Genomic DNA, 246,113 nt, shown 5'->3' with positions numbered 1-246,113 from the left:
TTATACTCTCTGGAAGTTCAGTATATTAGACATGCTTCAGGATTTACCTCTACCATCTCCCTTTTGGGTAAAAGAGTACTTGTAGTAAATGAAGGCTGAGACTATAGTGTAATAAATTTAAGTGCCATTTGTGTCCCTAGTGGGGATGGAAAAACAGTGAAAAATCAGCCTCTTTAACATTTTAGCATAATTGAAAGGAGCTAAATTGATAACTCACTCTCCCTTCTGCTCCTCCTTGACCTGGTGAAGAGATTGAATACCTTACCTCACACACAGAAGGGCTGAGCAGCCACACAGGCAGAGCAGCGTCCTGAACACGCAGACTGCATTAGAGATGTGCCAGGAAGAACATGAAGGACACTATGGGCATGAAGGCTCTTCTGTTCATACCACCAAACACATCCTTGAGCTGACAGTTCCCTGATTTCCAGTGCACTGAGACTGGATAGCACAGCAGGAACGAAGCCCCACATGTGCTGCAGATGAGGATCTGCTGTATGCCAAAATCTTGGTGCTAGAGACTTGCTAGAACATTAGGAGGAATCTGGAGTAGAACACAGCTTTTTATCTGTCTTCTTTTAATTGCATGATTAACTTTCTTCCTCCTATAGGACACTGCTTAGCTAATGATTCTTCCTTTGAACTATGTTGCTGAATGAGCAAATCCTCCTGTAGCAAACAGCCTCCTTCCCTACAGAGTGCTGAGACATGTCCCCACCACAGCCCCCCGCCATGGTTTGGCCTGATCTCCATAGTGAGTGAGGTAATTGCCTGTGGAAAATGCAGTAATTAGATGTAAGCTCATGATGCAGGCATACAAGGAAGTCTGCATTGCATCTACACAGATAACCTGTCTGATCTTCCTTTCTGACCTCCACGTGCATGACTTGATGAATCAACTACTAATCTTCCTGTGCTCAGGGAAACATACACTGAACACAGGCCAAGACAGACCAATATTCAAATCAAAATATGGAGCAAAGGTGAATTCTGCCTGTCTTTATTTTTCCTGAGGACTGTGGAAAGGTCAATTGTCAACAAAACTATACTACTTTCTTCTTCCTTCTGCACGTTCCTTAGAAATAAGCTGAGATTTGGATACATGGACAGCAAGACTTGGATTCCTGTCAACTGCAAATACAGCTTTACTGAACCATGGTAAAGGTGATTAGGAGCTGTGAAAAAAGGTCACTACCTGTGTTTTCATTTACCTGGTAAGCATCTGGAATAGCTTGCAAATTGCCTCCTCCTTCAGCCTTTCCATGCAGCCTGTCTTTGCCAAGAGCAAATGCTCCCTGTTCTAGAGCTGGCAGTGGCACTCACGGGCAGCTGCATGAATGGCTCCAATACTCTAGACATCAACCTGGCTTTGTTTGGTATAAAAGGCCAGATGTAGGCTGGCCATGTGTGGATTTGACAGGCTCAGCTCCTTGTGCCTAACATCAGTTCTCTTAAATCTTCAATAGTTGCTTCAGCAACATCTGTTTTGAATCACAGAGAATGGGTCCAGAGTGTGCATGTGTGAATGGAAGTCAGCACGTTAAATGTTTTCCCAAGTCAAGTTTCTCCTCATCTTCACGGAGCTGTAATTTGGGAGAATATAAAAGGCAGATGAATAGAAGTGGATTGCAATTTTGTCCTGGTAAAAGTTCTCATTAGGAATGATTTGCTGTACAACAATGCTTGGTGGAAAAGGTTTTGGGTTCATCTCTAGCTTCAGAGAATTTTTCCCCAATGACATAAATCATGGGAAGAAACGCATACTGTCAGTACCAAAAGCATGACTCACATTGCAGAGTTAAGGCACAAATGTCAGCATGCTGCAGTTATCAGATTTTCTGGGCCTGATAGAGCCTGTGTGTGTGACAGGGGTAGAGTGCTACCAGGTCATTTTTCTACAGGTAAGACTCTGGGACAGGAAGTTTTTGCTCAAAATTTGTAATAAGTGGTTGAAGGATCATCTGAAATGAACCCTCTTGCAACCACCTGTTTTAATATTTGTTTTGATCTCCTGCATATTTGTAAATTGTGAATGTCCATGAAAATATCCAGGAAATTCCATCAGCTCTGGATGTGGAGGTGGCTTTGACTGATAAATAGAAAAGACTTGGTGGTAGGCCAGGGGCAGTAGTGCTGTGAACTGTGAATATCCTAATGTGACACATGCTTGGGATGTAGAGGTAGCAGACCTAGAATATGCTTGAAAAATGAAGTATAGCAATTCCATGGCAAATACTTTTAGCACAGCTGCGTTGTTACTGTAAGTGAAACTGTGTGAACATCAACAAAGTGTTATAATTATCTCAGAACCAACTTTTCCACAGGGTAAGTAGCTCAGGGTGAGAATTATCCTTAGAAGAAATCCAATGCTATTAGGATATGAAATGCAGAAATAATTTAAACTCTGCCCTATAGGGAAATGAAGAAGAGAAATGTGGAACAACCAAACCTTTGTGACTTTAAAAACTAGTTTAATCTAATTGAGTACCATAAACCCTAAAATGCCTTAATTACACTTATTTGGTTATTACACAGGCTATCTTGCTTCCTTTTTCATCAACAGAACTCTTATAAGTATTACACTGAGCATTAAGTAGAGTCTGATCTCTAACATTCTCTGGGCTAGTTAACACTCATGAGGCAATATTTGCCCGTACACTGCAAGGCCTTTGTATCCTCAAAGAAAGAGAATTTACTTGAACCTTTTTTTGAGAAATCTATGCAAGGCAATCTGTTATTCCCACAGGAAAATTTTCCCTGTAGTTGTCACTAAGTGCTACTCTTCCCAACTCAGGGATCAGTTGTTGCATTATTGGTGTCACTGTTCAGATGTGTGCATGCCAATTACTGTCATTGAAGTCAGCCAGGCTCCTGGGGGGGTGTGAAAGAGTACAGGCTGGTGTAATTCCTATGGAGGAATGCCAACACTCTCTATAATTTTTTTTCCCGACAGTTTGTCATCAGAGCTCTTCCCAAGCATCAGGAGGCTCATGAAAATTTGCCACATTAAATTTTTTTAAGGACTCATCTGAAAGGGCTCGCCCTTATTCTGTTCACTAGGATTAAGTGTCTTATGGAAATGTGGCACCCAGAACCAGGCAGCCTTCAGCAGTACATTGGAATATCAGTGATCATAATATTTGCTGTAATGAGTACTGGGCAAATGTAGCCCTTCTGATGGGGACAGGGGTGCCTCTGTCCAGCAATCACTTGATGTCTTTCATATTCAGGTGTTGCAACTCTGTGCTTGTGGAGACTTTGGTGTAGAGCAGTCATGGGGGTAACAGCAGCATGCGAACTTTCCTTGTTTATGTCAGAAATTGTCTCCTTGTTCAGTCTGGACACGAGGCTCTCAGGACTTTGTTTCTCCCTTGCACATATGTTCTCTGGCCAAGAGAAACAACAAATTCTCCTGTTCCCATATCTGCTCTAGTTTTGATGGGATGCTCTGCTCTCCTAAGGGGGAGCACATGAAGTAAACCACAGGGGTAGAGTGCTCTTTGGCCCCTCCAGTGCTCAGTCCGTTCCCTACCATCTCCTGGCTGAGGCATCTCCAGGAGAAGTGGTGGTAAGTTAAGTCTCCTCGGCCAATGCCCGTGTCTTTTACTCTGTATTTTATGGACACTGGACTAACCAAAATCAAATACAGTCACGGTGCAGCCATTTAAATTCCCACCTTTGACTGACACGGTTGCAGAGTACCAGATCTAGTAAGTACCAGATCTAGTAAGTACCAGATCTAGTAAGCGTCATCTTTGTGTGACGGTGGGACCGTGGATGTTGTAAACAAGGAATTCCAGTAATTATGGAATAACCAGAGCTGCTGCCAGACTATGAGATTATTTGGTAGGGAAGGCGAAATCCTGATTTCCTCCAAAGCCTTCATCTGCCTGGCAGGCTGGCTTCAGCCAGCATTTGTTGGCTGTTTTTGTGTCAGGACTCATTTACCACCTTGTTGTGTAGCAGCCTGTGATGTTCATGGGGAAGCTCAGGGCTCTTCAGAGCCTGATTATGAGCTGAATATATACTCCATATCTGGGCTGTATATTTACAGGCCCTTCCCTGTGCCAGTGCTGGGGCTGTGATAAGTGGGAGGAGGCCCACTAGAAATCTACTGAAGCAGGTCTAATTGAACCAAATAGACCAGCTCAGTAGAGTAGAAAATAGTCCTTATATATCTACCCGAAGAAGATAATGACCTTTTAAATAACAGAAGCAATTTTATTTCAATACCCCAATTACTCTGAACTCTCAAATGTCAAAGTGCCAAGCACTTTCAAAATAACTTAATTTAGACATTTATAGCACTTAGACACTGCTAGTTTCTTATCTAACTTAATTATGGGTTGTACAGGAAATTGCAAAGCATCCCAATTAGTGTTATTTTTTATAGTGATGCATAGGAGCGGCCTTTGCCATTTGCTGTAATCATGTGCATGGCAATTTACTAATTTTGGCTTCTGTGTTTGTTCTTCTTCTATCCTCTGGTTGTTTTTTGAGAGCATGCAAGGAGGAAGTAGAGGTGGAAGTGAGCATAGCTATGTTTGTCTGATGGATTTGAAGGGCATATTTTCCTCTGAGAGCAGAGAACAGTTGCAAAGCAGGACCATTTAAGATGAAGATGTGCCATGAAGAAAATAACAGCTGAATAGCAAAATTGTTTACCTTCCTCTGACCTGAGCATTTAGCCCGTAATTCTTGACTTTTCTTATGCTATGTCCACCTTGATATACAAAGGTCAGGTCACATCATTAGAGAAAGAAGAACATCATCTTCTAATTAATTACACATCTATAAGTATCAAAGCAACCCACTGCAAGTCTACAGAGAAGAAAATTTCACCAAGTAGAATATGCTTTAGTATGAGAAGTGCAGAATAAATGGATTTAACTCCTTCTAAGAAAACTTCAAGGCCAAATTAATCCCTGGCCTAACTCTCTGGCTTCAGCCCCACAGGACTAGTTCAAGGGAAAGATATGTGTAAAGCTGCCTAATGATTGCCTGAAACATCCCTTCATAGACAACACTGAGCAGTTTTCATTCTAGTTCCTATACACAGCAGGCAGAATCAGAGGTGGAGGAAATGGTGCAGCACCACTGAGCAGTATTCAGTGACTACTTGCTTTCATGGCAAGGGGAGAACATGCATCCAGTTACTGTTTGAAAGTGACAGCTATTGCCCATTCCCATGTGGGACATTTTTTTGTCCTGTATATTTTATGTGATGTCTTTGTTCCGTGCTGTGCCCCTCCACCTTCCTCGGTGTCAGGAGAGTTTGTCTTAGCAGTCAGAGAAGTTCCTGCAGGCTTCTTCATTCCTGAGGATAACCCAAAAGTATCAATGGCTAATTTCTCAAGGAAAGATGTGGGGTTGTGGGTCGTTATGTACTGCTGTTAATTGTGCCCACGGTGATGCCAGCCTGGAACAGGAAGGAAAAAACCCAGAGGTGTTCTTGTCTTGTCACAGCTCTGTGTACAAAGCCCTAAAGCACGCTTGTGTTCTCACCAAGTTTTTAATGAAGAGAACCCCACAATTACGTTGCAGTTATACTGAAACAAATAATTTGCTTGCAATTGCAGAGATAATGACATGCTGACCACACCTACCAATTAGAAAGTTCTAATAAAGAGTAATAAAACACCTTTTCCTTGGGCTGCAGATTCAACCCCCACACAGCCTGCGACACTAATATGATTTACTCCTATTTGCTGATGGAGGATTCCAGTAATAAAATTTAATGTGGAGGAACAAGGTGTATTTAACCAAAGCTGTAAACATATCTAATTCTATTTAAAGCTATAGGGTGCAGTACATTAATGTTTAACAATCTGATATTAAATTGGTGTGAAGCTAACAGAGCTGTATTTGTTAAGATTTCAGCACAAAGCCATCTTTTACCAATGAAAACAGGAGTAACCAAAATAGTGTGACTCAACAGACTCCAACTGCTGCTTAATAAGTTACTGAGAGTCTTCACAGAGTAAGGTACTAGAGTCTTCCTTCTTTTATGGCAGGAACTCCTGTCATAAAAGAACTGTGGGCCACCTTCAGCTCTGCTGCTGTTCTGCTAAAGCCAGAGAGAGTTAGGCCAGGGATTAACTTGGCCTTACAATTCCTCTTAAAAGGAGCTAAATCCATTTATTCTGCATTTCTCACACTAAAGCATATTACACTCAATGAAATTTTCTTCTCTGTAGTCTTTCAGTGGGCTGCTTTGACACTTACAGATGTGCAATTAATTGCAGCATGATATTTTCTCTGTCCCCAGTGACATGATCTGATATTATTAAATCTAGGTGGACATTGCATCAGATAATATATGGGAAATGTCTTCTTGGGAAGATGGGTGTTCTCCCAAGTAATATTTCTGGCCTTGTTTCACTCAGCTGGTCTGTTGCCTTTTGGGATTCTGCTGCTATGTGAAGTCAGTTCCAAACAGAAAACATTTTAAAAGCTGGAATTTTCTGCAGAAAGAAGAATTCAATTCCAAATACTGTGACTTTTGAAATGTTGTATAAGAGATAAACACATGTCCTTCAACCTAGGAAGCAATATCCCTCTCTAGGAAGCAATAAATCCTACAGAGACTAAGACAACAAATCTTACAAAAAAAGGTAATTTATTCAGTTCAATTAACTATTACTTTGGGAAATTAGATATCAAACATAAACAAGAATATATAGGATATTAATACATACAGAATGGTATTCATTAACATGCTGGGCATAAATATACAGTAGAGGATTCTTCTTAACAATGGGCACAATGGCCAGTTCTATGCAAAAGGAACGTTTGTAACCAAACCTGAAGTTTTCACAGCTAAGTGTTGAAATTATTAATGTGTTAGGATTTTACATTCCAAAGTAGCAACTAATAAATTCTACATTTCTCTAAGGCCTTTTGAACACCTGTATGCATTACAGATGTCCTCTCTGTATAGTCAGGATGCTCCAAAATTGATCCCTGAATGTTGAATCACTCATGAGCACCAATTTGGTTTTGGTCAATGAGCTGATTGCTGTTGTCACTGAAAGTCCAACACGTGATCAGAGAACAAGGAAAGATACCATGCCCTTTTGGTGTGTGATTAAATCGTGGAATAATGCAAAGGTGAAACAAACATCTTTTTTGACAGCTCACAGACGCAAACATTAAAAATGCAAAAAATTACTAACAAATCTATTGATGAAAGCTGGCCTTAGTTTGGAAAGAACTGTTTTGATGAAGGAATAGAATTGGAATTAGTACTGCACATAATGGTCAGCCTGATGAGCTTTTCTTAAATACCTTTTTATAGAAGAGATTTTATCCAATGTGGAAGAAGATGACTGCATTTTATATTTACAGATCCTGGCTAGACAATAGCAGATTATGTGTGCTGCCTAATCTCTACCACTGTTCAAAAAAGTTAAAAACCAGTTGATACAGACTCGCTTATTCTGGTGAACCCCTCCAAAAGGCAGTGATGTGCCCTGTCACATGGTTGCCCTTAGATGCCTGTCCCCACACTTGATTGTCCTGCCACTCTCCTCTCCTGCACTCCCATGCAGTAGCAGGAACAAGGGCAGGAGTGTTCCTGTGGTGATTCCCAGCTGTGCTCTGAGCCCTGGTGAGAGACTCTTCTACCACTGGTGAGAAACTGTTCTGGTGAGAAACTGTTCTACCACTAAAGGGGTGTGCCCTGTAAAGGAATAAGCAGCTTGGGCCATCTTAGTTACGACTCCAGAGCCCAGGGAGTGCTACTCCAAAATCCACATTAAATTCTGCTGAATGAGCAGCCTGTGATGGGGCTCCCCCACAGACCTGCAGAAGAGCTGGCATGGGCCAAGTATGGGCTCCCCATGACCTGATGGTGACCTAAAGAGCCAAAGCTTCTACATCTCCATGAACTGCACAGTTACTCAAGGGTTAAAGCTTCCCAAGAGCTGAAAGATGTTAGATATTTGAATTATCACTGAGCTTTGGGGAAATTCAGGCACTGAAGATACATAAGCTTGAAAACATCAGTCCAGCTATTCTTCATGACTGAAATGCCCAGGATGGCACAGAATAGCTCATTTTCCATGAATGTGTATCAAAGGAAAAGGAAGAATGCCTTCTCAGTTATCACGAGGTAAAGAAAGAGGAATGTTATTTTGTGTCCTGACATGAGGCTCACTTCCCTATCTCCTGAGCCCTGGTCTTTCCAAAGAAATACCTCCAAAGTCAGCAGGACTTTACAGAGTCTGTTCCATACTGAAGGAGAAGCTCTGTAATTTTATCCTCTAGGTCAGCAGCTCATTAGTGCAGGCTACAGGAGGAAACTTTTGCAGGTTTGGAAATACCAAACTAAACCAAGACCAAAAGCAGTGTCCTGGTTCTCTCAGTTTTTACTCACTGTCAAGTTTTTCCTATTCCCAATCAGAATTTTAAAAAATCAAATCCTGGGAGATATTCCCAAGATACAAATATTCTTCCTTAAATCATGGGGGTTTAGCTATAAATGCTTCTTTCAGATTATTTTGAAATAATTTATTTCAAACACCATACTAAAAATAACATAAGTTTTTAAAGACAATGTCATTTAGAAAGGGAATTTGAAAACACAGAGCATAAACCTTTTTAACTATTTCTGGAGAAGGGGAAAAGAAGTAGAAAAAGTAATTTTAGCTTTTCCTTGGCTGTAGCAAAAAGTCTCAGCTTTACTGGGTTGTTATTTTTGTGATGGGGCGAAATGCATTTAAAGTGGCCATTTTCCTGGTGAGTGGTCTTTTCCTTCAGTAGCAGGATGCTGGGCATGGATCCTGCTGTTAGTCCTCCTGAGGCTTGCTAAGATACTGATGTTGGCAGCTGGACTCACCACATCAGCATTGAAGAAGGAATAATGTTTAGTGTTAAAAATGCCCCAGGTGGAACTTCAGTCCATTTCCAACAGAGGTACAGAACACCACAAAGGGTATCTCTGGGATGTCACTTGTTGACCAGCTGCTTTTTCCATGATTACTTTCATCTACGTCATGTTTAAAAGTCTCATAGAAAAATAGAAGTGCATGAAAAGAAATAAAAAAAATAAGGACATTTGTATGATTTTTATAAATAAACAGCACAGCAAGAATTAAATAGAACACAGACAAAGGACATTTATACAGGCATGAACTATTACAGCTTGTTCTCCTCAAAGAGTATCTGTGCGTAGACTGTCATACTGGAAATGCCTTTGGCTTCCTGAATTGGCTTCATCAGTTCAAGTTCAGCATATGTTAAATTCTCTTCTGCGATTTTTGGCTGCAAAACAGAAACAGCAAATTCATTATAATGTCGTTACCACTGAATGTAGATATTTTATAACATTGGGTATAGTTCTTCTCCCACCCATTCTAATTCTACTATGTTGTTAATCAATTTACTCGGCATTAGAGATAGTTCATAGAAGATGAAATAAAAATAATATTAAAAATAGGAAACAGGGCTAAGTAGGATTTTCAGATTTACTTGTAATTTAACAGAATATTTCGACAATTCAAATATTACAGATTTGAAAGATGTATTTCAGCAAAATGTTCAGCCTCCTTAACACTAAATTTCCCAATTTTATTTATTGCAGATTTCACAATTTAAAAAATATATTCCAGATGTGCTTTCCAGCTGTAAACTTTGGACCAGTTACATCTCTAATCACAGCCACTCACAGAGCCTCTCAGTATATTTCTTAACAGAACCAAAAAATGTTAAAAATACACAGAAGGCAGAAAAAACTGGATAGAATTACTGCCATTCCAGTGGAATTTCACCACTTTTGCCAAGCTATAGATGAGTTCAGAGTTTAGAACAAAGGCCATACCACCAAAACTGTCTGCTGTATTACAATGATTGAATTCGACTTAAAACTATAAAATTTAGCCAAGGGAGATGGTCAATAAAATTTACTGAACAAATTTATCGTGCGTGGCAGAAGCTGCCTAATGCTATTGGCAGCTTCATCCAGACTCAGGTGGCTTACAGGAGGAAAATCTTGTATTGTACTCCTGTGTGCGTTTTGCTCACAGCTGGGAGTGGGTTGTTCATGTCTAATTCACCTCAGAAAATGAAGCAACAAATAAAAGAGTTGCTGTGGAATTGTGTGTGAGACCCTCAGTACTTGAAATGGATTTCAGTTCATCTGTAGAAGATTGAGGTTTATGCTCCCTGAAAATGGGTGGAGTTCTACAGCCCTATGCAAGTGAAGAACGGGAGAATTTGTTCTTTATCTTCTTGAGTACTGTGTTCTACTCAAGTAACTGGTGTCCTCGAGTTGAAGTGCAGAAGACAATTAAAAAACCAAAACATTTCAGCCATGCAAATTTTTGCAGTCACAAGAAGTAACCATGAAAAGTTTCCATCTCTCAGACTAAGGAATGGCAGTTGTAAACTTAAAACTGAATTTTTAAAGTTCATTAAGTTTCAAAGTTCATAAACCCAGATTTTCCACACAGTACTTAAATGTTAGGAAGAAATTGTAAATATTTGCCAAGGCCAAAAGTTTCACATTTTACTTATTGCTTATTTATTTCTGATTTAAGACAAACTATTCCTGTTTCCTTGAAATGTGTTTTAATAAGTATTGTATTGTCTTCTGCCTAAAAAGATAAGCATCTAATACCCTCTGAAATCAGTCCCTGTACCCCCCTGCTTCCTGTCCTTTGCACTGCTCTGTAATCCTCTCCTTTTGCCTTGACAGTTTCTCACACTCAGCATTTCAGTTTGTTTACATCAGGGTGAAAAAGTTTACACTTTTCCAACGTTAATTTGATCTTATTTCTTCCCTGCAGATCAGATCCTCAAAAATTTGTTCAGCTGCTGCTGCAAGTGGTGTCTCTGAAGTCAGTCAATCTGTGCAGTGTGAGTACCAGCCCTCTGCAGGGCTGGCACCTCTGCATTTCACTGGGCACACTGTCTTCCCTCCCTCCCTATTTCATCTCAACTCCTGGTCTCATTCACTATCAAATGCTCTGCTGTTGACAACTCAAAACATTTCCTGCTTTCACTGAATTCTCTGCTATAATGACAAAAGAATTCCTGTGGATCCAGACAGATCTTGACTTTAAAAGAAATCAAACACATATTTTCTTTGTTATTATATTAGGACTGAACTGAACCACAGTGTTTAGAAGGGCATCTCTCCTATCCTGGCCTTGGCTTAAAGACTTGAAAAAAATTCTTGGTCAACTGCTGTGATGCCTGAAAAATTTTTACATTACCTTCTTCTTTCTATCCTGAAAGTATTAGCCTCAGTTTCTAGGTGCTTCAATTGTTTTTTGCTTTTATGTTAAGTTAGAGATTCCTTTTGAGATTTCAAATGATATGTGCCTGTCTCTTCAGTTATGTAGTACAGAAGCTAAATACAGGAGTTATATTGAGGGTGGACACCACAATAACACCAACAAATGCTGAAGATTTTATGTTCAATGTATGACAATATATTGAGTTTCTGTTTGAAGGTATTGAGAATTTTACTACCAGCTTTAGAGTCACATCAGACCTTTAATGCATAATGATACATTGCATGTGAAAAGACTCCTAAAAATGAATCTGATAGAACTTTTGAAACAAAGCTGTTGGTCACTGCCAGAATAAAACTCTACATTTCCTAAGTCTGATGCAGACATCTGTTAAGGTAGAAATATTTTCATTGTTCTGTAGGAACCAGTTGTTCAGGACAAGCTAAATCTGTGTATGTTTTCCCCTTTGTTTAATCATATTTCTTGTTATGTTTCCATTTAGAAAATGCTGCATGTCCAAAAATAGCCACCCTAACGCCCAGCTCATGTAAATTTTAGAAGTAAGATTTATGAAATCATATTGTCCAGGTGTTTTATTATATTATCTCAAAATTGCATTGTTTTCCACTGTAGATTATCTCTTTATTCTTACCTTATTCTATTATGTTTGGATATGAAAAATAACACTAGATTCCCCAAAATAAGTCATTGGGCAGTAGTGGCTGATGTGTTGCTTTCATACATTTTTATGATGTTCCTATAGTAAACATAATTTAATAAAGCCAAAACACACTAAATAAATAATTGCATCTAGAAAAGCAATAAAACCAAATAAAATTAGTACTTTCATAAGTGGAAAAGGTACTTCAATTACTGCTACAAGCAACAGCACACCATAAAATGTGTAGAATAATTTCCCTTATGCATATTTCTAGTATGTAATAATTTGATTGAAAATATGAGGAAACACACAGGAGGTTCAAAATTGTGAAAGGTATACAGTTTTCAGCAAAAGATGTGTAATAACAGTGCATGGGAGCCAACAGCACTTTAAGTACCTGTGGTAGCCAGGTTTTTATTCCATACACTCTTCTGCACTTCATTTATCAACCACATGTTTAATTTAATTTACTGGTTTGTTTGTCCAAAACCAACTTTTTTGAGCAGACAGGGGAAAAAAAACCCTAATTCTACAATTTCTTCTCTCATTAGGATTGGATATTGTCTTGGCAGTGTTAACCTGGAACTGTACCACCACCTTCTTTCTGGAACAGTTGCATGACTTTAATAACTGGTGTTACAGGTGGGATGGAGGGTAGGGCAGAAGAGGAAGAGACAATGAATGACTGGGCATTCACCCTTCTCTTTCTGTCTTGAGTCTTCCTCTAGGAGGCCATTGGGATTTCTAGGGCTACAACATCCTTTTATAAAAAATTGCATCATTGTTCTAAAATAATATTGAAATTATTATTTCAAGTAGGATTCTATTCCAGTGTGGCATTCCTAGATACAGTATTTATCTTGTACATCTGTTTTCTCATCTTGGGATCATACACTTTGCCAAAATATAAATTAGGAAGAGTTATGATTTTCCAGTGTATCTTCTGGCAAATGCAAAATGATTCCTCTTCCAGTTTAATTTTAGTTTATTCCAGTCACAGGGCTTCCCATTGGCAACTATTCAAAAGGCTTCACTTACAGGAACATTTTTCTTATTAAGCAATCTGCAAGGTCTATCATGTGAATATGTAAAAGAAACTGAAGTATGTGTATATATAGTTTTGTTTTTATGGGGTTTGTCTAGTATATAAATGTGTTAGAAATTAACTAGAAGGGTTGGGGTTTTAATCATAATTATTCTGAATTTTATTTCATAATTACCAGGAATGTCAATTTCGCTCCTGCCAGGCTTAGCTAGCTTGTTTCTTTGCAGCCTCAAGGATGTTTACTGTGAGCAATGTCAGACTTGAAAGTTCTTGAAGTTTTAACTAAGACTACTCTCATCCAAATTTGTAATTAGGTATGAAGAAAACAAGCAAATAATAACCTCTCAAATTTAACTTCTCTGTAAAAACAACTGATGCCAACTTGCACTTAGAGACTGCTGCAATCTCACTGTTCCATGACCACACATGTTATCATGAAGATGACAAACAATGTGAATTTTTAGTTTACTATCAAAAATAAGCAGAAAAGGTCTGACTTCCCAGTTCATTTCAGTCTTAAATATTTTAAAGACTATTGCTGCAGACATTCCCCTTTGAATTCAGCATCTATATAATCACATGTAATGTGGTTTTTGTTTGAGATATGATACAGAAAGACTTTTACAAAGGGGAAAAAATCCTGTAGATGAAATTGAATTTTCGGCTCCGAGTTTTCTGGATTTAACATGCATATGTCCCAAATTGTGCACATGGCAGTGGGGTTGGAACTAGATGATCTTTAAGGTCCCTTCTAAAGCCATTCTATTATTCTATTAAATTCCAGTCAGAGTTTCACAGTATTTTTAGTAACTCTGGTTTCCTGCAGTACCACTTGAAAATGAAACTCCACCTTCACTGGCACGCCCTGCACTCGTGAGTGATCAGCTCAGGTCAGCAAGGATAAAACCCTGCCAGTTCTGCAGGTGTTTGCTGGTGTGATTGCCAGTGCACGGCAAACTGCATCCTGTGGCCCAGCCGTGCCTGCTGCTGGGTGGACATGTGGTGCCCAGGGATGCTGCAGAAGTGCCAATGGGCAAGGTACAGAGTCAAGAGGTGATGCTGATGTTTGCTTGACCCAGCCCCTAGGAATTGCACTTCTTACCAGGTTATTCCACAGCACCAAGCAAGCAGCCTTGCCCCACTGCCATGAAGGAGCTCTTCTTAGCAAGCACACTCTGGAATTACCATTATTTTTCTCTCCCTTTCTCTCGCAAAAGCCAAACTTGACTCTTTGGCCTTTTTCCTTTAATGTTTGAGAAACATCCTGTTTTGTAGCCACAGTCAGTAAAAAGCTCCACAGAAAAAAATGCAGATACTGTCCAGATGGCACAGCTCAGGAGCATCCAGTGTCACTGCTGAGCACACTCCATCAGAAAGTGTTGAGACAGGACTCCCCAGGCCAACTGATTGGGCTTGTTTCCACAGGAAGAGATTGTTGGCTGTCTGTATGCATGCCCAGTATGGTGGAAACTGCATGCTGAGTGCAGCCTAAGGGAAAGGGGGCCCATCATCTCCTCTGCATATCTCCTTCTCAAAGCATCTGGTTTTTACAGCTGTGGAGGGGATAGGGTATGGCTGGCAGCTTGGCCACCACTGAAGGGTCAGTGAGTGAGGTGAAAGTGAGGATGTGCTGAAGCAAAGATCCTGCATTTTGGTGGATGGGCTGCAACTCCCTTGCCTGGGCCACCAGGGACACTGGAGAAAGCACATGGTGGCAGTGGGGTCAGGCAGGAGAAAACTCACTGTAGCTTCAGAGAGAAAAGGATCTGACAGTCCTGTTTTTAAATCTACATTGGAAAATCCCTCCCTTTAAAATATGTGGCCTTACTTGTGCTAAAATCAGTACTGCTCCTGAGGGCCACAGAGAGACTTAATGCTCAAACCCTTCTGAACTTCAGTGGAATGACTTCCTCATTAAGATTGTACCATAACTCAGAAGTCAGAAAAATATTTTTTTAAGAGCTTCAAGTGTTTACCAATGTCAGTGACTTGATTGCTAGCAGAAAGCCAGAGATTCCCCTGTAACAGAGAAGCTTCAGAAATTACTTCTGCAGAAATTCTGAAGCTAGATCTGCAAAATGACTTATCCTCTAGAAATCCATCTACTGGCCAGTAAGAGTGCTGAGATATCAAGAGAGACATTCATTGCTAAAGCTAAGAAATATGACATTGGAAAATATGGAGAGTAGTAATTATGTCTTTTAGCGGCATTATCAGATAAAAAGGGCAGTTTTTTTTTCCCATTAAGATGCCTATTTTTTACTCTCTATAGCATAAAATGCTACACTCCCTGAAAAGAATATCTACAACAATTTGTGAAGACTCTTTCACTATTGCATCCAAATTTTGGTATTGAGTCTCACAGAAGTTATGATTACAGAGTCAGGGACAAAGATGATTTGATAAGTCCCACTGAATGAGTTTTGGGGGAAGAGCATCTTCACCTTTGCTAATGATCTATTGCTTTTACAGTTGCAGTTATTCCTAGATTCTAAACCAACACTGCTGGAAATCAGGCTGATTCCTTCTTATCATTAAAAAAAACCCCAATGAAGTAATTAAAAGTTTTCACTTCACTGGTGACACTTTTGTTACTCCAAATGTGTCATCACACAAAAATCATCTGCTATGGGATTTTGTAGATATACAAGTCTTGACACTGATCCAACAAGAAATTTTATGTGTTTATACAAATTATTCCTTCTTGGGAGTAAAGATAGCAACTTCAATCTGAATGGGGAAGCAGGCATAACTCAGTAGCTTTGAGTATGTTGAGTTCCAAGTCTCAACCTGAATGTGCAAATGATATTTATGTCCTGTGGACATCTCATATCCTATGGAGAAACTGAAAAAAAATAGATATACTCTATTCCACAGAGAGGGTATTCAAGAGGCTGGTCAGTGTAGGAATAGCAGAAGCCAGCTCTTGTGGACTGTGACACTTACATGGATGTTTCTGAAGAACTAAGCCCAGGGGGTAATTTGTAATACAAGAGATATATACCTGATTCAAAGTGTGATATTTATATGATATAGCAGAGTGCACACGTCAGTGGCAGAATCAGAAGATTCCCTGCAGCCTGTCGTATTTGAGCAGATATTCCTCCCCTTAAAATTTAGTGTGCAAATGATGAAGTCCACAACAATTTTGCTTAAGTAAAGATTTGAAGGTTTGATCCAACCTGAAGTCACATCCTTTCCATTGGTTGTAGTGAATCACACAGGAGCTCCTCAGATTGATGGTTTCAACCTTCATGAAAAGACACTAAAGCCTTTTCATTTAGATGATGTTCTGTAGCTGACACTCTTGGGCTATGACAGCTAATCTCTATGAGGCAATGAAAGCCTTACCAGAAAATTTGGTAGAGGAAATAGAAGATTTATCTCTACCAACTGAAAGGGCTAAGTACTTAAGGCTAGAGCAGAACAGCCCTTAGAGAGAAGAGTTTGTGGGCCCCCAGAATTTTCCTTTTCATAATGACTCTCTGTGCTGCTTGCATGCTATAAAAATCATCCCTTTTTGCATTTCAGCATCTCTATTTCCTTTGATCTGTACACATTTCTCATTGATGCTAATAGAGAATGACACAGATGGGGAATATTTTTGCAACAGGGGGAGCATAGAATTGTTATTCTGGCTAAATCAAAAGCAATATGACTTAAGCAGAGTATTTAAAAGGCTTTACTCAAAGCTGTGCAATTGAACTTGGTATTAGGCTTTCTCTCTTTGTTTGTTGTTTTTTTTTTTTTTTAATTTTCATTGAGATTATGTCCATATTTTATCCAGGTTATTGTGTTCTTGTAAAATTATACTGCAACCCACTCTAGCACGTTAACAACAAAAGAAATTCTCTAGCTTATTATAAACATCTTTCAAGAAACCAAAAGCATATGTCCTCTGGAAATAATTTTGCTGGTATTTAGGCTATTACAAAAAATTTCCCAAAACACTGGAATTATTTTGTAATGTTCCTTTACACTCTAACTTGTTAGCTTAGGTTTTGTAGAATATTCTCCTGGTGCCCCAATATAGTCTCTTCCTTGGGTTGCACAGGAAAAACTCAGAAGTAGCCCAGAAACTCAGCAATTTGTGTCTGTCTTTGCAGTAGCGATTACGTGGTAAGTGTGCCATCAGTGAAAAAAGACCTAGTGTAGACACCAGCTGTGCAATCATTAGTTGGAAAGAAAAGGTTATTTTATCCTGCAGAGATTTGGCAGGATGGTGATAATTTTTTTGCTCCAAAGCAGATGGAAAATTTAAAATCTGAGATTTTTTTGAGAATTAAAATGGGGATACAAGTTTACTAAAAATTTTAAAAAAAAGTTTCATTTAGATGTGTTTGATATGTCTTTTTCTTTGTATTTTCTGCATTTTTCATCTTTCTTTAAACTTCTTTAACTTCAATTAGTTTCATTTTCCTCACTGGAAAAAAAAAAATACTTTAGAAGCAGAAAGTATGGATTATTTTTTCCTGAGACAAAACATAGATAACTGTGTTGTAGAAACAAGTTACAAGGCAAGAGGAACAGACTTGGGAAACTGCTCTGGGAAGTGCCCTGCTCAGCTTCTGAATGTGCCTTATAGACTGACTTTGGCTTTGTTTTCTTTGTCCCTTAATGCACTTTAGTGCTAGGTGAGTCCATATTTGTTGCATCACTTTTTAGCTTAAAACTAACTCATGCCCATAGGCTGTGCACTGTCTGGGGGCTGCTGCATCTCTCCAGGTGCACTCTGAGGTGAAATACAAAAGCGAAGAGAGCGACATATGGAAACGGCTGCCTGACCAAATTCCAGCAGCAAGGCATTAAAACAGCTTGTTGTCTGCATGCAGCATGTGGATCCTCAGTTGTGCTAGGGGAGACAAAGCTGATTTTGTTGTTTGAAAAGGCTTTACTCCTGCTCACCTCCAAAGTGTTTGGACCTTGACTGGTGTTGTGTAGGAGGAAGGGAAGAGCAACAGCTATTTGAGGGCTATCCTTGGAATTATTTCAGAAAGAGAAAGTATCGGGAAACAGACTTCCTTCAAGTTCAGTGTGTGTTGATGTGCTTTAATGACCTGCAGGAAGTATCTGAGTGCTTTAACTGATGAAAGCTTTTCCTAAGAGGGCTGAAGACTGCCTGATTACTGCTGTGCCCGGGCACTGGGATTTACTCCGGGTGCACGGCAATGGGCAGCTCTCACCCCTGGTGCCAAGTGCTCTCATCTGTGTCTTTGTCCTCTTAGCATAGCTTTGGCCTGCCACATGTCAACATAAGGCCTTTTTCATGGAGTTTTAAAACTCTGCCTCTTCTTCTGTCAGCCTGACTGGTATGACTGGTATGAGCCTGGCCAAGCGGTGATCCCAGCAGGACCAGTAGAGCTCCATACCCAAGCAGTAAAATTGCCTAAGATATTAGCTGAGCTGTTCTCAAGTAACCTGGCATTATGCTCAGGCATCCAGGGTTGTAAAAAGTAGAGGTTATTTACTGACAATTGGTGGGAAGGCTCCCAATTCTAAGCCTCACCTGAAAGTGAAACCATCACATGGCATTTGAGTTATTCCAGTGGCATAATTTTAGGCACCCACCTTTGCCTAATATAGAAAGTTGGTCTCTCTGGGATCTCTCTATTGCCAGAGAAGGAAGAAAGGATTCCCAAAAGGCAACTCAGAGCAGTAGTCTGAATTACCAGGAGCATCAGGCTCTGACTCATACTCATCCCTCTTTCTTTTGCCTACACAGAGAAGAGAGCAGACCACAGCAGCTACAGGCATCTGAAGTGAGTTGGTATAAAACTCTGTCACTCTATTACCACTGGATGTCTTCTCCAGGCACTGCTTTGTTACAAAAGCAGAGAAACATCTCACCATCCATCTGATTCATCTGGCATGTATCTGCAAGCGTATTTTTCAAATAGAAACTTGTTTGGGAAACCCAAGAGAAACTGTCATATGAAGGTTTTTTCCTTAGTATGAGCTATATATATCCATCTTATTCCTGCAATTCAAGGCACTTCTGACTTACACCAATGAAGTGCAGAATAAGGCTCCCCATTTCTCACTTGAAAAGTTTTAAAAGAAGTGTGAACAGTACAGTTATGATTCTGTCAGTAACTGGTATTTTTTTCCAAAACATCAGCTGCTAGAGGCACGTGAGAATGAATAGCAGGTTTCATTTAAGGACAGGCCAAGTTTGTAAACATGACAATTGTTAGAAAGCTGGAAAACATGATCCAGTGCAGCATAATGCTCAAAATGAAAAGAACCAAGATAATTCATCACTTGAAAAATTATTACTTAAAAAAAAGGACCCATATGATTTTTTAAGGCAATTTATAAATATCTAAACCTAGAGTTCTGGAAACATGACAGCATTTGTATTGAGAGAGTATACAGAAAATTATGTCATAGAAAATTACTCACCAGGATCAATTTTCTTTGAGGTTTCAAGAGCTTGGGCTTCGGGAAATTATTGGCAATTGGAGCTACAAAAATAAATATTAAGGGATCATTTCATATTATTATCATTCACTGTCATTTTTAATATATGTATTAGCTATCTATAAATTATATATTAATAGCAAATTAGAAGCAAAATGTACTTATATATATATTTAACCATATTTCAAGTATTTTACAAGGAAACATAATGAATGTTTTGAATTAGAAAAATTCGTAAGATTAAAGAACCTGATATGCAAGACATGCTGTTTGTATGCAAACACTAGAGCAATTTACCTCCTGGGAACTGATCATTTGTGACCTAACACACAGCAAATCTTCAGGTCCTTTCCCTCTTCTCTCCCACTGGCTTAGCACTGGCAGCGTAGCTCAGAAAGTACACCCAAGCGTTTGTGAGACTGACCTTGGGGTTGCAAATCCTCTTGGAAAATTAAGTCCCCCAAGAGGCTGGTCTTTTTCTGCTCAGTTTGCTTGACCTCCCAAGTGCACGGGCAGTTTTAAAGACTGCAGTGTGCTGGCTTCCCTCAGAATACCCCCAACAAGTAATTTCAACTTGCCTAACTTTAGTCTTCTCTTTGAGCAGGGTGAATACTGCTGCAGAGGTTCCTCTCTTTCCTCTAGTTAGTGGCAGCTGAGACGTCCTGCTTGGACTCATTGAGTAGCATCTCAGAATGGCTAAAGCTGCAGGGAGGTGACAGCCTGTCCCACAGCAGGTACAGGGCATTTCTTCCCCCCCAGATGGGAGCAAGAACATGCAGAGACAGTGGCAAAGTGCAGGATTCCTGATGTCCCACCCTGCTGCCCCTCCATGGTTGTGCTCAGGATTTGAAATATTTCTGTGTCTCTATTTTCATACCTTTTGCTGGGATGGCTGGTGGCTGCTCCAGTTTCTCTTTCTCCTTCTTTTTCTTTACATTCTTAGGCTGTAGAGGAGACATGCTTGTCACACTGGTAACTGTCTCCCCAGAGCTGCAAAGCACAGGCCCAAAAGTGAGGGAAAAATGAAGGCAGTGGAGGGAAAGAAAGTTTGTCCCTGTGAGTTCATGCAAACACATCACTTTCCACTTGTGGGAGTCCGTGCCCAACAATCTGGAATGTGATCTGGGTATAAAATTATAAACCTCTTATGGGGGTTGGAAATGCTCTGGGTTTTGCATTCTTTCAGCCATATAGTATGGCTGAGAAACTCAAAGAGTCTCACTCATCCTGGCATAGCAAATGCAAACTCTCAGGTTTAAACAAGACCCATTTTATAGTACCTATTCCTTAAAAGCACATATGACCCCACTGCTGCACCCAGGGTGAACTTCTGCCCACCTGCCCTCAAGGGTCAGAGGCTCAGACAGATTACAATAGTTGAATTAGCTCCCATGAGAAGTGTATGGAAAAGCAAAATCTCCGATGCAGATTCTGGGCTAAGACTGGCTGAGGGACTAGGAGAGCATGCAGCATGTCTTCAGGCAGCTCAAAAACCCACATCTGCAAAATCTGGCTTCTTCAAGGGGGCCAGTGTGCCCAGGGAATATAAAACAAGAAGCTGTGCTCCACTCTCTAACTCAGGCATTCTCCAGTACATCTGTGCTGAAAAGGTGCTCTTAGCTCTGAGGGAAGAATACAAGTTATGCTGTAAACAGACTCCTACCTGCTGGATGTTTTACCCTTATCACCTCCCAAAGGCTGAGATCAAACCCTGCTTTGAATATTCAGGCTCAGATCTGCAGTCAGGCTGCAGTGCCTGTCACTGTGGGTCACGGAGCTGTGGTAACTGACTCTGCAGGGGCTCCCTGCTTCCAACTAAAGGGGAATAAAATTGTCCTGGTTTAAGTGGTAATGAAAGGAAACTTAACTCACAGCTGGGATGCAAGGAGAGTGTAAACCATTCAGTTATGATGACTACAGTGATGGAGGTGACTCGGTAAGCAGTGGTTGCTCAGCTGCATCTGCCTCTGGGCTTACCCTGGGGAAGGCTAGGGCAGTGTGGTTGTGGGGACCTTTCTCTCAAAAGTATATTGATAGTAGTTTTATCTAACCACTATATGCATTTTTGGTTAAAACAATACTTGCTTATTTCAAATACAACACATACTTGTAAGCTTCAAAACACAATGTACAGAGCTCCATTATTAAGCTTAGAACTTCCTAATATCTTGCTAGATATGCTTTTCTGCAACTTAGGAAGTCATTCTAGCCATATAGTCATTCAAGCGTTAATACACAGACCATTGTTCTATTTGTCCTCACTTTTCTACTTCTTACATAATTTTTCTTCTGATCAATCTTATAGCTACTACTTAGCTCTAATCACAGTTCTATTGTCTCTAATACTTGTCTTTTGCAGCTTTCCCAACACCCTCTAATTTTATAGATTCCCACAATGTGCTGGGAGCTCCGCCACGCCATGGAACACAACCAGGGTCTCCATAGTCGTAACACTGATAATACTTATTTCACTGAATTTTAAATAATTTCTCCCAAGCTCTCCAGATTCTTTTGCATAATGAAACATTCTCTTTATATTAACAGAATAAAATATTCTTTATATTTATATAATCAAATATTCAGGGCAAAAGACTTAATGAAAGTTAAGATGTCTCAGCTGTTGCCCACACAAGAACAACAAAATTACAGACACATTTTACACAGTTGTAAATTCAAATGATTGTCACTACCACTGGTAAAATCACTCTGGATTTACACTTGTGTGGATTGCAAAAAATACTCTGGTTTGCTGGTTTTCCTGAGTTCTATTTCATGTACTCAGTCAAAAACATAGATTTGCTGCCAAACTTTCTAAAAAGTGTTTAAAAAATAAAATATGTTCATGATTTACAAATAAATCATATTTTATGTAAACTGAGGGCTGGATTGAAACAATTTCTAAGTCTGCATGCTCTACTATAAACCTAGCCAAAAACACCCATTTGTTTCTATACCAAAATCAAGATTAAATGATTTAAAACCAGCAGAAAATGAAACACTTCTGCCTGGCTTCTTTGTACCAACAGCAAACTACCAAGAAGAAAGACTACCAAAAAGAGGTGAGAATGCTTTTTTTTAAATGTTTTTGGTTTTAATAATACAGGGTCATTAAGGCAGATGTGTAGCCTAAAGATGCTGTTGTTATGACATAACTTCTTTAAGCACAATATATGAAAAAGCTCGGTGTCAATTCATTGCATTAGTCATTATTCCTGCTTTGCCAAGAAAAGTGAAGCTACAAAGAAATGTTTTTGAGACTTGCAGATTTCTTTCGAATGCCAGGGCCACACAGGGTTAAGCAATTCTGGGAGATACAATAACTATACTTGCTGTCACAGAAATGAGCTCCTCAAACCAAACAAGGAGGCTCAGAAAAGACTCCTTGGCCCCGAAACACTGCCTCTTTGAGAGCTTGTCTTGTTCTATGCCTAAAAGGAAAGTTAGTTTTTCATCTCCAGCTCCTTCTTCAGCCCCCAGGCTTCTATTTCAACAAAGTCATGCTGTGCATTTCTTGAAGGATCTAATGAGTTTTTAAAGAGCAAGAATAATATAGCTGCTTGGGGAAGTAACCTGTGGAAGATGTGTAATAATCATGGAATGGGGCAGCAGTTGCCCTAAAGGTCATGGCTGTTGCAAGACCTGGAAAACTACTGAATTTTGGCTTTGCTATCCTTATTAGAGTCCAGGATGTGCAACTCTTCCTGTTGTCATCCAAGTCAGCTATTTTCTCTCGTCAAAGGTCTGCAGGGGGGTGACAAAAAATTCACTTGAGTGAACTGGGAGCTACTTGGATATTTTCCAGGTAGGAGAGCTGTGTGAAAAGGTGCCAGGGATACCTGGATTCTTGTTTCTGGTTCTGTGCAGCAGAATGTGCTCCTGTAATGTGAGATTGGCACTGTGGAACCAAGGTGTTGAGATGGACAGCTTTCTGAGGAAAACACTTTCTTTACCTCCAATTATTTATCTCCAGAAGAGCAGTAACTGAAGGACTAGAGAGTTCAGGCCAACACAAATATGAAAGACAGAAAAAAATGTTCCTGCTTTCAAAGCATCACCTCCTGGGGGTTTCTGAATCTGAAAACTGCCAAAACCAAGGAAAATAATATGAAGAAGTGTATTTAAAGAAAATACCAGAAAACAGAATTAGGTGGTTTGGAAACTAAAAATAACTGTACTATTTTATTTAGGTTGTTATTTTTAAAATGTGGTAAAGAAATGAGTTTTGGTCAACTCATTTTTTTCCTTAATTTGTTATTGGTCAAGTAGCAAACCAAAACCTAAACATTTGCTTTGCTACACTCAGGAAATCTGGATTTAATTTTCTTTTCTACCACGGCCATTTTGCAAGACCTGGGGCAAATCACTTAGCCCACTGTGCTTTAGATTCCAATTAAAAGCAAAAACATCATTCTGATGTCAAGACATAAAATATTTTAAGATGCTTAGGTATTACTGCAGTGGGAATACAGACTTTTCTTAGACACCAGACTATTAATGTAATTTTGAAAGTGGATTCTACTCTGTGTTTGAAATATCACTAAGGGAGTTGGAGTTGAGCTTCTCTAATCAAGGCTGAATTTTGCACAGTAGTAATTTTTAATGACAAGAATCTCATGCAAATTAGTTAATCAGTTTGGCCTAATGGATATCTAGACAGTAGATTTTGGGTCTAAGTGTGTTGAATTAAGTTCCAAGACAAGGAATCTGCTGGTGAAGAGCAATGAGTTCGAAGGCAGTGATGGTTTGTGTTTTGAGCAGAGGGTGGAAAATAAATGGCACCAAATGTGAAACATAATTATGATGCTGGTAATGCTTTCATAGGTATTTAATTTCAAAGCCCCAAAGTCAGTGCACTTTATGCATGCATTTGTGTGATCGAGGATTTCATTAGCATAACCTGTCACACTGAAATACATGAAACCATGTTTTTATCCATACAGAGTCATGCATTTCTTTCACTTCTAGAGAATCTGTTTTATGGTGAAGAAATCACATTGGCTTGTTTTCTCCCTAAGTTCGGTGTTTGCAGCAGTATCACTGCTATATCATCTATTCCCAGAGAGCCAGGGTTGGTAGTGTGTGTTTTTATCTGACTGCCATACTCCATTGTTTGAGTTGGGTCTCATTTTTCTTCTCTTTTTATGTTCCCTACCAATATACTTTGATTTCCTCCCCCTCCTCATTCTTTTTTTGTTTGTCTTTTGTAATTCAAATTCTGTCCCAGCAGTTAATAAAGAAGGGGGAAAGCGAAAACATCCAGGAAAAAATGAAAACTGCTGAGCTGTCTCTAAATATTTGGGTGGTCCAATGGCTGGTCAAGGTCACAGAACAAAGATCTGTCCATAAATAACGTGAAAGTTTTGATTTGTACTGGCCTCTCCTGAACCCTGTGCTGCTTTGTTTTGATTTCACTTCCATCTGAGTGCCAGTTAGACTGAATACCACAATAATCCCATGAGAATGCACTAAAAATCACACTGTTGGAGGATCTTGGGTGTGCTATACTTGACATTGAATCCCATAGTGCCTAAAGAGACTATGAGAAACAGTATGTGATACCAAGAGGTATTGGATTTAAGCTGCAAGGCTAGAAACACATGGTTTCTGTCACTGAAAACTGGGACACAGCTGTGTTTCTGTGTTGTTATGAGACATCTCTCTTTCATCTTTTTTGTTTGTAAAATGTTTGTCATATATTGTTACTGCAGCTCCAGCCCAATATACATATCAGGAAAATCATACAATGGAAATCAGTTTTATAGCCACATCATAAAAAACTTTTGGCAGCTGCTGGTATTTAAAAGGACAGTGATTAACACTGCAGCAGAAGAATTCTTCCCGTCACTTGGAGTCTTCAGCTGGGAACAGACTGTGGGTCTTGAAAATCTGCTTTTGAACCCCACTCCATCCCTGGGTGTGGGAATCCCTGGGTAACATTGTGATTTGGTCTGTGTGCAGGGACAGTTTAAGTCATTACCATCCCATGAGGTATTGGGGAGCCCTAGAAACCCACACAGAGTGAAAGTAGGCTTCTTCAGAAAGCAATTCAGAGCATCAAGGAGAGACATGTCACTGGAACACCTGCAGGACCTACAGCTAGCCCAGGCAGATTCTCCCTTTTCATGCACAGCAGGCACACTCAGGAGTCAGGGATCTGCAAATCTGTATGTTCCCATAAGCATTTTGAAAACATTACTCCTATGATTCAGCACACACAGCAAAACAAATCCAGAACTGGTACCTCGGTTTAGAGCAAAGAGATATGTAATCTCCTACCTGTTCTGGGGGCATTTCACCAGGTAATGCTTCACTGTTAAAGAAAAGAAAAAAAGAAAGAAAATGTGGCTTCACACCAACACAGTTTATGAGTTTCAAATGAGCACTGCAGACAGACCTGTGTTGTTGAAAGGGTGGAGTTGCCAGGTTGTTACACTGGGAGAGCTAATGACAGTCACCATACATCATTGTATTGTGCTTTAAAATGCAGTCTGACTTGAAGACATAGGGGAGAGGGGGAATGTATTAAACAACACCAAAAATTTGCTGTGGAAATGCTGGGCAACACACATTCCAGTGGTCAGCCCAGCCAAAAGACAGCTTGCTAAGGAAAAACACAGCAGGCCAGTAATTTTACTTTGAAGACTTTTATTTCCCTTGTGGTGCCTGTATTTATTTCCAGAAGCCTGAAATAAACCATTCACCCACAGGAGCCACGGCTCTTCCTAATGTAAGTCAGATTGTGGCCACAGGCACAAAGGGATCCCTTCTGGGATCAGATCAGAGGTCCAGTCCAGCCACCGTCCTGTCTCTGACAGCTGTGTGTGTGAGGTGTGTAAATCCTTCTTCATATTCCTTTGAGTCAGTAGTCCTGAGCAAGGGCAGCTGCCCCCACTGCAGCCTTTTAGGAGCCAGGGTTATTAAGATGCTTTTTTGTGGCTTTGTGGCTTCTATGCCTCTCTTAAAGGACAGACTCTGGCTCTTCTGATCAGCCTACTGCCAATTTATATCTCAAAAGGATGAGAGAGTGCATCCCTGGGTCATGATGTGAAGTAGAATGCAACACAGACATACCCCTCCCTTCTCATTCCCTATTCTTTAAAGGACCACGAAAAGCAGACACCAGGGCACGCACATGACCCTGCCCCTCTCTACAGGAAGTTTTCATATCTGGACTTAGCTAAATTCTCCCATTCTAAGGGAGCTATACAGCTCCCAGGAGGTGCATTTTGGTCCTAAGGAAATGGGTGCTGAGAGCACCAGGAGCTGGGACTAACAGAGCGACGATGTTTAAGTCAGTCAAGGCAGTGCTTCCATCTACCTGTCAGACCTTTTTTAAATGTATAGAACAGTAGGCCCAATCCTCCAGGAGTGAGGGAATGCTCATGTACAGTGCTGACACGTTTTTGAGCATGCAAATATTCAGATATCTGGGTAGCAAAGATAGGTTTTAGCAGCTCAGAAGAACCTACTTTTTCTCTTTTGTAAATCCTTATTCTATATTGTATATTATTTCAATATTTAGCTGGTGTTGGTTCAATGTAAATAGACCTTTTCATTTAAGCTGCTTGTATGCTCACAGCAGTAAATTGACAAAACAAAGCAAATTCTAACCCAATGTCTGCTCAAGAAAAACTGGGATACATCAGTCTAGTGCTTGTGGCTTCAGGGTGACTCACCATGACCAACATACTTAAGCGTGGGTATTCCCTTGGCATAAAACCTTTGTCATCACTTAACAGGGTAAGAAGAATAACATCGATCTTGTTCCTTCCTCTTGGCAAGCAGAGTTGTTGGGTTCAGTTAGAATCAGAGTTACCCCGCTGAGTGCACTACCAGGAAGATGGAGCCACAGTCTGAAATGTGTTTGTGGTCAGGCAAGGGCTTCTCTATACATCTATTTATGGCTTACATGTCTTCTCACTTGTGTATCTGAGTCACTCATTCCTTTGTGGGACCGCTGTAGGCTGCAGAGGCAGCAAAGTCATGATTCTGTCCTGTCATTAACAAAGCAACTCACTAACCAGACTCCTCCTGAAAGCTTCTGTTCAGAGGTGGTCCTTACACCTCCTCTGACGTGGTGGCTGCTAAGTGTGCTAGTATCTCATCTTACAGCTTGTGTGAGGTCTCCAAATAAGCCACTTTCAAACTGAAATGAAAGTAGAGCCCGCACTGGTTACTCCACAGATCTGAAATAGCACTTCTGTTTACAACAAAACTGCTTTGATGCAGCCTCTTTGAGAAACCCTCTCTGAGACCAAGGATGACACAGTAACCCTTGATCTTGAAATATTATTATGAAAAGACAGATTTGAATGTTGAAATGATGCTTTAGTTTCAGAAAATACTGCAAGGGAGATAGTGCTAATAAAACCCCTCAAATTCCCAAGAATATTGACAGCTACTCAAGAGAGGAGAATAAAATAGAACAGAGTTAAGATTGCTTTGAAACCCCTCTACATTTCTGGAGAAACGTGACTCATGCAAAATTTTAGCTTCTGGTCAGAAAGCAACTTAATCATTCAGCACTTGGTCTCCTGTGAAAGAAGTTCCAACTACTTCCAACTTATGTTTGTGCAAAGGTAGAAGATTTTTGAAAAGTCCAAAGCAAATTTAGTTTTATTTACTCCCTATTTAAAGGGAAGAAAATGCCTATGTTTTAATTTGGCTGGCGGAATTTTTCTCTTCCTACCAATTTTAATTAAAATTACAGTCAAGGCAAGGAAATATTTATTTTTCCTGCTTTCTCTGCATTCTCTTTTCCACTCCCCTTTTTGGCAAAGGCTTTGCAGTGATCAAGAATGGCATTTCACTCACCTGTGGATCTCCTCTTGTTCAGAAGGGACTGGCAGAGAATGACAAGTGTGAAAAGGAGGACACTGATGATTCCTATGGAACACACGAACACTGCGTACACGTAGAGATCTGAAACCCAAACACATGATGGTCAGCGCGGCAGCTGATGCTTCTTGATGATGGGACAGGAAAAAAGGTACAAGATCTAAACAGACTCTGGTCCCATAGATTTAGGGTAACAGATCAGAAGTAGTTTAACCCTCTTGAAACTTTCCTATAGTATCCTGCTCAGTTTGAAATTTGGTTTAAGTCTGCATAAATGCAAATAGGCATAACTGCACTTATGAGTTGTGACTTTCAGGAGCAAACAAAAGAATAGTTTGGGGATTTTTTGAGCAAAAACTCAAAACCCAAAAGGACTTCAGTTGGGTTATTTCCCAGCTCAAACAGCTGTAATTTTTTTTTTTGTAATAAAACAATAAAACAAACACAAACAATGAAACAAGAAAAGTGGCAGTGGGGAGAGTGCTGAGTGGCTGAGGAAGAAGGAAGAAAGCCTACAATTGCTTCTGCTGGCAGCACTGGCTTGAAATTTCTGCATGATTATTTTTTTCTTTTTCAAAATACAGCCTTAGTCTCCCCTCATGGCTTTTTTTCAGGTGTTGTAACATATTTCCAGTGGTTATTTTCCCATTGGCCATAACAGATATACAAGAAACTGAAGCTGGACTCTTCCATTCTCTTTTGTCCAGTACCTCCTGTACTTTGTGGGATGATTTCTCAGGCAAGGCTGAGTTTGCACAGGAACTAGCAAAGTTGGTCCGGGTTTGGGGCACTTTAGTTATCCTGTTCATTGGACTAAACTAACATAATGTATAAACACAGGAACAGTCATATGTATCTTCACCTTCAAAAAACTTCCAAGCTTCATGATTTTTCTTGAAAGTGGGACGATCAGAAGATCTTGATGAAATCACTGAAAAAAACAAACAAGACACGACAAAAATTGAAAAATTTGTGACATAAAAAGTTTTAACTTCTTGAAGTAAATGTATTCTGCCTTAGACTTCAGTGTCCCAAGATCTTGCTTTGTCTAATTGTCTTCTAATGAAACAGTTCAGAATTGTCACAGAATTGTCCTCTCTGTTTCAGGAGGATGGATGACTGCCAATATCATAACAGCTGTACATCCCAAAACCAGAATCCAAATGCTCTGACTGCTGAAAAGTTGTTCAAAACCCTCTCTGCTCTCCTCAGCCAGATTGTTTATGCATGCTGATATTTTTTATGATATCAGATTAGACAACATCACTTAGGCCAATTCTGTGGTATTTCTTTCTCTAGCAATCACTGCAATGAAATGGGAGTCTGGTAATGTCCTCCAGATTGCCAGTGAGGTCTGAAACTCCAAGAGAGCTTCATGTGGCAAATCATTAGAGAACAAGTATTTTATTGGCAAGGGAGTTTATTAAGGAGTGCCCTGCATGTATGTGAAGGGTGAGGCTAGATCAATGGTTATACAACTGTCAGGACTAGTGAAATCTAATGGGAAGCTCGTCCTGAATATTGTAACAAATTACTCATCTGTTACATGAAAGCATCACATATGTAGATTTTTGGCAAATATTTCAGGATAACTTCCCTGAGAAAAGGGCTTTTTTTCATTTTGGGAAAAAAATAATCTTGCATTCTTGTATCTTGAAACACTGTTACTATTAGAAAATGCCACATGTAACCAATATTTAAGAAGTCAGACTTTCTTCTATGGGAAATTCTGATAAATAAGCTTCCCAACAAGACAGACTGTTGTGATCATCTACTTGTTTTTGTTGTCCATGCCAGCAGGATTATAGTTGGACCGCCTAATTTTCTATGTTTGTCCTCCTACAAGTAGTCTCTTCTCTTGAATTGCAAACCATTTGGAACATGTCTTGCTCTTCCTAAGAGATGTGCAGTATCATGAGGGATTGCCTAACTGTAAATGATGGTTTTGGGGTGCTGAATACTGTTCTGAGAAGAATACTGATTATTTTGATTTTTCGGATAGGAAGGGAGTAGAAGAACCATTTTTATGATTTTTTTTTTTTTTTGTCTCTGATAAACTAGGTTTTTTGTGTATTCCCTGCTATAATTGACTTGGTTTTAGGCTGACATTGATGACGCAAGCCCAGGAAGAGATGCCTTTAATGAGAATATGGGGGAAGGAGAAAAGGTTGACCTTATCTTAGAAGACATTGTGTGGCTGAATTAGGAGGCACTTCTTGGCAACACTGGCACATGGATTTCTCTTTGTTTTACTAACAGATTTAACAATAGCCTTCTTATAAATGCTATCTGATGTCTTGTATTCACAACACTGAAATGGGCAAACTGCAACAGTTCAAATTTCAGGTGGACGTTCTGAAAACACTACAGAGTTGCTGTAGTTGACACAGGTGCAGGAATAGAAAACTGTAAGGATTCCATCTCCACAACAAGGCTTCTTTTCCAAGGAAATGTATTTTGCCCCTAAAGTAGAAACCAGATATGTAACTAAAATTTACAGGTCATCACTACATGGTAAGGAATTGTAGCCTGTAACTCAATTGTTTTTCTGTAAGTCCAATATGTGTATTTCTACAAATTTATGTGTTGTTACAAAATGTATTTGCAACTTATTAATGACCTATACAAATTTGCACAAGCAAACTTGATAGCAAATAACAAAATTTGAATATAAATTAATAGCAGTAGATTCTACAGATCCAGCTGTCAACTTGCTTCAAGAGCGAGTTACATTTTGAAGAAGTAGAATTATCCTTTTCTTTACCCCCTGGAAATCTGCATCTTGCACAATAATCTCTTCTTTCTGTGTGAATACATCTTTTTAAAAAAGGGACTGTTCTATTTCTGCCTCTTCTTGATGTGCAAAGTTTTAAGAAATTTGTCTGGGGCTTTAGCATAATGACACTATTTTGAATTTGGGCATAACTGCAGATGCATTACTGGAACAAAATGTTAGGCAACACAGCAACTGTGATGTGGTGGAACACTGCTACCTTATTTGATAAAGCACAAGCAGTACAACTTAAGTATCCAAATGCTTCAGGCAATTTGTATTGCTCCTTTTGCTGTATCCTGGGTCTAACTGTAATATAAGTAAATCCCTTTGCAATAAAAAGTGTAACTGATCATAATATAAAATACAAAATGTGTTTGGAATAACATTTCCTTGAAAAGCCCAAGTGTTACTGTTGGGAAAACTGGAAACTTTATCAGTACTTGGAAAAGAGCTACCTTCCCTCTCAAGCACAGCAAGTACTGTACACTCAGGGTGCATTAGGCAAATGCTAGCAAAGGTGGTCCTTTGCTTCCAGTCAAGAGGCTTTAAGTGGTAAAACAGTTGCTATGACATTTAAAGATATGCAACATTTCAGATATCTTTTGGTATCTTCAATCTAGATTTAGAGTTAGAATAAACACGGTTTTAAGGGGCCAGGATGGTTGTGGTGTTTGCCTCAGATCCCCACAGGGTGTCAAAAACTCTCTACAGGCTGGCCAGCCTTCCTCCCTTGTCTCAGGTTTCCTGCTCTGCTTTGGGTGGAGAGCAGCAATACAGCTGAGCAGACAGTGTGAAAATGATGAAGGCATGAGGTCATAAATCCCTGATTATATATTCATAACTCATACTAGAAATCTGGGTAGAAATATTATTTAAGGACTGGACTGAAAAATTATGGATTTCTTTTCAATAATTCCATTGATCTGAGCTCCATAGTCTAGCTATGAAAAGTAATGAGAGGTTTCAGTATTATAATTAGCAATAGCCTGAGAAGCTATGAAAGACGTGGAGTATCCCTTTGTGAGGAGGAGTATGACAGGTGGGTGACAATATTTTATACTGCTTTTTCTTCTGTTGCCATTTACTTGGAAAATGTCATTCTGTCTCCAAGAACTCCTGACAAATCCGTATGTTTCTACTACAGGCATTTAGGATGTTACATCATAAAGTGAATGAGGAAACACTCGACACTGCTTTGTGGCATTATCTTTAAAGCTGTCCCTGTGAGATACCAATTTTTCTGTTTATAGAGACAGAAGCAGGGGGGTAGTTTGCCAGCTAATACTGATGGCACAGCTGCTAAACAAAACCACCCCTTCAAAGGAATCTGTTCTCAAAATCCAACTTCACCCATCTCTGAAAGTGTGGATGTGGCAACTTAAGATTTGAGCTAATCCATCCCAAAGGGAAGGCTTGTTTTCAGTTTGGTTCACATCTGCCACTTGTTGTGGTCATTTTATCCAAAGTTCAATACCAGCAAGCTGGCCATTGTTTTTCTAGCTCTGCTTTCTGGCTGCAAGTGGTATAAACAATAGTATTGAAGTGATAGTAAAAGTGCTACTTACCAACTGCTGCTAGGCTAGAACTAAGACCAAGGGAAACACTAAGAGAGGGGCAAAACGTAAGCTGAGTATTAGGTTTTCTTCTCCTATCCACAGATTACACTCAAAAATAATCTAAGTAAAATCTGAAATAATACATCAAAAATAATCTAAATTCAAATGTCTTATGGGTGAATTTACAAGAAAAATAAGGGATCACAGGACAAGAAGTTATAGACTTGAAATCAGTAATCTCTCACCTCTTATTTCAGTAGCTGCTGTACCATTTGACCATGCTGTCCACTTATTTCTGTGTTTGCCAATTTCCTGTACTTTGCATATATAATGTCCTTGATCTGTTTGCTGGAGGCTTAAAATAAGAAATTTGTACATAGTTCCACGTTTCTCTTTAAGAAGATGAAGTCTTTGCTTGTGAAAATGATGAGTATAATTTCCATAATACTGGACAGAGCCAAACTTTGTCATTTTGATCATCAGGTGCTCCTGGGCAGGTGATGCAGCGAAGACCCACCGCACAGCCAGCAGATTGTCTGTCTTCCTCTTTTGAGAAATGTGGCAGTAAAGGGTAGCATTATCCCCCTCGGAGTATTGCACTGTTGGTCCAGGAGAGACTGTCACATTTAAAGCCTCACAAACATCTGTAAGGAAAGAAAAGTTGGTGAGAATCCTTCACACTGGCACAACAGCACCATACTCTGTCCCAGCAAGCAAGCCCACAGCAGGTAAACGGATGGCATCTGTTTAGTGTGCAGTAATTTAGTGACCTTGTAGAACCTGACATCTGCCTCTCTGTGAATGTTAAGGATGGCATGAGGCCCTCCTTCAGCGAGCCTGCCCCAGCATTTTTTCTTTCACTGATCAATAACCTAGAGCTGACATGGAGACCTTGCTACTGTCACAGGACCAACTTCACGTAATGTTTTATCAGTCTTTTAACAGCTTTGGAAACTGCTCTGTGACCAGCTCTTCTGACAGCTTGCATCTTTCTCAGGAATTCCAGGCTAAATGGTTTCAATAACCAGTTTATGCTCATTTGTTCCTGTGCCAGCTTTAAGCTTAAAATAGTGTTTTCTTCTCTAGAGCTTACTTCCTGACTCCATATACAAAGCAATTATCTAGCCTCAGCCTTTGGTTTGTTGAGCTAAAGAAGACAAGCCCTGTTAGTCTCCTCTAAAAAATAGTGTCTTCCCTATTCATCCTAACAGCCCTTCTCTGCCTTGGTTACAGTTTAAATTTTGATTGTAATTAATTTATTTTTTTAATATAATTGACTGCAGTTACAGGCAGTGTCTGGAAAGTTGTCCAATATCCTGTGGAATACTCACAGTACTTCTCAGATTTGACTGGCGCAGTTACAGGCAGTGTCTGGAAAGTTGTCCAATATCCTGTGGAATACTCACAGTACTCAGATTTGATATACCTTGCCTGTTATATCCCAGAATTATCTTGTCCTTGTTCACTTTCATACGTGATTTTATGTCAGGTGACAAATAAATAGCATACTTGGGTGCTTTCCCTTCTTTGCCATTTGTGGTTCAGTCACCAGTGTATCAAAGAAATTCTTACTAATCCCCAAGTATGTGACTTTGCTGTACTAACTTCTCCTCTACTTCTGTTACCCCATCCTCAATTTTTCCTATGTGCTGTCCTCTTCTCATGCTGATTTAATAAGGTCATCATTTCAATGTGCATGCTTCTGTCTACTTCTTTTGGACATCATCTGTGCAGACGTTCATACTGCTTCAAAACATCATACTGCTCCTTAGATTATCACTGGAAGACCACTGAACTCTCTGTATCGTACAGTTCCCCATGTCCTCTGTTTTAAGTAATGTTCTCCTTGTCATCATCAAATGGTCATCTCAAACCCGGGTTAAATTCATCAGACTAGTTTTTTTGACTACAAATTCAAGTTAATCTGAAAGTATTTTCATGACAAAATATGACATGAGGTCATATCGGGACAAATTATTATTTCATTGTTCCATTAATTTCTGATTCTTGTCGTTAATGTTCTTCATCCTAAACCACCACTCAGACAAGTTCTTTGTCTCTCTGCTTTACATCTAAGAATAGGTGAAGGCAGAAAAAAGTGTCCATAGCTGTTAAAAAGAGAGCAGTTTCCCTTTCCTGACCTAAGGGATTTATACTGGACTGATTTTCTGAGGCATGGGAATCAACACTCATTTTATTTCCTTCCTGATGCACGTTAAGAAAGTCTTGATTAGTCCTATCAGAAAGTGATCTATTTCTGACCAATGCTCTGTTGTGGCAATGTGTTCCCTAAATGCCTTGTGATGTGTAATCTACTGGTCTGAGGGCATCCACCACAGAGAGAGCCATATTCCAGCAGTGAGCAAGCACTCCCTGCAATGCACTCCGCAAAGCATGAAATGTCCTCTAAACTGTGAACTTCCTGTTATGTGAATACTGTACTGTACTCAAATACTAATGAGAATTGCAACTCTGGGAAAATGATTTTTTTCATTTCTGGACACTTTTCTAGCACATCAGCAAGGAACATTTTAACAAAGGGGATGAGTGTCTTGGCAACAACTATTGTCTGACATCAGCTCCTGAAACACAAACATATATTTATCTTCAAAATAAGCAAGTAAAGTATTTCCATTCCATTTCTGAAATAGTTTTGGAGACAGAGACACTGGTTTTACAGTCCCAGTGAAGCAGTGAAATGAAGTGGTGAATTATATCACCTTACATAGAGTAAATCCACTAAATTAATGTTGCATTGCAACTGTTTGAGAGGAATTCTGAAAAATAATTATTTTGTGCCACTTCTATCAAACTCTTTACTGAATGGCATGTTTATTCCAAGTAGACATTTTTTTTTGTTATGAAGGAGAAAATATTTTGTACAAAGAACTGTTTGGGTTTTTTAAAAAAATTATTGGAGAAACTACAGCTAAGCATGGATGAGGTTACTGGTAAAATTATTCATGCATTATGTTTGTGTCTGCAATTCACGTAAATGCCAAAGAGGTTATTTTGGATTGTAGAAGCATAAAGGTAGAACAGGATGTTGAAATTTAAAATTAAGGCTGAATCCCACCAAAAGCTTTCCAGGCACGAAACTTCAGTTATTATTCTCTGGACTTACCAGCCTTGGTGCTTTACTAGCAGAAAGGAAGCCAGTAAATGGCTGTCTCTGCTATCAAAAAAAAGATTAAATTTGAAGGTCGTATGCTTAGTAAATAAGGAATAATTTTGAGATTTTGAACACTTTTTGGTGTCCTCAAATGTACTTCAGCAATAAATGTTTAATAAATCATTTATAAAAGTATAGTTTGGGTAAATGAAAAACACAGACCGTTCCTCTACTGAAATTATGAACATGTCATGAAAACTAAAGAAAAACAATTATGTCATTTTCCTGACATGTGAATTTCTTTTTTGAAAAAGCTGGCTAGGAGTAATTGTGAAATACAGTCCCAAAATAAAAGGCAAAAATAAAGAGAAATCATTGCTTAATTCCAAACTAGGCAGAACACAGTGCCAAGAAATACCCAAGAGAAAATGCAGAGGAAGTCAGATATGGTGATGATGGATGCCTCTGTGAGAAGATAAAGCAGCATTGTACATGGAGACTCTGATCCCTTTCTAGATGTTTAGACTCATACAAACATTGGTATTTAATACCTAATGCTTCTGCTTTTCCTTTGGGGACATGCCTTTTTATAGGGACATATCAAGTTTTGCATCCTTCATGTTTCTGATCAGTGGGAACCTATCTCCTTATCTTCCTTCTGTGGCTCCCACTGGTGCTGCTGCACAAGTGGGGAGAATTTTGGAAATCTCATGCTGCCTTTATCATGGTATCAGCTCATGTAGAACAGGGTCAGGTGATGCTTTATATAAAGCAGAGAAACAGTGTCCATTTGACTTTATCCTCCTACTGCAGTTGGGGGAGGAACAGTGAATTTTGTGGAAAGCAAAACCCTCATTCAAGATTCTCAGACACTAGTGGACATGTTCCTCCTGTCTTTAGCAGGCACTGGTCAGCCCCAACATGAGTTTTACCCTTGTAATGGGCTCCTTCCAAGAGCAGGAAACTTCACAACTTAAGAGCAGGCTTGTGTGCCAACATAGCACTGAATTTCTAGACTTCAGATTGCTGTTTCAAGTGTGGCATCACTGTTTACCTTCTTCTGCCTTCCCAGTATAGTACGATGTAGCCATTCAGGTGGAGCTCACCACAAGAGTTTCAGTCTTGCTTCTGCTTGGACAGGGAAATTATTTATAGAATGGGGAGGAGAGAGAGTCAGAGACTTGCTGATTTCTTTGCAGTGTGTTTAACCATCAAACTTCTCCTCTTTTTGCAATGAGCTGGCTTAGTTGCTCCCATCCCACCATTTTAGCTATTTTCTTCTCTGGTATGTTCCACCAGCATGTCTCAGCACCCTGTGGGGACCCAGGAAAGGTGACTGCTGCCTAAGCTCTGTTTTAAAAAAAATCCCACTTTGAAAATAATCCACTTCTGCTTACCCCAGTTCAAGTCCAAGAACTAGCTAGATTTGGACTTTGCTGTCTGCCATATTACACAGCAAAACACTTTAACAGCACTGTGAGGAGTACCAAACTATATTCTAGCACCCAGAAACTTGTTTATGCCAGGGCCACTCCTCTCTGTCTGCGCTGGAACAGTGCCAGAGGATTTACAGTGGCCAGTGGGTCCTTACATGTGGTGTAAATTTCAGCATGGCTGTAGTTTTGGGGGAGAACCCCAGTTACTTCAGCTGAGATAGGAGTGGAGCTGTTCCTGCACACAGCTGCTCACAATCCAGGTTTAGTGCTGTATACAGGCCTCTCTTTCTTTCTCCATGGGGCAGAATCTACAGAATCTGCAGCAGAATTCTGCCATGGGCAGAATCTACAACCCAGCCTCCAGTGGTGCAAGGACAGACAGCTGGGGGACTGGAGGTGGTTACCTTCTGATCTCAGCTTTGCATGACCAGAAGCATATGGGATGGCTTTTATCTGTGCTGTAGTTTGTTCAGTGAAGCTATGCTACTGTCAAAGCCTGCTTTCGTTTGATTTCTTTACAATTAAAAAGAGCAGATGAGCCAAGGAGAAGCAAAGCTCTTTCTTTAAATGAAAATAATTAGGAGCTGGCTAGCAAGAGCACCAAAAAACAACCAGCAGTTTTCAGTTGAACAGATCTGTCAGCAAGTTTCACAGGTCAGAAGCTCCCCCTCAGAGAAAACTTCTGCATTGACTAAAGATGGACTTGAACCAAACCTCTGCCTCCACCACCTCCTGCCCTTCTGCAGTGCAGTTCAAATTCAAGTCTTCCATTAGCCTTGAACGAGCAAGGCTTCCCCACCCCTCTAGGCTCACTGCACCTGGAAGTTCAGACCCAGACTCTGTGTCTGTTCTGCAGCTTCAGGACACACAACGCTGTCCAATATACTTTTGTTTCTAGAGGCATGAAGGGTCTGAAAGGGAGAGCGCTTTTCCCAAGTGACCTACAGGCTCCATTCCCCCTGATGCCAACAGGATCAGGGCACCTGTAGAAAAAACAACGCCGAATCTCCCTTTGCTTCGGCTTTGCCCGGCACAGAAGCCGGCCCATTTCCAGGAACTTGCATGGAGAGGGCTTTCTTTCCTGAACAGGATCCGATGTCTGCGAAGAAGCGCGGCTGCCGGGAGCCCGGGGAAGCGGCAGCGTGCCGGGGTAGGGCCGGGCGGGCGGAGGGCTCCGCGGCCGGGGACCCCCGCTCCCGCCGCCGCCCGAGCGGCGCTGCCGCCGCCCCGCCCGCTGCGGGGAGCCGAGCGGGGCTGCCCGAGGCGGGGCCGGGTCCCGCCGGGCCGAGGAGAGGGGTCTGGGCGCTTACCTGGGGCCGAGGCCGTGGCCAGCAGGGCGGCCAGCGCCGTAGCCAGGAGGCGCATGGCCCGCGGGGCGCCGGCTCCCGTCCCGTCCCCCTCTGCCGAGCTGCCTCCCTCCTCTCCTCCCCAGCCTCTCGCCTCCTCCCCGCCCGGTCCTCCCTTCTCCCCTTGCTTTTCATCTCCTCCCCTTTCTCCTCCTTTTTTTTTTTTTTTTTTTTTCTTCTTCTTTTTTTTTCCCCCCCCCGTTTTCTTCCTTCCCTCCCAACTCCTCTGCGCTTCCCAGCGTCCTGCCCCCCTTCAAGTCTCCGCTTTTTCTCGCCCCCTTTCCCTGTGGTTTCTGTCCACACCGTGCCTGTAGTGCGGCATTAGGGCTAGACAGGGATGCTCCATCTCTGGCCTCCGCAATGCTCTCTGCACACACACCCCTTGCCCAAAGGACACGGGTCTGTGTCGAGGAAGAATGAGGAAATCCCTCCCTCCCTAAGTACAGAAAACCTCTGTACGAGCAGGTGAGGCATAAACAGCTGGAGGCTGTGGGGTAGACTGCTGGGATGAGGAAGGCTGTATTAGGTGTCCTCTCCATTTTCCTAGGAGCGTTGGCAATTTTGCAGGCCCTCATGCCCATTCCACTCGTCCCATTCCATAACTGGAGCAGGACCACCACTCCCTGGCACTTCTGTTTAACATTATCTCCCATTCCCCGGGTTCAGGTGGTGGCAGCCTGGGGACAAGGAGGTCTGGCAGGCAGGAGTAGCCCATCAGCAGGCATGGGAATGGACACTGCAAGCCTTTAGGACGCCTGTGCCAGGACATTGGATACTGTGCTCTGGTGTTTGCCCCCTGCTGTAACAGCACCTACCAACCACTGACAATCAACCTCTCCAAAACCATCCTGAATTAACTGATATAGTAGCTTAAGGTGCAATTGCCCTAAGGTTAATGTCCTTGTTTTCACAAATGGTACTACAGTGCTAGGCCAGAACAGACAAGGGAAGCTGGCACCTTGCAGTCCATTCCTGCCTCTCCCCTGTGCTGCTTTTGAAGTGTTTATCACTTGGAAGCCTGCAAATCTCCCCAGATATGGATTTAATACTTCTGCCAGCAAGTACGATGGGTTATATATTCAGGTTGCATGAAGTATGGATGATACAAGCACATCGGCATTCCTGCTTCCCTGGATAGGGCAATTAGTTTGGATTTAGCTGCTCCACCCCTCTCCTAGTAATCGCTTAGACAGGATAATACATGTCTGCTTTTAAGCAACACAGATAATTTAGCGTGTGCTAAATCTGATCCTTGTGAGATTGAAAACTGCCTTTAAAATCATGTAATTTGTTTCCTCTAGGGAGAGACTTTGGTGTCCATACAGCAAACACTTCTCACAAGAGAGTGACAGGTCTGGATTATGCACAAAGCAACCATCAGACCTGAGGAAGCAGAAGCAGTTTTTAAAATTTATACTGCCTGAGGAGGTAATTAAAATTTGTAGATTCAAATCTACTCTTTTAACACAGCAAAGGGAAATCCTATCAAAGAGATAAGCTAATTCAAAAACAAACAGACAAATTCACCAGAAATATTCAACAGCAATTATGTAGTTTGATGGTCCTGATGGAAACTCCTTTTCAGGATGTCCTTGGACTCTTAATAGAGAGGAAACCAGGGATGACTGATTTTGCATACCCTTCCAAAGCATCTACTTCTTGCTGTTGCTTCAGAGAAGATATTAGGCTGGATGGACATCTTAAACCTTCTCATATAATTCTGCTAGGCTGTTCATGCCTCACTTCATGTCTCTCGTAAATTACTTCAGCCTACTAATCTTTAAATGGTGTGTACAAAATACTGGTGTAAAGACAGCAATAAGGACTGCCTAAGGTCTCACATGTGTGGCTGGGCCCTACAGAGCTGAAAGATGCACTGCGAAAGTCAGTATCAATTTTTGTTTTTTGTCAACAATCCCCATTCCTGTTGGAACCAACAGTTCCTTTAATTGCATCAAGAACCCTAACAAGCTTTGGGACAGAACTAGATCATTTAACAGGGAAGAAGGTTTTACATAATGTATTTGCCTATGATAGAAGAGAGAAGAGGAGTCAAAGACACATCTGGACTTCTGAAATCTCTCGTGTCGGACAGTTTATGAAATCTCTTTTGTCTGACAGTTTACTGAAAACATAATCTTTCTGTTTTTAGCATGTGATCTCTGTACTTTTGATGGTTCCCTTTGTGTTGTGGGTTCTGTATTTTGTGTAGAATCACTTTTAATGCTCCATCTTGAAAGTTCTTCAACAACATAAAAACATAAAAAGTTATTCTTACTCTTAAAGAGATATTTATTCTAAAGTTACAAAGGTACTTTTACCTTTACCTAGGTAGTCTAGGCTGAAAGTCTTTCTTACTTGCCATAGCATAAATGAGCTCAGGTGATGATGCCCTTTTAGGTTTTTTTTGCTGAGGGAGAGCTTTTCTTTGCATAGCTAGAGCAGGACCCATAGATCTACGTACACGTCTCTCTCTTGCAATCTCTAAATTGTACTGCCAGCAGCACCCATCAGGTGACCCAGCACCTAACACACCTGAGGAAATCTACATAATGCCAATCCCTTAGGATATACTCATGGGCCAGACAGCGCTAGTCAGGCTAGTGAGCTGTGGGCAAACATGAACTTTGACCTCTCGTCTTCCCAGGTTTGATGCTGATTTGTTGGATGACTTTTTACAAATTGGTTCTCACTTCTGGGCTGCAGGTGGGTGAGATGCAACCTTCCTTTGTCCCCCTGTTGGAAGGGTTTGCTATTGGAACTGAGACAACCAGGAAAGGTGACAGTTGTAGGATTTGACTTTGCTGTTAAAATCTTACCTCCCTTCCATCCATTTGTTGCTGCTGAGATGTTTCTGCTTATGTAAAGTGTTTTCTCAAGATTTTTGATGTCTCTTACCTGATGCCATCACAGTTTACCCATGCACCAAAAATCCCAAAGGCCAAATGAACAAGCAGTACAATTCCCTTTTTCTCCCCCAGGCTGGGTGCGCAGCTCTCTCTGTAAGACAGTGCACCTCCCTTTGCAGCTCTGGAAGTGTGCTGACGCACGCGAGTGGAGCCTCTGACCCGCAGGATATGGCTTTCTCAGCTCTGGCAGCACGTATGTGGCCTCGTTTCCTGCTGAATGGGTCTGCTCTGAGAAGAAAAGTGCCTAATCAGCACTCCAGTGCAGCTGACACAGCACAGACTGACTGTTTGCAGAGCCTGGAGCCCCTCTCTCCCTGGGGCAGTGTTATTGAAATATCAGGTTTAGTCGCTCGGGGTGAGATCTGCTGTGCAAATCCCCTTTGCCTCTCTGCAAAGTCACACCTGTCAGGAGAGGTAACCACAGCCTCTTGGCTTTTGCTGTCCTGTCCTCCCTCTCTGGCTGTTCTTAACCTGCCTTCTTTCTTTAAAAGGTCTTACTTGCATTCCCAAATCTGTCTCCAGAATGTGCTGCAGGATTCCTGTGAGCAGGATTGTGCCTTGCCCTTACAGTAGTGTTGCATCGTGACAGAGGGACACAGTGACATCCACTGCAACTCACACTGGGCTGCTTTGGCTGGGCTCTAGCATGGAAAAAAGGCTTTCTCAGGGCTGCAGCTCTCACCATGTGTTGCTGGGCTGGGGTGGGCTGTTCAGGAGAGCTATACTTGTTCTGAGGGATGTATGGGAGTTTGCTCCCCACCTGCAACCATAAACTGTCTCTCTGAACTTTTCATCTTTCACCTGGCCATCATCTTTCAGGGCAAGGCAACTACAGCTCATCACCCTTCCACACCTCATGCAGGCAGCATGCAAAGGTGCTCTCTGCCTGTCTGGAGCCTGCCTTCAGAGACATGAGTTATGGACAGGTCTTTTTCAGAGTCCAGCAGTTGGAAGCTCCCATGGCCCAAGGATTCCTAATTAAAAATGAATGTTCAGTGATTAAAGACCGATAAAATCCAAACTGATTCAATGTTGCCAAGCATGGGAGGGTATTTGGATCTGTATCCAAATTTTCCTATTCCTTTAATGGGCCAAGTTACTGTAGCGATCCAGAACTTCTGAACAACGTGGTTCTGCCCATGTTATTCTATGGCTATTTTGTGGACCAACTTGTGAAAAATGATGTTTTGTGAACCCAGCTCCTTGTCAACAGAAAAACCACTATGTAAGAGCTTCCAAATTGTAGGCATCATGCCTTTTATGTCTCTGAACACCGTGCAAAGTTTACACAGTGTTTGGGGCTTTGATCATATTTTTCTTGTGGCCATTTATTTCTGACTGATTGGAATATATCTAAATAGGTAGTGTGATGTTATTAACTGCAGATTTCCTTTCCCCCCACGTGTAAAGTGTCCTTCCTCCATTCACTTTTCCTTTTTTCTTTCAGGGTTATGAATGAATGATACTGATGTATCTGGGGAGAGTCTGAGATTTTGTGGCTTTTGTGCAGCCACTTTCATGGAGAGGTGAAATCCTTACTATGATGCTGTAATATATTTTTCATTTTCTCTTTCTTCAAATAAGAGCACATTTTGTTTTGGTACAGGAAACTTGCTTTTGTTATTATTTTTATGATTATGTTTGGGACTGCATGAAAGCACAGGGGATTTATATTTTTCTTAGCTTTTTCTTCAAGTTTGATCATTCCAATTTTCAGGGCACTGCTAATCCTGAGAAAAAATGAGACCTGTGGGTGTTTTGCAAGAGTGTTTAGAGACTCTGTCATATGTACTTCCTGCATAGTCAGGTGTGTGCAAGAGTTGAAGAGTCTTACTGTGATTGTTGTGTACAAAGACACAGTTCCAGCTTCATGGAGTTTTATATAACAGTGTCAACTTCATACAGTGGTAGGTGGCAGTGTAATTTGGGAACTATTAAAAAGTCCATTGATGCTCCAGTTCTATTCTCCAAAAATATTAAAATGTCAGTTTTAGGTGGCCTTATTTCTGGCAGTCGGTGAGCAAATGTCATGTTAAGATAGATTTCAAAGGCTTTTCAGTGCATTGGTATTTTCTGGCCATGCATTGTCCTTAGGCACCTGTCCCAGTTAAGACATTACTGACAGGACTTCAGGCTAGCCCCTGTGAGCCTGCTGATCCCCCTCTGCTCAGCTCAGAGAGGGCGCAGACTCCAGAACCACACAGTCAGTGAGAGTTGTCCTGACAATGCACTGTGCTGTCACCTGTTCTGCCTTGCCTTTCTCCCCAAATAAGTATTGCAGACAGGTTTGAGGAAGCACAAGTCTCTCTGAAAGACCACAGGATATGGTTTATCTGTGAAGTCTCATGCTTCATGGAATTCAGCCTGTGCTTTCCCCACAACCTGTGTTGGCACCATATTTTATATGGACTTTGTGTCCATAATCTGTCTCTCTCTCTTGCCATTTTCTAAGGGACTGACTGATGTAAGAATGACTCTACTGAGACAAAGCAGTGATCCTTCTGGTTCAGTGCCCTTTTTCTGACTGTGGCTGGAATAAACAAATACTTAAGGGCACAGCAAACACACATTATTGTGTTCCCAGGAGACTTTTCCAGCTTTGTATGGTTTGCAGCATGTGCTGTCTCAGCAAGATGTGTCTCAGAGCCTCAGTGATCAGACCCAACCACTCAATGTTCTCTTCTGTCATTTAGTTCTGGGCTGAGGAGACAAAGTTTTTCCAGTCCATCCCCCCTCTCTGGACGGGGTGGAGGTGTGGCTCTCATGGTGCCAGACCTGGTTTCTGATGGAATAAAGTGTGATGGGAGGGAGAACATTTTAAGGTGAAGCTGGTCATGAAACAATCACTGTACTCAAATAGGGATGGTCAAAGAGCTGCTACATGGCTCTTGGCAAGTCACACTACAAAACCAGTGAAATGAAGTCAGAAGGTGTAGTGTACTTGTCTCAGATTTGTTAGTTTATGCTTGGATTTATTGTCTTAAGTTTTCAAACATCTCTTCAACAAGTTTTCCAAAGTAGCACATTTAGCCTTGATGTATCTTAAGAATAAATGCTTCCACATAAATTCTTTTGACTTACCTGCTTCTGTTCAGAAACCAGAAATACTACAAGAAATGCATCCCTTCTCCTTTCCTGGTATTTCTGATCTGCCCTTACCCAGTGATCTGGATTAAGAAAAATTGAAGTAGTGTCCAAGCAGAGAATTGAATGGTTGTGGAATGCAAGATTTGGGTGAAGGTGAATTAAAGGGAAGAATGTTGGACTAAATGAGATCTAAGGAGCTCTTCTAGCCTTGGGGTTTGTTTTTTTTTGAGACTGCTTTACACTTTCTGTATGTTGTCTCCTTTAGTAGAAATACTGAATTCTTGAACACACAACAGAAAAAAACATTTAAGGTCTTCACATCCCAAGGAATAACAACATTTTGTATTTGACCTACTTTGTCCTTCTTGGACATAGATAGACTCTTGCCCTCTGTTCTCCATTTTCTACCATGTCCACCAAGAGTTTCTTCTGTTTCTGCTTTTCTTAAGGATAATAAATCCTTGACCAAATTTCTTATTTGGATAATAAATTGTGACTCTGTGACTCTGAGTTTTGAGTTTTTTAAAACATTCCAAGCTGAAAACAAAATACCCACGCACATACTCACAGCACAGTTTGTTGTCAGAAAAGCAGGGAATCCTTCCCTAACCTCAGGAATGTCCCTGGAAGATGTGCTGCACTTTTGCTGTGTTGTCAGGAGTGGTGTCGCTACACTTCGGCGGCTGCTAATTTTAAAACAGATTTTTTAAACTTAAAAACAGAAGTAAAAGCCTACTGTTTCTTAAGGAATTCTTCCAGTAAAAATCTTTATCAGAGATAGTTTAATCAGGGAACTTCAGTCAAATTTTGTGTGCTATATAGGTTTGAGTACTTTGAGGTCGAACTTTGACCTCTAAGCTCCAGGAGGACTTATGAATGAGAAAAGTGGTTGTGTTTCCTGCTGAGCAGTGAAATAATGGAAAAGTATTTATCCAAACATCCAGTAGGTCTGTGAACTGCTCAAAAGTTACCTCACTTGTGTTTCTAAGATGATCTCTCTGAAGAATTTTTGACCCAGATTTGAATAAACAAAATATTTGTTTCATGTCCTTCAAATACTGGGTATTTTAGGATAGAATGTCTTTCATGTTGTAGACGAGGACATATGTTCCTCAGTACTGCATCTAAGTGGAAAATAGGCATATGCTGTAGCACATTAAAGGGCATCTCTTTCATGTAGCTGTCAGGTACTGAATATTGTGTTCTTCATCTTCTTTCCTTTAAAGGTAAAAATAAGGAGCAAAAGAAATATGTTATCTGGTCTTTTTCAAAGTACAGAAGTTCAGGTGCCACTTGTTAAAAGATTCTTTGCAGAGAAAGAAGCCAATTTCACATGCTGCACATACCATAAGTTTGGATGCATCCCTTAACCAAAAATAGATATTTTTCCTAGCATTGTTGTGGCCACATGGAAGAGATGTAGAGATGTCATATCATCAAATCAGCTTGTATTTCATCTGTCTGAGAAGTTGTTCCAAATAAGCTCTCAAATATGCACTACCTATTAAAAAAAAGACTCTGATTTTTTTTCCTGCATTCCTCTCCTTACATGAGAAGGCAATAGACAAAGTTTGTCTCCTAAATCAGGAAGAAGATACTGCTTCAACAGCAGGCCTTCGAAAGGCACCAAATTATTTGCAGTGTTTGATGGAAGAGAAGAGCTCCTGACCCATTCAAAACTAGTGATTTTGATGTGGTGAAGTAGCAGCCAGATCCCTTTTGACTATGTCTGGTCTGATTTTCTGGCTCCATGGCTACATGGAACAATAGTCTGTGCAGGGCAGCTGGGACGTGGGCAGAATTACAAGTGAGCATCCGTCAAATTCCTCTGCACAACACTAAGAGGGCTTTTCCTCTGCACTTCCTAAATGACAGAAAACCTGTGTGAATGATTCTCTGTGGCTTGGGATAGGCAGCTTTGAACTCAAGATTGTACCCTGGAAAAACAAAAAATTATTTTTGTCACCCATGAAGGTATTAAAAGTGTACTGTGTTGATGTTAAGTCAGATATTGGCAAAGCTCTGGTGGTGGGTTGATTGGTTTTTTTGTTTTAAAGAGAATACTAATATTTGTACAGTTTGAAAAAACAATTCTCTTTGTGGAGAGCCTATGCATAGACTATTTCTATTCTGATGGTTAAAGTCTGTCAAAAGTTATTAATAATAGCAGTAGAAGCTTCTGATGGGAATTGTTGATGAGGAGAGCCAGTAAGCAGCGGCTGAGTTGCTTTTCATGAGTTTGTGGGATTAGATCTAGAAAAACAGTGCAGTTTCTTGGACCTACAATTCTATCAAAATGTATCCACAGCAGACATTGAGCAAAGGCTTCCACCTGGGGAGTGACTGTTGAAGGGTGTTCCACACCTGAGGCTGACTTCTCCAGGCTACAAGGTTTGTGTATGCCTGAGTGGCTGTGGAGAGACACAAATGGGAAGGAGGAGAGCTCACCTCCTTCTCTGGGACTCACAACAGACATCGTGCTGATCTTTAAGGGAAATCTGTGTTGAATCTAGGAAACCTCTAAAGTTAAATCAGATGGGTGAGTGAGAGCATCTAAATTCTGCTTGACTGGCAAATAAGGTATGTTGTACCTTGTAGTGTCTTGTTGAATGTCTGCTGCTGATTCTGCTCTTGAAGTCTGATTTATTTATTTTTGTTATTCAGACTCCTCAGTGCACAGGTAGTCAACACTCTGAAAAGCTAGCCAGTGAATGACCACAGTGCTAAATGGCCACAATATGAGCCACAGCACAGGCAAGTAATTTTCCAAAAAGGAGTGTATTTGAACATTGGTCTGAAGACAAAAAAAAAGATTATAGGGAAAAAAAGGAAGCAGGATGCTCTCTTTTAAAAGTAATAGCACACAATACAGGCTCCAAAATGTTCCATAATTGTTTGTGGTATAGCCTCAGAGTAAGGAAGTACTATCATGAAAAAGAAGTAATTTGAGTGAAGCTGGAGATCATAACATTCCACTCACCCGTTGAAATGCCTACTGTCAAAACACGGGTTTCCCATAATACCCAGAGACTTTCTCTGCTTCTTTTGATCTGTTGGCCTGTAACAAATATACTTTCCTTCTCTGACACTGAACTTAGGAAAGTAAACAAAATCAAAACCATATTTAAAGCACTGACTCACAGAAAACATTATGCTCACATATGTATGTCACAGGCCTATGTTATATTAGTCATTATAATTAGATTAATACACACATCTGCTTTACAATGAAATGTGAGTAATGTGTCACTAATTATTATCATCTGTAGTTCTTTCTAGTGATGATATTTCCATTTTTAAAGGCTGCACAATCTCTGGAGTAATAAAATGTGCAAAAGCAAGTTTTAAGTTTAAATTTAAAAATTATAATACCCTGAGTTGTACTTTGATTTTGCTCATATCAGTATTTGTCATCAGGGACAGGCTGGCTTTCCATGAACTGTCTCTTTTACCCCTTTCAGTAACCAGAACAAATGTTCAACAACTGGACTGATATTTCTTCCCTGCCTTCCCAGACCAATGTGTCTAAGCTTGCCTTCTCTTTACAAGAGTAGCTTTCCTGGGAGCCTGTGAGTTGGAGCAATTGTGTCCTTTCAGCACTGCTCAGCCCACTTTGATAGCATCCCAATTTCCCAAAAGTGTCACTAAAGACTTTTTTAGTTGTTTTGGTCACTCCTTCTCTAATGAGTGCATTGTCTTGACCAGACTCAGAATGTTAAGATCAGCTATAAGATTTTTCTTCTTCACTACATCTTGGAAGACACAATATTACTGAGCAGCCCACAGCTGCAGCCAAATCATGTTTTGTAGCCATGATGTCCAGACATCTCCAGAAGCAGCAGTGTTGGTGTTGTCATCATTGAACTTGCCAGTCTCATCATGAGTTACAGCTCTAATACAATTTTAAACTCTGGGCATGGTTTTGGCTTGTGTGCCGTTCATGTGCTGTTGTTTTGTACTCTACCATGAGCAGGTCCTGTCTTTGTATCTTTACTTATGGTGTATTTGCATGCTATCATGGCCACAGTATCAGAGCAGCCTGCTCTCTGTAAGCTTCAGTTAAGTCTGGGTGACTTCCTTTGCTTGTCAGATTCCAGACGTTTTGCCAGAGTTTATTTCTGAGTCTTTCATGATCCTCTCTTTGGCTTCTCTGTGCATGTGTGTCTTCACGCCTGTGATGAACTCTGCTTTTATCAGGGTAAGTCAACTACCATGCTCCCCTAATCCCCTTCCTCCCCACTCCAGAAAAAAAAAAATGTTCATCTTTCAAGTCTTAGATCTGTTGCAGACTCCTCTAATACTTTCCATTCCCCCTGCATTAAAAGTCTTGCTCCATTTTTGCACAGAATGCAGTCCTCCTTAAGGATCTGCAATCCATTTTCATTGTGAGACTCTTGGCTGTCTTAATTGAAAACTAATAAAACTTGAAGTGACTGAGAACCAACTTTTATCAGAAATAAACTGACTTTCTGCCCAATATCCTTCTGACAGCATTCACTGTAGCTGTAGAAGCTGTGCATGTCTTCTCTGAGGGTTTTTTTTTTTCACTACTAGGGAGTTTACCCACTCCACTATTCATTCCTGCAGAACAGTTTGATTCTCCCTGATACTGTACTTTGTCCTGAGCTAAGGCCAAGTCTGAGAGCCTGACAGGCTGTAAATGATATCTGAATGTGTCAGCATTGTTCTGCATGGAGCACCATCGACCTGAGCATTTCCTTCTACACGTCTCATACAGCAGTTTTTAAAGGCACAGCTGCACACATGCTGTGAGCACATTTTCCCCAGGACATTTACCTTTCCACCCCTCACTTTTATGCCCTGCAAAGGCATTGTGGAGGAAGAAAATTAAAAGACCTTAATGCAGCCTGCAGCCCAGGGCTGTGAATTCATCTCAGCTGCTTGCAGAGTGTTAATGGACACCACGCAGGCCAAAAAGGCACAGAGGGAATCTGTCCCAATAGTTTTTAAGGCTTCACTTCTGTTGGTAATGTCACCTTTGAGAGCTAATGAAACAGTTTTCAGATGTGGGTCTGGTCTCTGCTAATGCTTATGATTGTGAGCATACAAATAGTATTGCATACTCCAATGGGAAGTTTACTTGGGCAAAATTCCCACTGAGGTCAGCTGGGCTTTGTCCAGAGCAATCCTTGCCTAATAAATCCCTTAATAGTAATAAGCATTGAGTTTGGCACTGTAGTTAAATATAGGAATATTTTAAATTAAAAAATACACGGGCTGGAGTCTCCTACTGTCTGTACTGCTCTTTCCTGCAGTAATTCCATCAAGTTACTCCAGTCTTTACTGGTGTACAGCTGAGTGCAGAATCATGCCTCCTATTATCACATGAAATAACTCATGAAAAAACCTCAGTTTTGTACAATTTAATATTAAAATGTGAATTTAGGGCTTTAAACTAGTGAACAGCATGATTTCTAATGAGCCCTGCAGTATCTTGACCCTAAAATAAAGTTGAGGAAAATTCTTATTTTGAAAATATGATGGCAGAGTGGTTACAACATATGGTATTTTGACAGGGGTATAAGCTCCCTCGTCATGACAGCAATGAGTGTTTTCAAGTGAGGCAGAGAATCAGATTGTGCTGCTTTTTGGCTTTTCTTGGTCAACTTGACTGGGTAGCAGTCATTCCAGCTGAGAATCAGAAAGGCTGTGAGAGAAAGGTCAGTGATAGCCACCTTAGTGTTTTCATCAATGTGGTTTACCACAGAGTTGGCAGGTGCCAGTCTGATGGGCTGAAGTGCCTTGGTGTAAGTTGTGGCCATTTTCCTGCTACTTCTGCTGAGAGATGTGTATTTCCAGTGTAAGCAGATTTGTCTTGGGAGAGAAAAAAACAGAACTAATGAAGTCAGCTTCCCAACATGTTTGGTTATGTTCTTGGTTGAAAGGCCATGGATCTTAGTAGGCATCAGGTAAATTCCAAGGAGAGATCTAGAGAAGGCCCCAGTCTGGTAAAAAGCTTGAAACAGGGTTTTGTGTCCTATTTTTCTAGCTGCTTGCCTTCATGGAGTATGCTGGAGTGTAAATGTCTTGGAGGCTTCTGCTCTTTTATCAACTTCTGATAGAAATTGGCAGATCTGTTCAAATGGTGGCAGAAGTCTGCCTTGGCCTGAGCTCCAAAATTCTCTGAAAGAAGAGATTCTCCAAATCTTAGCATTTTGGTGGGTCCATAGAGTCAAACATGAGCTCTGAAAGGATCTGACATGGGCAGGTTACTACTCAGCATACTGGGAAATACCCTGAGTTCAGCTGGTGCAGGGACCAGTCAGGAATGGCTGGGCTGCAGCCAGCAGTGCGTGGGGATCAGTCTGCTTTAACTGACTCTTCACTTTCAGCTCAGGCAAAGCCTGGCTGACCCTGCTGGGGTAGAGCAATTAACATTGCTTTGAAATCTGCTTCTCCACTTACACCTTTTAACATCCATACAACTCAATTGCTTTGATTTTCTCTTGTTTTTCCCCCAACATGAAAGATGCTGATTTTTACTCTCAGTATGTAGTTGCATCGACTTCTTTAATGCCATTACATTAGTATCAATTGGCAATATCCAAAAGGACCAAAAGGCCTGTTTCCAGAATGAAACAGAAGAAATTCTCATCAAACAGGCCACAGTTGAGTACTACTGTTAGACACTGGGATTTTCCCAGGAAATTGCAGGATGGGAAGCAAGAACTTCGAGAACTGTGAAGAGGGTTAAATCCAAGTTAAATCCATAAAGTTCTGTAGTGTGTAGAAATTTTGCAAATGAATATGTGAATATTTGTCTTTTACACTGAAATCTTGGAGTCCTTACCCAAGTCAGAGAAAGCCTCCTATTCTCCAGAGTCCTTAAGCATGCATTTAACTAAAAGAAGGGATTTTAAGGAGAATTTCTGTGGAGCTCTATGTATTTCCTATCAGCTGCTTCCATGTGGGAATCAAACCATTTATGTATACAGTTCCTGACTCTGGGGCAATTAAAATCTCAGCCATAATGTTATATTAACACAGAATTTGGTGTGCCTAATGACATATTAAATCTTCCTAAATTATAGCTAAATTACGAAAAGGACTAATTTACCAAAACCAGTTACTAAATGTTTAGAAAAGGAAGCTAATTGAATTATCTCTTGTTTGTCAGAGACAGATAATCTCCTTGTGAGAAATCTCATTTTTTCTGAAGCATGATTAATTAGCCTTACGAGTCAGAGATTATGACAAATTATGCAGGAGAAGATAATAGATAATGGTGGGAAGGCTTGGGAGCAGAAAAGTAGCAGCTGTTATTTGGTTCGGGTCTAGGTACCACTTCTGGATTCACCCTGACCTTGTATGGTCTCTTTGCTGCTGCTGCTGCTGCTGGAGGTGAGCCTTGCTGCTCTCACAGCCTCCCTTGCCCCTTTCCCTGACATGCTCAAAGCCTCAGCCCGATTCTGATCAATAACATCACCTCCCCAAGAAGGATGCCTGGAAAACAACCTGCTTTTAAGTCAGTGAATGGTTTCTACTGAATAGTCAATGACATGAGATATATTTCTAATTCTCCTTTAGTCATGGTAGGAAGGCATTTGTGACTCACACAGAAGGTCCTGTCATGGCTTCATCGTCTTGCTTGAAAAACCTGGCAGGTGTTGGATGTGAATCAAAAGTTCATTGGTTATGTTAATGTTACATCACATGGGTTTGAGAATAATTTTCCATTTGCACTATCTTGTACATGTAGATCATGCTGTAATAGGAACTAGATTTGAGTTATTATCTCGTTAACTTTATTTGGAAAATGTTATGATCTGTATTATTTATTAACATGCTCAAAAGTAAGGTATACTTAAAATTGTAGTGGGTGTTGCCACAGCCATATGACTTGAAGACTTAGTGTCTCAAATAGAATATCAGATAGTGCAAAACTCCCAAATTAAATAATGACTGTTGACACCACTCTGTTTTTCCTGTTGTTCTAACTGCTAAAACAGTGATTTGATGCAAGTATAAGTTCACATGTTCTGCCTTTTCCTTTGCAATCACTTTTTACCCCTTCCCAACATCAGTTGGTTCTCTCTCATGTTTAGTTGTCCTTTATATCATCAGTTGCCTTATAAGAAAAAGCAATTTCCCAGGCATCCCCAGCCAAGTCCCTGTGAACCTACCACTGTCCACAGTCCCATACCAAACACATCCAGTCATCAGGACCTTCTGAGGCACCTGAGAGTCATTCCAGCTCTACTTTGGGACTGCATCCCTTTGACAGGAAGGAGCACACAGTGGCCTTTTCTTCTGAGTAGCTACTTTGTGTTTTGCATGCATTTCAAGGTAGCAGCTCCTTTGAAGGCGTCCCTTCAGGAGCCCTTGGACACTCAGCACAACTTTCTCTTGCTTCCCTGGTGTCACTCTAATGAGTTTAAATATGAAGCAGCTTAAAATATACAGGGGGTGTTCCCCAAACAGGTGAATAGTCAGTGGTTTATATTCATTGGAGCATTTCAGTCAGTTTTAATCACAACAGAATGTTTCCATCTGGTCCCAGTCCTCCCTCAGTACTGTGGAGTAATTGAAGAATATGATTAAAGGTAATTATTTTAATTGCCCATTGACTGAGGAAGATTTCTGATAGTGCTGCATAGGATCTGATCTGTAAAGGAAAGGCTTGTGGCTTGTCTGCATCAGGACAGATCCCCATCAGCAGTGGTGTGAGGGGTGCAAATGAACCCACTTGCATCCTGAAGGCAGCTTGTGGATTGTGGCATGGAGAGAGGGGTCGTGGGGCAGGAAACATGACATGCTTTTGGATGCAGAAGACAGAACGTGTGCACTGTGCCACTTTGCTTACAATGCATTTGGGCTTGTTATTAGCTCACATAGTGTTCAAGCCCAGTGTAATGTCACTGACTTTGCTGAGGCTCCCTTTGGTGCAGCTGTCAGTGAAAGCACAAAGTTTGTCTAGGAATTAAAGCCAGAAATATGAGAATTGAAACCATATATATTCAATAAGGTGAAATACTTAACACCTAACCATTCCAAAAGCAGCATTTTTGTTGGAGGCAGCAGTAAAGGAGAATGATGGTCTACTAGGTAGCTCACCATGTTGAGCTTGGAAAACTTTGTATTTTTTGCTCTGCTGATCCTGCACTTGCCTTTGCTGCAGCACTTGGGCTGCTCCATGTCTCACTTCCCCTCTTGGCTGAGTGACCATGCCTTCTTAGGACGATGTGAATTGCTTTCATGATGTGTTTTCATATGATGTGTTAGCATGAAAATTTCTACAACTTCACTGATGTGCTGATAGGGAGGGCAAAGGTCTTTGTGATTTTTTTACGTGTAGCTATATAGTATCTACGGAATTAACCACTTCTGACAGTGGAAGAAAAGTACACCAGAAAACAATCAATTCAACACGTTTGGCTTAGTGACACTGAGCAGAAGTTTGCTGTAGGATAGTAGAGTCTTTTAGGAGATCATTGGCACATGCTTGCAATGCTCTTAAGCTTCATCTAGATGTTTGCTGGGGTGAAGAGGCTGTCAGAGAAGATGGACCTCTGTCAGACCTAGGCTGACTATTGTAATATTCCCTGTGTGTAATGAGAGCAATTTTCAGAAAATTGAAGCCTCTGTAGATCCTATTTGTATAGTATAAACATCCTTTCTTTATCAGGTCTGCTAGTTAGGTACTTTCTTTGCTTGTGTTTTCCCATTTTTGCTTGGCGAGTCAAAGAATTTTAATAATCTTTTTTATTTAAGTGCATTTGTGAGAAACACAAAAAAATATTCCTGACTAAAATGATCTGAGTTTTCATTTACAGGCATGAGAGAAGCCAAAAAAAATTCATATTGCAAATGTTTTGACCACTGACATTTGTCATCCTTTCTGTTTGGGAGGAGCTGAATCAGAGTCTCCTCTTCCTCATACTTTTTAGAGTGGATTTATATCACCGGGGTCTGATTTCCAGGACTCCACCCACAGGCACCTTTTTATTACCATGCAGCTGTACTGAGTCCAGTGGATTTTTGCCTGATTTATTATCATGTGAACAAGGGCCTCACCAAGCTGTGTGACTCCTGCAGTTAGTTTTGATTTGCACTGATGCAGCTGGCAGAAGGAATTGACTTGAATGATCTCACTGTTGCTGTGGCTCTTGCATTGTAATTAAAGCCAATGCTGTGTCGTTATCTCTTTAGAAATGCGTGCTGTGCCTGCACCTCTTAGCTCACTTCTTGTGCCTACAACTGTCTGCTCTCCTGAATAACTCCATTCACCAGCATCGTTTTGTTGCTGGGCATCTGCTGTGAAGGGACTGAGGTCCAGCATGACATGCTGGGGCATGTGTCCAAACCCTGACTGCAAAGAACTTCCCACTGTCACCATTCGAGGGAATGCCCATGAGCTCAGGGAGAGCACGGGGTGCTGAGCATGGACAGGCATAACCTGTGCTGGACAGGCAGCTGAGTGCAGATGGGTGCCTGTTCTGCTGGATGTTGACTGCCTGGGCTGAATCCTTGACCAAAAATTCGTGGAGCTAACTTATAGTGTCTTTTGTTCAGTCTTTTGACTGAATGCCTCCCAGAGGTTCCTTTTTCATTAGTTTTCCTTCACTGATTATTTCCAAGCACTGCTGTGCAGTTTGGCCCGAATTTAGGAGCTGCTGATGCTCCAAGTGGTGCTGGTAAAGCTGCTTGTAGGAATGGGCAAAACAGCAACTCCCTGGGGTGGCAAAAGACTGCCGCCCCGTGTGAGTGTGCCCAAAGCTCTCTGTGACAGCAGAAGCAGTAGCTCTGAGGGTCCCTTGTGCCCAGCTGCCTTGTCTCAGTACTGCTCATCCTTCTCCCATCCCCAAGGAGCCAAGGCACACACCAAAAGGTTTTGAGAAATCATAATCTATTCATCATCCCAGCACATTTGCCTGATCAAGACTACCAACTTAATTCTCCAGGCCTTTCTCCTCCACTGCTTGTAACTTAACATTTCTTGTTTATTTTCATCTTTATTTCCCACAGTGTACCGAAATGATGTGTACTGAAACATTTGTTCACACAAATAAGGGAAGGTGATAGCTTTCCTCCCTGACCACATGCTCTCTCTTCTGTTCCAAGTCTTAATTAAAATGATACTACAGGAAGCAAATCAATTAACAGATACCTTACAAGATGCTTTAATCACTTACACATGTACACAAAATTACTTACAAGTATCACATTACTGCTTTAGTTTATCTGTTAGCAAATGCTGCTAAAGAACTGCAGTGTTACTGAAATGGGTAACAGACACCTAGGAAACCAGGGAAAGTATTCCAATGTATAATTCTTCTCTCAAAATAAATTGTACATTTTGTTGTTCAAAATGTGTGGAAAAATTACTATCCAGTTTCATTTGCATATTTGACAGACGGCCTGCTTTGTGAAAGCCAAAAAATGCCCACATTGAAATCCCATCAGTTAGTTACAAGTAGTACAGTAGCTTATTCTTTATAAAAACAAAATTCTGATGTATCTGTTCTTATGCTCTAAAAGCATGTTTCCTCTAAGTCCCTGACCCAGCACATCAGCTCTGCCTGATGTGAAAGCTGGTAACTGGATAGGAGGCCCTGGTCTCCATGGTTTTTCCGAGTCATATTTCTTAATAACACAGAATTTCTAGGTTGGACTTCAGTCTTAAAATTGCTTGTTTGTTTGTTTGTTTTTAAGTTGGATTAAATCTCTTATATTCGTGGAGAGCTGGAAAGAACTTTATTTATTATTTTTATTATGATCTGCCACACTGAGAGCAGAAACAGGTATAAAAGTGAACTTTAAGAATGTGTGTAAGGTGAGAGATTTGAAAAAGCCCATGTGTCTATAAACATTGGCTGGAGCTAAAAGGTTATCAAGATCTTATTTACTTACAGGTTGTGGTCTTTGGATCTGGATAATGGTAAGTTGCAATAAAATAATGTAACATCCTGTTTGGAGTCATCCTGTAATGCTACAACATAAAGGTCTGCCTGTGAAATATTGGGATATTACTTAATTAAGTTGGGCATGCCATCTACCTGAGGCCCCCAAGCCTTGAAGTTCTGCTGGGTTTCCTGAGAGAAGCTGTAGGAATAGCAGAGGATGCTGGCCAAGAGTCCCCAAAGCTCCCACAGCTGACACTGGCTGCCCTGTCTTCACGAGGTGAAAGAAAAGCCTGGGTTGAAATAACAAAAATCTCCCTGTTTTCTTGCACCTTGTGATGACAATATGTTATATACAGCATTCTTAAAGGAAGAGGATTAAACAGAATAGAATCTACAGCATTATTTTCTGAACTGAGACCAAAGCCACCAACTCAAAGTGTTGGTAAAAGTTGGAAAGTGTTTACAGAATAACTCGGGTTTAAATTATTTTAAATTGTTTAAACTACTCTCATTGTTCTGAAACAAAGCTCTAATTTTTCTTCTCATCACTCCCACTGTAAGAAGCTTATAATTTGAGCCAGGCAAAGCAATTTTGATGTAATCAAGTCCACCAGAACATATAAACCTAGAACAAGAATGAAGGTGCTGGGAAACTGAAATTATTCACAAATTTTGATTGAACTTAATGCATTGTTTTATAATAAAAAAATAGGGATAGGGAAATTATGAAAATAACAGATTAGCTTGTTTGCACAGTGTTGACATGAAGTGTCAACAGAACATGAAAAACATTATTTGAAAAAGGAAATTTTAATTTTAAATGGTTAAAATCATCACTAACACCTACAAATGACATCAGTTCTAGGTCTAAAAATTAAAACTTTAAATTAATGAAGTGTTTTCTTACTAAGACAAAACATGTATTTCCTGAAATAAATGAGAAGCCTTATTTAGTTCTAACTTCAAATGAATGATTTTCCAAATTGCTGAAATAATTATTTACTTATCTTGAAATATGGGTGTGACCATGAATTCTGCTGCTGAATTATATCACCACCTTTTGGATTACCTGATATTTAACTGACTTTAGAAATCAATCATATACTTATCACAGAATAAAGAGGATCTATTCGTGAACAGAGCTCATCTATTTTATTTTCCTCACACGTCACCTTCCTAGACATGCTGAGGGAGATTTCAGGCCTTTTGGGTGCAGGTGATTGAAGTTAGCTGCACTATAAGCTCTTCCTGTAAACAGTCAATCAGCCTTTCAACTAAAGAACAAAGAAAAGAATTGCTATTGGTAAGATTCCTGCCTGTGCACAAGAGACTTCTATTGATCCTCAGACCAGGTAACTGTTGATTGCAAAAGGGTTATTGATCTCTTGTACTTTGGTTTCTTATTGCATTGCTGTCATCTGTGAAAAGAAAGAAAAATTGCAGGTTAACAATCTCTCTGGCTTTGGTTTTACCTGGATTATCCTGTTAAAACACCATTGTAAAAGCTGAGATGGGAGATACTCAGATAAAAATCACAGAAATTCTAGAAAATTGTTAATGGAGATGCTGGAGTTATATTAATGAAATTCCTTTCACTTAACTTTTCTTTTACTAGATGTTTCTTTGTACCTTTGGAGGCATCTGTTTTTCCTAAGCGAATTAACAGAACAAATGCATGCTTGTGGCTGTTGTGGTGAGTTCCAGGTGCCCTTGTCACTGCCAGGCAGGAATCCACTAGCAGCAAGCCATGTATTTTTGGGTAGCATCCCAGTGCTCCCTGCATTGCAGACACTGGACTGTTGTCATTTGGGGTGCTTCCCACTATTGCCTTTTCACAGAGTGGGGAGCAGCTCCCGGATCCCTTTTGTGGCTGCATCTTCCCAGGAGTTTTTTACCTGGAGTGCCTGCTGCTGTGGGGCAGCTGCACAGGGCAGCCAGCCCTGCAATGTGCCTGGGCCCTGTGCCAGGGAACTCCAGGTAAACCCCTGGGAAGCCGTGGGACAGCACAGTTAAATTCCCTGCCCTGGCCCATGCACAGTGCCCAGCAGATCCGGGCTGTCAGGAGGAGCTCGGGGTAACCCAAGCCTTTGTTGCTGTGTCAGCTCTCCCCAAGTGGATGTGCCTCTCCTACTTTGGGTCTGCCCAGTACTGCCACTCCACCTCCCTGTGCCTCCAGCACCCCCTTCCCCCAGAACATACCTGTTTTGGCTTGATCCCGTGTTTGACCTGCAAAGTGTAGAGAGTGAGCTATTAATTGTGACTTTCAGAGCCATAATCAAAGGTGAGAATTCAAATGAGTAACACATTATGGTTGCAGAAATGCGGGAACTTTTTTCTCTTTTCTTCACTGCTCTAAATCTTTTATTCAGTTTTGCTCCATCTAGTGTCAGTGCTTGGGAACACGATCTTGTCTTGCAGCCCTCGACTTGTTTTTATTAAATCTCACGACTCCACAGGGAAATGAACTTTATGGCAGACCCATTCCTACAATACTATTTCAGCATTTTCTGGTGTCTTTGCTAAAGAAAAATGTCACAGGATATTTGGTGGCCAGGGACAATGCTTCACATAATTTTCCTCTGCTTTTTTTCCTTCTTTGAGAGAAATTTTGTTACTTGTATCTTTAAGAATGCTCTGCCAAAATTTTCTTGACATTCACTGCCCTGTTAGTGTCTGTAAGAATTCTGATTCTCATCCTTCCAGTCTGACCTGGGCATACAGTCCATGGGAGACCATATGGTGAGACGTAGATAGGCTGGAATCAGAGGCATTTCTTCTGTTCTGCTGCTTTTCCTCCCTTGTTTCTTTCTCTGGTTTGGGGCTGGGGTGTCAGCACAGCTCTGTAAGGGGGCAGTGCCTGCACTGTCCTGCAGCACAGTCACAGCTGAGTTCCCATCTGCCTGCTTTCCCCAGCCTTTGGGAGCTTCCAGGGCAGCCAGGGGAGGTGTCTGCTGGAATGCAGGGACAAAGGCTCACCTGTACCTGCCTGCTTGCCTGGTGACCGCACTGGAGGTACCTGGGGCTTGTCTCAGCCCTCCTTTACCTGTGCTGGTCTGGCACTTTGCAGACACAAGGAATTTCTTTTAGTGACACAGCTCTGACATTACCCAAGAGGTTACAGTTATGCAATAATATTTTTCAGCTTGTTAGTTTGTGGCAGCTCTTTCCCAGAAAGGAGAGGCATTTCAAAACATAACCAGGGACCTGATATAGGCTGTCCTTATGAACTCATCAAAAATTTCTTCACAAAAAATAACAGACTTTAGCCTGTGAAGTGCTACACAAATTTCTGTCTGGATCTGTAGCCAATTTTAAAAATACAGTATTTTTCCCACTTCTAACAACAGATTAATGCAGAACAGGCTAGTGCAAAGTGATATGAGCTAACTGAGGTGAATCAGCAATTGGATAAGGTTCTCTGCCTGTATCACAGGAGAAGAAGCTGGCAGGGAGCTGCTAGGAAGGGCAGCTCCTAAGTGATTGCCTAAGTGGTCTAATCCTAACTCAATTCTCTGCATATAAAAAGAGAAAAAAAGACATAGGTTGGGATGCCAATGCTCTTCTCCATATAGTCCAATACAATCAGTAAGTTACCCCAAGACAGTGGCTGTCTCACTGATGCTCTCAGGCAATCTTCCCATTTTTGACAATGCCAGTTCCTGCAAACCAGGACAATCCAGCCTTCCCTGGCACCTCAGTTGTAATATTTTACCACTTCCCTTGTGCCAAACATCCTTGAATAGCCTGATAGCTCTGAATACTATTTTTATGTTCTACCACATTGATTTTTGGCAGGGCCAAGTCTCTGAGACAGTAGAGAAGGGTGACTGCCTGAGCAGAACACACGGCAGTGCTGGGAAGGGGAGAGGTGAAGCAGGCCTTTCTCTAGACATGGAACATCCTTTGCTCTCCTCCAGGGAGTCATGGAAGCTCATTCACAAACTCTTTAAAATGTTCATTTCTGCCTACAGGGTTAGTTATTCTTCTTATCCTCAGCCTCCACCTCTCCTGTGCCAGCAGAAGCGTTTCAATGTCTGTGTAGTAAATAAGACTTGGAAGTCGGCCAGGTGCTGTTTTAATGCACACACAGAAACACACACAAAAATCTAATTTCTTTTCAGGCAGTGTTTTTCCTTTCGAAGACCATGCAAATTTTCCATTGACTCTGTTAGCCTCTGCAAAGTGTCTTTAAACCCCATTTAAATCCATATGGAAAGCCTTTAAGCCCATAAACTTCTGTGAACTGCTGAGAAGTACACCACACATCCCTAAGCATTTGCAGTAGAAGTCAGCATCACTTTGTGGTACTCTTTGATTTCCTTCAGCTTGCTATTTGTTCTCTGACACCAGGCTGTAAAGTATACATGGGATATGGAGAGTGGATAATTATAAGCAACAATCAGGACAAAAACAAACAGCTGTGCTAATACTTAGTACAGGTTGTTCAAGGTAGAACTCTTGGACAGTAAGAGATCGGGAAAGTGAAATAAAATTATGTGATAGACTGTACCGATGATCTTAAAAAAGGATCTGTAAGTAATCTTATTTTCTGAGATGGCACTGACAAAAGTTCCTAGGATCTGAAATCAGTGATTCTTTTTTCATAAGTCTGATGTGAACTTGTGTGCAGAAATAAATGTGATACACAAAATCCTGTGAGTTGGAATATGCAGGAGCTCTAATTCCATGCTGTTCTTAACACCTGTGTCACTCTTGAGTCTCTTGCATCTAGAGGCCTTGGCTTGTGTTGGTTTTAAGCTGTCCTTTAGCTATCATAGCAGCTTTCATTCCTAGCTAATCCCATGTTGTCACTTCTCTGACAAGCCCTAGGCAACACAAAGCTACTCAGTTTCTTTGGCAGACTGGTGCTGCCAGGGAGCAGGAGGCTCTTTGCTCGGTGGCATCTAATATTTGAGTTACCCTGGGTGCCTGCTGACAGGGGTGAAGAGGGTACTCTTCCAGAAACATTTCACCTTTTTTTTTTTTTGTATCCAGACTTGCAGCAGCTCTAGGGAAGGGTAGAATTACTCGTTCAGTGCTGGAATCACTTGCACCAGCAAGTTTGCCAGCAGCTACCACGATGGCTGTGGAAGGAATTGCCTCTGACAGGTGTCTGAATATTACCAGGAAAGCATTCTCCTGACTCAGCAGGTTTGGCACCAACTCTTACAATCAAATTATTTAGAGCTATTCAAGACTAGCCTCAAACAGTTGTGCAGAGGGCTAGGAAGGAGTAAGGATTCTTCCCTGTTTGGCAGCTGTGAAAAGGTCAACCACAAAGGCAGTCCCTAGATCCAAGAGGAGAACAGGCGCCCTGGGCCAGGTGCCCTCCCAGGGAATGTGGAGGGTGGCCAGAGGAGCAAAAAATAGCCAGAAGTGTGGCTCTGCCCATCAGGCTCATAGCTGGCATCAGTGAGGTATGCTGTATCATTGAAATGGGTTTAATAAATTAATCTCACCCTAGAAGTTTGTACCATACATATCTCTCTGTATATATATATATATATATATATATATATATATATATATATGTAAACTGTCTTTCAGGGGCTGTTTGTGTCTGTATGCCCTCAATCCAGGAATGGTGCTAGGGGAGCTGAAAGCCTACAGAATGTCTTACTGCTGCTTTTTAAAGCCTGCTCTCCCCAGCATAGTGCAAAGCTTAATGTCCTTGATTTTGAAGTGTGTGATAAAAAGATTAATTTCATTTTATGGAAAGGGTAACCCGAGCCAGGGACTTGTCCAAGGTTGTTCAGAAGAACAAGTTCAGCTAGACAGGGCAGTGCCAGAAGTAGGAAGAAAAAACAGTTTATTACTCTAGTCACTGGTGATTATTGCCTCAACACAGAATGGACATTGACATTTTGTTTATGCTAATGTATATGTACAAGGAGTTGAGACAGCCATTTCTACTGAGATTATTTGCCCATTTTTTAACATTTGCACACACTTGGAGTTGTTTAGATCATCCCTACTCATCCTTAAATTTATTTTCAATAGCATGCATTATTATGGCATTTGTGAAGCTTTAAATATTTTCCATTAAACTCAATTCCCTGAATGCATGCTGAGAAAACCTAAAGCAGTGACTGGAGCCTTCAGCCTATCAACCACCCACTAATGCTTTCAGTGTTGAGCAGGGAATTGGGTCTGTTCTGGTGTATCAACAGAGCCACACTCATCTTGTGCAGGTGGTATCTACCCAGTGAAGTGCAAATGTTCTCCTGCCTAAGAGGACTGGAGCCCTCCAAGCTGCCTTCCACTCCCATCCTCATGACATCCTTCACTACTGGTTTTAGCCCTTGGTGGCAATGTGAAGAGAGGCTCTGTAGTCCAAACAGACCTCACAGGAATAATTTGTGACTGATTTTGTGAGGCTTATTTGGATCACTGAAGAAGTATCATTGCTCCCTCTGTTTTTCCTTCTATGTAAACCAGTGACATCTTCTGAAAACTTTGTTGACGTGATGGTTGAATTGTATGTAGAATATTCTACTTGTCAGAATGAAAGACCTTGTGAAGGTCTGCTTGGGAAACCAAGAGTGGCAGGTGAAAGAGCAGCTTAGGGCATCACTGAGGGATGAAGAGAATCCATTCACACAGAGGTGTCACAGATTCTGCTGAAACTACATGACTGGTCTGCTGCAGATCCAAGAAGATCAAACTGACTGCATAGTTTAAAATATTCCTGGGAGAGGAAAAGAAGAAGTAGGCTTGTTTTAGGAGAGTAAGGATAAATGCAGGCAACTTGGGCTGTGGGCTGAACTTACAGTGTTACTTACCTGTGAATAGCTGGCATGGTATCTGAGGGGCTGCAATGCATTTCAGTGCCCAGCATCCTGGGAAACCTGTAATCTCCATATTAACCCTTTTCCCTTGTGCACCACTCTTCCAGTGACACTCTCAGACATGGCCAAAATCTCTTTTGTTTTTCAATTTGTATTTACTTAGGGATTTTTGTTTGTATATTTTGGGACCATTTTCCAAAGGACTCCCATATGTGGCTCCCATATGTACCCACTCTAGCATCAAAATTAGATCTCCAGGTAAGTTTATTTGTGAGCTCAGACTCCAGTGACTAGACAGACTGTGTCTCTCATTTGCAGGTGATGGGACTCATGTGGTTTTGTCTTCCTGTTTGTTAAACAATGCATTGTGCAATTCACAGTGTTACAGACCAAGTTTGGATCAGAAAAAAACTCTTCTGATCTCCAAAACAAGATGTTTGTCTTTCTATCTGACTTTAAACTTGTTTGAATGATATGATATTTTTAGATCAGATCTTATTTACTGTCCCTGCTTGTCAGGCTACATGACAAAATGCCAGGAAAAAGACTCCTGGTTCAGATGTTTAGGCTGCCACAGTTCTGGTAGTTGGAAGAAACTGCATACAATTGCCCAAACCTAGTCTTTTCCATGCCATCAATCTGTGATGTTTATATTTTCAAAGTGACAATTTCACCTCCTGTGCAATGCGTGGCACTGTTTTTTGTGAATTTTAGAACGTATTAGAGGCTTTCAAATTGCAGTTACATTCCAAGACCTGCTCCATTGACCTAAATACTACAATTCGCAAAAGTATCCTGTGTTTCTCAAGCACAGTCTAGCACAGGAGAGAGAAATTGTCCCTTAGAAGTCAGGAGGGAAAATAGAATATTTAGATGAGGCTTTGGATAGGAAAAGAAAATCACCAATACGCTTGGCAAGCACCTCCCACGCTCCTCCTCTCTTCCATAAAACATCAGAAGAACTTGTGTATTGCATGTAGAACCTGATTTTCTACTGAATGATTTACATGGAGTCCTGTAGAACCCAGTGAATGGCCTGGGGAATTTTGTGTGTGCTGTTGCCCAGGATCTGTTGACAACAGATTCATTTGCAGCAGGTTTAAAATATGTACCTTTTCCTTTTTAGTAAACATTCTCTGGCTCTCCACCCTCCTCCTGGTCTCTGTATGTCTCTCTCTTTGTCTCCTGTCAAAATAAATCTGGCTGACATGCACTGTAGTTAACTCAAAATATTGCCAGCATTAAATGTGCCCAGACATTTTTATGAATACATTAAACTTGCATGAAATTTTTAGGCATTATAATTTACCAAGCTTACACCAAGATGGCATTTGATACTGACATGAGCTATTAATTAAAAAAGAGGACGTTAAATAATTGTCAGTTGACATATAAATTGCTGTTTTGTTGGCTGACAGAATCTTGCCTCAAGCTTTTTTCTTCTCAAGTGTTAGTAAATATCCCATTGAGTGTAAGGGCAACCCATTGTGAATTGATTGTTTAAATCTTAATGTTATGTACCTGACTAAATAAAGTGGTAAATTCTGTTAATTATTTCACAATGAGCTGTCAGTGTCATGTGGGTATTGAAACACTTGTGTTTGAAGTATTTTGGAAATTATCAAGGGGGATACATCCAAATACTTCCTGATTTTAGTGAAAAATCTGTTCTTGGAAGGGGTCAGTTAGGTTCAGTACCAGCTGGTTGGGGTTGTGACACAGAGGATGATTATCTGCATCAAGACCTTCAGCTGGTATGAGGCTGAGCAGCTCCATTGGCTATGGAAGAGCAGTGCTGGGTGATGCCCACTCGGAGTGTTTCCCAGCTAGGGAAATATTGAGTGGCTGGTGGCATTTGTAGGAATAATGATGTAAAATTTAAAACAAAATTTTGCTGAAGGTGAATTTGGTGGAGTGTTCTATCAGTTGCATTAAGTATTTTTTTCCTGAACAAGCATTAATAATCATCCCTGGTCAAGCAGAAAATGAAGCTGTTTGCAGAAGATTTGCCAGTTCTCCTCTCCAGTCCTAAAGGGGATGGTGTCTCTCAATACTGAAGTTTTCAGGTTGTCTTTCCCTGAGGGATTCAGGATGGCTATATGATTGGTTGGAATAAATCAGGTGAATTCAGATAATAGACTTCACTTTATCAGAGTGTTTTCTAGGACTAGCCACTGGTCTAAAAATTCCATGAATTAGAATTCCCTAAGGAACACAAGCAAGTATGTAAAATTAACTTAGACTAATTATCATATGTGTCTCTGGTGACCTAAATGAATCCTACTAAGTATTAATTTATTAGGGGCATTTTTAAATGTTTATATAGCTCTGGTAGTATTTTTACTGCCAGAGGTTTCCTCAAAACCAGTAGAAGGCTATTCTGTTTCCACAGACTATTACCAGCATTATAGAATCCCTTAGTGACCTACCAGAGAGTAATACATAGATGCCCTGAAGTAAATGAGAACAAAGATTTGCTAGTAAATTACTGATTACCGCAGCAGAATTGAAAAGTACACTGATTAAGAAGTGACAGTGGATTTCTAAGTTTTTTTCTAATTAGCCATAAAAGCGTCATCTTTAACATAAATAGTTTTGCCCCAAAATATTGTGGAATTGAAGTTTCTCTTACTGGTCAGTGTCAGTGGCTCTAAGGCAAAACGTTTCTGTATTGTGTCACACTTCCAGCCTTAAGACAAGATTTTTGTCATGAAACTGGAAATTTCACTCTACCTTTTAGCAAATGCCTGTAGACTGGGATAAGGAAACATCAAAGAGGTCAGTTTAAGGTCACCATTAAAGATGTTAAATTTTGCAGCCACCACAAAGTCAGCCACTTCCCCTAGAAAGATCAGAGGATGATGTAATAAACGTTCAGAGTGTCTCTGAAGGAAAATACGACGCATAATAAACAGCAAAGAGAGCTAGAGAAGTCCAGTGTGGAACAGTTCATAGATCATCCTGTCTGCATTTCACCCAGGCAGTAAATCTACCACTGCCTTCTGTGTTTCTTCTTGTCTTTGTCCCTCTCATCCCTTTGTTCTCTTTTCTCTTGTCTCTGGTCTCTGGCTTTTCGGTTCTGGCTTAGCTCTTTCTCATGACTTTCCTGTTCATTGCTCTGTCTACACTGACCTAAAAGCATCATAAAGTTTACCAGGTATTCCATTTTGTTCTTCTGACCTTATCATAGTCCTAATCTATTTCAGGTTAATGAACAGGAATTGCTGGAGTCTTGTCAGAGAGTGGTATGTTACTAAAAAAGGAAACATTTTGTGCCAGTTACCACTGAGGGAGTGTCCCTGGGAAAAGAACACGTGCTGCAGGACTGCGGGCTTTCTCTGTCAGGCACAAAAAACATCGAAGCTGCTGCTGCAAAGGATGTCCTTCCTTTGGTCTTTAATTCAGAGTTTACACATGCTGTGCTCTCTTTATGAGGAATGGCTGTGGTGTGGACATTCTTCTATCCAGCTCTCTGAGAGAGGCCAAAAGGCATTTCTGAGATCGTAGAGTACAGCTGTTATCTTCCCTTGATGAGAATGCTCCTTAATTGGTGTTTGGGGGGTTTTAGTCACTTATAAAATGTCTCAAAGGGACACAAAAAAGTGTCCACACCTGTATGTTACTGTGAGCCAACAGAGCTTGCAGTCCAGAGTCTGTGCTCCTGTACATCCCTTCCCCACTGCCTGTCCCTGGGGAAGATGCAGAGTGGCCATTGCCTGAGAAGGCTGGCACTGCTCTCCTGCTGGTGAACTGGTCAGGTGTTCAAACCCTAAAATGGCCTTACTGTTTCTGGGTAAGGGGGAGGAAGGTGAGGGGCAAAAAGGCATCCCTCCCAGCAGGAATGATCGCTGCATGACCCTGACTTGTGAGAGCCCAGAGTGAAGGGAGTTTTCAGAACTGAGATGCAGACACAGTAACCTTAGATGAAGCCATTTACCAAGTTTGCTGTTATTATGCATGGTACAAACAAACAAAAAATAAGCTTCATCGCAAGTGTTTGAAGGATTTTAATTTTTAAAAAATCTCAGTCTGCTGGTTTTTCTTGTGTATTTCTGAAATGTTGAAGAAAATTCCTTTTTCCATGCAGACTGACTAGATATCCCAGTCCTCTAGAGCTTACCATGTGTGTTATGTGCAACCATTCCAACGTGGGGAAGCATCATGCATAACGAGAGAGAGAAATTAGAAGTTGTGCATAACAGAAAACACAATGACTCTTACCTTCTATCCATTTTGCCATCTGACTCTAAAGTGAGAAGAGGAAAATGTGGTTAGTTGAGAAGCAAGAAACAGAGTGGTGATAAGCCTACACAGAATTTGTGAGGAGGCTACAAGGAGTGCATAGTTACAGCTGGTAAAGATCCAGCCATCCTTTCTGAGGCAAAACTCTTTGATATTAGTTGTGTCATGCAACTTTCCTAAAGCCCTTCTTCATTCTTCCAGCTGGAATATCTCATGACAATTTCCTCAGAGCTGTGTCTTAGCTAATACTTTGTCTGGTTTGAGTGTGGTTGTAGCATATCCCCAAGGTATAATGAGAAACAACTTTGAAGCTGAAGAACTTGGTTATAGTGAAATGCAAGTCTGCAGTTCTAGGCAGTCCAGCAATTCAGACACTTTTAAAATAGTTCTTCACAGGAAAACCAGAGCTGTTGCATGTACACAATTCTAACACTGAAGCTCAGATGTGCTGTATCAGAAGAGAGCTAGATCTATGGAAAAAGGGATCAGGAGTATTTTTTTCTTACCTCCAAAGTCACTGTCATTCATTTTGGCTTTGATCATGCAGATTATAACTGCTATAAAACCGATTGCTAGAACTGCTCCCAGAGTAACTCCTATAATAACATATGTGTAATCTGCAAATAGTAAAAACAAATCAGTAAGTATACACCTTTAAATAATAAATACATTTTTTGAGTTTCGGATGTAACACATCCCTTAAAAAAAAAAAAGCTGAGCCAGAGTAGGTGGCTGATGAGAGTCTGAGTCTGTTCTTTAAAATCCCTGTGTGCAATGGAGCCATGTGAACCTGTGGCTAAGGGGCTTGAGGGTGTTTTATGATAATGAGCAGCTTCAGCTTTTGGTGTGTGCACATCTCAGCTGGGTTTCAGAGCCAGGACTTTACTTTAACCCAAAAATAAAGTCCCCCATCCACACTTCTTTGCCAATCTGCATCCTTCCAAACTGCTATTGCTACTTCCAGATATGCACATGCACATATCCACCTCCCAGGCCCTTGGCTCCTGCCTTGCCCAGCTGTTCTGCCTCTGTAAGTCTTTGCTGGGAGGAAGGGGAATTTGAAAGTGTAAACTATGTGCTGTGACTTGGCATCACTGTGTGTACATGAGGGTTGTGTGTCAGGCAGGGGGTGCCTGTGTTCAGGATCTCAGTCCCATGCTCTGTCCTCATACACATCATTTAAAGTGCCAGTCACGTGACAGGACTCTGCAGCATAGGCAACTCCAAACTCACAGTGTTTATCTTCTACACCTAAAAAGTATAAGAAGTCTTCTAATGGCATTCAGTTTTGTTATTTTGCCTCCGGCTTCCAGTCTGGAATTGAAAAACCCACCATGAACTCACCTATTTCCTCCTCTGGGTTTCCAGAAGCATGTACCTTTGCTCTCCAAAAATCTGGAATGGAAATATTTTAGACTGTTAGGACATTGATCAGAATGCCATTTCTGGCTTTTTCCAAGGGGACAGTTGATTCTAATAAATCCAAGGGTAGAATCCTAGGCTTCCTGCAGTAGTGAAATGTTGTCAGTCAAGTTAATGAGGGCATCCTAGAAATGTGGCCACACTGTGCCTGTTTTTGACCAGAGGAGAAAATACAATTCCAAAATTTTACGTTGCCTTAGCACTGTTTTCATTCCATGGTTTTGTCACTGCAAGCCAGAGAGCTGTATGCAAGAGAAGCTGCTATAAATCAAGGAAAAGATTACAGATGCACTAAACCTAATAAAACATGCTAATAAGTGAGGATATGACATAGCCCAACACCACTTTTCTCATGAATCCCAATCCTGCCTGGAGTTCCAGTCTTCAGAATGTGATTTATTGCTGGCAGAGAAGAGTCTTTTCCTCTTGCAAGCAAATTTTGTGGGCTGGAAACAAACCTTTCCAGAGAGTTTCACACCAAGTTCCCTGTTCATTAAAAGGAGACCTCCTGGCTCTTCCCTGCTCCATAAAGCCACTGAGCCATGGTACCTGATGCTCAGAGTGTGCAGGCCCTCAGAATGGAGTGGCTTTGAAGAAAACAATTCATTCCCACATACTTTAGGAAGAAAACAGAATCAACATGTTTAAAAAAATGAGAAAAAGGAGAGGACGTGTTTAGTTTTAATGTTGCTTGGTTATTATAGGAAATTGTTAAAAACATACACTCAAATGTTTTTTCATTGCAAGGACATTTCCACCAAGGCCTTTTCAGGTAGCTCCAAAGGATGTAACTGATGTGCAGCTGCATGAGGTGCTGGGCCATGGGAAGGCTTTAAAGGCAGGTATGACTCCTGCACTCTAACCCTGTGTGCTGCTCAGCTCCTGCCGCCTGCACATGCTTCAGGCACAGCACAAAGTCACTGCTCTTGGGCAGGGTGACAGTACAAGGGGCACCTGGTGGGGACACGCTGCTTTGCACACAGCATCACCTTTTCACCGGCATTCCCCACCGTGGCAGGGAACTGGGAGGGAATATTGTCTGGCTGAAACCCAAGCAAAATTTCAGTGTCTTAAATGCAGGCAGTTTTCCTACTGCTACTGTCCTAGTGTTGGACACAACATTTTAAATCCCAGCTCCTCCCCTCCACTTTCTGTGGAGAACGAATTTTATTTTCTTGAGGTTTTAGGGTCTGTACTTTCATTTGTTGTCCAGTAAAATGAATGCTAGAAAATTTTAAGCATGAAGCATAGACCTTGCATTAGAAAACAAGGCATTTTGGTGTCTTTACAGAAATAATCTTGTGTCTGCTTTTCAGACTGCTAAAACTCTTGAGCTGAGTGTGGGCCCTGGGGCTTCCGGGGTTATGCCAAAAAAAACCTGATATACTGGGTGGCTTAAAACTGATTTATTTTTCTTTCCTGGTCTTAATCACATTTCTATTCCCAATTTTTAATAAATTATAAATCAAGCTTCAGAAATCTGGAGAAAAGCTTAAAAAAATCTTGAGTTTTAAAGCAAATATATTTTGGGAACTAATTCAGAGCTGAATTTTTTTTTTTTGGTTTTTTTGCCAAACTTTTCTACATAATGAAAATGTCTGGAAACTTATTTTGTACAAGCAGAAATGTTTTCTCTCCAAAATCTCCATAACACTCAGAAGAGGAGTTGTAAGGAGTAGAGAATCGATGCTTATACTGGCTATATGAAATGACCAAAGTCAAAGTTATAAAAATAAGGAAATTTAAAGAGAACAAAAAGCTTTAAGGCTACACAGTGGGCACAAAAAGCATAGCTTCTAGTTTTTTCCATATTAAAAGGTAGTCTTTTTGCTCTCGCCTGTGATTTTATTTCATTATAAATTTAAAAAAAAACACCTTTCTTCCATCCCCTTAATTATTCTTTGTGCTCATATGAAAAATGTTTTAAATTCAAGCACAATAAAAGTGATATTGTATTACTTTTATTATCCTAATGATCATAATACATAGACCTTAATGTATGCTTTCTAATGGAATTAAACCAGTGACAGATTATGTGTTTTATGGCAGAAATAATATTTTACATGGAATATTTTATGTAGGTCCGTTTAATATATTGAGATTAAATTATTAGTTTCTTTTTAAAAAGGGAGGAAAATTCCTGAAAACCCACAAGACTAAAGAGAATATTTTCAATTCATTCTTGCAATATGCTTTTAATTAAGTTTTAATATCATTTGCTGGATGCTGCTTAAATACTGTTTGCTTTCAAAGACAATGTTAGGTGGATTCTATTTGTTTCAGTTTTTTCTTGGCTGCAAATAGGTGGACTAATTAATTCAAATACACAATTTTCTGTTTGATCTTGATCTTATCTGCAATTTAGATCTTTTGGGGACATACAAAAACCTTCCATTTGGGGGGGTTTGAAATGATGGCTTAAACTCTGCCGTGCTCTAGTCCCAGTGCTGGGTTTCTGACTCTCTCTGTAGAGAGTTTAGACTAACACTCAAGTCTTGAATAAACCCTCTGGACTTGCAGAGTATTTGCTCCTGTGGAAGAGCCTAGCAGATGAATTTGATACCCAGGCTTGAGTAACTTGTGGATCATTTTTCAAAGAGCCTCGAAGCCAGTGACGGTGCTCTTTGCCCTGTGCTGTCCTGGCTCGGGCACGGTGTGCAGCTGGCACAGGCTGGGGATGTGCCCCCGGCTCTGGCAGCACCAGGAGCCTGCTGAGACACCGGGCTGGGACTCCAGCCGCTGGGGAACATCTTGGTGAGTGTGCTGCTGGCAGGCGAGGCCGCAGGCTGGATGGGCCCTGCTTACAGGTGGGGGCATGGAGAAAGAGGAACAGAGAACGTGCCGGGGGAGGGTGCTGGGTGAGCTGTGCTGGAGCCGGACTCTCAGTGGGGAAGCTCTCCCTGCCGGCTGCAAACACTCTGCAACACGGAGTACAGCTCTGTAACACAGAGTACAGCTCTGTAACACGGAGTACAGCTCTGTAACACAGAGTACAGCTCTGTAACACGGAGTACAGCTCTGTAACACGGAGCATCGCTCTGCAACACAGAGTACCACTCTGCAACACAGAGTACTGCTCTGTAACACAGAGTACAGCTCTGCAACACGGAGTATTGCTCTGCAACACAGAATATCGTTCTGTAACACGGAGTACTACTCTGCAACAAAGAGTACCGCTCTGTAACACAGAGCATTGGTCTGTAACACAGAGTACCGCTCTGTAACACAGAGCATCACTTTGGAACACAGAGTACGGCTCTGTAACATGGAGTACAGCTCTGTAACACAGAGCATCGCTCTGTAACATGGTGTACCGCTCTGCAACATGGAGTATCGCTCTGCAACACAGAGCATCATTCTGTAACACGAAGTATTGCTCTGTAGCAAAGTATTGCTCTGCAGCACAGAGTACCGCTCTGTAACAGAGTGTCACTCTGCTGCTGTGGTTACCCTCTGCGAGGTGGAGCTGCTGAGCACGCGATGGAGCCGCAGATAAACTCGCTGAGCTGGGAGCCTCCAGTCTGTGATCTCGGTGTAACTCTGGGCAGTCAGCCCCCCGCCAGACCTTGCTGCACACAGAGCTGAGCCAAGCAGAGAGCAGCCTCTGTGTCACACTGCTGTGCCCAGGCTGTCTGTGACAGCTCTGCTCACCCGGTGCCTTGCCCAGAGGTCAGCTCAGCCAGGAAAATGATGCAGAATGCAATTTGGGCATAAAACCAGGGAGCAGGAAGAGCTCAATTTCCCCACCGGATTAGGTATTGTAAACCATTCCCAGCCATAACCTACAGTGGTAAACAGCAATACAGTGTGCCTCATCTTTCTAAGTACACAGCATTTGCCTTAGTCCCTTTGCTTGTTACTCCTGCTTCCACGTGACTTTTCCCCCTTCCTCCAACAACTCATATTTCTCCTCATTGCAGCAGATAATGGCTAGTCCTGTGGCTTTGCAGCAGCCAGGAGCTCACAGCCATTTACAATTGAGGCAGCAAAAAGAAAAGTAAGCAAATCTCTGGGAACTGCAGAGGCAGGGTAGAGCACTGCTGCAGATCTGCGGACCGCTTTGCGGAAGGTGAGGCAGGAGCGGATACCCAGTGGACACAAGTGGGAATAACTGTTCTGCATGTCTGAGGTGGGGCAAACTGCTCCTGTGGGATTCCCCAAGTGTAGATGGTGATTTTCTGTGAATGTCTGCATGAAGCAGGGTAGCATAGGAGGAGCTCGTTAGGTAAAAGCTGAGGCTTTTACCACCAGAGGGTGATGCCTGCCCCCTTAGCAAACGTCCAGGGACGGCAATAGCCTATGGAGCTGCTGCCAGCTCCCCACTCCCCGTTAAACTACACTGTCAGTCCCAGTGTTCATATGACCCCTGCTGAGGCTTCCTAGCCATGAGCCCCACTGCTTCCCTCACAAAGTGGAGATGAATAAGAATGAAGTAAGGAACAGGTTGTGAGAAAGCCCTGCTTTGGGCCAGCAGGGAGCATTAGAAGCAACGTGAGTCAGGACCTAGAGTTCAGTAAGGGAGAGTCGCAGAGTCCAAAAGCAGCTTGCAGTCAGCACGCATGCAGGTCAATTGTCCCTCAAACACTACTGAAGTACTGTTTTGTGGACAGGGAGTAGGAAACATAGTGATAAACAAGGTGCTCAGCAGGTGCACATCTCATCTGCAAAGCTGCAGGCATTTAACTTCACTGTGTCTTCTGGACTGTGCACAGCTGAGCCCTTTGCACCCAGAATAGGAAATGTGAGCTAGAAAACTCAGCAAAATACCCCTCTGGCTCAACAAATGTTTTTTCTCCAAGAAACAAAGTTTTACACAATATATAGACAATTAAGCTGGGGAATAAATAAGCCCATCAAGCTCAGGAATAAAAGCCCTCAGAAAGAATGGAAAACAAATAAGTTAGATCACTTACGTAAGAGAAGAAATGCTGTAGGTGCCGATATCCAGCTTGTTAGTAAGGTCATTATGAAGTTGTGACAACAGAGTGGTTTCGCCCAAGTTTTCATGAATTTTGCTCTTCTGCAGTGTCTGGGAAAAAAAAACAACCTAAAGCAGGTCACATGATTATTGAGAAACTACAGTCACATCCTGAGTAGTTAGATTTGCAAACAGAAGTTGCCTTTTTTGGGTTTAAGCTCAATACATAAACAAACTTGAAAGTGTTTTGTGGAGAAGGTGGACAGCCAACAGCACAGCCTAGTTCAACTGTTTTGCTGTCTAAGGGACATTTAAACACTAACAGTTCTTTTTGCATATTGCAAGTCCTACCACAGAGAATTTGTTTCTGCTGAAATCTTCTAAATCTGTGGATAACCAAGTGGATTTTCTGTCTTAGAAGAAGTTTTCTGAGGCATTGTCTTTCTTTATTGCTATTCTTCTTATGAACTCAACTTGAATGCTACCATGTTTTCAGTAGAACACTTATTTGAATATTCCCTTTTCATGATCAGCTTTTTCAGGAGTAGAGAATCAGCACACTATGGCTGCTAAACTATTGCATAACAGTTCCCAGAGAGTAACTTCTAAGAAAAATGTCTTGATGTCCCTGTCTTATTTTGCTGTGGGAAGCATTGGTACAACTGACTGAGTGTGGCAGATGCCATAGAAAGTATTTGTTACTGCTTTGACTGGTAGTGTTGGTGTGCACACAGGTGTGTGTGTGTGTGTGTGTGTGTGTGCAGTTCATTTTTGCTCTTTCTCTGCTCCTGGTTCTCTATGGGATCAGAGCTGGAAACACCAAAACCAAGCAAACAAAAATCTCTACACCAGCTGGATGGGAAAGATCAGGATCCTTGTAAGAAACCTCCTGTGTTTTTGTACTTCATGTTTCATCTGCAAATGATCCCATGCTTCAAGATTCCTGAAAACTTCTTCTAGAAATAATAACAGGAATGTCAGCTTGCTTGTTTTGGGGTTTGGTGGTTGGGGGTTTTTTTTTATTTGGGGGTGTCTTTGCTTTATTTTGCTTTGGTCGGTTTTTGTTGCTTCTGATGGCCCAAATCAGCAGTCTCAAGTAGTTTTAGTATTTCAGAGGAGGAACTAAGCATCTCAGTATTTGGGTGAAATCTCTAAAGCTATTTGCTTTATTCCACTGCTGCTTTTCAATGAATGCTTAGCTAGGTGACTGCACACAGCTGACTGTATAAGCTTCACTGTTCTTGTTCACAGCATACCTGCAGCAAGGAAAAGCACTGACCAGAATAAGACAGACTTAAGATAATCCTGCTTTGTAATAGGTTTATTCTGATTCTTGACCAAATTGGGAAATGCGGTTTCAAGCACCGTCATCATTATCAGCCTTCCCTCTGTTCTTCACCATCCAGCCAGTGGGCAGGATATATATGTTTAATTAATTCTGCTTTTACCTTCGACCTGTAAATAGTGGGAGTAATGTCAGATTTATACGTTACATGAATAACAAGGATTTCTCAGGAGACCCTGTCTTGGTGAAAGAGGCTAACTGTAATTTTCAGCTGTGAGTAATTGTATATAATATAATCCTAAATGATTTTTCTTCTGTAATTTCATTAGAGTTTAGAAATTTAATTAGATTTTGAATCACTCTGAAATAAAGTAGCAAAACACCCAGAGACTAAGTGCAGTGGTTATTTTGTCCTCCGAGGCCAGAATTCTTGGTCTCAAATTGGCATGTGTTCATTAGGAGGAAGTTTGCAGAAGTTCTTGATATATTATTGTCTTTCAGAACGGACTCTGAATAGGTCTTTGGAGAGCATTAGAAGAGCACACAATTATTATACAGACTCTTTTTGAGGTTTAAGATCATCTGCCTTTCATATACTTAATAAAAATACGCCTCTAAAGTTGTTTAAGAAACTGTGGAGATAGGAAAGATGCTACTCCAGTGCCTCAGTGCTCTTCCTGGTTTATTAGCAACTCCAGTACCTGTGTATGATGATACAGAGAGGAGCTGTTTGCCTTACTTTAATGATTAGGTAGGTTTATGGTTATTTTTATTGCTACACATATGAACTGTCATGGTGGCTGTAATTAGAGACACACTAAAATGCTGTTCCTTCTATTCCATCTGAGGTTCAAAAGAAATCTGTCCTGGCCAACTTTGATTCTCTGTGCAATTCATTCTGTGGGCAAAAAGTGGACTCAGATGGCAGTGAAAAACATGAAGCAAAGACCAGTGCAACAGCTTATGATAGCATGGGATGCCAAGGTAGTTGTGGGTTTAAAAAGGAGATTCTCTTAAAAAATGAAAAAAACAAATGTTGTGAAATGAAGAATTTCAGCAGGACAAATCAGACAGACAAATATACAAAAGCTCTCTCAATAACAACAAGATAACTTATTTGAAAAGAAAGTAGTAGGTCCAGTGCAATGGGATGCAGTCCAAAAGTGAAAAATCAAAAAGAAGCACCCTATATAAGCAGAATATTCTGTTACAGACTGACCCATGCAAACATTGCTGGCTGACTCACGTCAACATCTTGTTGACAGGATTCTAGCATCCTCTGTGTTTGCCACTTCAGCTAGACAGGAGTGAAACAGTTCCTTGATCTGATCCAAGGGGTCATTTCCTTTGTTTCATTAACAGCTCTTGATGAAATCTCATCATCACACAGATCCAATCTTCAGGCTCAAATGTATGCTTCAGAGTGTGGCCAAATAAATCTTGAGTCCAGTTGAAAAAGGTTGAAAGATTTTGTGCACTTTGCTTGATGGATACTGTGGTGATTAGACAACCTCAGGCAGCCTGGTGTGTGTGGATATGCTGCCTTCCATCAACATGTCATGTCACATCATGGAACAAATTGAACAAAACATGTTCAGGCTGGCTACTGCCAAAAAATCAAGGTGCTTTTGCTGTGGGCATCCAGAACAAATGGAAACTATGCTTGAAAACTCACAGCTGCTCTTCCTTTGCTATTTTCTCAATCATCCCCTCTGTCAGGACTCTGAGCTGCTGGGACAACTGGAAGGGATTCCACATGGCATCAAGCAACAGAATCACAGATGTCGGGTGTGTTAACAAAGGGAAACACGCCTGCACCAGTTATTTAATGCTTTCCTCCCTTGGTGTAAGGAATACTGTGGGAAACCATTCGGCATTCCTCTCTTGTTCCTTTTTAATTCCCCTCCATCTCTCTTTCTTTTTCCATGTAAAGTAATGTGTTATGCTACAGAGATGCTGGTACATTTTAAAAATGTGTTTTCTGGATTTTACTTAGGGACACTATAGCTTGACTCTGTTACCAACTCAGAGAAGTGTGAGGAGGCAAAGAAAAAAGCCGTGGGACATGCACTCAAATCTCTTGTGTACATCAGGAAAGACAGTGCTGAAGTAATCTCTACATTATTTGTCTCATTGATGAAATCTCAGTGGGCAACTGGAGGAGGAGATTTTTCCACAGGTTGTATATTCTCTGAAGCACTGTAAGTCCCAGTGGAGATGCTGTACTATTTGTAAAAATACCAGAGGAACTGGGATGCTGCAGGAGGAAGAAACAATCCCACACAGCTCATGAAAGAAGTCATTGTGGGAGAGTTTGGCTCTGTGAGCAGTGAGTTTTGGACTGGGTGACCCTAAATGAAGGGCTCCAGTATTCACTGGATGATATTGTCTGGTGCTCTGATTATCTCAGTCACTGGAGGGGTGTTTGTTGATAAAGTTCCTTTACTGAGGCAGCACTGCTGGAATTTTTCCTATGTAGGAATTCATACGGCATGAACAAAACATGCCAGGCAGGCTGGCTTTGTCATTGTTGCATATTCTGATACACTCAGCTGTGTCTCAAAATACCTTTGACGTGTATGATTATAACTTAGAAAGCTCCTAAGCAACCTCTGAAAATGGCTAGGTGCTTACTGTCTGAAGGTGGAGTGTGTGGAGGAGGAGCAAACTGCAGTCAGAGCAAGAGGAAAGGGTAAAGTATGTCCAATTTCCATCCAATATTCTTGCATCTCCTGTCCATCTGTATTCTGTATAAGCATGTTGGACTTTACTAAAAGGAAACCATGATGAGTTTCCTCCAAATGATCTACTAAAGAACATAGTGTAGTAGAAGAAACTTTTTTTGTCTTTCCTGTTTCAGATGTAAAATAGGATTTTCAGCAGACTAAATCTTCAAAAGAAAATACGCTGTAAGAGTGGAAAGGTTGAGCATCTTTATCAGGAATGAACTCCTGAAAAACACCAGCTGTTCCTTTGGGAAAATGTAGATTCAGTGCTCTATAGGAGTGGTAATTCAGGTAGTTCATGTCCCTGTTACCCCTTCTTGGCTGGGTCACTTGCTGAATTGCATTCTCATGATGTGCTGTAACCAGAGAACAGAATGATCCATTGCACTGGCACAGCAAAAATTTGGTGTATCCAGGGATTTTTGTTTTCTTTTGCTAGTCAGTTCAACCATCAAAAAAGGGGGTATGAAATGTGAAATGTGTAACTTCCACAAGAAAGCCTGGTTAGTTTTTGGGTAGAAATGTTCAACTTGTGGTTTTGGGGGTGGGTGTGTTTTGTTTCAATGATAAGGAAGCTTTTGCTCTCAGACTGCTAGTCAAGGGCAGCTATGCCTAGTGAACAGTGGACAACTGGGCTCCTACAGCTCATTTGTATTATTCCTTGCATGTACAAACATGTTGCACTTTGCTTTTGAAATCCTGTTGTCAGAAGACAATTTGGAATGTACATAGAGCAGAGTTACTTGAACAAACCATGCAGTTCCTGTTCAAAGGAATTGCCACTTTCTTTATAATATAAGCAATACTAGTGCCATGACATTAGACCTAACTGTATCCCATTTTGGTGCCAGCTAATATTTGCATTTACACATGGCATTAAAGAAGCTGGGACTTCTCTTGACATAAAGCAAATGTTGCATCTTTAATGGAATACAAGAGGCGTAAACAACCTAATCCCTTTTTTGGGATTAGAAATGTGGTTTTTTCCTCTTTTACATTTAAAAGCACTAAAAGTCTTTAGACATCTTCATAAACACAGGTTAAAGTTAAACAACCATTCAGCATTCATTTCCATGCAGATTCCCCAAAATAGATTACATTATCTGCCTGTGAAAACAGCTCTTTTGCTCACGTGCACAGTTCTGTGGAAAGCTGAAAGATTTCAGCCTCTGACAGAGGTGTTCAGAAATCTCATCTGTGCATGGTAGGGCTGTGCCTGCCAAAGTGAGTGGAAAGACGTTTATAGACAAGGAAGAATGGCAGTAAAATTCAAATTTAGATAGCTGAAGTAAGAGAGTTAAATATGTTACCTCCCTTCTTTCTTTAATCCTTTATATATAGATACAGGGATGTAAAAACCTGTTTTAACTCCTTCAACAGGAATTTAAGTACCTACATTATGGTTTAAGACCATTGGAATATTGGAATCTTATAGGATCTAACCTGTGTTATCTTTCTGATGGATGAGGCCTGAAGTCTTTCCTATGAGGGTAGTGTTAATGATAGGCAGTTAGCAGAAACAGCATCTCAGTGCAGAGGCACTTTGCTAGTAAAATCATCACTATGCCTGATCAAGTGACAGCCAAGGCATTCAGCTTTTACTGTGTCCTAACGTCTGCCTGCATCACAGCCCAAATTAATCTTATGGGAGGATCTGAAACAAGACTGCCTTTCTCACTGAATCCTTGCAGCACCACAAGTTCTGGTAGATGCCATTCCCCTGCACTGTCTATCTCTATTGAGCTTGCAGACTCCTGCACCTCTGCTTCCCCTCACACAGAGCCCTTAGTGAAGTAGATTAATTTGAAGATATCCTTAAAAGCTTTAGATGGTGGACAACAATGTGAGGTGATTGCTGATTGGCAGCTTACGTAAATGTGGCCTTCATTGCTCTGTAGAAAGCAAGACCTCGGCCATAACATATTTCTTGATTTCCTTCCCTTTTGTTTGTCACTGTCCTTGTTTATCAGTCTAAAGCATATCAGATGAACCAGGCCAGGGGCAACATGGGGTTGCTTGAAGGTGTTGATGCCACAGGGGGAAGCAGCAGAACCAGCATGTGAAGTATTCAAGGGCTGACTTCGAACTATGTGTATTTGTGATATGCAAGCTGCACCAGGAAAGGGAATGTGAGGTTACTGCAGTCACTCAAGCCTGTGAAGATATTTGTCATTCCAAAACCATGCTGTTGAGGGCTTTGGTTGGTGGGGGAACATCAGGGAGGGTAAAATAGAAAGTGGAATGTAGGTTCTCAGGATTGCTATTAAAGAGGAACAAGTGACATCATGACAAACTCATCTATTTCTCCCCCAGGGAAGAGATGGAAACAGCACACATAACATTACCCCTGATCTCCTGGTGTGAATTTTGCAGGGTTTGTATAAATCCAGTGTACATGGATATAGCTTAGGCTGGGACTCCTGTGTTCAAGTGAAATATGAAGTGCAGTTCTGCCCCTCTTGGGCTCTTATTTTCTCTGTGGTCTTGCTGACACCTGAGCCTGGCCCATGTACACCAAGGCTCTTTATGGGTTCAGCTAAGCAAGGGTTTGCAGAATGAGGAGTGATGAAGAGACTGCATCTACATGTCCCTGTTTTGGCTGCAGAAAATCAAAACCATCTCCTTTTGGTGATGAGTATCCTTAAATGCCACCATCCACTACTGGGATGCCAGGGAGAGTGGTCTTTGCATGGTGCCACTGCTGCAGCCTGTGGGGCTGTTTCTGCCTATAGCTCACAGCTCTGGGTTTGCCTAGACATTTCCAATGACAAGACATGTCCTATACCTCTGGACATATTTCATGTCCAGCGATTAATTTTTACAGCATTGTTCCATTATTTTCTTCTTCTTGGCTGTCTAAGGAAGTCATGCCTTGATAACACCTGCCTGGAAATGCAGGCTGGGCTGGAACTGATGTCCTCCTGACTTGCTTGGATCCATTCTCATCTCTTGGGATCTTCAGTATTAATTGTCTGTTTTCTACTTTTTTGAGCTTTTGCCTTTCTCAGTCCAGTCCTTTTGCTGTACTATCATCTAGAAGTGAATGCAGATGCAGCAGAAGGTTTTGTTCAAAATTTATTTCCCTGGTGCCCAAAGTAGGACAAAACTGAGAAGAACCTGAGCAAGAACCTGCTGTAGTGCTAGGAAATTTCTGAGTTGAAAATGGAAGATTTTTCAGTGATCCACATGTTCACATGGTCTGACACTTTGATTAAGGGAGGGAGGGGTTAATTTGCTAGCATCATAGAATGGTTTGGGTTGAAAAGAACCTTAGAGATCATCTAGTTTCAACCTCTCTGTCATGGGCAGAGGCACTTTTCACTAGACCATGTTCCTCAGAGCCCAAACCAGCCCTGAACACTTGCAGGGGTGGGGTACCCCCAACTTCTCTGGGCAGCTTCTTGCAGTGCCTCACCAGTTCCAGTGCCTCACATATCATGTTCCTTTGGAATTTGATTGTCTAAATCATGTAGGAAAAATTCTAGTCTGAGTTACATGTGTACAGTTTAGTGTGTCACTGCTTTAGTATCTTATTCTGGTTTTTTCTGTGACTGAAGGATTTCTAAATTTCTCAAGTCACCAGTAGGACCCCAATCCAGCAAGGTTTAAACAACATCAGTAAAATTACAAGGTGCCTGTTTTCTTTCAGGACTCTCCCCCATGAAGTCCTTTATGATCAGCATTAGCAGGTGATTCCTCCACCCTGGCAGCCTCTACTGGAGTGAAATACAAGCACTTTTACCAGCACTTACCATGGATAATTAACAGCTTAGTTGGGGCTTCAGTATTTACTTGAATTTGCAAGGTTGCAAGACTTAGGAAGCCCAGTCTGATCATTATTCACTTCTGAGACAGATGTCGTGGAAGAGGTTAGTATAGTCCCTGGCTTCCGTGTGAAGCTGGGAGCAGGATTTGAGGGGGTAGGGATGTAGGGAGGCCATGGGGGAGGGAGCGAATGACAGCATCAGAAGTGAGAAGACTTAAATAGCTGCAGGAGGATGCTGATGGCCACAGAAAAGGGGCAGGAACACCTTTGGCTACAGCAAAAGTGGCATGACATGTTAAAGGAGAAAGGAAATGTAAAACTGAGAGTCATGCTTAAACTACAGACTATGAAGTGCCTTGTCTGGGGGTGGGCATGTAGGGACTGATGCTAAACGAGTAGGTATATTTTGTAAAGCATATTTGAGGGCTCTTAGGCTAAGGAAATTTTAGATGAAGTTTCAGATGTCAGGTCAGACAAGGGGACAGAGATATAGCATAGCAGCAATGTTAGTCTGAGCAGAGAGCCAATAAAAGGTCTTGGCTCATTCTACAGAGATACAAAGATCATGCAGCATTTTCCAAAGCCCTGTAGCAATCAGGTACTCTTGCAGTTGATCCCATGGACTGGGCATCCATATCCCCTTGGCTCTTCAGACTATCCTCGTCTCTTCAGTGAGCTCTTGCTATCCCACTTGGTGTGATAAAAGAAACTGCTAAAACTGGAGGCTGCTGAGTGTTATGCTGCCTCTATTCAAATCTCTAATGAGCTCCTCCTTGTAGCTCTAGGTTTAATTAGTTTTCATTGCAATATTAATGATCCAAACAAACCATTTTAACTTTCCTGTTGCACAGCTGGAATCTTCTTATTTAGTATTGTACTCTATAAGGGAATCACACCAACTTCCTTTCCCCTCCCCCATTTCTGCCATTAATATGCATTAAAATCTCAGTCTCACTGGCATAGAATTTCAGACCTGCTATAAAACTCTAATAATATCTAAAAATGGCAAGGCTGAACTAGTGACAGAGCCTTATCCAAATAATGCAAAGATAGATTTCTCCTAGAGTTTGATGGAAACAATTATTAATATTTCATTCTTTTATTTACAGTCTAACAGCATTTACAAAGATTTGTTCGTTCCTTTGAGCATACATAAAATCTCTCTTGAACTCCTTAGTATTAGAGCAGAAATGTCTAATCTGTCAGTCTTCACCAAAAATGCCTGCTTTCTCTCTTTATTTTCCCCTCAGGAGAAGGGCACACCCTGCCCTTCCCAGTGTAGGTCTGAAGACTGCCTACCTCAAAGTCTTCTCCTATCACAATGGACTAGATGCATCTCACATTTCCCTCTGAAATCCCCAAGAGTGAAGATTTAGAGGAGAGCAGAAACCCCCTGGTGTGTTTCACCTCCTGGACTCACTGTGACTTGTGAAGCCTTAAATAAATTGGACTGTAGATATTCTGGATATCTTCCTGTTGAAGGATCCTAGAGAAGACTAGACTCTCTGAAGGACTGACATGGAATCTTGACAGCACCTTCTTCTTTCTAAGCCATAGAAATAATGAAAAAGTTGGTTTCAAGAAAGCTCAGAATTTCTTGCTTAAATTCCTCCTCAGAGCTGGTCTGTTGCTGTCACAAAATCTGGTCAGTTTTGGCTTTTACCTGTTTAGAAATGGATGCTTTCTAGGAGCCTGAAGAGCTGTGCTCTGCTGAGAAGCTGTCAGCAGCTGGATAAAAGGATTTGCCAGCTATACTGCACAAGGCAGGTCAAGATACAACTGTGAAAGTGCAAAATAGATTCAGCACCACTTGCAAAAAGTAATTTCATTGGGACTTACTCTCATAAGTGCTCACATTGTTTTTGAAAATAGGACTTTGGAGTGTGCCCATGAAGATCTAGAAAAGCTGTGTGATTGCTGGCTCTGTTGTTGCCTGCAGGGTCTAAGTTCAAGAGAGGAACAAGTGACTTGATTGCAGAGCACCATCCCCATGACCCATGTAGTGGAGAGCTGGAGGTGCCTCCCCTGGAGCCCCTGCAGCGTTTCCTCCTGCATGACCCTAACCTGCCCCTTCTCCAAGAGGGCTGTCCTCACAGAGCACTTTTCTTTAGGAATTCATCAAGCCACATGGGAGCTAAGCTCACAATTCTCTCCTTAAGTCAAGCATTTGTGGTTCTGTAGATTTTCTTGAAACCTACAGCAATAAAGTAAATGCAGGAAAGCAATTGTATCATCAAGGTCTCTGGCTGCTGCTCATGTTGGGAGAATCAACCAGGAGAAAGGCTGGATACTGATGGTCAAGACTTCACTCAGGGGTCCCAAGGTTGCTCCAGCTGTGTAGAACTGTAAAAATAAAAATCTCCACCTCCACCTCTGTGTTTAAATACCATGTCTTTTTCTGCATGCCTAGCTGCCTGAATAGAGACTTTTAGTGTGTGGGTATCCTGACTTATGGGACTCATGGCCCTTGGCACATTTGTCTGCAGCAGCAGTTTCTTGAATATTCATATCAGAGAGCTGATTTTGCTATTGCTGTTGTGCTGGTTTTCTTCATATTTTTATTCATTTGTTGAATGGGAGTATAACCTGCAAATCACTTTGTCAAGCTGACAGGTGTTTGTCCAAAGTGCTTCTGCTGAAAAGTTGTTGATAACTAACTTATTTGCTCCCATGTAGAGAAAACAAGAGGATGTGTTATCCCTTCAGAAATCACCAGAGTAGATGGGGTAGAGGAGCAGCCAGGGAAATGAGGGATGCTATCTCTTTGCTCATCTGCAAAAAGTGGAGGTAAGATTGAACTGAAAACACAATCAGAATCATATCCTGACAGTGTGACAGGGTGATACAGCCTGCACCCTCAGGAATGTGTGGCATTGTGGAGGATATAGGGAGCACAGCTTCTGGCTGGGCTGTGCCCAAGTTGGGAAGGACATCTTCAAGAAAGGAATATAACAACAACTGGGAGATAATTTCCCTGAGGTTTCATGTCACCAGAGTTGCCTTTAGTGTTTTGTTGCAATTGACAGTACCACAGCAGGTAAATGAGCAGTTTAAATGCACTTCTTACTCTAAATGCAACTGTTACTTAAGATTAAAATTAGTAAGATCTCTTATCACTGCCAGCTAACCACAGCTTACCACACAAATATCTCCCTTACTTGGTTTCCAGGGGCTTATTGTCTTCCCTTGGCTGCCAACATAATTATGTGTGGTTTCTTCCTAACTCAGCTCTGCCAGAAAGATGAACTTTAGTTTAGGTTCTTATCAAGAGGACTTTCAGTCTGTTCTATTTCTTCAGAGTCACACCTGAGGCATCCAAAGAGGCCAGCAAGATCCAGAGAAGGGAGATGGGCATTAAGGTTAAGCCAGAAAACTGCTGGGCACTAACACCCTCACCGCCTTGGCAGCAGTCAGCGCAGCATGTGTAATTGCAGCTTCAGTGACCTGCTCTGCTCTTTCTTCAGCCAGCAGCCCCTTGGTCAAAGTATTGCTGTAAAGCTCAAACCAAAGGGATTATACCAAGGGATGGATCTGCTTGAACAGAATAGTTTTCTAAATTGAAATAAATTGCTGTTCAAAGAGTGCTTCCTTCAGTGATAGAAGTGTGATTTTACCTCTTTCTATTCCTTGTATCTCTGCAAAAAATGAACCACCTGAGGGGACAGCTTCATGCCTCTCCATATCTGGAAATTTCCACTAAAACTGAGCCAACTTTTGATAGCAAAATGTACATTTTTCAGTGATGTTTGAATTAAGAGCCTTGGTTAATTTACTGCTCCCAGACTAAATCACATGGCACTTAGAGAAACATCATTTTATCTCATACCAAACACGTTTTTCATTGCTGGTGGGGCTGACAACATCTCGTGAAGAGGCAAGACTTCAGGAGAGCAGATGCTTTATAGTATTTCTATTTGCTTGCCATTTTGAATCTGTGCACCACCAGCTAGATTTTTCTTTAGCAGCTGAACATAACTCGTGGTTTTGAGAGGCATTGAGGACTGACAGCCTTATGTAGAAACCATTTAATGGCACTTTTCTCCCTTTAAATGAAAGAATAATTTCTTGTGCTGAAACAAACACAAAAATTGATATGTTTTGGGCATAAGTTGGTGTTGCTGCATTAAATACTGAATCTTCTGTCTCCCCATAGAAGCAGGAGGGCCAGGAACCTTGCCTTAGGTACAGGCACTCTAAAGAGAGAATCGCAGACACTCACCTGCAATTTCAGCAAGAGCATTTCCGAAGACAAATAGTACTGCAGGAACCAGGTGCATTTATGGTTGGTCATGAATAAAGAATAATTATATTAAAGGTGAAGGGTTGGCTGGGCAGCCTTCCTATTCTGGAATTGGAATCTCCTCTTAAAATCTTGAGCCATTTGGCTTGTGATTGAAAGCTGCATGATGTTTCCACGTTGGAGCTCACTGCAGGGAAAACTTAAAGCTGTCAGTTGTTCCAAAAGCTAATGGAGACATTAAAAATATAGCAGCTTACTGGGGAGAAAACAGGGTGTGTGGGGAACACGTGTTACTAGCATATGCTGTAACTGGACTGTAAGTGGTCTCCACATATTCATGAATGATGGCTGACCTCTACTCTGCTAGGGCACATGTGTGCATGTCCATCATGACAACACACTCTGAACTTACTCTATCAGAGGCTCTTGGGAACATAATCCTGATATCTGTCTCCAAATATAACTCTGCTGGTCTGCAATATAAGGCAGTGAGGAGAGCTGCTGCACCCAGGAGCCATTTGGAAACTGCTGCAGTGATATTCACAGAGATCTCTCTGCCTGGTTGATGACCTTCTTCGCTAAGAGGCAAATGTCTGCAGCTTGTAAAAGAAAAAGATGCCTCTGAATGCCTTTCCACTTTTAAAAGCTCCTCAATGCCGGCTCAGCAGAGCAAGTGAAACCCACAAGTGGCAGTTCTTGCTGTGTCTGTACTGTAAGAATGTATGCAGCCATGCATCTGGACAGGGAGGCTTGTCCCAAGCAGGGGACTGGGAATAATTCTTGGAACTGCCTCCTACTTAGAGCTGGAGGTTTGACCTGAGCCAAATCACTAACTAGGAACTGTTTCAGTCAGTTCCTGAGGAAATAAGTCAGTGTCCTTCTTTTTAATCTGTTTGTAAAACAAGACTGCAGAGCAGTTCACAAGGGATTGGGAAAGACTCATTCATTTGTATTTAAAGAATATCAGGATCTTTGGAGAAAAGTTCCTTATTAGAGCAATAATGAATACAAAAAATAAGAACAATTCTGTTATCACACGGAAATTGCAGAGATCAGCATCACTTGACTATAACTTTATTTGTCCTGTGGATTACAACAAAAGAACAAATCATCCTCTCTAAGTGTTTTTGAATATGGAGGATGAAAGTTATATATTGAGATCTTTTAAAAGAAAATTAAAACTTTAACTCTGAGGTGTGTGTAATAAAATGGCACTTTAATTCTCTAGTGAGCCATGCAAGCTTCTTCTGTTAATTTATTCACTTCTTTTCTTTTTGTGCTTCATGTAATATTCTGAAATTATTAATGTGGCAATATATTTGACCACAAAAACCTGCCTTCTAGTGTTGTTAAGATTGTGAATTAACTCCACAATGGAAGGCATTTCTGACTTCAAGGCAAAGAGATCATGCTTGGGATAAAATTAGTAACAGCATGACAGATATGCAAGAACTTCTAGCAGAGGTTTTCTCAGGTGTCTTGCCATGATGTGTCTGCAGGCTTAGGTCTGTCCAGCCTGTGGTATTCCAGCAGTCAGTGTTGTGTCTCTGTAGTGCAGACACCTGAGCTGCTGTGACCCCTGGGACACAGCACAATTCTCCCTGAGCAGCACTGCAAGCACTGCTATGCTTGGGACACCTTCCAATGCCCAGGGAGGGTGCTCAGTGCCAGGCTGAGGTCCCTGTGTCACACCTCCCAGTACAGCACACTGCAAAATCCACTTCGTTAGGAGGCACCTCAGCCCTTAAATGACTTGTATGTCATCTGTCTTAGCTGGCTAACCCAAATCCCAGCAGCAGCCAACAGAAAGGAATTCGGTGGGATGAGTGCAGTTCAGTGCAATCTAAACCATACCTTCACAATTCTACAAATACTGAGATGTTGTCCTAGAAATGCCCCATCAATTTCATTTGTACCTCTGAGCTGCTTCATCGAAGTGTGACCCTGCACCTTGTAGTGATTGTGGCATAAAGCCTTGACTTACCGGTGCCAGCCTAGGTTGCAGGTACCTTTTCTTATCTGACTCCTTCCATCATCCCTGTGTTTAGGCATTTCTAGGACTCATCCTGCATCAGTGGTACAGTTTACGCTGAATGGACAGTGTAATTAATGGGTACAAGTTCAGGACTCCCTCTCTGTAGGGTTTTGTCAAATAACAGGCAAAAACTGGGAAGAAACCAGGGTTTTGTTAGGGGTAGTTGCTAGGATTAATATCAGTTACAAAGAATGGGAGTAGTTAAGGAGAAGCTAAGCTGAATGGTGTATTCTACACACAGCATCAGGAATTACTGAGACCTTGGCTCTGCTGTGGATGTAGCACACACTCCTGGGGCAGCCTGGAGAGGCTGTCTTGGCAGAGAGCTATAAGGAGCAGGATTTTCCAAAATGTTTTTCTCAAGCACAGTGTTGCTCTGTTGGCTCTGGGATGTGTGTCTCTATGCTGGTGAGCTGCACTCATGCCTCCAAAACATCTGCTTCATGCTCAGCAGTTAGAAAGGCAGACAGAAGGCTGGGAAAGGGACCAAGAATAGTATTGTGTCCCACATAAATCCATTCTGAATAGTCTATGGTGATTGCTGTCACTTCAAAACAGTTGTAAGAGCAGATTAAAGAAAGTCCAGGGATTAGAAGTGTAGAGAAATGCAGAGTATATTCTTCCATCAGAAGGACCATCAGCTCCAGTGCTGTTGTGTGAGCCGTCACTTGATACTTGAGCTCCCTGACTCTTGGCACAGGAAAAAGAGTGTTTGGTTGGTATTGTCTTTGCCAGGGGCTGGGCAGAGGCAGATTGCATCACCCTAACCCTTTTCTGGACTTCTTCTGAAGAAGAATGAGGTAAAGTTAAGGTGAATTTTTCACTCAATGAAGAAGAGTTGAACTATAACTGCTCACTCTCCTCACTGCTTCCAGGCAGAGAGCTGCTGAAGTGGGGTCAAGCCATGGCCATGCTCTGCTCTGTCCTCCAGTTCTTGTGCTCAGCACACTGAGAGCTGAGCACATTCACTTTTCACAGGGCTGTCAAATAAACAGTGAAAGGAAACAGACTTCAAGACTCTTTTAATTGGAAAAGAGCACGTGTCTTTTTAGGCAAAGGCAGTGTTTGCTCGTCACTGCTGTCAGCAGCAGGGGCTCTGCCCAGAAGGCCCTTTAGGCACTTAATTGTGTTAGGGGAGCTGTGAGGTCACGATGCAGCACCCATAGTGCTGGCAGCCTGTGGCAAGGGGAGGTGGGCTTGGTGTCAGCCCTGGGGTGTCACTGCCAGCACCACTCAGCACCCCTGGCTCCCTCCAGCCCATCTCACACTGTCCCAGCCACGGCGGGGGAAGGACGGACTTGGTACAGGCAGATTCCTCTCTGCAGAGAACTGGGTATGTGTCTCTTTAGTTCTTCTTTCTGGGAGAAATTCTGTTTCCTGACTGATTATGAAATAAAATACAACCTGCAGGGTGACAGCTCAGCATGGTTTGGTTTGGAAGGTTGGAAGGAAGTCACTTAGAGGAGAATACTTAATTTGTTTAGGTGCTTTTGATTTGATCCTATTCAATCTTAATCTGCTCATATTTCTTGCTGGAAAATTCACAATTAATATACAGATATGTGACCAGACCTGCAAATTTTAGAGGAAAACAATGACTGTTTGTACTGCTGCTCCTAGTTTTCTCTTTATTATTTTCTCAGATTTTTAGGATTTTCTCATTTATCCCTGCTCCCTTTGAATCTCCTCTGGTATGTATTTCATTTGTATTTCCTTGCTCAGGGGATCTCAGTCATTGTTGGGTTTCTGTCCCCTTTCTAGGGCCAAAGTCCTGCCACCTCTCTCCAGCTGTCTCAGTGCTTGGTGCCTGGGCTAAGCCACTCAGGAAGGTTTCCTCTCTTGTCTGCCAGCTGTCCTGAGCTTGTGATTCTTCCTTAGAGGAAGAAGGGCATGTCAGTCATCCCAGAGGTGTCTGCTAACCTCCAGTGATGAGGAAAGGAGCCAAGATCAGTTTAAACTTGTAAAAGATGAGCAGTGGGTGTGATAGATTTTGTCCACTGATCTCTCCTTCTTGCTCATACAGGATATTTGTCACTAGAGCTGTTCTCTGCCTCACATTGTGAACTATTTCTGCATCCAACACTGAAACAAGTGTTCTTAACTGTCTCTGTCCCCTGGGGGTGAATTTGTGCATTCCTGTGCCCTCACAATAATAATAAATAATATCTTCTATTTATAGAGCTTCAAAGTTTCCCAAAGAGCCACATTTGAGATGCAACATACCAACAGTTAGTGCATAGCAACCCTAGACAACTTAAGGCATATGAATGTATCCAGTTGAAGCTGAAGCTGAGATTTCTTTTGGAAGAAGATAATTGCAAAACTTATTAATTATTATTGGTTTTGTTTATGCAGCTCTAGACTCGAGAGCAACAGGTGTTTTTAAAATATGACCAGCAGTTAGAAAAAAGCACAAAGGTATTACAATCATACCACAGTAATTTTCAGAAGGCAGAATGTCCTAGTAAAAATCCTCCCTTGGAGGTTTTTTCCATGTAGGACCCAGCACAAGCTATTGAATAGCCCATAATGCCAGAAGAGGAGAAAGATGGCTTTTTCATAAGTTCCCAGTACAAACTTGACCGTATAGTTTGGTTGCTCTGAAGCTAGCAACATGTCTACAAAGCATATTGTAGGTGTTTAAAGGTGACATCTGGAAAGAATACCAATGCAAGTATTTGATATGAATCCCTATGTATTTTGCAGGGTGATTTTGTTCAAATTGACAGTGGGATTGATAGGGACGTTGTGTCTTCAGCAACAGGACCATGTGTACATAGGCCTGGATTTATAGATCATCTCTAATTACAAGGTTAGGTGTTTGCTCACTCTGGTAACAGCCACAGTGGAAACCATACATACTGAATGAATATTATTAAAATCTCCTGGACTTCAAAAACTAATGTAGCTCAAATAGTAAATAAAAGGACAGTGTGATTATATTGGAAGTATTTTGTAGGAGCAGTGAGTCTACAAATGATTTTTGAAGGAACTATGAAATGTCCTGTCTTTAGTTGTTTTTTTTTTTTTACATTGATGTCCAAGTAAATGGTAAAGCTGTGAAAGGTGCAAAGGAAAATGTGAATCAGAACACTGGAATTAACCATTCATCAAGGCATCTAATGCTGAACAATATAAAAATATTCTTTGAGAAGAGTGTTTCATTTTTACGCATTTTGATGCACAACACCCATTCCTTGCTTTCTTCTGAACTTTCATTACTAGCATGGAAGTTTTGTATTTTTTCTTCAGTTGTTTTCCTAAAAATCTGTAGTCTTTCAGAAAGGGTAGAGATGTTTTATTTTCAATGGAGATGTTTCATGCTTGTCATGCTCAACTAAGCTTGAAAAAGACTATCCAAGTTCTCAATAGCATCCCTCCTGCTAGGACAGCACAAACTCTGTCTGAAGCAATAAGCAAGCAGAGCATTTTCAGCCCCCACTCATGTCTGTGGAATGGTTTCTAATGGTCGATTAGAGCTGGCTCAGCTGCATATGCCAGGCTGCTTCTGCAGTAAACATCAATTTCCAAAATATTCAGGTTTTGTGCACCACTTTGAAATGTGTGAGATGCTGCTGTGCTTCAATAGGACTGGAATATTGAAATCAGAGGGACTTGCGATCCCAAATGACATGGGCACTGTTAAAAGTGTTGCCAATGGAGACATCAAACCTTACCTCTTTGTTCAGGCCTGCCTGCCTGTGCAGTCATTTTCTGAATGAATGTGGGAACATTGGATATAGGAATTGCTGCTGTGTTTTGAAATAGCAATACTTTCTGTCACTAACTAAAAGACTGCAATGGAAATTCAGCTTGAGCTTGCAGTGCTTAAATGCTTCAGTCTGCTCTGTATTGAGTGTAAACACTTCTGAAATCAAGGACAATATCTGTATGAGTGTCATTATGGATCAGCTAGAAGCCTCGATATTGTGAACATGTTTAGTTTTGTTCCTAAGAGAAGAGTCCCTAATTTCTGAAGGAAGATAATTAATCATGTACCTGTTTGCCACATTAGAATTTTCACCAGTAATAATTTCATTATTGTTTTATGTTTATCTTATTTTGTCTAAAACACTTTTGTAAAGTTTAAAGGAAATCAATTGTGACTTTTTTGAAATGGTAGTATTTATCTCTTTATCCCCACTATATTTTTATTCAAATATTTGACAGTGTGAATTTTCTAATTAATTTAGCAGACTAGAAACATTAAAAAAATGCCTGAAGGCAGTTGTTTATATGATCATAATTCAAACCACATGCCTTTTCCTTAATGGAATGAGAGTAAAGAATTATTTTGTTTGCATTTGTCGCTTTATTGATACCAGCCACTTCAGTACATTTTGTGTGGTGACTTTCAGTCCCAGAAATCACTTTACTGCTAGGAATAGTCTCTGATTACCTGGGACTCATCTAATTAATCATCATTAATGGGTTGTGACATAGTTTTTAGGCCTGGGAGAATTCTTAGGGTGTTCTCTGATGGCATCTGCCTATCTACTCCACTTAGATCACTGACTCCATTCTCCAAGTTCAGCTACAGGAAAAGAATGAAAATCCATCCCTAAGCCACCCAGTTCACCCAATTCCCTGGGCAGGTTTTGCCATGGACCTCTCAGGTGGTCCTGGGCAGTGTCAGCCAGCCCAGGTGTGCTGCACACGGAGGAGCTGGGACGATTCCTGCAGCGTAGCAGCACCAAGGCGTTCTGTCTCTGAGTGCCCTGTTTCTGTTTCCTTGCTTTTCTGCAGAGGTTGCTTTTCTGTTCCTCATTTGGCTCCTTTCTTCTCAGTCACTATTCAGCACTGTTCTGCAGAGAAGCACATTTGCTATCTTTCAGGTCAGGTTTTCAGCTGTTCTTGGCCTTGCTGTGTTTGCGTGAATTCCTCCCGCTAAGGCTGATAATCTCACTCCTTGTTAATCTTCCATTCCTGACATTCAGCAAAACCTTGAACAATTACACATTGGCTGTTTCTGAAAAGATGGGCATGAGCTTCTCATTCTCTCTCTAGTGCTTTCTGGTTTACTGAATGCTGATTTTAGACCGCTTACTTTTCTTAAATGTGACGTAAAGTCATATCGTTTTGGAGAGACAGTATTATAATTATTTGGATTACTGGAATGAGAAATGCAAACAGCTGTGTTGCTTCTTGCAGTTAAGGGGTGTGCTCTGATCTGCTTGTGGACTGGAAGCAGGTTAGGTTAGGAAGGTTAGGAAGTGTATTTGCTGTGCCTGGCATTCTCCTGGCACATGTTTTTCTGTCAAGACATGCAAAAATTGAATTTTTTTCAAAACCTTTGTGGTTTCCAATAATCCTTTCCTGAGAAGCATTCTGAACTAGGAAGATAGTTGGTTTGAGAAGGAGGAAGTGCAAATTTAAATTTCTTCCCTGTCTGATTCACATCTTTCTCCTAAACCAGCTGGCCTCCCCTTCACTGTCCACTGGTGCCCCAGTACAAAACCACGCAGGGAGATATTTTGCACCCCAATATCTTCTGAACCCATTTTGCAGTACTCGAGTTTTTGAGATCATGCAGGCATGTTTTGATGCTTCATTGACTTCTGACAAATAAAATTGTACTATAAAATTATTTTCTTCTGCTGTTCTTCACTCGTTCTTGGCCCACGGAATGTGTATTCTACAAACCAGAAAATGAAAACCCATGTAATTCAGGCAACTCATTAGACTATAACAAGTTTTGATGTTTTATCTTTTCTTTCTTCACCTCTCTTCACTTCTCTTCTCCCAGAGATAAACATACATTTGTACCGCAGTACCTCTGCAGTACCAGCTGAACTGCAGTATAACACAACTTCCTCTTGTAGTGCAGCACACCACAACTTCCTCTTGTCATTTCCCAGCACCTGGGGGGAGTCAATCCTGCCCTCACTGCCCAAACCCCATTTCTCAGCTGTGTAGGAACATGGGACAGGAAAAGGATGGTGATTCTTTGGAAACTTCCATGGAAAATCATCCAGTGTGTTGTGTGAAGTGCAAAATACTGCGTGAAATCTGGATGGAGGTGTGTGGGGCTGAAACAAATATCATACTGTCTGGTTCACCTTGTCTGTGGTGGGGCGAGGGAGTGCAAAGGACTGAGAGCAGCCATGTGGCACCTCTGGATTGACTGGACTTCTGGCTGCCTGGGCTCTCATACGATCCCCTAAAAATAGCCCCTTAAGGTGCCCATCATTGTTTGGCCAGCTATTTTAATTAGCCTGTGGTCTCTGGTTTTTGCTTTGCAATTTGTAAATGGGAAATATTTACACTAGGCCAGTGACCCCACATTCTTCCAACCTTTTCTTAAATTAGATGGATTATAGCTATGTTTATAAATTACCTAATGCATTTGGCTGAGCATCTTTAAATGTCGCTGGCTTCTACATAATGTTTTTAATGAGAACTAATTTTAGATCACTCCGACTATTTACTGGTATTTTTTCCCACATCTGATATGCCACAAGTGTGCTCATGTCTTAAACTTTAGTTTAACAAAGACTGGTTTATTGCATGTCCTGGCACAGGCTGAGCCTCTCCTGCAAATTGCAAGGTGCTGTCAGCTTTTGCTGGCATATCCTGATGAGAAGGGAAAGATTTCCAAGAAAAATCAATGCCCAGAATGCAGATAGGTATTTAGCATGTTTTTTGGCTATTTTAGGTAGTGCAAACACTTTGGAAAATGTGCTCAGGTAGAAGAGTGCTTTGCAGGTTTAATCTTTATTTGTAGAATAATTTAGCCCTCTTCTGCTGTTTAACATTCTCTGTAGTTAGTTTCTTTATTGCCACATTTGTCTTCCACTCTTGGCAGAGTGTTTAATATTCAAGCAGTTATGCAAAAACAGCTTTCTAGGGTTCCTCAGGTGTGATCACCGTAGTGAGGTAGCGGTGGTACTGGTAAATCGTGACTGCTCCTGACTGAAATGCCAGTTTGATTTGGGGGAAATATGCAGGATGAGGTTGTGACTGGCATCCTTGCCAAAAGTGTCCCTGAGGCTGTGTTTTTAGAGTCCTTCTAGGCTACATTCTGTCCCCAAAAGCCAAAAGAGAGATGCTGAGCCCCAGGCTGGTGCCATGGTCGGGCACTTCACAGAGTTTTAGGATGAGTGTTCCAGGCTGGAATTCAGACAAGTTCTTTCTGAGTCAGCTGAGTCTGGGTGCTATTGATGGCTCAGCAGCAGGGACAGGAGATCAGGAGATCAGAAATTATTTTAAAATTGCATTTAAGGTCTTATTCACAGATGGACAAAAAGATGGTGGAACCAGTGTCTGCCAGTGACTGTAAATGCAGTCAGAGTCAAAATGTAGCAAAGTTTGTTGGTTTCATAAGAAATCTGATTCCAGAGAAAAAACATAGCTATTTTTTTTAGGAAAGAATAATTTTTACTACTTTCTGAGGGCAGGATGAAAATAATTTTGACATTTTATTTTATTAAACATCATATTATAAAATTATGAGAGATGAAATTAAGGAAATATTTCTTTTTCTTGAACCCTTTTCAGATTTCTTCCAAAGCTTCCTTTTGCAGAGACTTTTTACTTTGCTAGGCTTCATTCAAACTTCAATAAGGACAAATGGGAAAATTATGCAATGGCTTTAAAAAGTTCTCTCCTTGTCAGAATTCTAGGAGTCCCTAGAGCTGGGACCAATGAACTTTATCTTCTGGCAAGATTTGAGCCCTAAGGAGTAGGCCTGGAGAGAGGCTGGGGATGAGTCCTCCATCTGTCTCATTGCACAAATTCGGCATGAAGGCATAAGCAGCTCTTCCAGAAAGGTGGAAAAATGTCCCCAAGGAAGGAGGCCATAGGACTGCCAATGGTTCTCAGGTACTGGGGATCTTTATGTCCCCACATACATCTTCTCAGCTGGGATTGTCAGGACAGAATCTGGTTCAAACCAGGATGTGTAAGGGGCTGGGCACAGACAGAGAGGAATATGACCTGCCATTTCCCCTGGTGCCACGTGCAGCACAGTCTGTGCTGGCTAGGAGGGGGAGCTGAGCAGAAAATACACCCTTGATCTTGTTCCCCCTTGGGAAAGAAAATACCTGTATCAGTAATTCACTGCTTCACTGCTTTTGTTCAGCAAAAAAGTTTTGTTTTGTGACCCAGAGGCTGCTCTGTCCAGCCAATGTTGTACACTTACCTACACTCCTTGTCCAGTGCCCAGATATCAAGTTATTCCACTCACTGTGATGATAGTCAATAAATCATTCAATCTGTGGCTCCCAGGTAAGAACTGAACCTGTGTTGCTCTGCTGGACAAAAAGTGCTGTAAGCAAACAACTGAAAATTCAATATAGTCCTATTGCTCTCATGGGTTCCTAAACAGACCCCTTGCTTGTTAACGCCTTGAGAATTATAAAACATTTAATTTCTGCAACCAAAACAGTTTGATGCTTGAGTTTTCCTAGTCCAGGGTGATGTTTTCATTTCTGTTTATAATCAGTTCCACTCTTTGGTTTCCACGTACCAGGGACTTTTTGGATGTGATTGGTGCATTGACCCCTTGGGGTCTGCATACTGCTTCTCTGGGATTTGCAGCTAAGGTAACAAAGGAAAAAAGCTCTCTCTGTCAGTGGGGCAGAACCCCATTTATTTCCCAAGAGAAAGCATTGTGATGGGATACAAATCAGAAAAGGCTGAAAGCTACTGCTCTTGCATGAGGCTCTCTTGTCAGAATTCTCAACATTGCCAAGCATACAAAGTTTCAAGTGTGTGTGTGAAAGATGGAATTCATTATGCATACAAACATACATACATTTTCCATAGACATATTTGTGCAAATTGCATACCGTTTTCATACAAGTTTAAAATTTCAGTCCAAACTGCTGTCTGAAAAAGTTCAGTGTGATCTGTTATTGCTTGACACTCACTGAAAGAAAGCAGCAGGAATTTCTGGTTTTTAAATTTCCTGGGAATGGGATAACAACAGCTAAGTGCCACTGGGTTGTGTTTCCTGTGTGTTATTCAGTAATTTTCCCCAGAAGTGGTTTTATTTTAATGACAGCCCGTCTGATCCCAGAGGCTCATCTGAACACTGAATTAGCAAATATTTACTACCACAGTATTTGAATAAGCTTAATGCCTATCCCAAGATTTGAGTCCTTTCAAAGCTGGAGTATGTGAATCACATTTATCCTGATAAATATTGTTAACCCCAGTTGCTTTCATGTGAGAGGCCTGTTTTGGATTTTCCAAGCAATCAGCCAACCTTCCTGCATTAGCAGTTACCATTTCCATAGGGATCTTTCTAGCTGTGACTGAGCCTCTCAGCAGTTCACAAGTTCAGGGCTTACAGAAAGCAGGGCTATACCTGCCTCTCTTCATAGACAGCAGAGATGGGTTTATTTTTAGCACAAGTATTCCAGAAATACATTCCTCCCCTCTTTAGAAATCTGTGGGAGAGACAGACACACATACAGACAGTTTTGCCCACATTAGTGGCAGTGGGTGCCTGAAAACTACTTTTTCCATTGTCTCTTGTAATCCCAAACCTTTTTTTCAGTGTGCACTAGTTCTCTCCTATGTCTCAGTCCATAGGTGCCGTGACTGATGATACACCAGACCTTTGTGCGTAAGTGCTGTTACAGGTGCAGAGCATGGGGAGCTGCTGGACCTCTGTAGTTCCAGGCCAGAACTTAGCACTTAGAAGTGTCCTGATGTTTGGCAAGACCAGCATTCAGTTTGGGATGAGTTAGAAATACTTGAGCACAAAAAACCCTGACCAGGACTTCAGGAGAGTCATCTTTGCAAAATCTTCCTGCTGGAATTTAAGGTGAAAAGTACACCTTCCTCAGGTCGGGAACTCAAAGCTGAAGGTAGCTTTGGAGAAGGCAGGTCACTGTCCCTCTGAGGAGGGGTAAGCCTGGGCTGCTCTTGGATGTCAGGGACAGTTAGTTCATCAAAAGTGTCCTGGTGCTTGGAGATTCTCAGGCTGCAGAAACTTGCTGGTGCTATACCAATGTAATTAGCAGGACTTTTTAATGTGTAAATGACCACTGGGCTCATGTGGAGTCCTGCTCTGCCATGGAAGCAGGAGTTGGGCAGTAATCACAGGAGATCCTGCTCTTCATTTTGCTGTAGGCTGTGGTTCAAGTCCAACATGATGCTGAACCCCAGGAAGGTTCCGTGACTCCAGTAAGAGCTGTGTGCACTCAGCATGGCACAGGGTGCCATCCATTGTTCAGATCTGCAGTACAGAAGTGTAGCTTGTTGACTTCATGGCATATTTCTCCCATTATCCAACATCCTATTGCAGTGCGCCAAATGAAACCCAATGCTGGCATGTGCCTTCCAGCAGGATGGCTGATCTTGTTTGCTTTGGAGGGACAGTGGAAGAGGTCCTTACTCCAAGAAGTCCAAGAACACTGGCTACATGTGTCCAGCCTTGATGATGAAATGAGCTATTTATGAAAAAGCACCCACAGGACAGCAATGTGTTACTCGTGTGCATATGTACGCAGTATTTTTAGTGGTGACCCTAATAAACACTTTGCCTCCCACCTGTAGGTACAAAACTGCAGTGCCCTAAGGTTTGAGTCACTGGCAGCAGCGAGCCCGTGGCCCAGCATTGCTGTCTGTATTAGTTATCTCTGAAGAATTACCAATGGCCAATGTGGATGTAAAAATAGCTGATGACTGTTTGTTTCATCTGTCTGTTACTCGACACCGCGTGGTTATTCCAATACGTATGTTTGCCTCTTCCCCACCATGATCTCCGCTTGGTTTCCCCTTGCCTTATAACTATTTAAATACATTTTACTAACTTCGGATTCCTGGCTCATTTCACTTCACCTGGCTGGGCAGGTCTGCGAGGATTCAAGGGTTAGCTCCTCCACTTTTATTGTTTTTGTTTATTTTTCAGCCATTGTTTTTATTAAAATAACCATGTTCCAAGGAAGAGTCCGACACACATAAGTAATGGGAACTGCTAATAGCAAGCAGGCTGCTCTAAAATGTGCTGGGGCTTTGACTTAAGGGAAGAAAGCACAGCCCTGCATTGTCCCTATCAGGAAGCTGGAGCACAGAAGGTAAGGGGGAAGCATCTGGGTGTTTTAAAACAGGGAAATGGTGGTTTCTGAGTGTGTGAATGTATGTGCACTCAAGGATCAGTAATGTGATTGATCAGATATGAGAAATCAAACATAATTTAAATCTTTTCTTCAGTCCTTTCCTTTTGTCCAGCTTTTTTTTTTTTTTTTCTCAGAGATATGCAGGATTGTCTCTGAAATTTTGTGTGTGGAAAGAGACATACATATAGATTTGCTTGCAGTGAATACTGTTTATGACATGTAATTATTTTGCAAAGGGGTGTAATCTGTTTAAAAGAATATTAAATTTATATGAAGCTCCATTTAATTTTTGTGCATTGTTCTGTAAACAACTTTAAGGAAATATATATTGTTTTTATTTTTCAAGTGATTACTGCCTACAGATAAGCTACTTTTTAAAACTTTAGTGATTTTTATAGGGTTTGGAAGGCTGTTGGAAATTTCTTTTTTTTTGGAACAAATAGGAATAGAATAATTTAATTATTTTATAAAAATTAATTACTATGTTAGAGAACCTGAAAAAGTAAGATAGTTCAAATACCTATGCAGTGCCAAGAGGCCACTATAAATGACTGTGACTATGACTTGTATCCACTTTTAATTGGGAAGATTTCTTAAATGGCATAGGTTTTTCTTGCTCCAGTTGTTGCAGAACTTCTTAGTCTGATATCCTAAGGAACTGCATTTTATTAGTCTAGCTGCAGAGCTCAGTAACAAAAAAAGAACAGAAATAATTAAAACTGAGCTTGAGAAGCCAAACTGCTTATGCTTTTTAAAATAACTTGTAAACTGGTAATCTGATTGAATCTGAATAGGGAAAAGTTTTACAGCAGCAGAGCAGAGTGACTGGTTCACACTGGATTTGTACAGTACCAGCTAGGGGGTCCCTCTCTAGTCCTCTGCTGTTTCTGGGAGGGAGGCAGGGGAGAAGGAGAAGAGAGAAGAGATAAGAAGGACAAATAAGCTTTCTGGACAGGATTAAAGTCTGTGGCTCTCTTCCTCCACTTCTTCAAAGAACTGACCACTTAAAAAGCAAGTGTCCTCAGTTAAATGCTTGAAGGATGAAGTCTGTGAAAAACACAAAGTCGTAAAAGATTGCCAGTACACTGGAGCCCCAGCTCCAATTCTCCGTCTTCCACGCTTGTCATTAGGAAGGTATTTATGTACACATTCTCAGCTTAGTTACCAAAACAGCCGTAACTTGAGGGCCGCAGCTGGGTGGAGGTTTGCAGGTGTAATTGCATCCCTGCACTGCAAGCCAAAAGCACACAGCAATTTTGCTCTGTAGCCTCTTATTCCTACCTACTTCTCTGAAACGCTTGTCTTAGCTGTACTTGCATTACCAGAGCTGTGGAAAAGGTCCACAAAACTGTTAATCCCTCCAAGACCAGAAACAAAGTCAACTAACCCTATGAGCCATGCTGAGATAAAATTCCACTCATCTGTACCAGTCTTTCTTCAGTCCAGCTGAGTTACACACAGGGAAAATTGCTGTCAGAGGCAAATACTGCAAGTGGTTTTTAGCTGCAGGCCTGCCTGCAGCTGGGGTGCCAGGTCACACAGAGCTTTGGCTGCTCTGAGCAGAGAGTGAGTTCACTACTCTTAGAGGTAACTGTGCATTGCTTGAGGTTGTGTTGCATTTTGGGATCAGCTGTCTGTGAGCCAGCTGACAGGTGTGTGGGGAAAGGACCACAGTGGGAGCTGCATGTCTTCACTCAGAGGGGAACTTTACCCTTGAGATAAGGTTGTTCCTCTTTAATCAAGCCTGTATATGCTTTTGGATGGATCAGTGATTACTTACACATATCTGAATTTGTGTGTGTATGTATAGGTATATATTACATATGTATATTTGTGTATGTGTGTGTTGAGCTTGGTGTGTTATGACTCTCTTGCTGCTTGCCAGGTTTTATGGCTTTCAAGTGTGTGTGGTGGAAGAGACTGCCACCAAGACCCCTGTCCTTTAGCAGTCTCAGAGAAATTAAGGCAGCATTGAAGCTGTACTCTTACCTAGAAGTAAGGTTTCCCTTGGGTTTCCCTGCCAAATGATCCTCTTTGGACAGGAATAGAAAGCAGATATTTATTTATAGTTCTAGATTTCTTTATCATCTATCACCTGTGCTTGCAAATAATGATATACAAGAAGGCAGTAGCTAGTAATGATTAATCTAAATCATCTGTTAGCAGTCAGACCCATCTTCTTATGAGCCAAGGTCAAATAGGGATGCATCTTTATTTTCAGCCTCTCGCATAGCCACATCCCATTAGTTTCAAGGATGCTTTCCCTGTTACCTACACACTGTGTCAAAGGCTGTTTTGGGGACTGTGAGAAGCCTATGACAGTGGGGTACATAAAGACCACCTAATTCATACTTTCCACTTGCAATTTTTTGGAAGAGTCTCTCAAAGAAATGTATGTGGTTAACATTTGGCTACACCTTAACATGCAAAGTCAGCAAACAGCAGTCTCTGGCAATTTGCAGCCTCTGCAGATCCTCATTCTCAGATGTGCCTCTGTCTGTCAGCTTCACCTAGATCAGACATAAGCTGTCATACCTCAAGGCCAGCTTGGCTTGCCTATCTACCTCACTATAGACCCATGTAACATTTTGCACTCTTCTGGTGGCTTTTGTTTTGTTGAGGTGTATTTCATGTGTCCCTGTCTCTATCCTTTGCATATTTCAAAGCACAGAGCTTCATTGTGCAGAAATTGGGATAAGTGCCCAGGACTGCCCAGGATGCTTGCACAGAAAAAACATCATACTCAGAGGGAACTGACCCCTGCAGGCTGTGTCAGGGTTTGTGCTGGAGCAGTGGGGCAGCACCCCTTATCAATATATTGTTCACTGAGACTCTATTTTGACTGATCTGCTTTGAAGTAGTGATATTAGGACTTGGTCTGTCTCTCCAAAACTGAGAAATTAGTCTTTGACCAGGCTTGTGAATTGAATGAAGCCACAGACAAGTAGCTAGAGTTGCCACCTCTGTGGTATGTGGAGAATAGAGAAGGGATGGGAAAGAGAAGTAGCTGGTGACAGCGCTAGGCTGACTAGGCTGATGCTATTGTTTGTCTGCAGGCTTCTTCAGAGCGTCTAGGGAAGCCCCATGCTGGCAGCATCACTGAAGCTGCTGAGGGACGGACTCTACCAGAGTCATCAGAGTCTATCTCTTGGGGAGCAAGTGTGGATTCTCCTTAAAATTCTTGATGCTTCCTTTTCTGTCTTTTGCATATATCCTTTACAGAATAATCACAAGAAACAACACAAAAAGTGCATTAACTGTGAAAGAATGAGGGATTGGCTTGGGGACACACCATTAAATCATAAAAATTAATCAGTCTCTGAATAGGGAGTCTGCATTTCCCAGGGCAAAACCAAAACCACTCCTGTGCACAATGCAGAAAAAGGGAGCTGGAAGGAACTGTCATCTTGTTCAGGGTAGGATTTTTCTCCTGGCTTTTGTTCCTCGAAAGGAGGAATGTAGTATGGCCTCCAGAGATACCTGGGGCAAGGGTGAGGGGGTTCTCCCCTGCCCTCCCAGAGGCCTCCCATAGGTGTGTAGCTGTCCCATGGCCACACTCCAGATATCAGGGAGAAGGCAAGTGACAGCTTTTGTCCTTCAACTGGAATGGCTCTGTTGTAATCACAAATGGTTGAGGAGCAGTTTGTCATTGGAGGAGAGATGTTATGTGAAAGGATGGCTGTGTGCTTGGGTCATGTGCTCTGGCATGCATGGAGTATCAGCCTCCCCGCCACACTGCGTGCTCAGGAGCAGAGCTCTTTTGGCTGCATTTGAAAGCTACAGCAAGGTGTAAGTAAGAAATAGCTCTGTTCCTGCAACCTGAGCCAGAATTTTGAAAACTCCACCTTCTCCCTCACCTCTGATACCTGCATCTTTTTGTCTGTGGTATTTTGGTATATTGCCTGTCCGTAAATCCTGTGGAATTCAGTGGGGAGAAAACTGCTTAGAAGTTGGAACAATTTTGAACCTAGCATGTACAAACATTTTAAATTATCTTATTAAATGAAAATAGATTCAGCAAAATCTTTGTCCAAATCTTGAAAATATCCAGAAATTATAAAGAAAAAGAGCAGATGAGACTACCAGTCCTCAAAGAATTATCCTTTTTTTCTGCAAGCCTGTTATTTCCTGAGATTATATCCTGTGTGGTGGGTGTGGGTCAGACTCTCCTTGTCAAGAAGCTTATATGGTTTAAGTGTAAACTTGACAATGCTGATGGTATCAGTGTGTTGGGGCTGATGAGCAGAGGGCAGTGTAAGTGGGGGATGGTTTCAGGTTCCCCGGCCTGGAAAGAGAAGAGAGGCGTGGCTTGTTGCTAGCTGCAGATTTCCTCGTGTAGGTCACAGAGGAGAATACACCCTTCTCCCATTTGTGTCTAACATACTTGCTGATATGGTTACAATTTTCCCATGACAGGGACTGGGACTGTCTGGTGTGCTCCTGATTACAAGACATCCAAAACATTTGTTTTCTTGACCATATTTTTTTAATATATTATAAAATTATAAGTATATAATTATAAAATTATATATTTTGATTATTTTTTAAAATATTTTATTTCCCTTCCCCCTTTGTCATCTTCCACCTCTAGCCATTGCAATGCTGTGATGCTTCATAGCTTTCCTTCTGCTGTGGGAAAATCTCCTTTTTCCTATTCAGGAAGGGAAAACTCAGAAGCTTTCTTCATCTAACTCTTTCTTGAGAATGAAAAGAGATTAATACCTGTCTCATCAGCCAAAATCCTTCCAGAGCTCAGTGAGGGCACGATACCATTGTAATGTCAGCTGTCACCACCAGCTAGTGAGGAAGCCTTGAGTTTTAACAATCTTAGCAAGATATAGGTATCAAGCACCTGAGATGAAGCAGAGATCTTCATCTCAGAGAGTCAGTCTCCTCCAAATCTGGTTGAATTTCACTATACAATGTAATGCCAAGCTACAGCACCATACTCAGTGCAAGGGGGATGGGCTCACAGACATTAAAGTACCATGAGTTATGAAGGGCAGTGAAAAGGCACATTTTTGCCTTACCTGAGAAAGGTTAAGCTCTTCTTGTGCAATTCAGAAAACATAGATTTGGTTCCCTGCCCTGCCACAAATGCCCTCTTTGATCTTGGGCAAAACAGCCAGCTCGCAGTGGGAGAGTTTGCAAAGATAAATAGCCACGAGGTGTTCATGTACCATATTGCTGGGGAGCTGTATAAATATCTTGGTGTACAGTGACTGACCTAGTTACAGACAGTGGCCTTTTCCAGGCAGACATTTAATGCCAAGAAACCCACTGTTTGGGTTCAGTTGCTTAAATGTCACTTGTCTGTGCCGACTGCAGGTCGCAGGAGGAGCATCATCCCTTCTGCCTTGTGTCTCTCATAGACTCATGCTGTTTGTCAGGTGCTGTACCTGCCCTTGGCCTGTGTCAGTCATGTGCTCTGTGCCTTTGGCTTCCCCTGTCACGTCTGCATGCTACTGGCTCTTCAAGGGCAGTGAATCAGGAGATGGAAAGGATGAACAGCAGTTGCAAGAAAGCCTCAGTCCAGACACAACCCTTTCTGAGAGACATCTCCTTCTTCCAGACGTAACAGGCCTGGTGGCAGGATGGGGCATTTGGAGGACATTGGGAAAGGCAGTCCGGAGACCAGCTGGAAATAACTGTTGGGTCTTTGCCACTGAACCAGAAAGGGAAAGGTAGAGACACTTGCAGTCTCTGTTCCTCCCATTTTTCTTCATGTGAGGTCTTCATCTTCCAGTGTTTGAAGCTTTGTGGTCTGAGCTGGAAAGGTAAGCATTTCAGCTGGGGCTGCAAGAGGTTCACCTCCTTTGAGGAAAGGACTCAGCAGGATACAGAATACACAGTCATTAACCAGGTACATTTCTTCCTTGTGTTCATACTTCCACCAGCCTACACTGACCTTCCTTGAACTGATGATTCCCTGGTTCCAGCTTCCATTGGAACAAATTAAGTAGCTTCAGTAGAGCTCACCAGAAGAAAAAGACTTCAGTTCTTTTTCTCAGAAAAAAAAATGAGAAGAGGTTTGATTAAACAAATAAAAACACAATCATATTCATTTTAATGACATTTCCCCTAGAAAGATAATTCAAAATTTATGGGCTTTATAATTTAAAATATTTACTTAGGGAAATTTCAAAACAAGATCACACTCTCTGTTGCAGTACCATTAGAGTATTGTTTGACATCGAAAATAAAATGAAAGATTTCAGTTAATGTTAAATAGCATACACCCTCTTTGATTTAAGGACACTAATAACATACTATTATAGCTATTATAGTATATATATATACGTGTTATTTCTCACAGCCTTTTTTCACTGAAAATGCTGAAATAATCTAGACATTTTAAAAAAGGTTTTTAATTCTAAATGAAATTTTGAAATTCCCAATTTCATTTCTCTTCAGAATCTTTATTCCATGTGAAATTTCAAAAGCTATCTAAATGAGAACAACTTCCCTTAACACACACACAAACATATTTCCAAAAATTAATATTGTCCACGTGATGACAATTCAGTCTGGCAGTCAGCTCTGCTGGTGCAGTCTGGAACTACACCATGCCTGCCCTACCCCTCTTAGGTCTATGTATTCTAGTGAATATTGCAGAAAAGAGCAACATTATTTTATCCCAAATGTACTACTTTAAGTGATGAGCAATACAGGTTAGAAAATCAGAATTGTCCAGAGGGCACTATTTGGTGGCATAACAATGTGGTATTGGTTCTAACCCCTTTTCTTTGCATGCTGGTCTGAATACCTCATGGGGGTGAGGTTTGGCTCTTCGCAGATGGATTTCACTTTACTGTGGTTACAGTTGCATATGTAGCTTCTGGACAGTGCACCAGTGTTGGCTGAGGAAGTAGATGTATTCAGTCACCAATTCTGTTCTCAGTTATTCTACTGACGTCTGTAAAATGACTCTAGATTTATACCAGTGTAACTGAGAACAGAAGCTGGCCCAAAGTCAAGAACAGTCTCTCCTCTTCTCTGGCCCAGAACAAGCCGTTCGAGACATAATTGCCAGGCCAAACCCTCAAGGGGATCGGACCCAGTTTCCTGCACTGGTTCGGTTCAGACACATGGTTTCTTTGCCTTGCTTTCCAGATCATGATCAAAGACCTTGTTCTATGCTAGTCATTTCTGCCAGTCTTTGGGATTTTTGCCTTAAGCTGGAGAGATCCACTTCTTCATCTTCCATCTGCTGTGGTGTGTATTTGTGTTTTGAGTAAAGCTGTTCCCCTTTCCCCAAGCAAGAGAATTCACTTTGGTTTCCCTTTGTGACTACAAAGAATTGGTGAAAGTGATCTTGTTGGATGAGGGAAACAGAAGCTTGTGCCAATAGATTTAATTTTATGTCCCTCTCAATTTAGAAATTGCCTTTCTTGACAGTTCAGGGAAACGTGGCTTGAGCACTACTGCCTCTCTTGGAGGCAGCTCCCCTGCTCGTTGAGGGTGTTGTGATCCTCCCCGGGTCCACATGTTAATTCCCTGACACCTTTTTGTTTGTTTTCCTAAATGAGCAATGAATCCATCAGTGCTGTGATCATTGACCAGCAGCAGCACACTCCGTACTCATTCATGTGCTGATCACTGCTGCCATGCAGGATTTTCCAGCAATATCCAAGGGACCTCACTGAGCCAGCCCCACGGGCTAGGGAGAAGCTGCCATCGGCTGGGAGCACTGCCTCAGCTTGATGACACAAAGCTGAAGAGACCTTTTTCCATCCAGAGCTCTCATCTTACTATGAAGTCCTGTGTGTGCCATGAACAAATATGAACCTATGCAAGAAAGTCATCAGTTCATTAGGGATTCTCCTATTTCCCATGGTATGGAGCATTAACTATTCATTGTCATTATGAGTCCCTAGAAACTTAAAGCAGCATGTGTGGAAGTAGAGCATGCTGCTGAATAAACGCCAGCCAGCAGTCACCACAGGGCTCTGAGTTTTGAACTGGAGCCATGGATGGATGTTACAGAGAGAGTAGCCAGATGAAGAAACCAGCTCACAAAGATTGAAAAAAAACAAAATCTTTCCTTCTCATTCTCATAGGTAATGCAGTGCTGCTGACTTCAGACCGCTATGCAACTCGCAGAGGGCGCTGCCAAAATGCCACTGTGATGTCTCATGGCATAACCCTTCAGCCAAATACCAGCCCAGGGGGGTGGGAGAACCAACTGGCCCTTTATATATTGCAGCAGCGGTGATGTCATATGCTCCAGCCAAGTTTGCTGGTTTACCCAGCTCCTGTCTAGTGAAAAAAAAGGCTGACATTCAGTCTGTGCCAGGCCAGGAATAGTATCTGTAATTTAACCTCCTCATCACAACTTGCTAGGCACTTAAGAGAGACACTGAAAAAAGCCTCCTATTTAAAAGAGAGGGGAAGTTGGTTTCTGGATTGAACTGCTTGAAAGCTGTTTTCATGCAAACTTTTTCAGTAGCTCATATCAGATGATGCCTACCGCTAACACCTCACATGTTTCTCAGCATTTCCAAGTGGTTTCAGATGCCCAGCATTGCCTTACTTTTTCTTTAACATAGACTAAATTCAGACATCCTTAAGTGTTTGAACTAGTTGAATCCTGACCTAAGCTCAAATGCAGCACCTTTCTTTTTAGTGGCCATATTTGTCCAGAAAGGTAAAGAAATGGGACTTTACCAGGTTATTAAACCAGTCAGAAACAGCTTCTTTGCCTAAGAAATTGTTATCATATTTATACAAGGAATAGCTACAGCAGTACAATGCTGGTGTTTCCATCTAGTCCTGGTAACGGTCTGCACCTTGAACCCTTGGTGCAGATACAGTTTTTCCAGCCTGAAACATTACACTTTCCAAGCACCTCTATTATGCCCAGGCAAGACAAGGATTGTCACAAGGGTTTCAGAGACAGTGGCAGTCACTATTCTTCATCAGTGGCGCCGAGTTGTTTTTGTAACTGTGACTCCATCTAGGAAAATAATTGCTGAGATTACATCATGATCTCCATGCTTATAGTTACTCTACTCACTTTTCAGCAAAAGTTCTCAGTTTACAAGGGACAATATATTTCTCCAGATCTCCGTCCATGAGGTCTGAAAGCCAAGATTCCTCCTAGTTCAGGCTCCACCACTACTAAGTACTGATAAACATTGTGCCACTAGAATGTACTCAGCAGCCCCATTAATGAGGGAGACAGAACTTAATTACCATCTCCCATGTCTGTGTAGGCTTTGCACAGTTAAGATTACCACAGAAGCAGTAGAATTGTAATTTAACCTCTGAGCAAAGAGAGAACTGACTACACATCTCTGGAGCGAGGATATCTTTTACATCTGGCTGTAACCAGATGTAACACTGTTTGTTGTTTGCTTGCTTTTCCTTTAGTTTAACTTTTTTTTTTTTTTTTTTTTTTTTTTTTTTTTTTTTTTTTTTTTTTTTTTTTTTTTTTTTTACCCACACATCCTAGACAACAGAAAGCTGTGATTAGTACAGGCTTATCCCTAAACACACAACTGCCATTCCTCAGGTGAGGTGCAGGACACAATCACAGTGGGTGATTAACACTTTTGCCAGTAGGTTTTGAATATCACGAGCTGACTCAAAAGTTTCCTTTGAGAACACTGTGCTATCTGCATTACCTCAGGGCCAGACAGTTCTCCTTGTAGGAAATCAATATATTCTTGCAAAGATTAGGCAAACTGGCCTGAGCCTTGGGGGTTTCCACAGCAGAAGGATGGCAGCAATTCATGTTCACCATGGCTGAGCTTTCCTTTAGCATCTCCAGCCTCTGGTTCATGCATGGAAGTAAAAAGAGGTTTTGTTCAATGCCCCTTACCATGCCAGCTGCCCACCTTTCATCTCCTTTACCACAGGAACTGAAAACCAAGGACTTTCAAACCTCAGCTGCTTTAGTCCCAAGTCTACCAGACTGACATCTGTATTTGTTGACAGTAGAAAGCCATAAACAGGTGGAGTGGGGGCATATATTTTCCTCTCAGTCCCTCTGAAAGGGTGGCACAGCTGGGAAGAATTCTTCTTTTTAGTCTGGAGTCATCACCCAGCCTTTGCAAAGGGCAGAATGCCAGGAAATCATTGCTCACTCAGCTGCCAGTCTTTGCTAGGGCTACCAGAGTGTGCTGGAGATTGTGACGCTTGTTTGCTAGGAGCCTCACTGCACTCCCCAAGCTATCAAACCCAACAGGTGTTTGGTTATTGCCACTCTGGGATGGACAGCTGTCTCTTTTTGTAAGAAATCCTGTAAATCAGCCCTAAAATGGTGGTTGTAAAATGGGAGTGAACAAATGAACAAAACAATCCTCAGATCATGCAAACAAAAAACTTTGTTTTCAAATTGCAGAGTTCACTTAGGATCAAAAAAATGCTGAAGGCCAGAAACGTCCTGGGACACTACTTCTGTAGAATCTACATCACTGGACTATTTCTACCTCCTCACTAAAGATGGTCAGAAAAGAAGCCAAATACAAGTATGAGAGTGAGTTCTAAAAACAAGAAGCAAAATTATAAGGAAGGTATGTACTTGTATTTCTCATTTATATAACAGTTAAGAATCAAAACCAGGAGCAGGATGGCCTTTCATTTGTCTTCTCTTTTTTCTTGCTGCATTATGCACAAAGATGTATGTCTGTGAGGGGAGTGAAACTCATGTTTTAAAAATCTTTGTACAAAGTAAGATGGAGAAGCTCTGTTAGGCTCATTTTATTTCTGGTGTAAATCTATTGTAGTTGAGCATAAGTCATTGGAATTGCATGGCTGGAAGGAGAGGATCTAAATTCACTATGATACTTGGAGTCTAAAAATAGGTTGGCTGAGATTCTTTTAAATAGAAAAGGAAGGTGAGGAGTGTTTTCATTTGAAGAAACAACTGAGCCAGAGTAATTTAGTTGATTAAACTCAGTTCCTCTTACCTTTGATACTTGGACTAGCACTGATTCATCATAGAGAAAAAATAGGTCCTTTCCAAGAGTTTCACTGAGATGGACCAAAGTGGAATCAGGGATTTGGACACCTGGAGAGGCTGGAATCTAGATCTGAATTTCATTGTTCAGTTCTACAAGCTGAATCAGTGGATTCAAGCTTGAGATGATCTTCTACTTGTATAGAAGTCACTGTAGGTGTGAACTGTGGTGTTTCAGCTCATCACAAGTTCGTAATGCCATTGTAAGGAGGAAATGGAGATACCAACCAGACTTTAGTTAAAGAGTTTTAGCCAGTTCTGAAGTATGCTTTTAAATTGAGTCTCCCTGCAGTTAGTCAAAACTCTGCTCAAGTCCTCTAATGTGAGAATAACCATCTAAAGAATTTACAGAGAAACTGTGAAGAGTTTTAGTATAGAGATTTCAAGTACAGCCAAAGGGTCTATTTTGTTTTTACTTGTTCAATTAAAAGATTTCCCCGTCCTGTGTTCAGACAGGAGATACACAAAAACCTCAGTACTCTGGGCCCTGACTGTGTGTCATAATCAGTCTGTGGTGTCTTGTGTTGAATGGGTTACCTTTGTCTGTCAGCAGCACTGGAACTGAAATCAAATGTTCCCTGTGCTACTGTAGAGGGTCTGCTACAGTCCCCGAGGCACTCCTGCCTTCTGCTGGCTAAGCTGATGTTAGCAGCCTCTTCAGTCCAACAGACCAACACAACCCAACTGTATCCTGCTGTGGGTGGCTAAATTGTACTCTAGCACTATTTGTCTGGAACATGCACAGTAATCCTTTTTACCTGTAGTGCCACTCTGTTTTCTCAAACAAGGGTTGTGTTCATGGCAATTATCATGGCAAAGCTGTGACAATTAAGTTTTATCAACTTTTTTTTCATTTTGGACTTAGTGTGCAATGATGTACTCAGTGACAGCTTTTTTAAAGCAACTTTTGTTGCTAATTCTTCCCGGCCAAAAACGGCTAACCTTCTTTTCTAAATGGATGCACAGCACTTGGAAGTGTTTATGGTTGGAGGTATGGAAAAGGAAGTGCTTGAAATTTTTTTCTTGTGTCCTTGTTTAAGAGCTCAAGTAAAAATATGAGGTGAAAACACCTTTTTTAATGGCTCTTTCTGGAAATTAAAATATCTACCATGAGTGACTTGACTTGATCAAAATAACAGTGTTTTTTATGTTGTTCATTGTGTTGCTAGCATCACAAAATTAGTCAGTGACTGATACATCTGCAAAATGCTCTCTGTCTAATGGTGTTAACATAGAAAAATGGTAATTTATATTTTTTGGCTTTGCAGAGAAGAAAGTTTCCTTCAGCTATTCTGTAAGATGAGTCAATGCGCGGCAGCACCATCTGGAAGAATGGCTTTGTGCTTGTGAATTGCAAGCAGCTGGATCTGCCTCACAAAGTCACCTGCCTACTCAACATCTGAAACTAATCCTTTGGATACTTCACCCATGACTCTCATGAACAATGCAGGGAAATAAGAAACATACAGAAGGACACAGTGATTCCTCAAGTATTGGGAGTCTCCTGGATGATGCAGACAGAGAAGTGAGCAGCCTCACAGCTCGGGCTTTCAAAAGTTTGTGTGTAGCAGAACTTGAAGACCCTTACAATGAACCAGAACTTTCCATTTCACCTGACTTTGCCCTCCAGTTGTCTGCTAAAATTCACTCAGGGACGTTAAACCATGACATCAAGAAAAGCAATGTATGTGACAGGATAACCGCAAAAAACAATGAACATACAATATGGGCTTCTACATTCCAGCAGATACCTAAGTGTGCTTCAGAGGAGAAGATGTTTGCTAAAAACAACACCTTTGCCATGGAAAGGAAATTGAGCTTGCCAGTCCCTGGTCCAAGAAACAATAAGCACGTTTCAAAAGTGTCCTCATTGATTAAGACATTTGATAAAACTGCAGACCAAGGGTCAGGAAGTTCTCTGATAACAAATAAGCAGCCCATTAAGAATAACTTTCAAAAATACAAAATAAATCATGGCAATGATACTGCTTCCTGGGATGATACAGACATTTTAAGCATCCACAAGGAACCTTCTGAATTTTCTGAGGCTAGTCAAGGTAGCCACTGCCTCAGTGGCAAACATGAGCCACAGCGAAGACCTAATAAAATAGACATGAGTTATGGGGACTCTGATGGTTATTATCCTGTGCTGATTGAGATGTCAAAAGTCGCCAAGTCAAATTTTTCCCATTCTTCTAAGAAGGCCTTAAAAAACAGAAACTTGAAAGTTAGTGAGCCAGCAAAAAAAGGTAGTTTTCTTCACAGTGAGAATAGTGCTTTTGAATCATGGAATGTTCATCATAAAAAAATGACAGAAAAGGAGGAATTCATTGACATAAAAATGGAAAAGGAGGGTCTTGCATACCAGGAAGAATCACCATTTGTTAAAGGATCCCACACAGGTGAACATAAATTGTCACCTGCCATGACCACTGTTGCTAAGAAGAAAGAGAAAGATTTTCAGATGAAGCCAACTCTACAAGAAGCTTCTTTCTCTCTCCGAGTTGTACCTCAGGGTCCTTTCCCTTCAGAAACCACATTTCCTGTTGCTTTCCCTCCCACTCCTCCCCCTAGGAACCATGTGCACCAGGGTCCCCCTCGGCCACCCCCCGCCCCACCAGCGCTTCCTCTCCCTCCCCCAGCCCGGCCCAGCCATCCCCCAACACCCCCCAGCCCTGAAGCCCCTCCTGTGCCACCACCCCCAGTGCCAGCTCGACTTTCCCCCACTGCCTTGTCCCAAGCCTCTGTGTCACCCCAGACTGTGTCCTACAGGACAGTTTCACCCTCACTCAGGTTTGAGACGCCCAGTCCACCTCCTCCAAAACCCCAGGACACCTTAACTGAGGAGGAATCCCACAGCCCCCAGCTGGGCAATACCTGTCCACCCTGGAGGAGACAGAGGGCTACAGAAAGGGCATCAGGGAAGAGACAGGCTGCAAAGGAGAAGGTCACAGACAGCCACAGGACCTCATTGTCTGAAAAGGCAACTGGTGCTGACCCTGGTCTGCATGTGACTCCTCTGGCTAAACAGGCAAACTCCCCTGGGTCCATCAGTCCCTCTTTCAACATCACTGAACTCCTAACACCTGTCATACCACCAAAACAGGAGGTGGACACTGCTGAAAAGGAGCTGATCCCACTGACACCTCCTCCCACAGAGAGCACAGCCTCAAGAGACCATGAGGAGAGCACTTCAGAGGATTACAGGTCTTGGGATAGTTGCAGGTTGACAGCATCGAGTCTGTTATTTAACTTAAAGGATGTGCGCAAACGTGTTAAAAGCATTTATACCCCTTCTCCCCTGTTAAGGGCCTTGGAGGAGAAAAATAAAACAAGGGAAAATATGCAGGAGAGTACAAAAATGGATGCCTCGTTCTCAATTTCTCATGACAAAAGTGAGAAAAATATTACAGAGAAAGATGAATTGAGTGATATAGCTTATGTATTGTCTAGCAGTGTTCATGAAAATGACAATAAAACTGGACACTTCACAGGCAATTATCTGAGTTCACCCCAAACAACAGAAGACCTTCCATTTTACCAAACTGGAGACAGCATGAAGCAATACAATTCAAAACACCAAGATCTGGTTAAAAACACAGGGGATAATGAAAATTTCCCTTCTTTCAGACATGAATCAAATGAACTTGACTTAGGAAAACATCAGCAGTATACAGCACAGAGACCATTCAGTAGAGACAATGTAGATACAACAGCTGGGCAGCCCATGCAAAATCGCAATGTGCAGGGTGAGGAAAATGAAAGACAAGCTGTTATTCAGAATGAAAATTTTGCTTTCAAAACACTCCTAAATCAACTCTCACCAGAAGAAGATGAGCCTTACAGTGGCACCCAAACCAACATTGTGGTACCTGGCCATGAAGCACGAGGCAAAAGAAGCACTAGTTCCTCAGAGCAATCCTTCGTCTCCACAGTGGAGCAGCCACTTCAGGAAGAGCCATTTCTGCCAGTGCCCCTGATGGAGCAGACGTGCCTCCAAGAAAGCCACAGGACTGACAGTGAAACGGGTTCAGGAAGTAAGAAAAGACACAAGGAGAGAGGGAAAGAGGTTGGGGAAGATGAACTGCAATATTGTGCTTGTATCAGCCCTGGTACTGATGCAGCAGAGAAGAGGGAGGGAAGTGTTACTGGGAATGAACAGAGGAGCTTGATGAAAGAGAAACTAGGGAGGGAGAAAAGGGAAGAGGCCAACAGCACAAATTCTGCATCTGACAGTATAAGAGACATGTCCATCTCCAGGTCTGAGGAACCACAAACACCATCATCTTCAAGCTCAACCAAACCCAGTCTGTTTATGATTAAAGATAACACATTCAGGTCACCTCAGGTAATAAGGGCTGTCAAGCTGCCCCTACTCCGGTCATTTTCCCTGGATGATACAGTGAGCAGCAGTTATAAGGAAATGGAACGTAAGTTTATGTCCCCAGCAGTTTACAGCAAGCAGCACCGAAACATGTTGCACTCCCAGGAGTCTGCCTGGTGGGCATCAAGACACAGAGGGCAGCAGAACGTGAGAGATGGAGCAGCTGACAGAGAAAAAGAAGCCAGTGAGCCTGGATCTACTTCAGTAACACTGGATCCCAGTCTTCTGGAAAATACAGAGAGCTTTTCATTTGGAAAACTGACGGAAGAAGATGAAAAGATTTGTGTGTTGTTAAATAAATTTGGGAAAATGGATGAGGAAAGCATCTGTAGAAGTAAAAAGATACCCATAAAAGCAAGACACAGCTTAGCACAGCCAATTATAGGACTGGAAAATGACCAAGCACAAAACAACCCCAGCTATCCCGCAGAAAGAAAGACAAATTACTTTAAGAATCATCATTTATCTAACCGCAAAGGGGGCTCTTGTGCAAAAAAGATAATCACTAGGCAGACAATTTCCCCTGTGACTGGCTCCATATTAGAGGACCACACATGTTCTTCTGTATCCAATGACACTTTGGAGGATATCCTGCATACAGAAGGTGCACCTTTGTTAGACAATCTTTCATGCTCTGCTGTTACAAGCCCCAGGTCAGGAAGCACAATGCACTCACTCGCTGCCAGTTCGTTGTCAGAAAAACCAATTGTTTCTGGCCTTAGAGAGACAGAGGATGTTACAAATCCTGCCTTGTTGAACATGGCACTAGAGAGGCAAGCATATATGCCTGCGGAAGAGATAATCAATTCTACACAGAGGAATCTACTTTTGGATGTCACAGGGGGAGATGGGAGACTGGAGCCCAGGGGACTTGGTGGGAGACCAGCAGGCAAGCCACCCACTGTGCCGCCAAAAACAGAAAAGGCTCTGCGTCGGGCCAAAAAGCTGGCAAACAAGAGGAAAAAAGTGCAAGAGCAGCAGAAAAACCACCAGACTGAGCATGCAGATGCTGCAGGGAGAAAACCTACTCATTCTGGAGAGACAACAGTATCTGCTTCACACTTAGTATATTCTCCCCTTCATCCTCCCCTTCACTCAACATTTACTCCCACAGAAACCACTCCTGGGAAATCTAGACTTACACCAGCAGCAAGCTCCTCACCCTCTTCAACCCAGCGGAAACTCCTCCAGGACCCTGACTCCGGCCAATATTACGTAGTTGATTTACCAGCTGAAGTTAATGTAAAGACATTTTATGACCCAGAAACAGGCAAATATATTCAAGTATCAGTACCTTCCTTGGAACAGAACTTACACCAGTCCACCTCTTCAGAAATGAAGAATTCTCCCTATGCCTCCTACCCTAGAGTGCTGCCTTTACCAGCCTCTTCGGTAGCTGTGCTGAAATCCCCCTCCCAGCTCTCTGAACCTGCCTGGTCAGTGCCTGCTGCCCCAGAACCACCTGAACTACCTGAAGATGGCCAGCAGGACTACAGATACACTGAGTCTATGGACACTCAGCCCGACACTGAATCAGCCTCCTACTCCTACCATCACGATGCTGGAGAAACTCAGGTTCACTTAGGAAAGGATGTGAGCCCAACCCAAAATACTAGCATTGTCACCCTCACCAATTTAGATGATTTTGCTGCTGAAGGAGTATCTTGAGAACTGAAGCAACAGAAAGTTGCTTTAGTGTTTTAAAGAACTGTTTGGACAGACACATGCACACAAAAAGCACATGCAGATTTGATATTTGTACAACACTTTGTCTGAATCTCATTGTGGTTTGGGTGGGAAAGGAAAAGAAAGCTGTATGTGTTGAAAGATGCAAGGTAATGACCACTCTGAAGACAAGAGAAATTGGGTAAGCACCAAATTATCAGTGAGATGAAGAGACAATGCCAGCTAGACAAATACATTTGACAATGTAAAGCCACTGCTTGCTGCTGCTGCTGCTGCTTTGTCATTAAGAAGGCTGGGATAGCCAATGCAAGTGTCCTATTGCCCAGATGTGTTGCATGATACAATGCACTAAACAAAACCTATGAGACCATCCTGTGCATCCTATGAGACCTAGAACTGACGCTGCATCTACTGAACTTTCCTCACTCACTGCCTTTGAACTATATTGACAGGTAGAAAGTCTGTGGCTACAAATATGCCATATGTGTAAGATCCATTTTTTTGCACACTTTGATTGCCCTGATGTCATTGACAAGAAGATTGCATGCTGGATGCATGATACAACAGCCATGTCAAAAAAAAACCCTTTTCAACAACCAGAATACAGTTGCAGCTGCTCTAGACTTCCCATATACTCCTGCAGTGCACACTAACATGCTGCTGAATTCTTACATTTCTTGATAACATCCAAATAGGTTCCCCCAGAGTCAGGGTTTATTTTTAATGCAACTTAAAACTTCAGGTTATCTTGATACTTGGCCTGAAATATTTTGTTGAGGAGCGAGGTTGAATGAAATCCCACAACAGTATTTAATTGTTTGTTAGGACAAGAAGTTCTTAGCTATTGTAATTGAAATGTGTTTTGTTTTGTTTTCAGGCTCCCACTGAAACATGGAACTAACTTTTAAAATCTGAAAAATGTATCTAAGTTTGATCTTGTGAATTCTGTGATTTAATACAAACAAACAAACAACATATTCAGAACATCCAAAGTATTAATTTCTAGAAAAGTACTTCTTTGAATTATCACTTTTCTGAAAATCTGTATGAAAATATCACTCATCCTTGCATATGCTCTTTTTTATCATCATAGTTAATGAGGAAACCTAGGTGAAAAGATGGAAAATTTGAATGTATTGTACCTGCTTGTAAATATCTGTATTTGGATTATTCGCTTCATTTTTTCTGTCTCATTTTCTTACTGTGTTCCCCAGTTACTGAAGTGCAGAAACTCTAAGGAAGAATTATGCCAGTGAATTTCAGCCTGATTCACATCTTGGGCAATTTTCACAGGATTTTTTTCAGTGAAGCAGCTCTTGATTTCCCAAAAAGAAAGGGATGAATCAGGCATTTTTTTAATGAATACAGTGTGGAGACAGGACACAGGCACTGCTCCACTCTCCCAGTGTTATTATTTATGACAGAGTTTTCCTTTTGAAAATTTCCCAGGACTGAAGCCTCTCTTGGGACACAGACCCACTATACGGTTTTTCTCCTTCCCTAACCTGAATTCAGCTCTCAGCCTTCCTCCATCCCTGACAGGAGCCATGTGTTCACAGCCTGTCCTGGTCCCACCAGACAGTTCCTTTCATCAGTTCCTCTTACTGAGACATTTCTCTTAGGCAAACACTAAGGGCATCACTTCACTGATCTCAGTGGGGTTTGGATTTAGCCTTTAATGATTTTCTGTGGTTGATTTCACCTGTTACTCATTTTGTGATTTGGTAGGTTTGATTGCAGCAGAGGTGTGGGTTGGAAATGAAGAAGCTTGTACTGGTATGTTTGAGTTTTAACCATGTTCAGCCAAATGCCCATGTTTGAATAAACATTTATTGTTCAGTTTTCCATCCCAGAAAGTTTTCAACACCTGACTGAATAAAGCTCTGAACAACGTGGGGTGTCTTGAGAGCTGACCCTCCTTGACCAGGAGGCTCACCCAGAGATCTCCTGAGATCTTTGGCAGCCTGAATTATCCTGTGATGCTGTTCTGAAAACATTAAAATTTAAATGAACCTTGACTTGGAAAGCGGCAAATGCAGTCTCCCCTGAGAAAGGGCTCATTTTGAAAGAAAGTTTTTTTTAAAAAAACCTGAAAATCAAGAGTGTTTCAAGAACAAGAATTCCTTTTCCAGTTGTAAAATTAATGGAAGTGGCTCTTACTATAAATATTTTTTTTTAGTCACCAAGATTTTGTAAACTGGTGGTGCTATTCATGTTGCACTTCTCTGGTGCTGTCACTCTAAATAGCATAATATCTATCCAATATAGAGAGCATCTCATCCACTTGTTAAAATATAGATAAATAGATCCATTAGAGCTTTCCATGGTGCATTTAGACAAAACCTATGAAATCTTAAAGCCTATCAGAATGCACAATCCTTCTTTTTTTTGTGTGTGGGTGTGTGGTATTACAAATTTTAATGCCCTTAACGGCCACAAGTCAAGAAGTAGGCTCTCAGAGGACAGGATAAAAGCTTCCTTTCCAAGGGAAGACTATGGGTATGAAGTATCTGTGCACAGATTAAAAAACTAATGGTAAGTTGATGACAAAAATGTATACCTGTATTTTTAAAAGTCCCTTTTATTTCTTTAACTGTCATTTGTTTTGTAGACATTCACGCTTCTGAACCCTTTTGTCAAGGGTCTCCTAAAATCCTTATTGTGGAGAACGGGATGCTCCATTATACGGCTTCCAGGTATGTGAGGAAAGCAGGGTGTATTTTTCCCTCTACTTTAAGGTGAACTGAAACATGGGCATTTAAAGAGGAGCCAGTCCTAACTTGGATACCAAATACATTTCAAGTAGGACTTCTTCATTTCCACCAGCCCTTTCTGCTAGCTTCAGGAAGCTGCATTCACAGTGGACTGTGTCTCTGAACAGCTCCCAGAGGGGGTTTTGACCTGGAGAATTTGTAGGTAAATTGTAGCAAGGTGAGGGTCTTCTCCAAGATAACAAGTGACAGCACCTGGTGAAATTACCTGAGAGATAATTTCCATGGAGGTTTAGATTGGACATTAGGAAACATTTCTTCACTATAAGGGTGCTCAGTCACTGGAATAAGCTGCCCAGGGAAGTAGTGGAATCACCATCCTTGGAAGTGTTCAAAAGGTGTGGTGAACACTTGGTGCTAAGTTAACTGTTGGTCACAATGATTTTAGAGGTCTTTTCCAACCTTAATGAAAACAAACAGGGGAGTTTTGAGAGTAGATAAGAAAGTGGGTTTTGTCTTGTATCCAAAGCTTTCTGCACTTTGCCACAAGGCATGAATGATATTAGAAAGGTATTGCTGCAGGTCCCAGCCTGGTGTTGACCAGAAACCCATCAGCAAACCTGGCCAAGTCTCTGGCCGAGCCCATGCTGCTGGACAACTTCTTGCTGGGCTGTGTGAATGTGTGTGAACAAACGTACCCATGCATCCATGTAAACAACCCTATATATATATGTAATATACCTGTAAAACTGCCATTTGCACATCAGTATAAGAAAGCAGTAATGTCTGTGATGGTGAACACAAAATGTTTGTGTGTTAAAGGAAGACACTTTTTCAAATAGCAAATACTTTAAATTCCTTGCCCTGTTGTGTTTGTGTTTGTTGGGGGGATGTTTTCCATTGCTACTGTGGGAAACACCTCTGAAAAGAGGTCAGTACTAGGCAGAAGGAGAGCTGTAAATTGACCCTTTTTTGGGGGGAGGAGTGCTATGGGAAACGTGCAATAGTCCTGGAAGCAGCTGTAGGAAAGCAATGTTTTGTGACAGTGACACTAAGTTGTAGCTGAAGGAGGTGTTGAGGCAAGCCAAGCCAAATTCTGCCTTGCCAGCAGACTGTGGTTAGGACTGAAGAACACAGCAGGCTCTTGGTATGCACGGGAGCACAGCAGGCTGAAGGCAACAGGGGCCATTGCTTCCACTGTTTCCTTCTCCTGCACGCGGCCTTTGTGCATGCTGCATTTCTTGGTGGCCTGAGGCTCCTTTACAGTGGTGATTCTTCCTTGGCAGGTGTGACTGAGGCCAAACCTGACTTAGCTAGTCTTTGGTTCTAGGGCCAGAACTGCCTCCCTCTGAATCTCCTTCTGCTTGTGGGGTGACTGCAATGCCAACAGTCCGGCTGTCACATGGCAGACTTGGACTGCCTTCCCACAGCCATGGCTCTGTCCCAGGGGTTTGAATTTCCTTGTGGAAAATGCTGGATTTGTTTTAGAGAGTTTAGTTTAAGTGAAATGGCCTACATGAATGGATTGTTGTCAGTTCTTCCTTGGGAGTTCAGTGCCTTCCTAAGTCATCTATCCAAGAAGATATATGTTCCACCAATGCAACTGTATTTGCAAATAAGTAATTATTTATTAAACAAAATAAATGAGACTTGTTTTATAATACTGGAATGACTTCTAGCTAGCTTTTTCATTGCAATTATGTGTCATTGTAATTCTATGTCCAGTTGTGCTGGCAGAGAAAGTTGAGAACAAGGAAGTGCGCGCGCGCGTACGTGTGTGTGTGTGTGTGTTTGTGGTATACAATTAAAAGATCTAGGAGATGACTGGATGCAGGGCTTCATCCCTCTTCCTCCCCTTCCTAAAAAGAGGGAGCAGGACACTGAGCAGAAGCACTTTTGGCCCACGACTCCTGCCATCATTCATCATTCCCACCCTCCCGGTTATGTAAGGGCAGTGTTCTGTCTGGCCAGAGGACCATGGAGATATGGTGCCAGCACCCAGTCCAAAAGCACTGGGAGATGATCACCTTCTTGCCACCACCCAGAGGACATCAGGGCTTTTGTACTCCCTGTGTCCCATCCACCTGGGGGAAGTTACCAGGTGTGTAAATTGTCTTTTTTTCATCTTTCTCCTTATTTTCTCCTATTGTATGTTGTGTTATAAAACACAGTGGAGACTCTTCTCAGAGTGATTTTGGCTTAGGCCTTGTCCAGACTGGCAATTTTATTTAGGTTTGCTCTGCCTCAATTCTTGAGTAGCCAAGAAACCCTTGCTGACAGTGGAAATGCTACTGTAATATGAATATAACAGGCCATAAAGAGAATAGTTGGCTGGTTATGTTTTTACCAGAAATACACTGACAGGTTTGCACATCTGCATTTGGGAGATATGCTCTGTTTCATTTCTGTGTAAATAAAAACTCTAAGTTTGATCCCTTCTCTCACTGAAAAACAGCATCAGAAGCTGGTGATATTGCACATGATGGGTTACACGGGCTCTAGTGAATACATACAAATGTGTAATTTGGAGCAACTGGTGTACATCAGTCATTTTTATTAAAGAAACTCTGCTTCAGAGCCCTACAGGATATAAAGAACAAGGAACACTTGAGTAAATTGGATTTCAATATGTTTGGGGTTTTTTGTGAAATCCTCATGATAACAGCAGAGGTCAGTGATTAATTTATTTTGTGTTTAGGATGATTATTCTGGTCTTATGATGATCTCACATTTAACACTGTCCCCTGATACTAAATATAATGTTGTAATTATGGGGTTTAAATGGATAGGGAATGGTTGAAAATGACCTGTGGTCTTCCCTTGCTTCTTTTTGATATTCTCAAAGTTTTCATGATGTTGATTTCTCACATTAGATAGTCAGATCTTTGGTACTATATGGCCAATTAGAGACTTGTTTCTAATATGCTATTGAACATACTTAGAAAGCAGCATTCCAGTAGTGCAGAAGAGAAATCATTTCTGTCCCAACTGACTAAAGCTCTGTGTTTTTATTAAAGCAGACTTAACTCAAGCCTTGGGGGAAGCAGCTTGCAGTGGTAAAAGATAAGCACTTTCCTGTGTCCAAGTCCATACTGAATAAATTGAGGCCTGGGGTATTTTGAAAGAAGGAGAGAAGGGAAGACTCTGTGAGAAACAGGGACAATCTTTGAAACCCTTCTAGCAATGGAAAAAAGTGAAACTCTGGAAAAAAGCAAAAAAATGTTCAAAGCTGGAGCTGCATTTTGCAAAGCCAGTGCTTCTCAAAGGAAGGTGCCTGAGAGGCAGATTCTTCCCTGTGCTGGCTTGGACTCCCTTGTCATGGAGCTCCCCGGTGTGTTCACACTCCTGCCCCCTGGCATTCAGAGCCTCATCTTACCACAACTGTACTTTTGCTTGCTTAAAGCTGGCATGGGGAATGGCAGCATTCAGAGCGCACAGAAATGGAATTATTGCTGTGCCAGCATTGTCAGTGATGTCATCAACATGAAACATTTCAGGTGAGCTAAGGTGGCCTTCTTCAGAACCATTCTTACTTCGACAGGGCAGAGATGACAGAGTCTGAGATAAACACTGATCTTTCTATTCCTAACACTGATAAGCTGCAGTGGATGAGAACTGGATCTGGTCCAAGAGAAACTCTCTTTGCTTGCCCTGAGATTCCTGAAAGTCTGTTGGCAGAATCAGTTTCTGCTGGTGAGCACTGACAGCCTGGAACAGGTGCCCTGAGACTGCATCGCTTCCCGAGCAATGTGAGTGAAAATATTCCAGAATTATTCCATGCCAAAATCGTCCATGTTATTTGAAATTTCTAAAAGGAAAAGTTAGAAAAAGAGTGAAAACAGAATTTCCTATCACTTTACACAATGTTATTGTCGATAGTGCACCCATACCTGTGTAGAGATTCATCTAGATATGTCTACATGTCTATATAAACTTAGGGATACAGCCTTCATGTCCTTCTGAAGTATATGGTCTAAACAGTGCCCTCAATGTCCTTTCCAGCTCCCACTTGTCTGTGCACATCCCATTACTTGCAGCTTCACAGGGGAACTCCATTTTCCCCTGGGATTCCCATGTTCCACTACCCCAGGGAGATGAATGTTTGCTTCTTTTCACATTCATGCCAGGACTAGGGATGTACCTGGGATGCCCCCACACCTCCATCTCTCTGCTGGAGGCAGGGTGCTCACCCACACATTGTTCCCTCTTGCTAAAGGTGGTGCAGTTGGTGAGTCTGGGGCCAGGTGGGACTGAAAAGGGGGATGGAAATGCCCTTCTGCTTACTGTGTTCCCTTCCTGAACCCCCTGCATTATCAGCCCCAGACACAAACACTCCTCCTGGCAATGTGATCAGCCCCAACAGTTCAGCCCAGCAGCAGAACTGGCCCTAGCACTGATCCTGCTGCCATAAACTCCTTTCCTTAGCAACCAGATGAGCCCTAACATAAACCAGGCAGGATCAAATACCACCTGGAGTACTGGACCAAAAACCTACTGACACAGCCAAATCACATGCCTGCACCTTAGCAGGAATTTTCCAATAAAACACCTTCTTTGCTGAAAAAGATGCTGCTTTGGCAGCACTGAAATTGCTGATGAAAACCTAAATATTTGGAGTGTTAATTTTTTTTCATCTGCTGTCTTCTTAGATGGGAAATTTACTCAAAAATTATTGAGAAGTCCTGGTCTGCTTACATGGATATCTAAGTAAACAGTCCTCTTCCTTTTCTTTTAAACTGAAAGTACTTTTTAAAGAAACCATTAATTTAAAAACATGTATTATGAATTTGAAGGTAAAGAAAAGTGTTTCAAATATCACAAAACGTTTTTTGGTTTATTTCTTTGGAGTTTGTTGAGCTGAATACTGATTTGACCTTTTTTCCCAGTGTTTAGGGGTTTTAGTTGGTTGGTTTCTTTGTTTTGCTGTTGGTAGTGGTTTTAGGGGGTTTTTTCCGCATTTTGGAATGAAGAAGAGATGTTACCGTCACCAAAATGACTATGTGAGGGGCACAGTCTCTGATGCTCCGGCTGTCACCATGAGCCACAGCAGAGCTCCCTCTTGTGCTGGACTGCCGGTGGCTCTGGGTACAGCTGCCGTGTGACCAGCTCCACGCCCGCAATCTTCTATTAACGCCGCAGGGGGCTGCTCTGGCTGCGGGCTGACTGCGTTCTCCAGTGGGACAGGAACCTGCTTGTAGATTTATATCCTTCTGGGCATCCGAGGCATGCTTAATGGTGTGCAATATCTGCCTCCCTGGGGTGTACTGAGAGGTTATCTGATCAGGCTCAGCAGGACACCAACCACGTGGCTTACACTTGTCAATTTTTATGTTTCTCGTCTGAAAATCCCAAACAACAGCCTGGTCCTTGGAAAGCTTCCAGTGGTTGTGAGAGTGGCACTAACGAAAGGGCAATGGCACATTCACACTGCACTTGAAGGGCTCCTTCAGCAGGTAAATACCCTTCATCCTGTAAATAAAGCTGAGCTGGGGGTGAAACAAAGGGTTTATATGTGTGACTGTATCTGTACTGCAGGCATTTGCTGGAACAGCATTGTCAGCATGGTCGCATATGATTGGGCTGAGCAGGAGGAAGCCTGTGATGCTCAGAGACCACAGATAAAACCCCACGATCCCAATTTGTGTGGTTTTTATTATGGCTAATCCTTAATCTAGCCTGAATCAAACTAAACCCTCACTCATTCCTAATTCCCCCAAATTAATGCTCACATTGGTGAGTACATGCTGTTAGCTAACAGAGCACACACAGACATCATGCTCCATAACATGCTGAGCTCTTTAGAAGACTTTTTGCTCCTTGCTGCTTATTGCCAGCTCTGCCAGCACAAGTATTTCCCAATCTGCCTGTAGCAAGCCCAAAATGTTCCCTCCTGCTGATAGAAATGTGAGGAGCTGAGCTCAGGAAGAGAGAAGGTCCCTGAGAGAGGGAAAGGGGAAAGGATGTACTGAAAGCAACGTGCTTAAACGATGTCATCATTTAGAGAAGTAGCATCTGGGCAATGCAATTCTCCCTTGTGGCAGGTGCTAAGGGCCTTGTTAAATTGTGGGCCAGATATCTCCACCTTTACATGCAGGAGCTGTTTTGGTTGGGCACGTGTAAGTCCCAGAGACAGAGAGAATGGAATCAAGGTTGAATTGCCTTCCATGCAATGGCAGCAGGAATAAGGTGTTTCCAGTACCCTGGTACTTTTCTGGCTCAGTAATGTAGTTCTAAAATCTAATTAACAACAAAGACTGTCATTTATTCCCTCCTCTCCTGCTTTCCCAGTGTCTGGCAAACTGTGAATTGAACAACAGAAGAGTACTAGTGTCACTAAACTGTAATAGGTATGTGATTGATCGAGCTGGTGAAAAAGCATGGCTCTTAACTCAGTGGATTATTTTCTTAAAAGTTTGATTTCATCTGAACTGGCTAGGAATTTGAAGATTTTCAGAGTTTCCTATAGACAAGAGGCTTCTCAGCCTCAACAGCTCTGTAGACACTTGATATTTGTACAGAGCAACAGACCTATGACATTATTAAAAAAAAAAAAAAATTAATCCAACCAACCAGCTACTTCAAAAGAGAATTTCAGCCAAGACCTAGTGACCCCTTTGTGGGACAAACAGTACCACTTGCATCAGTAGCTGTACGGCTGCTCATCTCTGTGATGTGATGCAGACAACCCAGTGTGGCATTGAGAAGCGGGGTGACACTGAGGGGTCCCAGATGTCTTGTGAGCCATCAGTGAAGGGACAAGTCACCTCTCAGGCTGTGGAGACACATTCAATTACTAAAAGAGGGAACCTCTAAGCAAGAAATATCTCCCTTCAGAATGTCTGCACAGAGTACTACAGGGCTCAGGTTGGCTTCTTAGTGCAAAGGGTCCGCAAGTAAAAAACTACTGAGCAAGAAATTCTCCCCCTTTTTGTCCTTCCAGCTTGGAGCCAGGTTGTGAGCCCCATCCACAGCCTCATAGTGGAGGTGGGGATGAAACCATGTGCAGTGAGTCCTGAGCTTCACTGACAGAGAAAGGGCTCTTTGGGGTGCATGAAGCTGACTCACCTGCTCCTGAGCCCAGTGGAGGGCAACTCCACCAAAAGAGAGAGGAAGCTGTGGTTTGAATGTGTGTGCTCACACACACACACACACACAGGATGTCTGGCTGCTTGTTGTCTGTGTTATTTATCTGAATAAGCAGCAGCATCAATCTGGATTCCTCCCAGGTTCACACACACACACACACACACACACACACAGGATGCCTGGCTGCTTGTTGTCTGTGTTATTTGTCTGAATAAGCAGCAGCATCAATCTGGATTCCTCCCAGGTTCAGACCCACAGGAGAAGTATTCAAGTATTTGGCTTTCTGAGAGTGATTTTGAAACTTCCTTTCTGACCCTTGCCGGATGGTGATTGTCAAATCCTCCCTGGAGAACCTCTGGCTCAGTCCCAGCTGGGTTTAACTCTAAAGTAATGGTTCAGAGGAGAAATAGGATCAGCTCTTTTCTCCTGTACATCTTCCTTCCCTGCCAGCAGCCAATTTCTTGTGCGCTGCTACAGAAATATTTCTAATAAAAAGTAACAACTCCCAGGGATGCTCCTATCCCTTGCTCTGCCAAGGCTGGTGATCACACCAGCATCTTGGTTCTCAAGCATCTGCCAAAACCTGATGGCTTCAGCCAGCACGATGGAGCGAGGGTGAGCCAGCTGGGATATAACAGGCAGAGTTTAGGTTCCTGGGGAGTCTTCTTTGCAGAGATAGGCTTCTTCATTTAATGGGCTTTGGATCTTATTTAACACATCGCTTCATGTACAGTGAGGGTGTAAAGAAGCTGTGTGCACATAATAAAAAACTTGGCCTATTTGTGCCTAGGGGAGCCCTAATAAATTTGCCACTATAGCAAGTGTTAGTCTCTAGGGCCAATACTGAATGCTGGAGTTTAATAAAAAAGAATTCTGAAACAGAAGAACTGAAAGGTAAACCAGTTTGGCTGACAAAGCAAACACAGTTTAATTAAAAATGAAGTTTTCTCCTGTCCTTGACCAGTCCCAAGGAGCAGTGTCTCAGGCTGGCTGTGTCTGGCCTGCCTTCTGATGGCTGCTCTCAGGGTGCATTTCCCTAGCACACTGTCGGAGATTTCCCAGACTGGACTGAAGGCACTTCTCAGAGTGTGCTCAGGCCATTGTTAGGGCAGAAGATGGGTAAGTAAGTCAGGAAGGATGACACATTGCAGATGTCCACCCATATACAACATTAACAGTACAACATGTCACAGTACTTTGGCTTGTGCTGGGACTTAGAAAGCAGGATAGTAACAGCCACCCTGCCATTAGACCAGCCCAGAGGAGTGGATATTTTCCCTGTACAAAGAGCTGTCGCAATCTCAGATGCTCCAGGACACTGTAGAGTTATGTAGCTGCACTGTCTGAGACCAGAAGCAGCTTCAGTAACTTCTGGGCCCATCAGAACAGAGTTCTAGAAGCTGCCTTTTCACTCTGCATGTGAAAACTCTTCTTGGTAAAATGACGCAAGCGGTGGTGTTTTTTGCCTTCTCTGTTTCATATTATGGATGTTACTTTGAAAAAACATTGACTACGGAAGAAGCCATTGAAATTAAATACTAGAAGAATTATGCAAGCCAATATTTTAAATCCTGGTGAGATTTAACTATTACTGTTTACCACAAGAAATGTCTCACAACTCCAAAATATGATGCTCAGACTTGTGAAACAGCAGATCAGCACCTACTTGTGACAGAAAACTTTGGGCAGACAACAAAGTCACTGTGGTTGGATTATTAAAATATTGTCAACACATCACTTTCAACTAAGGCTAGATGTGCTGCAGGCCAATGAAATTCACATTTTCACAAGCCAGGACTGTTAAATGCTTCTTTGGTAGTTATCAGGAAAAGATCTTATTTTGTGGTAATATGGCCACCCAAAGTCAATATTTTACTACACTGCAAAGGAAGTTTTTAACTGGAAAGAATAAAGCATTGTTTATTGTACTCATTACACTTTTATTTATGGCATTGTGGTGGTGCAACCCCCCCACCCTCAGGCCGCACTGTGATCTCGGAGAGGGGTGTCAAACTCTTCAGTGGAGAGGTCTGAGTTATGTACTCAAGGCTCGGGTATCAGTCCAGGGCATCTGACTTCCCCTGCTTCACACACTGCTCCCACCGCACCGCCAGCCAAGCACAACAGCATCTTTATCGAGCAGAGCTCTTTTAGAGGGAGAATGTGCCACAGCAGCACACCACAAGCATTTCATCTCCATCCCCTGCTCCCTTGTGGTCCACCCAGCAGCAAATGACTTCCTCCCACACTGCACTGGCTTTTTCTGCTGCAGGGAAGCAGAAAGCCTGAGAGCACAGCAGATGTGCAGACTTCCAGAGACACAGCCCTGCCAGCAGGCTTTTATCCCTGGCCATGACCTGGCATAGGGGACTCCTCTGGGAAGTGGAGAGGTCAGCCCAAATTCACCAAGGGCAACAGTCTGTGGGGAACAGAGAGGAGGGCACTGACTGCAAGAGGGAAAAGTTTAATGGTAAACCAAGATCTGCATGCACATGGCCTTCAGGATTGTTGTAAATAATACTCCTAATAAAGCGCCAATTAGACCAACAATCTCATTACTATCCAGCATGCAGTGTAGGAAGGACTAGCCTAAAGCATAACTGAGCAAAAGTGAAAACACAGCTCCACATTTCCTGTTATAATGTACACAGGCATAAGGAGACTTAATTAGACGTGTAAGAGGTAACAAGCATGGAGAGCTGAGAGAATGGCAGGCAGCCTTATAAAGAAGCCCCACGGTGTGGCACTTTGCAGCAATGCCCATTAACAACACCCAGCCCAAGGTGTTGTGTTCACCCCACACTTGTCCTGAGCGTGGGCTCCTGGATGGCCCTGCCAAAAACCTCCCCAGTGCCAGGCTGGGCCCTGGAGCAGCAGGAACTGTGGTGGCACAAGTGGAGAGTCAGAGTCAGCACCAGGGCTGGAGGCAGGACCATGGGCTTTCCACAGAGCCATGAGTGAGGATGCAGGGAAGGCAGGGCGTGAGGGGGAGCCTGGGCATTGTGGGTGTCTGTGATTTCTTGACAAAGGAGCCCAGGACAGGAGACCCTTGCCAAACCCAAGCAAGAAACTTGTCACGGTAACCATCCATGCTATGCATGGCTCATGCTAGTACAGAAATTCCGAGAAAATTATTTCATAGGATCCAGTGACAATGCAGTGAGCTGTCAAACAAAATATATTTATCTTACATCCATCCCTTAAACCTTCGGCTTCCAAATTTCCTTCACAGAACCAAAAATATACCATGCAGGCTAGTTTTGGAATAGCTCTCATGTAAATCATCCCCTTGGGCTTGGACCTCTCAAGCTGGGGTTCAGCCTGAGTGACTTTTTATAGCAGAGTTATAAACTTTTAAATGCCAGACTTAATCAGAGCTACTGAAATGGCCATTAGAGTGGTTTAAGTGGCATAGCCCTGATATATGACAGCACAGAAAGCAGGCAGGTGGCTCATCTGCAGTGGGCAGTCCATCTGGAAGGGAGCAGGGTCTGGTGGCTGGAAACAAGCATGACTGAGACACAAATCTCTGGAGTTTTGCTCTTGCCCTTGTGCTATTGCTGATTGACTTCAAGCAAGCTCTCTTGGGATGCACTGCCCCCAGCAGCCAGGTCTCAGATCAAAGGCTTAGAGGAAGAGGTGGCTAACCATGCCCTGGTTGCTCCAATATGCTGAGAAGAACATGAATATTCATCTGCCTCCCTCGGCAAACTGCAAGAATTGTGAGAAAATTGGTCTAGGGTTTAACACAGCATTGTGTACACTCAAAACACACAAATCAGCCTCATTTTTGGCTAGAGCAACCATTCACAAAATCCTGCTGAATTATAATCACAGACACATCAGACACTGAAGTGCTCAGGCTTAAGGGGGTCTAATGCTGTTTTGCTCCTTACCAGAAGGCTTTGTAAATCTTTGAGCCCCCTAATTTTGCAAGTTCTGAGACACAGAGCAGGTTTGAGCTGTGCATGGGAGAACCTCCCTCACTGCAACATTACTGTGGTCTGAGCAGAACTGGCCAGTCATCAATGTGAAAGGTGCTTGCACAGAGAAATTGATCCAAATGAAAACAGTACAGAAGCTTTTCAGGGTCTTCTTTCTAAATTTATTCAAGTATTAAACAAACAGAAACTACAGCATGCATCAGATACTTTCCTTTATTGTACAACAAAACTGTAGACTTGTTTGTATTTGCAGCATTTCCAGCAACATCAGGCAGACTTGTCGATGTTATCCAGTTTTGCACAGTCACTAGAGTGTCGCATCATGAATTATTAAATCAGTGCTTCGTGGTAATACATAATTTCTTATCAATTATTCATGCTAATGTGCGTGTAGTTTACTTAATTGTGTTATTGACGATCAAAAGTAATTTCCTGAAAATCCTCAAGGACAGAAAATTTAATCAGCGTAACTACTTTTCAGATGCAATGCTGTTAAGTATTCTTAATTTGCTCAACAATTCACTTATTTATGTACCTTTCTGGAGGAAATACGAGTTTAATCAAACAATTAGATTGAAGAGTTAGTGTACAGAAGGGCTGAAGTTCAACTGAATGCAAGGTAATTATGTTGGAACAAAGTTGGGCCTGCCTCCTTGGACTGGAATATTTTTTTTAGTCTTTTTTTAGGAGGGAGAAAAAAAATTGTGATTGGGAATATCACTAAGAAAACAGTGATTCTCTCTCCTTCAACCACACCCCACAACCAAGCACACAGCAATCTCTTTTATTTTGGTGGAAGAAAAGGGTTGTTGTTGTTGTTAAACTAAGCCATAACTTGCAGCCAGAGAAGCCACCTCCACCCACAGCTCAGCAGAGCAGCTCTTGAAGATGAAGTACAAAAGCAGACCACAGGCTACTGTATGTTCCCCTCCCTGCATTAGGACAGTTAAGAATCCCCAAAAGAAACACAATATGTGGCAGAAGTAAAATAAAATTACTCCATTTGATGGATGTGGGCCCTGTCTGACTTTTTTTTTTGTTCTCTGAGTGAAGGACAGACTCAGCAATGCCCTCTCTGCTGGCTTGTGCCCAGAAGACACAAACTCCACCCTGGGGGTGTCTGGTATCCTTGGCTCCTCCACAGGGATGGTGCTGGGTGCTGCCAAGTGACCCCACTTCACCAGGGCTCCCACCCTTTGAGTGGGTGCTGGCACCAAGCCATGCCTCATGGAACGGAGGGTGTGCACGGGGTGGTATGAGAGGTCCTGTGAGCCCCAGAGACGTCCCAGGTTCTGTAAAATTCATGGGCTGAAGTCACTTACATAGAGGAAACAAAATTCTGCGGCCAGCCTTACTCAGGAATGCCTTTCCAAGCACATCCCCAAACCTGGATCCTGTGAACAGCCAAACAAACTGTGTGTAAAGGCTCAGCGCATTTCAGGAGGTCCACAGAACAATGTGCAGGATCAGAGGTGAAAGGAATCCTTCCACTAGCATCCATTTTATCAAAAATCTCAAAAAATCAAAATCTCAGAAAAGTGGTTTCAGCCTGTTCTGCAGGGACACCTGTGAAAGTGTCCAAGATTTTAAGGAATCTGCAAACGGCACCTGGAAAATTCAAGTCCATGTCACTAAGTTTAATTCTTCACGTGCATTTCCCATGGGGAAAAAAAAAAGTGAGATTAAAATGACTGCTCTTCAGATCTAAGTCTGCTTGGCTTTGGGGAGGTTTGGGTGAGAGATAAGACTAAATTTACTAAGGCATCAATTTCTCCTTTGCACTGTTCCCAAACTAATTAGATACTAATTAGATACTAATCTTAATTATTAGATACTAATCTAATAATTAGTATCTTTTCATATTTAGATTCATTACAACAAGCTCTCAGTAAATGGAATAGTGTAAATTTGGATACCATAAAGGAATATCCTTCTAAGCTTTATTTCCTCCTTATTAAACATAAAACATGGAAAAACATATTTGCAGTCTTGAAATTAAGGATTATTTTTGTCTTCCAGTCTCTTTTTCCAAGACAGTGATGTCAAAATACCCCCAGCTTTGTTCAGCTCTAGAGACAATTCACTCTCCATTAAATACCAGCATTACTGTTTGAAGCCGTGAATGCCACTCTGAAGTCATGGGTCTTTCATGTCTAATGCAGGGACTGCCAAGAGTAATACACTAATGTTCACACAGAGGCTAGTGCAAGGATTTTAGTCACAAGTAAACTCATCTCAGCAATTTTCCAGTAATCTACTGCATAAGAAGTTTCACTTTCAGAGAAAATAAAAAAGAAGAAAATAATTATGAAGATTTTTGTTCTATTTTCTGCCTCTCTTACACCTGGATTGGCTGGAATAGGTTTGGTTGAAGTCAAGTGCCTTCAGAAAACAGCAGGCCAAATTGGGATGTACCTGGATATTCCTTCCCCTCTGTTGTGAGCAGTGGAGTGCCTGAGTGCATCTCTTGCCCCAGAACTCACATCTGGAAGTGATGTGCTGCTTCCAACCATCCATTTCACACAGGATGGGAAGTCGAGATGTGCAGGAGCAAGCCAGGATCCTGGGCCTTTCAATGTCCCTGGGATGTATGGGGCAAGGAGGGAATAAAAACAGTTTCACCAACGTTTCCAAACACAGATAGTGCTGATAAATCAGGGAAATGAACCTACAGCGACACAAGAAAAGCAAGGGTGCATGAAAGGCAGCCAAAGAGGCCACTCAGCTGTGCGGGTCCCTGGTGGCTCCATGATGTCCCACTGGGCACAGCCACACTGCAGTTCACCCCATGGCAGGGCGCCGGCGGCAGGCCACCGCCCCGAGCCCAGGGGCCAGCACCGCTCCGGTCTCATACGCTCTTCTCGCCTTCCATGTGCTCCTTGGCTGCAGAGGGCTGCTTGTCCTGGCTGCCCTCAGGGCCGGGTTTGGCAGGAGGCGTGGGGCTGCTGCTGGCGGCGGGCAGGAGGTTGGCAGACTGCAGCACAGCCTCCGAGTGCTCGCGCGCCTTCATGCGCAGCGCGGCCACGCTGGCCGTGCGGTTGCTTTGGCAGCCGTAGGTGGGCAGGAAGGAGAGGCCCATGGGGTCCGGAACGCAGCACGAGCACAGCGGGCTCCCTGGGGAGGAAGGAGACAAGGCACCGTCACTGCTGGGGAAGGTCATGGAAAATGTCTGTTCCCTCCATGGTCAGTCTGAAGAGGACAGAGATGGGGTGGACCTTTAGTGGGTATGTTGGCCTTTAGTGAGTACACAGGTGTCCTCTGGATCACTAGGGCTAGAAAACCCATATCCTGTTCCACTGATCCTTCTGTGAGAAGGATCTACACTGTGAGTCATCCAGGGTGACAAACAGAGTGCAAGAGGGAAGTAGAGACAGAAGTGAGCAGTGAAGTTCAGATCACACATGAGATTTCCTCATAAGCAAGGCTCAGCTCATTCCCTCCTCTCATATCAAGCTGCTGCTCTGTGGCTGCCATCAGCCCCATGCTGGAGATGTACCCTGCCCTCCACCTACACACTGAGCCTGGTCAATGTAGGCAGCAGCATTTGGTGAGTGAGTGTAGGGTTTCTGTCACTTATCTTTGCCTGAAAGATGCAGCAGAGAGAAAGGTGAAAATATTCCACTTATTATGGCGACCTTCTCCTATCTCACTGTAAAATGAGATACTTTCCCTTTTGCCAGGCCCCTGCCTACTACTAGCACCATGTCTACAAGCAAGAGTCTGTTCTATCTTTACCCATTCAGTGTCTGTGCTGCTTCAGGGTGACACCTCAAAGAGAACAGCCTCAGAAGTGAGCTAAACCTAACTAAAGTTGCTGCTGTGATACAGCTTTAGAGTCCCATCAGGAGAGATGGGCCACAGCATCTCTATCCTGTCATTTGAGACAGGCTGTTCCAAGCAGGCAAGAAAACACTGCAGCATGGATGAAGTAACTAATCTCTCTTGAAGCCAAAATCTTCCCTGCAACCCACTGACAGAGGCAGTCCTCACTCCACCAGCTGCCTTCCTGAGGTTCTTCCTCTGGTTTCTCCTGGATAATGCTGGAGCTTGGGCCAGTTCCCAAACAAGCACACCTGGAAGTGTAGGTTGATCACTGGGCAGGACATGCAGTCCATCCAAAAAGCCAAGCTGGCACCCAGCTTAGAGGCATCTTTTGAATGATGGAGAATGTGACAGAGGAGTAGGATGGGGAGGCAGGGTGGGATGGCTGAGCTACTTCTTGAATTTCCTCTCTGGTTAAAAAACCAGACACCATTAGTCACCATGTTTCAGGGGTCTTAGGGGCCACATCAACTCCACATCCTCATGTACACCCCTGGCAAAATCCTGTCTTTTGCTTACATGCTATCTTTCCACAAGAAACAGCCCAGTCACACACATCCTGACACGATGCAGTATCTTCCCCTGATCTTTCCAAGCCAAGGACTTGCTTTAATTTCTGCAGTTAATATTTGAGTTAAATGGCTCATGACTAAGTGATGGAACTAATACCCTACAGAGTTTTACACTTCTGTTCTTGGTAGCAACGGGTCAGCACCCGTCTGCTAGGAATGAAGGCAGACAGTTGTTTGTTTTTAAGATGTTGGCAAGACTTCTCCACAGCAATTGTCAGTGATTTGTCGTTGCCAGCAACATTCAGAAAAAAGTATTCCTTGCATTTCAAAAAAATGGCATCTACAAAGGACAGCTTATTAATATAAATGGAAAGAACCCTTTTCTCTTGTAATACTTCTCTGATAAAGCATATTGATCAGCAGACCAACTTTTCGATGGGTCCAGGCATTTAAGCACAAACAAGTTTCAGCTCTTGACTAAAATCCTCTGCTTCTTTTGCTTTCAGCTCTAGGAATCTCAGTCTTGAATTCTGTGGCTGTTTTGAGCAGGTCAGAAAGAGGGTTTGTAATAAATCTACTCAGTAACGCAACTTACAGTTTTTGCCACCACCAGCCATGCTCATAAAGTAATTTTTTGCCCTGTTGAATAACAGCCACTCTTTTAACAAGAGGGAGGAGAGGCCCTTCAGAGTCCCTGCAGTTTGCAGCAGGTTTTTCGCACCAGGTCCCACTATATTCAGGTTCTGCTCAGAGATGGGGGAGCTGGGAGGCCTGCAGGAGCATCAACTGCTTTTGCGCTGCTGCTTTCTAACACAAACTGAATGAGGCTTTCAAACACAGCTGTTCAGCTCCCAGGCTCAGGGGAGGGCTGGCCTAATGCAGGACTGGGCACAGACATTGTTTAGTGAGAGGTGGGGAGAAGTGGAAAGCAGTCTTCCCCTGTTCAAAAAAGCAGGAATCGGCTCCATCCCCTAAAAATAATTTTAATTCCATTGTTAGAGGAATAAAATATTTATCAGTATTCAGCACCAGCCTAAGATCTTTGCTAAATAATTTGCCCTGATATTACCTAGTGGTTCTGCAACCTGAGGGTGCAGTTACCTGTGGTGGAAACAAAGCTATCTCTGGCAATAATTCACCCATAAACCATTCCTTTCATTTCCATTGAGGTTAAAATACTTGCAAACAGCTCACACATGAAAAAATGTAAAGTAAAAAGCATCATTTGCTCCAGGGTCCAGCTAGAGTCGGGGAGAAAAGGATTTAGCCCTGTTCCTTTTTAATGTATGTTGTAAAGAAGGTTGACTCTACCTTACAATCATCTGAATCAGCAGCTAATAAGTCCAGCGAAATGCACTGGACTTTGCCAGCACAAAACCAAGGCCAACAATGGGACACTCAGGAGTCCAAGGTCTCCTTGGACCTTGTGACCTTCCCATCAGTCAGCCCACAATCTCCAGGAAACTGACAATGGCCAAGAAAGAGCAGCAGTAGTTTTTTATATCTTATTGCAGTAGCCTTGAGCCCACAGTGGGAAAGGAAGGAATTGTTCCTACTTATTTCAAATCTTCAGAGGACTTCAGATGTCCAGCTCCCATCAAAATCAGTGAGGGTTCAGCCATCAGCCCTAGATCTTGATGCAGCCCCCACCAACATCTTTGACAATCTGAGATAAGTTTAACAGGATTTATATCAAGCTGCTGCAATAAGGACACGGTACTGTTTGCTTTCTTTCAGGAACTTACTGCCTTCTGTACACAAAATTAAAATACACAATTAGATTTCCATTAACTTACAGCAAATTCTGCTGGATTGATCTGAACCTCCTTCTATTCCTATATGAGATCATACTTTAAATGCCCAGCCTGAACATAAATACTTAATGTAATAAATACAGTCTGAAATATTTGATCCACTTGGCAGTTTAATTGATCTACTACAGAGACTGACAGGAAAAATTAAATTAGTTTTGTCTTGTCTCTGCCAACATCACATTTAAATTGTAACAATATTTGATCTACACTTTTCATTGCAGACTGTTTTGTGCAATTCCATGGTTCAGTTTAAGGTGGGAAGAGAGGGATAGGAGTGGGGCACATGCTGATACATAAATATCAATATAAATTTTTAAATATGCTTTTTGTGTTTCAAGTCGAGGGCTTAAAGAATTTAATAGGTAGTCTTTCCAAAAGGCAAACTCCACATTCTTTTCCTCTTTCATTATTTGTGCACATCAGCATTTGATATGGACAGCTGAATTACAGCCTGACATGGAGGGAAGGAGAGAAAAAATCCCATTTAAAACCCTCATATATCAATGCATGATGTTTAGTTTTCAGATAAAAGATTACATTTGATTTAATTATTGTTATCTTCTCATAACAGTCACATTGGTTTTCTTCAGCTCTAATCCCTTTCATAAGGATTAGAAGGTCAACAACAATCTCAAGTTCATAGTGTTAATTACCAGTGGGAGCTGATTCACCCTCTTGCACTTCACAGACGACACCAACATTCTGTCAATTAAAGCCTAAAAGTCAAAAGTAGGAAACATGAAAGTGGCTTTATCCAAATCTTCTTGAGCTCTGAATCAGGAAGTTCAGAACAAGAAAGGCATGAACTCAATCCTGAAATGGAGAAACATCAGATATTCTCGGTTTAATTTGGGGTAGCCTCAAGGCTTCTGGAATTATACTAGATGGTTTCTCCTTCTACTGAGAAGATGGTTAAATGTGGAAGGTATCTGTGCTGCCTAGAGGCTGGAAGAGCACTTCAGAGGTGACAGCAGAATCCAAATGTTATAATTTCACATCTCCTTGGCTGTGACTCCTCTATGCCCAGTGGAAACAAAAAAGAGCTGATGATCTGGCTCAGATGTTCTACCACCAGGAGCCTTTTTGTTGAAATAACTCAACACTGGAACTGGAGGATTTCATCCTCCTTTATTTGTGCCAATAGTACTCTCTCTCAAAAAAAAAAAAAAAAAAAAAAAAAAAAAAAAAAAAAAAAAAAATCAGAAGCCAGGATTTGCCTGTTAGGGCAGGAAGGCTGGAAGCAAAGCCCACAAAAAAGCTGGGAGAACAGAACCTGTCCTTTGAATACTGTCAGCTTGGCAACATCATCAACAGGAACCCCTACCCTGCTGATTTCCACTAACCTAATCAAGATTTGTCCTGGAGGAAGGAGACAGCACCTATTTGCTACCCATGCTCTTAGGGCTCCAAGTACCTGGGTGTTTCCTAGTATTTGCAAAAAAGACCAAAAATCTCTGCCTGTGAGGTAGGGCAGTGCTAGAGCTGGGGAACTGTAATATGGGAATCAAAATCATTTTCTCAAGGTATGTGCATCTGCAGCAAACTAAAGAAATGTATTAGATTCTCTGAAGTCAGAGTGGCAGATAAACTAAGAAAAATGCCAAACAAACCCACTTAATATATTGGCTGTGTTACATCAGAAAAGTCAGTAAACCCATAATCAAGAATGACACTGAAAATAAAAGACCCCAAGTATTTTATTCCCATTCCCCAGTCTTATAGTAAACAGTGGAGCTTCAGTTCAGTGAACACCAGCTCAAGGGTGAGTTAGGTCCTTGAACACTTCCTTCATAGCATTGGCAATGGGAATTGCCCAACAGAACTGAGCAAATTCCCTCCATCTTTCCATAATAGAAATTGAAATGTAATGGACGGGCAGTTCTAGTTATGTTTTAGGTTTTTTTTCCTGGATACAGCAATTAAGCCTCCCTAATACGAACAGCAAGCAGAGCAGCAGCAAACCATAAAAGAGCCTAATCAACAGTGGCCTGCAATACCCATTTGGATGTGCGTAATACAATCGTGCTTCTCTATCAGTGGTGTGGGGGTGCCCTGAAAACCAGCCGAGCTATAACTTGCACAGAGAAGAGCTGTGGGTGAATTATGAAAGTAATTCCCTGGCTGGTGTAATTATTTTTCTCCTCATGCACTTCACTCATCATGGGTCTGGGGAAATTTCAGCGGAACGTAACAGACACACTCTTGGCCTCAGCCACCAGAATGGTGGAACACATCCGCTGAAAAACGGAGATTCTTGTTTACACCCATTAATAACATCTTCTGCATTAATGAATTGCATTCATGCTGTCATCCATTAAGAAGGTACTTTGAGGTCTCTCTCTGCACAGAACACTAGCTTCTCCAGATGACTCTATAGTTATACAGCCCATAAATAAAACAAGTATTTTCCCTTCATCTTTGAGGTCTGCAATTAAATCTACTAAATGGACTGCAGATGCCTGGCTTACAGTAAGTGTTTCATCTTAGAAGATCATGGAACTGTCGAAGTCACCACAATAAAGTAGCACAATTGTCAAATCAGGGCAATTTCAGAGAGTAATGAACATCACAAATTTCATCTCTGTGAGTCAACCTTTTTCCTCATTATGGCCAGTGGTGAAGTACTAAACCCCCGAAGTAGGAAACACTGTATACCCCAGAAATTATGATGTTGTGCTAATTTTTCAAATGAGGAATTGCATTTCCTGACAGCATAGTACATAGGGAGATAATACAGTAGTTAGCAGATGTTTGCTATTGAGTACAGCCTCCAATGTGCTAAACTTCAGAGAGACAGGAGACAGAAAAAGATCTGTTGTATTATTGAACAGAGAATATTTGATAGAAACAGAGAAAAACTTTCCAGTGATAATATACTCTTCTCTGGAAAAGTCTATATTCTGAATAACAGGTTTTTTTGCATAGTATAGCCAGCCCATTTTATTAACAGAACATCCTGTGGTGCCAGTGTCCTCACTTTGATGGAAAAAAAATCTCAGTTTCAGAGACAGCAGAGTTCATGGGCCATAGTGCTTAGGGAAAATAGCTTTCTTCTCATTCATCAGAGCAGACCTGGTCTCATGCTCCAACAATATCCCCATATCCTAGAAATGGCACATGGGGAGTCCAGAGCCACATGAGGCAAGCCTAACGAGCACTTCACAGTCTGTCCAAAAGCAAAGTTGCAGTCTTAGTCCCTGCCCCAGACTAGGCTGTCTTAAGATTTACTATCTCTTGTAGACCAACTTCACCCTCAGCTATTACATCCTTATACTAGAAATTAGACCCCAGAACCTTGTGGCCTAAGCACTTTATGTGTTTTGGAAACCTGGGTCTAGAGCCAAGCAAAGTCGGAGAAAGTATTGGGTTTTTTTACTGAAGATGAACAACTCTCAGATGACAGAATGAAAATGGTCCCTGAGAGCATAAAATAATTATTAATTACTTACACCACCATCATCACTTGTTATTCACTGCATTGATTTTGTCTCCTTCTAAAGCATCAGTCAAATATTATTCACTGACACCAGCAAAGTGTTGGCTCTCAAGTCCAACAAAACACATCTTGTCTCCCCAAAAGAATAAGAAAACAACCTACACTCCCTAGTAGAACCTGATGTGCTGAGAGCGCTCACTTTTTTGCAGGCAGCTCTTATGGCTGTACTGAAGAATGTGATTCCCTTTACTGGCCAGGATTGTTCTCCCAGTGGTGGGAATATATATCTGTTTACAAGATCCACATAGAGGAGCTGCATTTGGTTTGACACTTGCATAGAAGAAAGCAGGGTCATGCATCCTTCCATAGTGAAATAATGCTTTGATTCCAGAACAACTATTTTGCTTTCAAAAGCACAGAGAATTCCTGGTAGTTTCAAAGCATAGCTGGCACAAGACAAATACTGGGAAAAACTCTCAATCATTTCACTCTTCAATAAAACTTGCAAAATTTTGGAAAAACTTTCTACTTGCTGAATTTTCCCTTATCCAAACAATCCAAAAAACAAGCAGCTCATAATTTTATTCCCTGTCCTGAGTTTCATGGATTTGTATGACATAAAGTTCTGTGCCTCCAGACTGACTGTGGCAGGGTTCTGGCATCATTTCTGCAGCAAAATGCAACTAGATTTTCAAGTGAGAGGCTTAGGTCCCTTAATTCAGATATATAAGGACATATACTATTGCCCACATGCACACAGCTCCTGTCTCAAATAGAAATGGAAAGGGAAAGTCAAACAAACGGAACGAGCATATGACAAAGACAGTCACATTAAGGTTTTGTGAACACTGTGTCTCTCCCTGTCCTTTCCTTCCTTCTCACAACCATTATCTTTTCCTCCAGACTGACACATGAGTTTGGTTGTGCTCTCAAATGCACTGGTTTGGATGAAAAAAATTTCATTTACCTGGAGTTTCCATTCCAAAGAAAAGCAAACTGTGCATTAGGTTTGTGATACCTTTGGTCCACTCAGAAGATTTAGAGATTGCCCTGGTCACCATTTAACAGGAAACACCAAAACTCAGGGACTGCTGTGCACAGCCCTACCCCAGCCCAAGTGAATTACTCTTGAAGAAATGGGGAAAGAGGAACCTGTGGAGATGAGCCAAGGAAGGAGGACACAATACTCCACAATCAATGCCACAAGAAAGAAGTTACAATTGTTCTCTGCTTGTATATATCAGATTTGGTCCCTCATATCATGATAAGTTCTTCCCCCTTAACCCCAAAGGCAGAATTTGACATTGCTAAGACCTAGCAGCAAAGCTGGCAGCAGAAGGAAAAGAGCTCCCCTCAAAGCAGCAGCTCAGACTATCAGCCCCTTGCCAGGATAACAATCCCCTGACAGGCACACATGGCTCCTGGTAGGTGGATACACAGACGCACAAATCTGCAACTTCATTACATAAAATCAAATATGCTACTTTATTCTGGTTCCCTTGCATTACCTGGAGATTTCTAGTGCCAGGCAAGAAATATAAAGCAGACATTTCAGGAATGAACTGCATGTATAACTGACAACATTCATCAGGACAATATGCAGGCATCTGGTAACTGACCATTCCTATACAAATTGTATAAATAAAAAAATCTCTATTTACATTTGGGCCAGTTTTTTCAGGGACACTGTCTCCTAGTCTGGGCAACCAACTATTTAATATCTAACAAGATTCAGGAATGTAACTTTTTCTGCCCCTAGGTTGTAATACTTCAATCAAGCAAAAAAGAGCAAATTATTAGTTTCTCAATGTATTGCCTAAGCTGTACAATCAAAGAAAAAAGTATCAGAAAGTCTTCCAAATAAATAAAACTAAAAATAAACAAACAAAAGCAACAACAACAAAGAAATCCAATACCAAACAAAAAAAAACCAGCCAGCTAAAAATACCAACCCCTCATACCAAATTTTTTAATCTTTTTAATTTCATTTTGCTTAGCTTTTATTTGGGTAATTTTTTCTTAAAATTTAACTATGTTTATTCATGAAACAAGTGAGAACACATATTGATGCATTTAATTTTAAATGTTTGATCATAAACTTTAAGGAAAAAGCCTCCTTTACTTTAATATAAATTATTCACTGAACATAGCCCTATTTCCACACTTTTCAACCTGTCTGGGACTGCAGTTATCAATGAACAACTATTTTTACCTGAAAAATTTCAGCTTAACTACTCTAGAGAGGCTGTTCCTGCCCAATGGAAAAAGTCAAAATTCACAACCCCCAAGACTTCACAGGGCAGAGATCAAGAGGACTCAGGCACTCTAAACAGCTGCACACCTACAGATTACAATAAACTTTTAAGTTTTAGGGTTCAGGTCACACCCATGATTTCTTGATTTAAAATTCCAGGTCTCACACCTACCAAAAGAGCAGTAACTGTGTGGTGTGTCTGGCTTCAGCTTTTTTTGAAGGACAGGAGGGAAGGGGGTGCAGGGAGCAGGACACTGGACTTAACACACAACTCAGGAGTTCCAAATATTTGCCCCAGGAATATACCGAGGCAGTGCTGATTTAACTGGAAATACAAGGAGCATGAAGTGTGCCAGAGAATACAGTGAGATGTATTAGAGGACATTTTTCTTTATAGTGGGGGTGTCTTTAACTGAGAAACTTTCCTCACAAGTTCTTGCAGCACATTGGGACACAGAGTAAATGCATGTGCCTCTTTGTGCTTGGCACTGCTATGAGGCTTTGCATCCTATAAATCTATAAATTGAATTCATCCTGCTTACACTCTCAGTCTTATAAATTGTTAGACTAAGAACAGCTAATGGATGAGTAGGTGATTTATTTTTAAAAGTTGCATACTGCTGCTGGAAACCAAAAGTATATAGACACGGGACGTACCCTTCCTGAAGCCGGGGTCCCAGGTAATGAGGAATTACTTTGTACCCTCCCCTGTCCCCAGGAACATGCTTTATTCAAGTTCTCAAAGGGGACCAACTATCCAAGAAGAGAAAGGTCTGGATTGTGCAGAGATGCACTGCAAGGAAAACCACATGCAAAGAGCGGATGAGGCATCAGTAATGGTGCCAGGTACTACATAATGCAAAAGGATGTATATAACTAATTTATTAGAATAAATTTAACTCTTAAAAAAAAAGCATATGTAACAAAAAACTCTAAAGGAGCAAGCCCTACCTGTCTTACTCCTTCAGAGAAAACCTGACCTCACAAAAAGTAGCTGTCAGAGTAAAATGAAGGAGTTTTGCCACAAATGATGCTACAAGATACAACAGGAGACTCACTTCGGTATGTGCATCATCGATCAGTGCAAGTACTGCCCATCTAAAGAGAAAGAGGGGTCTGCCATTTCCCAAAGGTTTCCTCACAGAGGGCAGTGGAACCATGCCACTTAGCTTGAAAGGGGTTCTCTTTGAGCTGACTCCCAGGTAAAGTAATTTACCTTTTAGAGAGGCGACATGGGATAAAGCTTGTGCATAGGTGGCTGTGTTGAGAAGAGTCCCCGGCAGGCAGGAAGGGAAGAAAGGTCCTGTAGGACCCACTGCTCGGCTCAGGCTGGTGGAGAAAAGAAGACAAATTCCTTACAAAACCAGAACCAGCTGATTACATTTGTGCATGCACTCAAACACATTGGTGTCTCAGCACACAACTAAATGTGACCCAGGCTGGACAACATCAGTCTCCCACAGCCACCAGCTCCTCAGCATCTCCACAGGGAACAGTGGATTGCACAAGAAACACCTCATTTTCTTAAGATTATAGCTGTAGGTAAAGGCATAGCAGCAAATCTGTATGCACATACGCGCATAAGAGGCATTCTTGCCCACAGACAGGTAGGCAGCTGATATCGTGTATTACTCTTACCTCTGCTGGATCTCCAGACCCTCTTTTTTATTCCTGGTTTGGTCTGTTGGAGAAGGGGAATTTATATTCCTCGCAGGAGGTGCCACCTCAGCCATGGTTTCCTTAGAGCCCTCTTGGTCAGAAGCACCCCTCTCTGTTTTTCTCCATTTGGCCCTTCGATTTTGGAACCACACCTGGAGAAGGAGAGCAGTCCTAGGTGAAAACCATGTTTAGCCAAATGTGAAGCAAGGAGATTGTAAATTTTTACTCTAATAAAATCTGTAATTTACTAGCTTGGCTAAATCTTCCTCTCATTTTGTATCCCCATTGCTATTCTAGTTGAGTCTTAGGATGACATTTGTATCTGTAATATTTCTGCATCTGGAAAACGAGCCAGAAATGTATAAAGACATTCAAAAGGCATGTCACAACAAAAATTTAGGGTTAAATACATATCTAAGCGCTCTGATGAAAACATATATAAGTGTTTAAATCAGCTGCTGCTAGAATCAGAGAGGTCAGAAGTGAAAAGGTATGGATCCGGCCATCTTATCCAGCCCATTTTCTGGAGAGGGCTGATACTGGCTCTTCTTCCTCTCATGGCCACTCTGCTTTCAGAGGACTCAAAAGCAGATAGGTACTAATTATGTAATATCATTCTGCAGTTTAATAATGTTGTTGTGCAACTGCCCCCATCTCAGGCCGTGCTATGAATTCAGAATAGAGCACCAATTTCCAAACCTTTTTTTTTCCCCATATACCAAACAAATATTCATATTCTTGATTTTTTTAGCTAACTATTAGTCTAAAAACTTTTTTTTTTTCTATTGACCTTGGAGCTGATATATTGGAAGTACGATGTTTGAGGTGGCAAATGCCAAGCCTCTCTTGAGGTCAGGAAATCCACATTTTAATACATGAATTCAAGTATAGGCAAGACTATTGTTATTATTATTCTTCTCCTTCTCCAATTCCATTTTAGTTAGCTGCCTTTTAATTGCATGTATCAGCAAACACTGAATAATGATTTTATCTATATTCTAAATTTAGAGCAGTTAAATGCAAAGCAAAATGCAGACACTTTCTTGTGTCTTAATTGAATGAAGGTCACAGCTATAACAATATTTAATTGAGCTATTTTTCATTATCATATTTTAATGACTTTGCACTGACAGTTCGCCTGCTTCTGAGGAAAGAGCATGATGAAGTCGTTTATTTCCCTATTTAGTTATTGTTTGACAACATCATCTTCGATTAAGACTCTGCTTTATAGCACATTAATCATATTTGAATGAGCAAGGGGTATAATGTAAACATATCTCCCATCCTCTGTGTTTCCCCATGTCCCTGCATGAAAGCAGGCTAAACAAATGCTTGCATCTATTGTCTGTTTGCATAATAGCCAACAACAAGGCTAAACACCAGTCCTCAGCAATCTAATTGTCACCACCCCTATCTCACCCTTGCACCTTTCAGGAAGAAGTTATGATCTTCCACTTCTGAATGCTCAATAATTGTCCCATTTATCTCAATTTGCAGTTCAGTCTTTAGGCACCAATAGCCAAAATGGCATTTTTATTATTTTTTTAAGCCAGTACCTACAATGCAGTGGTAAAAGGAGATTTTCATTTCCAAATAATAATCAGTTTAATTTGCCCGCATATGACCAATGATTCATGTTCAGATTTAATAATCAGAATCACATAATCTGATTATAGGAGAAATAATTTGTTTACAATCCCCAATTTACTGTGGTGAATTCCATTATCTCTCTTCAGCCATTGGGTTTTAAGAGATACTAACATGACCCTAGGGAACAAAAGGCAAGCTATTATATTTCCTACAATTAGATCTTTGCATAGTCTTAACCCCAACCACCTAAATTAAAAAAAAAAAAAAAAAATAGAAGAACAGTGTGCAGAAAAGCCCCATAAATAAACATTAATGCATAATCGTGTTCAAAAAAATGTTTTCCAACTCTGTTGTGGATGCCTGCACAGTTACAGAGATCCATCCCTGATGACTGCAGGACTGCTTCTCTTTGCAGAGCATGTACACATACATGTGAACTGGATATGGAAAAAAAACACATGGAAAAAGAAAAGAAAAAAAGAAAAATAAAAGGAAAAAGGTAAGGAGAAGGAAGAAAGGAAGGGCTGGAAATGTGTGGATGTGGAAAGCGTAATCAAGGCCAAATGGTATTTATTGGATCATATTAAAGGTGTGGGAATTGCTCTTCAGGCTCTTTATCTGCCTAAATTAAGTGTTTAGAAGGAAGGCAAAAGGGAGAAAAGTTGAAGAGGTGCAGAAGCTTTTTTCCTGGCAGCTGGGCTCCCTGCAGTTGGCTAACCCCACTGCTCTACAGTGGTCATAGTTGCTTTGGAGAATCACGTCTCAGCTCTTTTCTCTGCACCACGCCCCCCCTCCAAAAGCAAGGAAATGGATGTGCATTGATGTAATTTAGTACCTTGGAGACGCGGACAAATTAGTGTAGAACATTATCACTAGTTAATTATGAATGACCGATTAATCAACCTAATCTAATATTCCACATTATGTTGATGTTATTAAAGTGCATCATGAAAATGACAGATCGTCTTCATTTGCGTTCTTTGGCCAAATGTGCACTCTGCAGTCATGATGTCAAATAAAAAAAAGATTTTTAAAAAAGTTTGCCAGTTTGAATATCCAAGTTAAGTAATTCCCCAGGATGTTTACCTGCACCCTGGCCTCCGTGAGGTTGATTTTCAGAGCCAGCTCTTCCCGAGTGAACACATCGGGGTAGTGGGTTTGAGCAAAAACGGCTTCCAGGGCCTCGAGCTGATGGAGGGAAGGAGAGCAGAGATCTGTGAGAGATCCGTGAGGGATCTGGCCACCCCACGGGGTGTCTGCCAGGCATGGATGAGGAAAACGGGGCCACCGAGGCAGCGGGGCAGAGAGGATGGGCTGGCATGGCGCGGGGCGTGGGGGAAGGAGGCTGGGAGCTGGCGGGGAGCAGGCATGGGGGAGACAGGGAGTAAGTGTGGTGCAGGCAAGCAGGGCACAGGGGGTGCAGAGGCGGGGCAGAGAGGAGCGGGCTCCTACCTGCTGCAAGGTGAAGGTGGTGCGGTTGCGGCGCTGCTTCCTTCGCAGGAACCCGTCGTCGAAGTCGCCGGCGGAGTGACCTCCGAAGGGGGCAGCGCCTGCGAGCCGAGAGCCGCGTTAGGGCCGCTGTGCCCCGGGGCACCGGGCCGGGGCACGGAGCCGCTCGGGCGGGCAGCGCTGCCCCAGCTCCGCGGGGCCGGGGGATGCTGCGGGCACCGGGGGCTTCTGCGCCCGGAGACCATCCCGGCCCGGGAAAGAGCATTTTTCGGGCCATTTGTGTTTTAAAAGGACGTGGAGACTAAGCTTTGACACAGGCATGTGGACGGAGCTGGCAAAGGCCCTGCCCGTCCCCCTAGGGAGCTCGCAGAAGCCCCTGCCCGGACGAGGGGGCAGCGGGGCCGCTGGCAGGTTCCTCTCCAGGCACCCCGCGGGAGCGGCCGAACCGGCCCCGTCCGCTCGCCCTGGCTTCTGGAGGAGAAGGTGGGCACGGCGCTCTGTGCAGACCAGCACCGGCAGCTCGGCCACGGCTGAACCACCGGGAGTCGGTAGCGGGGCTGGGGGAGGCCACCCTGCCTTTCCCCGATCGGTGTTCGAGGGCCCCACTGGGGCACCAGGGGTTTGTCCCCAGACGGAGGTCGGGAGAGGGCAGATGGGCCCCGGGATGCGAACCACGTCCCGTGGAGCGGACCCCGGCCTTGTGGCTCCCCTCAGTCACACATCATCCCTGCGAGCCCGTGTTGAAATGTGTCACTCCCTTTCTGTTCGCTGACAAAACAGGCTAAAAAAAACCACAAACAAAACAAAACAGACCAAAAAACCACTCAAAACTTAAACGAAAGCAAAAAATAAAACAAACAAAAAAAAAAAAAAAACCCAAACCAAAAAAAAGAAAACAAAAAGAGCCCCAAACCAAAACCACAAATGAGCAAGCAAAACCAAACCAAAACAAACCCTCACAGAGCAGAAAAATACCCGAACCCCCAGAAGTGTTGCTGAGTGTCCCCATGACCCCACTTGCAGACCTGCTCTGGGGTACGTGGGCTGGAGGTCCCTGCCCATCTTGCACCATCATTTGGAGGAAATACACGGCCCTGAGCCCTCTCCTCGAACAGACCTCACACCGCGTGGGCCTGCGAGAGGCTCATCAGAGAACAAAATACTGTCCCGGTGACCCCCAGAAAGTTGTCTCCTCCCTGCGGCACCGGGCCTCCCGGCTGCCCAAGAGCTGGCCGGACAGAGATTTTGTGTTTCCGCTTCTTTGGTTTGGTGATGGTGGGTGGGGGGGTTTGGACGGAGTTACATATATATATATATATATATATATATTTTTTTTTTTTACTGGTGATACCCAAAGCTGTTTTCACCCTTTGGCAGGACAGATCGCCCCTTCCCCCAGCCCCACTGCTGCCCAAGCCGGGAGAGCGAGGGGCCGGCCCGGACAGCGCCGGGAGAGGCTGCAGCCTGCGGGGCCGCTCCCGTCTCGGGCTGCCAAACACAGGCACGGGCCCCACGCTGCTACCGGAGAAACAAACATACAGCAAACAAACAAACAAAAAAGCAAAAACAAGAACACGTTTCCAAAGCTGTCTGCCAAAAACTAGCAAATAAAGCCGCCTCAGAGTTCGGTGGCACTGGCGGGAGGGACCCCCGCACTGTCCTGCCCAATCCACCTCCCCTGTCCTGCCTGGAGAAAACTTCGGGGAGTGAATATTCCAGCCGGGATGCACAGACCGGCTTGGGTCCGCTGCCCCTGGGAAGCCGTGCTTAAAGAGGGGCTGACCCTCCCCGAAGTGGGATGAAACCGCTGGACCACTTCTTCCTGCCAGCTCCGCCGCAGGGAAAGCCCCTTCCCGCCGGGGATGCCCGTGCAAGGAGCGGGCTGGCCGGGCCAGGGGATTTTACGGGGCCGGGTCGCTTTCCCCGCCGTGCAGCCGCGGGGCGCCGGCAGTGCTCGGCACGGCGGGACAGCCCTGGCGCGGCCGCGGCCCCGGGGATGCTCCGCGCACTACGAGCAGCGGCAGGAGGGAGCGGGGCAGAGCGCCCTGGGCATCTGCGGGGGTGACACGGGGAAATCTTAAAGTCTGTCAATTTTTAGAAAGGAAATCAACAACAACCATAATAATAATAAAAATTAAAAAGTCTCTAACCAATAACACAAAGAAAAGCATCCTCCCAAACGTTTATTTTTCCCCGTTTTTTTATTATTTCTTCTGTTGTGCCTCATTTTTCCCCATCCTCCCACAGAATGTTTGCAAAATAGCATTAAAGATTTATGCGGTCCCTTTGGCTGGAGGGAGGAGGCGTGACCACGTCCTGAAAGTGTCCCGATTACAGCCATGACACCAACATCTGTGCTGGGAGGGGAGAAAAGCATCTCTCTCCTAGCCTGAGGCTCAACTGCGGGATCGCTATCCACAGAGGGGAGGCAGGTGGCAAAATGACGGGGGTGGGGGTGTAAAACCAACCCCTTTCCAGCAGGAATCAAATTAAAAAAAAAAAAAAAGTCATGCAATCCTTCTTTCCTTCCAGTGACAAGAGGGGAAAGCTAGGAGGGGGAGGGGGATAAGGTTGTGTTTTCTTAAGGAAAAGGATGCTATTTAGTTGTCTTTCTATAAATTTGCATCTTATCCCAGCACGCATTTGTACGCGACAGTCGTGGCGCAAGTTCGGTCACAGTTTCTCCTTCCGTCCCCAGCGCACCCCCCGCCCACAGACACCTCGGAGTTCAGCTCTTGTACTTACACATCTCCGTGCGACAACACTCACCTTCTAGCTGCGGGGGGCAGTGGAAGTAGAACATGGCCCTACGGCTGGGTGGGCTCCCGCTGCTCGCAGCTGCGAGCCCGGCGGCGGCCGGCCCCGGGGCCAGCCCGCGGGGCGCGGGGCTCCCCCGCACCCCCCGCTCCGGCGGACCCGCACCAGCTCCCGAGTCGGGCACCGCGACGCACCGCCGGGCTGCCTCCTGCAGACCTGAAGACACTGAGGGAAAGAATAAATTAGGTGAAGAGCCAGAAGAAAGCACCTGAAGAAACCCGTTGATAACACAGAAGCCCATCCCAGAAGAAGAAGAGAAAGTAGCGTCTGACCCTGTGCAACAAATTAAAGAAGGCAGAAAACTCCGTGCTTGGCGTACAGTAATCAGAATCAGCAAAACTTTGTTTGTTTGGTTTGTTTGGTTTTTTTTTTCGTGCCCGGCATAGCAGATTGTGCCTCTCTTGTTCTTCTATCTATTCACCCATCCATCTCTATATCTGTCCATCCATCTCTGTATCTGTTCTTCTATCTATTCACCCATCCATCTCTATATCTGTCCATCCATCTCTATATCTTTCTATCTCTATATCTATCTATCTATCTATCTATCTATCTCAAATATTCCTTTATGGAGCAAATACTTACATAAAGAAAAAAAATGTTTTTACGTAAGATTGAACTGCTTAAAAGAAAATCTAAATTATTCTGCCTAAATGAAACAGCAATAAAGCCTAAAAGCTGCCTTCTTTTTAAAGCATCCAACACACTGGGAGCCAATGTCCTCAGCAAGGAAAACAACCCCAAGCAACAACTCAAATTTATATGCAGTCGTACTAAAAACAAACAAACAAACAAAAATCCAGAAGGTACATAAATATAGTAATCCATACCTAAACCGAAGTAAAAATCACCGGTAAGGTTTGGGGGTGTTTTGCTTTAGAATAAGGCGTTGAGAGTTGTTGGCTGCAGAGACAGAAGGGCTCTGTGGAGTTCTGGAAGTGGCCAGATGTCTTTATATCTGTCTACAGCATGCTCTGCCTCTCAGCACTTGCCTTTATAATCTCACGCATAATTGGCCTTAATCTGATTATTTCCAGCGCTGTCTACAGTGAGTAACTTGGATAGGTCTATTGGGCCCTACAAATGGCCCACGTGGTGTGCAGAGCAGGGGGGGGTGGAGAGGATGAAAAGAAAAAACCGTAATTTCTCAGCAAACGCCAGGAATGTGAACGGCAGCAACACAATCCCATTATTTTCTGAACGCTGGCGCTCCGGGGCTCGCAGCCCCCTGCGTGTCCCCCCCGGCCCGGGGTGCCCCGGGGTGCGGGCCGGGGGGGCCCCGCCGCAGCGAGAGCGGCCCCGCCGCCCGCAGCCCCGCGCTGACGGAGCGCCGGGTAATTGCCGCCGGATGGGTTTTGGGGGGCCGCTCTGCACATGCCTCGCCTTTCCAAGCGATCGTACCACGGCAAAGTTTGATTTTGTTCGCAGCGAGGGGTCTCTGGATTTATGCTCGCTTCCCGTCTGCAAATGATATGCGGCGGGACCCTTGGCAATTACTTTTAAAATGCATCCGAGACATAGGCTCAGCGGAGAGAGATGGCCCTTGCCTCAGCCCGGGTGAAAATTAGACTTTAAAGTACCCAGATGAAATTTTCAAGTCAGGGACGCGGGATTGGATCAAATCACATAAACTGCAAAAAAAGCAAGTATAATGGCGCATAATTGGTTCTGTAATAGCATTACACAAGGATAATAGCCTGTTATGGCCCCCTGCACATTAAGTGCTTCCCTGGCGTAAAGCCTTTATGATATTAAAGGGGGAATATAATGATATTTTGGTTATTAAATGCGTGTAATTAATTTATGCACCACTGAAAATAAAGTTGGTATTATGACCCACTCAAGATGCATCAGAAGATGTAAGTCAGACAACTGTTGATAAGTTCTGGTGTCTATGTTTCGTCTAGACTGCTGATTTTATTTTGGAACAATTGCTTCTCCGGCAGACTACACAAATTTAATATTTTATAAAGATTGTAATGTTCTGTGCAGGAAGGGCGAGCAAATCTACACAGGCTCTCTTACATCTGATGGGAGTTTAAAGACAGAACATTCATACCAGAGCAAAGGAGATGGATACAGGCAATACAGATGCAGAAATAGTGATATTGAAGAGATGATGTCTTTGGAAAGTTGATTCTGTACATATGATCTCATTAAATAAACAGTAATAAGCCTTAGAAATATCACCTGCTCTGTCTTTTACATTAGGCATAGATGTGGAAATTCCCCTAATGTATATTCAAGCTGGAATTATGTTTCCATCCTGTGAAGGATTATTTTAGCAAAGCAAGGCAAAAATTAATTTTACTTGAGATGCAAATTGATTTGATCTGGTCCTATCTTATCCATTCACTTATAATTTTAGCATAGTAGTAACAAATGTAGAAGGCTGTCTTCAGGTGTTTTATATATGTTTACATGTCTACACACACACTTTTAGGAATATCTTTGTTTGACAACAGATGTTTGCACACCATCCAGGCAAGACTCTGAGCAGTAAAGTATACTGTGAGATGGCTTTTATAGCACCATGCAAGATCAAAAACCAATGCTCTGAATCTGACTGCACTCGATAAAATAGCAGCACAAGCTTTAGGTCAAGCAACCTTAAAAAAAGGGCCGTAACCCAGAGGTGCTGCCCGCATCTCTCCTGCCAGTCTCTCCCTCTTGAGCTTTAAAATCCACACAGGGCTGGTACTGTAGAATCCCTTTGCACAGAGACAGATGTGCCTTTTCCTTTTTCTCTGACGTCGGGAAGAGATGAGTGAGATAGTGTTTTATCATAAGAACCCCTAATAAAATAATAATAACTTCATTATGGTGCTCTCAGGTCTTGCTCTAGTCAGGGGGCTGCATTGCTGTTTTGGCTCCAAGACTCACTCTCCCCAGCAGTTTGAAGCCTGCAAGTTCAGCGTATTACAGGAGGGGGAGAAGGCGGAATGGAGCGCGGGGAAGTGCTCCAAGTCGCTGCTTTTTAAATAGAAGCAAAAGGACCCTGAGCCGGTCGAGACTGAACTTTCTCCCAAGGACCAGCAGCTGCAAAACAAGGAGATAACTAAGCAATATATAATCCCCCACCCCTCGCCAGCTCGGTGTCTGTTTAATTTTAATGCTCGAAACGCGGGGCTGACATAATTAAAAGTTAGCGCTGGGGAGTCCTGGGTGCGGCTCTCGGGCGGTCGGAGCCCCGGGGCGGCGGCGCTTCAGCACCACGGAGAGCGCCCGCAGCTCCGCGCCCGGACCCCGGCCCCGGCCCCAGCCCGGCCGCCCCTCCCCGGGGAAAGGCTGCCCGCAGAGCTGCTCCTCCGTCCCTCCGTGACCCCCTGCTGCAGACGCTTTCCTGCCAATCTGGGACTACAGTGGAAAAAATATGCAGTAAGTTGTTTGGGATCATGTCTAGTTCCTCTGATCTAGCTACCAAAGGCAAGCACTAAAACCAAGAAGGAAATGGCAGACAGAGCTACAATATTTCAGGAAAAGAAATTGCCTTTTAATGTAAAGTCCTTAAAGTCTCCTTCATAAACTTAATTTTCATTACTATTATTATTACTGTTGTTATTACTGTGACTATTGTGACATCAATATTAGTTATTAGGTCGGCAAGAAAAAGTCCAAATAAGTATAATTCAGGATAGACACTTTGCTCATTGTGTCTGTCCTAGAGAAGAACTGTTCCTGTGCTGCACACACAAACACACCTCTTCTTACATTTCACCCATGAAAACAAAGCCTAGGGCTGAACTGCTGAGCAAAATCACTGAATGGATGTTTTCCTTGAAAACACTCAGTTTTGAGGGGATCATTCATAGAACTCAAGGAACAGCTCTGTTTGATTAAATGGCTCTCCTGCCTCTCCATGTCCAAATGCTTCCTTTCCCGTGATTCTCAACACCTGACCACAGAAAAAGGCTAGCAGCTAAAAGGTTATTTTACCCTAATTCATGTGCAGTAAAATGTATTTTCCAATTAACCAAATTTGCCGATTTGTCCCGCTTGGACACTCTTATAATTTATAATGTAAAAGTGTTCTTTCTTTATCTAAAGACCAAGGTGACTGCTTTTAATTTTCTGTAACCTCTTTACACTTGATGTTCACCAGACTCATAATGTTAATTGGCTTCATATACGGATCATCAGTTTAATGAAGGAATAAATCCTATGTTGCTTTATGTCCCTCTGTTTTAACAATGATTGCTTTAATGAAGAATGTGACGTGTTTGAAATCAAAGCTGCAGGAGACATTAGAGGATTTTTTTTTAATGATGACTGAAATGCTTATTTAAAGCTAAAACCATGAGGTTTTCATATTTCAAAAGCTTTTCTTTAGATAATTTTCCATGGAAAATACTGACACATTCTTCATCAGAGAACTCTTTCTTTGCAATTACGGGCAGGGACTGAGACTTGCACAGTCCTGTAATATAAACACCCCAATTACGTTATGAAATTATCTTTAAGCTTTTATATCACTGCAGTTTTCATGCAGAGTTTAAGTAAAACTCCCAGTGAGTTATAAGTAGTTATGCCGGCCTAAATAAGGAGTATTTGGGGGTAACTAATAAACCTCTTTGTCAACCTACTATATTTCCACTGCTCTTGGGTAGATGAAGAAATTTACAGGAGAGAAAGGATTGTCAATTCGTACACAAAAGCTCTGGATTGCTGTAGTCTATTTTTCCCCATGGGAATTTTAGGATTTCAGGAGCAAGGGTAAAATGTAATGAAACATGGACTCATAGAGGTAAGGTGACTGCAAATCAGAGCATCAATTAGGTCAAGCTGGAAAGCAGCAATTAGATCCAACTGTATGTGCTTGTTACGGTAGCTACAACAGGTTTATTTTGTACAAAGAAAATGAATTCTGGTAATTGAACTTCTACCTTCCTGGTCCCATTTATAGTAAGCTTTCTTTCTCTCTCTTCCCTCTGCCTTTAATGGACACTTCATATACTGGTGTGCATATACTGGTATATATTTTCTTCTCATTTGAAAGCTGTTGTTAACAGAAATTACATGACCATTGGATAAAGGAACATCAGAGAGGAAATTCTCTAATCAGAACCTAGACAAGGGCTAAGCAATCAATTGAATTGGATAGAAATATCATGACATAGCAAAGGAAGTGCATGAGACAGAAAGGGATATCAGCTTAAATTACATACCACTGAGATCAGTATGCCAGGCCTGATCCCATGATTTCTTCTCTTGTTTATGTCCTGGCAAGTGTTGTACTCATTCAACCCAGGTCGCAAAAAGCTTAATGTAGGTACACACAGACCTTCACCACTGCTCTCCATATAGTTCTCTTAGTGCTGTATGTTTGCCTTCAGAGCTGGCCTGTGAACACCCTGTGAACAGCTCATAATTCCCTCTTGTCTTCCCTCTAAATGGAAAACAAGAAGGTACCTTGTGGCATCTCTAGTGGCACACAAGATTAGTCTGCCCGACTTCCTCAGTATCAGCCACTCTCTGCCTGGAACTGTGCCTTTACCAAACCTATGCTTAGCATAGGCAGGGTCTGTGTCAGGATGAGGAAAAACAGCACAGGTTTTCAGGGGGATTATCTGTGTTTTTAGTGAAGATATCATACAAAGGTGCTCCTTCCCAGATAAAACAAATCTTCTAACAAAGAGTTGTGAATAAACACTTCCAAGGGAAGGTCTTTGAGTCTATGGCTTTTTAGGACACAGTTGCTTGGCCACAAACACTGGCTCAGTGCATTTATCAGAAAATATGATGCAGATGAAGAGTTGATTACAATGTGGATCACAGCAGAAAGTCTACACAGATTTTTAAATACACATACCAGTTTTGTGCAGCCTGACAATACCATGTAACCTGATGGTTAATCAAGCAAGGTTTCTGTGAGCAGATCTGAACCAGCATAGTGGGGTTATGCCATAATGTGGTTTTGTGTCACAAGGCCTGAATTTACAGCATCACCAAATTGTGGTTTCAGTTGAAGTTTAGTCACTTCTCACTATCAGGTCACTTTCTCAGGGGAAATCTGCAATTTTTGTTTTCCACGATAAGGCAGGCCATGATCTAGCTCTGAATAAGGGCAGTTAGTATATGCAAGAATCTAAAACTGCACAGATTCTGTGACAACAGAAAGTTAACAGTCCCCCTTATTCTGTGAATGGCTTCTAGCAATAAACCCAATGGGAAGAAATAAAACACTTTACTAGCTGCTTTAATGCACAATTGTCTCATTCACCAAAGGTAAGGCAAATTCACACCTACTAACTACTCTCCTTGGAAGTGAGCGGCACTCCAGGCCAGCAGAGAAGTGGCCTAGGTGTGACATATTTTTGCACAAAGCCATTGAAATGCACGCTCTGGATGTGGCAATGCTCTCACATTAGCCCAAGCACTTCATCCCAATTCTGGTAAATTGCACCATCCTTTTGGATGAACCTGGGGCGAAGCTGCCTCTGAACATGAACGCATGTGCACGTGGGTGTACATAAGAATTAATCCACATGTATACACGCATTTGCATGTGCAATCTGAAAGGGACTGGTAGTAGTCTGGAGGGTTTGCTATCTTTAGGAAAGCCCTGGAATTTACCACAGACACGCAGTCACTCATCTTTCCCGGAGACAAGCTCCAGGACTATGAATAAATACTATCCTCCATACCTCTTTCAAATAATTGCCCCATTTCCTACACGAAGAACAGGAACCATAGTAATTACCCTTGGCAGTCTGGAAGAAACACCGAGCATTCCTAAAAGATTGCCTCATACCAAAGAACACTTTCAAGCCTGCAGAGTGGATAGAAGAGAGCTGAAGCTGTGCTTCAGCTTCCTCAGCGCAGGCACAGAGATGTTTTCTCTTCTCTTCCTCCCCAGCTCACCCCATCCCTATACCCACCCCCCAAAAAAAGGAAACCACCCCAGATCAATTCCCCAAGCCCATCCCTTCTGCCTTACCTGTTCCAGACACCCCCAGCATATCCTTTCCCCTGTTTCAGTGCCAAGAAGCACCTGCCCATCACCTATATCTTGTGAAAGGAGTATCACAGCAACCCCTTAAAACAAACATTCCTACAAACAGGAGACGACTCCTGTGAATTTGTGCTCTTTATGGTTGGCTCTCAACCAGGACATACTGAGACCCCACTGCCAAATTGTCAGGACAAGGCTTAGTGCTCTCCCCACCTTAAGGAGCAGAGTGTGACTGCATATATCTCACATGCCAGGACCACTTCAGTTTCAAACCTGGACCAAGTGCTTTGTCATGGGGCTGAGCGTAACCCTTCAGTTCTATCATGACTAGGATTTTCTTCTTATTTTGGAATTTATGCATGCTTCAGTTAATGAATGAGAAGAAAATGCACCTTTATTTTAAAGCAAAACAAAACAAAACAAAAGGCAACAAAAAGAAAGAGCCTACTTGTGCTTAATTGTTATTCTAATTACAAGTTGTGGTGTAGTGTAAATTCTTTCCCTTGGCATTATTATGAACCTCATTTCCTTACAAAGTCCAGGATAAACAATTCCAATATATTTTGTTTTAATTATCAGGGTTTAATGGGGCATAATAAGACTAAGTTGAGTGGTGCAGAAAAAAAAATAATTTAATGTGTGCAAAACTACCTAGTGCTCCTAGCTTGCCTGTGCATATTTCACCTATTGTAGGGCAGCACTATGTTAGCTAATATTCAGTGTGCCCATCATTTATTTATTAATCATACTAGCTTTTCAGTAGAATTTTTTTTTCCCGGCATCTGGAACAAGAAGAAACACATTAAGATATCCTAGAAAAACAGTGGGCAGTTCTCTGGGTTGAGCAGTGAAGGATGAAGCTGATGGTGCTGGAAGCATTTGTCATGCATGGACAGAAGATGAATGCTGGACACAGATCCTGGCTCTGCCAATCCACTCCAAATGCTGCCAGTAAAAACTTTTGGCTTCAGTTCTTAGGGCCTCTAGCACAAGTAGCAAAGATAAAACATCTGCTGAAGTCACCATTCAGAAACAACCTGGCCCAGACTCTCATGTAGATGCATCTTGCCACTCCCAGGGTGTGGTTCCCACAGCGTTAAAACACCGCAGGTACTTCTGCAGTGAAAAGGGAAAAGTGCATAAGAGCAGCCTGGAAAATAAAACAGTTAAAGGGAGGTCCTTTATGGCCCTCTATGCTTCCCAAGGTCCCTTGGCAATGGCACTGAATCCCATGGCTGGGTGTGGCTGATGCAGCAGTTAGAACCACCCTGCTACCAGAATTACCTTCCACTTTACCGGGGCAAGCATATACCAAGACCAAAACACTTTCACTTGAGGAATAAATAACTACTGGAATAACTTCCCTGAAGGGAAACATGTCTATCCTCCTTATCTGTTGACACAGAGGACTTGATATGACTGAAGCCATTGGGAATGCCTTCTCTTCTGGAAAATTATTTGATTCATGACTCTAGGAAAGATTCAAATACAACACAGAAACCATACCAATGTTACATTACATTTATTTTAAAATTAGGATTTTATATTACAGATTAATTTAATATACCTCAAGTGTTTGGGTTTTAAATAAAATAAATTTGTTATAGACATCAGTATTTACAGAAAGAAAAATATAACTTTTTTTTTCTTTTTTTTTTTTTTTTTTTTTTTTTTTTTTGAGTCTCTTTGGAGTAAAAAATTGCTCCATGAAGTTTTTGGCCATGGGAGATGCCACATTCTGTGAGAAGTCAGCCTCCTTCAAGGGTTAATGGAAACAAGAAACCAACCAGGCTTAAGATACACCTCCATGAATTGACTGAGGAAGGGCAATGGGCTGGTTACCTGCATGAAAATGTAGCAAGACTGAAAGATCTCAAGGGGCCTCATCCAAGCCTGTGCCTTTCTGTTCTTTAAAGAAGGGAAGGGAATCAGCACGTACATTCAAAACTCAGACAGCAGACCAGGTCAGCATCTAGCACATCCTCATGGACCTCCAAAGTTTCGTGGCTTTCTTTCTTCTTGTTAAACCATGAGGATTCTGACCCAAGCTTAGGATCCCACAGCACAGCAAATACACAAAGGCAATCTCTGGTGCCACACACCCTGACAGCCATTACAGGGACAGACACTGCCTCACCATACAGAGTTGCAGACCTGAGTTAGAAGCCAAGTATGATGATTCCCAGACAAATACTGACCCATGGGCTCCTTCAGACTGGCTAGCAAGTCCCATGGGGACTTAATGAGGAGTTCTCTGCATTTGGTAGAGCTGCATAAAGCTCAGGGGAAGAAGTCCATTTCCTGGTAATGCATGATCTGCAAGTGGTAGAAACCTCTGAAATTAGCTCTGGGCAAATACTTACCCTGAAAGCTCCAAGTAGGACTGCACATCCCCACAGGATCATGCATCCAAAACTGATTAGGGCTGTGCTACTGACACCTGCATCCCATCCTGGATTGAGGCAGGATGCCATGCTTGTTAAATCACTAGAAAGTCTAAGCCTTGGTACACAGAACAAGACCTTAATTTGAACAGCCAACTTAAGGTGTTTCAATTCCTTCACATAGCATGTTCCTGATTTTAATACTTTCCTTGGTGTACAGGCACTCAAAGAGCTCTCCATGGCGATCTTGAAGTCTGCAGCTCTTCACAAGACAGCCACCTTTCCACAGCCATGGTGAGAGGAGAAGGATCTGAAGCACATATAAGTTTCTGTCTCTCCTGCCCTCTAAATTGAAATGCCATCTCCTTTGGAGTTTTCAGTGTCAAATGAGGAACTGAATCCATGTACACACAAATGCAGAGAAAAAAAAAAAAAGTCTTGCTAATGACAGCCACAGCTTGTTGCCACCATGTCTTTATAATTTTTAAGGACAGAATTCAGTTTGTCATCAAAGTAGAGAAGATTGAGGGACTTCAATTCATCTGGCACACAGCAGGGCATGCTGACATCTTGAGACAATTTCAGTGTATAAACAATGGACTGAACTGTAGCATGGTTTGTTGCATTTAGACTTCCCCCCAAAGGGAAGATGCAGGATCCTCTGCAATAATATGCATTGTATCCATCTGGGTGAATAATCCATCTTGACCAGCCAATAGCATGGAAATCTACATAGAGCTCCCTTCGGTGACATGCTGCTAAGGGGCTTCTGGCAGCAGCGGCTGCGGCAGCTCGGGGTCTCCTGCTCATGCTGGCACTGCTGCTTTCCATGACAGCAGTGCCATGAGAAACACGTGAAGCATCAGATTCATCAGTTTCTGATTCTGAAATGAAGCCGTATGTTAATATTTCACAAACAAAGTTCATTTACAAAGTACAGTATTCTGTGTGAAAGCCTATTAAGCAAATCTACATCTAAGTCTTCAGAGCAGATTTCAAAATGGCACCTAACCTGTGAATGTACCAGAAGGGGTGTGTATTCAATTGCCATTTCAGCCATGCTTCCAAATCTGCCAAATCTTGTGTCCTGGAAAAGAACCAATCCAGCCGAAATGGAAAAAAACCTGCAATGATCTACCAAATATTCTGAACTCCACAATTCCTCTTCAGGGCTGAATCTAGTCAGAATGGTATTTACTGTCTCCATACAGCCACTCCTACAACACACATTATTCTGGGCAGTGCTAACAGAGGGTGGAGATCATAGCCTTTTTCTCTTCAGTATTCTCCCAGGAACTATACTCATACACTTGCAAAGCAGAATGTGCAGAAATCTGGCAATGTGCAAAGTAACATTGTAAAAAATATAGTTTTCAAATTTTTGATCCTAAGAAAAACCACCACCAGGTTTACAGAACACTGAACAAATGAAGTGTACTGACCATAGGATGTTTTCTTAAAGTATCTTCTGAAATGCACTGGGATCCATGGAGATCCATGTACACAAGCTGGAGCTCCCTGATATGTAGAACAATGTGTGATCCCTGACCACTAACAACGGGCAGGTCTAGAGAGTTACTTTGTTAAAAAATTTCTCAATCCTGATACAGTATCCCATGCAGAGCTTGATGCTCATTAAACTAGATCTAGGATTTCACTATTCATTTTAATTTGGAAAACAGACCGGCCTAATTTTTAATTTTAAAATTCTATTTCTAATCAATTTCACCACCTATTTCTTAATATTGTCGCATCTATCTTCTAATATGCAAATACAACCGTTTACCAGAAAAGCCTGGAAAGCCAGAACAGCATGATTTTTGCCCCTCCTTCAAGCTCTTTGCATTTATCAGGCCCTAAAATCCAGCCTTAGCTGATTTTACACTAAGGCCAGTGGGAGAGGTAAGACACTGTTTTGTATTTTAAGGCACGAGGGCGTTGTCTTTGATGAAAGCAGCCTTTAGTCACAATGCTAATTAGTCACTGAAGTTAAATAGGTGCTTAAAAACCAAGCCAAGGACAAAAAAGTTCAAATTGCTTGTTTAACAACCTCTTTCACTCTTAAAATCACACTTAATGACTCTACTTACAGATACTTTACCAGAATTTTGACATAGCATTCCAGGTCACTGAGATTTTTTTCAGTATAAACATAACATACAATTTTCATGCAAATTTCACCACCACAAAAATAATATAAGCAGTACTTAAAATATATAACTCCCACCCCTTTACAAACTAAATAAACCTGATTCTCCTTAGGATTAATGAATATTTCTGGCACACATAGCTTTTGTGAGGAGAGGGGCAATTTAGGATGCTGGTGATCTACTAGAACTATCAAATCTAATTTCGATCACTGACAAAGGTGAACATCAAACCTGTTTATTACTGCAAGTAAATAACTGAGGTTAGGTCTACATGAGGTAGCAGGAGGTGACAGAAGATGAACGGACAATTCATATTCTAAAAGTGCACTTACTTGCAGCAAAGGGTACAAAGCTGTGAGACCTCCGCTTGTTGCTGTTCGTGAAGAGAACAAGGAGAGCATTTCTGCTCTCCTGCAAAGTGCCCTGGCTCTTGGCAAATGTAACCACGTCGTGTTCCATTCCATTCTTGGAAACATGTGTTGCAGTTATCCAAAAGCCATGGTTGGAGCTGCTGTTTCCAACCCACTTGGAAACCTGGTGACGATAGGGAAAAGAAAAAAAATATTGTTTCAATATTCTAATTACAGCATTATAATTAAGCAATGTTTCTATTAGGAAAAGAGAATAGGCAACAAGCTATGAGAGCATAAGGACATATATTATAACAGAAGTGAGATAACTGCATAGCTGAGACTCCATTGACTTGAATATTTAAACCAGCAATTCAACACTTAAAAATACAAAATAGCATATTCATTCCCCAAGGCTACATTTACAGAAAGATAATTAATTTCAGAGAATTTACCAGTGAACACTTGAGTGTACACTCAACATTTTTTAATATTAAAATAAGCTCTCTCTGACTTTCAGCAGAAATTTATTTTTCATAGCAATCTGAACACAGTAATATTAACTCTCCAGACTTTTCATACCGTTAAGCCTTATGTAAATCTAAAAAACATGGCATTTGAAGAAATTCACAATCAAGCAAATTTACTTATCTAATTGTTGTAATTGTACACTGATCGATTAGGCCAGGTCATTCTCTAGCAAGAATATCATGACTTAAGATGGAACTCAACCAATCATCCAAGCACGCTGTTCAGTCTGATCATAAAGCTTAGGCAACGAAAAACACTGTTCCCGAGTACAGCTTTAGAGAACGGGCGGGTTCTTTTGCTACGGAAAGGCATTCACCTACTATTACAATTTATGGATAGCTACAAAACCGATCTTGAAGCTCGCAAACACAGAAGTCTATGGGGGAAGTTGAATGACAGGCTATCCAACAAAGATAAACTCCGGAAACACAACCCTGAAGCAATGCTGCTCTACAGAAATGCTGCCAGAATAAAAAGGAGAAACTAAAACCTAGTCTTAGTAGGCAACAAATGCCAATTGCTTTGGCAGTCTAAAGACTAACACCAGGTTTTAATCAGTACTTGGCCTGACGTCCCTTAATCGACTAGTTTGGGTTACTCAGCTGTCACCATGCTTGTGCTCCTAGAAGCTCATAAACACTTCTTTAATTCAGGTAGCACCAGGTGTACTTTTAAGAGTAGAGAGAAAGCTTCTCCCTCTGCTGTTGTCCTTCTGTTTGAGCTGACCTCAAAACCCAGCTTAATGGCAATGCTGGAGTAGTAAGGTGTCATCTCGAAAGTTTAAGAAAAAAAACTTAAGTCAGACTTTGCTTACTGTCTGTGTGACATTGAAGACTTCCCAGCCTTCCGTATGGAGGGACAATAATCTTGATGCAATGAGATGTTTTTTCTGTGGCTTATTTTCACTCTCCAAGAGCTCATACACTTCCACCTAAATAACAACAATATACAACAAAACCAAGAAGAAATTTATTTGATTGTTCTTACAGCAAACTAGGAGGATGAAGGTTATGCAGATTTCTGCTACTTCACAGCTGTAAAACTCTACAGTCATTCTAAAAGAGGTAAAAAGTAGATTTGGGACCGTTTAATAGAAAAACAGTTATTGCTACATACATCTACTTCTAGATGTGTTCAGAGGCAGGATACCAGATATAGATACTATAGAAAATTATCCTAACCATCCCTATCCTGTTTTGAACACCTGATACCGTCAAAGTCTTCCGGTCCTCCACATAATTGTCTTCAGGTCTGCAAAAAGTCCAATTCTGTCCTTTGCCAGAGGAATAGATACACTCAATTTCCTTAGCCGCCTTGTTTTCCCATGAATCCCTGGCTGCTATTACAATTTTTCGGAGCAGCTCCAGCAGATAAATTTCAATTCGAATTTCGAAACTTCTCAAATCCCAGAAAAGTATATTTGGGATAGGTCTGACATTAGCATTTTTCGGAAAAGCTCACTGCCATAGCACAAAGGTCAGTGTAAAGCCAAAGTCAAAACTTTACATTACTTCTTTGCATGCTGGAGGCAAAGAAAAAGTGAGGATGACAAAACAAAAATAACAACAAAGCAGGTTTGTGCGACACGTAGTTGCACTCCTTTTAGTTGCACTAATTTTCAGTGTTAATAACAAAGATAGCAGAATTAAGTGTTTAACTATTTCCTCACTTACTTTGCAGAAGTGTTGCGTGAAGGACCTTCTGGACCGATGCGTCCTCTTAAGCTTGAAGACCCTGAACTCGGCTTTCAGCATCTGCTCGTTCTTCTCCATCGCGCTGATGTCGAAGTAGAAGTGGTGGTGGTCCACGTGAACTGTAAAAGACCCTTCTTAGGAACACTGCCAGACCCCGCCGGGCCTGACCCGCCCGCGCGGGGATCCTCCGCGGGCTCGGCCCCGCAGCCCGGGCCCACCTCGGTCCTCGAAGCTGCGCACCACGTCTCCCTGCAGCAGCCCCGGGGCGCGGGTGATGCCGTTGGCGTCGGCCACCTTGTTGAAGAGATCCACCATGAACTGGGGCGGCTTCTTGCGGGGCAGCACGTCGGGCGGCGGCTCCTCGATGTCGAAGACCTCCCGAAGGCGCTGCAAGGCCGCGGCCAGCACCGAGTCCCGCGGGTCGGGGAGCAGGGGCAGGGCACGGGCCACCCTCAGGCTCAGCAGCCCGGCCAGGCACAGCCACAGCCACGGCGGGCGGGTCGCCATGGACGGCGGCGCGGGCTCGGCCGGGCCGCCTGGGGCGCCCCGCGGCCGTGACCGCGCTGCGTGAGGGGCGAGAGCGCCGAGCGCCGGTCGGGGCGCGCGGCCCCGAGGGCCAAAGGCCCCGGGCAGGGGAGGCCGCGCCGCGCCCGGGCCATCAGCGGCGCTTAAGGGCTCAATGGGGCATCGCCGTGCGCTCCTTGGCATCGGAGCGCCCGCCGGGCCGCCTCGGGGCTCGGGCTGCCGGGGAAAGGGCCAGGTGTCAGCGAAGAACACCGCACTTGCGAAACCCCTATCCTTTCAACCGACCGTCTTTTTTTTTTTTTTTTTTTTTTTTTTTTTTTTTTTTTTTTCAGCCGAAAAAGGCTGATTTGGAGATTGTTGAGCCCAGGTGATGTTTCCCGTGGTTGCCGTAGCCATAAAAAGTATACTGGGACCTGGGCGTGAGCTTCTGTACTTCCCTGCCTGCGGAATGCCCGGGATCCCCGGCACCTTCCCGTCCCGCGGCCTGCGGGATCGCCGCTGGTGCAGCCCCGGTGCCGGGGCTTGGCCGGGCTGCAGGACGGAGGCTGCAGTTCCCCAGGCTCAAACTCCGGCCCTACCACTGCCCAAGGGGAGCAGGCTTTAAGGACAGAATCCGGAGTTCTGCTAGCGCAGTGCAGCAAGAACAGCCGGGCTTAGAAGTATTCAGGGATAGGGGCAGGAATACACATTCTGACGAGCTATTTTAAGGCTTGTTTCCCAGAGTCAACTAGCTTTCAATAATTTGCCTTTTTTCCCACCCACTGGTTGATGAAAGGGATTCCACCTTATACTAAATACTAAAACGGAAAACCAACCCAAACGAACCAACCCCAGCCCTAAGGATCCTGCAGAGTCGTCCTTTTCAAGGCAGTCTGGCAACTTAGAGAGGAGCAAATAGACCTTCCTGATGGTTCGTGCAGCAGTGCCTGTTCTTCTTGTGCCACATTGCGCTGTGTTCTCCTTCCAGGCAGGAAAGTATTGGGAAGTATTTTGTGGGGCAGATAAAAATGTCTGCTGGGTCCTCTGCTTAGCCACACGATGTTAGACAGGGTTTGCATTGAGCAACCAGGCGGACCTATAGGAGAATAAGGTGGGGAGAAAGAGGCCACAGCTCCACGCAGTCCCGAATTTTTGCCCCATGAAGTGCAAAAGACTAGTGAAGGAAAATGATGGGTTAACCAGACCAGTGTAAAGAGCACTGTTGCTGCACATAGAGCTTCAGCCAACTTTGATCCTCAAAATTCTCCAGTTGTCTTGAAAGAGCTGCAGGTATCTCAGCTAATGTCTAACAACAGTGCTGGATAAAATACTACCCATTCAGCTACCTGCCTAAGAGCTTGGAAAAAGACTAGTAAGACAGGAGAAGTGATCACTACACTGTTTTTCAGTCAACCTAAAAAGCTTTGCTTCCACTTCACTGCTTCTTCACATTCTCATCCTCACAAACCCTACCCTGCCCTTGGGTCTCTTCATTTACTCCCAGTATCCTCTCTAGGCATATACCTTCATTTTTACTCTCATGGTGCTGCTTCCAGACATTAATGTCTGGGAACACATAGCTAGGGTTCCCAAAGAATCTTAACTCTGCCCCAGAGGCAAAGATTTATGAAAAAAATCCTCTCTGTTTAATATAAGCTGGGACTACAAACAACAAAATGTCTCTATCGTAGTGCAACTGCAGAAATTTCAGCCTACAGTTAGCCAAACGTAACCCACTGAGTGCTGTGTTCTTTTATTTTCATATTTCTGATTAGGCAAACAACATAATGAAAGCCTTTCTCCCTATTCTTTTGTAAGACTGCATGACTCACCACTTATGTAAGCCTTATGCAGGAGCTGGTCATAGCTCCTCTGATGATTCTAAGTCCTGGTTTGCAATTAGTGCAAAGCTTCCACCTCCCTGTTCTGTACAATAAAAATAGGTTCTCTCAACTTACGTGTTGTGAGCAGTGTGGCTTTGGGAGCCCAGGAAAAGCTGTGAATCTGTAGGGAACAATGATAGGCAGTTAACTTAAAATTTTAGGTGGATTCTCTAGAGTTCAGCATTGGCGTTGCTTTCCCTTCTCTCTCAAATGACTGGATAAACAGCTTGTTGAGTCTGAAGAGCTCACAATCATCTGGCTCTCAGGTATAGCATATGGGTAAGAACGGGGCTATTTATTGTAGGGCCTGCCACATTGTCTTTAATGCTATTGTGGTGAATATAGCATAGCAATATTGAAAAAACATGGTTATTGCATGGGTAGAGCAGGCTGGAAGCTGCTTCTAACACAGCTGCCTGACACTTCCTATGTTTTCTGTGTGTGTTCTGTAGTTCCTAATTTAATGACTCACAACAGGTCTATTCTTTCTGGGAAAAAGATTACTTTTCTGCTCTGTGAATGAAACAATGATCCTCTGCAGTCTTCCCCAGGTTTTTCAGGCAGGGAGCAAGAACATGAGGTGTTTCACTCAGTTCCATGGCAACTTGGGCCCATTTAAAAAAAGAAAAGAGGAATGGCTCTTGCATGAAAGATGTCAGACTTCTCTTTACTTTTAGTGGTAGGAGAGGTAGCAAAACCATGCCCACCAGAACAAGTTAAGAATTCCTAAGGAAAGCTTCATCTACTAAATTTCAGCTGAAGGCACAGACAGGACTGTACCACATCAGCAATACTGTGTGGTGACATCACCCCAGAGCCTAGAATAGCAATCCCGTGAGGGCTGGGTAGATGGAGAGAGCCACTGAGTTAGTAAGCATTTAGTATATTCAGCATTTTGTCTCAATGTTGGAACATGGACATTATAAATGGCCCTAAGTAGCAGAGTGTTTTCACCATGTATCTAATAGATAAATAAATACCTCTCCCAGAGGAGATAAACTCCCAAGTGCAGACTCGCCAGCACATCCTGACTCCTAGACATGTGCCCTATGCAAGCCCTTAAAAACTGCACTCTCAGCAATTTTCTATGATAGTTTTGTGTAACTTAAGAGTTGCTGAATTAATGATCTAGACAATAAAATACCATATTACCTGTAATTCCCACCAGGGCTTCTTTGTACTGTGCTATCATTTCTTGAAGCATTTTTGAAGGACCCGAAATATGTATTGTTTCCCTCTAAAGACTGTATCCATCAGAAGGAGAAACCAATGCAGGAATTAGTGTTGCATCTAAACTTACCCAGAGGTTTATAGCAGAAATTCCAGACACTCCTGCTCCTAAAAGACCAAGCAGGTGGATTACTCCAGATTTCAAATCACCTCAGTGACTATGTCACCAAATATAAAACATGAGGAAAAAATTAGGAAAAATTTCTCAGCCCATACATTGGAAATATTCCAAATTTGGATAAAATTACTATAAGGTCTCTTAATATTTAAATTTTTCACCATCTTTATGTATCTTTTGAGAAGGCATAGCCACCAGCAGCACAAGAGGCATTACATCATTTTTGCTTGCTGAATCACTGAGATAGAGCTGTTCCACTGTTCCTTAACATCTCCTCCCTTCAAGAGAGAAAACTTGCTTAAACTGTAATGACTGGGTTTTACATATGAATCACAGCAGTATGCAAAAGGAATTCAAGTTAGATATCATCCCACCAGTTTAATTATTCATCTATCCAGTTCCATATTTTAAAAATAAAATTATTTTAGGAGAAAAAGAAAGTAACAATCAAGCTTGTCCCTTCTGTTACAGCCTATTGAAAGGCAGAGAACTGCAGCAGTAGAAGAGAGTAGTATTTAGCCAAGTTTAGCAATCTTGGAATCAGAAGCAAAGCTGACCTTATCACTGGACTACAACTGTCTATAGGTGACTGTCACCTGAAGCCAAAACTTGCAGATGTAAAACCCCACTTCTTTATAGCTTTATTTGGGAGGATGACATTTATTATCTGCAACAGCCTCAATTTTCCACATGGTGCAGCTCTGAGAGGAGGCTGAGCCACAGACAGAAGTTAGGTGTTTTAAAATACCATAGTTAATGACCATTTCTAATCAATCTATCCATTCAGCAACTTACATTTGTTATGTGGTGGGTCATTATAGTCCAGAAAAGTCAAAGGCCTACAACCTTTAGCTAAGTCTTTTTTTCTCTGTGTCAAAATTTAGTTCTATAACAGAGATGTGTTGGTTGGCTATGCATCTTCAGCAAAAGGGCGAACACAGGAGCACCTGGAATAATGTAAAAGGAGGATGGGATGGGAGGACAAGCGAAAACATCTTCATGAACAAGAAGGTTTTTTTACCTCCCCCTTTAAAAATATGGTTTGAAATTAGAAGGAACAATTATGATGTTTTTAACTTCTGCTGCTAAAGTATCAATTCAGCATGTTTTATTAAGCAGTGTACACAGTTCCCACAACTGCTTACTGAACAATCAAAGTTTCTGCTATTTGGCTTTCTAGATTTTTATTCAACTGCATTTGTCTGGTCAAATGGTAGGTCACATCCCACAGTAGCATGGTGCTCAGCTTTTAGTATCTTCACAGGAAAGACATTTTCAGTAGCTCCCTGTGGTATGTTTTTTTTTAATTTAAAGTTTATAATCACTGTTCCATGCTGACATGTCTTTCCTTAGTAAGAAAGTGGTTTTTTTCTTTAGTGGTTTTTTGTTTTTGTTTTTTTTTTTTTTGGTTTTTTTTTTTTTTTCCCTCCCAGCTTTATTCCTAAATTAACATCTGTATTTTGATTTTTATCCCCTTTTTTTACTGAGGTAAGAAAACAAAATATAAGAACACATGCATTCCACATGAGTGATTTTTGGAATCATGCACAGATAAAGTAGCAACTACCAACTCTAGCACTGAGTACTTGGAAACTGAGACAGCTAGAATACAAGATTTGTTTGACTATGCAACACTGTTAGTGAGGAACTGCTTCAGATATTCTGTGAAGATGTGAAAGGAATTCACTTTATACAGGTAAAGCTAGACTAACAAAAATCAGATATTTTATGGAAAGAAAGTAGAATTTTTCTGAAATAACTCTACTACATTAAAATGTATAGTAGCTGTATTATATTTTAGGAAAACTTTTATCTATAAATCAGTAAATCGTTAATTACATATGCTTTTGAGATCAACTACTTACAAATATTTTTTGAGTATTCTATTAGTACTTTTTCAGTCCTTAAAGATTTTCAACAAATGCAAGTACTGGAAAAAAGCTAGTTAGGACGCATAATTTGAAATTGTATGGATAATGGAAATATAAAGATAATATGAATCATTTGGTCAGTGCATAGCATACAGAAGATGCCTCCCTGCCCACTCTTCCCAGTGCCCAATGACTTCTAGAATACACTTTTGTTTTTCCTTTTTTAATAAGTCCATAAAACCAAGAATTTATAAACCAAGAATTTATAAAAAGTACATGCAAGTCTATTTACATGAACAGATCAAGACGCTGCAAACTCTTCTTAGTATACAGGAATAACATCCTTAAAATTGGGAGTTTTATAATAAAACAGGACACCAAAACTAACAGCTAAGGTGACAACAGCAGCTTTGCTGACTGCTGAATTCCTGGTTAGTTGCTGGGATAAGTAGAGATGGGGACATGACACCCAAACCAATTAATATTCCATATAGATTTGAAGAAAACAGAAAATTGGTTTTACTCTTTTTCTGACCCATTTCAAGTCTTATCAACATCAGTTGCAGCCCAAGTTCCTTGTTTCATATTTTTTTGAAAGAGGGAATGTAGGTGAAAATAAATGGGATCAGAGAAAGAGATGTTAGGAGCAGTCCCATCTTCAAATGCTATTAGGAAAATAAACATTCTTGAATTGTCTGCCCTACCTAATTCCAGCCTCTGAAAAGCCAAGAAGGACCACTTCTTGCAGATCTCTACAGACCCTTTACCACTGAGCAAAAACAAGAGGAAAAGCCATTGGAAGTCTCTAAAAGGTTTTGTTTTTCACAAAACGAAAGTTTGTATTCTTGTTTCACCATTCATCTTTGAATATTTGTATTTCCACTTAAAGTAAACAAGATAATTTCATAGTGAACAAAAAAGCTAAAACTAGCTCAGCTTTCCATAGCTTAGGGATAGGAAGGACATTAGGCATATGTAACTATTCCTAGTTTAAGCCATACAGGAATTTAATATTGCTGCAACAATGTGGTTTTCTTCTCAAAATCTGTCCACATTTTCCACCTTAAAATTTCTTGTGTAGCACACGAAATGTACTTGGATTTGCTACAAATAACTGGTATTAGAACTTACCCAACTGCCAAGAAACTTTAAGTTTTCCCTACCCATAGAAGATGAATGACATGTAACCTCGATATATGCTCCAACTTTGCCCAAAAATTATTCTGGTGAGTAAAATACAGTGACACCCTTCCCCCTCTGACCAGTTAACAACCCAGTCTACATCAAGGTATAAAATTTTAAGTGGTAGGAGATAACTGGCCATATATCACAGTGAAACATATGAGCATTTAGTGAGATTTCAATTTTAAGCCCACAACCTGTGACAAACATAACAGTTATTGCTGCCTCAGTTTTAAGAAATACTGTAGAGTAACCACTTGCCAGTGATGCATGAGATTGTAACTGGATTGCTGATTATGGTGTTAATGGGTGCTCCAGAATTTACTAAGTTTTCCATAATTATCAACTGTCACTTAACTTAATATCTTCCTATGCTTTCCATTTTTTGTGATTAAACCTTTATAGCATTAGAATTCTTTCTCAAACATTACAACAGAATTTTCACTACTGATGCAAGTTACAGAAAATGATTCTGATGCACTTGTCAGTACAAGTGAATCTCTCATGCTAACTACCATCATCCCCCTCCGCACTTTTTTTTTCTTTTTTTTTTTTGATGGCACACTGTGTGCCCTATGACCATTCAAGTAATAAACAGGAAATCAAGGACGTAGTTTTCCAGAATTTCACAGAAATCAAAGTCTTACAATCCATGGCAACATCCATGGATGTTATAGTAATAAAAGGTAAGTAAGGTATAGTAATAATATGTTCTTCATCCCATTTATATTAAGATTTCTTTTGAAGAAAAGGTGCTGATAGTTCGTATTGTTTCACCTATGAGGTAGATGGCACTGTTATATAAATAGTGTAAATCAGAAATTAAGTTGGCTTTAAGCCTGCAACAAGTCCTGCACCACTGACTGTTCAAGGCATGAATTAATTCAGGAATACAAAATATTTCAAAATTTTCAAAGTCACACAATGTTTCTCCTTTGAGAGGAGAATGGTGGTCAGCTGGACAGAGAGGTGCCTCCACTGATTAAGGGTCATCGGAATTCTGGCTTTAGCCTCCAGACCCCTTCCCCGTTTGGGCTCCTGTGGAAGGTGCAGATATTGCGGAGCAGTTCTCTAAAGACACAGGAGTGCTCTGCAGGCAGTTTGGACTCAAATTCCTGCAGCAGCTCCTGAGTGCTGGCCTCGCCATCCACGCGGGCCTGGAACGCCAGGAAGTTCCGCAGATCCACAAGCAGCTCATCGTACTCTGTCGAACCCTGGACTGGGGCGGGTGCTGGCTGATCATTCTCATCGCCCTCATTCCTTGTCTGTTGTGGTGAAACAAGGTGGTTTCTTGCCCTCATACGAGCTAATAAAGATGAAGAGTCCAGAGCACTGGATGACGATTCTCCAGATTTTCCATTGAAGTGCTCACTGGAACTGCACTTCCTTATATTTTGTTTCTTTATTGTATCTCCATCCTGCAAATAAACACACAGACTATGGGGAAAATTGCATTTTGAGACCCACAGAATCTATAAAACAAAATCTGCCTGTTGTTTAGACTTAAATAACAAAACCACCACTCAGAATTTGGTCATCTGAAATATACCATTAAGAGGTGATGTATTCTGGTCTCAACTTTAGAACTTAAGAAGCAAAAGAAAAGCTTTGCCGGTTTTGAGACAGATAAGCAAACCATGGTGCAATTTGTGACTGCTGTATCTAACTAGACTTCATCAAAACAAAAAATCAAAATCACAGGTAACTAAAAATTCTAGAACTCTACATAATCATACAACAAATGCGTATGACACATCTACAGCATAAGTTTGATTTATCACATAAATCATAACAATTCACATATATCAGCTATTAAAACAGAAATGTTAGCTTGTGCTTCTTACCTTGTGCTTCTTTGCAGGTGATGCACAAGTGGACTGTGAAGAAAGCAGCATGGAGTTTCTTTTTTGACCAAACCGACTCCTAAAAAGCCATGAAAGAATTAACTCCATTAAACATCCTCTTCAAAATGACTATGACAGTTTTTCAAAGACAGACTGGGTTTGTGGTTTTAGGGTTCTCAAGAGCCCTCTGCTAAGCTCTCTCTTCTACTGTGCAACAATAATGCTTTCTTTGTACTTCAGAACAGACTACCTATGTTTATAATATGCTTTTATGTTTATATTAAATATAAAACATGCACATGACTGATGCATGTTACTGCAAATACTAAGACAAAAAAAAAAAAAAGTTTAACATCCTAAGCACTCCTCAGTCTTTGGGAAACAGAGTGAGAACAGAACTCACTTTATTCCTGATGGTGCACCTGAAAGACCACTTGTGCCTGTCCAGGTTGGCACACCAGAAGCAGCTCCTAAACACTGCTGACGAGAGAGTCTTAGGGCTCTCAAGGCGTCCTGGGCCACTCTGCTCGCTTCTGCTTCCTCCAGCACATGATCTGCACTGGAAGCATCCATAATGGCATCATGCTTCATAACACTGTGTACCCCTAAAACCAGAGGATAAAAAGGTGAAGGAGGACATATCTTAATTTATGTGAAAATCAAATACTCACTTTTTAAGTGAATGCCACAATTGCATTTTTCCTTCTTCAGTGTGATTATATTAAGCACATCAGTACAGTAATTTCTAATGAGAGAACCCCCTTCTTTATCAGTTAAGTAATCAATCTGACAGCAAATCACTTCTCGTGTGCTGATGAGGTCATTAGTCACAACAGACCTGGCAATTATGTGGGCAAATTGATCATTTCCACTGTTATGGACAGGATAGACAGAAGTGAAACCCTTGTGTAAATGAAGGTTGATTACATCCTGGAAATATCCAGGAGAAACACTGCATTTACTTCTACATCCAGAAATGTGGATCTCTCAGAATAGCTTGTGCCAAGGTAATTGGCAAATTTGTAACTAGAATTAAAGTCAACTGGAATTAAATTTAAATTAAATTTAAACAATGAACATTTTAAGTTTCACTAAAGTAATAGAACAAACATGTTTTTTATGGTAGCTCTAACCATCAGAGTAACAGATCTGCTCTTTCCCTCATTTGCATAGGTTTTATATATTTCTCTTTAGTCAGCAGCCAAACAACAACTGTTACCTGATTTTTTGAAAAGTTTCTGCAAGACATAGTCATCATTTTTTTTTGAGTCTTGCTCTTCACTGCTCTCCCTTCTGTACTGCTTTTGTTTCACAAGATGAGGAATGCGCTTTCCTTCAAATTTGGCATCTTTGTGATGTTTCTTCTTAGACTTATCTCTGTGGCTCTCATGTGACAGCATATCCACCTTGTGCTTTGTTTTTGAGATACACTTAAAATGATTATTATCCAATTGCCCATCTTCAGTTTTAGCATCCTGCTTTTCCCAAGAGCCAGCTGCATCACAAGTGAGGCTAAGATCCGTCCTGGCATCTGCATTAGCTGCTCCACGTCCCTCACCAGCCACTGGGGCAGTCAGACCTTCAGCATTCTCTGCAGACCCTGCACTGCATGGCACCGACTGGGACATGCACTTGTCATCACTTTCCAAGCATTCCTCCCTGCTTTTATTGAATGAATTTGTATCAGCAGCAGCTTGTGCATTATCTTTTGCGTAGCTATTTTGGTCAAAGGTTTCTAAAGTTCCCTTGATTTCCTCGCTTGTCTCTACTGCTTTAGAAGAAGAATCTTTAATGTGTGTGGTGGAATAGGAATTGGAGGACTTCTTGTGTGAGCTGCTTTCTGCAAGATGGACATCACATTTAGAAGTGCCATTAGCAGGTGGCTTTGGAACTTGAACATCTGAACCAGTACCTGAGGGATGAATAAAATTATATCCATTTAACAAACAATTAAGACATTTTTGCTTCCAAACAAATAGAAAAAAAAAACCCCATGTACCTGCAAAAATTGCACTTGTTTCTGTTCCCTGAGACACATCTGGGCTGTTCAGAGTAAATAGTTCATAAAGGTCATTGGATTTGAAGAAGCGATTCTGCTTAGGGTCTTTCAGCACTCTGTTTGTTAAAAATTGTTTGAAGATTTGTCTAGAAAAGAAAAAAGATATTTGGTGTGTGAAACAATGTCTAGCTATGTTTAAGTACTGAGTACAGTACTTAAACAGAAAACTATAAGCACAAACATTACCCTGCAGAACAATTAAGCAGTGGGAAGATGACGTTAGATTCCAAAAGACCATCTTGAGTTAGTAACTTTCAAACAACCAAGTAAATTGTTAAACACAGGGATTTATTATTTTGCAACAGCCCCATAACACAACAGGTAACCACTATCCTGAGATGTCCTATGAGGCATCCCTTAACTAAGCAATAAATAACTTCACAGCTAGAACTTTTTTGTCCATTAAAATTGAAAAGCTTGCATATCTAACAATAAAACAATGAGAAAGCTCCTGAAAGAAAAAACTACAGCTTGTTAAAATGACAACATTTTATGGGTTCAATTGATTGGAGGAATCAAAAGCAGCATAGTAGCTCAGTCTGATGGTGATGACTGGATGACAGACACTGCAAACGTGAATCAGACTTGTGGCTGAGAAGAAAAGAGCCCACCTGCAGAGGACCAAAAGGAACAAATCTATACAAAGCTGCAAGAAATCTTCTAGTATTGGTAAAACTGCTTCTGTGCCATGCTTGTACTCCACAGTGCCTACAGCAAAAGCTGTTTTATTCTGTACAAAAAGTACATCCCTGAATGGAACTGGAAATCAGTTCTCTTGAACAGTTTTATCATACTTTTGGTTCTGCTGAGATTAAGCAGGGAAACTATTTTTAAATTCAGTGGTCAAAAAATGAAGTTTTCATTTACAGGCAAGAAAAAACAGGAAAACAGTAAGCGTGGGCATTTCATTATTTAGAGCTTTTTATTCTTCTGAATTTTCCAAGAGGGTATTTCAGTTCTGAAGAGTGAAGTCTAGACACAGGATTCCCATGTACATTCATCTGGAATTCATGTGAGTGAAGCTAACTACTGAGAAAGCTGAATGGGAAAGCAAACCAAAAATATTTCATTGATTTTGAAATACAAGCACTTCAAAGGCTTTAGCTACACTTTGGAATAAATAACATGAATATGACTGGTAGTTATTGGGATTTAATTCTTTCACTTTGGAATGAGTTGGGAATAAAATCAAATTGGGTTTGCACAGTAGTATATAGATCTATGTACCACATACATCTTGATACATCCCAAGGAGAACATAAAAAATTTGATGATTTGAATTTGCATTTCAGTCTAGTTGAGTCTCATGTTTTGAATAAGGTGCTCACTGTTTTCTGTTTATGTCTCATACTATGTTTTACAGTGAATTCTGGATGTGCTGGACACAGCTGCTGGAAGAGACCGATAAGGTACAGTTAGCACATGGCTCTTGCTTCTGGGAGCAGTACAGCTGGGAGTCTAGTATGAGAAAAAGGTTCTCGATTTCTCAGTAGAAACTTTTAAAAGTTTTCTATGATGTGCCCATCATGACCGAGGTGAGGGATTAGAAGCAATGTGAGCACATGCACAGCTATGTCACTGTTACACCACCTTGGATTTGCTAAAAGCATTTTCCAGACCATGCAGCTGTATCCAAGAAATCATTCCTGACTGACCTGTGGTATATCTTCTCCTCAATAGTCCCTGCAGTGAGCAGCCTATACACAGTCACCTCTTTCTTCTGGCCTATTCTCCAAGCACGTTCCCGAGCCTGGAACACAAAAGGTTTGGTTACCAGATATGAGCCATTCCAACGTGTCTGACACAGAGCTAATGATAACACTCTTTCAAACTTAGTTTGGATATTTAACAAATACTTCAAGAATTGGCATTTCTAGAGCATAGAATAATTAACTCAGCAGGAGAGGAAAAAGACCTAGAAAGTCTCTAACTGTACCAAGAAATCGATGTAAAAATTATCAATACATAAATTATGTTAAAATCAGAACTTTTACCTAGAATATGTATTTTACATAGACTTATTCCAGAAGGAAATTTCACAGTAGAGTGTTAATACACACCTTTCCTTTGAACTTTTCTTCTTTAACTTAACTAAAATCTTTCCTACAAACATCTTGAAGCAACCGCTAATACAGAGCACTCTAAGTCAGATACTTGCAGATCTCAGAGCTACGTAGCATTTCTATAAAAAAAAAAACTTTCTCCTCTCAAACTTATAAGCACCATATAACTGCTACATGATTTGATAAATCAGAGTCTTACCACACCATGAGATAAGATGAGATAATGAACAACTTCTAAAAGCTTAGAGCAGCTCTCTAAGGTCACAGCTACATATCATTATCTAGTGAGAAAGCAAATTTGAGCAGCATCTGTTCTCCTCTTCTCACCCTGCACTGTCACCACCAACAGTCCTGCCTGTTCAAGAGCCTGCACAGCTGTATTCTCTCTTCAGAAACATCTGGTTTATTTACTTTAAAAACACAGGCCATTTGAACTGTTTGTCTGACTGCACTGTAACTGACTACATGAATCAACAATACTGAAGAGTGGTAAGGTATAACAGCATATAAGGGATGTGGTGGGAACCACTTAAATTGGCTTTGCCACAAGAGTAATCATAATGTGGAGCTGCACCCTAAGTGACCATTGCTGGGAACAGCAACTTAGGAAAGAGCAACATAGTGCTTCAACACTGTTTGAGGAGATAAGTGTCATTTCGTCTTCAGTTTTATTTCACCTCAGCTGGTAAATGGAATGTAATAAATCAAACTCACCTGTGTGTCTACACTGGGATTCCAGTCAGGATCATAAATAATAACCCGGTCAGCACCAACCAAGTTAACTCCAATGCCACCAACACGAGTTGTTAGAAGAAAAAGAAATATGGATTTGTCCTATGACACAAGAGAGAATTTACTAAAGCAAGAATTAGCAAAATGTAACATTAAAAAAAATATTTTTTTCCTGGATTATTTTATCATCATTATATGCAAAGACACAAAGGAAGCCAAGAGAAGGAACACATTTCCTTGCTCATCTAGTATTTATTTTGACAAATAAAAGTAGCCTGATCTAAATTTAATTTACTGTTATCCAATAAAATTGCTTTTCCCCCTTCTCAAATGTGTTTCTTTCCTTAGCAGAAAACCCAAGTTGTGTATGAAGTAAGAGATTACTTTTTCCCCCTCTCTGACAAAGACAGGGGTTTCATTTCACTGAACTCCCCAGTTTTGTGTCTCCAACCTGAAGTAGTGTATTTAAAAACAGAACAAAAAGGAATAGAAGAATTCAATCATACTCATTAATACGTATTCATGTGTGGAATGGAACATCTCACCTCATTGTATTTTGTTACAAGAGGCTGTCTGGAAGCTACTGCTGTGGTGCCATCCATCCTGAGGTATGAATAGTTTCTGTATCGCACAAAGACTTCAAGTATCTGCATCATCTGTGGTGATGGAAAAGATTTAATGAAATCCAGATGTGAAGACTGAGCATCTGTATGATGAACCTGTAAGAATTTCTGGTACTAACTGCAGCGTCAATTAAACAAACAATGACAATGAAAAACTTGAAACACTTTCTTAAATTACAGAAAAAACAACTTATGTAAATGGGGAAAAAAAATTTCACAGCTGAATCCAGTGGAATATTTGAGCTTGGTTTGGAAGTCCAGGGCCATAGCTTCAAGACAATTAAACAGGCTGGTGTGCAGCATCCCAAGGAAATCCACAGAAGGAAGAAAAAACTGTGAGTACACAGGGAAAACAAACAAAGGTCACTGCCTGTGCCACTGTCCCAAAGGGAGCAATTCTGAGGATCAGACATGCACAGGCACTACTCAGAGCATGCAAACTGACCACCAGCTGTGTCCTGGAACTACACAGCAGGGACAGCCTGGTACCACATGGGCACAAATGACACAGCTTTGACCCAGTGTATTGCAACCAGCCCACTGCCACAATGCTGTGTCATTCCAGTAAAGCTTACTGAGTCTGGGAACTGGTCTCTGATTATTCCAAAGGCATCAGTCATTTCAGTAACTTTTGCAGTAAGATATTGATTTTATGAGAAAGACACTACAAAAGGTGGTTCTACTTACAGTTTTTTTGGAACTCTCACACACATTTTAAGTAATAGTAATAGCTAAAACTAAAAACAATTCGCTCATCTTACCTGTCTTGACTGAGTGAAAAACAGCACCCTGTGACCTTGCTTGTGCCATATTTTCAGCAAGGATTCTACCACTATCATTTTCCCAGAACGTTTCCAATATCCAAACTGATTTGGATCCTCTGCTTCAGCATCTGGCACACTCTTCAAAATTCTGGGACTATCAGCAACGAAGTCAGGGTGATTGCAAATCTTTCTCAAGGTTGAGAGTCCTAAGAGAATCTAAAGAATGCAAGAAAAAAATACTTCTATTTTCATATGAATACTTGTATCTATATGGCTTGTGGAAAAAAATTAAACAGCAATAGATTAATCCACTCACCATCAATGTTTATTTTTAATAATATTTTGATGCTAATACTTGTTTAAGGGAAAGTTTTAGGAAAAATCAGTACAAAAGAAAGTGACTGAGATTTTACGTACTTGAGAGCCTATTCTGTGACAATGTTAAGGGAATTCTGCAGCAATATTCTGCAGTAAAACAAAAAAAATTTACACTAGTAAAACCAGTCCCTCCCTAGCTGTAAGGCCATGTTTTTCTCACTCAAAAGGAAAAATGCCACCAATTTGTTTCTTGAAATAATGAAATTATCATGTCTTTCCTTCCAACTTCTATCATATTAGCAGGTAACTTAAGACAGACCTTGAGGATAGTCAACATACCCACCAGAATGCAAGATAACAAAGAATAAATGAATTAACATATTGAACAAACATACAAAACTGAAGTTACTACTTTTGATGCCACGTTAGGAAGGTTCTATTCAGTTATTCATTCAATAATATTACAAGAGTTATTTACACTTCTGAATATTCTGAAAAATGAACTAGCTTGAAACAGTGAATCGCTCAATCTTTTAGCACTACAAGCTGGATGAGCCTGCCCATAATTTATGGTTTGTTTTTACAACGTTGTTTTTCAGCTGGGATTTGCTGTTGTCATCACAGAATATCTAATAAAAACATTGACATTTACTGTTCAAAATTTTTAGATCCCTAGTAAATATGATAGCCCATTTTGTAATATCTTTGGTAAATTTCTGCAGATAGTCTTGTACAAGCCATGTCCAAAAGAACAAGCTTCCTAAAGAAATTTTCACTGCGATAATTAAAATGGCTATGCACTTGAAAAAACTTGCCCACTATACCTTTATGAGATCTGGAAATTTAAAAAAAGTCAAAACAGTATAAGGTCAACGTGTTCTGTGTATGGGACTGCAATATACATGGCCGTGCTGACCATACCACTGACTGGAGCTATGCAGCAAGAATGGATTTCACAGCTCACAAGACAAGAAAATATGGTGAATGACACATTATAGCAAACACATAATACCCCTCCTGCTACAAACAAGGGCTAAAATGGAAGGGAGACACATCCATCGCGCGCATAAAACTGTCAAACGAACCAGATGTGTGCAATGGAGGAGTCACAGGGAATAGCAGATTCTACACAGGCAGCAGCAGCCAGCAACTGAAAATGTACCCCAATTATGCCTTTCACTTGGCCACAGAAATTTCAACATTTACATTGTGAGGATGGAAGCAGAAGAGGTTGAGAAGCGACTAGTAAAACAGTAACAAGGATGTTTGCGTATTTGCTCTGCTTTCTGTTAGTACTGTGAAATCCTCAACTATTGCATAACAAAGTCATCACACCTGAATTGTACTCACAGGAGTAACTACGCTTTTCCTTGCTTCGCTTGGGCAATTAGTTAAAAGCATGAATACAAGTTATCTACAACAGGTCATCCAAAAAGCCAGAATTTGTTCCCAAGATCACGAACATATTGTGAAGCTCATTCCATTCCTACTTTTATCTGGTCATGTCATTACGTATGGATCACTAACTCAAACACATTTCATGTAACATTTCTGAGAAAAAAATAGACAACTACAAAAACTGAATAGAGATTAGTGTGTTTGCTTCCTTTACCGCTCAGAATCCAGCTAGAAGAGTGCAAGGGCCAGTCCATGATTTTATCCATCAAACCCTACCCGGCACTACCCCTGTTAATGCCTACCTGCATGTCTCCATTGAGAATCTGGTAAACTTCTTTAGAGTTGATGTAATTTTGATAGATTTGACGCTGCTCCTCTGTCAAACGGCAAAAGAGGACCTACAAAACAAACCAACCACTCAAACCCAACCTGTGGGAATTTTAGAATTTTACCATGTCCTACAATGAAATGTCACAGATGTCTGACATACTGAAATACTAAGGTAAAAGATACTGCATAAAAATCATTAGAAAAAAAAAAATTTTAGAGAATGATCATTAAGATGAGTTTCATGAGGTTTTATGTGCTTTTTCCCAGCAGTGAGACTTTCCCCTAAAATCGCTTTAGTTTTGGAAGTGCTGCCATTTTCTAGTTTTAATGAGGTAACTGTGCAATGTTAGCATTCTCTCAAAGCTGTTTATAGTAAACTCTTTCCATTGTGCATCTGTCACCTCCCTCACAACTTGCAAATTCTTAGAAGTTTAGCAGATGTGGTCTGTCCTGTCTTTAGACCTTAAGCATGAAATATAATGATTTCTCAGGTGCTCTGATGGGCTAAAATTGAACAAAATCACTTCCTGGCATCCTGCAAGGCACCCAGCATAACGCTCTAAATCAAACTGATGTAGTGCCCTGTGACTGGCAAGAGCAAAAATCAAATTTGTTTAAACTGCCTATGATCACATTCTTTAGATTAAGGAGCCCAGACTCTTTAATATCCAGACATTAAAAATTGGTTAAAAATAATATATAGAAATTAAAAAATTGGTTAAAAAGAGATTATTAATTAGGCTGCATATACACAGTATGGCCTATTTCTTTATTATGTACCTTTCAGCACTGTCTTACAAAGACAAATATGTCTACTTCTCTTTTAAAGGGAGAAGACAGGAAAGGAGTCAGGACAGAACATGAAAGCCTGAAGCACTGAAACCTGAAGAAGAAGCTAATAATTACAAGTGAGTATTTGTAGGAATTTCAGTTAACCAATACTTTCAACGTCCTCTACTTTGAATGAAAATGTTTCCTGAAGAAACATGCCACCTTGTAGTAAAACAAGTTTCACACCACAAGGCTAGTATTTTGAAAATTTATTATAATGTATAGGCCAGCTAGCTTGCAATATGAACAACTGCCAGCAAGAGTTTCTCTATTATTTGCTGCCCAAATTAATCTTTCTAAGACAGCAAACAATGCTGAATTGTTTCCTGCTGTACAAAAGGAAACAGACAGACAACTCATTTCAATGCACTTGAGACCCAAGGGGACAGTATTAAGTAACCCTGACTACACTTCATCTACCCTTTACTTTTTAGATAAGTGAACTCATACAGACCCTGCAAGACAGCAGTAATTTAATACTCAGTACAATGGTGAAAGAATATGAATCTTGAAAGCTCTGCACCTTATCTTTAGTTAAAACAGCATTTTATCTGCTACTAACACAAATTATTTCCAAATTTTCATGAAAGACTGAGTTTTGGGGAGGGAGAGGACTCAGTTCTAGTAGTGAAAATAGGCAAACCTGTTCATTTTTGTCTGGAAGTGAAAGGCTCATTTTTACATCAGCCTTCATTCTTCGCAGCAAGTAGGGGTTTATGGTGTCCCGTAACACACAGGCACATTTGTATGCAGTTTTTACCTGAAAAAAGGAAGAAAAGCAAAAGTTGTATTTTGGTTCTTGATATTAATTCTAGCAACTAGCAAAATTATATAATTAGCATTAGGAAAATCCTAACAAAATTAGATGGCTTATTTTACACGGATCTATAGTTACATGTTCAACACAACATGAATTGCAATAAAATTCATGTTAGCAACAGTAAAACTGAGTAAGGTTTCCTCAGATACATCAGATTTCTTTTTTAAAGAGACCAAAAGTAAGATATTTAATTTAGAAACCAAAGAAAGAAGTGAGTATAGATCTGTACAAAACCAAGGTCCTCATGAAAAAGTGCTAATACATATACTGAAAAAAAAAAAAGAAGCCTGCAGCGATGGTGGTTACCAGACAATAAGTGAAGATTAGTGCTCACTTGAGACCTTTAAAAAAATCGGTACAAGAAAATCCCCAAGATCACAGAAACTAAAGGTCACTCTGGCCCTAAATGGAGTATACAGTTCTATAAGGGGTAATGGATGTGTGAGATAGGTATTAACTGTAATAATGGCTAAAAATACCATAACTGGTCTTAAAACAAGGCAAACAATATAATAAATTATTGATATAGAAAAACAGTTGAAAGGCCAACTTAGTAAATTACTAACACTTATACAAGAGAAGTACTTAAACTTGAAAGAAAATAAAACTTCAGCAATGTATGCATAGAAAACATTACAAACAGTAGTTAAAAGGATACAAGTTTAATAGCATTTATATGAAACTTAGTAAATAAATTGTCTACATCATAATCTGCAGACTATTTATTTACTATCTGGTTAAAAACAGAAAAATATTTAAGCTGTCATCAAATACTAGAACCACAACTACTAAGATTAATAGACACTTATTCAAAATAATTTCCCAAGTAATTTTTTGCTTTCAAAATTAGTTTATTTACTTCCAGACTTCCAACATCTAATTTAGCTTTTTGAAATAAAAACTGTTTCTAGACTGGATTTAAGGATTCCTCTTCCTGCATAATTTGCCAAAACTTGATAGCAAACAGGAAGGTTTTATTTATATACATGAAAATGTGGGACCAGTCACCTCTCACTCCAATTTATCTTCATATCAAAGAATACTTCTAATGACTTAAACTTTAGGGCTTTTGACAAAACCTTGCATATAAACTGCACTCCTGTATAAATGAAATGGTCTCAGCTGAATGATTTTTTTACACAAGCAGCAGTAATGCATACACACAACTCTTTTTTTGGTTAGTGTCTAGAATATACAGCATTAAGTACATTTAGAAGTCAGTTTAGAAACAACAGCAACAGTTGAAACAGTTTCCTTCAAGCAAAATGATATTTAGGATGCATTTACCTGGACAGGAGAGGCATTGCAATATCCTCCCATGGTTATTGGGACAGAAAACTGCTCCATGAACACAGGGAGGGTTCCCAATTTTCCTGGGAATATAAAGTCAAAGAGGGACCAGAGCTCCTTTAGGTTATTTTGCATAGGGGAGCCAGACAAGATGATTCGATGGGGTGTGCGGAACTATTAATAAAAACCACAAAACCAAAAGAAAGTTATTTTCATGGTTCCTGGTGTATCCTGCCTCCTACCTCAGAGGATATTCAACTTCACCATCAATAAATACTCATGTCAAATATGTGGCCTCACACTCATGAAAAAACAGATTTCTGCAATACACTGTTCATAAACTGTTAGCAGAAAATTCACACCAGCAATCTGACACTTACCAGTACTGGTAAATTATTATGCAATTTAAAATTTATATTTTTTTTTCCTCTACCACACTTGTGTAAATTTAGCCATGTAAATTCATTAAAAATGTTAAGTAAGTTAAATAGTCAAATAAAGACCATTGTGATGTATGCTTTTATTCTTTATTAATGATCAAACATATATTTTTAGGCTATTAGATATTGGAACCTCCCTCCAGAGCACTTAAATTTATTTTTTATAAAGTACCTGCTTGCATGCAAGTGTGACTGCAGCATTTGGATTTCGGATTTTGTGACCCTCATCCAGAATGACATAATGCCAATCATACGTGTGGATGTTGTCCTGCATCAGACGAATGTACGAGTAAGATGTAATTAAAATTCCATGGCATGAAGCAATTTCCTGAATTAGTTTCACCTAAAAACAAAAGGTGCATGTTGTCAGTGGGACAGAATCCTCAGACCTACACACACAGAGATTTGCTATCCAAGGTATGTACAAAAAATATTATAAAAGCAGATCTATAATTTATTTTGCAAAGAAAATAAGTATATGCAAGATTTTGATTTATATGATTCTTAGCTCATCTGTGAAAGAATGAAGCACTTGAATACTGTGTTATAGCAAATCAGAATTTACCAAAAGCCTGGAAGGAAACAGTGTTTTTTATTTTCAATTTTTTAAAGGCAATGTCTGAAAAAACAAACATTGGATTTGATTAAGGTAATGGGTTTCTTCAAGTTCTCCTATATTCTTCACAAACCCAGCTTTGTGTACTGCAAGCAAGAATGTTAGAGGAAAATTAAACAAGTAGAATACTGAAAAACAAATACAAAAATCTATTTGTTTGATCCTAATTTCTGTCTAACCTTTCTCATTACAGGATTAACATAGTTGCTACCAATCTTCAAATTTTGTGCTTCTCTTGTAAGCTTTAACCCTTTCCCAAGTTTTTACTAGCCTTTATAGCTGCAAGTTATGTAGGGCAGGGACAGTCCATATAATTTTTGACAGCGTTCAGGACTCATCTTTATTGCATTTATCCTCCATGTATAAATCTAGAAGACTTAAATAGCAGATGATGAGAAGGGAAAAGCAGAAAATACAACCACCACTAAATTTGCTAAAGTAAAGACAAATCCCTTATTACTAGAAATGCCTTTAATTAAAACACAACCCGCAAAAAACAATTAAAAGCCAAACAAAAGGGAAAAACCCATGTAAAAAACTCACATGGTGTCAATATCCATGACCTTTTACTGTAAAATTACTTGCTCACACACACCCCAAGATTCAAAATACTCTTTTGAGTTTAACTGTTCAAGAATATCTGCTTTCTGATTATCATCTCCTGATAAAACCACAACACATTATTTAATGTTGGTATCATGAGTCTCAAGAGAATATGTAATCTTTAGAATAATTTGTATTACAGACAGTGTAGGATTTCTCTGCAGGTGTGGACATCCAAAGCTTAATTCTACCTGGTACATTATCCATAGTTTGCAACTCTTCTCAAGTCTCAGCTATGGTCTGTCATAGAATATTGTAGACATCACTACCCAAACACTTAAGACAAATCATCTCAGGTGATTTAAAATTAAAAGCTTGTAAAATATGTAACCTCTCCTAATTTTTGCAATTAATAGGGTATGTCTGCAATTAGCCTGACTTACAGAATGCTACGCTCTTGTCATTAAAAGATGTTTTGTGAAAGTGCTGCTGTTATTATGGAGGCTCAAGAGACCAATCCCTCCTAGAGGGCAAACAGTGGACTCGTAGAAAACAACAGCCATAAATCACGCTGTCAGGTAGCAGGGAGAACAGAAGTGAAACACAGGCACATGAAGGCCATTCATTGTAAACACACCAAGGCAGAATCCTAGTCAGGATTTACTGAACCTGTAATTAATTAAAGTTTCCTTCAAGCTAAATTTTTAATAAACAAGGATTTGTGCTGACAATGAAGAAACAGAACAGCACAATTTTATCAACTCACACTACAACATTTACTAAGTCTCATTTTACTGCACTGGGTACCTTTTCAAGGTTGCCTTCACTTTAAGTGCAGTTCTTGGAATAGTTCTAAATATTTCAAAACATGCTAACAGATCTTGACTCTTGAGGGTGTGGTATTTTATAATTTAAGCTACTTTACAATATTTTGTGTATAAAATATATTAAAATATAAAGTACATATATTATATATATTTTTAATATATCTATATTATATATATTTTTTTCTTTAATCCACAGGGTTTTTGTTTAGTTAGATTAAGGCATGTCTAAATTTTATTTTTTCTCTGGAAAGACACTTCAATGAAATATTTCATGCACTGTTACACTAAGTTAAAAAAAGTGTGTTTGAGAGAGAAAAATCCTACTAATGCCAGATTACACAGCAGTTACCTAATTTTTAAATTCTGCACTCTGGCCTTTATCTGATGCTAATTAATAGAGGAACATGTGAGTACACTGAGTCATTATGAACTTGCATTTTTGTTCAGCACAGTACTTAAGGCCTTTACAGTTCAGAGACAGTATTTTCTCCCAACCTTGGGTGATAAGATGATGGTGTTGCCTGGTCTTCACTGAAGCACATGAGATGTGCAAAGACTGGATGAATTTTGGCAAGCACTATTTCTTACAGCTAAAAGGTTCATGATTTATTCTAAGGACATGTCTCTAAGCAAATGCTTTTTTCCCTCTTGGTACCTCAATGTACCTACAATTTTGTTTCTGAAGGTACAAAAACAGGACAATTTTTTGGACTGATGCTTACAGGAATAAGATTTCTTTTTTATTTTTTTTTTAATAGCCTTTAAAAAATATTTAAGAGGACCTGAAATCTGAACTCTTATGTATTGTGTATTAGAAGTGATAATTTTCTTAGGCAGAAATGTGTATGTTAAAACTGAACTTAAAGACATACACCAGTGATAACTACAAAACTCACTAAACGTTCAGATATTTTTGAGGCAAGCGTGAAGTCAGAGATAGTATCTAGTCACTTATCCAACCATATATCATTTGTGAATCAAAAGTGCATTCTTCACCAGGCTCATCACCATTTCATAACCAACCATTAGGCCTGGGGATCCATAAATTCAACATATAAAACCTCTTTATTATTTCCCTGCCCCAACAAAAAACCTAAGTGGCACCACGAAGAGGCTTCAAAAGAACACATTATAATGTTTAATAATGTAAAAGTTGCAATAAAAAGAGCTAAAACACTTATTACATATTTAACAAGAATGCTACTTCTTGGAGCATGATACTAATTTCATCTGAGTTTGGTCCTTAACTCAGAAATAGAGCCTTTGGCTAAAACACAGGTTCCATATACAATCATGCCAGTAACTGTAACCTCTGAAATTGACTTTTTTACATGTAGATTATGTACTCTACTGTGAGGCTAGAAGGTCTAAAAATTTCGATGTGTCAAGTCATCTTCAAGTAGATGGTTTCACAGCTGCAAGTATCATGAACTTGACAATTACTTTTCTAGGGCTGCATTGTGCGTCCTGCATTTGACCAGAATAAGGGAATGCAAAGTTACACATTTACAAACAGTATGTGACTAACATCAGAAGAAATTGTTAATTTCAGTGATACATCTTCTAAAGATTAAGAAATTAAAAGTTCAGCCTTGCAATTAAAAAATACAGCCTCCTTCCATACATCACATGTTAAACAAGATAATCAAAGTTCATGTTGCCTCTTACATTCTGTGATTTACAAACGCCCACGTGGCCCACGTGCCAACAGAAGTTTTAAAACAACAGGACAAGCTTCTGCTCAGAAGGCTTTTTTCCAACACTATTAAAGTTTTTTCTCCTTACCTTCTGCTCTATACCATAAATAAAAAGCACTTGTGATACACTACATTAGATTAACTTCTTTTTTCTTTCCGGCCTAGAGGTCTTAGAGCACTCGATGTTTACAGATCAGATTTGAGTGTAAACCACAGTAGGAGCTTCATAGCATAAGACAGCACCTCAGGACACTTAGCTACAAATGCTATATCTTGTTCAAACTGAAAGCTGACTTCATAGGAGAAGAATATTACTTAAATCTGGTTCCACCTACTGCTCCAACTTAAGCAAATTTATCATCCTAGAAGAGCTAAACAATCTTCTGTAATCACAAATAATTTTTAAAAAGAGCAAGTTTTATATTTCATCCAAATACCTTAAACAAGCTCAAAATTCTTGGAATCCCCCAACTTGCTTCTGTGTCTTCCTTTCATCTTCTAAAATGCCAATCTGCCTTCCCTTATAGATAGCTGAAGACCTTTAGCCATAGTCCAAGGGGTGAAATGGGAAATTTATACTTCCCTTCTTTACTGTCAAAAGTTTCTACCATTGTTATCTTAGAAAAAGAGTAACGAGTGTCTCTTTTGAAGCTTTGCATATGCTAAAAACCCCACAAATATTATAGCAGTGAGATGTCTCAATGACTGAGCTGAAACAGGCTGACAAGATTTGCAGCCAATCTGGTGCTCACAATTCAGGCTGTTATTTCATACTATTATTGTGAAAATCCTGTAACTGCTTGCAAAGAAAACCAAAACAGACTGGTAAAAAGGTAAAAATCGGAGAGCCTTTCACTTACCACGTTGCTCAAAGTCCCTTTGTAACACCAAAGAAGTGTCACTAACTGAACAGCTGTGGGAAGTATTGCCTAGAATCAATTTATGATGAAATAATCAGAACAGATGTCTTCCCTACTCTTCACTGCCAAGTGAAATACTTCTGTGGGCACCTTGGAAGAGCTGGGAGACAGGCTCTTGCACCAATGCTTGTGCATCTTAGAAGGTACACCAGAAAACACCTATTAATAAAACCATATGATTTCAACAATGTTGGAAGATTTAGTATTTGCTAAGATTTCAGGATTCCTGACAATGTTATGGGAAAATTACATACACCTATCTCACCTAAAACATCAACTTAAATTTTATCAAATGAAACTTCAGCTGTTGTGTGTTTCTGTTACGAAATACTGTCTTGCCTTATGGGACATCTGTCATTGCTTAACCCTTTTTCTCCGAAATTCTCATCCAATAGTTTTACAATTAATCTTTGTCCTTAGAAATCACCTATGCCTCTTTTATAGACTTGTAGACAACAAGCTGCAATACTGGGTTTTACCACAACCTGCTGGCCAACCACTACAGGACAAGGTAGTCCTCAAAATCCATTAAGATCTTCACTGTCTGTCATCCATTTAGTCTGGAGGACAACAATGTTCCTCCACTGGTTCAGAAAATTGTTGCCTCTTCAGAGGCTGAAATGACCTTTCTCACTCCAAAGCTGATAACAAACTTCAGTTCCCCAATCCTCTCCTGGAGCTGTCCAACACAAAACTCTTCTCATTTACTTTGTGATAAACTAGGATACACAAATAGAACAGGTGAATCCTGGAACTGTCTGTTAATTCCAAACAAGCCTGTGCCACACTGAGACTACAGGTGAACAGGGCTTTTGGCTAAGTAAAATTAACCTCAAAGAACTTATGCAGTATAAGCTCTCTTTTTATATTTATTTAACTTACTTATTCTTTTATGTCTTATGCCAGAGCTTAAGGGTAGAACGGTCCCTGCATGAGCATTACAAAGTTAAGATATGCCAAAGTGGTCTTCTGCAATGCCATAGATTATCAGCAGATGGAATTGTTGTAAGATCAGAACTAAAGTTTTCATAATGTATTTTGAAAAGAAACTCTAGGCAGGAGTAAATCACCTGTCCTGTATTTCATGTGATGCATTTTCAGTGTACAAGTGTTACATATGCTAATTTATTAATAGCAAACTTTTACTGCAGGTATAAGGGGAAGTAAAATGGGAAAGTTGTTTTTTCTTTTTCCTTACTTTAGCTTGTTCTTCTCTGATTAAGAGGCATCTAGGAAAAAAAACGTGCACGTGGTTAAGACCTTATCAGTGACACCTGTTGAAAGCACTGTTGCAGCTCTTAGAAGATGAGGCATTAGATTCAGTTCTCTAAATCTGCTCAGAAGTGCTTACATCTTTAATTTTAAGTTGTTGAATATGCATTTGAAGGCTGACAGTGGGAAGGTGAAATCTTGAAAACTTGACTATTCCTGCAGATGGAAAAATGTGAGTCAGTTTGTCAAGCCCATTAATTAAGAAAGCCCAAAATAAGCACACATGATTTAATTTAGGAAGACATATGACCGTGTTATTGAGGTCAACAGACTTTTAGGGCTTGAAAACACACCAAGTTAATTGAACAACAGGAAGCTATTAGCACATTAGAGTGTGCTACTCCTTTTTTGCTATGTACTGTAACTGCATCAATTACTTCAGAATACGTTTAATCAAGTGCAATTAAGCACCACATAATCTTAATGTTATTACAAGAAATTCAATAAATATTTAAAGAGAAATTTAAAAATGCTTTGCTGAATCCTGAAAACTCATTTAAACATCTGAAATATGATGGGGAAAATGAAAATCTAAGTTTTCCATGTTTTGCTCCTGCAAGGTACTAAAGTTTCAAACTTCAGACAAGTCAGGCTTTCCAACTTAAGAAACAGACTAAGAACATGCATATGAAGAGACTGTCAAAGAAAACTGAAAGACAGAAAGGGCACTGCTTGAAACAATGTAAACTAACAAAGTTACTCTGTCATTAAAGAAAATGAGACTGAATGATACCAACTGACAGCAGCCAACTGAAGAGAAATTACCCACGTACGCAAAACATACATTAGATATCAGATCAATGACATAGTGATGCAAAGAAATGCAAGAAGAGAATTCACGAGTGCTACAAGCATTTATCTGGTCTACAGACCAGCAGTCTACTCAAACTCCTAGCATGGACTACAGCACAAGGAAAACTCAAGCAAGAAACCTGTTACTATGCTTAATTTGTTCAGGGAATACAAGTCTTCATTATAATAAACAGGTATTCTATGTCAGCCCTGTTTTAGTCCAGTTTACAACGAAATCTATACAAGACAATGAACTTTCTGTTCTTTTAATACATTCAGAGAAAGGGCACAAGAAGCCCTTTCCTATACAGAAGCATTAAGCAATTAAGCAACAGGGGATTTTTTTTTGCTAGTGACAAAAAAAGAAAGATCTCAAGAATTACAAAACAAATGTCAATCATTACCTTACTCTTTGTATAAGAACCAGTTTCATGGAGCACAGCAACTCTAAATGGAGGCCACCAAGTGTGGAATTCTTTTACCCACTGATGCAACACAGTAGCTGGACAAACAATCACTGTTGGACCCAATCCCTGGTACCTAAAATAGAGTATTTAAGGAAAAAAAACCCTTAATGTGAAATAAATAATCTGAATTAAGTGGCTCATTAAAATACACACATATTAAAATGACATACTTTACAGTTTAAGTGGAATATGAGAGCTATGGAAATTAATTGGCAATTTGTTTTCCTGGAAGTCTGTTTTTTAAAGGAAGATGAAGAGGGCACTGCTAAAAGAATCCACTCATTGAACAGTTAATGGATGCATCTATCAAGCTAAACAGGAACAGAAAAGCTCCAAACAATAAGGCATAAGGGAACTTCCTCCTTTGATATTACAAATCAGGTTTTAGTGACTGCTGTTTCTATAAGTGAAAAGAAATCATTAACAAGCAATTATTTTATTACTTCTATTATACAGAATGTGTAGCTAGAGTCTCACAAATGAACTTACACACAGGTGCTCTGCTTCATGTTGGTAATATACTCTACTCTCATCACCACAGTTTATTGATAAGACAAGGACTCTAAAGTGGCAGACTATATCATCCCTGGATGTTGAGATCTGAGCTTGGCTCAAACTGTCTCATAAGTTTCTTATTCGTAATTATATTGCTGTTTCTGAGAATTACTAGAGAGGTCTGAAACAAAGTCTTTCTGTATATGAAGTTCAGAGCTGCTCTTAAGGTTAAGAAGGGAACAATCCCTTGCACACCAGCCAAATAAAAAAAATACTACTGCCACAAATAAATACCAACAATCCTATAAGAAATATATTAAGTAGTGGTTACTAGCAGTTATTTTTCAAATATATTTGCTCTTTAAAAAATGGAAAAAAATTACTCTGCAAACAAAGTAATAGCTTCAGTTATCATACACTGATCTGTGTCTATGTATTATCCAAGTGACACTAAACAAACAATGCAAAGGTCACAGTATACATTCAAGATCACACACTGATAGCAATAAAGGATTTCTCAGACACCAGCAACACCCTGCTTAAAAAAAATCCCAAACCCTTTAACATCTTCAGAAACTGCTGACATGAAGAAATAATATTCTTTATTAAAAGCTTATACATATGCAGAACAACAACCTGGACATTGCTTATTATGAACAAATACTGTAACACAAGCTTATATGGTCTAATTAAAAAACTCCATGCAATCCAAAAGGAAGTAAGAACTTGGAGAGATGAAGAATAACTTCAGCTCTGCTATGGATCTAAATAATCACTGCTGCTGCTCTTAAAAATACCTACAGCAAAAAAGACAACTTTCCCAGAACATACTAGCTTCTCACTCTTCATGGGCAGTAACAAAATACATCTGTTTATTCCCCTAGTCTGTATTCACACAAGCTCACATGTAAGGTTTATCCAGATTTGTTTCCCCCCCTCAGCTTACACAAAGAGTTCACACCTCCTTGGATCAATTTTCAGACACTCCACTCCCTCTCTACTTGACTGTGTGAAAACTCTTCTGTGTCTAGTCTGACTCTACCCACTTTCCACTAGCCAACATTTTATTATTCTCCTGAGAGCTTTTATTTATTTATATAAAAGAGTCATCTAGCTTCTTCCAGTCTAAGCTGTTCCACAAAACAAAACAAATCATATACTTCTGCTTGCTACACTTAGGAGGCATCCTTCATTCTCGTAATCACTGCAACACTGCAAGATCTGCTCTGCTGCCTATCCAATTTATATTTGCTTTCCTTGAACAAAGGTGACACTTAAAACATTCAAGACCAAAGTTTTACTACTGCCTTGTACCAAGATAATAATATTACCCTGTTCCTGCTCCAAATATATTGCCATATTGTATTCTGTCCCTTTTTCACAGCTGCATTTTACTAATAGCTTATGGTCAATGTCATATTTAGTCAATATATCCAAATCTCTTTCTGCTGTTGCTTCTGGTTTATAAAGCCCAAATTCACAAGAATCCTTTATTTGTTGTTATTTAATTGGATGCAACTGGAACTGCACGTAAGTTCCAATTCCTGCAACTTACTACTAAGAAAAAGCAAACTGTACTCATGCTATATTTATAATATTTAAACACACAAAAAGTTAGCACAGGAAAACATGTTTCATTATAACCAAATGTTGCCAAGGACTGACAAATCATGTTTTCAAGCTGAAACAATAACTAAACCCTAGCGGAAAAAAAGAGAATGGGGCAGCAAGATCAACACACTTTTTCTGGGGCAATGGATTTTTATTTACCTAAGCACCATGGAAATTAATCTCTGCCACTCGAGTAGAGATTGAGCTGTTTATGTTTATGTCTCAGTATCCTGAAGAGCACAGATGGGTAAATAATCAGTGTATAAACTTTCTGTCAGTTTCTCATCTGATGTTTCAAATAAATGAAGGCAAGTCTGTAGCAAAAGGTTTTTGTTACACACCAAGGCAAGGAAACCCAAGCTAGTGGGTTTCCACAGTGCTGACCACACAGCTTTGTCCCCTCTTAGTGCTGGCTTTGCAGAGGCTGCCCAGGAAGTCTCCTGCCTATCAGACTACACTCTTTCAAGTAGAAACAAGTTAACCAGTACTACTGGTCATCAGTATTGCTGCCTTCTCAGCCCAGGGGGAGGAAAACACTGGACTATGAAAGATGAAATTGTTTAGACTGTCTGCCTTACAACATCACACACATAAAATCAGAGCAAGCGTCACCAATATATTAAACCTTGTCTCCTCCCATGGAATTACTGTCATGTTGAACTCAATGACATGCACCAGCCAAAACATGAAACTCAACACATTGTCTTACACACAGAAAGAGCACTGCATGTAAGATAATGTGTTGGGTGGGCAAATCGATTTTGGCCTCTTCAAACTTTTGCCGTGGTTTTGCACTATTTAACAGTGTCAAGAGATGTCCCTGAAGGATTTCCATCAACTCAGTGGTCTACTAAGTGGGGTAGGGAATATAAACTAATCTGTACAATAGCATCCTTAACTAGGCAGCCATATTAAAGTAAATCTTTCTGCTGGCCTGAGTGAAGGACCTGTGGAGTTTATTTTTATATTAAGACCATAGTAGGAAGCAACCAGAGAGAAAACAGGAATATTTTCTCTTTAAAGCATTATTTTACAATTAATATACAAGCTAAACATAATTTAAATGTACCTCTATATAAAGGTAATTATTTTTGTTTAGTACAGTACTACTGATAGTCGCCAAATTTCCTGTAGCTATTTACAGCAGGTAAACAGGCCAACAGAAGTAAAAAAATCAGGTACTACTACTACTGTGCGTTTGCAAATCTGAAGACACAAACAAATATCTTGACAGTAATTCCACCTATGAGGAAGAAATTTTAAAGCATTGTTCAGTAACAAAAAAACATAAAATACCTTATAAGAAACACCAGTCATACTAGCATATGTTTTGAAAAGCAGCAACAACAAAAAAACAAAAAGCAGATGGAAATTCCTCTGCATAAGCTACTGGTTTTACTCTTACTACTAATTTTTGGCATGGATAATTCCCTGCCCGTCAGAAACGCTAACTTTCACTGCAAATCAGCTTGCTACTTCCTGTAAAACATTTACCTGGTGGCTTGCCAGAACAAATATTTTAATGTAAAATTTAATAAATGGAACAAAAGGTATTACATCTAATTTAAAATTCCATATTGTGTAAACTATTGATATTAATGTAATTGAGTTTGTAAACAATCCATTTGTGGAAGGTAACCTTAGACACTGTATTGACCCAAAATATCTAGCGTGGCTCATCTGCAAAATGAAGCATCAATGCCTGGAATTCATTAAAAGTGTTACATGTTTAATTTTTCCTGCCCTACAGCTCCATTGTCTCGTAAAATTTTTCCTTTGATGTCCCCCACTAAAAGAATTAAAGGAATATTGTAATTGAAATGTCATTAATAATTCACAGGACCCTCCTCCACCAGTAATACATCTGATGAAATATTAATTGAGCTCCACAGACTGACAGTCTGCAGAGAAGCACTTGCCTGTAATTTGAACCACGAGTCCTCATATTGCTGTAGCTCAGACCTGCCAAGAAGGCAATTATCTGAATGGTCTTGCCCAATCCCATCTCATCTCCCAGAATTCCTCCTGCCTGCTGGCAGTGCAATTCCCAAAGCCACCTAACACCTGTCTGCTGATACCTAAAACAAGGAAAAAGAAGATGGCAAATGTTTGATAATACAGATCATAACAGAAAGTACTCATGAATTAATCATTTGGCAAGGTTCTCATACCAGTTACTGTAACATGCTGGATGTGTGTTTTACATGAGTGCTGTATTTACTAGGTCATACATTTTTGATGCATTCAGACATTACATGTGACTTTCGTTCTTTATGCAACACTAAAACATTTCTAATTAAACCAACAGTCATTGTAATTAGAGGGTATTTTATTTCATATATATTTTAAGTGCTAAAAGCAACTTCGTTATGAAGCATTATCTTTCCAGAAAAGACAAGATGAAAGGGTCTAGTAAAAAATATTATTTGGAACATACTTCCTGAACTAAAGGAAAAGGTTGACTTGTAAGGGATACAGACTTCATACTCTACTACAAAAACTGATCACATCTGCCAAATCATGCTTTTTAAACATGAATTTATTTAATAACATTTAGTCTCTTTCAATGAAGAAAAAAACCAAGGCTAAGCAATAGAAACTATTGCAGTGCAGGAGATACAGCAGAGCATTATGTGAGAGCATCAGGGCAGTCTACTCCCAGTCCTTCACTGGAAATCGTACAAGGAAGAAGGTAAAATACATTCCACTTAAGAAGCAAACTATAAAGCAAGATTTATGACAGCAAGCTAAAAAGGTGAAGATAAGATGCTGGGCTGGGAATCACTTTAGGACATACCTTTTTATAACAATATGAAATAGTGAGACCAGTAGGAATACAATACCATGTGTGGGGGTTAAATTGAAAACAAAAGAAATAAATGAAAAACCGTACCTTTAAATCACATAAAAAAAATATCAAACATGTTTCAGCACCACAGTGCCTTGTAACTTACAGGAAGAAAAAGGTTACTGATAATTTTCTTGATGGCATGCATTTCTGAAGTGCAGAGCACAGCAAAGAACAAAACACTTTTTTTAAATAGGGGTCATTTATTCTAGGTGATTTCTTGTGCGCATTTCAAAATCCTGTTTCCATTCTTGAACAAATAATATTTAGGACTACTGACAGCTAATGACACTAGTGTCTACAAAGTACTATTAAAAATCAATTTGTGATGAGTTTGGTATGGATTTAGAGAATGCTAAATGGAGACAAACAAATGGCTTGAGTAGTAAAAAAAAGATGATCAAAGAACACATCTAATGGTTCAGACATCACACTATCTGCTAGTGTCTCAAAAGCATTATGCCACGAAGCCCTTAAGAAACCCTTTTATTAGAAATTAATTCACCTTAAAATGCAGTAATCTATAAAACAACTATGAAATGGCTTGCAGGATTAGCTATAATTGGATTAAGATGCTATCATTACTACATTTTATGAAGACAAAACATCTTCTGTAAAACATTAAAGAATTGAAAATAACCCTAATTCCAGTCAGAAGGTGCTCCTCCAGACAAATGTTCAGCATGTCTCTTCAGAGGACAACCATTCAATAACTTCCTAATATAAATTTGTATTATTTTTTAAGATTATATACAGAGCTTTAAAATTAGATGAATTTATAAACATATTTCTCCCTCTCATTCCTTATCCTGAGAAAGTTTCACAGTAGATAATTAAGCTTGTGAAAAATTCTGCTCCGTGGTTATATAAAGACATGAAAGATGCAGGTGCTGTCTTTGTATGATCATATAAACATGCAATGTAACTATTCAAAAGTTAAAGGAACACACCCTCCTCCATTTTTGTGGTTATATGGAAAGATTATTATTTTCAAGCTTACAATTTTATTGCACCAATTTTTACGTTTTTTTTTTTTTAATTCCAAAAATATTCTGGAAGTAAATAGAAGTGCTGCTGGCCTTCCAAAATAGCTGCATTGTATTGTATTTCACACAAGGAACCATGCTATGATGCATCCTTCAAAATTTACCACAGCCGATACCAGAGTTCAGCTGCATTGTTGCAGAGACAAAACTGTGTTTCAGACTTATCAGGGAAATCACACACTGGAAGCAAATAGTGATGAAGGTTTTTTTATTTTTCATAGAGTGTTCTATGAAACTCTATTTTTCATAGAGTGTTTCTAGAGTGGCAGGCCTAGTGCAGATGGAAAAAGGCAATGTTTGCAGGTCTGCTCAATTTTGCTCCACAGCAGCATCAATGTTACTCCTGATCAATATTTAGCAGAGCAGACAAGTGTGCATGGAAGAAACAGAGTGTCCACCTTGACAGGCTTACCAAGGAATAAACTTGAGGGTCTCCTATTTCCAGCATGAGCTAACTTCTTTGGAATTTAACTATGCAGGAAGATGACTTAAATGCTATACATGTCCTTAGGTCAATATACTTCCCTGTTTTGTACTGAACTTGCTCAGAACTCCACAGTTTAATGCCTATTGACTATGGGCTTTCCTACACTGGAGATTTCAGCATTTAAGTTACAAGACAGACAAATCATTCATCGCAATTGATCTTTCTAACCACTTAAGAAGTTTTGCCAACTGACTCATGCTTGCAGGGATACCCTTCATTAGTGAGGCTTGCATCTTCAAGATTAATTTTTAGTGACTGCTCTATTTCATCTCCCTTCGGGTTGCTCAGACCACACATCCGTCCTCAAGATGAAAACTTGTGCAGTACCTTCTCATAAACAACTGGAGACCACATATTGGCTCTGCATGGTCCCAGCAACCAAGGCATTAATTCAATCCCATTTCAGAGCTAGTGCTTTCCTTCTGAGGACTACAGGACAACAGTAATAATTTCTCTGAGGTCAAGACTAAGTGGTTCTCTTGGAAGGGATACCACACACACCCATTATAAACCAGGGCTTTCTACTACAATAAGATTTCAAGAGAGTTTGCTTTCAAGAGAAGAGAATATTTTCCCGCTGTGTGAAATGTTGCCAAGAAAACTGAATTCAAGCCCATTATGCTGCATGAAATTTCAGGGAAAGATTAGGGGTAATATTAACTGGTTAGCTGCTAACTTGTAGTTTTGGTGGGTTTTTTTTGTTTTTTTTTTTGGTTTTTGTTTTTTTTTGGTTTTTTTTTTTTTTTGAGATGAACTTGAAAGCATCACTGGGAACTATGTTTTAAAAAACTGAAACAGAAATGTTGAAATCTGTAATTAAGCATTAATAACTAAAGAATGAGTTGCAGAGTGTTTTCCATCTACCAGAGGAATTAAGAATTCACTCTCTATATTTTTAAATTTTACCTGGCAAAATGTTCAAGATTATTTTATAATATGAATTACAAACAGTTACTTTGAAAAGACTTTCTGTAGTTACTTAAAGAAAAAGTTCTCCACATTTCTACTGGTAGAAAATTTCACTCCACTCAATCAGAGAAACACCATATTTCTTGTTTTCTTTTATCACATCTTACCATCATCTTGTGCTTCAAAGTAAAAGTATTCTACCACTCCACATGAATTAGGAGCAAGCATATATCAATAAAAGAATGCATTTATACAAATAAATGGAGAGCTTCTCAATTCACAGTTTAGCTAATACACATTTACAATACTCACATCAGCCAGTTATCACCTTCACATAACTGCATTTTGTGCTCACAGTAAGTTTATTTCTTTGAAGTTTGATCCTGAAATCTTTTTTAAAGAAAGAATCCTACTGATACAATTGAAACAAAAGCTGAGGCATCATTCACTGAAGTAAAAGGTCATCTGGAACTCACTATGACTATTACTACTAATATTATCAACAGCATACAGTGGCATCATATTGAAATAAAGTACACAATACGTACTTAAAAAGCTTTTTGAAGAGAAATCCTGGTACTTTAAAACCCTCTTCAAATTCAACGTCACTTTCTTCAGAAAGTTCCTCAGCTGTTTGATGTTCTTTATCCTTCAAACGTTCTTTTTGCCACTTCCTGGAGTAACACAAGGAATCAACATTCAATTATAGAATGGAAAAGATTCTGCACGAAAATGACACTGAATTTTGATCAAGTAAAAAACCCAAAAAAACCACATGCTCTGATGTCATGATTTAAAATAGCAGTCCTTCAGAGGAGATAATTATGCAAGTAAATGCTTGAAATGTCTGACATATTAAGGTATATCAAAAAAGGTACATGTTTTATAGCTAGTTACAATTTTCTGATTTTCTATAGACAAAAATACTAATATAATGCAATCAACAGCTAATAGCACCAAAAAGCCTGGCAACTTTAAACTCCTAAATCTCCCTCCCCTTAATTCCCCCTCCACCAAGATATTGATAACGTTTAGGTGTCCCAAAGCTATCTTATTAATTTAATCGAACACTTAAATTTCACTTCCTTCCTGTAGAGAAAAGTGAAGCAGTGTATAATCTTATACAGAAGACTCAGTTGGAAACATCTCCACCTTCAGGGTGACACGCTCTAAATCTGTAATGCAGTCATTATTAAGAGAATGAGTTTTATGAGGTTTTGGAATTACAGAGTGATTTGTGGTTTGCATTCTCAACTTATTTGGACTCCAGGCAGCTTAGAGAATCACCTTCCTATCCCATCATTCCCCCACTGCTGAGAAAGTGCCATAAGATCTTCAACATTCCAAGGAAATTATGAACTTCTGTTTCAGTGACCCAAACCCATCTGCCTCTAAAGGTAAAGTGTACTCTAGCTGGCTGTGTACTACTCAACCAACAGTGCTTCACTGATAATTTGGGGTTTGCTGGAATTCTCTCCTGGAAGTGCCATTTACTGCAGGCACACTGAATGCGGTGGATAAACTGACAAAATCCCGACAGAAATTGGCAAGGCACACAACAGATTAAAAACATCCATAAGCTACTATTCTGAATTCAGTGCAAAAGCAAACATCCACTTAATGGTCTCTGCATATATGGCAGATTTGTTTAAGAACACTTGTGTTAGGAGCAAGAGAGCAGGGAAGTTCAACACTTCACATCCAAGCAATACAATCATACACTCTTTCTCATGAAAGCAAGCTGATTGTGTGAGGTTTCTAGATGGACTTTTCAGCAATACTTTTTGAGAAAATACTTGAAGTCTATCTTTATGGGACTAGTCACAAACTTGGTATTGTTCTATTAACTGAAAATAAACACCACCATCTCCAAATACACACAAGTTCCAATCACTGCCAAGAATGAAAGCACTGAAAAACTAAGAGAACAGAATGCTGGTCAGGTTTAGACAGCCAGTTTCACTGAAGCATATTTTGGTTTCTTAAGTCAAGATGTCTTCAGAAGCAAAAATAATGATGGAGGGGAAAACCAGATGAACAAAGTATTCAGTTTGCTGTTTAAAACTCCTGATTTGCTAATGTTTATATAGGATTTTTCTTATTTCATTACATGAAATCATGAATTCAGCTAAGTAGTAAAAAAAAACTTACTAAAAATACATGAAGTGTCAGTGTTTTCCGCTTTTATAAACCTATCCTAACAGGAATGGAAATGTCTATCTTAGACTAGCAGTCTGCTAAATTACAAAATTACACTCATGGTCTGCAGTCTAGCAGGCAGATATGATACATTCTAGAGTCATAGCATAAGAATGCATTTATGCTTCTTCAGTGCTACAATGTTATGCTAGCAGGCACAGAGGGTCTTACTGTTCTGAGTTCCAGAAAAAGAAATTCAAATCGACAAATGCTGATAGTCATTGCTTCAGACTGCATCACTACTGGAATTGAGACATGCCACAACTTGATTATTTCATCCGACTGGGTTATGACAGGACTCAAACCAAGGAAGGAAATTCCTACTTACCACACTAAAATCAAAACAACTACAGATTACAAAGCTTCTAAAGAGACATGTAGGTAAACAATCCATACTAAACCCAAGCAGGGCAATAATTTGTACAAGAATTTGCTGTTAATTTTGTACTCCAACACAAAATCACCACCAGCCAGCACAGGAGTGGCAGCCTCCCCTGGGAAGGAGCAGATTGCCCTCTAGTGTGCATTGGGAAAAGTGATCCAGAAACAACCAAGAGGAAACTCCAAATTAACTCGAAGCTGTCCAGGAATTTAGGCACTTCACCTCCCTACATTTCCTTTTTACTGCTCTGTTACTTCACTGAAGTACTACATCTCTGCCTAATGTCTAGAGGTTTTTAGCCATCAATCACCGGTTTAAAGAAATAGCAACAGCTTGTTATCACAAACAACTTTCAAAGTTTGAAGAAGCCATTCAGTTTCTGAAAAGCTGTGAACTGAATGTAACATATATCATTAAGACAGTCTACACTGAAATATCATTGTTTTACTTAGAAAAGTGTAACTATCCAAATGGCTGAAGCCATGGGGAGGACAAACACTATTTACAAGGCCAGTCTGTTGGCAAATCTGGTCTTGTACCTTTCCCTGGAAGCCACACTTTGGAGGGAGAAATAGTGGTCATCATCTCTGACTTAAACACACAGTAACTTACTGCTCATTTGGTCAATATATTCCTCACACACATCACTTAAACACCATTAGTAGGCCTAAACAATCAGAAAATACAGGTTTTACTATATTACCAAATTCTCTTTAAAACAGAAGCATGACTTTTGAGAAATCTTGTCCATTGTCACTGACATAAACGTAATTTTATCCCTGAAAGTGAAGTATGAAAGCCATATATCATACAATTAAATTTCTTCTTAATATAAGAATGTATTCAGATACTAAGCCCATTTCACACTTATTGCAATACCCTAGAAAGAAATTCTACACCCAAAACAGTAATGAGCACAATTTCACTTTTTTTTTTTTTTTTGTAAAAATGCAGTCAGGAACCAAGCTGAGTATTTAATATAGTTTGCATTTGTGAAGCACAATATGTTTTATATTTTATACAGCTAAGAATCCCTTACAGATTATTCTAATTTGCTAAATTGACGCATTCAGTATTGCTTTTCTGATCTAACTTTTTATGTTCTATATGGGTGGATTTAATTGGTATGTCCTAACAGATGAAATACATGCAGTTAGTACCACAAGCCTCCATAAGTAAATTAAGACTGATGTAGACAATTGCACACTTGAGTTTAGAATGAAAGGTGTACTCAGTGAGTGAGAGAAAATATATCTTCATTTGTGTCCTGGCTTTGTCACTTTAAAGAGCAGTAAGAATGCTTTAAGAAAGTATCTTTCAGGAAAGGTAGTATTTAATCCTTTTTTAACTTACCACTTCGAAACACGGAGAGATTCAGTAACTCAGATAACTCAGATACATCAAAGAAAGCTAGCACATGAAAACTGATCTATGAAAACCAATTTAATTTAACACAATTTTTTTCTTTATGAATCAACTGCTTTGTGTGCTGACAGTCAAAACTTCCTGCTACTCAACTGCCTGGATATCACTTAAGAGACAAGAAAAGAAGCAGCTTTTCCAGCCTTGCCTCTGTGCACTTGACAGCAATAGAAGTCAAACAACTGTACCTAACAAACTACACACAATACACAAGAAAACATAAATACAGCACTGATCTCCCATAATATGACTTGTAATTCCTTCCTTGAAGCAGCAGGCAGATACATACTGACAACTGCCTATGGGAAGAATGTACTTAAGAGTGCTAAGGTTTATTATGACTCCAAGCTATTACCTTACACTGACACCATCCTGATGTCAATAATGTAATGTATTAACTACATATAAGCAGAAAAAATTACTTTATACTTATGCTTGGCATTTTAATATACGTAAAGGAAAGCTTTAAGTAATATAAACAAAATCTCGATACTTTGTGGTTTCCATATCTGCAAAGGTTGAGAATAGTAATAAAAAAAAAGTAGCAGTTTTCTTGTTGAGAAAAAAAACAAAAAGGTTTTATTTCTTACACATTTAATAGGCATTCAAGGTTACTATTGTTTTGTGCTTCTTGGTAAAAGAAGCTGAAAAACAGGTTCATTTTCATCCTTTCCATAGTCTTCAAATAAACTGACTGTGCCATGACCTGATGTGCAGGTTTTGGATGAAGCAAGTTAATTTTATTCACAGTGGCTGGTATGGGGCTGTGTTTTGGATTTGTGCTGCACACAGGGCTGATAATACAGACATGTTGTCGTCACTGCTGAGCAGGGCTCACACAGAGCCAAGGCCTTTTTGTGCTGCCATGCTGGCGAGGAGGCTGGGGGGAGACAGCCAGGACAGGTGACCCCAACTGACCAAAGGGCTGTTCCGGATCAGATGGCATCGTGTTCAGTACATAAAGTGGGAGGAAGAAGGAAGAAAGAAGTGGGGAAAGAAGTTTGCAGTGACGGAGTTTGTCTTCCCAAGTTAGTTGTCTGAGATGGGGCCCTGCTCTCCTGGGGATGGCTGAACACCTGTCTGCCCATGGGAAGTAGTGAAATAACTCTCTGTTCTTCTTTGCTTGTGTGTGTGGCTTTTGCCTTCTCTCAGCACAGGAGTTTTCCAGCTTTCACCATTCTGATTCTCCCCTGGTAGGGGAGTGAGTGAGGGGCTGTGTGGGGCCTGGCTGCTGGCTGGGATTAAACCACGACATCTGAGCATTCCACTGGGCAGAGGGAACAGGTTTTGATCCCACCAGCTCCAGCTTTGAACTCTTCTAGATGAAGATGGTCACTGTTGGTAATATACCTGTTGATGGGGATCAAGTCTCTGAGACATTCCTGTATCATCCTACAGATGGTACAGGAAGCCTCTGGGTTCAGCCGGTAATAGCCAGTATGGATAGCTGGGAACAACAACACACTAATTTTCAGTGAATATTTGAATTACCCACAGGTGCATGACAGTATCTTATTTACCTTACTCTCCATAACCCTGATGTTCCCTGGTACTGTTCATTATTCTGTGAAGCTAAGAATTCACCTTAGGCATTGACCTTTCAGAAGAGAAGACTTTGTTCATCTGCATATCTACACAGCAACATGGCTCCAGTAACAGTAACTAAAGAAAGGCAAGATCCACACAAGGGAAAAAACCTGAAATTCCGGTTAGTCTAAGCTGATTCTGCATAACTAAATTTTACTTTTTCATGTTCCATTGCTCACACCTTGCTTTGAGTGACTAGGCCAACCTCTGGAAGCAACCTTTAGAAGGACAGGCTGCTCTCCTGCCTGACATTTCCTACAGACAACAGCTCCTATTCTGACAACAGTCTCTTGTTCTAGAGATGCTCTGCAGTCATGCAGTTAGCTAATTATCCTGCTTTAACAACATCAATGTAGTTTCCCCATGACACAGACCAATCTCTTGAAGTCCCATCTCTGAAAAGTTTTAATGTTAAGGAAACTCATTTTCAGTCTCTAAGAGTGTAGGATTGAATTCATTGCCAAGCACAAGACTAGATGTTCAGAAGAATAAAGTAATCCTGAAGGACTTCCTCTGCCTCTCTCACGGGTAAAATATACCATAATCTCACCCATTCGTTTGCATTCAAAAGTAAAACTGACATGAAACAAGATATAAATGTAAGCAAATGACAGCATTTCTACAGCATTCTTAATATGTTTCTTAATTCACTACATTTTATTTTCTCATGGCATTTCCTATAATGAAGATTACCTGGGGGTGTCAGCATAAAAACATCAATGTGGACAGCTGCAGCTTAACAGCCACAATAACTGTAGCTATGAAATTTTTAAGAGATGTAGTGTTTTGGTAGCAATTACAGTTATTGATATTTCTAAAATTCATTTAGGCTTTTATTGTAACTTCAGTAACCAAAAGAAATGTAGTCTATGATATGACTTTGCTAAGGATAAATTGTCACAATCTTAACGTTATTAAAAAACGTTTTTGAATGAATTTAAACTGTGAGTCATATTAAAACTTTCAATCAAAATAAATTACTCTTGATGAAAACACTGAATTAAAAATGATTTAATATTGGTCTACTTTAAATGTGAAGAATACAGTTTTATTCAATAAACCAGTAAATATTTTACTGATTAAGAACAATTAGATTTGTTAATGCAGCCAACAGAAAATATATTTTTTTGACCCTTTGGACATTGTTCAGGTTAGCCTCTTGCCAAAATTTCTATTCAAGAGCAATAAACTATGCCTTACTTTTGAAAAGCAACATCCTGGGTTTGCAAACCTATTGCCTTATATCAGTTCCTAATCTACCTTTGTAACCTGGGATGTGAAAGTGAAGTTGGGCTCTTCCCACATGAGATTTTCTACAATTGAGAGCACTTCTGTTACCAGAAGATACCTCTTCCTCCACATGAACCCAGGCTCTCACCACAGGAGAGATGGTGTTTATACCTCTACTTCTCGATTCCTTCTCTGACACAGCATCATTTAAATCCGTAAGATTTTATATTTCCATAGAAGTGGAAAATGTGAGCTTCCCAAGCATTAATCAAGTTTCTGTGCTAGGCTTTATCACTACATAAACCACCCTTCACTGACTGTCCTAATACATGTTCTTCCTTTCACTTTAAAGAAGCCGTTTTCAAGTTCCATGATTATGAAACTACCTGAAGGACATTCAGCAAAGGAACCTAATTAAAAGTACATATGCCATCAACAAGCTGAAATTTATTGGATGCAGCTCAACCCTTATAGCAGAAAAGAGACAACATGCCTGTGATCACCAACACATAGGTAATACAAAATTCATAAATCACAGATTAGCACAGGTGATTCAAAAAATATGGACCTATAATAACAAGAAAAGTTCAACAGCAAATTTGTTGTAATTAAGCTCCACGTTTGAATCCTTCTAGAAGGCTATCTATGATCCTTCTGACTACCTCATTTCCCTTACTTCAACTCCCTAGCAGTCTATTATAGCTATTGCCCTTTGCATGTTCAACATACTAATTTATTATTATTATTAATAAAAATGTCTAGGACTAACCTTAGTCTCTGTTTATAATAGTCCACATCTCCATCATCTCTCCATCGTTTCACTTTGTGCTTCCCTGGTGTATGCTCCTCTTCCTCAGAGCTTGGAACAAAGTCAGCATCATTTTCAGCTTCTTTAAAACCCTTCTTCACCATATGTTTTTTTTTTCTTGATAAACTCTTAAGTTCATAATCAGAATCATTCTCAGCAAGAGAAGATGCCTGTTCTTCTTCCTCTTCTGCTGCTTCTGGATCAAAGAGCTCCTCATCAGGTACATACTCAGACTCCCCACTATCATCCTCCTGTTCATGCCTGCACTTCTTGGCCCCAAGATATTTCTCTTCCTTTGGAATTCTGGCCTTTGAATGAATCTGAAGGGCATGCTTCTGAAGCTCTCTCAAGTGTTTTTTTAAACGCTTATCTGTTTTTGAGAGGGCTTTACCACTTTTTTCCTTTGTGGCAGCTGCAGGAGCCACACACTGAACATTTTTGGCTTGTGCTTTCTTCTTTGCTCCTTTGTGACGGGATAATTTCTTTCTTTCAAATGACAATTTAGCCTGGTCTGCTAAGTACTTCTCAAAATCAGATGCTTCATTTAGCCTTAACTGTCGTGCCTTCCTCTCTGGCTTCTGAGGTATTTTAGTTCCAAATGGAGTCATCTGACCAGTTCGGATGAGCTCTGCCCACTCTGTTTCCTGAGCAGGCATAAGCATACTGCCAAGGGATGATGGACCAGGTTCTACAATGAAAGTCAGAACATACAGCATGCCTTTAACACCTTCTGTGTAGCTAAAGCACAGGAACAAGGGTGTTACCCATACTATCAAAATGCAAATACTTCTGAAACAACAGGCAGCAGCAAAAACTACCATAAAATTACAATTCCCAATGATACATGAACTCTAATGTACCACCTGTGTTGTCAATTGTCAACATGTCACCATGTTCAAAACAAGAAACCACTGTGTTCCCATCTGTAGCAACACTACCCATTTTGATTTTATTATTATTCATTTTATTATTTCAGTCCTACTCAAAAGCTTGAAATTTGACATTTTGATTACCACACCACAACAGACAAAAATCTCACAAAACACAGATTGTCCTATCATATGCTTCAAAAAAACCCAATGAGAAAACAACAAACAATAAAATGAAACCAAAAAACCCCAAACCTGTCTTCCTAGCCTACAATACTAATATGAAGATGATGACTTTTAAAGTCAGATTGGCTGCACAGCACTCTGCCATAAAAGAGCACTTTTAGGTGCACTTACTATATACAAACTGTAACTGGTGTTAGAAACCAAAGAGAAAGAAAAGCTCTTGAATACAGGAAGCTGAAGTAGAATTCTGCCCTGAAATCTATTATTAGGACCCAGAATTTCAAAATAAGTCTATGAGGATTGCCTGCACAGTTTTAAATTTAAAGCACTTTAAATTTAAAGCACTATTTTAAAGCACTGTATCGATAATATGTTTAATGAGTAAGGACAGTGCATGAGGCATGAAAACCTCTCCATCTCCACCCCTTCCTACTGGAACCGCTCCATTTCTTCTGTTGGGCTCCACTCACTTCTTAGTTACATTTCAACACACTGGATGCCTGAGTTTTGCTGCATGAGCCCTCCAAAGAAAATAGGATTTAAGATGCTTTTCTACTGAGAAAAGTTAGCTGAGGCTTTGACTCCTTTAAGTGTTGTTGAATCAGGAAAGAAGCATGAGCTGTACAAGACAGGAATCTACTCCAGCCACATGTGCAAGGGTCAAAGAGCACAAAGAGTTTTTTCACCTCTGCAAATAACAACATAACCAAAGGTGATGCACAGACACCAATGGGACCCAAACTTGTCCTGCAGAATACACAGTTGACTGTGGCCAAGCTTAGTTTGCAGAGAGCAGAGAGAAAGAACACCTAGCAAAACACTGAGGCAACATATATTCTGGAAGAAAACTTACTTTTAATTTTAAAAATCACACTGCAGCCTGAAAAGAAGAGCATTTCCCTCCTCCATTTCTAGTGATACTTCCCAACAGTAAGAAAAACCAATTTTGTAAATGCTGATTGATAGCATCCAGCATATAAAATGTAATTCAATCATGATGTTACTCATCTTTATCAAATTAGCTGTGAAAAAAAAATGTTAGGATTTCCAATTTATTAAGCCCAATACTCTAATGTGCCTCAGCCATCCCTACACAGCTGAACACAGATTAACATCCATTTTTTAAAACTTCCCACATGTATATGCCAAGATTTGCAAATCTGCAGGTGTACAGAGTAAGTATTCTTAACTCTCTTTGAAAGCCAACCACTGAAATTCATTTCCTTACTGGCAAAAATCTTACAAAATAAGTTCAAACAAAAAAAAGGCATTACAAAGTAGAACAGAACTTTCAGCCTTTTCCTACACATACCTTCATCTTCCTCATATTCAATCTCATTTGCTTCATCAGCAAAGTCTGTTAAACCAAGTATTCCTTGAAGACGTTTTTGCTTTGCTTTTATCTTCTTCAGCTGTTGCTCCTTCAACAAGAATTATGTAAGTAATTTAATTTTTAGTCCGCTTTATAAATTTGTTAACCTTTTAAACAACACTTAAATCAATATATTTGCAGTATTTTAAAGCACAATCTCATATTCAAATATTTACAGTATCACACTTGAGAAAAAAAGTGCAAAAAAAGTGTCACCATAATACTGTAGGGCTCCAACTCAAAGGAGACACAATTTTGGGTGTGGGATTATCTTACCATATGTGTATAGTAAGATCAGGCTGTTTACACACACAAAATTCATGTGCACACTGCATTTTTATGTACATTTCTTAAGGTCATGTTATATGTTTATATGATTCTAGTGAAGGAAGTCCATCAAAGCAGACTGCTGAGATGCAGAGAACACCAAGAGATTTGCTCATGATTGCAAGACTGGGTTCATAACTACCAAGCCACAAATAACAGCTGTAATATTTACTAAGATTTATTCATCATCTCAGAAGTTTTGGAATGTTTTGTAAAAAAGGAACTGAAATTGTAAATCAGTCCAACATCCTGATAGGTGTTTGTATATGGTTAGTTCAGGAGTAGTCATGGTTAATTTAACAGCAAAAAATAAAAAGTTAAATGACTTCAAAAGATCAGTGTTACAGATTATGTTTATTATGGCTATGAAAATCATTCTTAGCTAATAATTCTTCTGTTACGCCTCTTTTCTGACTGTAATATCCTCAACAGTGTATCTAGTTGTGATGGTATGATTCCTTGATGTTGCTAACTTTCCTTTGTGAAACAAAACATTCTAACCAGTAAAACAAAGACACAGGCAATGTAACCTTCACATTTGTAACTCCATGCTTTGGAAGTATTTCCTTACATAGAAAGGCACATACTTCAGCAAAAATCAAATCCACTGCAAAATTCAGGTTATCAGGACCACTTTTATGGCTCATCATTTTCAAAAGGAGATTTTTTTCTTTCACTTCAAAGACGGTTAACAAGAAACTTGCAAGGAGGTCTGAACTTCCCCTGCAACTAACACGTGTGCAAATCTCTTCAAGCAATATCAAAACAGGCAGAATAGTCATCAGTTTGGTTTAATGCCTTTCTTCCTACTACTTCCAGCTACTTTTTTCTAGTCCTTTGCCACTGCTCTGTACTGTCCCATCACTTTCTTAACTGGCTAAATGATAAGCATTGTATTATCTGGGTTTCTGAAGTTATCAAGGTTAAAAAACTGCAAGTGAATGAGTCAGTGGCAAATGACCTAAGACTGACCTTCTGAGGGCAAAGGACAGTAAATTTCACAGTCAGGTTTATCATTAGAGAAAGTATTAGGATGAACTTCCAGCAGACAATGAGATGATCAAGGTGCTACATTCCTGAGTAGTAAAGTTTCTCTTTTTTCAAATCTCTTTCCTATTCACAGCTAAGGTCTATTGCCTACATTACCCTGATGCCAGCTGGATTGCTCTACAATTCCCTAACTCTCTGCTCTGGCAGAAAAAAGCTGCAGCAGTTTCTGACAAATCAATGAGTTAAAGGGGCTCACAGAAAGAAACTATGTGTACTGACAAGATACAGACAATGAAAGAGGGTTAAGAAAAAGAACTCAGGGAAGGAATAACCCTGAGACCTGAGATTTAGTTAAACTACTGAATCATGCCCTAACAAGGCTCTGTCAATTCTCCACATACTACTGTGAAGGTTTTAATAAAATTAATGCAAATGAATCTTCTGAAATGGGAGATTGGAACTTCAGTTTTATATCTTGCTCCAAAACACAGAATAAAAAAAAATTCAGCACTTTAAATTCTTTAAATTAGTATGAAACCATTTCAAATGAAAGGAACAGCAATTCTAGATGGACTCTGAACTACATAATTAAGAATTATATAACAAAAGCCAAACCTTAAGGCAAAGTACAAACTCAGTATTGCTAACAGGAAATTACTGTAATGCAATTACCTTGTTATATTTTTGCCGCTTCACAGAATCTAGTTTTCTGTTAATATTTTTGTTGTCAGCAGCTTGAGGTGAAAGTTCCTCAATAATTTTATTTATATGTCTCAGAGATGTTGTACATGATCTGAAAAAAATAATAAGATTGCAATGAACTGGTAAATTCTAGAAAGAAAAAAAGCATACTCTCGATTCTGACAATTTAAAAATTCCAGGAGATTTAACAAAAGACTTAAAAAGCTCTAAAGGTAAGGTTCTGAATAAGCACAATATATATAAACAACACTGGAAATATCAACACTTTAAAAAGTTGTACATCATAAAATAATTTTAAACTAAATTTTGCTAATAGTAAAATTCCAGCAGAACTTAAACTGAACAACCACTGTAATAATTAATACTCAAGTTACAAGTCTGATGATGACAAGCAAGAGTGGTTGTTTTCATTATTCAAGGTAAACAAAACAACCCAAAAATCTAAATGGGAAACCCCATGTTTTCATTTTCTAAAATGGTTTTAATGGTTTGATGCCATTATATAAGGAAACCTGTATTTTTTAGCTTTTATGCAAAAAGTAGATTACAGGACAAAAATGCAATTTTACGAGACAGACTAGTTCAAAGAATTAACAGCACATCAACATTAAACTTCTCCTACTCATGCACTACCATTTTTCATGTTTCCATATAAAATATGAAATTCAAGTAGAACTACATGCTACAACCTAGTATGTTTCTGCAGTTGAATTCATTTGCAAGGAAGAAGGAAGCGCCCCACCATCAAAAGCAAGAAACCTAGGTTTGTTAATTCATATATCAGAATAATTTATAAGGATCGACAAATTAGAATCTCAAAGCATTATGAAAAAAGTCAAATACAACTGTTCACAAGACCTGCAAAGCAGCCATTATTCCCCCTGTATGCAAAGAAAAGCAGTAAGGAAGGCTCCTCTGTTGCCAGGGAAGATTTTGGGCCACACTTACTTCCAGCTCTAATCTGAATTCTACCACTGTTATCCTTCCTAGGATATTCCACCAGCTCCCCGGCAATTACTGCCATCCTCACTTCTCCATTCTCTTTTAACATTTTTGAAACATCCCCATTCTCACTTTCCAGTTGTGCTGCTTTGCAGTACACCATCCTTCTGCACATCTCCTAATTTTGGCCCTTGCTTCCTTGGCACTCTCTTCTTCCACAAAACTTTAACTAACAGGACTTTGGAATTTAAACTGGATTTAACTTCAAACATTTTTATGTTTCTCCTTTTTCACACTTAAATTTGTGTGTACATTATAGAATCATGCAGCTGCTACCGTGAACTCTGCCAATTACTCAAAAACCACTCCTTGCCTGATATTTTCTCTAGTCATGCATTCACAGTGCTACAGGATTTTAAGCAATTCCATCGTCCTTTACTCATGTGTAAGTTTTCTTACTCCCTCTGCTCAAAGTCAGCTACACCTGTTAATTTTCTCAAAAATCAACTTTCAGATTCTCACATTATATTTTATGCAGACAAGAGTCTGCAAATCTGCATAAACCATTTGCAGTCCCTTCATGCAAATCTTGTTTTATGACTTGGCGTGAAAGGTGAAAACAGAGGGATAAGAAAAATCATAGGATGCTTCTGGAAGAAAAATGGGAAAACATAAACTAATTAACAGTGCTGTGCATCACTCTTTCAATAACTACGTGCTCTAATTGTAATGGTTATGCTGCTCCATTCTTTCTCTCAAAAACACCTTACTTATTATGTTCTTCTGCTCCACAACACTTGAAATTAGATTTCAGTGCTGCCAACTTATTTAACTTCACATCTCCACACCCAAGCTAGAAAATCAATGAAGTACATATAATTGAGACCTACAGAACTCTTGAGCACTAAAAAAATACCATTAATGCAATACAGTGAAACATACACAGGTAGAATAATTTACCTGCAATAGTTCACAAAGTAACTCTACAATGAGACTAGAAACAGAAAGGGAGATGAAAATTTGAAAGATTACTGGCTCCTATTCCTCAAAGTCTTCTACTATCAATAGTATCAGTGTTACTTATGCATTTGATTCCTTTAAGGTATCATTAAGCACTTTTTACAAACACTTGTGATGAGGCTGTTTTGGTTGTAGGACATTCATGAGATGGAGTCATCCAAGTTACAGGAGTGTAACTCGAAGGGGACAATCCCACAAAACATACAGAATTGAGGAAGTGACACTTTTTCTGACTGTAACTTTGAATAACTGAGTATAATGCCACTCTCCACTGCCCAGAAAACAGATGCATCTTGGTGAGGTACGAGAAAAAGCAGAAAAAGGAGGTGCACTCTACGCTGCTGCCTTGATGCACGACTAGATTAGTCAAATAAGAGCAATGAAGCATTGTCCAATGTGAAAAATATTTTCTTCATTTCTAAAAGATGACTCCAAAGAGCACGTGTGATCAAGCACTTTCAAAACATCTTTTCCTCCTTAAGATTTTAAAAACATGAGACACCAAGTCTCATTAAACTGTCAGTAGCAGAAAAAAAAGGTACGAAAAAACACAATTTACCTCAAATCCTCCAGTACTGACTCATACTCTTTTGATGCATTAGCAATTTTTGCTGCTTTAGTCGCTTCGTTAATTGCATTATCTACTTGCTGAAGAACTCCTTGCTCCAACACATCCTGGTCATAGACATCAACTCCTAAATCTTTGAGCTCAGCAGCATGTGCACTACATGAGACAGACTGAATCTGCTGCCTGTCGATCTGTAAAAGGGGATGTCCTCTTCTGGGCACCTCCAAAGGAACAGCCATGGAAGTGGAAGCCTGGCAGTCAGAGTTGGGAACTCCCATACTATTACCCACACCATTGTCACAAATGCCATTTTCCTGCTCAGTTCCCAAGTCCTCAGCATTATGCAGGTAATCATTGCTTGAAGTAGTGGCAGACTCTGGTTCTTGGATACTGTCTGGCAGGGGACTCTTGTCTGTTGGCATCCTCTGCTCAAAGGCAACAAAGAAGCACATTATCATAAGAACATCCACACATACAAAACTCCTCATGAAGACTGTGCCCCCCCAAAAAGTAAGGAAACCAATAAGCATGTTTATAATAAATTATTGTTTCAAAACACCTGGTAGTCTAGTTCTCCATCAGTGCTCCCTGCAAAGGCATCTCCACACCAACTTTCACAGTCAAAAGAGTGACCAAAACCTCTCAGAGAAAACTATGTTTAACCCTCCTGGAAGATACTGATACGAAGACAAATAAGACAACGTGTAAAAATCACTCTCCTTGCCAGGCAGTGAACTCAGTCTTGTGTGTAAACGGTCATGCTCCAGAAGACTGTGACATAACAAAAACATGTACAACTCAATATACCCAAACCCCAAAAATACAACTTTTGGAAACAGGTTAAGCCTTGCCATTGAAAGCACGAGTGAGTGTAGTAGGCTGTAAGCTTTAGTTTGACAATTCAGAAGTGGAGCATAAAGCACCTCAGTTCTCAGGAAATCAATGCTGGACTGAGTTCCTAAGGCAAGCCTGGAGCTGGTATGGTTCAGCAACCTCTCCTAGCACGGCAGCCCATGGATCTCAGTCCCACCTCACGCTTTTCTCCCAGCCGCTGGGAACACGCCGGCACAGGGCTCGGCCCTGCATTCAGGCAACAGGTACCGCACCACGGCCCGCCCGCCCCGCGGCACGCCGCGGCCTCTGCCCCGCCCGCACCAAGCGCTGCTGGGGCAGAGGCGCTGCTTCACCCACCTCTGCGTGCGAGCGAGCGCTGGGCAAACGCGGCTGGGACGGGCAGGCGCGGGGCTCCGGCTGCCGCCGGGCTGTGCCCGAGCCGCGGCCCCGCAGCGCAGCGGGAGCGGCACCGCCGGGCCGAGCCGGGCCGGCCGCACTGCTCCCACCGGCACGGCTCGGGCACGGCTCCGGCACCGCGCCTGCGCCCCCGCGTCACTTCCGCAGCGGCGGGGACAGCGCGGCGGCTGCGCGGGCAGGTCCCGTCTGGCCTCCGTGGGGCTGAGCTGGTGACAGGAGCAAATAGGAAATGTGTGCCGCGGGTCCCGCCGCTTCCTCTGCCTGCTTACCCCTTCTTCTGCCTGTTTACCGCTTCCTCTGCCTGTTTACCTCTTCTTCTGTCCGTTTGCCGCTTCTTCTGCATCCCCGTTTAGCGTCGTGAAAGTCCCGCATCCAGGTCCCCTCCTTCGGGCAGCAGAACTGAGTTTACTTGCTGGCAGCCTTGGTCCAACTGTGAGAGGAAAAATGTATAGCAGAACACAGAGATACTAATAAATAATTCCAAAAAAATATTGGTGGCTTTTTTTCCCGGCTTTATTCTGAGCTACAGTTTCAGGTCCTTGACGTTCCTTCTTTTCCATTAACTTACTGCTGTCTTTTACTGTCTGTGAGTCTCAGGAAAAGAGAATGGATTTTCTAATATCTTTCTAAGACCGGGACCTGAAAGGTCATCATGCAAATAAAGCAGTGCTACATTGATAAACTCTTTGTTTCCTTTACTCTGAAATACACTATTACTGCAAATATCCCGTAGCTTTTAGTGACTACAATGAGGAAACTTCTAAATCTTCACTGCCATGTTCTAAGTAGAAGGAACGATGTTCTGTAACTGCTGAAACAATTTGAAATGTGAAGTCTTGCAGCAGACTGAGAAAGGCAGCAAGCAGGGACATGTAAGGACAGAGCAGTGTCAAGCTGCTGTCAAGGCCTTTGAAGCTTGTTCCATGGTGGTCCATCCTTGGTGCATTTGCAGCACTATGCCTTTCTTTAACTTTTCAACCTCGACACACAGTTTTACCCAAGCAGGGGAGATCTGTCCTTTCGCTCTCTTTTCAGCCTCACCTATTGACTGGAACAGTTACAAAAGCTGTAAAAGTTCAAAATCTGTGCTATAGAACAGAATATCTTTGATGTTGTATTTTCAGTGCAGTTGTTTTCACATAGAAAATTAATTTCTAATGAACCAAAAGTTCAGTTCTGGTTTTGGCTACATACACATATGGCTTCTGATATTTTCACATTGCATGTATGTATGCATGCATATTTATCTTTTGCTGAAGTATTTAATTGCATTTATGTTAATTTTGTTTACCTTTTTAAAATTTTTTCTACATGTAGATAACTGCTTGCCGTGGTGCAGCTACTCTGCTAAACCATTGGCAGTGTGGTTTCATGGGCAGGACAAGTTCTGCTTGTTTGATTAGTTTTTTTTAATGTTGTAACATAGCCACAGACTTCACTCCCCCCTGTATGCAAGCATTAGTGATGACAACTATTGCTGGAGCTGGTTTTGGCAGGTTTTGATATGCAGATAGTATGCTCTTTTACTTGAACTAGCTAGACTGGGAAGTTAAACTGTGTCTTCCCTTACTATCAGCCTTGTGGGGTTTCTGGGAAGGATCCTGGCAGACCATGTGAAGCAGCAGCTCAGAGCTCACCTGTTGGATCTGGAGGGATGTGAAAAAACTCAAACAGACCCCAAGGAAGCTCAAATAGAATAACTTGGGAAGGAAGCAATTAGTTTCTGTGAACTGGGTAATGAAAAATTAGGTTCTGTAAATTATGGTCAGTGAGTAGCGGGGAAGGGGCAGTGATTTAATTTTTAGTCATAATTTTTTCAGTTTCCTGCTCTGAAGTTATCCCTATAACTATGATAAACACATCCCAGGGATGCACCCAGTATAACCAGTAGCAACCTGCCGTGTCTGAGTGCTGGTTCTTAGCAGGGGATGATCCTCTCAAGCCCCTTGTGCTGGACAGCCTGGTTGTGCTGTTAAGGCTGTGACCTGCTGGCAATTGGACAAATCTTCATCCTTGCTTTTCAAGTAGGCCTTTCCGCCACAGAGTTTGGGATGTATTTTGCCAAACTGGAGGCTAAGGAAGGACTTTGCGATAGAATATATTTATGGATTTTGTTCTGAGGAAATGCTGTATGTGGGCTGTCACTGGTCACAATGGAGTAGGCACACAGAAAGGCTTGGACTGACTGTCTAAGAAACAGCTAGCCCAAACCAGTACATTTTTTAGAGTTAAGTGACTGTGAGATTTGAGCATCTTTGAGCTCTCATCATGCCAGTGTTTACATGCATTAAGGTGACCTGAGATGGCTGAGCCTCAGGCATGTGACTGCTACTTTTCTTTGTGGAGGAGTCCCAGTGGATGCAGTGCTTTGCTAAATATTTAAAGATGTTCCTTTGTCCCAAAGTGCTTAGGCCTAAGATTTTCATTTATTCATAGAGCTTAAGCCTAGGCAGGACCATTAGACCACTCTTTCTGACCTCCTGTGTGACACTAAAAATACTCAGTAACTTCTACATCAGGCCTGAGTCTTGGAGACGAAGTGGCACAGATGGCTTGCCAGGGTATCACATTTTGATTAAATTTACTGAACAGTAGAAAATCCACTACATGCCTTGGTAGATTTTTCCATGGTTGATCCTTCTAGCTATCTTTCATGTAGCCTGAAACATTCTAGGTTAAAAAAAAAAAAAAAAAAAAAAAGTCATGTGCTTAAAAGAGAGGCTGGTCTGTTAAACACAGAGGAAGGAAAGACTTCAATGTAATTTTAGAATAAGCCACAACTTTTTAAAATCTTGAGGTTGAATTTCAGAAGAATAAACATTCCCTTACCTGCTTAGACTTCTGAAATGGCATGGACACCAGAGGTTTCACCTACAACTTCCCTAAGCAGTTATGTGCTTCCCTGTGCTATAGCTATTCCCAGAAATACTGCTTTTGTGGCTGAGCTGATCAGCTGGCTGCACTTGTCCTACCTGAGGCCAACTTAGAAGCCAAAAATCCCAACACTGTTTTGGAGGAGTCAGTTATTCAGGTATGGAGTGTCCTAGTGCCCACAGGCAGAGCTGTTCTGCTGAAAAACAGATGGCAGTACCAGATTTTAATGCATATCAGTATAGCTTTTCTATTTTTCAGTCCTTTCCTGATGAAGCATCAACTGTGGGTCTGAGCCAACACCCTAGGAGATTTCTGTGCTGGTGGTGAAAATGCTATACACTGAGGCACACTGATACTTTTAAAACAAAATGCCAGAACTGTGAAGTTGTGATGAAAATAGATAATAAATGATTTAAAGACTGCATTACTTCTCAGGAGGGCACAGAATTGCCGGCAGCATTGGCAGAAATGGGAATTCCATCCACAGTAATAAAGCATCTGTATCTCTTTGTACCAACGAGTTGAGTGGCAAGTATCGCTCAGAGCCATGGCAGTGTAATAAAGCTAATATATCAACCTAAGAGAGATGCTAAGCTCTTTGAAAATAATTGTGTAGTTGGCAAGCAATAACTGCTACTCTTTATATTGCAGAGAAATAAAATTGTGGTTTTTTTCCTTCCCTCACTCTCCCTGCTGTGGTGCATTTAAGAAATTAAATGCAGAAATCTACTCCTAATGCACTACTAGGTTGGAAAACTAATGACTGCAAATGGGAACAAATTCCAGAAGTGAAGGTTTCTCCCACTGCTTTTCTTTGGTTCAATTGCTCACCTTTTTTATTTCCAACAGATGTTGCTTGACAACAGCTCACGTGTAAGGGAGTTCTTGATAATACAAATCTTTCAGGAAAGCTCCATGTTTGTGGTTATTTGGGCTGTATTTTTCTACAAAGGAATTCAAAAGTGACTTTCTAGGCAAAGGCCTTTTTCTGAGCTTGCAGCCAGATCTTTGCTTCTCGTGTGTCTTTGCTACATGTCTTTCAAAGGTGTGTGTGCACAATGTTATTTAAGGCCCTGTATAAAAATGAGAAATAAATCATAGAAGTTTAAAGAACTGAGTAAGCATGTAATGGGCTGTTGGCATCAGTCTTCTGCAGGCAAATAGGGAAGATAAACCTGGGTGTTTATTGACTTTTCAGACTAGCCTTTCACATATTGCATACTTCGTAGTTGTTCCCTGAAAAGCTTAGGGCAAGGCTCTGGCTCTTGCACCCCAGAGCCAGGATCTTCTACTGCTGTCTTACCCAGGGAGCCAAAGCCTGCTGCTTTTCACTGCTGTCCACTTGTCTAGGGCTCCTTGTAATGACTACTAGCACCTGTGATGCTCCCCAAAGCTCGCTGGCAATCCTGCTCAGCCTGTGTTTGAAGTGTTGATGGTGCCAGGAAGAGAAGCGTAATAGATATTTCAGTACTTGAAAATCTTTCACCTCCTCAAAAACTGGGCTGTCAGAGACCCGGTGGTGGCCACCTGCTGGCTTTAACACTAGAGGGAGGCATCGCCTAAAAGAAATCACAAATGCTTCTAAAATAGCAGAATCTAGAACGATTTATATGTCTTGGAAGGGAGCAAAACACTGATTTCTTTTTAAAGCCTCTGTTTTTATTGGAATACTTTATGGGAGGCCTCATTTGTTGCTGAGAACGCTCTTGGCCAGAGTGAAATCCAACCCTCCTGATGAGGTAGGCAGATTCAGCCTGCGCTGCTGTGCTTTGTCTCAGCTGGGGTCTCCTGGGACAGCACTTTGCTCCAGGCCTGGAGGTAGTGCAGCCTCTAGAAATAGCCCACTGCTGAATTGTTGTGTGACCACATTTCGAAGGGTAAAGCATTGTGCCAAAGGATAAAGAATTGTGTTGTTTTAGTTCAGACTGACACACTCAAACCGATTTTGCTCTCTGGCTTCAGCAAAAGGCACAGTACGCAGGGCAGAGGTCAGGAAGATGAAATGTCGGTGCTTCACTCTGTATTCATTTCCTAATTGCAAGCCTATAAGCAAAGTAATAGGGATTGGCTTAATGGTGGTGGCTATGTAGGAATGGTTGCTGTCCCTGAAGCGGTTTTTCTCTTTACACTATTAGCTTGTCCTGGTGCAGCATAGGTCCTGTGCCATAAAAATGGGAGGTAATGCACAGCTCCCTGATTCATGATAGATTTCAATGCCTGTAAACTGCATTTTTCTACGTTGCACAAAAAGACCACAGAGGAATAGGAATGGTTATTTGCGGGCTCCACAGCAGTTGGCAGCAACTCAGAGTTGTATAAAGCGAATATTATACTGAGCAGAGAGCTAAGAAGGGAAGTAGGGTAAAAGAAAGGGCCCAGGAGCTCTGTGTAGCCTCCCCAAATCTTTCAATGAGTCCTGTTCAGTGGAGATGCTTATTTATTCTCCTAGAATTTTATCTGCCTTGACTCAGTTGGTGAGCACAACTACACCTAACAGGCAAAGGTGGAAAAAGTGGTCTGAGGTGGTCTTTTCCAACAGGTGGGAGGGAATGAAACACTGCTGAAGGAGCAAGAGAGGCAGAGTTGAGATGTGCAGGTAGGGGCAGGAACAAATGTGAAAAGGAGATGTGTAGATGGGGACCAGGGAGGCAGCAAAAGATGTGAAAAGTGAGGGAAGGCCTGTTTTGAAATCTGGGGTCCAGAATTAATTGCTGAGCAGGACACTACACTGAGATATGTGGGTGGCTGCTTTGAGTGAACTTAAATCTTTGCATTTTGAGGTGTAGCACACATGCTGAGGAGTTCAGATGCTCTAAGATCACTGAGATGGAGGTCTTGAGAGACAGGTCTATTGTCAGAAGGTGCTCAGAAGACACTTCAAATGGATGACAGGAATTTAAAAGAATAATAAAATGTGTAAATTACAGCCATAAAGACTTTGTTTAGAGTTACTTAAGCTGTTCCATGAATTTATCCTTTAACAAGTTCCAGGCAGTACCTCTTGTCCATTTTGGTAACACTTAAAGTGTCCTGAGTCTCTGCTGGAGTAGGACTTGGTACTCTGTTCTTATTGCATGGTGCTGCTCCATCTCAGCCCTAGACTGCTTCTAATAAAGGAACTTTCACAGTGTCTGTCTGCAGTTTCATTCTGTTGAATCCCTTGGATAACTCATCATCTGTTTCTCACCAAAGGCCTTGAGATATGGTTTGTTAAACAGCTAAAAGAAAATTGCACTGTGAAAGCTGCTGATGTAGTTCCTTTTGCCTTTCAGAACATAATCCAGCAGATTTGTAGTTATTATAGCAGATCCCTGTTTAGAGCAAGGAAGATTTCTCAAGGTGCTGTTTAAAACTTCCTGGTTTGTGCTGCAAATTGTTAATCAGTCCATGACAGCATAAATAAAATTAGAGGGTTTAATTAAAACTAATGAATGAGTGAATGGAGAATACACAGCATGTTTCACTTGCAGTGCAGTGGTGCTGTGAATAATTAAAATGTCACAGAGTAGGAGATGTCTTAGTAAAATTGTTAGAGCTGCAAAAATAGAGGCCCCCAGACTTTGGTAGTTTGGGAAGGTTTTGCTCTTTAAATTGTTGAAATACATTTATATAAGTTAGCGGCAAATAAAAAGACATATACAACTCTGGTTTTTATTAGGATGGAGTCAAAGCTGGAAGCTTGGTGCCAAACAAACCCTACTGCATTTTGGATATGTTTGCATGTCTCTGAAGATCTAACTATGTTCATACTATATTAATCCTACAATCATATCACCCAGGGGATTAGTTTCGTCTTTTGACTCATCTGTGACTATTCTTGCAAAATAAACTTATTATTATAGGTTATTATATTGTTGTTACTTGTTAATGTTCCATCTATTCAAATCACAAGCAGTCTTTTGATTTAAACCCAAACCTGAACCACAGGCTGAGCTGGATTTGCCTCTGGCTCAGATTTGGTTTACATGACGTGGTCAGATACCAGGCCAAGAAAATAATTTTAACTGAACTGTTTTAAATAGATCCAGGGGGCATGAGGTGAGAATTAGAAAGGTTGAATCAGAAGAAGCTGATCAGAACTGTCGTAAAGCTTGGGATTACATACTAGACCCTGAGTATAAATTCTCAGAATAGTATGAAAACATCTTTCATCTTACTGCTGTACAGTGGCTTGCCATTGCCTGTGGTACGATGTGCTGTACCACCCCTCTGTGACTTATGCTGAGGTTGGTGCTCTCCTTCACATCTCTGGACTTTTCCCCAGATCTATTCTGCTGACCCTATGACATCTTCTGAGGCAAGGAGCCTATTGGAACATGAAATAGGATCTGGATTAATGTTCTGGCTGCTGACATTGCTGATGAAATAGTAATGCCCTGCAGCCTGCTTTCTGTGTCAGAATGACCCAAGGTGAGCACCAGTGAGGGACCTTACTCAGTGCAGGGGTTTCACTGTGTGTGTTGGGAGGTACAAAAAGTACCATGCTTCCATCAAATGCCTCTAGAGGCTGTGATCTAATGGTAGGCAGTACCAGATGCAAGTTAGACTGGGTGAAAAGATAAAAATCATCCATGAGGTATCTATGCTGTTGTATATTCCTAGCTCCATATAATGAAATTTCTTATGATTGCTGGATAAATATAGAGAATTTCCATCAATTAAGCCTGGTGAGGCTTAATCAATTTATAAGGTGATAAGAACAGTGCAAGCTTCCAAGTGGCATTATGGAGTCTTCCATGTCCAGACGGGGTATGCAAAGCCTCACTACTAACAACACACACAATATATTCCCTCTCAATGCTTGGCTGCCTGTTTAGCAGAAGATCAGACCAGATTATGACAATGGTCCCCCTGAGCCTTAAACATTTATAAAGGAAGAAGTAGACTTTGCCAGGAACTCAAATGATTTCCTAGTGTTTTATGAAATATAATTTAAAAGTATAGCACGACTCTAACCTGTTCACCATTGCCTTAATGCTTTGACATTAAGAGTCATATGGAAAAAGGAGTCTCAAAAATATGAAGAAAAGATTTTGAAGAATATGGTGGGTTTTTCACTTAAAAGTTTTCTTTTTCCATATATGTTTTTGGGCTATTTTGGTCCAAAATTCAAATATTTTGGAAGCAGAGCATTGAGTGACTAAGAAAGAACATAATTCTCCCTGCATATCACTTTGTGTTTGAGTTGAGGGAAATTGCACTAAAGAAAATGTGGGCCTTTCAATTATGCTCTAAATCCCAGATATCTGTACATTGTCAAAACAGACTAGATTTTATTTTATGGCTCAGGCTACAGCATTAAGAGCCTTGGTTACTTGGTTTAAAAAAATAAAAATTAATAACCAACAATTTGAGTTAATTAGGTATGCTCAATTCCTCTCATAAATTATCCTGATTTATGTGAGTTCTTCAACTTTAATGGTTACATTAATAACTCACTACAAATTAACAATAATCGCAAGTGCAATTGAGAAAATATCTTCCCACCGGTTACTTTAAGATTCAGTTTCAATTAAAGTGTTTGGTACTCTTTTTCAATCAACCAGGGCTTGGATCCTGCTCTTGGTGACATCACTGTAAATCTGGGGTGAGGTTTTTATAAAGTTAATGGCATTACTCCAGATTTACATAGATCTTGCCAAAAGCAAAATAGAGTCCATCAACTAAAGCATTCCCTTATCTTCAAAGGGAATTGGTTTCATCTGTAATAAAATATCTCAGGGCAGCCTAGGCTAAGCCTTGTTATTTGGCTTCACTGAGCTGCTTTGTGTGAATGAACTTTTTTATATTTGAGTCTAAAAGGTTGAAATCCATAAGCAACCTTCCCTAGACTACACCCGAGCAGATCCAGGCTCTATAGAGCCTCTACTAAGATGCTTTTCATTATGGCAATATGAAGTTAAGGTTGCAAAAGTTTCTTGGACTTTTCAGAAGAACACATGTAAAAACTTGTATTTCCTAAATTCCAGAGGCTGACAAATATGATCAGAATGTAGCTAGAAACAGGCAGACAGGAATTGTTAGGGACCCTGTCTAGGCTGCTCTGTTTTTGCAAGGGATAGTTCTAATTTGCTATATTCTCTTGCTGGTTATATCAAATAATTTTTTTTCCAAATATAGATGAATCAGTTATCGTATTGGTTTATTTTCTTAGTTAGTTTTCAAGTGCTCAAAAGGCAGAACTTCACATCAAGAATCCTCAATGAATAGTCCTCTGTTTTTAACTTAGGTATGTTGAGTTTAATGCTTGCTACAGTGTAGGGTATACAGTGGATGCTTTTAGAATGTAGGAGCTCTGGCTTGGATTTTTCCACATGGTTGGGCAGCAACACCTTTGTTTAAAAAGGTCTATCTTTTTATTCCTTCAGGACACAGTAGGAACTGTGACCCAATAAGTCCTGCATTAAAATAGATGTCCTTGCTCAGTCTATTCAGTATGTTGGCACACTTTTCCCCCATTCCCATATCTTGCTTCAAGAAAAAGACAAAAGTAGATCAAGAATTGGTTCACAGACCCCAAGGTTTTTTTTTTTATAGTGGAAACTTTGCATTCTTTCCATGTATGGGAATGTTGGCATGGGGCAGCTTTTCCCTCACGGTCAGGTAGGATGTGTGATACTCCTGGAAATGTCTGTCTTGCTGTGTATCAGTGTCAGGGTAGGGAGCATGGTCCTCCCAGAGCTGCTGGGTGAGGGTGGATGGCTGCACCGTGCAGTGCACTGTCAGGCTGGAGAAAAGATGCCTGGGGGTAGGCTGCTGACACAATACAACCTTGTCAGCATTCAGTTTGCTTTCCAGGTGAGCAGGCTGAGTGAGCAGATCTAGGAACTCACAGCTCCTGCATCAGAAGGAAGCTTGTGAGAATTTTTTCAACATATATATGAACAACCATGGAACGAACAGGAAAGAATTGGTTTGATTGTGTGGGATCCACCTATCACTGTTAGGGAAACCTTGGTGTTCTCAGAATATTTTGATTAAAGATGTGCTGGTTTACAGTCCTTCTCTCTGTAAAATTGCTGGGAAAAACATTAATTTATAACTGGAAGTATTATGACAATGTCAAACCCCAAAATTTTGACTAAATATCAAAGAACTTAATGACAGCTAAATTTATTACAGTTAAGTCACCCTAAAGAAACATCAGAAGGCCTGTAGCATGGGTTACATACAGCCATGATTACCCAAACCTGAGGGAATAACATGTGAAGAATAATCTTAGATGATTGTTTCTGAAAGACAAAGAAAAAGAACAGTAAGGAAAGTAAAACACTAGGGCAGAGGTCCAGAGGAGTTCAGGTATCTCCATCCTTAGTATGTAATTGGAATTGCCCTTGTTGCACCTTGTGTGTTGCTGTTTATAGTATTAATCTGATTTTAGACTGTTTATGCCAGCAGGCCATGGAGTCATGCAGCTGTGAATCAACTCCAGTAACTAGAGTAGGATCAATACCTAATTCTATAAAGAAATCCTCTTAAAAAGGGCAGGAGACCAAAGCTGGGATTAATAGAGTCTTCCAGTGTACACCTCCAATTGCACATGAGAGAGTTGTCAGTATCCCTGATACAATTTGCACTGCCTCAAAAACACAAACCTCAGCAAGTACAGAAAGTGAAAGCACTTTTGGAATGATCTGTGCTAGAGTGATTCCCTCCACAATAGGCCTAAGCTAACCCAAACTGATGCTTTTTATACAAATGATTATAAATAGAAGCCAAAATTTTGTCAGACCAATAGTGCAAACTTAACATATTGGCCCCTTGGTGTCATTTGAAGAAAATTAATGCAGGGGGCCAAAGAGACAGAGTCTGCAATATGCAATGCTCCAGAGACATAGCTGAGATTTTGTTCCTAGTGTAGCAGAAATAAATGCTCTTGGCAGGTCATAGGGGAGGAATAAGACGTGCATAAGTAAGATTAATCAGTAAAGCCAGCATCTATCTCATGAGTCAGATCTGACATCAAAAAGGCCAAGGTTGTTGCATGTAAATTTGTGCTACTACGGGAAAGGAAAATAACAAAGAATCTCTTGTGCAAATTGTGCTGTGGATTTGGATAACTGAGAAGCGCTAGAGAGAATGGGGACAGGGGAAGGAGTGCGGGCTTCTCTTTCCTCTTTCAATAGAAAACTAAGTGTGAAGTCATGGCCAAATAAAATCACTGACAGTACTGCTGTGGCTTTTACAAGGTCAGGTCCTGCACATGGTTTGGATGTACTGGGTTACAGTGGAAGGGCAGAATTTCTCAGCCTTTTCTTAGGTAAACTCTCAGAAGGAATGACAACAAGCAAAAGAGCCTTCTCTGCTGAATATGTTAAATCTGTTAAATCAGAGGCAAGAGAGTTTTTCCTCAATGAAGGTCAAATAGGCTTTTGTGAGCCACTATTGTGTGACTGAATAATGAGGGGCTGGGGAGAAAGAAGTAGAGTGTGCCTGAGTGTGCAGTAGTGGCCCCCAGGCTGCAGGTTCTCATCTCACCTCCCCTTCCCCTAGTATGTGCAGAAATGACCTGATGCAGAAGTGCCTCCTTTTGTGTGCACTGTGAGCAGTTTGTGCTGCTTTGCCTCCCCTTGCTAGCTGTCTGCCCATTCTGTAAGGACAGGGAGGTGTGAGGGACAGAAAAGGCATTTCTGAAGCATTGTTCTCTGTTGCACTCCTAAGATTATCTGGCACAGTCAAACTTTGTGATGGACTAGACACATTTGTGCTCTGCATCAAGGATAACTCTCGACCAGGTCCAGAAGAAAGCACATCAGCAGAACCAAAAGGCGTTCTTTCAGCACATGAGACAGGGATGCCTAATCTTGTTTTTTTAAAAGATTATGTTGAATGGGACAGATACAAGGTCTTCATCTGTTTACTGTTTTTTTTTTCCCATTGGTTCCTTCCCCTTCAGTTTACTGAGTCTTACTTTTAGAGCTTGTGGAAATTGTCAGGCACAAGCCACCCTCATTGGTAATAAGAAAGGGGGCAATGCTTTCATCACAGAAGACATGACTGTCAGTCAATGGAAGGACTGCACTTCCTCCTGGAGAATCACATTTCAAGCTTCTGCCTGGATCATGCAGCTCATTGGTGCTCCCACATGGGCCCAAGCCTTCAAGGCACAATCTGGCTCTATTGGTTTTGTGGCAGTGGTAGAGACAGATTCCCCCAGGATTGAAATGAGAGACCTCCTGTGCTGAAAACACTTGGCTCTGTCCAGATTGAGCTAAAGTGGGCTCTGCCATTAAGGTTTGTAATAGCTGATATCCTTGGGGAAAAGATTGCAGCCTTCAGGACATGGATGAACAAAGGCTGGCCAAGCAGCTGAAGTGGCCACATGGGCATTAAGTGTTGAGAATGCTGGGCACCAGGGCAGCAGGGTGGGTGGATAGGGGTCCCCATTTCATTTATGTGATATGTAAAGCACTTTGGAAGAACATTTGTTGCTGCAGTATCAAAAACAAGCTGTTAAGATGGGCTTTTGTCTTGCTCTCTGTGATTATAATGCTGTTCTGTTCCTCTCTGGCAGAGGGAAGTCTTAACACTTCAGGACATTTTCCCTTTTTGTTCAAATACATTTTTCACTTGCCAGTTTCCCCAGAACAGGAAAACAAAGTGGTACCCTAATACAGTTTAGAGATCAACGATTGCACAGGCAAAATAGGATTCAGTGGAATAAAATCAGAAGGGGAAAGCATACCCTGCTTGCACCACAAACTCATCATGTGAAGCATTTCAACAGGGTTTTGGATACTGATGCCAGTAAGGAAGAAACCATCACCCACATGGTCCTACAAGATGGGGAAGAGCTGGAAGGTGCAGCAGGGCTGGCAGATGAGGCAGTGGTAGTGCCAGCAGGCTGAGCAGCCCTGGCACTGAGGGGTGCCAGCTGGCTGGCCTGAGCCTGGGGGCCTGCTCATGTTTTGGCTGTGGCAGAGTGCCAGGCTTGCTGCCTGCATGTGCATTTACAGGGAACCAGTGCCCTGTTTACTTGGATACAAGGGGATGCTTTGTGAGCACTGCACCCAAACTGGCTTGCAGAGAGCTTTATAAAAGCAGCAAGCCTTAAGGCGAGCTCTTGTGTGTGTGGGAGCTGTTGGTGTAGGAATGTGCTAGCTGTCTGCTGCTCACTCATTTATATTAAGTATTTTAAATAGAAAATGCAGACTAGAGGGACTGGCTGCCAAATGCATTGCTAGATAAAAGATGTAAAGATGGAGTTAAAGGTGAGGCTGTGTATCAGTCATTTAAAGGTTAAAATCACCCTGTAATTGGCTATGCAGCTCCAGGAACTTCTGAAAACACATTATATTGGCAAGACAACCTGTCATGTTAAGAACATGCAGTTAAAGCTTTTTTGTCTTCTAGTAAGGAAGTGAGGATGAAAACATGATAAATATGGTAGGTCTGGACTGAAAAATCACCATCGCCCAGCTCTGCCCTGCCAAGTTGTGAGAAGAAAGTCCCACTCATATGGTTAACACATGAATTTGTGCAGTGAAGGGACCTGTTAGATACCCTGAAGTTCATTTCTTAGTCTTTGTAGAGCCACTCTGTGCTGCATGGAGGGAACAAATGGATGAGTGTGAGTGCTGATAAACTTCTCTGCTCCTGGAGTCCTTGCATAGTGCAAGTGCCTTGGGACGGAGTACTTGCCCTGGGTTAGAAAGTTCGGTGACTTTTGCCTCCGTGTTTTCTGGTCTAGCTTTGTGCTGTCTCATAGCAGACACATCCTCTGCTCTGCAGCTGTCATAACACTTGCAAACCACCCACTCTTCACAGGAGCAATTACATGTAACCCAACCCCTTGCTGTGTGTGCAAGCTGATCTCTCCCACTGCCCTAACTCCAGAATCCCTTTGTTTTGCAGCTCTGTCACCTCTCTAGCAATCACAGCGGACCAGCTTCATTATTTTCCAATTTGTGCTCCAAGCTCTGAGACCTCAGACCTGCTGGCCTTCTCCCAGTGGAATTCCACTTAGGTAGCTCAGATGGGGTGCTTTTTGCTGGACATTCCCTTGCCTGCCTCTTTTGGAGTAACTTACAGGCAGATTTATCTTTCTTCTAATTGTGTCAAATTATTTGCAGCCATAACTTTTGCTTCTGATTTGTCTCGTCTCTACCCCATAGCAGAAATTTGCCATAGAGTTTACCTTATTTGTGGTGATTTATTTTAACATTTATTGCAATTTACCATGGCTTGCCTTTCCATTCCTGCGCTGCTACATCCCCTGCTGTGTTCTGTGCCAGTTTGAATGGGGATCATAGGAAGAGCCCTGTCAAAAGAGGACCTCTCTCTCCTATGAAATCCAGTTTTGTATTGTTTCCTATTCTTTTAAATTAGGACATTTTCTAGGGTGGGCAGGCCTTTGGGGCTGAAGCTGCTGCCACTGTCAGATTTACTTTCTCATCCAGTGCTTGATTTTGAGCTGAGATGTTCTGATTGGTTGGTTTCTGGTTGCTCTGAAGTTTGACATTTGTACCCACTCCAAAATTACCACCCCTCCTGAAAAAAAACCAAAAAAACCCGCAAAACAACGTAAAAACTCCAAACACAACTATTAACAGATTTCTTTCTAGAAAATATATATGCTAAATATTTATGTTTGACCAAAACAGCCTTTCTCTTTCTCTGGAAAATTCCACTTTAGCTTAAACCAAAACATAGTCTGTACTTCTTATTTAATTCCTTGATATCACTGATAGTTAATTAACAATTATGGCTGATAAGTTATAAGTTTCAACTTTGTACAGCTTCTGCAAAATGTCTTTGGAAAACTACTGGAGCTGGAAATGCTCCAGAGACCACATGTGATAGAAGTGGTTCTCCTGTGACTCACAGGAGGAGCTGCTCGGGCAGTGCAGAGCCTTTCTCATGTCCAGTCAGGACCTGAATCACTGGCTTTGCTCTGGGACACTGATCTTGGTTACCTGCAGCAGTGTCTTTGCTGTGGGGCTGTGTGCCTCTCTGATGTTTGTACCACAGCCAGGTTCCCCTGACTTTGCTGGAGGTGGACACTGAGCGAGACCTTTGACCTATTTGAGTTCTAATGAGCTCGTCCAGGAGAGCGCCAGTGCCACGGAATTTGGTGGTGGCCTGGATCAGCCTCCCTGGGCAAAAGGACAGCATTAATTTAATTTTTATGTGTTCATGGTGTTTCTAATAAACACAACTGGTAATTAGACAAAAGGTAGTGAAAGGGCACTTAAGATTTCTTTCCTGTTTGTGTGGTCAAAAATGTTAGCCAGCTCTAATGAAAGTGTTCCCCAGGGAGATGTGTTTTGCATTAAAAGTAGGATTCATAGGCCAGTCCTTGAAATCTAAACTTGGGCATCTAAACAGAGATAGCCTGAAGACAAGACCAGCTTGGAGTAGGAGTCCTCAGAAACATAATTCTGCAGTCAAAAATACTTTCTGGATAAACCAGTCATCTCTGGGGCTGCTGACAGAGTGCCACAGAAATAAAGCACAGGTGTAAGCTAACCCTCTCCTGTCCCTTCTGTGCAGTGCCACCCAGGACAATGATGTGTGCATGGGGAGAAAGAGGCGGAGAGGCTGATGAATTTACTCTGTGCCATGCACGGACAACCACCAGGTGCCAGTTCAACACTTGTTTCACCAGTGTGGATGCTGCTCATTTGGGGGATGGACCTTTGGGTGAGGGGTCAGTGGCTGTCTAAAGCCACAATCAGAAAACACTGCTAGCTTAGCTGTGCCATGAAATCACCAGTGGGGAGGAAAAGGGCATTGAAATAAAGAACTGGACTGTTGTACTGTCCTCCCCTCAGCAGCTGGCCCTTGGGTCACATTCGTTCAAGCCAAAATTTGTGTCGGGCACGTGGAAGAGCTGTCCCCGGGCGGGTGTCCGTGAGTGCGATGGTTGGTGTCCCTGTCCCGGCAGGGCTGTGTGCGCCGGGCACATCCTGCAGTGCAGAGCTGGGAGCTGCCTTCGGTTTGATTCTAAAAAGGGAAAGGTTAGTAATCCAGCCATTCTTCTGGCCAATAGATGGTGCTCTCCAGCTGATTTTCTGTCTTAAGTTGGAGTTTGGCAACACTTTCAGGCAAGTCCTTTCTTATTGTTAACTCCAGTAAATCTTTTCTGGGCTGGGTTGAACTTCCCAATTATGAAACTCAGAGCAGGCTTTTGGAAACTCTTCAGAACAGGCCTGATTGACTAGGCAGATTTTTTTCCATTTGCAATTAAGGTTTTATATAAACTTAAACAATGGTGAAACAACAAAACGCATCGTGCTGCATGTACACTGTGCTGCTGGCAGTCTGACAGCTTATGACTCCTAAATTATACAGTGATGACCCAGTGCCAAATAGGAACGGAGCATGTTCATAAACATGCTATCAACTAGGAACACAACATGCTTTGAAACTCCCTGAAGCCTTGAATAATCGCATTGTGACAAAGTAATACAACCAGGTGATGGGTAGATCAGAGCAGGAGAGCTCCCTCCTGGCATTTGGGACCCTTGTATTGGAGGCAGAGTTTCACAGCTGATTTAAGCTACCTGGCAGTTGTGCTGTGGGTCAACAGGATGCTGTTGTGCACCCCTCTGCTGCTGAGTGGGTGGTTGCAGTTGTTATGCAACTGATTATCAGTTTTACTGTATTTTTTTTTAAGTTTTCTTTGACAGTATTTTGTTTAACACACTTTTGTTGAGAACTGTGTGTCTCTTGCTCTTGATCCTGGTTGTGTCATCCCCTCTCGTTACTTCTGCCAACTCTATTGGTCCTTCTGTGACCTGATTCAGTTCACTAATGCTGGTGAAATTATCAGGGGAGAGTGTCAGCAGGATCCTTTCACTCTTTCAGCAACAATGAGACCAGGAATCAGTTTAGTTTGCTGAGGGAACTGCTGTCAGAACCTTCAGGAATGATGTTCACACTGAGGTTGACAGCAGAATTCCACGTGACATGGAGGCCATAGGAGCAGTCCCTGGATTCCATTTTTGTGCATGGCTGTGTGACACAGCCCAGCTGTAGGTTTTGTGCCTCCTTGGTGTTAAGCATACCAATATGTGCTTCAAAACAGCTATCTGTTGTCTGTGTAAGTCACCCTTAGGAAAGGACTATTTCAAAGGACTCACAGCTGCTTATGGGAGGGCAGTATATCACAAGGGAGTGATGCATTGCTTCAAAGACAATGCTCTGTAAATGCTACATCTGAGATTAACTTCCCAGCTGTCTCTTGATTTACTTATAATCAAGGGCATGTGAACAGCAACTTCCTTTGCTCTTCCTTGTCAGAAGGACCCGTTTAATGCAAACCTAGGAAGTATGACAGGACATTTTTTTATGCATTGCTGGTGCTTTATGTGGACAGCACTCACTTGAGTCATTCTGTTGGAGGTGTGGAGCATATCCTCCTGTGGTAGCTCAAGAGAATGTATCCAATGTGTTCAATCTGGCAGGAGTTTCGTATTAACTCCCCTTCCCCCAAAAGTGTTATCACAACCATCTAATGCGATTTTATGGATATAAAATCTTCCCCTGATTACTGAACTGAAGGGAACATGACAGCAATTTGTTCCAGTTAATAACCAGGAGGCTTAACTTGAAATAAGTTGGAATGAAGGCAAGATTAAACCAGATGGAGAGAGAACAGAGTTGCAAATTATTGAAGAAGTGCTTGAGGTTTCTTGTGCTGATTTTTCTTAAAAGCTAATGTGTGTTGAGAGTGCTCTTCAAATCCATGGTGCTTTCTTCTTCCAATGGGAAAGCACAGTTATGCACTGCTGAGAACAGGGAAAAGCCTTGCTTTGAACAGCATGTGTGGGAGCACACGGAGATGGTTGGATTGCACCATTATATTTCTGGAATGAGCTTTTCAGTGACTGTTATAGACCAGATAAACACACACTGCTGCTTTCTGCCCCCCTCCCCAACTCAAGAGTCAATAAGGAATAGTCAATAAGGACTAGTCAATCTTGGGTTTTGTGAGACTGTTTCTTGTAGCCTGTGTTAAATTATGAACTCAGGTGAAGTACGTATATTTATACCTTAGTTTCCATATGTTTGCAAAAGTAGTAGATGACAAGGAAGTCCAATAGTTATTCTTGATTTTTTTTTTATTCCAGGATGTTGTCTACTTGTTTTCAGGGCCAGAATGTTTGCATCCACCTGATTACTTGGTGGTGTCCTAAAAGTAATTTGAAGGATTCAAGGATTCAAGAATATGAGTTTATTGAGGTGAAGAGGAAGAATTTTTTACACTGTCAAGTCTTGCTTGTGTTACGGTTTCCATGCTAGGGAGCATCAGTAACATATCCTGCAAGAATCTAAAGCACAGATCCTTGCTAATGGCAAAGCCTGCTCTTGGTGCAATTGCACATGAGAGTTTCCATTAACTGCAGCTGTGCATCGGCCTGAGGCACGAGGCTGGTCACTACCTAGAATCAAGAGACCCCGAGGAGGCTCAGATCATCTGTTCAGAGGCAGATGTTAACAGCAGTGTGTAGGTCCAGAAGCCAGAGGGTGTTGACAGCTGACTTGGGGTTGCATCTAGCAGCAGAATTTTTCTAAAGAATTGGATCGATGCCAGAAAGGGAACCCCAGCTCTGGTTGTCCTAGCAGCACATGAGACCAGTGCTTAGCTCTGTGTATATTTGCTGTTACCTCACAAGTTCACTGGTGCTGCTGTTCTGTGTCAGAAAGTTTAATGCATCCCAGAGCACCCCATCCGTGTCTGGGTACTGGAGGTTGCAATGTTTATTTCTGTGAAGCTGAGTGGGTGGTAGCCATAAGAAAGAGGCTTCACTGAAATCAAGGTGGTTTTGTGTTTTTCTGACATGCTTCTTTCTCATGTCTAATTCAACAGTCTAAAAGCTCCTCTCACTGGAATATGGTTTGAGAGGCATGGGGGCACATCCATCTTCTCATTAACCTCATTCTTGATAGAAATTCACATGATGGCTGACACAAACTGGCCGAGAAGGCTACAGAATTCTGCATTCCAGAAAGCTGTGTATAAGCAATAGCAGCTGATAATTTAAATCCAGCAATTTTATTTTCTGCCACTGCATCTCCATCAGGGGTAATGTAGCTGCTTGTTTTGCCAGCCCAACCACAATTTGTCCTGGTGGGATCTAGCCAGCATGGAGCATTCCTGGTCTCCATGGATTCTGCTAGCTCAGATCCTGTCTCAACTCACAAGGTGTTATTGCTATCAACAGACTTAGACATTTTTTTTAATCATCAAATTTTTTTTTTTTGCTTGAAAGGTGGGAATGGCCAGTATTACTTGGCTGCTATGGATCTTCCTTTGCCAATTATTTGGATGAATTATAGATATTAGTAGGCCTGCAAAACCAGTTTCTTTCTTCCAGCTCATTAAACCATTTTGCATCACATTACTCTCCAGTTCACTCCATATATATAATAATATGACCATTCCTATTTGTCAAGAGCTAAACTTTTACTGAAATGCAAACCAACCATGGCTTATTCACCATTACCAGTACAGGCTATTGTATTTATTTAATAGGAGGAACATAAATCTAGGTGGAAGAGCTTTATGAATGCTGTGGGAAAAGAACTTTTACAGTAAGACCCCCTCCTACTGTACACTTGAAGTGGTAGCTCAAGAAATAGGTATCAAACAAAATGAATTAACTGTCCCTCAGCTCATTAGAAGTCCCGGCTGCTCCAGGCAAGGCCATGAGTGGAAGTGTGATCCTTTCACTCATGTAGTGGCTGTTTGTGCTGCTCCCTGTGCAGCATGGTGTGGAGGCAAAGACAGGGAGGTGGAAAGTGAAAGAGGCATGGCATTTATCTTTGGGCATTTTGTATGGTCGGGGAGACATTTTCTGTAGTGTGAGTGTAATGGCTATTGAATGATGCATGCTGTGAAAGTGGTTTTCAGAAAGCTTCATGGATTACAGATTCTGCAGTGGTCCTGAAGACTTGTTTCTTGAAATTACATTTTCCCCACTTTGTCCATCCACTCTTTGGGAAAGAAACCAAAAGATTTTTAATATTGCTAAGAAGCTGTCCATGCACATAGGAAATTAAATTTGTTAGTGGGATTTGCCTGTTGTGATAAGAATATCCTCATTTGAAGAGGTGTGGTAATTCTGTGGCTCATTTGATGAAATTGTTATTCTCTTTTCCTTTGGTGTGCCTCACCTGGGGCACTGTGAGCATTGAAACTACCGAGCACATTCACTTGGTAGCCTTTGCTGCAGTTGTACTTCAAAGTTGTTTGGAAATAATTTTGCATGAGAGCTTGTATTTTAGGTAGAGTTGAGAGCAGAAATAAAATGTGAATGACCTGCAATTGAGAGCAGACTGGGATGAGAGCTGTGTCCATGGAAATGTCTCTGATATTGACTTCTGTGACACAAGCAGAGACTCTCAGGTGTCCTGAACTGTTGAGGGAGTCTGTCCTTTGGTACAGCGACTCAGATTAGTGCTGGACACAGAAACCACCAGGGAAGGATAAAAAAATAGTCAGTCCTGGCTATGCTTTAGAGAGGGCATTTAGATAGGGAAGGATAAAGGAAGGTGGAGCTCAGAGTGCCTCTAGTTCAAGGCAATTAAGAGACAGCTGGGAGGTTAGTGTGGTCTGTTGGGGAAAAGGGGAGTGTGAGGAACCGAGTAGATGCAGGGAATATTTTGAAGTGTAATGCTTTCTTGATTCCCTCCATGCTTCCCTCCTCTTTCCCAGGGTCATTTCTACTGGCATTGTTTTTCCAACAGAAAATCTAAAGTTCAAGAAAACTAAATTTTCCAACAGTGGGATACTGATTAGGTGCCACAGTGGCCCAGCTGCCTCTGCGACTTGACCCAAAACCCAGAGTTTACAGTATCACTGTAAATTTTTTGGCTCAAGCTCAACTTTTCTCTTCCTTTTCTAAAAGGGGAACAGGTTGTTGTTCAGGAGGCAGCAACTAAGTCACCAGCCTTGTCTTCTTACATTCAGTCCAGCACCCATGGAAAGCATTGCCTGATGTAGCTCCATGGTGGCTGAAAAAATACAGAGGCTTTTTAAAATACCGAATGTGATGTCTCATATGTTTCAAGCTGCAGTTTTTCTGGTACAACAGAAATACTCTGTGGGGACAAGTAAGCTGTGTAATTTTTAAGTAAGATTAATCAATGTCCTTTGCTCCTACTCACTGAGCCATTCTTCACCTTCAGAAACACCAGGCGGTCGCAGTCTGCTCCTCGATTCATCCTGTGGCTGGTTCATGACAAGTCTCCAGACCTGCAGTACATCACTAGCTCTGGCAGTGTGTGGGTAAACATCCTCTGAGAAACTAAAGCATGGGGCTGAAGGAAATGCCCCGAGTTTTTGTTGCTGGGGGAACCAGAGAGCTGTTTAATCTTCCATTTCCTACATGGAGAAGTGGTCAGCTGTGACCCAATGTCACTGTCATCTGGAAGATTTGAAACTGTTTGCTAAGTCTGGTGTCTGAACTGGAAATTAAAGGGATACTATGCAAACTGGATCTTTGGCTTTAGCAAGAGCAGAATTAGGACAGCTGAACTGGAGATCCTAGATCAGAGGATGCCAGATGGGAATGTAGCTCTTCTCTGCAGCTGCCTTCATGGTTTCTACAGCCTGACCTCTGGGAGAGGACCTTGGCTAATCATGTACAAGGTGTCTGTGAATTCAAAAGAGCATCAGAAAGGCCAGGCAGGCCTGGCTGAAGTGTTCCCAGTGTTGGTGGTAGGGTGGCTTCTGTCTCAACCACTTGGAGAGGTGTCCTGCATGATTTAACTTCACAATGCAATGTTCAGAAAAAATACAGAGTTTTGAGTGAGAGAGCTAGACATGCTTTAGACCTCGGTTTATGAGACCAGTAGTTGTTTCTGTTGCCACATGTTTGCACCTGCCTGGCATGGAGTAACCACTCAAGACTTGCTAGAGGTTGCAGAGGTCAGAAGCTGCTGGGAAGGCTCTGAGCTGCCCTGGGTGGTGCTGTGAGAGCCAGGCATGCATGTGCTCACGCACACATGCTGGCCAGCATGCAGCAGAGGTTCCCAAAGGGCTGAGCAAAAAATAACTTGAAAAAGGAAACGGTGTTGTTGAGAATTTTTTCAGAATGCAAAATAAACTCTGATCCAAGAGAAGGTATTGCTTTGGAAGGAAGCCAGAAAGCAAACACAGCCATGACCTGCAATGACCACAGCTTCTCTCTTCTCATCCTGCCTGCCTTCTGGCCTTCTCAGGGAGTGCAGTGCTGATTAAAGAGAAGGCCAGCCCATTCTCTTCTTATCTATCCCTACAGTGAGAAGATCAGATGGTCAGGATACTGGGGCTGAGCAGTGTCTTGGCTTGGTGAATAAAAAGCCTGGCAAAAAAATCCCACCCTGCACTTACATGCTTCCTCTTGTAGGGAGGGAGAAGGAATGCTGTAGAAAAATGTGCTCACTGAACAAGAGTGAAATATGTAAGATCTGCCACTTCTCCAAATACAAATTCACTGTACTCATTCAAGAATGTGCTTATTTTAGTAATAAAGAGCCATTTTTATTAAATTATGTTAAAGAAGTTATCTTTAAGATTCGCAGAAAAGAGGAAGTGTTACAGGATTCATTCAGGATTTTTTCATAGGAGTAAACCAGTCTGTAAATATTATGTAAACAGCTTCAATCTGCTCATGCTGCTGGACTCAAAGCAATGATGTGTCCTTGTAAACAGACTGTTGTACACCATTCTTTGTGGTCAAGGGGTTTCTCCCTCATGATTGAACAAGGTTTAGACAATATCTTAGTTCTTTTAATTAAGAATTCAGGGGAAAAAAAGGCAAGATAAGAAACTCCTCATTGGAAGCAATTAACTTGGTGGAAAATGACAACACTGTAGTAGCACATCTCAGCCCCTTGAATTGCCTGAAGAGGCTCATCTGAATCTTAAACAGTGTTCTTTCTGAAGCAGAAGTATTCCAGGTGCATGTTCTGTCTGTCTCAGCCACTCCTCTACTGCTCTTCTGAAGGGTGGCCTTCACTGGAGAACATCCATTAACTTCCACAAAAGTTAATATTCCTTGGCCTTCAGTGTGCCCAGTAGTGGGTGCTACATTTTCCAAGACTTTTAGAGTTGTCTCTCCAGTGCTCCATCACTGGAAGAAGCGGGAGGTGACTTTTCAGAAAGCCTGGACTTAGGCTTGCATATTTCAGCTTTGACTGGCCTTTGCACCTCCAGAGAGATCTCAGGAGCAGGACAGGGCTGTACCTAGTGGTCAGAGAGGGACTTGCAGTTAGGAAGGGTGGTGGAAGTGCTTCTAGTGAGTATATGAAACTGTTGTTTTGGTAAGATACCTTTAAAAAAATAACCTCAACATGAGCAGTTTTGTTTTGATGACGGCACAGGTGGGTCAGGCAGAGTGTTGTTATCTGTGTTCTGGGAGTTAATGGAGTTAATGACTTCAGAGCCCTGACAAACAGCACACACCCAATTTTATTGGAACTAATTAGCCACCAATGCAGCAGTGTGTTCAAAATTATGTATTCCTCTCACTCAAAGAGCTGCCCTTGTTTCACATCTGTGTCTGATTATGCCTCTTGAACTCTAAGGCAGCTGTCTTACAGGTTCATTTTCTATAGGAACTCAGGAAATTACTCAGGAAAGCCACTGACACTACCTACCACTTACTGCCAGATCCCTTTCACTCCTCATGTGAAGAAGCCTGTTACTGGGAACTGCTGGCACACAGCGTGGTCCATGGCAGCCTAGCAATTAGAGTGGAATTTGTAAAGAGTGATTGCAAGAGCCTCTAAATGTTACCAATTGATGTGTATTCTTTTGGCTTATGGAGGAGTCCCCAAAGACTCTGGCCCTTCCCTCCCACTGACAAATAACAAGGGATTCTACAAATCACATTGAGATCACAATGCGATTGATTAGGTGTAAGGGAGATAATATATGAAGGAGGATGTAAAGTGATACTTGCTTGCAGATCATTAGTGTAGTGAGGGACTGTAATATTGACTCAAAATGTTGGCATTGGTTTTTCTGCATGAAGTAGCCTTTGAAATACTGCAAAAATGACTGCTTCTCTTTTTATTCCATTTTAATATAGGAAAAGATAAGCGACTTGGAACAACTGAAACCTGAAACTCATCCATTGTCTGGTTATTTTCCTGATAGAACTGAATTGAAGGACAAAAAGTGATTTCTTAAGTGCTTTGCAAGAAATACACAGTAATTTCTTTCAAAGAGCATGTAGCCCACCAGAGTTGACTTGAATGAGAATTTAGGGCTTCTGATGGTGTTGGTTAACTCATCCCTTTAATTCTCAATATAATGCCTTGGGCTATGATTTCATCTGATTTCAATGCTAAGCAAGAGTCAATCATGCCAAAACTTGTATAGGAAGCAGACAAGAGCAGGTGTTTCTTGAAATGGTGTTGGTTTATTGAGATATTTTATTCATTAAATCAAAGTCCCAGCAAAGTTCTACAGTCACTGTGCTACTGAAGTTGCTTGGTGGTGGTTTAAACACCAAAGTCTTGTTTTTCTGGTAAAAGGAAACAATTTTTTTAAAGCATAGCATTGTTTGTACACCCTTGCCAAATAAGCTTTGGTAACTTTTCTTACGTTAGTTTTATTCTTGATTTTGGCACGCTGTAGCTATGACAATGCTCTGTGATTCAGAAGAGGAACAGCACTCTGGCAGTGTAACCCTTCAGGCTGAGAAGGTGTCTGGAGACATGTCATTTCTCACTGCAATGTGTGATGTTTAGCTGCAGAGATTCGTACGTGGGTCAGAACAGGATCTGCTTTTCTGGCTCCTTCTACCTCTTTGACTTTCATTCCCTTTTGGCACACTGCAGTGCATATCTCTGTGTTAAAATTGCTCAGTCTCGGGCTGGAAAAAGGTGAGTTAGGCCTGTACCCTCAGGGGCAGCAGAGGAAAGTTGATGTTTGCATGGCTGGCTTTGCAGATTGTCCTTAGCATGACCAGAACTGGGGAGGGACATCAAAGGATGGGGCAATGACACACACACCTCTGCAGAGGAGGAGGTGAAGGTTTCAGGCTATGAAAGTCAGGCAAGAAAAGAAAGAGGTGTGTCCTTGGAAGTGTCTGATGACTTGCCTGATCAGAGGCTGTGTAGACCAGAGGAAGGCAAGCCCAAGTGCCCAAAGAAGAGGTCCAGAAGAAAACAGTGTTGTTATTTGACCTGTGTATAACAGATGCTGAAAGTAATAATGGCTCTACTGTTTGGGTTGAAAGTGTGTGTTTAAATCTTTCTCTTCTTGAGTGCTACAGGGGCTCTACCAGGAATAGCTCCTGCTGCCCTACCTGTATGGAGCCCTGTGTACCACACCTTGGCTGTGTGTGTGGTTATGGCCACTTTCTACAGAGAAAGGGGACTCCTGCCTCCATGTCTGATGTGCTGAGCCCTAATGGGGTCAAGTGAAGGGAGAAACATAGCAAAAAAGATTTTGTGGATCCAGTAACAGTTATCTGGCTTTTAAAGCTTTCCAAGATTTCCTGGAAGCTAGAGAGCTGTAATCAACCAAGTCTGAGCACTGGACAAATGCACTGCAGTGTTTGGGTTGGTTTCTTTTTTCTCCCTCTCTTTTAATTTAAAAATTATTTGTTGGAGGAACAGACTAAATTAAATCAAATTGCCAAAAGACCACAGGGGAGCTCTACAAGGTCTTTCTTAAACTGAGTACATAAACTTTAGCTCCCATTGGTTGGGCAGCTTTGGAATCTTTAATCTTTGTTGCTGTTTATTTTCCATAGCTGTCACTCTCTGTAATTCTAATTACTGGTTTTGTTAGTGGAGTCATGAAGTGTCCTGCTGGCTCAGAGGCTGATGCATGGGAACCTTAAATTGACTGACTGAGTCGTGACAAGTGCATATCACTCCAGTCTCCACAAACTCCTCTGCAGGAATTGAATCAGCCTTAACAATTATTTGGCCAGCTGAAAAGGAGACAGTACCAAAATTAATAAAATGTGTTTCTGTAAAGCAATTTCCTTTGCCTTTCCCTGTCCTACTTCCCTACTTTATTTCACCTTTTGTCCCCTCAGAAGTTAATTTTAAAATTAAAGAATGCATGCTACATGATACAACTTTGGGTTTTTAAGTGAGCCTAGAGCCAAAATCAGAGAGGCATTGGGAATTCAGTTTGACCTCAGCACTTGCAAAGCATGGAGCAAGCACACAGACACTGTACAGTCACACAGGTGAGCTGAAAGGTAGAGTGACAGAGTGACATTGCAGATACACCAAGATGGGTGTACTTGGATCTACCAGCTCAGTAATATGTGATGTGCCCTCCTCTGCAGGCTTACCTAAAAGAGTCTTTTGCATTTCCTTGCAGACTTGCAAGGGGAGGTTGAAGACGAAGTGTGGTGCAAGGGGAGTGGGAGTTACATGGCATCTTCTTGGGCTGACAGCCTTTGTTGCTGACCAAATAGCCAGTGGAGAGGATGAAGACAGGATAGTGTTGACTTCACGTGTGAGGGTTCAGCAAAACTGCATTGGATGATGGTGACAAAGGGTAAGGGGGTTTCCACTCTGAGGATCACTGGATCACAGCTTCACCTTGACATTGGTCCCAGCACTCAGTGTGGACATGCTGTTGACTTAGGAGCCCAGCCTGTGCTGTCAGCTGTGGCAGGGGTTGGTACATGCCTGCATGTTCACTTTTGCAAATGCTAACAAATCCCATAGACTTACAGTGTGTTGCTTGTGCTGCCAAATTTAGGATGCTTCTGCTAGTCCAGGAATTAGTACTGATATGACAGGCACTTAATTATCACATGGAACTGCTATGACTGTAAGCAGGCAGAGGCAGAGACGTAAATCTGAATGAGTAACTCATCCATGGGCAGCTATTTGCCTCATGTATCAGTGTGGCACATCAAATGCTTTTAAATTCTCAATGTGCTGATGTGTCTGATGTGGAGGCAAATGATTTCTTGCCTGTCTGTACCTCACCTCTTGGCCACAGCATGAAGATATTTGCTAGGCTCAGTCCATCATACTAAAATTGCCTGGGTTGTCGAGGCTGTGTCTCCAGGTACAGCTGTTCACCCCCGTGTGAGTAACTGCAGCCTGCCATTTTTGCACTTCACTGCAAGCTTAGCCACTGGCTCAAACAAACTATCACCCATTCCTGGTACAGGACAGTTTAGCAAAGAGGACTTTACAGCAGCTAATGCCTGCATCCCACTCACAGTCCTGTGTCAGGACAAGCAAGATCCTGCATTTACTCCTGCTCTAGTGGCTGTATGAAATAGGCTTGTTAGTTATTTTTCTACACTACCAAAGCATTTAGGAATTCTGAAGGACTCTGGGGGCTAAACAACAGAATACTGGATATCTGCAAAGAACTTTTACCTTAGATCAGTTATTTTCCTTACTTATGTGTTGAACATGCATAGCCCTAGGCAAGCTGTGATGAAGGGCAGGCTGGACAAACAACTAATGCTGCTAATATTGACCCAGGGCTCCATTTAGCTTTGCAACCCCCTTTAAAAGGAAGCAATCAAAAGAAATCACTGTGAGATCCTGAAGGCTGCTTGTTTGTTTTTTCACATGCTACTCAGCTTGGGAGGCGAAAATACCCATCAGTTTGATTTCCTCTTTCTCAGACATTGGTCAGAGATGTCTTGATTCGTGATGGCTTTGCATTTTCTGTGCTGGAAGAGCAATGTTGAAATACACCTCTAAGAGGTCATGAAAAACATTCTGGTTGAAGAAAGTTTAGGACACTTTTTAAAGTTTTTTATTTATTTATTTATTTATTTTAATTTCCAGGTCACACTGCTGAGCTTTAAGATTTTTTTTTAAATAACTGGGCTATTCCTACATGTGATTATCACTCATCACCTCTGGTGATGCACAGATTGTCTAGCAGGCAATTATCCTGAAAAAAAAATCTGAATCTCACTAAATGAACTTTGGAAAGCTTTTGCAGCAGGGTGGTGTTTTCTAGACAGTGGTATATAAATGCCATTTCCAAGTGTGACTGCTGTTATTATTCCCAGATGTTCCAGCCCTTTAGTTGCCTAAATATAGCTGTTGGTGAGGAGTTTTAGGCTTTCAGGGCAGAAGGTCAGTTTGAAAGGGACTCAGGGTTGTAAAGTAAGCAATTTCTGGATTTTCAGCCTTATCAGCTCTCACTTTGAGTGTGATGGGAAAGCCTTTAAGCTGCTTTTGTCAAGCTTGGGAGATAAAACTGGCATTTCTGGGGTCTATCTCATAGAAAAAAGTGCTAAGGTGTGTGTCAGTTTGGGTCACAAGTTCCACTGGTGTAGATTTGTCCCATTGTATTGACATAGTAGAGCTAGTGTGATTTCCTCTGTATACTCCTGGCAGCATCAGTAGAAGAATTTTAACTTTAAATGGGAAATGTCAGAAATACAGTCACCTCCCCATCTTGCCATGTGGGGAAGGAGCAAGTGAAGAGATAATACCTTCTTTGGAGCCAGGGCATTGACATTTGAAGAAACAAGCTTAGGTTGACATGGGGTCAACAGCAGAACTTTGTATTTCAGTGAGTCTGAGGGAAAGCTACACTCAGTCTGATGAGCTACAGCTTGATCTTGTGTCACACTTCAATATTTATGTACTGAAGGCTCTTTGTTTAATGGCAAATATTGTTCTGTTCCCATCATGACTGTCATGTAGCCATCTGTGTTAGCTAGGCTTGCACCTTTTATGTGTCATAAAAAATGTGCATATTGTAGTTTGATATGCTGGAGCATAATAAAACGGTATGTGCAGTGAACAAAACTGTAGAAAAAATGGGTTGTGATCTTGTCAGTAAAGAAGGCAGTGGAAAAGGCCCCAGTCTTGACCAAAGATCACGTTCTGACTCCTGCATTAAAAGAGCACTGACTTTGTCCTTCTTATGTACATTATTAAATCTGAACCTCTGCTTTTATTTTACCATTTCTTGTCTCGTCCACTTTTCAAGATTCTTTTTTCTTTCTCATTTATTAGTCATTCTTTAGTTTATTTTAAAATCTCTTTTTGTAGAATTGTAACTGGACACTTCCTACCTGACCCTACCTCTTCCTCTTGCATGTCCCTGTGAAACAAGGCAACTTTTCACCTATAAACCAAGAAAAGTTAACCAGGAGCATCTGGCAGAATCACATACGTTTCAGTTAAAAGGTTATGACAAACTCTCTATTTTCTACGGAAAGTACACATTTTTCATATGCTCTAAAAACTTCACTACTCAAGGACCTGACTTCTGTCCAGAAAAAGAATTCTGACAATTTTTTTCAACCATCGCTAATTTTTCTTCATCAGGAATTTTCAACCAGTTCTTGTTTTTCTTCATAAGGATTTTATTTTCTCCTCCACCATTTCTCTTTCTCCAGCCTCTTGAGCAAAATAAAATCCCTATAAACATTTGAGCACTAGATGAACTTTCCAACCTATGGTATTTGAGTGGATTAAAAATAAGGTGAAATAAGTTTGCTAGTGCCCTATTTTTGACAACTCTGGCCTAGACGCTTCCTTTATAGGTCAGTAAAAGCCTTGTTATATGTTTGTAGAGTCAGCAGAAAAAGCTGGCTTTCCTCATAGCCTGAACCAGTGCAATCGTGAAGCTTTCTGAAGTCACTGAGATAAAGACCAGGCCCTGAGAGAGAGCACGAAAAATACACTTATATGCACAGCTCTGGCCCTTGGATACATCAAAACATTTTTAACAAAGTGGTAGAGGGGAAAAAAGATAGAATCCTGCACCTCCATCCTGACCACACGAGACATTGCTCTTGGCTGTAAATGCTGCTGCCAGGGATGAGTTCTGGTGTGTCCCCATCACAGAAGAACATGCAGCACCCTGGTCTGAAGCCCAGCCAGCGAGGCCACCTGAGAACTGTGCCAGGCTGGGCAATGAGGAAAGGCTGTACAGCTCTTTCTGCACAACAGAGGTTCCTCCACTCCTTCTCTACCTGTGAGCAGTCAAAAGGTACCTATATATGTGAATATTTTTAGGTCAGTAGCTTCCTTCTAGCTGGTATCTAAGAACCACAGGTTTGATCATGGTGTGGGATATGCCTGTAATACTTGCAGGGTATTGTGTAGTTTTTAGTCTGTCTCTCTTTATCTTGCTTGAACAGCTTAATCAGGTTTCACCACATTTCTTTTTCCAGCCTGGGCTTTTTCTTGCTTGCAGGGTATTGTTGCTCAGGAGGGCTAGTGGGAGAATAAAACCCAAGCTGGAGAAATAGTCTATTTTCGGCCATAGTCTATTTTAAATAGACTTACTCCCCAGGAGAAAATCAGTCCCTAGTCAGTAAAAACAGTTTCTAGGGTACACAAGATAAAAAGAAATTTCTATGTGAGCAGATTTCTGGTAATTTAATTACTACTAACTACCATCCAGCACTGCCAGCGGAAATGGTTGTAGTTTTCAACTGACTTGCTGTAAAGACTGAGTCAGGCATGATGGTAAATTTAATATATTCTGTCTTTGTGATTAGCATTTGTGTTCAACTTTGCAGCCTTTAATGGGAGCTCTGTGGCTGTGTGCGCTCTAGTAGCACCGGTTTCCATGACAGCTTCTGTGTCAACTATTTTTCACACATGCTTTATGACTCATTGTACAGCACGTGTTGTTTAGTTTCAAGGCCTATGCTACAGTTTTCAGGAAACCTGTGACTCTTTAACATCTACAGTGCAAGAAGCAATTGCCAGCCGTGAGGAGTGAGAGAACAATGAGCAATCCGTATAGGAAAGGTGGGGAAAGCACGCTGGTATGTTAAAAATTTGGATTTGTCACACCAGAGTACAGCTGGCAGAAGTGACAGGCTCAGGAGCATGTGTGAGGCCTTGGGCTGGAAGGAGCTGATTGTTAGTGATGGTTTGCTGCTCTTTGCAAAGGCTCCAGTGAGAGATTTTGAATTTCTGTCACATTCTCTGAACCCCTTGTCTAGCACTGCCTGAGGCTCTCTTGTGCATGCCTTCTTTGTTCCCATGCCCTGTGTGTCCTCTATGAAAAACTTCTCACTCGTGCCAGAAGGAAATTTCTAAAATTACCAAGGAGGAATTGTGCCAGGCGGGTACTTCTATGCACGCATGTGAGTCTGGCTGGGTGAGTCTTGCTACCCCAGATGAGTTCTCACCATGTCCATGCTGGGAAACCTCTCCTGGGAGCAGGAAGGTGCCCAGCCATGCTCCTATTCCCCCCAGCACACAGGCAGCTTGGGAAGAAAAGTGGCTGCAGCTTCTTCTGGGGGTTCCCCTGCTGAGAGCCTCCCCCGAGCCCACGGCGGGTGGGGTTGGTGGGCCATGTGGCTGCATCTCTGGCAGAGGTGCCTTGGACACTGTCAGGGGCTGAGCAGGGCACAGGCTGAGCTGTGCCATCACAGCTGAGCACACCAGCTGCTCTCCAAGGGTGACGTACCAGAAGATGGAGGTCAATGAGAATTTGCCTCAACAGAATCTGAGGGAAATGAAAAGGCAAGCCTGCAATGAGGCAGTGAGCCCGGCGTGGGTGTACGTGCTCTGCCTGAAATAGAGCCACTAGAACTGGAAACCGTCCTTTGGCCAAGTCCCTCAGAAAGGAGCTCTCCAGAGCAGCATGATGTGCTGTGGCCCTTGCTGGGTTGGAAGGGAAAGCCTGCCTCTGACTGCTGCCTCCCTCAAGTAGCGCCCGACAATTAATTCTGCAGCAGGAAATAGGTGGGAGATTAACAAAGGGTTTGTTGCTGAGCGGATTGTGTGGCCCCGTCAAAAGGAGCTGCAATTCCCACCCAGCCTGATTATTTTTGCCATGGACTAGCCCTGTTACTTGCTTCCCCTTTCAAATAAGGTTAACACCTTCAAAAATTCGGAACTTGCTAGAGACTTGGAGTCTGCTGGAGAGAGTGGTTTCCGCCTCTCCTGGGGATTTCTGCACAGTGTTAGGAGTTGGCAGGGTTCAAAGTTGGAAGAGATCCTGGTCTTTAGACTGAGAGGGGGACAAAGACAACTGACAAAGAGCAGTATTCCAGCCAGGGATGGGCTCATTTGTCATCTGCCAGGTTCCTATTAGATCTTGCAGTCCCTGGGAGAAAATTTGTTAAAAAATGAAAAGCTTTCTTGTGTCTGAAAATCAGTGGAGCCTGGTGCAGGAGATTTTGCCTGACCAACTTCAGATAACTTAAAAATGTGGAAGTTGCAACATAAATCACTTAAAACCCAAGAGCCAGTCAGGAACTGTTTTGTACCCAAAACTGTGTCCGATTCCCTGGCAGCCATAAAGACTCCATTTTGGGTTTCCTAACTCACATGATTCCAGGTTTGTGGCTCTCCTCCACCAGAGGAGAGGTGAAAATTCCGTGAAAACTGTTTGTAGTTAAACACGGTCATTGAGATGTCCTGGATCTTCCAGTGAGCCTGCAGCCTGTGCTGTCCTTGGCTCCATAAGAAAGCCATGCTCTCCTGTTAAACTTTTGTCCCAGGTTTGGGGAGCTTGAGGGTAAAATGAGTCCCATAGACAATGGAATGCACGTACCTTGTGCCAAATCTTCTTAAAACGTGGGACAGCCCTTCTCCTTGTGCTTCCTTTCACCTGGAATTTGGCATTGCAGTCACAAACTGTATGTGGCAGACCCTCCTGCACAGATGGACCAGATGAACTCTATTCACCATTCCTGCACTCAGGTTAGGAGCCCAAAGTC

At 41.3% G+C, this 246,113-nt stretch overlaps 6 protein-coding genes and 1 long non-coding RNA gene across 15 annotated transcripts; 2 read left to right on the top strand and 5 right to left on the bottom strand.

The window, feature by feature from the left end:
- Positions 1 to 6,648: 6,648 nt before the first annotated feature.
- VSTM4 (V-set and transmembrane domain containing 4) lies at positions 6,649 to 38,505 on the bottom strand. 2 transcript variants are annotated; one of them, XM_041461645.1, is made up of 8 exons: positions 38,392 to 38,505; positions 32,779 to 33,177; positions 29,064 to 29,132; positions 28,178 to 28,285; positions 25,640 to 25,673; positions 20,241 to 20,353; positions 19,346 to 19,407; positions 6,649 to 9,264 (listed from the first exon to the last, which is right to left on the bottom strand). In XM_041461645.1, the coding sequence occupies exons 1-8, from the start codon at positions 38,444 to 38,446 to the stop codon at positions 9,139 to 9,141; spliced, it is 966 nt and encodes a 321-aa protein (XP_041317579.1). In that variant the 5' UTR covers positions 38,447 to 38,505; the 3' UTR covers positions 6,649 to 9,138. The 2 variants fall into 2 exon arrangements, with proteins under 2 accessions (XP_041317579.1, XP_041317580.1); XM_041461646.1 differs by lacking the exon at positions 38,392 to 38,505 and adding an exon at positions 36,700 to 36,761.
- Positions 38,506 to 55,388: 16,883 nt separating this feature from the next.
- TMEM273 (transmembrane protein 273) lies at positions 55,389 to 85,711 on the bottom strand. 2 transcript variants are annotated; one of them, XM_041461640.1, is made up of 6 exons: positions 85,654 to 85,711; positions 73,653 to 73,768; positions 68,662 to 68,712; positions 67,824 to 67,934; positions 58,487 to 58,513; positions 55,389 to 57,705 (listed from the first exon to the last, which is right to left on the bottom strand). In XM_041461640.1, the coding sequence occupies exons 2-6, from the start codon at positions 73,744 to 73,746 to the stop codon at positions 57,662 to 57,664; spliced, it is 327 nt and encodes a 108-aa protein (XP_041317574.1). In that variant the 5' UTR covers positions 73,747 to 73,768; positions 85,654 to 85,711; the 3' UTR covers positions 55,389 to 57,661. The 2 variants fall into 2 exon arrangements, with proteins under 2 accessions (XP_041317574.1, XP_041317575.1); XM_041461641.1 differs by lacking the exon at positions 85,654 to 85,711 and adding an exon at positions 67,297 to 67,321 and having other exon boundaries at positions 73,653 to 73,772.
- Positions 71,424 to 84,883, top strand: LOC121350367. The gene is made up of 3 exons (XR_005954657.1): positions 71,424 to 71,493; positions 84,111 to 84,221; positions 84,733 to 84,883. It is a non-coding gene; the product is annotated as an uncharacterized LOC121350367 (long non-coding RNA).
- Positions 85,712 to 98,380: 12,669 nt separating the features above from the next.
- CUNH10orf71 (chromosome unknown C10orf71 homolog) lies at positions 98,381 to 120,185 on the top strand. 5 transcript variants are annotated; one of them, XM_041461554.1, is made up of 5 exons: positions 98,381 to 98,736; positions 104,351 to 104,555; positions 105,892 to 105,993; positions 109,124 to 109,295; positions 111,010 to 120,185. In XM_041461554.1, the coding sequence occupies exon 5, from the start codon at positions 111,186 to 111,188 to the stop codon at positions 115,791 to 115,793; it is 4,608 nt and encodes a 1,535-aa protein (XP_041317488.1). In that variant the 5' UTR covers positions 98,381 to 98,736; positions 104,351 to 104,555; positions 105,892 to 105,993; positions 109,124 to 109,295; positions 111,010 to 111,185; the 3' UTR covers positions 115,794 to 120,185. The 5 variants fall into 5 exon arrangements, with proteins under 5 accessions (XP_041317488.1, XP_041317489.1, XP_041317492.1 ...); XM_041461555.1 differs by having other exon boundaries at positions 104,351 to 104,641; XM_041461558.1 differs by lacking the exon at positions 104,351 to 104,555.
- Positions 120,186 to 132,400: 12,215 nt separating this feature from the next.
- On the bottom strand, positions 132,401 to 148,891 carry DRGX (dorsal root ganglia homeobox). Its single transcript, XM_041461618.1, has 6 exons — positions 148,858 to 148,891; positions 146,092 to 146,189; positions 145,726 to 145,827; positions 143,029 to 143,201; positions 142,607 to 142,719; positions 132,401 to 132,666 (listed from the first exon to the last, which is right to left on the bottom strand). Exons 1-6 carry the CDS (start codon positions 148,889 to 148,891, stop codon positions 132,401 to 132,403), a joined length of 786 nt encoding a protein of 261 aa, XP_041317552.1.
- Positions 148,892 to 158,682: 9,791 nt separating this feature from the next.
- On the bottom strand, positions 158,683 to 166,557 carry LOC121350125 (bone morphogenetic protein 2-like). The gene is made up of 7 exons (XM_041461161.1): positions 166,506 to 166,557; positions 163,899 to 164,071; positions 163,185 to 163,707; positions 162,946 to 163,085; positions 162,087 to 162,203; positions 160,724 to 160,925; positions 158,683 to 159,125 (listed from the first exon to the last, which is right to left on the bottom strand). Exons 1-7 carry the CDS (start codon positions 166,555 to 166,557, stop codon positions 158,683 to 158,685), a joined length of 1,650 nt encoding a protein of 549 aa, XP_041317095.1.
- Positions 166,558 to 169,414: 2,857 nt separating this feature from the next.
- ERCC6 (ERCC excision repair 6, chromatin remodeling factor) lies at positions 169,415 to 213,725 on the bottom strand. 3 transcript variants are annotated; one of them, XM_041461295.1, is made up of 21 exons: positions 213,592 to 213,725; positions 212,392 to 212,825; positions 209,841 to 209,961; positions 207,792 to 207,900; positions 205,386 to 206,112; positions 198,345 to 198,470; positions 194,426 to 194,584; positions 190,338 to 190,473; positions 183,439 to 183,609; positions 182,824 to 183,000; positions 181,360 to 181,476; positions 179,858 to 179,953; positions 177,837 to 178,055; positions 176,998 to 177,108; positions 176,435 to 176,554; positions 175,313 to 175,407; positions 173,598 to 173,743; positions 172,818 to 173,510; positions 172,002 to 172,203; positions 171,599 to 171,677; positions 169,415 to 171,172 (listed from the first exon to the last, which is right to left on the bottom strand). In XM_041461295.1, exons 2-21 carry the CDS (start codon positions 212,820 to 212,822, stop codon positions 170,744 to 170,746), a joined length of 4,464 nt encoding a protein of 1,487 aa, XP_041317229.1. In that variant the 5' UTR covers positions 212,823 to 212,825; positions 213,592 to 213,725; the 3' UTR covers positions 169,415 to 170,743. The 3 variants fall into 3 exon arrangements, with proteins under 3 accessions (XP_041317229.1, XP_041317230.1, XP_041317227.1); XM_041461296.1 differs by lacking the exon at positions 213,592 to 213,725 and adding an exon at positions 213,431 to 213,568; XM_041461293.1 differs by lacking the exon at positions 213,592 to 213,725 and having other exon boundaries at positions 212,392 to 212,858.
- Between the last annotated feature and the right edge of the window lie 32,388 nt (positions 213,726 to 246,113).

This window comes from Pyrgilauda ruficollis, unplaced genomic scaffold (genome assembly GCF_017590135.1).
Source record: "Pyrgilauda ruficollis isolate IOZ18807 unplaced genomic scaffold, ASM1759013v1 scaffold15, whole genome shotgun sequence".
NCBI lineage: Eukaryota > Metazoa > Chordata > Aves > Passeriformes > Passeridae > Pyrgilauda > Pyrgilauda ruficollis.
This window is presented reverse-complemented; position numbering and strand designations above follow the sequence as displayed.

Bases quoted from the DNA above. Each gene is read 5' to 3' on its own strand.
- VSTM4 (XM_041461645.1), bottom strand. From the start codon at position 38,446: ATGCGCCTCCTGGCTACGGCGCTGGCCGCCCTGCTGGCCACGGCCTCG. The intron at 28,286-29,063 runs GTGAAGATACAT...TTTGGGTTTCAG, and splicing joins AGCTTGGAAGTTTTTTGAAG to ATCTCTACGTGTACGCAGTG. The intron at 20,354-25,639 runs GTAGGAGATTAC...TGTGCTTTGCAG, and splicing joins GTGAAATGCCCCCAGAACAG to CTCTGGGGAGACAGTTACCA.
- TMEM273 (XM_041461640.1), bottom strand. From the start codon at position 73,746: ATGAAAACTTGGGCGAAACCACTCTGTTGTCACAACTTCATAATGACC. The intron at 58,514-67,823 runs GTAAGAAAAAAA...TACACTTTGCAG, and splicing joins GAATGACAGTGACTTTGGAG to GTCAAACACGGGATCAAGCC. The intron at 57,706-58,486 runs GTATGTTCTGGG...TTCTTTTCACAG, and splicing joins ACGGGATCAAGCCAAAACAG to ATGACAGCAATGCAATAAGA.
- CUNH10orf71 (XM_041461556.1), top strand. From the start codon at position 111,186: ATGCAGGGAAATAAGAAACATACAGAAGGACACAGTGATTCCTCAAGT.
- DRGX (XM_041461618.1), bottom strand. From the start codon at position 148,891: ATGTTCTACTTCCACTGCCCCCCGCAGCTAGAAG. The intron at 145,828-146,091 runs GTAGGAGCCCGC...TCCCTCCATCAG, and splicing joins CCACCTTCACCTTGCAGCAG to CTCGAGGCCCTGGAAGCCGT. The intron at 143,202-145,725 runs GTAAACATCCTG...CTCCTTCTCCAG, and splicing joins TCACGGAGGCCAGGGTGCAG to GTGTGGTTCCAAAATCGAAG.
- LOC121350125 (XM_041461161.1), bottom strand. From the start codon at position 166,557: ATGCTTCAAGAAATGATAGCACAGTACAAAGAAGCCCTGGTGGGAATT. The intron at 163,708-163,898 runs GTATACTTTTTA...TTTCCCCGGCAG, and splicing joins AAGCTCACGCCCAGGTCCCA to CCCGAGCCCCGAGGCGGCCC. The intron at 159,126-160,723 runs GTAAGTGCACTT...GCTTCATTTCAG, and splicing joins CTTTGTACCCTTTGCTGCAA to AATCAGAAACTGATGAATCT.
- ERCC6 (XM_041461293.1), bottom strand. From the start codon at position 212,858: ATGATAATGTGCTTCTTTGTTGCCTTTGAGCAGAGGATGCCAACAGAC. The intron at 172,204-172,817 runs GTAACAGTTGTT...CTCTGGTTTTAG, and splicing joins GAAACTTTTCAAAAAATCAG to GGGTACACAGTGTTATGAAG. The intron at 171,173-171,598 runs GTAAGAAGCACA...GTTTATTTGCAG, and splicing joins CACCTGCAAAGAAGCACAAG to GATGGAGATACAATAAAGAA.